This window comes from Peromyscus californicus, unplaced genomic scaffold (genome assembly GCF_007827085.1).
Source record: "Peromyscus californicus insignis strain IS unplaced genomic scaffold, ASM782708v3 Scaffold_18__1_contigs__length_77618521, whole genome shotgun sequence".
Classification (NCBI taxonomy): Eukaryota; Metazoa; Chordata; class Mammalia; order Rodentia; family Cricetidae; genus Peromyscus; species Peromyscus californicus.
Window position 1 is genome coordinate 42,205,367 of NW_026294480.1, and position 207,607 is coordinate 42,412,973.

General features: G+C 40.4%; 2 protein-coding genes across 3 annotated transcripts; one reads left to right on the forward strand and one right to left on the reverse strand.

Annotated features, from left to right (window-relative positions):
* Window positions 1–33,261: 33,261 nt before the first annotated feature.
* Ddx4 (DEAD-box helicase 4) lies at window positions 33,262–102,325 on the reverse strand. Its single transcript, XM_052743291.1, has 23 exons — window positions 102,218–102,325; window positions 99,754–99,842; window positions 89,720–89,806; window positions 84,184–84,241; window positions 82,848–82,925; window positions 78,916–78,993; window positions 75,834–75,884; window positions 71,230–71,289; window positions 63,136–63,237; window positions 62,187–62,267; window positions 61,644–61,685; window positions 59,644–59,691; window positions 59,506–59,553; window positions 59,133–59,275; window positions 58,177–58,329; window positions 55,172–55,326; window positions 50,507–50,636; window positions 48,386–48,552; window positions 38,470–38,615; window positions 36,201–36,300; window positions 34,848–35,118; window positions 34,618–34,731; window positions 33,262–33,939 (listed from the first exon to the last, which is right to left on the reverse strand). The coding sequence occupies exons 2-23, from the start codon at window positions 99,781–99,783 to the stop codon at window positions 33,853–33,855; spliced, it is 2,229 nt and encodes a 742-aa protein (XP_052599251.1). The 5' UTR covers window positions 99,784–99,842; window positions 102,218–102,325; the 3' UTR covers window positions 33,262–33,852.
* A 125-nt stretch (window positions 102,326–102,450) lies between these two features.
* Window positions 102,451–184,070, forward strand: Slc38a9 (solute carrier family 38 member 9). Of its 2 annotated transcripts, XM_052743292.1 has the most exons (15): window positions 102,456–102,604; window positions 114,505–114,648; window positions 134,517–134,649; window positions 138,221–138,342; window positions 138,473–138,536; window positions 139,254–139,347; window positions 145,140–145,310; window positions 149,150–149,209; window positions 150,385–150,576; window positions 152,673–152,780; window positions 163,498–163,604; window positions 172,661–172,774; window positions 174,198–174,346; window positions 178,738–178,827; window positions 180,572–184,070. In XM_052743292.1, the coding sequence occupies exons 2-15, from the start codon at window positions 114,539–114,541 to the stop codon at window positions 180,735–180,737; spliced, it is 1,680 nt and encodes a 559-aa protein (XP_052599252.1). In that variant the 5' UTR covers window positions 102,456–102,604; window positions 114,505–114,538; the 3' UTR covers window positions 180,738–184,070. The 2 variants fall into 2 exon arrangements, 1 of the variants encoding a protein (XP_052599252.1); XR_008219527.1 differs by lacking the exon at window positions 180,572–184,070 and having other exon boundaries at window positions 102,451–102,604; window positions 174,198–174,405.
* Window positions 184,071–207,607: the final 23,537 nt, after the last annotated feature.

Sequence of the window (207,607 nt, forward strand, 5' to 3'; positions counted from 1 at the left end):
TAAGGGAAATTACAAAATGTTCTACAATCAGAGTGACAGATTCTAACAGGGCAGCCACAAGACTACACCACAGCCTTGTGAAAGATACCTCAAAAGCCAAAAGTCTCCTTCCCAGGTTGCTCAGAATCAGTGAAGCCTTTTCTGATTACAAAGTTAGCAGAAGGAGAAGCCCAGGGCAAGGGATGTAGGGCTTCCTGTGTTAGAAATTGTGGGAGCCCACAGAGGCTTCCTAGTGAGAACTTACTCAAGGTCAGAGAATCTGAGCTTGCTTTACCCAGCAGGACTGCATAAGGAGATGATTTGGCCACGGGCGTGTTTACCAGGTGTTTGGAAAGGGTCTACACTTGGCTGTGTGTTGTGCTTTGATCTTGCAAGGGGGAGGTCTTTTGTCGCTCCCCTTGGCATATTATAAAAAGCCCTTTTGAATAAACCTTGAGGCTGTTGGGTATTGACCCAGGCCCTCCCGAAGCTATCCTGTGTCTTTGGTCTTTCTTCTTGTCGTCCAGGTCTATCCTTCTATCTGATATTTTCTTATTCCTCTCTCCTCCACCTAAGAACTCTTTGAAAGGTGGGAGCTGCATTCCCACAAGAAATACTATCCCTCATGGGTCTCTTAGAGCTGTGAGTGAGGTGAACCATTCTCAGTAAGTCTGTTTTAGGGAATTCACAAAGATTCTGCTGTGCTGCCAGAAAGAACTACCAACCATTTCCTGATCCTGGGTCATCAGCCTTCACTTTGAAATGGGGCACTAGTGGGTACCTGGTCTTCAAAGAAAGACCCCTTCCTAGAAACTGGCAGTCTCAGAGAAAATGCATTTGAACAGAGAATTTGGTGGAGCCCCAGAGTTCCCGAACAGGACAATGAATATGCCATAGTGGACTCTTAGTGCCTTTGGTGATGCCACTTCTCCATCTTACACTACCAATTACAACTCCAAGGATGTAACACTATGGCAGCTGCCATCAGGGATGAGGAGACAACCTAGGCAATCGCCGCTGGCTACAAAGCAATGACCAGGATGAAGAGGAGAGAAGTGGGAGTCTCTTGCCTCTGACAGTAGATACTGCAAATCTGAGAATGTTGTCTCTGCCTCCTCATATCCTATCATATGCTACAAAGTGAAGGAGCAAGAAGGGTGGCCATCCTACTCCCTAGCAATCCTCCACACCACTCAACACTCTCACCATTTCAGTTCTCTATCAAGGTTGGGCCATAGATGTTCAACTTTGATTCCAGTTTTTACTTTCTCTCACTCAGTTAGCTGTTCAGAATTCATTCAGCTACTTGTCGACAGCCACTCTGGGCCAGGCACAGTAGAGCAAAACTATCAACCAGATCTTACTAGTCTGTGAGAAATTCCGAGGGACCGAGTGAGGCAGGGCAGCTTGATAGCTCCATCACCCCCAGTGAGAAGTCTAAGGTACTGGACCTGATGGCCACTCCCACTTGTTTTCTCACTCTCTACAAAGCACAGGGCTGCCCCGCCCAGTAGGACTGAGTACAGTACCGAGCACAGTCCCTCAGAATTCCCCACAGGCTCTGGTGTACAGTTTTTCTTCTTTTGCTTAAACAGAAGGGCCCCCTGCTCTCATTCTCCTTTGCTGCTGTATGTGTAGGTTCATGAGCACATGTGTGAGCATGTATGTAGAGGTCAGAGCTCAACAGATGTACTCCACCTTTACAAAAAAATAAGTCTGAGTATTTTGCCTGAATGTATGCCTATCCATCACATACATGCCTGATGCCCACAGAGGTTACAAGTGGGCATCAGATGCCCTGGATCTGGAGTTACAGACAGTGGTGAGCTTCCATATGGGTGCTGGGAATTGGAACCAAACCCATGTCCTCTTGAAGAGTGGCCAATGCTAAGTCATCTCTCTAGTCTCTCACATTACCGAGGCAAGGTCTCTTGCTGATCTAGCACTCAGTAGTTCAACTAACCTGCCTGGGCAGAGTCCCGGAGATCCTCCTGTCTCTGCCTCCCCAGTTCTGGGAGGATTCCAGGCTGTGTACTGTTGTGCTTGGGTTTTACGTGGGTTCCCGGGATTGAACTCAGGTCCTTGTGCTTGTGTGGCAAGGACTTTACCACCTAAGCCATCTCTCTAGCCCCTCTCATTCTCTTAAATGCTGATTTGGATCCTGAAATAATAATAATGGCCTCAGCTTTATACAGCACTTACACAGGTGTTTTTACCTGGGTCCCTGAAGTAAATCAGGTAGATAACTTATGTTTCCTATTTATTTACATTATTTAAAATATATTTTATCTATTATATTTTACGTTAAGTTACATAAAATTACTGTTTTCATAAGTCAAACTCAGCCAAATATTAGCAATTTAAACTTCACAAATAATGGTCCCCTTACTTTTTATATTAGGGTATTGAATGCTTTCCCAGGAGGAAACTGAGATGTCAGAGGTCTGCCTTCAGCCCTAAAGTCAGTAAGCCCATTTGGAAGTGAGCTGTTCCAAGGAAGAAAGCTCTAAGTGGCCAGCAACTAGACTGGCAAGAACACACTGCAGCTAACGGTAAGAGCCCACTGGGTGTCTATTATATTACATAAACTGTACCTTCAGCTACAAATCCCTGGAGAGCTGGCACTCTCTCCACTTCATAGATAAGCAAACATCGGAGACAGTCTGTAAACATTTAAAAAAAGTGTACAGAAGGAAAATGCTTAGTTTGTGAAGGACAAAAACAAATCCAAGATCTCCAGTACAGTCTCTCAATTAAAATGGTATGATAGCTCTCAGTGATTTATTCTCCCTCATCTCTCCTGCTTCAAAACTCTACTACCCACAAAGATTTCGCTCCAACTCACCTAGGTGTAATTTTCTTTAGTCTACAGTTTAAGTCTGGTTTGTTAAGAAACATTTCCCAACCTCTCACTCCTGACCCCCTTGACTCCTCATCACAGCTTTTAAAAACATGACCTTCCTAAAGTGTCTACAATCAACAGCTGTCTCAGGAGTGACCCATATGATGGCTTCTGACCCATAATTTCAGCAAGTAAACCCATACATAGTAGGAAAAAGGGAGTTTGATCATCAGCAAAGAAGTCCTCACACTCACCTTCATGATTAAGTGGTACCCCATAATGTCTGGCTGGTTCAAAAGATCCTCACAGAAGCCGAGGCTATGCACAACCCAGGACCTGGAGGGTGATGTGCACTTTATCCTTAGGGAGATGTGCGCTTCCTCCGTTTCTCTGAGGGCTTTCCTTTGGCTTTTAAATCCAGCCCAACCCAGGGTGGCACTCACCCACTTATGCCGGGAAATGGGCTGCATTACTGTAACGGCACAATTAAATAAATAATCATCGGCTTCTGCTAGACCACTCAACTTTAAAGGAAGTGCCATCGGAGAGGCCACAAACAACTCAAGAAAATTACTCAACTTTCAAGTCTATATTCGGGAAGTCCTGGCAAATGTGGCAGTGGATATGAAACGTTTTGAGTATCCTCAACTTGAAAAAAGAAATATGCAACCATGACATGTGTAAGCCAGGAAGGAACCAGAGCAAAGAGATAGTGGTAGTTAACTCTAAAAAGAGGTTTTTAATTCTTATTTCTGCCTACACTGAACTGTGCATCTGTATATGAACTGAGTAGAAACCCAGCTCAACACTAACGCTGAATACTAACAGTATATGAATCCCTTGCTATATGTTGGGTCAGGACTGAGAACTTTAATTTTCTCACTTTTTCACAATGATCCCGTGAGATTGACAGTATGTCTACTGCACAAGTGAAGAAATTGAATTCAAAATAGTTGAGAATTGCACAAAATATGGAGTTGTGTTGGCTAATTTTATGTCAACTTGATACAAGCTATAACCATCTGAGAGGAGGGAACCTCAGCTGAGAAAATGCTTCCATAAGATCATGTTGTAAACAAGACTGTGGAGCATTTTCTTAATTAGTGATTGATGGGGGAGGGCCCAGCCTATTGTGGGTGGTACCATCCCTGGGCTGATGGTCCCAGACTCTGTAAGTAAGCAGACTGAACAAGACAGGAGGAGCAAGCCAGTAAGCAGCACCCCTCCATGGCCTCTGCACCAGCTCCTGCCTCCAGGTTTCTGCTCTGTTTGAGTTCCTGTCCTGACTTCAATGAACTGTGATTCAGGAAATGTAAAACAAATAAAACCTTTCTTCTACAAGTTGCTCCCGGTCAGGGTGTTTGACCACAGCAGTAGAAAAGTGACTGAGATTGCAGCCAAGAACCAAGGCCACCCCATGTTGTTTCCTATACACCAAGGCCTCATTAGAGGATTTGGGGGATCCCATTGAGTACCACAATTTTGCAACCTTCTGTAACTGACTGGTAAAACCATCAACACGGAGAAATAGAAACCAGAGAAGACGTTGTGGTGAAACAGGGAAGAAACACAGCCTGTGTTTGGAGATAAGGTATGTTTTCTGGACTTGTGTTTTCTGTTTTAAACCCACTCCCCATCTTCTTTAGGCAACTCTCCACTATGCAGAAGAAGTTAGCAGAAACCCTGGGGTGAGGGCACAGGCTCAGCTGTTTACACAGTAAACATAAATATATTTAGTCTTGTCAGAATGGACTACACAGGAAAGCTAATATGAGCTGAAGTACAGAGCCTTCTTTAGTCAACCGTACTTAACCCCAACGTATGTGTAACACCTGCCCAAAGAGTGTAGTGAAGGGAACTCCAGTTAAGATACAGCCAGCTGAAGGTATCCGCCTTCACTCTCTCGAGAAACTATAGACCCACAAACAAAATAAACAAGAAAAGAGACAACAGCAAATAAGAAATGTTGATTTTTTTGATAGTGGGACTTAAGGGGAAGTCAAGGTAGATGAAGGGGGAGGGCAGAGAGACAAGTAACACCAAAGATGTTTGAGAAAGCTTCAAAGAATCATATTATTTTATATTTACCTAAAATTATACGTAATACATGCATATATACACACACATACACACACGCATATATATATAGATATATATCTATATATATACATACATATGCACATACATGTATAAATGAAAGTATGCCACTTGGGCTACAATGCTTCCTACAAGAGCAACATGCTAACAAAACTCCCAGCACCAGTCATGAGAAACCTCCATTTGAACTGTTGGTCAGGGTAGTCCAAGTGACTCCCCAAACAATACAGGCTTTTGCTGCTCTTGGTTGCCTGTCAGAGGTTAAAGGCTACATTCCCATTGCTGAAGACAGTGCACACTTTGGACACAGGACTCAGATGTGGGCTGGCTCTAACCTGAAGGCCTTCTTCTTGTGGCCCAGCTTTCTTAATGCCAAAAAATGCTACGCAGACTACCAAGGGAGAGCCGGAATCAACAGTGATACCAATGAATTATAACAATGACCAGTGGCAAGATATCCCCAAAGATGCAATATCTTGGCAGTAACTTCTATCTGATGGGACTTCAGGCCCACTAAACAGGAGGGAAACCAGGCCTGGTACCAGAAACCTAGCCAGCTACCCAGGGCTACTGATGTCATGAATCTTAAAAGAGAATCTACCACCACTTTACTAGACCAGCATAACTCCTAACTGCATTTTAAAACTTGTCCTTATATCCACAGACAAGTGAAGCTCTCATTCCTCACCAAAGAAGCTTCTCTTTACAGCAAATGGAGACCATTACAGAAAACCACACAGGCTATAATGTTGAGATCAACAGATTATGTTGATATATATTATATATACTAGATGTATCTTCAACACAACCCCATACCTGACACTCACAGAATATCCCAGAAGAGGGCAGAAAGATTATAAGAGCCAGAGGACCAGGAAGTGTGCTGTGAGGTTGTGTCTCCTAGAAATGACAGGGATGCTACACACCCATGATACATCATCAACAATATGGCTGATGAAACAAGACCCAAACAAATGATAATATCGATAGACATATTAATAGGGAAGGAGGAAATCCCACAGGGTCCTGCTCCCAGACCAAGAACTATAGCCACTAGTGATGGCTGAGAGAGGGACAGTCTCTCCCAAGGATGAGCATCCTCAGTGGTTATCCAGTACAAGGTGGTCAGCCCTGAAATTACATACACTCAAGCCACACTAACGGACTCAGCATGCTGTGTTAATGCATTTATATAATATGTAACAATAATAATCAAAATGAAGCCATCAATTTGAGAGAGAGTAGGGGTATAGGAGGAGTTTTAGAGAAGGGATATGAGAGGGATTAGAGCCAGGACAGAGAAGAGGGAAAGCAATTAATGCAATTACATTAACGCAAAAATAAAATGCAATTACGTTTTAATTAAAATTAAAATTTTTTTTCAAAACAGTGGGAAGTGAAATCAATGGTAAATGAATTGTTAAATGAGAATGCTGAGGCCTAAAAGTATCTAAAGAATGTCAATAGGAAATAAGTATATTTATGCTATAGACTCACATACGGTTCAGGAATTTGAGACACCAGTTGGCACAACTCACCTTCGTTTTTCATGGCTTTTATTTCTAAATTTGCCTACTTACTAACATTTATTTGTAAACTCTCAAGCTAATACAACATTTTTGGTTATTTGTAGATGTGCATCCAAGTTACCTGATACACACATTTCCAGCTGAAATCAACTTAGCTGCCTTCTGATCCGCACTCCAAGTATACAAGTATCCTTTTTGTGGTCCACTTAGTGCCACTTTTTAAAAAATTTTTGTTTTCTGTACCAATGTTTACTGACTATACTGTTTCAGATGGCCATGTGCATAGTTTTGAGTGCTAGCTACCAATCCCAAGTCTATGGGATGTGTTTTATGGAGCAAATATATGCTAGACAAAGCCTCATTCAGGCATGAAGTGTAGTGGTTAGCCTTGAGCTGAGTTCATCAACAACACACTACAAATAATGTATTTTAAGGGAAACACACTCAAAACTAGGTTATGCATTATTCAGATGATGGAAATATCATGAGAGAACTAATATAATTCCCAGAATTGAAGAGCACTTATTCCTAGATAGAAAGGTCCCACTTTACCTAGCACAGTAACTGAAATCAAACGCACACTAAAGCACGAAATAGAGCAAAGGCCCAGAGGAACCCAGCCCTGTATTTTCCACAGGGAAATGGTTCAATATTTGCTAATTCAGTGACTTTAGAGAATAAAACTGTCAGAAATAACAATTGATTTTCGGGGAAATGATATGAAATATTGGTTGAAAATCTGCAGAGAAAATAGACTACTAGAATTTTCCCCAAACCCACAAAGCTATATTGACTTGATTTTCCCCACCACACTTGCACAAAAATAAGTGGAAAGAAAGAGATGTATTGTATAATACAAACTATATTTAATTATGAACTTTTTACTAAAGTCCTTAGGAAGATAAGGAAAAGACCATACCACTACAATAAGAATAATATACTAAGAAAAAGCCATGAATAGAAGATAAGACTCCTTAGAAATTAATCACATAGTGAAATCTAAGTTGGCACAGTGTTCCACAGTGCAGAAGAAGAAGCAAGGATACAAAGTATAAACAACATCTGACTAGAGGTGGTTCCAGAAAGAGAGAAGTGATGGGGAGAAATCATGAAAAAAAAATTTCAGTTCCCCAGAATTAAAGAACACTGCTGACTAGATTGATGGTTCCAACAAATGAAGGGAAAAAAAGGACAGATATTGAAACTGGAAGTCTGGAGAAGGATTAGTGCTAAATAACAATAAAGTGTGGGGTCTGTGAAATGGCTCAGTGCACAAAGGCACCTGGCCTACAACCCTAACAACCTGAGTTCAATCCCTGAGACCCACATGGTAGAATGTTGGTTTTTTATTGTTTTTTTTTTTTTTTTTTTTTTTGTTCTTTTTTTTTGGTTTTTCGAGACAGGGTTTCTCTGTGTAGCTTTGCGCCTTTCCTGGGACTCACTTGGTAGCCCAGGCTGGCCTCGAACTCAAAGAGATCCGCCTGCCTCTGCCTCCCGAGTGCTGGGATTAAAGGCGTGCGCCACCACCGCCCGGCAGAATGTTGTTTTTTACTCTTTGCTCTTTGGTTCTTGGGGGCCCTGCCACCCAGCTCACACAAAGAGGCTTATTCTTAATTATAAATGCCTGGCCTTAGCTTGGCTTCTTCCTTTCCAGCTTTCTTTCTTTCTTTCTTTCTTTTTTTTTGAGACAGGATTTCTCTGTGTAGTTTTAATATCTGTCCTGGATCTGGCTCTGTAGACCAGGCTGGCCTCGAACTCACAGAGATCTACCTGGCTCTGCCTCCCAAGTGCTGGGATTAAAGGGCATGTGCCACCACCCCCCAGCTTTCCAGCTTTACTTAACCTAAATTCTCCCATCTACCTTTTGCCTTTGAGCTTTTTCCTTTTCTTACTTCTGTATATCTTTCTGTCACTCTTACTCCGTGGCTGTCTGGCCCCTGATATCCTCCTCTCCTTGTCCTCTTGCTCTTTCTTCCTCCTTGCTTCCAGAATGCTCCTTCTATTTATTCTGCCTGCCAGCCCTGCCTATCCTTTCTCCTGCCTTGCTATTGGCTGTTCAGCTCTTTATTAGACCATCAGGTGTTTTAGACAGGCACAGTAACACAGCTTCACAGAGTTAAACAAATGCAACACAAAAGAATGCAACATCTTTGCATCATTAAACAAATGTTCTACAGCATAAACAAATGTAACACACTTTAATATTCCACAACAGTAGAAGGAAACAATGGATTTCCAAAAGCCATCTTCTGAGTCTCCATGTACATACTGTGATATCTGTGCACCCACACATATACATATGCATTCACAAGAATTTTAAATAAATATAATTTTAAAATAAAAAATAGTTAAGTTGTGGGGGCTATGTTTCCAAGAAAAAGGAAAACTTTATAAAAAGTATTTTTACAGTTTATTACATAGCTCAACTATGAACAGCTGCTACATAGTGATCACAATGAAAACAGTGATAGACTCAACCAAAAACTGTGAGATAACTATTGTAAGAAAGGTATTAGCAAAGTGTGTGTGTGTGTGTGTGTGTGTGTGTGTGTGTGTGTGTGTGTGTGAGACACTAACAAAGGGGTTATTTTTTTCAGTGAGGTTTTATTAAAATGTATTACTTACTAATTCTATAATTCTATATAACATACTTTGTTTATTTTTCACTCCTGGGAGTTATTATAGCAAGAAGATAATAATTATCTGAAATTCAAATCCCCAAAATTACAGTATCAGGTATAAGGATGCATGCCTTTCATTCCAGCACCTGGCAGGCTGAGGCAGGAGGATCCTAAGTTCAAAACTAGCCTGTGCTATACAGTGAGATCTTACCTGACCATGTCAAGGGCTGAGGGTGCAGCTGAGTGACAGAGCACTTGCCCAGCTTGCAGAAGGGTCTGCAGTCAACCTCCACTATAAAACTGAAGGGATAGTATTTCTGGGGGAAAGTTGGGGAAGAGATCTGGCACTGAGTTGTCTCAGTCCTAGCCCTGAGTGCTCTCTGAAGTGCACACTATATACACAGAATACTGTGATAAAGCATACAATTACATGATAATGAGAATTAATAGACGAATTAACAAGTGCTCTTCCCACTACAGAATGTGGGCAGTGTCACTCTCAATCTGACACTTAAACCATGTCCTGCCATGATGAACAAAAGGAACTGGTTTCTTGGGTAACTGAAGAATTTAAGAGGGGTCTTTATTTCTTTTGTTTCATCTTTGTTTATTGGTTTTGAAAGGGGGAAGTCAGAGACTGACAGTTAAATGACAGATTGACAGACTGATGAACAGTTCCCTGTGGAATGGTCTTTGAGTTATAGCCCCTGAGACTGCTCCACTCACAAGCCACACCCTGAAGAGTAGGGCAATGGACCTGTCATCATTTGTTAGTGGCAAACATCGATGAAAACACTGGATATGCCCTTGACCCAGGAATTCCACCTTTAGACATTTACTAAAAAAACAAATAGCCGGGCGGTGGTGGCACACGCCTTTAATCCCAGCACTCGGGAGGCAGAGCCAGGCGGATCTCTGTGAGTTCGAGGCCAGCCTGGACTACCAAGTGAGTTCCAGGAAAGGCGCAAAGCTACACAGAGAAACCCTGTCTCGAAAAAATAAAATAAAATAAAAAATAAAGATGGAGTTTTCTGGAGACACACCCTTAAGGATAATTATCATGGCAGTGTTTATAAAAACCCAACAGGTGCTGAAAAGATGGCTCAGAAGTTAAGAATACTGGCTGCTCTTCCAGAGGACCTGGGTTTGGCTCCCACCAACCACTTGAGGTGGCCCTAACTGCCTGTAATTCTAGTTCCAGGGCATCCAGTGCCCTCTGCTAGCCTCCTCCAGCACCTGCATGCACACAGTGCAGCAGACACACACTCAGGGGCGTGCATACACACACACACACACACACACACACACACACACACACACACACACAAGATAATAAACCTATTTTAAAAACATTTCTTGTTTTAAAAAATTGTAATTTGTAAACTAATTTATAATTTTAAAAGTGGTAATTAAAAAAACAAAAGAGCTCCTTGGCCTTCCCTGACTTGACCTGTAACCTGGAATAGTGACCTGAAGCAAACCTTTCACCTCGAGGCTGCTTTTTGCATGGAGATATTATCAGAGCTATGGAAATGAAACTAACACAGCAAGAAAACCATCCCCAGAGTAAAGAGACTCCTTTAAAACGTGGGGAACATCAACAACTACATACAAGGTAGGGGACTGATATCTAAGATACATAAAGAACTGCAGAATTAAACACCAAAAGACTCCAAGCCATCCAAACAATAAATGGGCTAATGAGTAGTTCTCAAAAGAAGAAATATCAAGGGCCAGTAAATACTGGGAAATGTAGATGTAATTCTAAACGGTCTTATTAATAAAATCAAACCTGATTCCAGTTATTGGAGTGAATGCTGGAAGATCAGAGAAGCAGAACAAGCCACAGCTTCCTCACCTCACCAGTTCCTCAGCCGATCCTGTTTCCTCAGACTGGAAGCCTCTGAGTCCTCATCCAGAATGAATCTCAGCTAAACTGTGCTAAAAGCCTAAAAGCTTAACCAGCCTCTAGTTCCTGGTTTTCATGCCTTATATACCTTTCTGCTTTCTGCCATCACTTCCTGAGATTAAAGGCCTGAGTCACCATGCCTGGCTGTTTCCAGTGTGGCTTTGAACTCACAGAGATCCAGATGGATCTCTGCCTCCAGAATGCTAGGATTAAAGGTGTGAGTGCCACCATTTTCTGGACTCTATGTTTGTCTAGTGGCTGTTCTGTTCTCTGACCCCAGATAAATTTATTAGGGTGCATGATATATTGGGGAACACAATATCACCATAGGGAAAGGTTTTTTTTTTTTAATGTCTGTAGGCATCAGGGAAATGTAAATTAAAACTGCCTTCAGAGTTCATCTCACTCTACTCAGAATAGCTAGCCTCAAGAAAACACATAGCAAATCTTGACCACGATACAGGAAAAGGAAAATTCTTAACTCGCTGCTAGTTGGAATATACATTTGTGCAGTCACTTTGAAATTAGTATGGTAGTTCTTCAAGAGACTGAAAACAGAACTACCATAGGACACTCCATACCCAAAGTCAGCATATCACAAAGATAATTGACATCCAGGTTTCTGGCTAAATTGTTCACAATAGCCAGAAAAAGGAACTAGACTAGATAGCCATCAACAAATACGAATGTATAATGAAAATGTGAAACATATTCACAAAGTAATTTTACATGGCCATAAAGAAAAATGAGATCATTGAAACAATTGCAAGAAAATGGATGCCACTGGAAATCATTATGATAATTAAAATATACCAGACTCAGAAAGACAAATGCTATGTAGTTTTTCTCAGACTTAGAACCTAAACTGAAATTGTGTATGTGTGTATGTGTGTGTGTGTGTGTGTGTGTGTGTGTGTGTGTGTGTGTATAGGTCACCAAACTAGAAAGGAGACCAGGAGAGAAGAGAGGAGATCTTAAGGGAGGTGGCAAACAGAGGGTGATGTAATAGGAAAACATGAAGAGGGACCAACTGGAGGAAGAAAGGGAACCACTGAGAGGAAGAGGTCCTGGAGAATGGCCGTGGTAAGGGGGAATCAATGAGAACAAGGTATAATGGCATATGTATGAAGATACTATGATAAAATCCAAACTCTGTTAGGTAACCTAAAAAAATAATTAAAAAACTAGCCAGCCAGATACTGGACATCCTTCTCTAGGGTCTAGTCTGCCAGAGCTACCCCCACATCCTGCAGGCTTGGACCAGCATCTACATCCTACATACCAACCCAGTCACCTCTGTCCACTCTACTTCATGCCACCTAAGCCATTTCTAACCTCTAGGCACAACCTGCCCATACAATTGCTCTTCTGCCCCAACCTGCTCTGTCCACATCAGACATAGAACTAACAAAAAAGTCCATAGGCCCAGAAAATACAAAAATGCAAAAATACAAACAATATGAAAAACCAAACCAATCTCTCCTCTCCATAACATACCAGTCCTGTGAAATGTTTGCCAATGAGAATTACCTGGATGAACCCCAGGATACATAATTTAAAAGACCAATCACGCCGGGCGGTGGTGGCGCACGCCTTTAATCCCAGCACTCGGGAGGCAGAGGCAGAGCCAGGCAGATCTCTGTGAGTTCGAGGCCAGTCTGGGCTACCAAGTGAGTTCCAGGAGAGGCGCAAAGCTACACAGAGAAACCCTGTCTCAAAAAACAAAAAACAACAACAACAACAAAAGACTAATCACAAACAGCAAAGAATACAAGGAATTTAAAAACACAATGAAACACCTCAATGAATAAGGAGAAAGAACTTAAGGAGAATAAACAGTCAAGTAATGCCCAAGAAAACACAAGCGGTAGGCTGATGGACATGGTGAAGAGAGTCCAGACTTTCTAATGAAATTCAGTACAGAGATGGAAGCATGGAAAAGGACTTAAGCTGAAATGAAGATGGAATTGAAAAGCCCAGTAACTCAACTAGAAAACTCCAAGGAAAGCCTGACAAGTAGAATGTATCAAGAAAAAGACAGAATAGCAGGACTCAAAGAGAGTACAAAGACCAAATAAACTACACTGTAACAAATTTTAAAACCACAAGAAAGGAACAGTCAGGAAATGTGGGACACCATGAAAAGACCAAACTTTCAAATTACAGGCATAGATGGGAGAGAAGAATTCCAAGATCTTAAACAAGATCATAGAAGAAAACTTCCCCAAACTAAGGAAAGACATACCTATAGAGAAACAAGCAGCACACAGAGCACCAAAGAGACAAGACCAGAAAAGAAAATCTTCACAGCATATAATCGTTAAAACACTAAGTATACAGAACAAAGAAAGCGTACTGAAAGCTGCAAGACACACATGAGAAAAAACTCAAGTCTCATATAAAAGAAAATCCACCCTAATAACAGCTGATCTCTCAATGAAAAACTTTGAAAGCCAGAAGAGCCTGGAGCAATGCATTCTAAGTTCTAAAAGATCATGAAGATCAGCCTAGACTAATATACCCAGCAAAACTATTTGCCATAATTGAAGGAGAAAGAAAATTTTCCATGATGTAAACAGCCTTAAATAAAAATTACAACCAACAAATCAAACCTAAAGAAAACACAGGAAGCAATGTTTTGGCCTGAAGAGAGGAGTGAGCACAGCCAAGAGACTGTGGGAAAAATACAAGTCCATATTTATTAAAACACAAGTATCACAAACAATGCCACCCAAAATCAGCAACATGGTTACTGCAATTAACACACAAACATTTCAACAATAACTTTAAATGTCTATAGCCTCAATTTTCCAATCAAAAGACACAGGCTGACTGACAGATCAAGTGGTCTATAAGAAATGCATTTTAGTGGGTTGTTGGGTCAGATGAACAACCCTTCCATGAGTGGTGTGAATGGTCATCTCCCAGGGGATGCCCTGGCAGCAGGTAGACTGCCAGATGTCCTTGCTCCACAGTACCTGTGGCAGTCAAATGACATGTCTGTGAACATGCTACCACCCAATCACAGCAGTAACTTTCTGCTGGAGCCTCCTGGGCACAACAAGGAGAACGAAGATGATGTCGAGGTTATGTCAACGGACTCTTCAAGCAGCAGTAGTGACTCTGATTGAAGAAGGCGTGTGGCAGCACACCGACCAACTCCAGTGCTGTAGAAATCTGTCCAAAGGGAAATGCAGAACACAGACCGCTGGTTTTCTATGTTATTTGCTGGGCACATGTTTGAGGATTAGTCAGAATTCCTGTTGTGTTGAGTTCATACTTAGCAGCTCTGGAAAGGAGACTGAAGGAGAATGACACACGACTCTGGGATTACTTGAAAGGGCTGAGCCAGGCATGGAGACTCATACCTGTAATCCCAGCACCTGGGAGAATGAGGGATTGCTGTATGTGCAGGGCCAGCTTGAGCTACATAGTAAGCTCTGAGCCGTCATCAGGGCTACAGAGCAGCCCTGGCCAGAACAAAGGCTGTGGAGTGTGTGGTATTTCAAACAGAAAGTGCTCACTTGAAAGTAGAGTCGGCTGCTTTTGCGGCGACAGAACTATCACTATTTTAGGTGGGGTAAATAATGTAATTTGTGTAAATAAACTTGCTTTTCTTTGTAAAAAAAAATGCATTTTAGCTCTAAAGATAGGCATTACCTTATAGTAAAAGGACAGATAAAAGTACTTCAATCAAATAGGATCAGGAAGCAAGCAGGCATCCCTATCCTAATACATGACAAAATAGACTTCAAACTAAAACTAATCAGAAAATATAAGAGGGACACTTCATTCTAAACGATGGAACAGTTAACTAAGAAGAGATTACTATCTGAACTACATATGCACCAAACTCTGGTACAACCAATTTCATTTAAAATTTACTATTGGATTTAAAGAAACAGATTAATACTAACACATTACTAGTAGGGATTTCAATACCCCACCTTCTCCAATAGACAGGCCATCAAGACAAAAAATAAACACCAGAATTCATTGACATCATACATCAAATGTACTTAACAGATATCTACAGAATATCCCACCCAAAGACCAAAGAATACTCAGCAACACAATGAAGCTTCTCTAAAAAGCTCCACATCCTGGGATACAAAACAAATCTTTACAAATTCGAAAGAATTGAAATAACTGTGTATCCTTTTTTATTGCAATGCAATAAAACAAACTGGACAGCAAATAAATCTCTAGTAAATATACAAACTCATGGAAATGAAACAACTCACTACTGAATGGATCAAAGAAAAATCAAGAGATAAAAAAATTCCTAGAATGAAATGAAAATGAAAACGCAATACAACAAAACCTCCAGGACACATCAAACACAGTCTTCCAAGAAAAATTTATAGTGCTAAGTGATTACATTTAAAAAATCAGAAAGCACAAATACATGACTTGATGATATGACTCAAAAATTTACAAAAACAAGACCAAACCAAATCCAAACCCAGTTGATGGCAAGAAATAATAAAAATCAGAGCATACATTAATGAAATAGAAAACAAACAAAAAAATCAACAAATCAAAGAGCCTGGTTCTTTGAGAAGATGAACAGGATTGACAGACTCTTAGCCCAACTAACCAAAAAGGACAGAGGAGCCAAATTAACAGAATCAGAAATGGACAACACTACACGCAACACTACAACATTAAAAAACAATAACCATTACAACAGATACTTAAGAAATTCAGAATATTTTAAGGAAATACTTTAAAAACCTGTACTCCATTAAGTTGGAAAACCTAAAATAAATGGATGAATTTCTAGATTCAAATCATCAAAACCAAAAGGAAGTCAACAACCTAAGTAGACCCAAAATAAATGAGGAGTTTGAAATAGTAATAAAAAGGCTTCTAGCTAGAAATGGTCCAGGGCTAGATAGACCAGCAGAATTCTACTTTCTGTTTCAAAGAAGACCTATAGCCAACACTTCTTAAACTATTAAAAACTAGACAAAAAAAAAGGAAAAAACAAAACAAAGGGACACTCCAAAACTCCTGTGAAGTCAGTATCACTCTACTACCCAAACCAGGTGAAGAGAGGACAATGAAGGAAACCATAGGCCAATGTCTCTAATGAGCATAGACTCAAATATGCTCAATAGGATACTTGCAAACGGAATACAGATATACATCAAAAACATTATCTACTATTACCAGCTTGGCTTTATCCTTGAAATGTAGAGATGGTTCAACAAACACAGGTCAATACATGTAATAAACCATATAAATGGACTTAAAGAAAAATACATGATCATTTCAATAGATCCAAAAAAAAAAGCCTTTGACAAAATCCAACATGATTTCATGGTAAAAATCCTAGAGAATATGGGGCTAGAAGGAATATACTGCAACATAAAAAAAGCTATATATGAGAAACTCACAGGCTACATCATTTTAATGGAGAAAAGCCTGAAGCAACCCTACTGAAATCAGGAACAAGAAAGGGGTGTCCACTATTCCCATTTCTTTTCAATGTTGTGCTCAACATACTAGCTGGAATATAAGGCAAGAGAAGGAAACAAAGGGATAAAATAAAAAAAGAGGTCGTACTATTCCCATTTGCAGATGACATGATATTATACATTAGATATCCCCCCAAAATATTTTACCAGGAAACTGCTAGAAACAATAAGAAAATTCAGCAATGTGGAAGGATAGAGGATCAACTTATACTAATCCAATACCTTTTCCATACCAACAACAAACATAGAGAAAGAGATCGTAGACACGCCGCCATTTGCAATAGCCTCCAAGAAAATAAAACCAGAAATAAACCTAACGAGGAAGTGAAGGACTACTACTTTAAACCTCTGAAGAAAGAGATCAAGACACTGGAAAATGGAAAGACACCCAATGCTAATGGATTGGCAGAATATTGTGAAAATCACCATTTTACTAAAAGCTATTTACAGATGTAATACAATTCCAATCAAAATCACCATCCTATCCCAGAAATAGAAAAAAAAATTGTCCTAAAATTCACATGGAACCACAAACAACCTCAGATAGCCAAAACAATCCTGATTTAAAAAGAAAAAAAGAACAATGCTGGAGAAATTGCCCCTCCAGATCTTAAGCTATGTTACAAAGCCATAGTAATAAAAATATGGTACTAGCACAACAGCTATGTAGACCAATGAAACAATATTGAAGACCCAAACATGATCACTCATAACTTCAGCCATTTAATATTTGACAAAGATGCTAAAAACAATTCACTGGTGAAAAGAAAGCCTCCTCAACCAATGGTGCTGGGAAAACTGGATGCTGCCATGAAGGAAAAAAATTAGACTTGTAGCTATCACTTTGCACAAAAGTAACTCCAAATGGATCAAAGACCTAAATATGAAACCTGAAACAATGATACTGCTAGAAAAAACATAGGCAGTACCCTACCTGATTTAGATGTGGGGGAGGGCTTTCTGAATAGGATTTAATTTGCCCAAGAAGTAAGGTGAACAATGAACAAGTGGGGCATCATAAAACTGAAAAGGCTTCTGCACAGCTAAAGAAACAACTGGGTGAAGAGGAAGCCTATAAATTGGGAGACTATCTTTCCCAGCTGTACCTGACAAAGGACTCATATACAGAATGTATAAAGAATGTCTCAGTGCTTGGGAGGCAGAGAAAGACAGGTCTCTGAATTCAAGGCCAGTCTGGTCTACAGTGAGAGAGTTCCAGGACAACAAGAGCTACACAGAGAAATCCTGTCTCAAAAAAACAAACAAAAAAAGAACTTTAAAAAAAAAACCCAGCCGGGCGGTGGTGGCGCACGCCTTTAATCCCAGCACTCGGGAGGCAGAGCCAGGCGGATCTCTGTGAGTTCGAGGCCAGCCTGGACTACCAAGTGAGTTCCAGGAAAGGCGCAAAGCTACACAGAGAAACCCTGTCTCGAAAAACCAAAAAAAAAAAAAAACCCAAAGAGTCAAAAACCAAATGATAGAAAGATAGACCTGGGAATGGAACCAAGAGTTCTCAAAAGAAGAAAAAAAAAAAGGCTAATAAAAAAATCCCTAGCAATTAGGAAATGTAAATCAAAACAACTTTGAGATTTCGTTTTACCTCAGTCAGAATGGCAAAGGTCCACAAAATAACAGACAACAAATGCTAGAGGGCCTGGGAGAGAGAGAGCCCTCATTCCTTGTGAGGAGGACTGCACACTGGTGTAGCCACTATAGAAGTTGATGTGGAGAACTCTCAAAAAGCTAACTTCTCATTAATGATACTCTAGAAAAGCCGACTGAAGGAATTATCCAAAAGGGGTTTTGGAATTTATTCAATGTTGAACAATTATAATACTCCTGGAATATATTTGCTCTTTCATGACACTTTGATGGTCAACATATCCTTAGGTCATTAGATCCTGATTTGTTTTCAAAACCTAACTCTTTAACCTATATACTCATGCTTCCTCTAGCTATCACCTCCAACTGTACTCTTTAAGAAGCAACTCTCCCGTTGCCAGCCTCAAGAGCTTATCAGGCTGACTGTAGAATGCAATTATGGCTGTACTACCTCAGAACAAGAAAGCTGTGGCAAGGTGCAATTCCACTCAAAAACAGTGCAAATAAGGCACTTTGTGGGGTTTCTGAAACCACCTTTTCTTAAATACAACTCAATGACAGAGACACAATCCCTTGCCAGGGAGTACAAATGGATCCCATTACCTTATCATGCCAACCATAATGTATTATCACAATTTTCTGGAAAACTCTTCAGGCTTTTTAAACCTTGGACTCATTATTTACTCTTAAAAAATGTTTCCTTAAGAACAGTGAGTGGAAAAATTATCTGCTTTTTCATAATTATGTGTATCTCACTAGCACAAAATGTTTTTTCCACTATAATGACTGAAAAGAAACTGGAGAACACTGGACACAGACACAAGTCCCTCATGTCTTTCAGTTTTTATTCCTAGTATGAGCCACAGTCAGCATAAATACATTAGAGCTTGCCTACCAATGTTTCTTGGGCTTTGTTGGACATGCCTCCCAGTTCTGCTTCTCAGATTATTGACTTGTCAATTCTGCTTCCTAACCCTCCCTCTCACAGGCACTGACTGATAAGCATGCTATGTCCAAAGGTAAAGCAAGCACAAGCAACTCCACCTAGATGAGAAGGTCTACTGCATCTATCAATCATTGAAGGGAAGGTCTACTGCATCTATCAATCATTGAAGGGAAGGTCTACTACATCTGTCAATCATTGAAGAGAAGGTCTACTGCATCTTGAAGGGAAGGCCTATTGCATCTATCAGTCACTGAAGAGAAGGTCTACTGCATATATCATTGAAGGGAAGGTCTACTGCATCTATCATTGAAGGGAAGGTCTACTGTATCTATCATTGAAGGGAAGGTCTACTGCATCTATCAATCATTGAAGGGAAGGTCTACTGCATCTATCAATCACTGAAGAGAAGGTCTACTGCCATCTATCATTGAAGAGAAAGTCTATTGCTTCTATCATTGAAGAGAAGGTCTACTGCATCTATCATTGAAGGGAAGGTCTACTGCATCTATCATTGAAGGAAAGGTCTACTGCATCTATCACTGAAGAGGTCTACTGCATCTATCAATCATCAGAGGGAAGGTCTACTGCATCTATCAATCACTGAAGAGAAGGTCTACTGCCATCTATCATTGAAGAGGTCTACTGCATCTTATCATTGAAGGAAAGGTCTACTGCAGCTATTATTGAAGGGAAGGTCTACTGTATCTATCAGGCTCTCAAATATTTGAATAGACTGTTGTATTCTGCAAACCGCATGGCAATCTTTCATATTCAAATTTATGCATTTCTATAGCTGTGTTTCTCAACTTCTGAAAACCACTTTGTTTTTCTTTCATGGTCTGATCATTTTTCACTCTTATTTTTTACTAGAAAAGAAGTAGAAGTTCTCAGAAAGGACAGCCAAGGTCTCTTAGTAATCTGTTCTAGGGCATTTTTCTTTGGCTTCCTTATTTTGATCAAAATAGAAATCAGATTCATTCCCTCTGAGAAAGTGACTCCATCTAGTTGACAGACTGACACTAAAAATCATGTCACTCGTCTATGTACCACGTGAGATGAAGATTTGCTCTAAAGCTGTATGGAATACAATTGGTCTTTTGGGTTACTGATCATACAAATGGATCTTTCCTTGCAGTCACTGTTGCAGGGCTTTTGATTATACTGTGACACTCCAAGACTGTTAATGAAGTTAACCTTGAATTGGGGTGGAGTCAATGACTAGGTGACTGGAATTAGCTGTAGAGACTTTAGAGGGCCCAGGTTACAATACAATAGAGAGGCAAAGGGAAGAGCAGGAAGGGCTGAAAAGGATTTATGGGCCTTTTCAATCTGAAAAGCACGGAGACAGAGGGTCAGATAGTTGTTCCTCCACTGCTTTCATGATCTATTGTGTTTTTACTCCAATATCTGACTCCTGAGTTTTTATTAATAATAGAACAATGGAGACAAATGCTTCAAGTCACTTCCCAACATCCCATTCTTCCTTGTTCATTTTCTATACACAGATTACATGACCTGTGTAACTGTGTCATCTAGCTCTTCCTAGGTCTTTGTTTTAAAGTCTTGAGATTACTGCCTTGAAATTCTGGTTTTAATTTTGTTTAGTTTTTTTTTTAGACAGAGTCTCAGTATGAAGACCAGATTAGCCTAGAATTCACAGAGATCCTGCCTCTGCCTCAAAAGTGCTGAAATTAAAGGCAAGCAACACCAAGCCCAGCTGCCTTGAAATTCTTAATCATCTTTTGGACAAAAGGCCCCATATTTTCTTTTTGCATGAAGTTCACATCTATAGTTCTGGTTCTTATTGAAGAGAATTAGGAACATCTTAAGTTCTTCCCCCAAATACACTTGCCATTTATACTTAAAATTCTTTTTGCAGTTTTGAGCTCTACAGTATAGGCTTCCTTCTCTGGTTACAACCTCTCTCTCCTGCTTTCTCTACTGGCACTAAGGATGGGAACTACACTAACAACAGTGAGTTGAATGTAGCTTAAGTACCAAGAGAATTTGAGCACGATCAACCCGCAATTACTTACTGTGCATGCACGCATTAAATTTGTGCAATAGCCCTACACAGCCCTTCTTGTCAAAGGCTCAGTCTCAGTAGAATGTAATATGCATTTATTATCTGATCTAGGTGGGGTACTAGGGGAGCTTTCACAGAGTACTGGCTCTAAAACAAGCACCACAGTGTCTCCCACAAAGGTCCATGTGATAAAGGCCTGACAGCATGGCACTAGGAGGAGAGAGTGGTTTTTAGGAGATGGGACTAGTGGTGAGTCTTGGGTGATTTCAGGAATATCCTTGAAGATGATTTAGGGATTCTGGCTTCCTCCTCCCTCTCTTTCTCTCACCATCTGTGAGGTGAATTGCTTTGCTTTGCCACACACTGCCACCATGTACTGTCTCACCACAAGCCTAAAAGAAAAAATGCCAACTGATAATGAATCCAAACTCCAAAAGCATGAGCAGTAATAACCCTTTTCTCTTTGTAAGTTGTCTCAGATACTTGTTGCAGTGACTGAAAGCTAAAACAAACAACAGATGGGTAGGAGGATGTGCATCTGCACACACGTGTGCGTGCGTGTGTGCGTGCGTGCGTGCGTGTGGAGACAAGGGTGGATATTGGTTATCTTCCTCCTTTGCTCTCCACCATAGTAAGAGAAGGTCTCCTGCTGAAGCTTTCCAATTCAGCTAGCCTGGCAAGCCAGCAAGCCTCAGGGATCCTCCTGCATGCACTACCTCACTGCTTGATTATAGGCTTACACCATCATGTTTACCACATCTTTTTTTTTTTTTTTAAATGTGGGTTTTAGATCAACTCAGGTCCTCATGCTAACCCAGCCAGCACTTTACCATCATCTCCCTAGCTCCCTGGAATAGCTAGTGCAGTAACAGATGACTGAAGCAGAATAACTTTTTGTGTTAACAAATCTCAAACTATGACTCTTCAAACTAGATACACGTAGATATTTTGGGTAAAGAGTTACTTTATTTTGATTTTGGGTGGGGAGGCATGGGACAGTATCTAATGTAGCCCAGACTGGCCTTGAACTTGCTATGGAGCTGAAGGTGATCTTGAACTTTCAATCTTCCAGTCTCCACCTTCCAAGTGCTGGATTTTAGATAATGCTCAGTTCTACACTGGGCTGAGTAATGGGTACAGGTGCTTCATGCACGACAGCTGAGCTCCATCCCCAGCTCTAGTTTTTCAGTTTCCTTGACAAAAAGTCTACTAGGTAGCTAAGGCTGGCCTCAGATTCATGACCTTTCACCTTAAGATTACTAAGTACTTTTGCCATGCTGGCCTTTAATCCCAGCACTTGGGAGGCAGAGCCAGGCGGATCTCTGTGAGTTCGAGGCCAGCCTGGACTACCAAGTGAGTTCCAGGAAAGGCACAAAGCTACACAGAGAAACCCTGTCTCGAAAAACCAAAAAAAAAAAAAAAAAAAAAAAGATTACTAAGTACTGGGATTCCAGGTGTAGGCCATGATGCATAGCTTAAAATTTTAAAGGTAAAATTAAATATGAACAGTGGGTCAGCTAAACTTTCTTTTCCATCTGTGACAGGGTCTCACTGTGTATGTCAGACTGGCCTGAAATTTGCTATGTAGTCCAATTTGGTTTCAAGGGTTGCTGTTGGTGGTTTGTTTATTTATTTATTAATTCTTACATGTATCAGCGTTTTTATTTGCCTGTATATATAGACATGCACCATGTATATACAGTGCCTGCAAAGGCCAGAAACCAGCATTGGAACCCATGGAACTGGAGTTCACAGACAGTTGTGAGCCTTCATGTGGGTCCTGGGAACCCAATGGAGCAGGAAGTGTTCACCACTGAGCCATCTCTCCAGCCCTTGGTCTCAGATTCTTGACCTACTACCTTGATTTCCAGATCAAAAATTATAGGTACACAACACCAAATACACTCATTTTTTCTTTTAATTTTGAGAAAATTATCCCCTCTTTCCTTTCTCCAAACCCTCCCATATATACTTCCTAGCTCCTTCAAATTCATGGCATCTTTTCATTGTTGTTATATGCATATATTCCTAACTACAACCTGCTCACAGTCTATATGTTACTCATAGGTATGTTTTCAGGAATGACCATATGGTATTAGATAACTTGTTGGTGTGCTCTTCTCCAGAGACTATTTATACCACTCTTAATATTTCTTAGTTGCCTATAGTTCTTTGTGTAGGGTTGAGGCCTCAACGGTTTCCCTGTCCACTGTGGTATGTCTATTGGTGTTGGCCTTGTTTAGCTCATGTTTAGGTAGTCATGCTGGTGGGACTTTATGGGTGTAGCTCCCTGATCTCCTGGCTCTTACAATCTTTCTGCACCCCCCCCCTCACCCCCACCCCCCCCACCCCCCCCCCCACCCCCCACCCCACCCCCCCCCCCCCCCCCCCCGCAACGTTCCCTGAGTCTTAGGTGTAGGAATGTTTTGTGTGTGTATCCATTGGGACTGTGTTCCACAACTCTGTACCAAATACACTCAAATACGTCTGCTCTGCTCTATTAAATATTTGTCCCACATATCATTATTAAATGTGAAAAGAAACTTATCACCAGCTAACATATATGAAGGAAAATTATTCCAGCTCACAAAAATGACAGAGACCAGTGTTTCAAAGGTGACCAAAAGTAAAAACTGAAATTCATTTCATCTCACTAGTTACAAAAAAGTGCTTCAATTACATAATAAATGCTTTCATTTGTTTACATTTTAAATTCATAACTATTTTAATTCTTAGCTTTACCTATAATAAAACATTTCATAAAAACATATTACTGTAAACCTCACCTGTTAAAATTTGGATGTCTCAAAGAAAAATAAAGTGGAAAATGGGCAACTGAAGTCAGTTTTTCTAGTTCTTGATGATAAACACTGCCGTGTCACTAAAGCAATCTGTTAGTAATTGGACATTTGTATTAAATACAGCCAAGAATTTGAAACCCTGCAGGGCAGATGATCCTTTGCTTGGAGAGATTCATAACATTACCTCAGTAACAAGGAGTGATAATTAAGAGCAATGCAAGCTGACAATAAATAGACAAAGATTGCAAAAGCAATTACTACTCCCACTGACAAGTTGGAGTTGGGCAGCAGACAGACTATGCAGATAAATCAAGCCTTCAGAAGGCCTGACAGCCAAAGGAAATAAAAATTTCAAAGATACGGTTAAGAGCTTGGCACAATAATCACATTTAAATTATGTTTTAAGATGTTTTTCTCTTGATACCTTGTCCACTGAGGTAATTCTGAGAGCTTAATTGGTGCTTTATTTTTTTCTACTCTTCCCATTGTAAGCAAGAACTAAGACTGACCTTATCAATTACAATACAAGCAATAAGTTGTTATTAAATGTCTGGATATTTCAGTAAGACAACTGTCAGACTCAAGACTGAAGTTATAGTAGTGTGACACTGAAGAGTTAAGGAATCGAATAGCACGGGAAGCTTCTAAAATGTCTCCCAGTGATTTGCCTTATTTGTCCTCTTAAGTAACCTTTCTTTCTACTACAGTTGAAACTATCGGCCCATACTTCACAAAGAGACCAGAGCAAAGGCGATGAGACATGTCTGGATCCAGTAATGTGTTTTTCCCACTCTTGTCCTCTGTTCACTTTGATGACATCAGTTGCCATGTTACAAGATGCACTTGGGGGAGGTACACATGGCAAGGAACTCTGGGTACTTCAGTCAATAGCTTGTAAGAAACTGATAGAAGAGTCACAACTATCTGAGGGGCCTGCAGGCAGATCCTTTCTCAGACAAGCCCTGCCTCAATTATATTGTAGCTGATATCTTGCCTTGTAAGAACCTAAAACCGGAGAAGTAGTTAAGCCTTATTCATATTTCTAACTTACCAAAAGGCTAAGATAGGAAATGTTTTATGTCACTCAGTTTAGGTGTAATTATATGTCAATAGGTAACGAAAGCAAAATTCAGCTCAAGGAAACAGAAAAACAGAACACACATATATGTAAACTTTGGCAAGTAGTTCTTGAGTATGAGTGCATAAGGACAGAATAATCCTTGATAAAGGAGATGTTATAAGGGAGAAAAACATGACTGGCAAGGTGGGATAATAGAAAGAAGCCCCATCTCCAAGAGTCCTAACTCTAAGCCCCTGGTTGAAGTCTACTGCAGATAAAACTTTCCTGGGCCAACATCCCATTACTTCGTCTCTAATAAAAAGGGTGAGAATGTGGCTCAACGACATGGTACTTACACAGCATGTGCAAACCTGAGTTCAGTTCCTAACAGCACAGAAATAATAAAAACAAAAGGACTCTGGCTTCCTCCTCTCCCATTTGGCTATGGTCTCCAAAACTGCACCAACAGTGAATTTCTGTTACTTCTCTCATTGTGCCCAAATACTGACAGAAACAAGTAACAGGCAAGAATTCATCCCACCTCACAGTTTCAGGGTATCAGTCCCATCAGTCCCTGGAAGGCATGGGAGCTGCTGGCTCCACACAGTGGTTCAGCTCTTTACATCTTGGCAGATCAGAAAACAGTTCAGGTTGAAAGAGGGCCTGAGCTGCAACCCTCAAAGTGACATACTTCCTCCAGTCATGCCTTCTTTATTCAAGGTTCCACAACACCCTAAAACATTTCCCCAAGTTAAGGACAAAGTGTTCAAAAACACAACCCAGTTGGGGGACATTTCTCAATCAGTAACAATGAACGACAGGGTAGAGAGACACCATTGGGACGTCATTAGAACTATAACCTCAGTGCTTGTTCCTGGGCAGGTGTAATAGATGGATTTGGGCAAAATGGCTTTGGGTGGGTCCTGAAGATGCTCACATTTTTTAATCCACGTGTTTTGCACTGGGCATGATATGGAAGATCTCACAGCACTCTTGACAAAGAAGCCAGTGATCTATTTCATGTGTGAATTTTAAAATAAAGTTGAAAATTTCATATATATATATATACATATATATTATCATATCATCCCCCCCATATCCTACAGATTCCCTTCAATGTGCGCTTTTTCTATCTTCATGTCTTTTTTTCTTAATAGCCCAGTAAGTCCAATTAATGCTGACCATGTACAGCATTACATGTGGGGTGTGGGGTCACCCACTATGCAACCTACCAGTCACAACATCCCCAGAGGAAGAGTGCTTCACTCTCCCTCATTCAGCATCGATCAACTGCCAATAAACTCCTTAGTAATGGGTGGGGTCTTGAGAGTGCCTCCCCATCTATGTGGAATTTTGACTGCTGGATCTTGTACAAATCTGTGCAAGAAATCACAGCTACTGTCACGTCATATCCAGAAAGAAGCATTTGCAAGCCCTGCCTCCTCTCTCCTTTCCTATGTATAAGCTAAGCAAACCAACAAACACCTCTGTTAGTCATGTCACTTGTCTTCCAAAGATCCTAAGCGAGACTTCCAGGCACGCCCAGCAAAGTGTGGAGTGATCTGAGGTCTTAATAATCCCTGGATAAGGTAAGCACAGTAGGATGAAAACAGAGACTTAGGACCTGAAAAGTTCTGAGGTTTTATAATAGGGCTTGGAATTTTTATTTTCCATTTCTATTGGCTGAGGCTCTCTATTGGGCTTCACACATGCTAGGCAAGTTCTCTTCCACTATACTATATCCCAGCACATGGAATGGGAAGTTATTTCCTGCATTTTAAAAAATGTTCGTGTGTGCTTGTGTGTTTGATGTGTGGAAGTCCTAAGACAATTTGTGGAAGTCAGTTCTGTCTTTCTACAATATGGGGTCCAATGATCAAACACAGGTCATCAACATGGCAGCAAGCCCTTACACATAGAATCACCTCACCAGCCTGTTTCCTGTACTTCTATGGTCACTTCCCAACTGTTAGAGCATATTCAGGCTGAAGAAAGCAAGGAAGGAGGAGGGGGTCCTTGTTTAAGCTACTCTTTTTTTTTAAGTCTTGTTTTCTTTTTTATTTTATTTTATTTATTTATTATGTATATAGTGTTCTGTCTGCATGTGCACCTGCACGCAAGAAGAGGGCACCAGACCTATTGTGGATGGTTATGAGCTACCACGTGGTTGTTGGGAATTGAACTCAGGACCTCTAGAAGAGCAGTCAGTGCTCTTAACCTCTGAACCATCTCTCCAGTGCCTTAAGCTATTCTTAATTACAGATTCCTTAGTAACTGAAGGAGATCAAGAAGTCACTGTCCTGGGAGTAGGAAGATAGCTGACTTGGTAAAGTACCTGGCATTGAAACATGAGGATACAAGTTTGACTCTCCAGCACCTACACAAAAGGCAGGTGTGGTGGCTGGCTTCTGCAACCCCAACACCAAGAGTGGGAGAGAGCAGACAGTCAAATCCCTGAAGCTCGTTGGCCAGCCAGTCTACTTACTCAGTGAGCTCCCAGTTCAGTAAAAGATCCAGTCTAAAAAAAACTAAGATTAGTAAGACATCCAAGTCTTCTTTAGCCTCCATACCAGCTACCAGCGTGTGCGCTCGCTCTCTCTCTCTCTCTCCTTCTCTCTCTCTCCTTCTCTCTCTCTCCTTCTCTCTCTCTCCTTCTCTCTCTCTCTCTCTCTCTCTCTCTCTCTCTCTCTCTCTCTCTCTCTCTCTCTCTCTCTCTCTCTCTCATGCATTTACTCAATCATCTTTGTCCTGATTCAATTTAGTACAGAAATTTACTGATCGTCCTAGAACACATCCTATTTAAACATTATTAGCTAAGACTTCCTTCCAGTCAAGTCTCAACTTCCTGGACATATAGATAAGGCTGAGTTCTCAACATGGAATGTGACAAGATGTCTATCTAAGTCATAACAATCTTACGTTCATGTCTATGAGCCTTATTCCTACTCTATCATTTTTTTTTCTGGCTTGACAAAAGAAAAGCATAAAGACTTTAGAAGGCATGTATAGACAGAGAACAAAATGTAATAAAAATTAAAAATAAATTAATGGCACACATTACATAATTAGTAATGACCAATGTGAGTTATTTTCTTAGTGTAGGGTTTCTTTTCCTACTGAATTCTACACACAGATGAGAGAACTGAAGTCTATAACTACTCAAAAGTGATTAGCATCACTCAACGTATTTTATTCATAGTATCCTATGATAAACTACTCACCAAAACAGAGACACATTCTAAATTCCAAGCAATAACATTAACTTTAGGGTTAATGACATAGGTAATTCTGTTTATTATTTTAAAGCCAATTATCAGAACCAAATTTTCCTTTTCAGATGACTGCTAACCCAATCAACTCAGCTGAAAGGTATGTTAAGAGGCAACTTATCAGAGCTTACAATAAACACTTACTTGTACGGCAAATTCCTAAATGGTCTTAATCAAAACAAACAAACAAACAAAACAAAAACCGGAGCCAGGTATTGGGGTAAATGCTGAAAGATCAGAGAAGCAGAACAAGCCACAGCTACCTCCTCAGCTGTTCCTGTCTCCACCACTCCTCAGACTGAAAGCCTGTGAGTCCTCACCCCTGAGGGTCTCAGCTGAACTGCTTAAAAGCTTCTAGTACCTGGTCCCCATGCCTTAAGAGTGCAAGTTCCTGTTTCCTCACACCATACTTACTGGCAAGACCTCAATAGGGAGCAGCCTGAGCAGATTAGAACTCCTGAATTATCATGAATAAATCTCAATGGTGGAACACTCTGATGAACAATTGATTAGGGGTGTAGTAAGACGCCAAGATAGTCAATTAAACAAGTTGTGTGATAGCTCAAGGACAATAGAAACATATAACACAGTTGGAGGTGTGGTCAAGAACCAACTATTTAACTTTGATAGAGCAGTTAATACATCACTAGGATAAGAAGACCTAACTCTTACACAAGTGTACCAGCATGCAGCACTGATAATCTTCATTCTTCCTCAAGTCTGCCTCTCAAAACTTTTATGTGATTACATGGATTGTCTGACTTCCTCACGTGAAATGGGTAGGAGGGGCCCCAGTTACTATCTTCCTTTTACACAAGTTAACTGAGGACCCAAGGTGATCACTGGATGTGCTGATCTCTCTCTCTCTCTCTCTCTCTCTCTCTCTCTCTCTCTCTCTCTCTCTCTCACACACACACACACACACACACACACACACGATAAAGTTAATGTCGTGTTATTCCTATTAGCTACTTATGAAGCCTCATGCTCACCTCATTGTGTAGCAACTCACTGTGTGCTACGTGCAAAAATTCTTACTGTTAAGAACTAGGTTCTATGCTATCTGTTGAGAATTTTTTAATCTCTTACATGAAAACCAAGTTGAAACAGATCAAGCCCAAGACTTTTGAGTAAATGTGTTCAGAAAGAAGAAAAAGGGTTTTATTCCTGAACACTGAAAGGGAATTTCCAAGAACCATGAGACTTCAAATATAGAAAAAACTAACTGTGGAGACAGTTCTTCATGGAATCCCCCAATTTTAAAAAAATCGTAATTTCCTGGTGCCCTGCTTGGATGATTTGATAGTCACCCTCTACATCATAGCAAAATAACCTCTTACTGCAAAGGACTAAGGAATTTACCAGAGTAGGAGGGTCTCATTTTCTCACTTCAATTACCAGCATTCACATCGGTATTCCCACATACAAAGCCTGTTGTTGCTCCTGGTCCTCCCTCCTACCAGGGTTTATTTCTTGTGGCACCATTTATCTCAACAACAGAGGTCTTCATTTGTAGCTGTCAATTCTTCCTTCTAGCAGAGCAGTGTGTCTGAGAAGTTGATAAACTACCTGACTTTTTAGATAAGGCTTTGGTCTATAATCCACTTAACTACCCAGCAACTCTCACCTGGACACGGCTGCCCCTGGTTCCGGGCTGCAGGATTCCTTCTGGCTGCTCAGCTTGCTCCCCCAGGTCCCACCTGGCCAGCCTCTCCTTCGATGGCAAGAAGGCTAGGGTCACCAAGTACAGAGTGGAAGGAGACCCGGACCAGGGCTGTTTCAGCACTGTGGGATCTCTGTGAGCCAAGACAGCAGTGGTTTCTGAGGACCAGCTGTGGCTTCAAACATTATGTTCTCAGAGTCAAGACAGCAGCAGCTTCTTGGGACCAGCAGGGGCTCTGCAATAGCTCCAGCACAGGTAGCCAGCTGCCGGCTGCCAGGCGCCAGAGCTAGACTTTCCTGGCTAGTGACTCACAGCCAGAGCCCCAGGAAACATGGAATTCATTTGCACAAAACACATACCAAGAAAATGATTCAGTGCAGGATGGGAGAAGCTAAAGGGTTTAAGAAAGAAGAATAAAGTCTCCCCAGTCACGCTGCAATTCTCAATGTATGACTTGAGAGAATATTTAACACGATCAGATAAAAAGAGCAGTAACAGTCTTCAAGGAGCGCAAAGGTATTAATATGAGACAGATTGCTTAAGTTTTAAATACAGCCCCTGGGAAATGCTTCTCTGTACACTAAATGTGGGTTTCTCTGTGTAGCTTTGTGCCTTTCCTGAATCTCGCTCTGTAGACCAGGCTGGCCTGGAACTCACAGAGATCGATGCCTGCCTCTGCCTCCCGTGTGCTGGGATTAAAGGCGTGTGCCACCATCGCCCAGCAATCCCCAATTTTCAATAAATGTAAGTAAAAATGTATCAAGGTAGGCCTGGGTGTGTGGTTTGGTGGTACAGTACTTACCTGGCATTTGCCAGGCTCTGATTAGAATCCCCAGGAGAAAAACATACACCAATAAACAAAACCAAAAAATGAAACATGCTTTCAGTCAGAGGCAACAGAGCAATAACTACAGAAACCATTCAATTCTGGAGCCGAGAAAGGAAGTCCTGTGAGCTCACCCCATACTGTCCCTCTGAACACAGGTATTTTCAGTGTTTGTCAGGAAAACCATTTCCACTGCATCAGTCCCAAGTCCCCAGGAAAGAGCAGAATGGGCAGGCCGCCAACCCTAAGAGCCCCCCTTCTCCCTTTTGTCCCCAGTCACGTCTCCATTCCTCCCAATCCCCCACGTGTGCAGCTGCTTGCTCTCCTGCATTTGAGCTGTCTTGGGACAGCCATTCAATCCCAGTTAAAATATGAAGGAGGATCCCAGGAAGAAAACTAACCCGTGTTAGACACACCATCACCTCTGCCTTCTCTTGAAGATGACTTTGATCATCAGGCAAAAAGGAGCATCAGACTCTATCTAAATACAAAAATGGGACTGAATGTTCAGTCTGAAAAAAAAACACAATTTATAAAATGACAGCAGCTTAAGATTCTGATATCAAGCTACAGAATCACAGATGCTCAATGTAAACCTGATTTCTTAAGTTAAATTCTAAGAAAGTAGTATTAATGAAACACAAAATTTGATTAAGCAATAATCAATAATGGGGAAGGAAATTAAGAAAGCCCTGGGATATTAAAAATAACTGCTTTAAAATGGCTTGAAAGACACCAACAACAAACTACCAAAACATAAGAACAAGCAAAAAACAAATGAAGATATGATGCAAAGAACTAAATAGTTATGGAGCCAACTAGCTAAGAAATAACAATAAAAATCATGCCTGGAACACCCTCTCCCCCAAAAGACATTCTTCAAAGCACAGAGTAGTTCCTAGAATTAAAAGGTCTACTCATCACTATAAAGTAGAAGAACTGTTATGGAAAAATTTGAACTTCCTAGGCAAAATTATGATTAAAAAATACATTGTAAACAAATTGCTCAAATTATGATCCATATTTAAGGCAAGTTTGTTTATGGAATAGTTTTGAAAATTTCCATTTGACTCCAACAATTATAATCTTTCTTTCCTCATATACAAATAGAAATCATAAAACTAGGAAGACAGTGAAGATTATCAAGACTGTTAATTGGCCCACCTTGTGGACACCTGCATAGGTACAATATAAATACTGGCTACTGTTTTAATTTTAGAATCAACCAACAGATTCAGGGGAGATCATAGTTATGGAACAGAATGCAAGTATCTGGAAATGTAAATATCCTATTTAGCCTGCTATGTACAAAAGAAGACAGGCAAGAGAAAGGGTGCCTTTACTATCACTCCACAAAATATGCTTTTATGGTAAGTTAGAGAGAAATGAGTTATATCCTAATATCAAAATTATCAGATGTCTAAACATTGCAGGACAAAAATATGTATGGATATATAAAGGTAGCAGCTAGAAACTGCTAAAGGCAGTTGATAATGAAATGGGGGTGAGATTTGAAGAAAAAAAAACCAGAAGAATACTGCTATTATAAACACTAATTACATAATTGTTATTTCCTAATTATAGTTAATTTTAAGGAAATTATTCAAACCTACACCTAGAGACAAAAGAGTTAACTGAACATAGGAAGATTCACAGTTGGTTTTGTGATGTTAGTGGGATTATGTATGCTTTCCTGCTTTATTTTGACTCAAAGATGCTGTTTATAGTAATTTTACAAATTAAGCAAAACCACAAACTTTGAAAGCAATCATGATAGCTAGAACGAAGATTCTGAGTAAATGAAAAAAAAAAATTGAGACAAGCATTTACTATGAATGCTCTCTGCGAATACATTAGAAGAGAAAAATTAAAACAGATGTTAAAAATATAATGCAAACATCTTCATTCATTTAGTCTTTCCCAGAAGTGAGATTATAAAGTAAATGTTTTCCAGATTTTCATTAGTTGAAGTGCCTTACTTGAGCTGTCCATGCATGGTGTTGTATTCCTATATAACCACACATAAAGAACCACACACTGATAATCAAGTGGTCACAGTTATCTATTCCCTGTCTAGTTTTCATTCTTTTCTATAGGCTCAATACATTTTTAGCCAATCTATTCCTACTTTGTGATTTTCGTCCTTAGAACTTCAAGTCAACCTTAATTCCTAACTCAAAAGATTTTTTAAATTCTGTATTTTGTAGTCTGAGCTATTTTAAATCAACATACAGGGTACTGAATATCTTCACGGCATTTTTTTAAAGTTTACATGAAATTATTTTTTAATATGGCATATGCTAGGTAAATTCAAGATACATAAATGACAGAGCTCTTTCCATTACCAACTGTAAAACATAAATAAAAATCATGATGAAACTGAAACACTGTATTTGCTGATAAGCAGGTTAGAGTCTAAGACTGGTTTTCATTACCACATCTTGGGAGTCAGGATGTTATACATTAATATTTCATTTGTTTAAAACTTCTTGCTCACTGCACTGATTTCACAAGAAACAAATTTTCCAAATATGAGAGCTAGAAATTATAATATGCCACAAGAAAAATGAAAAACGCTGTTGGAAAACTTAGGGGGAAATGTGTTTCATCTTTTATTTCCAAGGAAAATCTGTATATTATAAAAGCAAACATTTGTCATACCACCAAGTACAGGGCTCACATTGCAAACTGAACCATTTTCATTACATGACTGATGATCTAAAAAATCAAATAACTTTGAAAGGCTTCAGTCTCAACTGTTTCATGAAAATCTTGTTATTACATTGTACTAACACACTATTCTTTTAGAGGATCAAGTAGAAATTAGACCCAATAATTAACCAAACATACATCATATCCTGTTGCTTGTTTTATAAGATCATAAACACTATACTAAGACTTAGCACTTGGACATGAAACATGTCTTAACTTTCTGAAGAATATTCTAGAAATAAGCAAAACATTTGGAATGCTTTAATGTCTTCAGTTAACACCATTTGTATCAGTAACTGCAATGTTGTAACTTTCAGCATCTCACGTAACCAGTCAATGAAGTTGGTTATTTTTTAAGGGTTTGGAGTAAGAACAGAAGAACGGGAGATATAAGAATATCAGGTTTCACACTTCTGTTAAAATTTTAAAAATAAAAACTTTTCTTCTCTGCATCAAAACTATCAGACTTGAGGTATGTTTGTTTGCTTTAATCCCATGACTCGTCATCGACTGGATTGGGAGCTTGTGAAGAAGAAATCCCCGCTGTATTCAAAGTGTTCTTGCCTTGGTAATTCTTTTTTTAAAAAAGAAAAGAAAAATGAAAGAGACAAGTTACAACAGCCCTAATGTTACACTGTCTAGACTGATAGCAGAGACTCATATTCTACCCCGACTATCTCAAGAATGCAAAGACTTTCTTATAAAATGATTGTCTTTAAAAAAGGCCCATACAAACCTATAAAGTCTAAATTGTACAAAATAACTCAAGAAAATGATTTTTCAAGTCACTAAGTTTTAGAGAGCAAAAAAATTTAACATTAAACTTCCAGTAAGCGTAAATGTTTAATAAGAACACTCCTCTATAACAAGATTTACTGCAAAAAAAACAAAAACAAAAGCCTAGCATGTCTTTAAGATTTGTAGCCCCACAGCTCTAGCGTTTTGTCTTAATGATGTGGTCAAAATGAAAGAATTCTCTAGAAAGTTCAGAAGATGATCCGAACAAATACCAGCAAAAAGGAACTGGGGTGTTCAGCTATAAATCTCAAATAAATACATACATATACATATATGTGGGTGATATAGTACATTTTATTTATATATATATATATATATATATATATATATATATATATATATAACATAATTAAAATGATAGCTTTAGATTAATTACCGAATAGTATTACCTAACAGAATCAAGCACATTTTCGAAGAGTAAGTAGAAATCCATTTGTTAATGTTCTCAACTTACCTTCCTAGTGTCAACAGATGCAAACACAGTTCCTCTTGTGCTATTATTGAAGCCAGGAGGTACATATGTACTAAAGGCAATTTCTTCTAGCCATGCAGGAACATCCTGTTGAGCCTTGAGAAAATAAAAATTTCTTATGCAACATGAAATCTGAAAAATTATACAAGATGTCAACAACAAAGAACTATTCTATTTTAAATATTTAAAGTTAAAAAATTGTTTAGACTTACGTCTGATAGTACTTTAACTAGAGGTTGTGCTAACTGATTATCAGATTCAGTATCGAAAAAGGAAATGGCTCTGCCAGTGTTTCCACAGCGCCCAGTACGCCCAATTCTATGAACATATTCATCAATGGCAGAAGGAAGGTCAAAATTGATAACATGCTGAACATTTTCAATATCAAGCCCTCTGGCAGCTACTGAAGTAGCAACAAGAACTGGGCACTTTCCACAGCGAAAATCTCCAAGAGCTTGCTCTCTCTCCCTCTGTTCCCGATCACTTTAAAGAAAGAAGTCTGTATTAGAGTCACTTTTGAGGAAGTTATTAAAGTTCATCAAGCAGTGTATTTCAAAAAGTGAAAATGACAGCACATAGTATTAGCGCCCACTATGCACACACCAGTTACTCTAATAAAACATCCCAGCCACCACTTTGTCCTCACAGTCTTCAGGTGGAACAACCACCCCTATTAGTAGATGGAGTAAGACAGCTAACAGGCCCAGAATATAAATCCCAGTAAGAGAAGAGTAATTTCTAGTCTTAGCAAAAGACTATAGGTCTACTTGGTTAGAATTATTGCTCATAAAATGTTCTTAAAGTTCAATTCCAGAATTCTACATATGCAAAAATTATTTTAGATCTTCTAGTAAAGTACCAATAAAGTGGTGTTAATGTGCCTTTTTTTTTTTTTTAGCATTCCAACTTCAAAAAAGAAAAGTCAGGCATCAGAAAGATTAGATTCAGCATAAGAAACACTGAAATCTAAGAGCCAGAGACCATAAGGACTGCTCTTGACAAGTTCCCATTCATGAGGAGTTTAAGGCAGACTTTTAGGTTGCCTGTCTCTGCTACTTAGTTCCTATAAAAACAAACGATGAGCTGGGTGGTGGTGCACACCTTTAATCCCAGCACTCGGGAGGCAGAGGCAGGAGGATCTCTGTGAGTTCGAGGCTAGCCTGGGCTACAGAGTGAGTTCCAGGAAAGGCTCCAAAGCTACACAGAGAAACCCTGTCTCAAACAAGACAAAACAAAACACAAAGGATGAAAGGCCAGGGAATCAGCCAGTGCAGATACCTGTCTCCAAGCCTAATAAATTGAATTCTATCTCTGAAACTCATATAGAAGGAAAGAACCAATTCCAAAAAGTTGTCCTCTGACCTCCACATGTACAGAGTACTGGCACACACACAAGAACAAATACTAAGAGCCAGGCGGATCTCTGTGAGTTCGAGGCCAGCCTGGGCTACAAAGTGAGTTCCAGGAAAGGCGCAAAGCTACACAGAAAAACCCTGTCTCGGGAAAAAAAAAAAAAGAATAAATACTAAAATAATATAATTTTTTAAAAAGAATAATGTACTCACCCATGAATACTTGTAGTTGATATTTTTTCTTGACAAAGAAAAGTTGCAATAAAATCTGCTTTTTTCTTGGTTTCAACAAAAACCATAGTTCTTTCATCACCTACAAAACCACAAAATTATTACTATCCAAACTACAAAATTAAGCAAAAGAAAAGAAGGCACGTTAGAGCGAGAAACTTTGTCTCCTCCACAACTGTAGTACTAGTACCTGGTATGAAAAGAGTTAGTGTTTCCTCAACGAATGGATGTCAAAGAAAGAGACAACTGTTGTCCTATTAGAGGGATTTAAAAAAGATAAGTGGGCCTTCTTTTTTAATATAAATAAAATATATAAATAACTGTCTGCCATCTCTTAATAATCTCAAATTTGTCTCAATCTCTTCTGCCTCTCCATTTCCTATTCTATAAATGCTTGTTACTTCCAAAAGTAATCCAATCTTTCATTCTGCTTGGATAGGTGAAGGCATTTACACTAATGACATCTGACCCTATGATCTAAACTCTATAATCTATATGCAACGTCATCCCTTACTGCAAACCCTTTCATTCCCAGAACATGATACAAAGTTAAATGCTGGCCTTATATAGGGGCTTAACTCATTAAACAGTATTTGCTTGCAAGATTAAAGTACTGAACTGGCATAGATTATTCTACACAAGGGATAACTCTATAAAATGCTGAAAAAGAAAGATGGTAAGATACCTATAGCCTTAACAGAAGGAACAATGTTGGCTGCTAGTGATCACTCTTTCCTACCTTCCTGGGAAGATGACTCAGTTGGTAAAGTGCCAGCCATGCAAGCATGATGGACACTGAGTTCAGAGCTCCAGCATCCATGTAGAAACACTAAGCACAAAAGCGTATACCTGTAACCCCAGCATACAGGAAATGAAGATGGTGGGATGATCCCTTGGGATTTCTGGCCAGTCAGTCTAGCCAAAGAGGTACGCTCCAGGTTCAGTGAGACCCAAAAAGTCACATGGACTGTGCAAGGGCACTTTACCAAATGATCCACGTACCCAGATCGCTAAAATTTGTATTTCTATGTTAACTCTTAGCCTGTAGCTAAAAGAGCAGAACAGTAGACAGTGCTTGGGAGTATAACCTCTCTCAGGACTACAAGATAGTTCAGTGGGTCAAGGTGTTTGCCACTGATCCTGAGAGCTTGAGAGTGATCTGGAATACTGTGGAGGAAGAACACAATTCCTGCAAGAATTCCTCTGACCCTCAAACATTCTCCATGGTATGTTGTGTACACACACACATACACAAGTGTAAGTCATGGTTTAAGAAACATCCCTCTTGCCGGGCGGTGGTGGCGCACGCCTTTAATCCCAGCACTTGGGAGGCAGAGGCAGGCGGATCTTTGTGAGTTCGAGGCCAGCCTGGTCTACAGAGTGAGATCCAGGAAAGGCGCAAAGCTACACAGAGAAACCCTGTCTCGAAAAACAAAAAAAAAAAACAAAACAAAAAAAAAGAAACATCCCTCATAATTACAACTGACTTCTCATTCCTCTGTCTCAACACTGACACTCAAACCAAAACAGAATTACTACACTAGGAAAATGAAGGGGGAGGGGAGTATAGCACATAAGTAGACATCAAGAGGACCATATCAGTTACTTCCAATCTCATAATAAAGCTACTTCAAGAAACAAAACAAAATACTTTAAGAACAAAAATAATTTGGAGGAAGGCAGAGAAAAATTTTTCTCACGGGTATTATTTAGGACAGAACTTGATTATCCCTCCCTCCCTGCAACACTTTAAATCTTATGAATATGGGAAGACTGTTCAGTTCCCATTGGTTTCTCTTTGAAGACTGGGTCTTGCTATCAAGCCAGGGTGGCCACAAACTCACAAGCCACCCGCCTTAGCTTCATGAAAGCTGGGATTCCAGATCTGTTCTCTCACGCTCCGATTGAAGAATTACCTTTCAACACAGTAACAAAAACATGTGCTACCTTTAAACCTTTCTAGTTTTCTAAAAAAACAAAAACAAAATATATATACACTTCTGCTGAAATACTTTTTAGTCAAGCATTGTCAAACTAAGTCTCAATACCTTACTTTTATGAGATAAAGGAATATTTTTATATAATTTATACAAAAACTAAGTCATAGTCATCTATAAAAGATTTACAAAAAATAAGATTTATTACAAAAAATAACATTTATTAAGTTATACAAAACAATGGTGATTTTAAAAAATAAGTAATATTTTAAAATTCAAAACCATGGCAAAAGAATTATATTAAAATAAGGTACCTATGTTTCGTAGAATCTCAACAAGTTTTTCTCTTTTTGAATACTGGCCAACTTCAAGAATGGTTTGCTGAACATCTCTGCAAGCTCCTCCCACTTGTCCAACAGCAACAAACAAATAATTCGATTTTAAAAACTCCCCAGCCAACCTTAAAAGAGAAAATATTACTCCTTAGCTTAGTCTTGTCCACTTGTGCTCATGATATTTCAGTCCTGTGAGTGCAATTTCATGTTAACTAGACAGCAACACAAACGTGGTAAGATGGCTACTTATGCTACCCAAGCATTTCTTTCAAAGGTCAGGATACAATGCTAAGACTTTGAAAATATACAATTAGTTAACAAAAACATTTGTGTCAAACTATGGACACAGGAAGTTCCAGTGAATTCTCTGTCTATGCAAAGTTATATTAAACTTGTACATAACAATAAAAAATGTGAACTACAATGTTGACTATTAACAAGAAGAATTTTTTGAGTTAAAAATGGAACTATAAGGGGACCTGGGAATGTAGCTCAATTGGCAGACTGCTCCTTTAGCATGTACAAAACCCTGGGTTTGATTACCAGCACCACAAAAAAACCCAGGTTGTGGTGGTGCCTGCCTGTAATCTCAGCACTCGGGAGGTAGAGGCAGGATGATCTCTAGAAGTTCAAGATCACCCTTAGCTACACAGTGAGCTTGAAGCCAGTCTGGGCTATATGACACCCTGTCTCACAAGAGAGGGGGGGGGATTAAAATGTAAACTTAAAACACAAATTCTATTCAAATCTCAATACTTATGAAGACTTGCTATTGCTCAGATTTGCTTTCTGAAATATTACTTGTTAAGTTACTCTTCTTTAAATAAATGGTTACGAGTAAATCAGATTACAGGTCAATGTTTTTCATGTCCTAATACATATAGAAAAATGAGACCTAAGGGCAATGCAAAATTAAGTTGTGTAAGGTTGCTCCCAAAGTTGACACACAGTCATTTACTATGAGCATGCACTTGAAAGGCACTGCTTTACATCAGCCCCAAACGTAATTCTGTGGGGCCATTGTCAAGTAAGGGAGCTGAGCTTTGAAGGGTTAAGAAGGGAGAAAACAAGTCTTTGACAAATTCTCCCCTCTTGTGTAGGTAGCAGTCCAGTATTTTCTAGTTGTTTCCATGAATGTAATAAAACAGCTCAGACTCAGCATACCCAAACTCTAGTTCAGTTACTCCTTCTTCTTGCTCCTTATCTATTCTCTTGCCATAAAAACACAACTTTTTCCCTTAGTTTCTCCTAATTATTTTTCAGTTTTTTGAAATTATTACATCACTTCCCCTTTCCTCCCTCCAAGCCCTCCCATGTGCTTCCCCCACCTTGCTCCCTTTTAAATTTATGGCCTCTTTTTAATTGTTGTTATATAATGCATAGTCATTCCTAGATACAACCTAATCAGTCTATGGGATGTTACTTGTATGCATGTTTTCAGAACGTTATTTTTTTAATATACCTCCTTCAAGACTTAACACCCTCTTCTCCGAGGCAGCTGAAATTCTTAGCTTCTGTCACCCCTTCACTTGCTTAAGTATTCATGGTACATGGTATTGGGAGCACAAGATGAATACACTGGTACCAGCCTCAAATAGGACAAAGTTATATGAAATTTTTAAATTCGGTATTAGAATAGTTACCATTTACTGCACAGATATTAGACTCCAAGAGATGTGCAGTGCTTTCTACAGTTTCTTCCACAATGGAAAAGAGCAGGAAATGGATGAAATGAAGTCTATGAAGAAGAACCTTTAAAACTTTCAGGCTTGATCCACAGGAGCAGAAAGTAAAGAATCTTAGATTTGAGTAATTTTAAAATAATTGTCAATCTGGATATTTTTCAAAGACAGAAAATTAAAGGAATGTGAAGGAGGAATTACCATGATTCAAAGTCTTTTGGCTTCAAAAGACTAAGATACATTAGTCCAAATAAGAAAAGACAGAAATAAAGGGGAAAGTAGGTTCAATTTTGGACCTCAACAAGAGTCACTGCTAACTTGTTTATAAGAAAAAATATTCACAAAAATTATAAAAATATAAAACTCTGCAGGTGATAGAAGAAATCACATGTACAAGAGTAACTGGGAGTTACAGGTACAAATGGAAGCCAATGGAATGAAGACTGCCCTGGTTTAGGAATGTACAGAATGAGAAAACGGTTATTTCTAAGATGATAAATCAGAAAAGGTACCATGCAATTACCCTCTTCTCTGAGAGAATCAAAATTAGTGGAGATCCCCCTTTAGAAAGGTGAGTGGTCGTGGAAAACACTCCAGTCTAATAGTGAACAGTCAGAAACCTAGGGAAACCCAGAGCCTGGAGAGTAAAACAGAGAGAGTGTCTTCTACTGCAGACTACAAAGCAGCATGGCAAAGGACAGGGCAGAGATGAAGAAAAGAGAGTGATAAACTGGTCACCTCTGCCACAGACTCTGGCACTCTACAGAAGTGCAATCTGAACAGACAACAGACCTACAACCTGGCTCATGGAGAAGTTCTCTGCATTTCATAGCAGACATTCCTGGTTTTAGTGGAGGAAACCATTTTGAGCAGGTTTTATCTTGAGCTTGAACTCTGAGAATCGTATTATCTATCCTACAGCTTTCCTATCCAATAGCACTATTTCTACACTGATTCAGCAGGCATCTACCTTGAACCTTAGTTTGTCCCTAGGAGAAGGCTACTTAAAAACAAAACAAAATAAACAAACAAAAACACTGACAGTTCCATGCCTTACAAAAAAGGTTTGTGTTCCCCCTCAAGACTGGTAAATTAGGAAGCCAGCAACAGGACTTCTGAAGTACAATAGCCATAGGATATCATTTCCAACTTTAGAATAACAAGAGTTGGATTTATGGGAGTTCCCTCCACCTCAATCTAGCATGCATAATTTAAGCTGACTGATTCTGTCTTCATGCAGGCAGCACAAAAGGCACCTGGGACATCCATCAGGCCATTCTGGGTGTGTCAAATAACTCCGGAGTAAAGCACTGGAGGAGGAGTTATTTCTACATAGCTCATACTGACACGCAGGGCAACTGGGAGGGATTTCAACCATTCTTGCTGATCACCATAAGTCTTTGCTCTTTCCAAGGACCACACAGCCTAAGAAGACAAAAGGATGCTCTGACCACATGAGTTGCCATGTTTACTCTTGCTCACATGGTCAACCATATGGGAAGAGAAGAAAGTCTTACTTTTTACTAAGACTTTCTGTTATTGGTGTTTTACTTTTAGATACGCATTTTGCGTTCTTTCTTGTCTTCATTTTTCAATAATTCATTCCCCTTTCCCCTTTTTACATTATTTTTGTTCTTTATTTCTTATTTTTGACCTTTTAATTTTTCTCTTCCTTTTTAAAATCAATTTTTATCTTAACACTTCAGCTTATTCTACTGTGTGTTGCCATGTACTCACTCATCTATTGGTGTTGTGGTGGCTATTTGGTACTTAATTTTTATCTCTGTTTTGCTTCACTCTGTAGTTTTTTTTTGTTTTTTGTTTTGTTTTGTTTTGTTTTTTGCTTACCTCTATGTAGTGCTGAACCTTTGAGCATGTTGGATGGAACATTTTGCCACTGAATTATACCACCAAACCTAGCCAAAATAATTCTGCTTTACTCCACTTACAACCCAGTCCTTCTTGAACCTTAGCAGATACTTCAAATTAAATAAAAGGTTCCATGAAAATCCCCAGATGATGACCTGACACCAAGAAAACACAGTGAGAAGGGTTATAACAAGCCATTGCTGTATATTTACCCCATAGCAATAGTAGAGATGAGTGACACAAAAATTTGAGGACTTCATACCCGATTTCAAAAATACACTACAAAGCCACAGTAACAAAACTTCATGGTAGTAGCAAAAAATAGACACACAGATGAATGGAGAAAAGGACCCAAAAGTGAATGCATGCATTTACAACCAACTGAATCTCAACAAACGCATCAATAACACACTAAAAAGTACCAGGCTTGGTGGTACATACCTTTAATTCCAGCACTTGAGAGGCAGAAGGAAGCAACTCTCTACACCTTTAAGGCCAGCCTGGTCTACAGAATGAGCTCCAGGGAAGCCGAGTACATAGTGAGACCCTGTCTTCAAAACAAAACAAGAAAACACTGAGGGGAAAAACAGCCTCCACAAGTGGTGCTGGGAAAACGAGCCAGCCACATGGAGAACACTGAAATTAGACATGCATCTCTCACCTTGTAGAGACATCAACTCAACACAATCCAAGACCTAAAACTCAGGAACTACTACAAGAAAGGCAACGACTCTTCAAGATACTGGTCCAAGCAACAGAACAGCTTCCAAAATGTGATCCCAATATCCCAAGAACAAAACCAAAAATCGGTAAATGACTGGAATTGCATTAATAAGCTGCTGCACAGCAAGGAACAATCAATAGACCAAAGAGATAACATACAGAATGAGGGAAAACTCTGTAGCTACTCATTTGATACAAACAATACTCAGAATTTAAAAGAACTCAAAATCTTAATACCTAAAGAACAAGTAGTCCAATCAAAATATGGGCAAATGGACAGGCAGGGCTGAGACTCAAAAATAGCTTAAAAAAAAAAAAAAAAAAAAAAATGAAAATGGAAAGTACTTTAGCCATCAGAGAATTAAAAAAAGAACAACAACCAATGAACAACAAATGCTGGCAAGAATGTGGGGGGGGACCCCATCACTGTTCATTCGAATGTAAACAGCACAGCCACTGTGGAAAACAGTACACAGTTCTCAAAAAGCATCACTCCTGGGTATTTATCTGAAGGAAATGAAGACAGCATACAAGAGATGCCTGAGTACTCATGTTTAGTGTTGAGTTATTCACAGTACCCAATATCTGGAATCAGTTGAACTGTTCATCAACAGTTGGATTTTTAAAATATGACACCTAACACAATATAGTAGTACCAACCATAAAAATCAAACCATGTCATTTGCAGGAAAATGGATAGAACTGTTAAGCAAAATAAGCCAGATGGAGAAAGACAAACATCTCCTGTAGCTTTTTGTTTGTGCAAAGTTAAAATTAAAAAGAAAAAGGGTTCTGTGGGAGGCAGAAACAAGAGGATAACCAGGGCTTATTGGCTACCAGCCTGACTCCAAGTTCAATACGGAAACCTGAGGATCTGAGTTCAAATCTCCAGCATCCATGCCAAAATCTGGCCACAGCTGCATGAATCTGTAATTCCAGCTCTGGTGGCAGAGATAGACGGATCTCCAGATCTCACTGACCAGCCAGCCTGTGCTCCTTGAAACTAGCATTTCAAGTTCAGTAAGAGAAGCTGTTTTAAACCGCAAAATGGAAAGCAAGAGAGGAAGACACTGATCTCTGACCTCTATATGCATGCCCACCTGGCACCTGCACAAACATGTATGTATATACAACACACATAAGAGAAATTAAAAAAATAAATTACAAAGAAAAGGACTAGACTCTCTAGTGGGCAACAGGTAAAATTTTAAAGTGTGCAGCAAATACTCAGGGTGATAATGCTCCCTCCAAAAGCAATAGATGACCTAAGGAAACCTCCAGTATCAAGTATGAAAAACCTCCTTTTGAATTGTTGGGTCAGTGGAGTCCCAGAAACTCACAAACAGTATAGGCCATCACTGTTGCCTTTGGTTGCCTCCCAGAACTGAAGTTAAGTCCCTATGGCTGAAGATATCAACTTCAAACATGGGACTTAGGGAAAAGTTAAGCTAAGATATGATCTGGAATCCTCCTCCCTGAGGACTAGCTTTCAAAGGTGAGGTGTCATGCAAGCAGTCATAGGAGAAAAGAACAGGTAGTCCTACTATGGTGGTCTGAATAAGAATGGCCCCCATAAGCTCATAAATTTGGACACTTGGTTCCCAATTAATGGAACTGTTTGGGAAGGATTAGGAGGTATGGCCTTATTGAGATAGGTGTGACCTTGCTGGAGGAGTACATTACTTAGGGTGGGCTTTGAGGTTTCAAAAGCTCATAGGCACAGTCTCAACTCTCTCTCTCTGACTCCTGCTTACACACATCATGATATAAGCCCTTAGTTCCTGCTCCAGCACCATGCCTGCCTGCCAGCCATCACCCTCCCTACCATGGTGGTCATGGACTAACCCTTTGAAACTGTAAGCAAGCCCCCAGTTAAATGCCTTCTTAAAGAAAGTTGCCTTGGACATATGATGGGGAAATGCACAGAGACAGCTAGCCCAAGCTATTAGGAGCTCAAGTACTCTAGACTGACAGCTGGGGAACCTGTGTAGGACTGAACCAGGCCCTCTGAATGTGGTTGACAGTTGTGTGGCTTGGGAAGTCTGTGGGGCCCCTGGCAGTGGGACCAGGATTTATCCCTAGTGCATTAACTGGCTTTTTGAAGCCCTATGGTGGATGCCTTGCTCAGCCTTGAAGCAGGGGGGAGGCTTGGTCCTGTCTCAATTTGATATGCCAGACTTTGTTGACTCCCCCAGGGGAGGCCTTACCCTGAGGAGTGAATGGGGCATGGGGTAAGAGAAGAGGTGGAGGGGAGTGGGAGGAGGGGAGGAAGGACGAACTGTGATGTGTAAAATGAAAAAAACTTTTAAATAAAAAAAAAATTGCCTTAGTCATAGTGTTTCATCAGAGCAATAGAATGGCAACTAAGATAGAAGTTGGTACCAGAGAGTGGTGTACTGCCTGACCATGCTGCTTGTTGATGGAATGTGAACTTCAGGACTTTGTATTAGGAAATCAGCTGAAAGTTGTAAGGGGGGTGCTTACTGGGGCATGGAAGACAATAGTGCTGAGAGCAATGTTGGTAGTGGAGGCCCAGCTCAAGAGGTTTCAGAAAACAATAGCAACTGTCCCAGAGACCACTCCTGTGATATTTTGGCTAAGAATGTGGTTGCTTTTTGCCCTTCGCCTAAATTGAAGAATTATGGACTAATGTCACTGGCAGAGGAAATCTCAAGACAGCCTAGCATTGACTGTGTCATGTGGTTATCAGTGATTACTCTTACAGAGATCTACAAAGGTAGAGCAAGTGAGTAGGAAGAAATAAAAAATGTACAGTTTGTGAAAAAAAGAACCCCAGGGAATGGAATGTTGGAGCCCATTCCTGTACTCAAGGAGAAGAGAAATTTAAAGAAAGGCCTAATACTGAATGGAATAAAGGGAGTGGTGCCCTCAGGGCAAGAGTTCACCAGTTGTGACCCAAACCCCAATAATGAGCAGCACTGCAAGATTATCAGCAGAGGTGCAACAGTGGCACTTACACCTGAGGGCAGCCATCAGCTGTCTAACTGGACTTAAGGTCCAGTCAGAAAGACAGGATTCAGACCTGCCAAACTACAGAGAACTGTCGGTGGAGTACCCAGCCCCAACTGATAAATCTACGACATAGCTCATACACCTAAGGCTCAGGGAACACGGCAAAAAAAGAGGAAGATTCCAGATTCCAAGAGTGAAAGAACTGTCTGCTGTCGGAATCTGTACATGTGAAGGAAGCTACTCCAGGAAATCTCAACAATATGGTTGCCTAAACATGATCCCAACAATGATACCATCAGTTGACATGCCAATGTAGATGGGAACTCTGACAAGGTCCCACACATAGATGAAGAGCCACAGGCAGTTAATGACTACTAAAAGAAGAACCAGTCTTCCCCAAGGATGAGCTCCCTGTTGATTATCCAATACTAAGTGCCCTAATACATATACATATGAACAACACCAAGTGGATTCAGCAGGTTGATTTACATATTAATTCACGTGTGTGAGAGAAAGGGGAGTGGGGAGAAAGAGAGAATGTATATATAACAATAATAATGAAAGAAAAAGAAGCCCTGAATTTGAGGGAGTAGGAGTACAGGAGAAGTTAAGAGGCAGAAGGGGGAGAATGATGCAAATATAGTATGCATATATTAATTTTAATATTTTTAAAAAATAAAAAATTAATCTAGAAACAAAATGCAAACAATTTAAAATCAAGAGATTTTTCTGTTTACCATGTATATCCAAGGTTACTAATCAAACATGACTCATAAAAGACCAACAAATACTACTAAGACAGTAGTATACATGAATCATTTTGAGTGGCCAATATTTTTACTTTCCTATGTTAAAGAAAATCTGAAGAGAGACAGCAGCAGGAATATTATCTGCTCACTGGTTAGGTTAATGTCTACTTATTATCAAAACTGATAGGAATGCAGATACTCCATTTCAAATTTAAGATACAATGAATGCAACCATTAACAAATTATTGTGGGGTGGAGCAGATGGTTCAGCAGTTACAAGCACTAGCTGCTCTTTCAGCAAACCAAGGTATGACTACTAGTACCCACATGGTGGTTCACAACGACCTGTAACTCCACTCCCAAAGTCTTCTGACATCCTCAGGCACTGCATACACAGGGTAAAGACATATACACGGGCAAAATACCCTCATACACAATAAAATTTAGAAAAAGAAATGACTATCTCAAGTACCACTAACAAACTGATCTAATGCTCTATGACTTAGTTTTTCCACAATAAAAACCTTTTCAATTTTCTATGAAAAGTTTTGATCATGTAAGTAAAACAAATCAGTGGCCAATATCAAGCCTAACCAAAGACTGTGGAGTTTGATACACTAGCACAGGATCCCACATAATATTTTATGAGACCAAAGACCAACTCTGCATAAAAGAAATAGGCTTATATTCTAAGATCCACAGATTACAACATGTATTGCACTAGCCACAAGCTTCAAGCCTAAGAGAACTGTGTTTTCTGTGGAAAGAACAGCCTATGGACTGGACCACCTAGAGGCAACTTTTTATGAGGAGAGGATGCCAAACAACACGACACAGTACCTCCTTAGAACATGGGTCTTTGCATGGCACACAAGCCAGAATGGATCATCTACTATCACTCCCCCAATAATCAATCCACTTAGGAAATCTGTGCTTCCTGACCTCTCCCTTAGATGGGGAGGAATAGAGTTCTTAGTTCTCAAGGAGAACAGCTTCACCAGACAAAAGAGCAAGGAGTCTACTGAATCATAAGCTACTGGGATTGCCTAGACACTTTAGGTTCCTGGTGCCAAGTAAGGGACTAGCTGGTAGAAGAAGCTGCCATCCTATGAAGGATCTCTGAATTCATAAGACCACAGGATACACAGGATGATTCTCAAGTATCTGTCAATGATTGGTATATTGGCTTCTACCAAAGACCAATTCTCCTCCTATACATTTAGGATTAAAATAAGGCACAGTGAGAGTAACTTCATTCAGTAAACAATTATTGATTCCCAGCTACACACGGGAAGGGGGTGGTGATGATAATGCAGTCAGGAATAAAAGTTGAAAAAAATGAGAAAATGGAAAACTTTAAAGAATACACATACTATTGTACTGCATGTGCAAAGCCCTTTTTAAAAAGCAATTCAAGTATCTGAAACTAGAATATTCACATTGCTTTCATTTGTTATATAGCTATGGTATTTTGTATATGTGTACCTGCATGTGTGCTCACATGTCCAGAAATATGTATATTTATGTGTTTATGGTTGTACATATGAAAGGCAGAAGTCAACCTTGTTTTCTGAGACAGGGATCTGAATAATAGGCTCAACTGTCTGGCCAGTGAACCCTAGGGATCTGCCTGTCTCTGCCTGCTCAGCACTGGAATAAAAAGCCTGCCACCATGCTTTGTACATATGTGCTAGAGGTTAAACTCAGGTCTTGATACTTACATGACAGGCATTTTACCTACCCCTAAATTAAGTAATTAATTTTGAGACCCAGTCTCACTATGTAACTGTGGCTGGTCTCAAACTCAGAAAGTCATCTTTCTCTGTCTCCTGAGTGTTAGGACTAAAGGCATATACTACCATGTGTACCTGTAATTGTTTTTAAAAGGAAAATATTTACCTCTGAATTTCTTCTGGAAAAGTTGCACTGAATAAAAGAGTTTGGCGTTGTTCCTTTGATGGCATTCCCGGACAAGAAATCAACTTCCCCATTTCTGGTCCAAAGCCCATATCCAACATTCGATCAGCTTCATCCAAAACTAAGTACTTGACTTGTTTGAGACCAATCTTTAAGGATATTTTCAAAGACAAGAACAGAAAATGCGTACTAGTTTATATTAAGCTAAAATACATTCCACAATTTCAACTGTTAAAGTATTCTTAGGGGCTATGCTGGCTAGTTTTATATCAACTTGACACATGCTAGAATCATTTGGGAAGGGAACCTCAGTTGAAAAAAATGCCTATGAGGCATTTTCTTGATTAATGATTTATGTGGGAGGGCTCAGCTCACAGTGTATGGTGCCACCTCTGGTCTGGTGGTCCTGGGTTGCTATAAGGAAGCAGGCTGAGTAAGTCATGAGGCGCGAGCAAGCGAGCCAGTAAGCAGCACTCCTCCATGGCCTCTGCTTCAGTTTCCTGCCCCCATGTTCCTGCCATGCCTTGAGTTCCTGCCCTGATTTCTGTCAATAATAACTGTAATGTTCAACCTTTTCCTACCCAAGTTGGTTTTGATCATGGTGTTTTATCACAGCAACAGAAACCTTACCCAGTACATGGAAAATCAAGGCATAAAATAACTGTTAGGTTCATCATAGATAATAGATAATACTAATATATCTGATCTAAACTTTTTTTTTTGGTGGGGGGCGTAGTTTTGAGACAGGGTTTCTCTGTGTAGCCCTGGCTATCCTGGGACTTATTCTGTAGACCGGGCTGGCCTTGAATTCACAGAGATCTGCCTGCCTCTGCCTCTCAAGTGCGGGGATTAAAGGCATGCAACACTACTGCCCAGCCCGATCTAAACTTTTACTGATATATAAAATATTTCATAAATTAAGTTTAAAAGAACCTAAAATATCTACAGCAATACTTTACCCCAGAACTTCCTGCATTAACTGAATACTCTATTATCTCCAATGTCTAACCTATTAGGCACTAGCCATATGTAGTTTGAAACGAATAATTGTGAAATTAAATTTTTATTGTATTACTTTAAAACATTAAGTAGCAACATATAGCTAATAGTTACTTATACTGGACAACATGGATCCATACTATAATATAGGATGAAATCAAACTTTTTAATGTAAGAAAACAAAATCTAACAACATGAAATACTGAAAATATATTAAGTTGAGACAGGTCTCACTGTGAAGCTCTGGCTGTCCTGGAACTAAGTGACTGATACTATCACAGAAATGGTTAAGAATCTGACATGGATTTCTCTAGTTACTTTTAATAAGTATCTTTTTAAAGATGCCTTTATCAAAAAAGAACATGTTTTAAGTATCTCTTTTCAAGGACACAAAATAATAAATTACAGTTCATTAACATGAACTTAAAGTATTAAGAGATGTAATAATTGGGTATGAGATTCCCAAATGGATATCTAGCCATAAAAATCTCTTCTTGAAAGACCTGAAAATTAACAACTCACATTACTACCATTCACATGCTTTAACAGAAGACAAAATTATTGATACACCAAGGAACATCTTAGGAAAAAGCTATTTCACCAAAACACATAAGAAACTATATAAAAGTATCCATTGTATTTTCTTCCATATAATAAAATATTACTGGAATTAGATCCAGATTCTTTTTGTTTGTTTGTTTGGTTGGTTTTTCGAGACAAGGTTTCTCTGTGTAGCTTTGCGCCTTTCCTGAAACACACTTGGTAGAGCAGGTTGGCCTTGAACTCACAGAGATCCACCTGCCTCTGCCTCCTGAGTGCTGGGATTAAAGGTATGCACCACCACCGCCTGGCGGTGCAGATTCTAACCCTAATTCTATCATTTACTAGGGCTAACTAAGGGATTTTTAAATTATTAATCTCATTGAGTTTGTTTTCCCAAGTATAAAATGGAAAATACTATGCCCTGTTGGGATTATCTTGACAATTATGAAAATGAATTCACAGTGTCTGATAATAAGCAGAAACATAAACAGTGCTCTAGGAAATATGTCTTTCATATTCCCTTCCTTTCCCTATAATTCCCATTACCTTTCTAAGGCTTACCTTTTCTTTACCTATAACATCCATCAGCCTCCCTGGAGTAGCACATAGTATATTACAGCCTTGCACTATCTGTCGGATTGAATGCCCAAACTGGGTTCCCCCATATATGACAACAGCTCTCACACAAGTCCTAGAGATAAGAGAAATGTCATTTTCCAGTTATTTGGAAATTATACATGTTTCTAACACTTTATGAAATAAGACCCATAAAGAAAAAAACATTCAACTATCTAAAACATGTTAAATTCCATCAAGAAAGGGAAGTTTATAATATCTAAAAGCAAATAAAACAAATAGGGAAGGACTACAGAAAATGGGAAACACCACTACTGTCCTTCCTCTCCAATCACCCACTCACAGAAGAACACAAATGACCCGTGGTGAGTTCTTCCTTAGCCCCCAGACAGCACTCTCAAGCACTAAGCAAGCTGGCCAGTGGCGAGGAAGCTTCCTAGTCAGTACCTACTTGGTTCCTCTATGGCCTGAGACCAATGTGTGGTGTTTTCAGCAATTATTGTACATTTTATTGTAATGTAATCAGACCTCTACTGCAGGACATTTAGGTATTTTCCAGCCTTTACCATAGCAATGTGACAATAAACAATCAAATACAAATATTCATTGTTGGATAAAATATTATCTAAATTTACCAAATTCACTGTTTGTTTTTGAAAAATGTTTCTCTTTCTTTAATTCGATTTAAAATCAAATACCAACACAATACACTAAGGATTAGCAAGAAACAAACTCTATTCTAAGCAATTTACACCTAATTTTTGCAAAGGGGCTATGAAGTTTGACATTAAAGAGATTTTAATAATCATTTTAAATTTTATAAAAATAAAAGGCTAGTGGTTTATACACAGGAAGTTCTTTAAAAAAAGCACTAAAATTCCAGTGGATAAACTGTAGAAAACAGATGGATTAATTCATGAAAAAGCAAGCGCTCAAAAAGTACTTCTACTTGATAATATGAACATGTGAAACAGAAGATACCTATGTTAAGCACTTGCAAACTCTTCAATGTTCCATCTTTTTCCCCCAACATAATATTTTTATTAATTATTTGGGAATTTCATATAATGCACACCATCACACTTGCTTCCGATTCTTTCCAGGTCCACCCTCTCACCTCCTGCTAAAAAAATACACCAAGTCCAATTTGTGTTGCCCATCTACTCCCAGTGGCCAGCCCCTTACAGATAATTGAATCCTTCCCAAGCCCACCCCGACCAGAAGCCATCAGCTCTGGAGAGCTACACTTAGTATCTTTATCACAGTTTTTAAGGACCTTCTTCTATAGCTTTCTGTCTGGACTGTTTCCTTTGGGATGTGGTTGTCACCGAAGCCTTCAGTGTCTCTCATTCTCAGTTAGGAGTCTGCAGTCATCGACGCCACTGAATAAGAAGCTTCCTTGCCTATAGCAGCCGGCAGCATGGATCATAGACTTCCACATGGTTTCTGGTGGCAGCATGGATCATAGACTTCCATGTGGTTTCGGGTGGCAGCATGGATCATAGACATCTACGTGGTTTTTGGTGGCAGCATGGATCATAGACGTCCACATGGTTTTGGGTGGCAGCATGGATCATAGATGTCCACGTGGTTTCTGGTGGCAGCATGGATCATAGACGTCTACGTAATTTCTGGTGGCAGCATGGATCATGGACTTCCACGTGGTTTCTGGTGGCAGCATGGATCACAGATATCCACATGGTTTTGGGTGGCAGCATGGATCATAGATATCCACATGGTTTCGGGTGGCAGCATGGATCATAGACGTCCACGTGGTTTCTGGTGGCAGCATGGATCATAGACTTCCATGTGGTTTGGGGGGGCAGCATGGATTGTGGACTTCAACAAGGTCTCTGCAGCAGCAAGACCACAGATGTGGACCACGGTAGTCATTTGAGGAGACTTAACCCAGGAAATGAATCATTCTTCATCTCAGATATCTTCTTGTTGTTTAGAGTCAGTGTGGTTGAGCAGCATGTTCAGGGGCAGGACCTTCTTGAGCTCCAGGCTGCTGTATACCACCCTGCCCTCAGTGCCAGTCTCGCTTGCAGCCTGATTATATAACCAGTCCCGAGAGTGTGCTAGCTAATGACATACTTCCTATAATGCAGTAGACTAGTGTGGGATTTCTGAGACTGCTATTTTATAAAACTACTGCAGCCTCCTGTGTGCTTAATCTAGAGGAAAGCACCTGCTATTTCCTAAGGAGAGCTAAGTATCTACGGCTAGTCCAGCCAACCCACTGGACTACTGCAAACTTGGCTGATATCTCATGAGACTATATGCTAGAAACACACAATGAAGCTGCTCCCCAGTTCTTACCCATTACAGTGTGGCATGATACTTACTGTTTTAACTATCTACAGTAATTTGTTAGGCATCAATAGATAACAGAATATCAAATGTTCATAAGAGTAAAGTGAAACTGAACTTCTCATATATGACTGATAAAAATGTACATTAGTGTGAGCATTAAAATCAATTCTTGTTAAAATTAAAATCAGTAATAAAAGCCACTCCACAGACTTAAAAGAGAAAAAACAAGCTGGGTAAAGTGGCACACGTCCATAGTCCCAGTTACTCAGAAGGCTGAGGCAGGATGATCACTTCAGCAAGGAGTTCAAAGCCAGTTTGAACACAAATCTAGCTCAACAAAACATTAGTCTTTTAAGAAAATACACATATCTTACATATCTAACAGAGTGACATTAGTTATACGGGGAAAGGGGATGGGGTGGGATTGGAGAGATGGCTCAGAGGTTAAAAGCCCTGGCTGCTCTTCCAGAGGTCCTGAGTTCAATTCCAAGCAACCACATGGTGGCTCCCAACCATCTATAATGAGACCTGGTCCCCTCTTCTGGCCTGCAGGCATACATGCAGACAGAACACTGTATACATAATAAATAAATCTTTAAAAAATAATGTAAAAAATAAAAGAAAAAGAAAAAGAAAATGCCCCCCTAAGACAGGGCTGTAGGAAGGCCTGTAGTTATACAGAGGAATGTAGGTATAATCTCATGTAAATTACTACACTTAAAAGTTATTCTATACCAGTCTTTGAGAGAGTAGTAATAAAATTATCATAGGAAATAGCAATAATATCTATCACAGGTTCTTCAAGGAGCATACATATTTGGAAATCATAAAAATTCATAAAAATTATGAATTTCACTTCATAAAAATTAAAAACCATAAAAACCCCCCTCTCTCTGCACCTACCCCGTGTGTGTGTGTGTGTGTGTGTGTGTGTGTGTGTGTGTGTGTGTGTACGCCCACCTGGTATATGTTCAGAAGCCAGAGGTCAAAGTCAGGTGTTTTCTCAGTCAGAGACTCTCCCCTATTTTTTGAGACAGGATCTCTCACTGACCCTGAAGTTCACCAGTTCAGCTAGACTGGCTGCCATCAAGCTCCTAGGACTCACTGTCTCAGGCCCACCCTTTGCACTGAGATCAACAGATGCACACTGTGCACCCAGCTTTTACATGGGAACTACGAATGTGAACGCAGATCCTCATGTTCACAAACAAGCACTTTCACCAACTAAGTCATCTTTGTCCAGGCCCCATACAATCTTCACACAAGACATTCATTGTGCTTTTACTACAACAGTCCAAAGAAATCAAATTCTTTAAGATAAAATGCATATATACACAAACAAACCTGACATCATTAAAATCAAATTTGATTACACAAAAACAGTCTTCCACACTGTGAAGTCAAAACGTAGGTAATTACCAGGGACATTCAAAGTTCATTTTGTAAACTTTTTAGAGTTTTTAAAAAGTATCCATTTTTATACATGTGTATTTTCTTGAGTTATATATGTAGACTACATGTGTGCAGTGGCAGTGGAGGTCAGAAGAAAGATCCCCTAGAACTGGAATCGCAGGTAGTTGTGAGCCACCACATGGGGGCTGAGAACCAAAGGTCTTCTGCAAGAACAATAAGTGATCTTAACCTCTGAGTCATCTCTCCAGCCCCAGGCAAATTTATTTTAAACATGCACTACAAACTACCAGAAGGCCAGTGAGGTGGCTCAGCACCAACAGGCATTTGCCCTCAAGTCTGATGATCTGAATTTGATCCCTGGAATACACATGGTGAAAATGAGAGAACAGACACTTCTAAGTTGTCCTCTGACCTCCACAGTACACAGGTACAAGAAATATTTGTAAATAAATTCAGAAATAACATAGTAAAATATTTTAACTACCAAAAATCCAGGTGTGGTAACAGATACCTATAATCTGGCTACTTGGGAAACTGAGGTAGAATTTCAATTTGAGACTAAGCTTAGTAACTTAGTAAGATCCCATCTCAAAATTAAAAAAGGTATGTAGCTTAGTGGTAGAGTACTTGCCTAGCATGTGCAAGGTGCTTTATTCAATCCTTAGTATTAGAAAAGACAAGCTACTGAGTATCAATATTTGTAATATTTTCTTATTTTTACATGTTATCTAATTTTATTTCTTCTAAAAATAAAAAGGGTCTATAAACAAGTTTATAAGAAAATATACTTCACTTAATTACACTAAAAATTACAGGAGTATATAATATATTATATATATATATTATATATTACTGAGTTCTCAAATAACTGAAAAAACTCTGTAAGAACTATTTTAAGAGTAACATTCCAGATGTACTTACCCAAAAGAAAACTTTCTGGCTTCCAAATAAATTTGGTTAATCAATTCTCGAGTTGGTGCTACAATAATACACTCTGGTTCCTGCAGATCTTTAAAGCGACTGGCAGTTATTCCATCCCGCATCATATGAGCCAAAATAGGCAAGAGAAAAGCTGCCTAGAAGTTAAATTGATTAATTTACAATATATCATTTTTGTCCTTGCCAAAATCTAGTCCTATTTTATAGCCCTCAGGATTCCCTTCCATCTTACTGGTTGAGTGATGATGACAGCTTTAGCATGACTTTTATTTCAAAGAGTTAACTAGGCCTTCATAGTCATGTTACACAACATAACATGTTTGATAAAATTAATCTAGCTCAACAAAACATTAGTCTTTTAAGAAAATACACGTATCTTACATATCTAAACAAAGTGACAGTTATACAGAGGAATGTAGGTATAATCTCATGTAAATTACTACACTCAAAAGTTATTCTACACCAGTCTTTGAGAGAGTAGTAATAAAATTATCATAGGAAATAGTAATATCTATCACAGGTTCGTCAAGGAGCATACAAATTTGAAAATCATAATTTGGATTATATATTCATTTTCCTGAGATGCATACAAACAAATTCTTTTTTTTTGAAGATTTATTTATTATGTATACAATGTTCTGCCTGCATGTATGTCCTGCAGGCCAGAAGAGAGCACCAGATCTCATTACAGACGGTTGTGAGCCACCATATGGTTGCTGGGAACTGAACTCAGGATCTTTGGAAGAACAGCCAGTGCTCTTAACCTCTGAGCCATCTCTCCAGCCCCCACAAACAAATTCTTAATGAAATATTTTCAACTCTAGTTCAAGAATACCTTAAGAGGACATACCATGACCAAGTTCATTTCACCACAAGGATACAATGTTGGTTCAACATAGAAAATTCATAAATGTCTAGGAGCTCTACAATGAAAGCTTTAATATACTGAAGACTGTCAGAGACTGGTGGAACATTTCCAAAATGGCTGAATTAACTAAAGTATCCACAGAGGAAACACAGTTCTCATCAAAATTTCAATGGCATTCTTCATAGAACTAGAAAAATAATTTTCTAAAATTTATATTGAAGTAAAGCAATATTAAGCAGAAAGAACAATGCTTGTGGTAACATAATACCTGTTCTCAAACACAGAACCATTGTAACAAAATCCATAAAGTACTAATACAAAAACAGACAAGTAGTCATAATAACAAAATCCATATAGTACTGACACAGAAGCAGACATATAAACCAATGTAACAGAACAGAAAACACAGAAATGAGTTCACACAGCTACAGCTACCTAAGTTTCTACAAAGGTGTCAAAACATACATTAGAAGACAGGCTATTTGAACAAGTGATGTTGGAAAAACTAGATATCCACATACAGAATAATGAAATTAGATCCATTTATCTCATCCTGCACAAAAATGAATTAGAAAAGGATCAAAGTCCCTAATGTAAAACCTGAAACTTTGAAACTGTTTTAAGATTCTGGTAATACAGAAAACCACCCCAAGAATTTACAACTACATGAAATTACATGGCTTCTGAACAACCTACAGAATAAAGGGAAAAAATTGTCTGCCAGCTATATACCAAATGAGGGAGCATTATCTAGAAGATAAAAACTTCAAATTTTGAGTAACCCCTAAAAGCAATTAATAAATTGGTAATGAACTGAATACATCATCCCCAAAATAATAAAAAGTCTAATAAACTTAAAAAGTGTTCAATATCTTTTAGCCATCAGAGAAATGAAAATTAAAATTACTTTCAAATTTCATCTCATCTCAGTGGGAATGGCTATCAAGAGAACAAACGACCCTTATATATTAACTGGTGATAATGTGAGCTGGTGGCACCACTATGGAAATCAGTATAGATATTTCTCAAAAAAAAAAAAGAAGAAGAAGAAGAAGAAGAAGAAGAAGAAGAAGAAGAAGAAGAAGAAGAAGAAGAAGAAGAAGAAGAAGAAGAAGAAGAAGAAGAAACAAACAAAATACTACTGGATATACATCCTAAGGATTCTAACAAAAACACTCAAAACATCTATGTTTACTGCTACGCTATTCACAACAGCTAAGAAACAGGACTAGCCTAGATATCCATCAATAGATAAATGGTTAAAGAAAATGTGTTAATATAAGAAATGGGATTTCATTCAACCATAAATAAAACTAAATCAAAACACTTGCAGGAAGATGGATTCAATTAGATATAATTATGTTAAGTGAAATACTCCAGAGTCAGAAAGACAAATACTACGCTTTATCTCAAAGTTTAATACAGATTTTGTTTGTGAGTAAGACATGGAAATAGAAAGAGACCATAACCATGAGGGAAGGATGAGATCTCAATGGGAACAAGTGGGAGGTTAGGAAAGGGTAAATGAACATATGACATGAAGGCATAAGAGAGGATTGTTTGGAGGGAGGAAGGGGATCAGCAGGAGGGAGAAGAGGGACGTATGGGAGGGCAATCCACAAAAGGGACAATGGCAGAGTATGACATACATATATGTATACATGCTATAATAAAACCTATTACTTGCATGCTAACTTCAATTTTAAAAATAGCTTCTTCAAGGTAGCTATAACCACAAATCTCTGTTCAAGTGATAGTGGCCCTTATGGTCTCATGGCCCAATGGTCTTGCCTTTTTGCTTAGACAAGAAGACTTCTGCCACTCTGGCTTGCTATGAAGACTAATGTAAGCATGTGGACTGTAACTGAAACATGTAGAACTAGATGCTCCTCAACGAGTTATATAGACCCAAGAGCATGATAAAAATGAACCTACATAGGCATATACAGCATTCAAGCCTAAAAACAAAAGGAAGCAAGAAAACAGAAGCACATAAACACTAAGAAAACCCCAAATCAGAAGACCACTAATAATCTTCTAACCAACAGAAGAGATTCAAGCTGCTTAGGAAGAAAAAAAGTTTGATAGAGGGCTGGCTGTATTTGGAAAGATGACTTACAGTCTTCCCAGACCCCGTTTGAGCACAAGCCATCAGATCTCGTCCTGCTAACACAATGGGGATGCTATATTTCTGCACAGGAGTAAGCTTGGTATAGCCAGCTTTAGCAATGTTGTTATTCAGGGTTTGACAGAGATTAGCTTCTTCAAAAGTCTAAAAGAAAAGAAAGCAATGATTAAATGATAAATTGTGCACATCATATGCTCACCATTTCATAAACATACTCCATTTAAGTGAACTTTAAATGTGGATTCCACTTTACACACTAACCAATATACCCCACTATAAATACATGAGAACCTATTTTCATGACATAGTAGAAGTATATTCCATAGACTTTGCTTAGAAATATCTTTTTCTGCCCCCTTAAGCCCTGTGAGATACAAAAAACTCTGATAAGTAACAAAGGCTCATTATGAGGATAATTATTAACAGGGAATAGAACACTTCTGCTATTCTCCATACAGAATCCACTTCCCAGGGTTGGAGAGATGGCTCAGCAGTTAAGAGCACTGACTGCTCTTCGAAAGGACATGAGTTCAATTCCCAGAACTCACATACAGGCTTACAACCTGTAAAGTTCCAGGAGCTGGATGCACTCCCTCTTCTGGCCATTGCAGCCACCAGGCATGTAATGCCCAGACATATACAGGCAAACCAGCCATACACACAGAATCCACTTCCTAAGACCTACTTTTCTCACATAATTAGTATGTGAACATTTTTCCTCTCTAAAAAAAAAGTAGCCTTTTAGTAAATTGAAACAAGTTCCTAATATGGTACAAGGAGTAGATATGAATTCTAGCACTTTCTCTTTTGATAGAGCAATCCTATTAAAAATGGTAGACAATGCTTCTCAACTTTCAACAAGGATCCTAGACACTAAAAGATAACTTATATTGAGAGCAATGTAATTATACCATATGTTTATATCAATATAAAAATAATACACTGACCAAAATTGCTGGTGGTGCATCATGTCCAGAAACTTCTACAAGTATGGTATCATATTTATCAAAGTTTATGCCTGTCTGATAATGTGCAAAGATGGTGTCCTCATCCTCTGGTGGAGGAGGGGGTATATATGTCACTTTTGGACCTTGGAATAGAAATGAAAAATATAATTTACATACTAGAAGTAGAAACAAGAGAAAAGGACAAAAACCAAATAGAAAATACTGTAGAAATCACTACTAAAATTATTATTGCTCAAATGTTTTAAATTTAACCACACTCTTGAATACTTTCACCTTAGTCCACACTCTTGAATACTTTCACCTTAGTGAAATGCAACATATATTCAAATAGATAATGCAAATTTCAATGTACCGTGAATATCACTGCTTTCTCCTCCTTCAGCTTCTGACTTGCATGAATCTTAAGGGGTATAAAACAAAAAAGATGTTAATCGAAGAGTAAAATGAACAGTACTACAAAGATCAAAGCCTTTTCCAAAATAGAACTTACTCTTTCCAGAGCCTGTCACTACTTCTTCATTTAATCCTTTGTAACCACCTGGTAAAGAAATTCAGAGTGATCATCAATTAAGATACAAAGCTGTGTACATCTTTACTCTCACTGCATTCAAAGTGGGTAAATCTTAAAACAGCAAGCATCTTCAACGTTTCTTCTTACAAATGGTGTTTGAGACAGAGGCTGCAGGCACAGCTTGGTGCTACCAGTGAACATTTAATGTGCACAAGGCCTGGGTTTGTCCATCCCCAGCATGAAAAGAAAGGAGGGAGAGGAGAGGAGTAAGATGAAGAGGGAGGTGGCAAGCAAGAATCTTATACATTTTAAGGTTGTCTGGTATTCAACATGGTGATTTTATGTAGATTACAGACTGCACTACTATTTTTGCTTAAGCCATGAGATCTTTTTCCTGGTCAGCAAGGGAATAATTTTCTAAAAGGGACTGAAACTTAGGCCATCCCCCAGCATGGATGGTTTGCTGGGAGGACTCAGATCATAAAGTGAAATAAGGAACGTACTCAACCAAGAAAAAAGGAATGTGGGTTAAGTTTTCCAGAGTCTTCTCTTATTCATGTTAGAGTTTTGACAACACAAGTATTTACCAGAGCAGTTAAGACTTATATCTGGAATTTTCACTAGGGGAATGGTAACTCATGTACCTTCTGCCTAGTATATACCATAACAAAAATCCAAGAGCCTCACAGAAAAAGGCAAGTACTCAGTATAAACCACATTGTGTATATTGTACAAACAGTTCAGGCACCATGACTTGCTCTTCTCAAAGAGAAGAAAGGACCTCTTTCCCAATTCCAAATCCTCACAAGTTAGCTGAGTTAGGTTAGCAATCAACCTGACCAGGTTAAGGGATGCAGTGTCTGGGTTCCTTTCCTACTGATGTGACAAAAGACAACTGAAGGAAGAAAGGACTTATTTTGGCTCAGAATTGCTAGTAATCTATCATGGAAAGAAGCCAAGGCAGAGGGAGCTTGAGGAAGACGATCACCCTGCATTAGCAGTGAACAAGTGGAGAGCAATGAACGCTGGGGATGTTTTATTGGTCTAGGATCCCATGAGTCTTGCACCTCAATTAACCCAGTCTAGAAAATCCCTCACAGACATACCAAAGATGTGGTTCCCAGGTAATTATAGATCATGTCAAGATTAATTAATTAACATAAACTATAATAAGTTATCCCTTGTCAACCTGACATTTAAATGTATCACCTTTGAGCGACTACCTTTATCCCTTGTCCCCATAGATTCACTGTCAACTCATATTGCAAAATGCTTTCAGTCCCACTTCAAAAGTCCCCATAGGCTTTGACAACTCCTGAATATTCCCAATCCCTCTTTAGACAAGCTATAAACAAACATCTGTGGACAATCTTATTAAACTGGATTTTAATAAACTTTTTTCTATATTGAAGAATGTAAGAAGTCAGGGGTAGATTGCTACCTTGAATGCTTTCAGACTAATAATTACCAAATATCAAGTAAACTTTACTGATCTACTGATCGGCAAAGTATATTAAGTTTCATACAATACTTAAAGATATTTAAAAGGAAAAAACTTTTTGAGAGGAAAAAAGTCACTTTTATTGTACTACTGTTAGCATTCCTTTATTCTTAGATCATGAAAGGAAAAGTGTTTTAATAATTTATGCAAATATCTCAATATTTATTATCTGCATGATATCCCATTTTACGGTTATAACAAATATTGAGGAATTTTAGGTGGTTTTCAGGCTTTACTTGATATAAAGAAAACTTGGTATCCTTATGCAGGTGTTTATAAATACTCTCATTGTATATAAACCTTACAATGGGACTGCTAGATCAGAAATAACCTAGAAAATTAAGGAACCCCAATAGGCCATGTAAAATTCATACTTATTAGGTATATAGAAACAATGACAATTACTTTTATCCTAAAGAAAATAAACTTAGATTACAATAAATTTAAACTGCTAGAAGTCAGTCAAGGGAGAACTTACCTCGTCCACTTCCACTTCTGCTTTGGTAAGTGTCGCCATTACCTGGAAGACATTATATTGCGACACCTTTAGAGAAAACATACCTCCCACTTCCCCACCCATCAGACACACAAAGAACAGATAACTGTGTTCAGTATAGAGTCATAACCCAGAATTCCTAATTTCTTCGATTTTTTGATTTCATAGAATTCATTTAAACCTTATTCTTTTCCAGGCAATTTTCACTCGTGTGTGTGTTTTCCCATTTCACCTCAAATCATACACATCATCTTCCCCTATACTTCAGAAACTTACCTTTGAAACCAATACAAGCCTTATTTTCCTTTTTCCACTTAAAAGTATTTGCTCACATCTCATACTGTCAGTCAACAAAGATAATTCACAGTGTGCCAGTTTTCTAAGGGAGGCGAAACTACTCATGTATTTTTGCCTACATAACTAAGATTTGGAGGAAATTGTCAGGAAGCCTCAGTATACTTAAACATGCCTTCTTGCTCAAAGTATACATGAATATTAGGCCTCAGTAAAAGTTTCATTTCTCACCTGAATCGCTTGCTGCTGGTTTTCTAGAACCAAAAAGGCCACTACCACGCTGCGTCCCCTGATCTTGCTCATATTCACTATCTTTATTTGAAAGAAACAGAATTTGATTGTTACTTTTAATAAAGTTTTACAATCATTTAGTAAAGAAGCCCAAGTCATGGTATTATTGGCTAAAAGATGTGTAAAATAGTATAATAAGAATCACAATGTCAGAGAAAGGATTTCTCTACAAATTATATATTTCAATTACAAATAACTCCCTCAAAAATTAATGTTATTTTATAAATAAGTTAAGGTCAATGTTATACCCAAACAAAAGCCTCTCCACCCCCCCCAAAATAGCAATTTAATAGTGCCTAGAAACCACAATGCATCATTTCACTACTTGTTCACCAAAATACCATCCCTGTTCCCACCACTGCCAAATCTAATGTTATCAGATTTACAAACTCTTCAGAGGCCGTTACTTCTTTTTAAAGGGCAATTTATTCAATTCTGTACATTTGTTTAATGAGTATTACAGGTTTACCAATGTCACTAATCTGTCCTCTATTAAAAGACATGCCAACAGTGACTTCTGAAACAGTATTTCTAGAAAATGATGTCTGTAAGAATTTAGAGTAGACAGCCATACTGGTGAAAGAATGTATGAATGGGAGAGCCATAAGATGACCACTTATTTAAAAGATCAGCCATAGTTCCCATTATGTCCAAAACATAATGCTTTATAAAGACTTGGTAACACAAACTTCTGAAATATGTGTTCCAATATAATATTTAGTTACCCATGTTCTAAAAGTAATGATCCATGATATGGGTGATTAATTTGTATCTGTCACTCTACTAAAATACTCATATAATCCTTGTGGTCACTTTGTGCAATAGATTTTTGAAAATCATTTCCTTCTTAACAAATGAAAACATCTTATGCAATCAATCCACTACTAACTTGATCTTCCTAGACCAAATCCTCCACGGCAACCTCGGAAACTACCTCTTCCACCTCTTCTGAATGGCCCTGAAGCTTCTGAAACATTTCCATCTTGATAGCCTATATTAAAATACACACAAGAACAGCACAAAATAACAACAAAGAAATCTTGGAGACATAGTAATTGAATTTAACCTTTGTATAATTTAAATGGATTTAGTGAACACTTAAATAACAGAAAGTTAACTTTTCAAGAGATACAACTGACCTATAGATATTGTGCTTTACCCATATGTATATTTCTATGACAGGAAAAAAGGGCATTGTTTGAAGATCAAAAATGAGTAAAAGAAGCATGTTACTTGAATTGAATGTCAAGTTGCCACAACTGCGCCATTAGCTGGATTTTTGCAATCTATTACAGGATTAAATAAATCAGTTTCTATTTGTCCCCTATAGAAAAATAATAAACACCTTAACAAAAGCACAGGGAATTAGGTGCATATAAAGTCTCATTTTCTGTTACAAATTAAAAGTGAAATGTGATTCCACCTAACGCAAAAGCAGATCACTTCCAAACCAAAGGTCAACTATACAGAAAATAAACTAATGTTTAGTTTTTGCATTTACATCTATTTATAACACAATGATTACTAAAATCCAATGTCCTATATATTTAATTATTGATGGTAGATTACGTATATTTTAAAATCCTGCTTAGAAAATACGAGAACTAATTCAAAGCACATTTGTGCACTGGAAATAAGGCTCAGTGGTAGAACACTTGCCTAAGCATGCAACAGAAGTTGTGTTTTATCCTCAGCACCACCAAAAACAAAATTTTTAAAAATCAAAGAGAATTCAGATTTATGTATCTATTAGCCAACACAATCCTTAATCTGTCAATAATAGTTAATAGTTATGTCTACTTAATAATTCTAAATTATTTGTGTCTCTTTACATTTAAAAGAAAGTCTATCAACTTTCTTATTTTTCATAAAAAAATCTTCTGGACTTCTCTTTTCTAAGCAGAAATTATTTTCATAAAGGTCATCAAATAAGACATCAAACATGTATCTAAATTTAAAACGTAATTTAAGACTATGGACCTGCCATCCAGTTAAGACTAAGATGCTAACTGTAGCCATGAGTTTCTTCTGCCTTGTTTCTCTCCTTAAGCATTCTCTCTCTCACTGACTGAACCAACACCTTGTATTGTTTTACATTTCCCTGCGCTGATATTCTCATCAACGTACATATATTTAAGCAGCATGCTTAATTCTGTTGTAGAATCCCAGAGAAGGTGATCTACATTTTTTTTATTTGGCTTTGTTCTTGTCTACCAGGAACAGCACTCTATCACACATGCTCTATTATCTTCTTTCTACTGACTTGTCTTCCTCAAGGAACTCAGTTCACTAGCTTCCCATGAAATAAACTAGCTGTATCTCACACATTATGATCTATTTTATATTGGTGTTAGATAATAAATACATTTCCACTATAGACTATTCATAAACTGAGAAATTTAGACTTCTATTGCTGACTTCTGCTTTTGGTATACTTTCAATTTTTTATTTTTATTGTACTTCATTTAATAAGAGAAACAATAAATTCTGTAACACATTTTCTGAGTTTCATCTGGTCTTACTAAATGATTAATTTGTATGTGATTTCGATATATGCTAAGAAAGCATCTAATTTATGATTTTGGAATCTATTATTCCAAATAGAAATGTTACATGAAACTTGTTAGCTGGTATTCAAATCTACATCCTTAGTGGTTTGCTCATTCCTAATTTATGAGGGAAATGGGACTAAAACATACTATGACTTATGAATTTTCCCTTATGTTTATTCCTAATACTCTACATTAAATTATATTTTGTTTCCCATCTCTGTATCAACTAAGTTTGAATTGATACTAATTAACTTTCTCTTTTCAATTTATCAGTGAATATATTTACCAATATTATGATTACTGACACATGGATTTTTATTTCTACCATCTTATGGTTGTTTCTGTTTTTGTTATTTTTTTTGTCTTCACTGAGGTTTTTTTCAGTTTTGTTTTTTCTCCTTTAGTGTTCTAATTAATTTATGAACAGCTAGGGAAATGCTTTTTAAAGATCATTTTTTTATTGCCAAATGCAAAAAACCCTTCCTTGTAAAAAATGATTTCTTTGGAATCTGGTATTTCAGCTTTTTTTTTTTTTTAACTATTTGAGGGGTTTAACTTTTTTTTCATTGAATTGCATCAATTTTCACTTTCCCCCTCCTCACTCCAATCCTTCCTGTGTACCCTGTCCTTGCTCTTTCTCAAAATCATGGTTTCTTTTTATTTAATTATAATATATACATGTGCCTAAATATAAAAATACAACCTGCATAGTCTGTTCAGTGTTACTTGTATGTATATGAAATCAGGGCTGATCAATTAGTATTGGATTACCAATTGGAGGGTCATCCTTAGAGAAAACCATTTCTCCCTCTCTCTGTATTAATTCAGAAAATATTTAAATTATTTTCAACATAGCCTTGTTCCTCCTGAGTTCCGCCCTCTACTGGATCTCCTCTATTAGTAAAGCATACACTTTATTTTGTCCTTTCTCTGATTATCCTTCAATTTTAGTCAAAAGCAACTTTTAGTTTCCTTTCAAGCTGACAATGAACCTAAATCTTTCATTTGATAGTATTTTAGTTCTTTAGTGTTTATAACACCCTTAAGCCATTACTGCTAGTCTATACAGTATTTACTTAAGTTCACCAATATATTTACCAGTTTCATACGTTTTTGCCTTATCACTGTTTTATTACACTTTATTGCAGTGGGCTGCAAGAATATATTATAGAGATTCAGCTGTATATTAAAGCTATACCTAGAAAAGTCAAGGCATTTTTCTAGAGGAAGCCCTTTATCAAGGAATATTTGGTGTTATTCAGTTTTTAATATATCAGCTGTCTTCTATGAAATTCTTGTGTGCCCATATACTACTAGGCTATATGACAAACAGTTTAGCTTCTCAGACCTACTGCTGATCCACTAGGTAACATCCATGCAGGGTCTAGGAGACAGGCTGATTGTAGATGCATAGTTTTGTTTCTTGTGCAAATGAAGCTCAGACCTCCCTTCCTCTGACAAGGAAAATGACATTCCAGAGCAATTAACTCAGAACAAAGGAGGTTTTTGCATATCTAGGTGGAGTGAAGGATGGGGCAGGATTCCTGGCCAGAGCAGAGCCATGGCCAGAGTGTGGCCATGAGACAAAGAAGGCAGCAATTTCTGTAGATGGTAGACAGAACCATGTGGCCAGAGAGAAGAGAAGAAGGCAGAGTAAAGGGGTAAAGGGCAAGGAAGGAAAGATGGAGGACGAAGGAACAGAAGACAAAGATAAGGTCGAAAGCATAGGAGCTTAGTGGACAAAGATGAGGTCGAAAGCATAGGAGCTTAGTTAGGTCTTTGACAGGGCAGTAGGTACACAGAGGAGCTGTATGTGAGGATGGAACTGAAGCTGTATAGACAGAATTTTGTCTTAGAGAAATAAAGTAAACGGACAAAGAAATAAAGAGCGTGGTGTACATAGATTATTTTCCCTCAGCTTACCCCACGCTGGACAGTGTCTCCCCCAGGACCTTGGCAGGAATCTTCTCAGGGCAGGCCCCTGGGAAAATTCTACTACTTTAGTTTGTGTGTATGTGTGTATGGGGGTGCTGTATGCATGTCACAACACTCGCACAGGCCTGAGAACAACTTCTCAGTTGATTCTATCCTTCTACCATGGTGGGTCCCAGGAATTAACTCAGGCCATCAGTCTTGGCAGCCATGTGCCTTTACATATGCAGTCATCTCGTTAGCACTCCTCACTGATGCTCCTCCCTCCTCCATGCTTCTTGTTGCCCTCTTCTGACTCTGATTTCATAGTTATTTTTGTAGTATTATCTATAATATCTTGAAAGTGTTAAATACTGTTTTTACTTGAATAGCATAATTTCTCACTGGCACCTAAATACCTGAATACAGCAATCTGGATTCAAAGCTATTCCTCAACATTCTAAATATAGTATTCTATATTGAACCTACTTACTATTATGTATCCCCTGCCCTTTCCAGTGATTTCAACCTTTGAAACACTTTAATTTCAATATATGCATGAGATTAGGAATTTGTTTTTATTTAATTTGCTCAGAACTCTTGTGACTAACTAGAAGTCTTATCTATTCCCTTTGAATAGTCGTCTTTCCTGTTTGCCTTTTCCTTGTTTTCTCTTAGAAGATATTTAGGTATATGGTGGGCAAGCAGACATTCTACTCTGTTTCCAATCAGTTAACTACATTTTGTTTTCCATTTCCACTATAATTTCTCAGATCTACTTTTGATTCATTTTTGTTTAACTTATGTGCTATGCTTTAAAATTTCAGTCACACTATTCTTTTCTCTAAGTACAAGCTAGGTCGCCAATCTATCCCCTCTGCGCTCTGGCACCTTTAGCATCTTTATGTTATATGTCTACACAGAATAGAAGCAAGCATTTAAAGAAGCACGCCCTGCTCCTCCAGAGTTGATGCCAGTTCCAAGTCATATTAGAATATTTACCAGAGATGGAAGGAACATGGGTGTTATGCCTTCCCTCAAGATAGGCAATACTACCTTAAGGAAGGGGCACAAACTCTTTGGTCCCATAATCTTAACAATTACCTTGTTAAAATAAATGGGTTGATGGAAGAACAGAATACAAAATTAACAATCAATCAAACAGACTGACACTTTCTTGAACATGGAAACTAAGAAAGGGTTTCCTATGTGTTCCAAACTATCCTTGAGTTTATTTACTCTGTAGCCTAGTCCAGTCTGAAATTTACAGCAATCCTCTGCCTCAGCCTCTCAAGTCCTGGGATTATAGATGTGAACCACCAAACCCAGCAGGTCCATACTTTCAATAGAAAAGAATCTTAAAATATACTGAATTAGTAGTGACAGATATATGTTAACTTTTTATCAAAATATGGACAGAATATAAACCAGTATCAGTCAGTTAAGGGGAGATGAAATATAAAGTAGACTATCTTCACCATCCCATAATTCTTAAGTTTTTCCAGGCTTTGAAAGAAATGCAGAAAAATGTTCTTGCTAAATATAGGTATCCATATATAAGTGTTCATTCATAACAGAGTATTCTTTACTTTTCTGAGTCATTAAATTGTTTTTAAATTAACTACTTTAAACGTTACTTCCTAAGTAACATTATCATTTGGAAAGAACAGTACTAGGAATCACACTCAGGGCCATATGCATGCTCTACCACTGAGCTATATGTTCAGTTCCAACAGTATATTCTAGAGGTAGTGAGTCCTGAATTCAAAGATAAAAAGAGATATGGCCTATATTTCATTAGCAGCAGTTTCTGATTAACGTATGGTAATAATCTTCAGAAAAGAATATTTTCATTCTCTTCCAAAAGAAATCCTGCACTCATATTAACACGTTGTTACATGTTCTAGAATTAGCCAAAGTTGTACAACAGAGTGAACATACTGAAATCAACTGGCAAATTTTATAATATATGAAGTATTAATTCAAAGAAAAGTGGTATGCATCACAAAATACCAATAACTCAATTAGGAAGATGTTTAAAGACTCCATAATGAAAATCAGAAAGTGTGGCTAGAAAACCTAGAAGCTTGTGCAGCACTGTTTTCCACCGAGCTACTTTGTCTGCCTCTGATTCCTACTTTACACACAAAAGTAAATGAAAACTAAAAGCATAATGAGGTTCAACAACAAAACTCAGTGAACTGTTCAGATGAAAAAGGAAAGTGTAAAGCATATAGATGTGAGGGATATCTTAGTATTATAAACTCTTTGAAATGTTTCATAATGTATTTTAAAGCTAAAACTTTCCATAGCCCATTAAGCAGTAATTCTACTCCTAAATGTATACCAATGTACAAAAATACTAGAACATTCACAGCATCACTTTCATAGTAGTCCCAAACTGAAAACAACCCCAATACTTGTTATTAGTAGGGAAAAAAGACTATTCAGCGATGTTAATGATCTATAAGAGTAATATCATAAAAGGCTCTCCAGAACATTAAACAGGAGCCAAAAAAACAAAACAGCACCTGCTATATTAGTCCCTTTATATCAAGCAGAAAAAGAGAAAATTATACATTTAGAAGTCAGAATAAAATTAACCTTCAGAATGCATTGTTTCTAAGTGAAGATAAGTATAAAAAGTGGGTTTTCTGAGGTGCTAGTAATTTCTATTTCTTAACTTAGGTGTGGTGAATAAATTGAGGTGTTCAGTTTTCGTAAGTATTGAGCTACCTAGTAATATATTATGTATATCATATTACAAAATAAGCACACACACATTCACTGAGTGGCCATGTGCTAGCTCTTCCTAGTCTAAAATATGTATGTCTCCAGGGAACAGGAATCAAGAAGACCCTAGAAAATGGCTATGTCCCAGCTAATCATCCTACACTGCTTTAAGTCAGAAACATGAACAGACTGCTCCAAATGACTTCTGGTTCCTCATTTAAATACGAATTAATCTGACTTAAAGGTAAGACAAATGCTGTGGGATGTCTTTCTGTATGCTGTGAATATGTATTGCTCTGACTGGAAGATAAATAAAGCTACATTGGCCTATGGCAGGACAGGATAAGGTTAGGTGGGACATTCAAACTAAGGATGAGACAATGAGTCAAGGAGACGCCAGCCTGCCGCTGAAGGAGCAATAAGACGCCAGCAGACCAGTAATGCCACGGCCACATGGCAACATGCAGATTAATAAAAATGGGTTAAGTTATAAGAGCTCGCTAATAAGAAGCCTGACCCATAGGCCATATAATTTACAATTAATATTTAAGCCTCTGAGTGATTATTTTACAAGCGGCTGTGCGACCGTGGGTCCAGACAGGACAGGAGAAACTTATGGCTACACACAAACATTCATCATTCTCCAGAAAACAATCAGAATATTTAAAATATGAACAATCTTTTCCAAACAGATGATATCAAAAAAACTGGTTGTAAGAAACAAGGAAGGCTGGGCAGTGGTGGCGCACGCACGCCTTTAATCCCAGCACTTGGGAGGCAGAGGCAGGCGGATCTCTGTGAGTTTGAGGCCAGCCTGGTCTACAGAGTGAGTTCCAGGACAGGCACCAAAACTACAGAGAGAAACCCTGTCTCGGGGGAGGGGGGGGACCCACCAAAAAAGTATTTTACAAAAAAAAAAAGGAAAGAAAGAAATGGGGAAGAGAATCAGGGCTGGGGATGCAGCTAAGTGGTGGAGAACTTGGGAGCACAGGAGGCCCTGGGTTTGATGGCTAGCACTGTTGTTGTTGTTGTTGTTGTGGGTTTTTTCAAATGAGAATTTTTTTTAATTTTGTTTTTCTCTCCACTATCACATCTTTGCAAAATTATCATAAGGCTTAATTTAGGAAACAGTCTTTCTTCAATCTGAAACTGAGTGATAGCTTCACTGGGGAGGGAGGGGAAGTATCTCAAAGGCAAAACAAAAGATGCTCCCAAGTCATACCGTGATGGAGTTCCAAACAAAAAAGCTTTTATTACAGATATGCATAGATGAGTACTCGAGTGAGTACTCTATCATAATTTCACTGGCATTCTTTGAAGGTATTGCTGCTGTTGTTTTAACACGTCTCTCTATATATTAAAAAAGTATGAATGACAATTGTAATATACCATCTCACCTCAAATTCATTAGAGGTAGAATTAACAAAGAATGATGGACTATCAATGAGATCTGAACAAAAAATAATGTGCAATTTCTTGCCTCTTCCAAATTTCTAATGACCTTTTTCAGAAACAAATTCATTCTCAGTTCATCTAAATTGTGATTGATCAAGACACTAAACATCTCTCTTTTGTAAATGATGGTACATTCTTGAGATCCTAAGAAAAAAACCAAATATCTAATGACATTAGAGGTGGACCTTCAAATAGCTGCTCAAGGATTAGGAGCAGGGGGCATATACCAACATATTTTTCTTAAAGGCTTTCATTTCTTTTCTTTCAGCCTTTCTAAAGTTGGTTTTGTCAGTTTTGTCTTTCATACAAACTGTTCAAAGCATCCTCCTTACCGCCTCTCTTGGAAAACCCTCTGCTCCGAGTTGGATTGTCTTCACAGTCATTATTAGACCCTTGAATAGAAACATAACATGTGAATAGCATCGAAGTAACTTTAATGGCATAAAAACTAAAGAACAGAATAGAACTTAATATGAATATTTTTCAAGCTGAAATATAAACATTGCATTTCTTAAAATAATTTTACTAGAAACATAAAAACATTGCTCAGGGTAAATTCCCTACACAGAGTGTCTATGTATGTCAATATTTAATGTTAAGTGTATGATAGAGCACCGACTATTTGCTCACTGTTGTGCTAGACAAAAAAATACAAAAAGAAAAACTTCCACAAGTAATCATATGGCTCTGAAAAGCATTCATGAGCTACTAGAGACACAAGACTGTTCTATTTGAAATGCCCTCATTTCCTTTTCTGTAATTACCATTCTTAATAACGCTAGACAGTGGTGCTTTCTTAAATCCATGCAAACTTTCCCTCATTTTTCCCTAATTAAGTCACTCAATTACCCAATGGCTTTTCTGTTTTAATGACAGTGCCAGTACACTTCCAAGACTTTCTCTAAACGGTGGTGTGAGGATCAATCACAACACTGAAAGACACCCAAGTAAACCGGGTGAAAATAAATGCTTAAGCTCCATTCTCAGAGTTTTATGTTATTAATATAACACTAAGTTCTTCAAGTTACAGCAAAGGCATATTTGGGAAATACAGAGATAGTTTCAAGGTATCTTTACATGTCATTAAGGTCCAGTATTCAAGAACTTTAAACAAATGGCAATGATGTCAAGAGACCAAACAGCTGACAGGCGATCATCTAAACTCATGCACGAAAGTACTGCCTAGCTAATGTTTTTTTTTTATTTTTAAGATTTATTTATTTTATATATACATGAGTGCTCTATCTGCATTTATGCTCCGCCTGCACACCAGAAGAGGGAATCTGATCTCACTACAGATGGCTATGAGCCACCATGTGGTTGCCAGGAATTGAACTCAGGACCTCTAGAAGTGCAGCCAGTCCTCTTAACCTCTCAGCCATCTCTCCAGTCCCCTTGTTTTATATTTTTTAAACATGATCCTGATACCTAGCTGAAGGTCCCTCTTTGACTGTGTGTGTGTGTGTGTGTGTGTGTGTGTGTGTGTGTGTGTGTGTGTGTGTGTTTCAAGATGAAGTTTCTCTGTGTAACAGTCCTGGCTGTCCTGGAACTTGACTTTTAGACCAGGCTGGCCTTGAACTCAGAGATCCGCCTGCCTCTGCCTCCTGAGTGCTGGGACTAAAGGCATGCGCCACCATTGTCCAGCAAGCATATATTCCTAGAATCATCTAGCACAACTTTCTCGAAAAGAAGATTTAAGAAATATATTTGGAAAAGAAAGGGCTTTTAGAAAGAAGACTGACTTTGAGATAATGAGGCGAGAGCTAACACATCTGTATTTGAAAAATATCCTAGAGATCACTTTAGGACCTGGCAAAAAGGAAGGGGTCTTATATTATCTTGCATCAACTATTCCCCTAAAACAACCTGTATTTAGTTTGGTCACTTTAAGAAGTAAAATAGAATAATGGCATTAGGAGAACTTGGAGAAAAATCAATTCTATACTATTTTTCAACTTCTTATGAATCTAACCATTTAGAAATAAGTTTAAAATAAGAAGTGATCTTTGTGGATATAGAAGATAAAGCCAAGAATAAACAAAAATTAAATAAAATTAAATAGTTATAACCTATTAATTGCATGGTATAAAAATGATGTCATGTATAACTTATGCACCTGGCACTGTTCTAAATAAATCATTAATACATTCCTTCCTTCCTACCTTCCTTCCTATCTGTCGGAAATAGTGTCTTACTACATTTGCCAGGATGGTCTTAAACTCCTGGGCACAAGTGACAGTCCTATCTTTTTGTTATCGTTTTGCTGTGTTGTGTTGTGTTTTTTAAGGCAGGGTCTCTCTTTGTAGTCCTAACTGTCCTGGAACTCTCTCTGTGGACTAGGCTGACCCTGAACTCACAGATATCCACCTGCCTCTGCCTCCTAAGTGCTGAGATTAAAAGGAGAAACCACTATGCCTGGCCTGATATTCCTATCTTAGTATTCCCAGAGTTAGGTCTAGAGGTACAGGCAATCACACCCAGTTTCGCTTTGCTGAATTAACTTTAACCCTCACAAAATCTGTGTCCAATGGCTATACTCCTCATCTTATAAACAGAGAACTTTTTTTTTTTTTAAAAAAAAAAAAAAAAGTTAAATAACGTTTTTAAGACACTACAACTACCAGGATGGTCTGGGTTTCAAATTTCAGGCACCCAACTCCAAAATCTCCAGTCCTTATCTATACCAAGCTGGGCAAAGAATCACAAAACACCCCATGTGTTGCAAGCAAAGATGCTATGGTGATGTTCAACCCATTCCTAGATTTGCCTGTAACTGTGCGTCTGAAAGAATTTGATCTGTATGTGTCATTTTTCGTCTTTGGGATTAATTAACAATGAAATCAGAGATTGATAAAAGGAAAAGCCATTTTGGAGAAAAGCTCTCTTTAGCATAATGAGAACTTGATTTATGCTCTGCTGTTATTGGACCCACAATTGCTAGAAAGGATTCAAATGGGGAAAGTGGAAAACTTGTGGTTAGATAGAAAAAATCTTGATCATTACGATGGTAAAGTTTCACTGTCAGCTTGACTGGATGTGGAATCATGTAAAACCTCAACTGTGGGCATGTCTGTGAGGATGTTTCCAGAGTCTGAAAAGATGAAGGAAGATCCTCCCTGCATGTGGCTATCACTATCCATGTACTAGAGTCCTGAACTGAAGAAAAAGAAAGGGTGGGCTGGGCATCACCAGCATCCTTTTCTCTACCTCCTCACTGTGTGTACAACAGAAGCAGCCATTTCACACTCCCACTGCCATGCCTTCCCACCACCACCACCATGGATTACCGACTTCTTCAAACAAACTCCCTTAAGTTGCTTTTGTCACAGTAATGAGAAAACACAACTAATACATCTAGCACCTAAGTTAAAATTAGATTAAAACTAAAGTACTCAAAGTAGAAACATTTTAAGTGATTTTTTTCCCCTCATGAATACTAATTCTATGTTATATGTTTTCTTTTGAATGGGGCAGGGTTAAAAACAATGGTTACAAGAAACTGTCGTATTTCATACACTACAATCCAATCTAAATCAGGTATGGTGGCTCATATCTAAAGTTCCAGCACTGCACTCAGGAAGCTGAGCCAAGAAGACTGCCCAGTTTAAGGCCAACCTGGGCTACAGAGTAAGTCCATGTCTCAAAAGCAACAATTACCCAATCTCAATTTTTAAAGAGTTTTAGTGATTATGTCTAGTCTTGGTTTTGACTTTGGGAATCAAAGCATATAATAAAATAAGCTCCCCATCCATTCTCTTTGCTCCAGTCTAGGAGATGGAACCCAGGGTCTTGTGCCTATAAGACTACCACTAAGCTCCATTCCAAAGTCAAACCTCAAGTATCTAATGATGAAAGAAATGACATTTATTAAATATTTATCACAAATACTAGTATTGTGCTTTATTCTTTTACTAACAGCCTAAATAGCACAAAAAAATGGATGGCCTCCAGTCTACAGAGTAATAAATACAGGCTTAGAGTGACTAATTTGTTTTAATATCGCTCAACTAGTAGGTAACCAGGGCCAAGAAGTGAATAAGCTCTGGAACCCAATGTCATGAGGATTCTACAGGTCAGTGGTTTTCAAACAAAAGGCACATTAGAATCACCAGAGATGCTCTTTATATACAAGACCCCACACAAACCTTGTCAATCAGACTTGAGAAAGCATTGCTGACTTTTTGATAACATTATTCTATTTTTCCTTAGACATGGCTTTACTTTGAACAGAGACTCACATTCCAGCCATCTTCCTCTTAGACTTCCTGGAGTTTAAACAGCTCCAGCACTTACACTGGAGTGGGGTTAAATTTACTTGTTTTTTTTTTTCAAGGAGGGGGTCTCCCTATGAAGCACTGGCTGTCCTGGAACTCACTCTGTAGACCAGACTAGCTCGAACATGCAGAGACCCACCTGCCTCTGCCTTCCAAATGCTGGGATTAAAGGTATGAGCTGCTACACGTGGCTTAAAATTTATTTTCATTAAATTTACTTATTTTATGTATGTATGAGGGGGGTTGTACATGCCATAAGCACACGTAGAGGTCAAAGAGCAAATTTCAGGAATCAGTTGTCCTCCCTCCACCATGTGTCCTGGAGATTGAACTCAGATCATCAGGCTTGGTGGCAACTACATTTTCCCTAGAGTAGACTTTTAACTCTTGATTTACCTTTTCTACTACCTGTACCTGTATGTACAGATGTAACAATTTTCAATGGTTGTACTTTATTGATATAACTAAGGCAAGTGGCAAAGTACCGAATTAAAGATGCCTGACTTCTTTATCTACATCCTTGCCTAAGGTCCCTATAGCTGCTTCATGAAACTGAGCATAACATAACTTAGTGCTAGCCCTGAGTAAAATTGCCAATCTGAATCTCTCTAGCCTGTTTCTAACATTGTAGTTTTTAAAGTTGCCACAAAAACACAACTTACCTTTCCAGAAACCAGAGCTATCACCTTCTTCAAACTTGTTATTTAAAAAACCTATACAAAATATAAAAGGAAACTTCAAATTTCTGAAAGAATTTGTTTTACCTCTACAGTTTTTAAAAAAGTTTTTCAGAATTGGAGATGGCTCAGCAGTTAAGAGTGCTTACAGTTCTATCAGAGGGCAAGGGTTCAGATGAAGCACTCAGCAGGTGGCTTACAAATGCCTGTATTTCCAGCTCCAAGAGATCGGATGCCCACTTCTAGCCTCCATGGCATGTGTACAAAAACACATAGAACATGCATATACACTAAAATCTGTTTTAAAAGTATAAAATACTTTTCAGGGACAGCTAGTTATGATGACATTCAAAATGAGATAAACTTATACAACTACATATACAGATACAGTATGAGAACCAACTCAAATTATACTCATTTCTGCCTCATCAAGTTATTGGCTCTATTCTTTTAAGTTTAAAAGACATTTCAGTAAATTTTATATTTTCTCAAATACCCTATATTCCTCTATATATGCGCAGGCAAGACAACAATATGTATCATTATAACCATTACTGACTTTCTATTCAAAAATAAAAAAAAATTAAATTTGGGGCTGAGGAGACGGCTCACTGATAAAGTGCCTGCCATGTAGGCACGAGGGCTTGACTTCAATTCCCAGCACCACTCTGAAAAAGCACTGCAATGAATATTGAAAAGGAAGTGAAAAAACACAATGTTATGTGCCTCTAATTCCTGCACTGAGGAAGCAAGACCAGAGGATCTTTGGGGCTTGCTGGCCAGGCAGTCTAGCCAGATCAGTGAGCTCTGGGTTCAGTGAGGGAGCTATCTCCAAAATGCTGACTCTTAATAGCCTGTAGCCCTAGCTACTCGGAAGCTGGTTATAGAGTATCACTTGAGTTAATGAGTTAGATGCCTACCAGGACAGCATAGTGAGACACCCTAGCCTGTCCCACTCTCTCTCACACACAGAAAAGATACGTGGGGATACATACCTTAAAATTAAATGTCAATATAAATACCTACCTATCAATCATGGTCTTAACTACATTATAAAGTACTCAGTTACAATTAAGCTTCTTTAATATAAGAACTAACGAGCCGGGCGGTGGTGGCGCACGCCTTTAATCCCAGCACTCGGGAGGCAGAGCCAGGCGGATCTCTGTGAGTTCGAGGCCAGCCTGGGCTACCAAGTGAGTTCCAGGAGAGGCGCAAAGCTACACAGAGAAACCCTGTCTCGAAAAACAAAAAACAAAAACAAAAAAAAAGAACTAACGAATTATTTATACAGTTGTTCAATTTATACACATGATATATACATGTTATCTCAAGTCACTTAACATCCTCAGGTTTAACCAAATTTAAGGGGCCCCCAGCAATAAAATGCCATGGAAATTTAACATATAATTCTCATATAAAAGCAAGTACCCAAGAGCTTCACTGTATGATTGACCAAAAAATTCTTTAGCAGATACTTCCTTTCAAAAGATAGATGCAATCCCTAAAAAATAATATTTCTACAAAAAAACCCTAAGTTTTAAATTATTACTGTCACTTAAGTATTTGCAATCATCGAATTTGCTTGAGAAAATGACTATTCCACCGCTCTCAACTGCTGCTTGCTTCTCTCATCCCTGTCCTAAGGAAGAGTCAGCATTCAGTTTCTGAAGACTGGGAAGCTCTCCCACCTATACATTACTGGTCTTCCTTTGCTCAGCTACAGATGAGCACACAAGTTCTCCTACTGAGGTATAAACAAGTCTCCCCAGGGAACTGAGTAGTAAAGGAGGAAAGAATTGGGGCTCATGTATAGTGAACCAATGATACTAAAGCAAGAGGAAAAGGCAAAGTGGAGGACCAGCAAGATGGCCCAACAGGGTAAGAGTGCTTGCTGCAAAAGCCTGCTGACCTGAGTTCAATCCCTGGAGTCCATATGGTGGAAGGAGAGAACAATACCTGGAAGGGTTTTTGTCCTCCACACATACACTGCAGTACCCGTGCGCCCACACATACACCCCACACATACACCGCAGTACCCGTGCACCCACACATACACCGCAGTACCCGTGCGCCCACACATACACCCCACACATACACCGCAGTACCCGTGCACCCACACATACACCGCAGTACCCGTGTGCCCACACATACACCCCACACATACACCGCAGTATCCGTGCACCCACACATACACCGCAGTACCCGTGCGCCCACACATACACCCCACACATACACCGCAGTACCCGTGCACCCACACATACACCGCAGTACCCGTGCGCCCACACATACACCCCACACATACACCGCAGTATCCGTGCACCCACACATACACCGCAGTACCCGTGCGCCCACACGTACACCGCAGTACCCGTGCGCCCACACATACACCCCACACATACACCGCAGTACCCGTGCACCCACACATACACTGCAGTACCCGTGCGCCCACACATACACCGCAGTACCCGTGCGCCCACACATACACCCCACACATACACTGCAGTACCCGTGCACCCACACATACACCGCAGTACCCGTGCGCCCACACATACACCGCAGTACACGTGCGCCCACACATACACTGCAGTACCCGTGCGCCTACACATACACCGCAGTACACGTGCGCCCACACATACACTGCAGTACCCGTGCGCCCACACATACACCGCAGTACACGTGCGCCCACACATACACTGAAGTACATGTGCGCCTACACATACACCGCAGTACACGTGCGCCCACACATACACTGCAGTACCCGTGCGCCCACACATACACTGCAGTACCCGTGCGCCCACACATACACTGCAGTACCCGTGCACCCACACATACACATACAAACAGTAATAATAAAACAAATTTTTAAAAAGACAAGTGGAACACTGCATATACCCAAAGCAGCATAAACCGTGGCTTTTATACTATATCTAAATGAAAATACTTTGTGGTCCTCATAATTTCTAGCATGCCACATTCTTTATGTGTTTTATTTTCTAAAAAAAAAAAACATAACTGGGAACCTTGGAGTCAACTAAAATTTTGTTTGTAAAATATTGTAAGCAATTACCTCTGTTTCCAAAACCCTTTCCTCTTCCAAAGCTCCCAGCTGGAGGTGTGTTCTCTCTTTTACTAGACTCGCCAATATCTGAAAAAGTTTATAGTTAAACTTCTTAATATGCATAACTGTGTCATTAACAAATAGGGATGAAATGAATCTTTAGGGTTAGATGACTTTTACAGACAGTAAGAAAATAGAAAAGGGACTTAAAAATAAGTAATATACTTGCAAGTTATTTTTTAATTCTCAAGTTATGAGTCCAAAGTAAAAATCATAAATTTACTAGCGGTAAAATGTAAGGTCTATTCATTCTTTTACCTTTAATCAGGAATTCACTTTATGATTTTCTAGATACTGAATCCTCCTCATCTCGATAGCCCAAGGTATTACATTCAGTCCACACGATAATCTTCACTACGGAAAATTCAGCACTATGTTCTGTTTTAATTGTTCTATTATTTTTCCTAATACTTTTATCTCTTCTGAAGTTCCTGCTTTAGAAACATTTTTTACACTTTTATGTTCTGTGTGAGCATGCGGGTGAAGGTCAGAGGATGGCCTGCATCCTTCCACCGTGTGGGTTCGGAGACCCCAGCTCAGCTGTCGGGCTCAGCAGTAAGGACCTTGGGCTGAGTCGCCGCCCTGCCAGCGTCCTACTTTCACTCTCTTTTTGAGATGGATTCCGACTATGTAGCCCTGGCTGGCCTAGAACTCACCAGGTAAACCAGGCTAGCTTCAAACTCAGATCCACCTGCTTCTGCTTCTCTGTGCTGGGATTAAGGGTGTGTGACACCACACCTAGCTTTTTTGATATGTGTGTGCCCAAATCTAATATTTTGTTCCTTTCTACATGATATTCCTTTTGGCAAGGCATTTCCTGCTTTCCTGTTCTTTTTCCTATTGAAATGTTCATCCTTCAGAAGACCAATTACTCTGTGAAGTCTTTTCTAGCACTTTAACCATGTGTAGTTCTTCCATGTTCCATACAGCACACTATTCTCTTCTTTGTAACGTTCCATGTGTTTCTCTACCACTAAGAACCAGCTAGCTTGGTAGGTAGGACACACTTGCAGTTCCAGCTACATAGGAAGCTGAGGCAGGAGAATCCTTTGATCCCAGGAGTTTGGGACCAGCCTGGGCAGCACTGATAAAAGAACCTCATAAAAGAAAAATAATCTTAAAGTCAGAGATACCACGGCAAGGAGCAGTCGGTTATTGTTTACAATATTTTCATTATTTCTTACAGAATTTCATACAGTGTATTTTAAGTAACCCCCCCCCCCCCCACACACACACACACACACACACAGTTCCTCACCTTACCACCCTCTCTACCTGGAATAGAAAGGAGCAACAGAGACATCCAAATCAGCACGCACTGTTATTCTACACTACAACTGGAAAAACACATTCTCTATGATCCCTATAAACTGTCTTATTCATCTCTGTAACATTCCAGTTTTGAAATGATGAAGGAAACCTTCAAAACTCCAAAAAGCATGTGTTAATGACATAGTCCAACAGCTGAGTATTTTCATCATATCTTAAGGATTGTATGTAATTCAAGAATTTAAAGATATTCAGCCATCATTTGAAAGACATAAAAAGCTAAGCAGTACATTGCATTTCTAAGAATAAAATCAAAAACACATTAACACACATTGAACTATACAAGTTCAAACAACACTGCCAAGATTAAACCATATAAAATGCTAAGTCAGTCATAAGGAAAAAACATACTCATGAATCTATAAACTTCTGAGTTCACAAAGTACAAAGATAATTTTTAAAGCTATTGGCATTCACACAAGAGGGATTTCTGGTTTTGTTTGAGGCAGATCTTACTGCGCAGCTCTGGGCTGGTTCTGAACCCACATGCTGCTAAGCTTCCTTAGTTTTGGAAATATGTATGTACATCCCCACACCTAGCTCACAGAGTTCTGATTTTTTTTAAAAAAAAATGTGTATTTCAAACTAAAACAATGAAAATAACTTGTGATAAAATCTGTTACATTGGTCATTTTCTCACTGAAAAAGTATTATTGAGGTGAGGGACAGCAGCATGTCTTTAAGCCCAGCACTAAAAGAAAGAAAGAAAGAAAGAAAAAAAGAAAGAAAGAAAGAAAGAAAGAAAAAAAGAAAGAAAGAAAGAAAGAAAGAAAGAAAAAAAGAAAGAAAGAAAGAAAGAAAGAAAGAAAGAAAGAAAGAAAAGCCCTGAAAGTATAGTCTTCTACTCAATTATTTAGAAGCCCACATCAAAATGTATCATGTAACCTCTTTAAAATTTGAAAATATAACTACATTGTTAATTCTCTCCTAAATATAATACTAAGATATTAACTATTTCTATTGTTAGTAGTAGCTAGAAAAACCAACACTGGAACCTTTTAGCTCACCCAATTACATGGTCTATCTGGTGTGGTGGAACACCACTATAATCCTAGCACTTAGGAGGCAGAGAGAGGCAAGAGGATCCCTCAAGTTCAAGGCCAGTCTGGTTTACATAGCAAGTCCAAGGTAGACAGGCTACAAAGTAAAACTATCTTTTAAAGAAATGTCTTTTAAATGAAAAAAAATTAATTACATGATCCAAATCAGCAACATAACTTAATATGTAAACATTTAAAAACAAAATGTACCTTAACACTTACAGATGATATTAACAATTAGTAGAAAGAATATACTCAAATATAAAATTCAAATTTGTGTCTGTATATAAATAAGAAATAAGATTTTCCAGATGTCAAATGAAATACCTTAATTATGATAGCAACTGAAAATTCAATAAAGTTTTTCAAAAGACCAATTTAAGAATGAGTGTTAGGTGTTTTAAAACTACCAAACAGTCCCAGCTATGCTATGCCTTGAAAGATAAAAGGCTCATACAGGTTAAAGTTAACATGGAATTTTAATAACAGGCTATTGTATTATAATAAAACATAGTACAAAATGTTTTCAGCACTTTAAACTCTATTAATTATGGAAAAATGAAGATATTTTGCTCTATTAATATCTACAAACCCAAGTGTTTCTAGCTTTTTGTTTGTTCATTTGTTTTGAGACAGGGTTTTGAGTACAGTCCAGAGCAGCCTTAAATTCAAAATCCTCCTGCCTCAGCCTGTCAAGTGCAAGAATTACAGGATCCACCACACATGGCAAGTATTGATTGCTCTAAAAATACAATTTTAAAATCCAGTCTTGCCAGACTTAGCGATGCCTATAATTGCATCATTTGGAAGGTGGAGACTGGAGTTTAAGGCCAGTCTCAGCTACACAGCAAATTCAAGGCCAGTTTGGGCTACCAGAGACCCTGTCTCAAAATAAATAAATAAATCAACCTTGGTAAAATAACTCCTTAAACTTAATATTGATAAGCTAATAGAACTATCTCCCATACTGGTTTTTGTTAAGAAAACTTAACACTCAAGGAGGTCCTTTTATTCTACCCTCCAAAGGTTTTACAAACGTTCTTCTCACATCAGTTCCTAGAAACAGAAATCTGAACTTAAACAGCAATCTGTCCATGTAGTCAGTCAACTTAACTATGTCGTATTATCCCAAGGAAGTAAAACAGCAGTAAAGTGCACTGGCATTCTCTGAAGTGGTAGCACAGGCCTCTACTAGCAGCACTTAGGAGGCTGTGGAAGGAGGGTCACAAGTTCAATACCTGTCGGCACTCTATTACACATGGAGAGTTTATGGTCAGTGTGGGTTAAGGCCAGCACGGATTATACTAGACAGTGTTTGAAGTTAGCTGGGCATACCTGTCTTTGTTTCTCTGCCCTATCCCCACGTACCAGACATTAAATAAAAATTAATTCATTATACCAACAAAACCTTCCATCCACTGAGTTACAGCACACTTAATTTTGCATTAAACAGCCAGTCAAAGCCCCTATGTCATTAGTCAACAGTTCAGGTTATAGGAAGACCATACCTACCTCTGTTTCCCAAATTTCTTCCAGAGGAAAATCCACTCCTCATGAAATGATCTCTTCCAGAAGGTCCATCTTCCATTTCTAAAGCAAATAACATTTCAAAGCACATCAAATAAAATATATATATATATATATATATATATATAAACAAATTGAAAGCTTTTTCAATGTGCCACACACATAACAGAGGGATTTTATTTACTAAAAAGAAAAGTGACAGAGACAAGCTACCAGAGAAGCTGAGGTAGGAAGTTGACAAATTCAGACAACCTTAGCTACAACGTAAGCTCTAGGCCAGTATTAGGAATTTATGAGATACTTTCTCAAAACAAAGTTAAATTACACTCATACACATAAATAATAAGTAAATCTTTTCTAATTTTTAATGGCAAAGATCAGGGCTGGCAAGATGACTCAGAAACTAGAAAGTTCTTGCTGTACAAGACCATCTGAGTTTGATTCCCTAAAGTTTCAAACACCTAAGAGTGAAGGGAGAACCTAGTCCACAAAGTTATCTTTTGGTCTCCATACACACACATATACACACACACACACACACACACACACACACACACACACACACACACACACACACACACAAAATGCACATAATAATAAAAATAATGGTGAAGATGGTCACTGTTATGTACATTTTACCATAAAAAAAATCTTTCACTGTACAGCAGCAGTCACATTTCAGCCTGTTTCAACCAAGCAAAAGACTACTGCCATGATTTAATTTCTTACTCAAGTCCTAGTCTACCATGTTACTGTACACATTAATTCTACAGCGTATGGTAGTACACATGCAGGGAAGGTGGGCAGCTCAAATAAAAATGTATACAGAGAAAGGGGTTAGGAGCAGTAGAATAGATTGGAATCCTTTATTTTGAAACTTATTTTGAAACTTATCTCTCATTCTTTTGGGAACTTTGGTAAATTAGTTTTCTGATGCCAAACAACTCATGCTCTTGATAGTATGACAGTGTCTGGCTTAAACAGTTGTTTTTTGGACAAACATCATAATTAGAACCTATTTTAATAATTTTACTATCTATCCTGCTCCCTTATATCAGGAGGCCTGACAATGCTTTAGCAACCGGAAGCCAAATATGCAACCCCCAGGTTGGAAAAAGTTTACAGCACTCTCTAAATGAAATAATACGGTCTCTAACATTGTATCTTCTTTAGATATAAGTTTCCCTATCCAAAATATCCAAACTAGAATAAATCCTCACTAGAAAATTTAAAAAACTCTATGTCTATCAGTCTACTCCTTAAGTATTATACAAAACCTTTAACCTCAAAAAAAAAAAAGCCATCTTGCCTTAACACATACCTGATGAAACTGAAGACCTATTAAAAGTGTCTCCATTTGCTCCAGAAGAGTATTTATCCTGTAAGAAAGAAAACCACGTTTTCAACTCTGAATAATAAGAACATGTCATCTATTTCACAAACAGAAAATTACAGTCCCTTCCTTTTTCATGAGAAAGAAATTCTAAGACCCTCTGTGCCTGAAACCAGGAGAAGTATCTCCATTCATACACTGTCTCTTTCTCTCCTCACCTCACTTCTTCCCTCTCTCATACACACAAAATACATGAGATACTTTTTCTTATACATGTATGCCTATGGTAAGGTTTATGAAGCTGTAAACTGGAGCAGCCGGGAAGTTTAAGGTAGTGGGGAGGGAGTTGTGGGCTCCCAGGGTGGCTTTTACATGCATTACAAGGTACTGCTAATAGGTACCTAAAGAGCCAGGTTAGCATGGGGCTCAGATATGTGTGACAGGTATGTGCTAATGCTGAGCTAAAGTAGCTATTCCTGGCAGGCAGAAACCCATTTCACCAGTTCTGGGGAATGCTCAATGTTAAGCGTCTATCTATCTATCTGCACTACCAATCCTTCTGTTTACCCTGTCAAGAGTCCAGCCTGAGCTGAGCCCTTTGGACACTGTCAGTGGCACCGCCATTTTGAGGGTTTGGGAGTTGGGACCTAAGATGTGCAACTCTGGTCTCCATTACACTCTTACTCTTACTCTACAGAGATAATCATTAAACTTTTATGTATGGGTGTAATCCTTCTAAGGAACACACCATACACATATACAGGCGTGCACACACGCACACACACACACACACACGTTCCATATATATTCCACATGTATGTATGTTCCATCTATATATGTTTTACTGGCTGCCATCCTTACGCATCTAAGCCTTCATAGGCATAGAAGGCATTGAACATAGAAAATACAGATATCTCATTTTTCCTTCCCAAACTTGTTCACCCTCCACAGAAACCCCATTTCAGGAAACAGCAAATCATCAATTTAGTAGTTTAAGTTATAAAAACCTACTCATCATTCTTAAGTTCTTTCCTTCATGACCTAAATCCATCCCATTCAGTCCTGCAAAGCACACATGCCTAATTACTTTCAGTTCCTCTCTTCCTTTTCCCTCCTCCTCCTCTAATTTGTTTGTACCACTCTCTTCACTCACTATGCTTTAGCCATACTGGCTATCCAAGCTGCACAATGGACACCCATAGAGACCAAGTCCTAATCCTGGAATTTGTTGTTTGAGAATTTCATGCATGCCTATAATGTATGATCAAACCTAATCCTCATTCCCTCCCCTTCAACTCCTCCTCTGGACCCACACCACTTCTCCCTCCCAACTTCTTGTGATTTTTACAAAGCCCTGAGTCCACTTACTTAGTTTAGCCAGCATATGCACAAGTAGTCTCTGAGGGGCTGCACCCCTGAAAAAAGCTGACTCTCCCTCTGCTAGCTGCCACCCACTGCCAACAGCTTCTCAGCTAGGGTGTACTCTATATCCCATATACGCCGATAATCCTTGGAATTAATAAATACCTTATTTGAAAGAGGATCATAACAGATATAATTAAGGATTTTGATATAGAATATTCATCTGAGCCCTCATTTGTCATCCCAAGTGTCATTAAGAGGTAAAAGGAAAACACACACATGCACATACACACACACAGAGGTGGCAGGAGCTGGGTGAGTGACACGAACCACAGCTGAGGACTGTCTACTTGCAACAGATGCTAGAAGCTCCAAAGATTCTCTCTTAGAACCTCCAAAAGGAGGGCAGATCTCTAGACACTTTGATCTCAAACTTCTGGCTCCAAGGACAATGAGAGAACAAACTGTTGTTTCACATTACCCATTTTATGGCGATTTGTTACAGTAGATATCTGAAACTAATACACTTGCCTTCCTAATGTCCTAATATGCTGTCTGTCCCTTCTGGGACCTTTTCACATGATGTCCTGCAGAGACTCCTGGTCTTCAGTTCACATGTCAGTGCCTCCAGGAAGCAATCCCTCTCCCTTGATCTAAACCTACCCCAACATAACAGACTCACACTTCTCTGTTTTTATGGCTCTTTCTGCCAGGTAGTTAGTTGTTTCTCGAATGTGTTTATTCTGTCTCCTAAAATACAATGTCTTTGAAAGAAAGTATTTTATCATGTTCAACACTATTTATAGCACACAGGATTAAGTAAAAATATGTTGAATAAATCATAGGTCATGTTATTCATTTGCTTTTAGAACAACCAGCTAAAAACCATTTGTTGTTTCTTAAGCCACCCAAACACACCAATATAGAAACTTTAAAATATGTGACCTATAAATATTCTCTCAGTGTAGCTACAAATATCATTAAATGAATACAGTTCTGTTTACCTATATTCTTACTGTTAAGTCTGAGATGTCATCTACAAATTTATTTTATTTCATCAACTATTACTAACTGCTACTACTGCTTAATAACATTACAATTATGGACAGATTAACTCAATCTGTTTCCACTTTAATTTTCAGGAGTTTATCCTAAAATGTACCCAAAAGACAAATAGGCCTTACACAGAAATGATCGCTATTTAGAATTACTCTCAGTTAACAAAAAGCATCACAGTACAATAATCAAAGTGAATATCTAATACACTCATCCCAATATGCCAACAATGTACAAATGTGTAACAACTGATTTCCCGACTATATTGCTAAACAGCTTTTCATAATCACATCTTTTATTCTATCCTTAGGTGGAACGTTTACTTCCAAATCTAGATTTTAGAAGTTCTAAGAGCTATCAGAACACTGCCCTAGTATTTCAAAGTAAATATTATTATACCTCAAAGAATGCTCATTAAAAATCTGATCACAGATACTGTTTACAATGATATTAGCACAAGATTATTTCAAAACCACTAAATTCAAAATGGAAATGAAAATTCACTGGGAACACTCAAAATAGTGTCTTTAAAAAATTCTGGCCGGGCGGTGGTGGCAGCGCACGCCTTTAATCCCAGCACTCAGGAGGCAGAGCCAGGCAGATCTCTGTGAGTTCGAGGCCAGCCTGGGCTACCAAGTGAGTTCCAGGAGAGGCGTAAAGCTACACAGAGAAACCCTGTCTCGAAAAAACCAAGTAAAAAAAAAAAATTCTGAATAAAAGACCTTAGGATTTTCCTCCCTAAGAATATTATTTATCCTTATCATCTGCATTTTTTACTCAAACAAGGAAGGCCACCAAAGCTATGGATTGTATCGTGTTCCTTCAGGTTAACTAAGCCAAGTCACTACACTGTAAATGGAGCACCAAGTGTCGAGTTTGAAGACAAGAATAAAAACTTACTACAAACTGGCTCCACACGACGATATTAAATCATAGGATAGAATTATCAATGTAGTATTCTCGATGTCAAGAGACATGGTCATATTACTAAAAAGTGCAGATTCCAAAAAGGTATATTTGAAAGATCTAACCACCTTCCAGATTTGACGGGCCATGCCTATAATCCCGGCATTTAGAGGGTAAAGACGAAGGGAGGAGGGGAGGAGGGAAGGAAGGGAGGGGGGAGAAATTCAACCACCATTCACCTTCGGAAACCCAGTGCAACAAATATATACAACACACTCCACAGTGCAGAATGCTATTTAAAGAACATTTCATGACAATAAAAATCTTGAAGAAAAGAAAAATCAGACAGATGACTTACAAAATCCAGTACAACAGAGCCTGTATCAGTAAATTAAATTTTTATCATATGAATCTATTAAGAACCAGAAGGAACAATAAGCCATTAAATGTCCTCTGACCATTCTGGAAAAAAAAAAATCCCAAATTAAACACAGCTGTGGATACTAATGATAATAAGATAATGAAAAACTACTACTATCTTAAAAAGCCAAAGAAAATCACATATTATGATGCATTCTTTGGACAAAATTTTATATTACTGTAAAATATTATTTTTAAGAAATCATAATTGGTGTTGAAGTAAAAAAAATCAAAAATATTGTTATGCACATCATTAAAACTATGCAAATTAGTTTTGAAAAACAAATACTAAAAATTTAACAAGACAGCAAGACTTTTAGGTAATTTGCCTCTGTCTACAAAAATGTTATGTTTTCATGATTCAGAGAGAACTATAGGGCTAGAGAGATGGCTCAGCAGTTGAGAGCACAGATTGCTCTTCCAAAGGACCCAGGTTCAATTCCCAGCACCCACATGGCAGCTGTAACTTCAGTTCTAAGTGACTCAACACCCTCATACAGATATACATACAGGCAAAACACCAAAGCACATAAAATAAAAATAAATTATTTTAAATAAATAAATAAATAATAAATATGACACACTACCCCAGGCAGTGGTGACACTCATCTTTAACACAATTGCTCAGGAGGCAGAGCCAGGCAGATCTCTGTAAGTTCAAGGCCATCCTGGTCTACAGAACTAGTTCTAGGACAGCCATGACTACACAGAGAAACAAAAACAAAAACAAAAAACCACTGTGTGTGTGTACATACATATGTGTGTGTGTGTATGTGTGTGTGTATATATATATATATATAATATCCCAATATATATATATAATATATATATATTATATATATATAACACTAAAGCTGCTAGTGCTAAATAAGTTTCAATCCAAAAAATATTATACATTCAGATTATTATTTGGGGTATCTGAATTCAAAGTCCACATATCAATCAACCCCAACTAAATCAAAACAGTGAATATTTTATTTTTGTATAAAATAAGCATTTCCACAAAGACATCACTTATAATCAGAACTGATATACACACAAAATGGAACTTCTGAATGTGAGGGAGCTTCTGCAAAAAAAAAAAAAAGGGGGGGGGGTTGGTTGGTTGGTGTTTTGGTTTTTCAAGACAGGGTTTCTCTGTGTAGCCCTGGCTGTCCTGGATTCTCTCTGTAGGCCAGGCTGGACTTGAATTCAAGAGATTTGCCTGCCTCTGCCTCCCAAATGCTGGAATTAAAGGTGTGCACCACCAGAGCCTGGCCAAAAATGGTATCTTAGAAAGTACATTCCAATAATAATAATAATAAATTATTATTTGTGTGAATATATATATATATAAAACCCCAAAGCTCCTTGAGTTACAATTTTAATTCCCCAATGCCATTCAGAAAAAAAATCTAATATTTTATAGCCTAATATATTCTCATTTAGCTCCTTACTTTTCAATCCAACCATTACTTTCAACTTTTTCTATACAAGTTATCTGTCAAGACTTTCAAGCACATTTGTACAAACTTGTGTTCACCTGTAAGTCCTAAAGCACTGAGATTTGAATTACACTGGTGGTATTACAGCTTTTGCTTGTGATTATCAAAATACCATTTAGACGTTATTCAATTTGACGCTTAGCCTGCTTTTCTCATTCCCCATAAAATAGTTAATAGAGATCACATGCAGATAAATACTAAACAGGCTATAATAATTTAGAACTTCCTCAGCAGTTTGATTTTTAGCTGATAAAAATCCACAACATTTAATGACTCTACACTGTGAGTTTCATTACCTTCTCAAATACAGGAATGTAGGAAGACATATGAGGTTTGAGGATTTCCGCTTCCCAATCTTCATCTCCCATGGTAGCTACAGGTTCCTTTAAAAAATATACATATATATATACATTTTTGGCCACGGTCACATCAGAATAGTTATCTTTCAATTATGGGGCTGTGGTGTTGGCGAAAGACATAGTAAATGAAGCACAAGGCACTGATATAATATAAATTATCATTTTGTCCCTACACATCACTTGCAGCTACTAGACGAATGTCATCACTTTCCCCAAAAGCCTTTTGTTTCTCACCTACGGGTGATATTTGTAGCCAGCATTTTTATCTTTCAAAGCCGAGGTGAATCACTCAAGCAGTCCCCATGTCCCCAGCAATGCCTAGGTTTGCCCAAAATCTGTCTGTTGTTCTCCCTCAAGGGATTCCCAAAGGGCTTGCTGCATCCGGGGTGGCTGGGCAGGGAGTGTCTGCGACCGTCAAGGTTAATTCCCTTTGCGTCCCTTCAAAGACACACAGGATGTGGAGGCCCGGGAGACCGGGACGGGGAGGACATCGGAAGGTGGCGGCCCTATTCTCCTCGACCTAGGGCGTCGAGCTTCCCGGGGAGCCGTCAAACACCGTTTCCCCTGGAAAACGGCCGCCCAGGGGCTGAGCAGAGACGGCTGCCTGGGCCTCCCTCCGCTGCAGGCCCCAAGTGTGAACTCACACCCGCGCCACCCAGCACCGAGCCGCAGGTCGGGAGGGGAGGGCCCGCGAGGCCGGCCTCAAACCGCACGCAGGCCCGTGTGCCCCGGCTCTGCCTCCACTCGGGACCCCCGGAGGCCGCCGGGCCTGGCTCGGGCGTCCATGGCCGACGGCCGAGACAAGGCCAAGGCCACCGAGCCCACTCACCTCTCCCCTCCGGGCTTCCTGGGCTCCTCGCGGCCGCCGACGCGGCTTAAACGGCTGCACGTGTGTGCGGACGACGACGCCGACTGCGTCGAGTGCGCGGGGGCGGACAACAAATAGCACCAGGCAACCGGGCCCGCCAGCCAATCAGCGCCCGCGGCGCCGCGCGGCTTCCTGCCCCGTGGAGGGAGGGGGCCTGCACGTTCTGGGCCCTGGATGAAGCCGAGGCCCCGGGGCGGTGCGGCCTGTTAGGCCTGCGGGAGCGGGCTGGCCCTGGGCCTGCAACCCACTGCATCCTTCCCGTCTCCTGGGACGCCCCCCCCCCCCCCCAGGGGCTCCTCAGCTCCGTTTTCTCCCACGAAAGTTTTTCAAGATTGGATGGGAGCCGTGCCAATGCCCTCTCTCCTTGCTCTCTAGGCCTTGTCTTGACCTCCCACAGTGCCTGGCTTGGCCCTGCTGGGTCTAAATGTCTGAAGCTCTCTCTTTGTATTTGACGAATACGCTTGCCTCCACTCCTCTACTGAAATCGAGTGCAAGCAATGCTTTTCTTTTTCCTCCCCATTTAAAAAAAAAAAAAAAAAAAAAAGGCGAGGATGAGATTTCATCTTGGAGTTTTCAAGAAAGCTAGTCTATGGGAAGAAAACAGCCCCTCAAGCAGAAAAGAGGGAGAAATGGCTTGTTTGCCAAAGCCTGGGTTTATGGTCTACCCCATCACATCCATGAGGGCAGTTGCCAGTATTTAGAGCGCTCATTAGCTACATATTCTAATTCTGTCCATTCCTTGTCTCTCTAGAAGGAAAATCTTTCAATGTTTTTCCCAATCCCCCCAAAAGCATAACAATGAAATGTATGTAAAGCACAGTTCTCATTTTTTTCCATCATTTTCCTTTCTCTGAATCTTTGAAGAAATGTCTAGATATCTGTCAAGAACTTAAATCCTAATACAAGATGATAGATGTAAGAGAGAAGCACTCTAGCTTGAGCTTGCTTTAAACTTTCCTAGAACCACCTTTCTGTTTCAGCACCAAAAAAGATGTTAGCGTTTATCTAGTGAGCACTAGATAGAGCCTGCCAGACTATGTCACATTTAAGAAAGACCAAACCACTATATCCTTTAGTATAGCTTTCATTTAAAATGTGAACAAACTTCCTAAAATGAATATATTTTTAAACAAAAATTCTTTGTTATTCACGTTTGGAGTGAATAGGTTCTTATTGTTCCAGGTATTGCAAAGAAATGGCTTTTTGTGGAAAAATATATATAGATAGATAGATATATATATATATCTAAATATATATCTATCTATATATATAGAAGCCCTAGTTTTTAAAAAGTGATTCTGATGAGAACTGTAATGCAGTTTTGAGCTAAAGATAAAAATATAACTTACAATTGAGCATAAACAGATATAGAGCAAACATTATTCACTAAACATTTGCTCCTTGATGTATGCCCAGGCCCCACTCCACTCTACCCTTTGTGGGCAAAAAATGAAGCCAGTGTATTCTGTTTCCTGGTTCCCTCTGACAGCGTGGCAGTGATACACTGCAAGGCAGGGGGAAGACAAGTGTTCGCTTATTTGTGTTAAACTAGCATGTACTAGTGTCAGGGATTATACTAGGTACTATGAACAGAACGAGCTAGTTTCAAGGGACAGTCTAGTGGAGAGAAAGGTAATGAGAAGAAGTGAGTAGAATTTCAAGCTTTTAGTCTCTTTCCTCAAAAGATTCATTAGAAAGCTTAGTGGAGGAAACCCCTCGACCACACATACCTTCTCCAAATTCTCCAAATCTCATATAATAAAGTAACAGAATGGCTTCCTTGACTCTTTTATTTAACTTTCTATTTCAGTTTGAAATGTAAATATTTCCGAGTAAAGCTTGTAGGTAAGACCTCTGTGATTTAGAAAGAGGCACTGAGTTCTCCAAGTTTATATGAACGACGAGACCCCACATTTCGGTATTTTTATGTTCTCAGTATTATCTTCACATTATCTTAGTGACAATTTTTGTTGTGGATGTGTACTGCATGTGGCTTAGCAGCCTAGCAAAACTGCTAAAGCTTTCTTTTAATACACCAGCAGGCCAAAAGTGGGCCACCTCAAATAGAGAAAAGAGATGTGCATCCTTAGGCACTATAAATATTGGAGAATTTCAAGCTCTGCACATAGATGTAAGTTAAATACCAAATATTAGAACTATGTAGGGTCACAAAATGGAGGTGCAAGGGGTACAACATCTTCCAGAAACCATCTTGTTAGCAAAACATCAGATAAAGCATTCAATGGACGGGCTGTCCATACAAGCAGGGCTTTAAAAGATTAAATTTCTTGCCATGTGTGGTAGTTTGTGGTTAGAATCCCACTGCATGGGAGAGTAAGGCAGGGGATCCCCCAGGTCTGAAGGTCATCCTGGGATACAGAGTGACCCTTGTCTCAAAAAAGATGGAGTGGGGGGAGAGAAGGAGAATATGTATTTTTTTGTAAGGCAATGTTTACCAGACTGTGGTATATACCACTAACAATCATTAAGCAATTCATGGACACTTTCCATTTTGATAGTCATTTTGTGCTTAAATTTATTATTTGTTATGTATTTAAAACTATATCTAGCACACCAAGCATGTTTTTAGAGATGTAAATGCTTAGAATGAGGCTAAATTTATGTGTCCTTTTAAAATTTTTATTCATCTGAGGAAAAACTTAGATATATAATAATAGGGAAATACTGAAGCAACATGAAGATGATATTCAGGTAGCCAAAGTGTGGGAAACACTGGTACAGATGAAGACTCGGGATATGGGGGGCTGCTCTCTAGCAGGGTTTCTCCACTGTAAAGACATTTCATCAACACCTGTTCCCATTCTGTGCTTACTTAGCGACTTCCTGATTCATGATTTAACTTGTCAAGTATTTAATATGGATGAGACTTATCGGCACTATCTGTCCCCAGTAATGAGTTAATAGTGATATTGCTGCTCAGAAATTGGTCTTGTTTGAGTAGTGTTCCTGAGGGGTCCTGCCTGTAATGGTCCAGGCCCTCCTCCATGATGTTAGTAGCCCTAGTGCTGTTACAAGTGTGTAATGAAAGCTAAAGCTGAAAGAAAAAGAAAAGCCAAATTCTAGGTCAGGGTCTCTTGGACAACCTTCCTCACACCAACAGCCATTTCTGGCCCTTTACCACAAACTGGAGAGTCATCATTGAACTGTAGAATTTGGTGAACAGGTTCTAGGAAACACAGGACACCGGGGTGTCGATCTTTCCATTCCCACTGGATACTATCTGCCTTAAAGAACAAAGAAAGCCGGCTTCCTCTGTGTCCTGAGCAGCAATAGAAAGAGGATTTGTGAATGTTACCACTATCAGTAATCCTGTACTTTTTTTTTTTAAGTATTTCACCTTAAGAGCAGTAATGCATTAACAAACAGATCCTGTCTGTGAACCTGGACCTGAAATGAACCCTTTTGTCTGCCCTCTGAGATTGAAGGGTTGCCACTGCTAGGTCCAGTGGCACACTCCTGTCACCATTACTTGGGAGGTACAGGCAGGAGGAATAGGAGCTCAGTTGCATGGTTAGTTCAAGGCCAACCTGTGCAACATAACATCCGGCTTCAAAAGCCAAAATCAAATACTAATAAGTCAAAGGCCAGTGAGATGGTACCTGACAACCTGTGGACTTGTAGTTGATCCCTGGAACCCACATAAGGGAAGGAGAGAACTGATTTCCACAAGGTGTCCTCTGGCCTCCACACATGCGCCATGGCCTGAACACATACACACACACACACACACACACACACACACACACACACACATCAGCCCCCATCCTCTCACACACATACCCCACAGAATAAATAAATGCAATAACAAAGCTTTAAAATAAGATAAAGACTAAAAGATTGAACAGAGGGGACATCACCAGCATTTGGCTGAGAATTCAGCTTTAGGGAAAAATTAGGGGAAGAACAATAAATCCCTAAGGTGTGTACCACAATGTTTTCCCAAATATAAGGAGACTATAAGAACTATGCAATGAGGAACCCTGAAAAACACTATCTTTACCACATGGCCAGAGTTCACAACCCTCTTCTTGTTACCTTTTACTATATAACAAACGATTGCAAAATGTGTTGGCTTACAAAAATGCTCTCATGGCTGTGTGCATTGAGAGAGCTCAGCATACCATCTTATATGATTATGTTCAAATATTGATTGGAACTTGGATCATCTTAGAGTTTAATATCAGCGTCTCTTTTTTTGGCATTGCGAGAGTTTGAACCTAGATAATTGAGCGCACCAGGCAAGCTCTCTACCATTGAGTATATCCACAGACCCCAAAATCAATTTGTTTAAACATCCAAGGTGACTTTTTTTTTACTCCAGCAATAGTCAGAACAATTGTATGCTGGTCAAACATATTTCTCTACAAGTGACTGCTTTGAGATTTGAAGGTTGTTGGATAATCTCAGTCACTCTATAAGGTTGTTGCTCACCTCCAATGCCAGCATTTTAAATGGACAGACATGTCATGGACATCACTCCAAGAGACCAGGACAATAGTTCTTCAGACCTAGCATAAAAAGTTAAAACATCGTATTTGTTTCATTCAGTTGATTGGCATGAGAAAGTCACAGGGCTAGTCCAGATTCATGGAGATGGGCCTATATAAAGTCATGAAAACTGGACATATAGTCCACTGCAGAACTGGAACCTGACTGTAATTGCATCAATTAACTCCTTTGGGTTTTCAAGTCCCTTTCAGATCCCCAGGAACCTATTTGTCCTTTTAATGTTGTCCCGAAGTATTGCTATAATTAATGAGGCAATTCCATGTAGTTTATCTGGTAATTAAAAGAGGTTTATTTCAGGGGTAATTTCAACCAATAAGAGGTCGATCTGAGAGAGATGCGGTATAGTCCAGCATAGTTCTCTGGGGAACTCTGACTTGGTCTGCAAATCCGGCCTCCAGGGCCATGAGGAGCTAAGAGAGTGAACATGTACACATCTTGGGTCTTAAGGGGTCTCCTCTTGGCCATACCCCAAGGGCAGGTCATAGGCAGGTGTGGCAGTTACTTCCTGCCACACTAGGGGCAGTGTTTCAAGGTCAAAGCTGGAACAGCTACCCACCACACCAAAGTTATCCTAAGTGTATTTCATCCTCTTTATTTTTCCCTCTTCGGTGTATTTTCAAATAGCCTGTCTTGGGGTTCTGTTATTGGGAGTTTTTACTCTTTTTTATTCCTTTGGGGGGCCTGCCACCAAGCTCCCAAATAAATCACACACAGAAGCTTATTCTTACTTTTGAATGTTCTGCCTTAGCTTGGTTTAGTAAAAAAACAATAATAAGCCGGGCGGTGGTGGCGCACGCCTTTAATCCCAGCACTCGGGAGGCAGAGGCCGGCGGATCTCTGTGAGTTCGAGGCCAGCCTGGGCTACCAAGTAAGTTCCAGGACAGGCGCAAAGCTACACAGAGAAACCCTGTCTCGAAAAACCAAAAAAAAAAAAAAAATAATAAACTCCTTCTTCCATAGTCAGTTTTTGGTCACGGTATTTTATCACAGCAACAGAAAAGCAGTAGTACATTACCCTTATGAGCATCCACTTATACAGGTTATTATCTGGATAGTTTCTGGGATTTTACTTTTTCTGTTAGATGAGGTCATAGTTCCTTGAATATCTTGATGCTGACTGATGTATGATGTCATCTAAAGGCAAAGAATTTTATCCCAGTCTTCATAATTTGGCGTGTTTTGGTTTCGTCTGTTTTCAGAAATTAAAGCCAGCATGCTGAATTTTTTTTCAGCCTATAGTTCCAACACTAGATGGCACCAAAGTTCAGGTTGCCTGCTGCAGTGCTAGAAGGCAGTCCAAGTACAGGGTTATCGTAAACTCTCAGCTGGTGAGTTCTTCAGACTCAACTAAGGAGCTCTTACAAAGGGTAGTTCATCCACACAAACCTCTACGTGGGGCTTGCATAGGCCTACAGTGGACTTTCCCAAACCATCAGCTTGTGGTCATGAACATATCACTTCACATTCTGTGAAGCTCTAGAGAGAATCACAAAAGGAACAAGCCCTGGGTAGGTACTCCAGAACTGTGGCTATGAATGCCACAGTGCCAAGCCCACAATACACCAGGACCAAAGAGCACTGAGGTGAGACCTAGTCCTGTACTGCAGGGGGCTGCCAACTGCTGTTGGGAAATCTGGCCTGACTGGAACAGGAGTTTGCTTGGACTAGGATCGCAGTAAGTCTCCCCCTGGCACTGGAACTCTTCAGAGACCCTGTCTTCAGGCAGGATTTGAGATGGGGACTGTTAGGTTCTGCCTGCCCAGTGTTGAGTTTCATAAGCCCAGAATTAAGTCCCAAGGCAAAATCCTGTGCTTTTACCCCATCCCACCTGATGAATAGAGTCCAGGTGATGCTGCCCAAAGTTTGGATAGTGTTGATGAAATCAGTCCTTTGGCCATCCAATATGACATTAATCTGTGTCATATCTGACTTTCACAGGAACAGTTTATCTACACAGACTCAGGAGTATATCCAGGCCCATACAAGAGCTAACAGTAAGGCAAGTTGAAACAAGTCTATCATGCTAAGTATAAAACTGTGTTAGGAGCGAGGGTCTTGAGCTCCATCTGTGAATACTAGCCCAGGAGAGTTTTGCTGCTGGAGATTGGGAATGGGTGGTGGCAACAGTCCCTTTGAACCTTGGTTCTCAACCTTCCCAATGCTTCCACCCTTTAATACAGTTCTTCATGCTGTGCTGACCCCCAACCATGAAGTTATTTTCATTGCTACTTCATAACTGTAATTTTGCTGCTGTTGTGTATTGTAATGTAAGTATCTGTGTTTTCCAATGGTCTTAGGTGACACCTGTGAAAGGGTCGTTTGACCTCCAAAGGGGTTGAAACCCAAAGATTGAGAACTGCTGCCTTAGGGACTATTAAGGCTGGCACTGAGCTCCAAGGCTGAGTCTTTGCTTTCCGTGTTACCCAGTAGGTGGTCTTGCTTTCCAGTCTACTAGCTGAGGTTGTGGGAGAGGAGTCCTAACTGCAGTCTTGGCCATCTGACTATCACAGGTCCAGCAGCAACATCTTCAGGTACAGCCTGGGCCACAGGATGCACAGAGTTCCACCAGCACTGACATCATGGATAGGTTCATACTGTTTCAAATCGGAGGTCAGGACTTAATTCCTTCTCTATCTCCAAAGTAGAGGTATCACTCTCCATGAAGCTTGGAATTATGGGAGGGGTAATACAGGCCTCGGCATTTTTTTTTTCAACATGTCTTTTCCTTTTATACTAAAATCAGAACACTATGGGTGGTCTTTCACCTTACCTCTTTAGTTCTCATGAAGGTAGTGTAGTGCATGAAAATCTGGCGGAGGTGTCCACCCTTAGGACACTATGGCATGATGTTATCTACAAATGTGTTGGGCTTTACCCACAGCTATGCTGGGATGCATGATACCCTAGGGCCATAGGCTGGACACTCCAGGTAGTGCATCTCTAGGGAGGTAATTGGTATCTGATCTTACCTAGCTACCATCTTGTTCTGAACACCACCACCCCCCACACACACACACACAAAGAGGACAGCATTTAAACCCACTGGACAGCCTTTATATCACAAAACAAAGACCTCCAAGAACCATGCACTGCCTGACATATCACAGTGGGAAGTACAAAACACTACATGCAGAGGCTTGATCTCAAAATCCAACCTTAAATATAATCAAACTTTTAGATTTAACTCCCAGTCCATGACAAATAGAAGAAATAGAATTTTTTTTTCACCACAGATACAGAGTCAACAAAACACAAAATACAGGAAATGTTACTGGGGAAAAATCTCAGGACCTAAGAGACAAATCAAATATAAATGTGTAGATCCAGATTCCAACCAACTATAAAACTTATAATACAGTTCAAGAAATCGGGCCAGGCATGGTATCTCATGTCTTTATTCTAGCACTTGGGAGACAGAGACAGGCAGATCTCTATGAGTTTGAGGCCAGTCTGGTCTACATAACAAGTTCCTGGCCAGTTGGGGTTACATAGTGAGAATCTATCTAAAAAAAAAAATTTACATTTATTTTGTGAGTGTGCAGGCACTTATGTGTAGGAGCATGTGTTCATGGTTATATGCATGGAAGCTTTGAACAACCTCTGGTGTCCTTCCTTGGGAGCTGCCCACCCTGTTTTCTGAGGCAGAGGCTCTTATTGATCTGGAGGTTGACAAGCTAGCTAGCTGGGCTAGCCAGTGAGCCCCAGGGATCCACCTATGTATCTCCAGCATTAGAATTAGAAGCACAGGTCACTATGAACCTGGACTCTCTTTTAAACATGGGTTTGGGGGATTAAATTCAAGTCTCTGCACTTCTGTGGCAAGCACTCTACCAACTGAGGTATCTCCACAGCTTCAAGAAATTTATTAACTGATGAGATACTAAATGATGCTAAGCAAATATTAATGTTTTAGATAAGATGATGTGAAGGTTATGACTTTTTAAAGCAGTCTTTGTATTTTAGAAGCACAAAGATGTGGTTATAGATGAGACTTGGTTCTGTATTGATTGTTTATAAGTAATAGAAACACAGAGGTTCACCATACATCCTACTTCTGGATAGAGCAGAAACTTTCCACTGAAAGAGATGGAAAAACTAGATGCGGTGACTCATGCATACTACTAGCATTATGAGACAGAAGCAAGAGGACCACACCATATGGGGTCACAGAGCAAGTTCTGGGTCAATGTGGGATACAAAGTAAGACCTTTGTTGGTGTTCTCAAGTATGAAGGACCGTTGAAGGAAGAAAAAACACTAAAGGATGTAACAAGCTTAGCAAAAAAGCAGCAGGGTGAACCAGCTTCTGATGGTCTGACTGCCTTGAAGCTTTGCAGGAGCACTTTTATTGATTGTTACACACAAAAGGCCTTTTAGCAAGTCAATGTCCACATGCCAAAATCTCTTCTCTGATCTAGAAGTTGTCTGAAGGAACCATTATCTAAGCAAACACAGTCACTATAAGAATTCCAGGTTTGCCAGTAATGTCTTATGACCGAGGTCATGCTAATGTTCTAAAATTCCCAAGAAAGAGCAACTTCATAACTCCCAAGTAACAATCACTGCTTATTTACCACAGATGACTTCAAGGCCTGAGTGGCCATCACTCCGGAGTAAATGCCAGGTGTAATGGCTCTTCTAGTTTTTCCTCTACAGACCTTACCTAAAAGATAGATAAATAAGTAAGAATAAAAACCAAACAGTCATGCTAAAATATACTCCCCTCCCTGGCTTTTCCTGGCTGTTCTTCTCTGCCTCTATGACCAACTCATTCTCAAACTTTTCTATGGATGCCTCCTTCTCTACCTAGTCATTAAATGTTAGTGTGTGTGCCGATGTGTGTGGTTGTGTGGTGTGTAGGGCTTTTTCTTTATTAGTGATTGATGGGGGTAGGGCCAGCCCTTAGTGGGTGTGGCCAGCCCTGGGCTGATGGTCCTGGGTTCTATAAGAAAGCAGGCTGAGCAAGCCATGGGGAGCATGCCAGTAAGCAGCATCCCTCCATGGCTTCTGCATCAGCTCCTGCCTCCAGGATCCTGTCCTGTTTGAGTTCCTGTCTGACTTCCTTAGAAGATGAACAGTGATACTGAAGTAAAAGCCAAAAAAAAAAAAAATCCTTTTCTTCCCAACTTGATTTTTGGTCCTGGCGTTTCACTGCAGCAATAGAACCCTAACTGAGACAGTGTGTCTTAGAATTTGTTCTTGCTGGGCAGTGGAGGTGCACACGTTTAATCCCAGTACTCGGGAGCAGAAGCAGGCAGATCTCTGTGAGTTCGAGGCCATCCTGGTCTACAAAGAGAGTTTCAGGGCAGTCAGGGCTGTTACACAGAGAAAATCTATCAAACAAACAAACAAACAAAACAAAAGAATTTGTTCTCAATTACTGGCCTACTTTTATCCTGAGTAATTTTAAAATCCTATTCTACAGTACCTGAATGTATTAATTAAGAATTTCTCAGTGGGAAGCCTGGCACAATTCTGGTCTGTTTCTTTCTTGCTTGGACTTAGACCTTGCCCCTGTAGCTATGGCTATGTGTTCAAATACTTTGGACAGGCCCTGCTCTGGGAGCCAAGATGAGGGCCATGAAACAAGGCAAAACTTTGGGCTGAACCTCCAAGAATCCACTAGGCAGGTCAGAACACTCAGTGACAATTTCTTGAGAGTAAGATCCCTATTGGTCTCTTTGGTGCCAGTGATCTGTACCAAGAGTATAGACTGCCACCTTCAAGAACACCACCGCCTGAAATGGGGGAGATGACCAGATCGCTTTCTTTTTCTCTTCTCCTCTCCTCTCCTCTCCTCCTCCTCCTCCTCCTCCTCCTCCTCCTCCTCCTCCTCCTCCTCCTCTTCTTCTTCTTCTTCTTCTTCTTCTTCTTTCTCTCTCTCTCTCTCTCTCTCTCTCTCTCTCTCTCTCTCTCTCTCTCTCTCTCTCTCTTTTTGTGGTTTTTCAAGACAGGGTTTCTCTGTGTAGCCCTGGCCATCCTAGAACTATCTCTGTAGACCAGGCTGGCCTTGAACTCAGAGATCCACCTATATCTGCCTCTGGAGTGCTGGGATCAAAGGCGTGTGCCCCTACTGCCTGGTATGAACAGAGCTTTCTTACCAATTTCAGCAATTTTGTTGTTGTTATAAACATTTTTGACAGTTTTACAGTATTTATTTACTTTTCAACCTTGCCTAAAACTGTTTTCTAGGACTGGAATTCAGAGAAAGAAGAAAATTTTCCAACCAGGGAGACTTACAAAACAATGCATTGCTCATTTGAAAACATAGCCAAAAAGCACTGGTAAGCCTTTTGGAACAAGAACACTATCAGCGTAACATCTTGCATCTCTCTTAAAGGCAACACTCACTAAGTCACCTACCCAAAATTTTCAAGCCCTCAGTATCAGAATGGATATTTAGAGGCGTTTGAGAGCAGAGTCTGGAAGACATTGGTTTGAATTCCAGATATTTCGACACTTGAAAGTTTGGCCTTGTCATGTCATTAAACTTTTCTAAGACTGTTTCTCTGTAAAATAGGTAAAATGTGCAGTTGCAAAAGACTTAAAAAGAGATGCATGCAAAATTCTTGGAATTAGTTTCTATTTGATAAATTTAGGTCTTGGGGTCTTGATCACATTACAGCACATTGCCTTCTAATGCTAGTTTTTTGGGGTTTGTTTTGTTTTGTTTTTACAGAACCCTGGCTTGGGGCATGTCACATGGGTTTTAGGGACTCACCATGAGCTGACTTTCTTACCAAAACACTTAATGCGAGTGTGTGTTTATTTGTGTCGGTTTGTGGAAAACTGCTGGGAAGAGGGGAGTCAATATTCTCTGAAAGCTTCTTTTCGTCTAGAGTCTAATTTGTCAGAGCCTTTAAAAAACTCCAACAGGGAGAAATCAATGCAAGCTAACAACGCCCTCCCTGCCGTCCTACCCCACCCCAGCTTCCCTCAGTATCCACAGCGCTCAAGCGCGTGATCACAACATAACATGAGCCAGGAAAGCCAGAGAAAAGTCACCAGGGACGTCAGCCACATCATCTTTTTTCTCACGTGGCCTGTGATGCTATAAAACTCCGCAGGAGATCTTTTCTCTACTCTCTTCCTAGGTTCTTCGGACGGAGAAGAGGACGCAGCCGACCAGACATTCGTGCACCTGCTCAGGGACCCCGCCTCCGAAGCCAGAGGGCGGGGTTCTGAGGGAGGATGGCTGGCTGCTGCAAAGCCCTTTGGGAGTTGTAGTTCCGGATGGCCGCGCTTTGACAGAGGCGGCGGGCCCGGCGAGCCTAGGACTCCATCCCCCGCCAGCCCCCGCGGCTTAAGCCGTTGCCTCTTCCTGTTTAGGGGACAAGTCGCCCGACGGCCGCCAACTACGAGGTCTGCGAAGGGGTCTTCGCCTCCTGATCGGGTGTTCCGAGGTAGAAGGATTGGCCTGCTGAGGTACAGCACGTTCTCGCTCCTGGCAAACTCACCCTGGGACAGTCTGAGAGGGAGCCCAAGCGAGGCGGGAAGGGCTGAGCTTGCGGTCAACCGGCTGTCACCACCGAGAGGTTTGGGGGATGCGGGGAGAGCCAAGCCCTGGGTCAGGGAGACGGCCCCCGAGCGGCGCGTGTCTCTTGAGTGGGTCGAGTGCAGGGAGTCCGAGGAGGCTGAGGAAGTCTGGGGCTGCCGGAGCCTCTGGAAAAAGGCAGGGAGAGTTACAGCCGATCAGCACCCGAAGCCGAGATGAAAGGATTCTTAGGGTAACTGCAAGAACAGACGTGTCCCGTGAGAAAGCTAGAGAGAGGAATTGAGAGCTGAAGCCTCCTTGTGTCTCTGTGTGCAGCCACGGGTACTCCCACCACCCTGGTGGTAAGGGTATTACTCAACCTGTGTTTGTACGGGTGCTGGGAGCCAACCCAGGGCTTGGTAGATGCAATGGAATCACTGTACCACCAAGCCACTTCCCCAGCCAGTGAGTGAGCGCCCTGAGAGTGGAAGGTACAGTGTGTTGGCTGTCTCACAATACTGGAGCGGTGAGGCAGCTGGTCAAATGCATTCTCCTCGCTTTCCAAATCAGGAAACAGACCCACCGAGTTGGAGACACCCGCCTATCATCAATCAGTTATTAGCCAACTCGTCCAAAACCGAATTGTCGTGATCTTTTGGCAGTGCCGTATCTATGGTTGAGATCAGCAGATTTGAGTGCCCTTTTCCTTTTTGATGACTTCAGATATGACAAAGAACCGGCATGTGGAGTAATAGGCAAAAAGTTTTTGTTTGTTCATTATTTGTTTTGGGTTTTGTTGATTGTTTTCAACAAAACTTTTCAGTAGGTCAAATATCACTTGCCAATTAAAGAGAAATGTATGCGCCTTATAAACAACTGCTGCCGGATAGACATAGGGTATGCCTGTAATCCCAGGGCTCAGGGGGGTGAGGCAGATGTAGGGATGGTCTCCCGTTAGACACGTAAATAATGAGACTTTCTCATACCTGAAAACCGGAGGTGGAGAGATGACTGGTCCCTAAAGGGCTGACCTTGCAAGCGTGGAGACCCGAGTTCTACCTCCAGAACCTTTGTAAAAACCAACCCCAGGTGCTCTAATGCACGGCCAGGCCCCAACACTGGGGAGACAGAAACGGCAGGATCGCAGGCTTGCTGGCCAACTAGTTCAGGGGAGTTGGTGAGCTCCCGGTCCAGTGAGACACCCTGCCTCAAAAAGTAAGGTAGAGGGAAGACACCCGACTTCAGCTTCTGGCCTCCACATGCATGTGTGCACACACGTGAACATGTACATACGCATCCACTGCACAGATGAGAAAAATCAGCTACTTCCATATCAACGAAGATGTCACATACCTCTAAGGAAATACATTTACCTTGCATTCCCAATTTTGCCTACCAGAACTTTGAGAACAATCAGCTTTAGATTTCCTCTCAAAATCTTTAGTGTGTACGTATTGTGCACATAAAAATATCCTATTGTAGTAAACTCAGGAAGACAGTACTGCTAACATGAATTACAAATGAAACCAGCATGATGTTATTATAAAGGATCTATATTGGCAAAAAAGTGAAAAAAAATCATAAAAGTTTAAAAATTTTCTAGCGGGCCTGAATTTGTATAAATACACTTAAACTTCAGTACATGGCTAGTAGTTTTTCTTTATCCGGAACTTAAAAGAATCTAGTGATGCTGGTGTGTGTGGGAGGAGAGGTTCTTTGGTGCCATGATGCTGCTTTGGTGGTTTCTAAGCAGTACTATGTCCAGTTCTGCCAGATTTTAACATCCTTAGTTGATCAGAATAGAAACATGTTCTACTGGTGACATCAGAATTGTAGATTTATGGCTATTAGCTATTAACACACAAGTAAATTATTCATAAGGAAGGGATTTATGTAAGTGTGTTAGTAGACTCTATAGGAGATTTATAGGGAAAATAGATATGCATACAATAACAGCTTCTACCAGAATCCTTTTTAAAATGATGTGATTCCCTTGCCTTTCTACTATAGAGGTAGATGAACTCTTACCAAATTTTACCTGCTAATGACTATATTCTCCTTTTATAAAATGTTATTAGAGTCTAGCCATGCACACTCATTTCCATATTATCTATCACAGTAAAAGGCAGAGTTGAATAATTGCAGACACCCACTGGCTGGATAAACTTAATTAATTTTTTTCTGCCCCTTTACAGAAAAGAAGTCACTCTGTGGCCTAGTAAACTGAATATAAAGTGTCTGAAATTTTATAACATATGTAAATGTATTAGATAATAACTAATATCAGCCTCTGAGAAAGGACATAAATAAACTCCTCGGATGTTTATGTCCATAGTAATATTTATCTTACCACAACCTAGTCTATTCTGCAAATTGATGCTAACATGTTAGCATAGATGCTACAAGTTTGCTAATGGATATTTATAGGGAGGTCGTTAGAACATCTAGGCCCTTCTGATCATAAGCAGAGAACGCTGAAGGTAAGAAATTCCAGTCTCTGTCCGTGATGCTACCACCAGCCACAGCAAGCCCAGCTCCTGCTGCCTGGGGATGGAGTCAGCTTGAATTATAGTCACACATTAATCAGCCCATACTCTCCTTTCTAGTACCTCTGTGATGTTTATCATACCAAGTCACTTATGCAGGTCATATATTAACTTAAAGCCCCATCCCCTTTAGAGACCGGTGGGAGCGGGAATTTAGTAGGCAGGGCTTTATTCAAAGCCATTCTTACAATTTAGTTTGTTGCAACCAGATGCAGGAAGAGGGGAGAGGGCAACAGTGCCTTGGGTGTGTTCTCAGGGTGGTGGTAGGGGCTTTGTGGGAGCCAGATGGAGCCTGCCAAGACCAACTCTGCTGTTTTTTCCAGAGCCCTGTCCTTCCCCTTTTCTGGTTCGCTTGGCTATCTCATGCCCAGCTGCAAGCCTTTTCATTTCTTATCCCTAGTGTTCCCAACCTCACCATTTTAATCTTGACATTCATTTTAACTCACATTTGTTTTTACCCACAATATCACACAAATTAGGTAAGCTGTCGATTTCCTTTTTGGACCCACCTTGCTCTTTTCATGTTATTCTCAAAAAAAAAATACCTGGAATGAAGTAATTTATAAACAGCAAATTTATATCTGAGTGTTCTGAAGACTATGGAGTCTGAGGTCAGGGTGGAGTTAGTTTGGGTGTTTGGTAAGGACCTGATCTCTGCATCCAGGGTGGCTCCTTCTTGCATGGTAAAAGAGACAGAAAGGCAAAGGGGCCTTCTAGCTCCGTCCCTTCCTTCATCCCTTTATAAGGTACTAATCACTCTGGTGATTTAATCACCTCCTAAAGGTCTCTTTCTCCTGTCCCCTGAGCCATCTCTCCAGCCTTGGGAATTACTTTTGACATAAACCTCGGAGAAAAACATGGCGGTACCCCCGTACTAAAACTAGTTTTAAACAATCAGGAACTCTTAATGACTTAGCTTTGGCTTAAGAGTACTGAATTTTGCTGGGCAGTGGTGGCGCACCCCTTTAATCCCAGGACTGGGGAGGCAGAAGCAGGAGGATCTCTGTGAGTTCGAGGCCAGCCTGGTCTACAGAGCGAGTTCTAAGACAGCCAGGGCTACAAAGAGAAACCCTGTCTCAAAACCAAACAAGCATCTTGAGTTTCGATCTTTGTTTTAAAGCTTGGAGACGAAGCTACCAGATCTGGATGTGTCTGTCTATGTCACCTTGCCTTTCTAACACCCACCAATTACGTCAGTGTTAAGACTGCAGCAGGAAAAGCTGTATGAGTGCTTAGCATCTTTGTCACTGCCAGACTATTCTGCATTCTAAACTGCAGTTACCTTATTCCCTTCTCAACCTCAACTTCTCAAACAGCAAAGTACCTTATAGTTTTCCTCGTTTTTAAAAGCCAGTAAATTGCCTATGGAACAGTGTTTCAGGGGAATTTGAAGTTGGAGCTAATTGATTAGGGCAACTGGAAACCACCAAGTTCTATACTCATTTACCTAAAAATTATTAAATATTTGATAAAAGAGGCAACAAGAACTTTGGACTCCTCATTTATGAGCTTATTTTTAATTTAAATCAACTTTCGGCTTCTTTGGAATAAACCAGCAATTTTACTATGCCACAACATTTCAACATTGCTCAAAATAAACGTTCATATGTGGCTAACCTAGAACTCTAAGTTCCTGAATGGCTGGCGTGTCTTCCCTAATATCAGTCACTTCTTGGTAAGGCTGAGTGACGTTACAGAATCTTCCTAAAGTTCCCCTCTTTCCCAGTTTAGTAGTTTTCAATCCCTAGTTAAAATATCTCCAGGAATGACAAGGAGCCATCTTTCTGAACTAGTTTAATTTAAGAACCAATGCCACAGCTGGGCAGTGGTGGCCCACACCTTTAATTTCAGTGCTCAGGAGGCAGAGGCAGGTGGATCTCTGTGAGTTCGAGGCCAGCCTGGTCTACAGAGTGAGTTTCAGGACAGCTAGGACTGATTCACAGAGAAACCCTGTCTCAAAAAAAAAAAAAAAAATTCCATGTGTTGGTTTGCAAATAGGGAAGTATAGACACTTTCCTTTTCCACTTTTAAGCAGATTTGATGTTACTGTCATTTGTCATACTGTACCTGGAAGGACAGATGGTGACAGGGAAATATCCTTGAGGGAAAAAAAAAAGTTTACATCAGCAAACAGATTCGTCTAAACTAGTTTGCCTTAAAGAAAACAAATTCATTGTGTTGAATTTCTAATAATGGATGCACAGACCTGTAGTTTTAGTCTTCTTAGTCCCATCTGTGTTTTAGAGGTGAAGGCCATTTGCTATTCACAATCTAGATGATGAAGACCTGATTTTTCAGATGGTTCTTGGGTCTTTCAGAGAGCCTAAGCTTTCTACCCCATCTCTCGCCCCCATTCTACCCCATCTCCCGCCCCTTTATACCCCATTTCCTGCCCCCATTCTACCCCATCTCCTGCCCCTTTATACTCCATTTCCCATCCCTTTCTACTCCATCTCCCCCCACCCCACCCCCCATTCTACTGACAGATGCATCCTTTTCTCTGAGGTTCCTCCAAAATGGCATGCAGTTGTCCTCTCTAGAAATGAATTCTTTCCCTTTAGTACTCTTCTGTTTGTGATTGTTCAATAATGCTATGAAGATAAACCTTTTTATTTCTTTTTCTACTTTAGAATTTGTGCTCTTATTCCAAATAACAACAAATTCCATTGCACAGATTAATAGTGGTTGGCATGGTTCTAAATGCTTATACATAAAAATTTATATAGTTCTTTTTTTTTTGTTGTTTTGTTTTTGTTTTTTGCAATTGGGTTTCTCTGTGGAGCTTTGCACCTTTCCTGGAACTCACTCTGTATCACAGGCTGGCCTCGAACTCACAGAGATCCGCCTGCCTCTGCCTCCTGAGTGCTGGGATTAAAGGCGTGCACCACCACCGCCCGACTCAAATTTATATATTTCAAAGAAACACTTTAATGAGTTTTAGATTTTTCCAAATCAATTTTCCCAAAGTTCCTCTTTTTCTCCCCACTCTTCACCTTTTGACATTCTTTCTGATGAGAGACTCCTGCTTTCCTTGCAATCATCTTTTCAATTTCTAAAACACTTTCTCAACTCAAAGAGTTTTAAAATTCTGTAGGGTATAGCAGAATCCTGAAAGTAACTAGCCCAATATGTTTACAGTTTTCATAAGCTTTTCATTCCATTGCACTTTCCCAATTAATTACAAATGTTTCTTTCCTGGGTATTGTATATGAAATGTTTTTACTCATTGCCTCAAGGAGGCATTTTTAAAATTAGTCAAATTTGCGCTTTTACATTAAGGAAGCAGTGGAATGTGAGTCCTCGCTTTCTAAGTAGGTTAGTGTCCGTCGTTACATAAAGGGAATAGCATTGGGTACGAGCATGATCTGCTCTCGGTCCTCTGTGGCTTTGCTAGCTAAGTGATCTAAGACAGTTCTTTTCCGTCTTTAGTTTTTCTTTCTGTTCCTTCCATCTTTCCATAATCTCACTCTCATTTTAGCAAGGCCGACTGACATCCGAGAATCTTCCTAAGTTTCTCCTCTTTCTTAGTAGCATTCAATTCCTAGTTCAAATAATCTCTGAGAGTTAAGAAGACTCGTTTTCTCTGAATTCAGGCATGCCTCAGTTTAGAAACGAACCAGAGTGGGAGCTAGAGTTCCACACTAACCTGCAGCAAGCCTGAGGCATTCTCTTCAGAGACTGAGGTGAGATGGGATTCTTGACTGTGCTGCAGAAAACAATTTCAGGAAGAGTCAGTGCGATGCAGATTTAAATCTATAAGGAAGAAAGAGATTTAAGCATGGGTGTTAACAGAAGATGGGCTTAGGGAAAAGACAGTATGCCCATATGTGAGGTGTGAGCTTCCCTGGAAGGTGGAGCATAAGTCTCTTAGCAGTGTGTGTGTGTGTGTGTGTGTGTGTGTGTGTGTGTGTTGGCTTCTGAAGTTATATTGTTCAAGGGCTTTTATTTCTCTCTCCTCTCCTTTTTTTTTTGTTTTGTTTTTTTGGTTTTTTGTTTTGTTTTGTTGTTTTTTTTGAGACAGGGTTTCTCTGTGTAGTTTTGGAGCCTTTCCTGGAACTCACTCTGTAGACCAGGCTGGCCTCGAACTCACAGAGATCCGCCTGCCTCTGCCTCCCGAGTGCTGGAATTAAAGGTGTGTGCCACCACCACTCGGCTCACCTTCTCTTTTTGTACATAAGCTCATAGAGTGGCCCTTGAGGTACGCTGGATGGGATTGCAGACCGATAAGGTAAAACCATAGGTCACAAGAGTTGTACAAGGGAAATTGGAGCATATTGTAAATGAATTTTATATTCTTGTCTGTGAAATTCCCAGGAAAATGCAGGGTTACCCCTGGAAAGGAGTAAGACCATATTCAAGCACACTTTGGCCTTAAGCACGGTTCCTTGCTATTCTCATTTGAAATATCTCTATAGAATAATTATCTCTATGTAGGCAATCCCGATGGTAAATTTTGCTGCAATCTTTGATTTTTAGCAGGTGGGAGAGTTTAACTGGACCCCAGGACCAGGGAGCTCCTTCACTTCTCACATCTCCTTAACTTTCTGTCTGTCTTGCCTTAGAATCTAAGCTTTTAGTTTTAAAACTTATGGCAAACAAGCAAACTGACTTGTTTTATTATGTAAAGGAGGTAGTTGAGCCCAGTTTGATCATGCTGTGTGCAGCTTAGCAAATGTGAGACCAACAGGGCCACAGAGTGAAACCTTGCCTCAAAATAAATAAATAGCCGGGCGGTGGTGGCGCACGCCTTTAATCCCAGCACTCGGGAGGCAGAGCCAGGTGGATCTCTGTGAGTTCGAGGCCAGCCTGGACTACCAAGTGAGTTCCAGGAAAGGCGCAAAGCTACACAGAGAAACCCTGTCTCAAAAAACCGGAAAAAAAAAAAAAAAAAGAAAAATAAATAAATAAATAAATAGATGAAAGATCAAACTTCTATTTTTTGAATTTCAACCATTTTAGTAAAATTAATGTTGCTCCCATATTAATGGGATTCTAGTAGCAATTATCTTCAAATAATGTGTACTTTAAAACAGTGGTTCTCCAAACAATGTATACTTTACATTAAAGCAATGGTTCTCAACCTATGGTCATGACCCCTTTAGTGACCACATATCAGATATTTACATTACAATCCATAAAAGTAGCAAAATTGCTGTTATGAAGTAACAATGAAGTAATTTTATGGTTGGGGGTCACTACAACATGAGGAACTGTATTAAAGGGTCACAGCATCAGGAAGGTTGAGAACCACTGCAAAAGAATGTTCTTTCCCTTCATGTTAGAAAGTGCACAATGTGCTGTATGAATCTGTTTCAAAGAGTTAATTGAAAAAACTTGAACCTGGGATAAATCTTGTTGTTTCGTTTTTGCACATTCGTGGTTATTGAAGCACTGTTTACAACAGCCAGGTTATCACTTGGAATAAATCTATTTATTCTGATCTCTTCCTAAGCTGATTTGGGAACTAGGACCAGTGCTTGGTATAGAGCTGAGCTATAATGAAGTGAAATAATGAACTGAAAATTGGCATTGAGTTTGCATGCTCCTGGGCTAGCACTTAAGAGATTTAGGGGCTATTCTCTCAGCTTTATAAATTATGTTTTAAATTTACTGATGGTGGGAAATAGGGCTTAATTTTCTACTTTTCTCAATCCCTCTTTACACTGTAGGTTCTCAGTAAGCACTTGTTGAATGCCTATGTTCAGGGTTTACATCACTCGCTATTTGGGCTATCTTAGTCGTTGCTGCCGTTCTAATCCTTACAGAATGTGGAAGTGAAATATTTCTTTGGGGATGGATCCCCTACCTTTTTCCTTTTTGTGGTGCTGGGGATCAAACTCAGGCTCTCTCCCATACTGTGTAAGCTCTCTTCCACTGTCCTTCCCTTCCAGTCTCGGAAACGTTACCCTTCCGAGATACTGTCTAATGCATTTCTTTAGCATTTGTTTGTCTTCAGTAGTGCTGATGAGGACTTGACTGGCTTATTATATATTGGGCAGAAAAGCAGAACCAAAGAGGGAAGTGAAAGGGGAAAAAATAGAAAAAAAAATGCACCTATTTGGGGAATAGAACATGTTACTCGCATCTGTGTCGCAGTCAATGGCATGTTGATAGCAGTTGTCTAAATGCTTATTATTAATGCAGTTTTTGTTTAAAAGGGAGAAGTTCAAAAGGTGACTTTTTTTAAAAAAGAAAAGAAAAAGTATTTTTAGTTTATTGAGAGGAATAACAGTACAACTGAGCACTTCTCAATACAGAGTTCTAATGTATGCACCACTATTTTTAATCCCTGTGTAAACTGGTGAGATGGGTGTTAATGTTTTGCTTTTGCAGGTGGGAAAATAGTGGCATAGAGCTTTAAATGGATAGTGCTAAATCACATAGAATGGCAGATACTGGATTTCTGATGCAAAACCTTATTTCCTTTCAATCCTCCCATAAATATTACAATTAGAAAATCAGGATAAGTTTGGCTTGGGTGTGGTTCAGGGGTAGAGCACTCACTCACCTAGCACCCGTGATGTCCTGTACTCATCAGTAGAGAGAAAGAGGGAGTGGGGGAGAAAGGAGGGGGGAGCAGGAAAAGAATGAATTAGAAAAGTTGGTGGAAGAGTCCATTAAACAAATCAGGAATGATACACAGCACTGGCTTAGTGTCCACGGTAACATGAAATGGGAGAAGATGAAAGACAACGGAAGGGGATGTGACAAAGAGCAGGACAGCCAGCACAGCACTGTGGGGAAGAGGATCAGCTCAGATTTGGACAACCTCAGTCCTGACAGTCCATGACTGGTTCCTTGTGCTTCTCATCTTTCTGTGTACGATGACCACGCTAACAGTAACTTAGAGGGTAAAGAAGTATGACAACTGCTTTTACAGCTCACAATCGATCTCATTTTGTGTAGTTCTTTGCATTTTATAGTGAAATATTCATACAGAAATTGCGTTAAACACAGAGAGAGAGAGAGAGAGAGAGAGAGAGAGAGAGAGAGAGAGAGAGAGAGGAGAGAGAGAGAAAGAGAGAGCTATCTATAGAGCCAATATCCCTGTAACTAGAATTGGACTGAAGGTGTTGAACACCGCCATTACCAGATGTCCTGTCTTTCCTGTTACAACCCCTCATTGTCCCTCTAGTGTGTCCTCTCGGCATCAGAAGGGATGCTGTTGTGCCTAGGTAGTTTCTTGGTAGGACGTTGTCTCGTGCGTTGTTAGATATTTAGCAATCTCACTGATCTCTGCCCTTTGAATGTCAGTACACACACACATCCTCCCCCAAATCATACCAATTAATTGGAGGACGTCAAATCCTTCTTTATATTGCTCTGTTCTACAGCTCTTTATATGCTCTTCATGGTAGAATAGACTATAAGACAGGGCTAGTATCAGGGAGCTCCACTCAACTGTTGTAGTTTTTTATTTTCATTAAATATTGTTTGGGGAGCCTGACTGCAGAAAGAGATGTAGCTGAAGTTCTTTATAATCTTTTCTGAACTGGAAGTTGTCTTAGATTCTATATGCTACTCCTATTGAAATATAGACTTTGATTTTAGATAATTTTAATTCTGCAGGTGATGATTTTTTAGTGAAAATTGAGTAAGCGAAACCAAACATATTTGAGCAAATGAATTATTCTAGAGTATAACAGAATAGTAACACTTGTTTTAGATTTCTGGAATAATAATATAATAGAAATTCTGATCCAGTAGATGAAGAAGACCGTGTAGACTCTGCTCTTAACCTTCTCAAAGTCCTGTTTTCAACAGATTCTCTTAAACCATGAATACCCAAGGATGACAGTAGAGTACATTTCAAGCATTTTTTTTTTTTTTTTTTTTTTGGTTTTTCGAGACAGGGTTTCTCTGTGTAGCTTTGCGCCTTTCCTGGAACTCACTTGGTAGTCCAGGCTGGCCTCGAACTCACAGAGATCCACCTGGCTCTGCCTCCCGAGTGCTGGGATTAAAGGCATGCGCCACCACCGCCCGGCCATTTCAAGCATTTTAAATTTTGTTATATACCAGTAAAAATAAAAATAGTACATTCTCATAAAAAGAAAACAGTTGTAACTTTGTAAGAAATGGTGATGGTCTGATTCTGGATCTCTTTGAAGGAAAAGGCAATAAGATATCCTAATGGATTAGATGCTGGGAGTATGAAAAAGCAGTCACCGATGATTCCAAGAATTTTGATTGGAGCAATCAGAAGGACAAAGATTCCACTAATTGAAGTTAGGAAAACAGTATGCATATGGTTTTTTGAGGAAGAAAATCAAGTTTGGCCGGGCAGTGGTGGCACATGCCTTTAATCTCAACACGTGGGAGGCAGAGGCAGGCGGATCTCTGTGAGTTCGAGGCCAGCCTGGTCTACAGAATGAGAACTAGGACAGGCACCAAGGCTACACAGAGAAACCCTGTCTTGAAAAAAACAAAAACAAACAAACAAACAAAATCAAGTTTGGAACATGCTAAATTGGAGTTGTGATTATGTGCAGTTAAAGTGCTGAGTAGCCAGTTGGATGTACAAGTGTGGATTCAGGAGAGATGTTTGGCTACAAGTATTACTGTAGAAGCTGGCATGCGTAAATCTACTGAATTTTCTATAGTTGAAGGGTTTTATCTTCATACCACCTAGTGTGGTAGCCACTAGTCAAGGTATTAAGAAAACTTATCTTCCATTTACTTCCTGTAATGGAATTACAATTACTCCCATTTACTTCTTTGAGGGTAAACTTTTGAGTCTTGTCTTTAGGGGGACCTGAGTCTCTGTTGCCCTAAGTCTTACGGCTTTGAAGACATGAGCTCAAATTCTGATAAAGCAGCCGTTCCCTGCAGCTATTTCAATGTTTCTTTTCTTTGCTGTCAACTTACCTAACTTCACTCTGTATTTTAAGATTTCCAAAATATTGTTTTCCAATGTTGGGTCCAAATAACTAAATCTGTCATATTCTTGGAAATTAATTGTAAGCGGAAAGATAAGAAATTTCCAGGACAGGTACCAAAACTACACAGAGAAACCCTGTCTCAAAAAACCAAAAAAAAAAAAAAAAAAAAGAGAGAGAGAGATTTCAAGTTAGTAATATTTCTGATAAATATGTCAATCATAGACCTCATTTAAGTCATGATAGCTTTATACCTATAATCCCAGGCTTGCTTAAGAGCTGGGGACCAACCTGAGTAACAGTGAGCTATCTTTATAAATGGTACCTTCGGCAAATTCCCATACTTTCCTATTTCTTTTGCATGCAAATATATTGTATAGTAAAATATTTTTAAGATTAACCTTAATTACCATTTTCTGGTTTATATAGGACTAACTTCCTCAGTGCCTAGAATCTAAGAAAAATGGCAAATGTGGATAGTGACTCTAGGCATCTTATCCCCGAGGAAGAAAATGAAGTAAATCCTGGACCTATGAATATCCAGTTTGATTCATCAGATCTAAGATCTAAAAGGTAAGACTTCGATGCATTTATTTCATAATAAGAGCTTCTAACAATTAAGATTTAATAAATTACAGACAAAAAGATGAACAGGATTGATAATGAAATGCCTATTTTCTTACAGACTTATACTCTGATGTATGTGTATATGATGATATGAATACTATTTCCTCGTTTACATAGTTTTGTGTTTCGGACTAAACTCAACATGTCTGTCTTATCAAGTAAGATGCATCTATGTAATTGACTCAACTATGTATTGATCACCCACTTCATGCAAAGTAATCAGATGCTAGAAATAGAAAAGGAATAGTCTTTACTTTCATTGACTTTAAATACCCACAGATAATCTAAAATAATTTGGGATTAAATAATCGTTCAGTTTATAACTGAAAACCTCAAAAGAATTTCTTGAAAAAAATGTAACAGCATGGGGTTGGGGATTTAGCTCAGTGGTAGAGCGCTTGCCTAGCAAGCGCAAGGCCCTGGGTTCGGTCCTCAGCTCTGAAAAAAGAAAAAAACAGTGTAACAGTAAGTGAGTTCAGTGAAGTGGTTATGGGGTAGAAAGATGAAGATGCTGCAGTAAGATGCTTGCTGTGCAAACATGAGGACCTGAGACTGTGTCCTAGCAACCACAGAAGCTAGATGTGAGCCCATGCACACCTTGAAACCCAAGGATGAAGGCGTTAGAAACAGGAGGAGCACTAGGACTTGCTGCCTGCCAGCCTAATCAAAAAACATGAGTTCCAGATTAATAAGAGACAATGCCCTCCTGTGGCCTCAGTGCATAGTTGTAGACACACATACCCAAAGTGGTTACTTATAAATTGGGCAAAAATATGACCAAAAATGATGGGACACATCTATCATCTAGCACTCAAGAGGCAGAGGCAGGAGCATTGTGAGATTAAGTCTAGCCTGAGCTACCCAGTGATACCTTGTCTATTTAAAAACAAACAAAAACCAAGGAACTAGCAAGATGGGTTAGCAGGAAAGGCATTTGCCACTAAGCCTGACTGCTTGAGTTAAATCCCCAGGATTCACATGACAGAGGGAGAGAACTTACCCAGTATTAGTTGTCCTCTGACCTCCAAATATGCACAGTAGCACTTGAGTGTACACACGCACACTAAATAAATCGATAGAAAAGAAAATTTAAGGTAAAAATAATTAGCCTTCCCCCAATGAAATTAACAAGAAAAAAAAATATAAAATATGCTTAGAGTAGTTTTAACAGGAATGTACAAAAATCTATGAGAAAAACTAAAATGTTCCTGAAAGATGTAACATAGGATTTGGAGTATTTCATCAAATCTGAGATGCTATTGATTATTAATTGCATTTAAAATATACAGAGCTGGGCATAGTGGTGCACGCCTTTTATCCCAACACATATGAGATAGAGGCAGGCAGATCTCTGTGAGTTCAAGACCAACTTGGTCTACAGAGTGAGTTCCAGGACAACCAGAGCTAGGGCTACAAAGTGAGAACCATCTTGAATATATTAGATAGATAGATGGATAGATGGATGGATGGATGGGTGGATGGATACATATATACATACATACATACATACATACACAGGCAGACAGATAGATAGAAAAATAAATAAAAATATGCAAAGAGGGGCTGGGGAGAGAGCTCAGTGGTTAAGAGCGCTGGCTGTTCTTCCAGAGGACCTAGATTTGATTCCCAGAACCCACATGGTGGCTCCCAACCATCTGTAATTCCAGTCTCGGAAGCTCTGACGCCCTCCCTGTGGCCCTTTAACACCAGGCGTGAACATAGTGCACAGACATTCTTTCAGACAAAGCATCTATACACATAAAAAGATCATTTCACAAAACTTAACACACACAACCACAATGGGTCTATGTGTACTATATATGTGAAAAACTGGACTTGGAATTTTTGCTTTGTATTCATTGAAAGAACCCTTGACTATATTGGTTATTTTCTCATTTATCTCGTATATTATTATAAAATTGATAATATAAATGAAGTGCATTGGTTAAGGTATTATTGAAACCTCACACTTAGAAAACCTGATTCTAGCCGGGCGGTGGTGGCGCACGCCTTTAATCCCAGCACTTGGGAGGCAGAGCCAGGCGGATCTCTGTGAGTTCGAGGCCAGCCTGGGCTACCAAGTGAGTTCCAGGAAAGGCGCAAAGCTACACAGGGAAACCCTGTCTCGAAAAACCAAAAAAAAAAAAAAGAAAAAAGAAAACCTGATTCTTCTGGACCACTTCTTTTTTTTTTTTTTTTTTTTTTGGGTTTTTCGAGACAGGGTTTCTCTGTGTAGCTTTGCGCCTTTCCTGGAACTCACTTGGTAGTCCAGGCTGGCCTCGAACTCACAGAGATCCGCCTGGCTCTGCCTCCCGAGTGCTGGGATTAAAGGCGTGCGCCACCACCGCCCGGCCCCTGGACCACTTCTTGATTTAGAGTCATCAAACAGTTGTGTGTCCCATCCCCACCCCATCTCACTCCACCTTCCCCCCCATACAGAATTGTCCTTTTGCCATAACGTGAGTCAGTGACTTTGATGATGCAGCCTTCTTTGATGTTCTTAGGAAACAAATGAGGACGCTGGCAGGTTTTCACACTTGCACTGTAATGGTCTTACCAGAAGGTGTCATGGGAGCTCTTCTCACGTAGGACTCCCACTTCTTCCTCAAATGGTCCTTCAGGAGTTTGACTGAAATGGCCAGGGGTGACAGCTATTTGTCAGCACACCACCAGAAATCACTACCACATGACTACCTGGTCAACAGAGATTAAGACGTGTTAAAGATTATGCGGTACCCTCATTTAGAAATGTTGAAATGCATATATTAAACATACACGTGTAAAATATAACATAAAGGAAGTCATATTCTGCTCCAGGTCAAAACAATAAAAATTAGACTTTTTACATTTTAATCCAGGGGAGAGGCTCCATGGGTAAAGTGTCACAAACATGAGCACCTGAATTTGGACCCGCAGCACCCATGTCAAATTCAGGAGCTGTGGTGTATACCTGTAATCACTATACTGGGAGGCAGAGACAGATGGCGTCTAGAGATCGTTGGCTAGCTAGCTTAGACAAATTGATGAGCTCCAGGTTCAGCGAGAGACCATCTCAAAAAAAAAGGAAAAAAAGTGGAAGCTGTTGAAGTAGACAACTGATGTTGACCTCTGGCCTTTTATACTTGTGCCCACATATGCATGTACACACACGTGCACATACACAGGTGCACACACACATGTGCACACACCCACACAAATGTGCACCCACAAATTTAGTGTGATCCTGCTCCCGAATACTGGCAGCCAACTCTGAAGTTGCTGTGTATCAGCAATCTTACTGCTATCCACACTGATTCACAGTGTCAAATGATGTATGTACAGGGTTGTGTAAGTTGCTAAGACTGAAAGCAACTAAAACATCTTTTCTTCCAGGACTGAAAACTAAATTATGGCATATTCATACAATGGAATATTTTCATCTAATACAAAGGAGATGGCTTTATGATATATAAAAATGGAACAACTCTTCAACTTATTTTGTTAAAAGAAAAAAAAGAAATGCAGAGCAGTATGTATAGTATGCATACTATACATAGTATAGTAAAAATAAATCAATAAAGCCGGGCGGTGGTGGCGCATCCCTTTAATCCCAGGACTGGGGAGGCAGAAGCAGGAGGATCTCTGTGAGTTCGAGGCCAGCCTGGTCTACAGAGTCAGATCCAGGCCAGGCACCAACACTACACAGAGAAACACTATCTCAAAAAAAAAAAAAAAAAAAAAAAAAAAAAAACCAAAAAAAAAAAAACCAAAACAACAACAACAAAACTACTACATTATAGACAACATGGTATGTGTAAATGAAGTCTGGAGAAGAAATACATGGCTGAGAAACTGAACAGCTGAGGTAAGGTAGTTTGGTAAATAGTGGTAGTAGAAACCCAACACCTAGTCCATTACCGCTCTCACTCCCTATCAGCAGAATCCTAGTTAAAGAGTTTCGGCCATTTCCCGCCTAGGAGATAAGAAGGATTACTGTGAGCTGATCATGATGGTATTGTTACCATTTTTCAGTCTTTCTTGTATCTAAAGATAGCAGTGTGAAGTTTATCATGCAAGAAATTTGTCATTGTTATTAGTAGTGGCTATTAGAAGAAATTGATATTGTGAGTTTCACTTGTATATTCTAATATTAGTTAATACAAGCACTAATAAATGCTGACTGAATGCCTAGAGTTTTCTTGAAACTTCTAAGTTCTGTGATAAATAATTGACCACTATGACAATAGAACATAGGTCATGAAAGTGCATTCCATTACAATAAGTCGGCAGGAGTTCAGTTCCTTGGAAATTTAATCTAACAGGGGAGATTAAATGGAAATACCTTTTCTATAATGAAATTTGTCAGAAGAAGGAATCCGCTGTTTTCAATCCTGGCGTGACTGGTAAGCATGTATGAAGGAAGACAGCCACTTGTCAGAACTTAGCAGTCCTCTTTGCTTTTGCTTGTGGGGTTATTTCTGTTTGAGAAAGCAGAAACTATTTGATGAAGAAGAAATGTGTACTGTGAGACATTGTTTCTGCAGAGATACGGATCCTCCCTCTCTTACATGTAAAGAAAACCCAGACACTGTGTCTTCCCGGAGGAGATCCCACTTAGACAGCTATTCCCAAGCTTCAGTCCTTTGAGTCACTTTGGTGCTATCCCTGTACCATGGATGTAGTGTAACTGGATGTTTCTTAACAACCTGCTCACCTTTTCAAATCAGGGTTCATTTAACCTCATCTCATATTTGTGAAATGAGGACTTTACAGTGTTTATACTCTTCTAATTTATATTGCCATGTATCCCAGCTAGTTAGCATTCATGATTGTAGTGCCAAGAATCCTCTTACGTGTGGGAAATGGTGTGGCTGGAGGGAGATAGAAAACAGCATTAGATGTTTGAGGAATACTTCTACAATTAGCTTCTGTTATTTTTCTCTCTCCCACTAGGTGGCAATCAAATCTTATATTAGTTCAGATATAAGATTTAAGACTGAAGGACTGCATGCTTATCATTTTGGTGAACCAGAGTCTAAATCAGGTAGAGGAAGGATTTTGACATTATAGGATACAAGTCAGAAGCATCTGGATCATTTAAGGCACTCTTATTTAAAAAAAAAAAAAAAAAAAGCAAGGCCTCTTTTTCTCCCGCATGCCTCCCTCCTCCTATACCATGATTTTTTTCAGCCTGTTTGGGGGTTGAATGAACATTACATATGTAAATGGAAGGGCAGAAAAGTCTAGAAGTCTCCTGTGTTCTATTGGATACATTCTGTTGGGAATTAACAGAGACTTCTGATGGAGCTGGTATTCAGGATTGCTTCATGTTTTTTCCCACTGCTATGTCTGTGCCCTGGGAAGTTGACATTCCAGCCAGCCTATGAAGTTATGAAATGGTTGATTTAATTTTTTTTCCAGTTCTGGGAATTGAACCCAAGGCCTTGTATTTGCTAGGCAAGCACTCTTCTATGAGTTGGTCTGTTTTTTAATTTCTCCTTCTCTTTGAATCTCTGTTTTCTCTTCTCCTTTTCCCAGAGTTCGGGGCTTTCATGTCATTCTTTGTAGGCTCAGGGTTACCTAAGGCAGGCGCTCACTCAGGCTTTAACCCCCTAGGAATGCTTTGTACACATACTTTTCAATCCTATACCTTATTATTTACCAGTACTCAGCTGTTATGTTCTTGTAGGGCTCTGTTGTCTACTTGGTATTAGAATGGAAAATAATCTGATCTATTGGGGATGTAATCTATTACCTTTACATGGCTATTTTCGGTGAATTTTAACACCAAAAATTCTCAAAATATCGAATCCTAACCTGAGGGTTCAAGCTTTTGCTAGTTGGTAACATCCATCGGTAGCGCTCTGCTAAGGCTCTAGGATAGAAGTGCATGTTTCAAACACAGAGCATCCTCAAGCCCTTCAAGCATGTCAGGTGCATTGTGGTGCCTTGCTCTGTGGAGTATCTACCAGTCCATGTGTTTGGGAATCAGCCTCTTTAGTTCATCTAACACTAATGCTGTCCCTGTAGATCAGCCTAAAGTGATAGATGGGGATCTGTGGCCCCAGGAGAGACGAAGACTAAAGCAATTTCCCAAGGCAAAGTAAAAAGTTGAGTAGATGTTGGCCCATGGCAGTGATTGGAAGTGATTACCTGACATTTGGTGATTTTATAGTCGGGGATTATATAGACAAGAAAAATGAGCAGAATTTGGAAAGTGGTAGATATTGTTCTTAGCACCCTAGCATGTTCACAGCATCCCTAGATTTGATCTTAAATTCCCAAAAGAAGCAGGGGGAGAAAAAGAGAGAGTGATTTTCCTAGAAGGGTTAGTTTGCTGAGCTGTTATGAATTACATGATGAAGAGCTTGCCTTAAATAGATGGATGGGACCTTGATTATCACTGGTAACATTGTGCTGTGGTGAACTAACAACTTGTATTACTACCTTCAGCAAACCCATCTCTCCTTCCTGATTTCCTCTACTCCTTTCCCTTCTACCTCCTTTCTTTCCCTCCTTGGCCCAGTAACCTCTGTACTCTCCCACCTTCTCCTGTGATTTCTTTCCCTAAAAGAACTATCTTTTTGCCAAATGCTTAAAGAAAATCATCTTGGTCTTAGCATAAGAGGTATCTTAAATTTGTATGGGACTCTGCTACTATGTTAGATTATGATTTATTTCTAGGCTCTTTGGAATCATTCTAGTCTCTCAAATTCTTTGTTCCAATGTCTTTTTCCCCCCTTCTTTCTCTCCTAGATATCTTTTTACATTTATCCCCTTCAGTATATGCTTGCCTGAGTTGTATCTCTTTAGATCTATCAGTTCTGGGTTTGTTTATTTTTTTTCCACTTTCTGGAAAGTCTGTTGTATTTTATTGTACTTTCTGCCTCTCTCATTAACATTACTAAGAGAAGCCCCAAGATCACGGGAGCTTTTGGGGGATGGATTGATACTCTGCAGGGTCAAGTCAAAGATGTTTTGTTGAGCAGAAAAGATATGAAGAGCTGAGGTACAGCCTTTGTCTGTCTTCTCAGTATTAACTCAAGTGTATAGTCAGAAGGGATTTGCTGCAGTGGTACAACAGTACCACAAAAACAGTGAAGCCAGTAGTGATCGCAAGAGATGGCTTTTAACAAATTTCAAACCAAATGCTAATGATGCACATCAAATAGGTCCGGGGAACCTGGGGAGCTAGCTTAGTCTGTAAAGTCCCTGCCTTACAAGCATGAGAACCCAAGTTTGATTCCCAGAAACCACATACCGTGGTTAGTGCAGTGACACATGCTTGTAATCCCACCACTGGAGAGGAGGAGATCACTGAGGCATGCTGGCCAGCCAGCAATGAGTCCTAAGCCAGTGACAGACCCTGTTTCAAAGAACAAGGTTGGGCCTTCAAGATAGCTCAGCAGGTAAGGTGCTCACTGCCAAACTGGACAATGGATATGAGCCCCATCCCAGAACCTATGTGGTAGGAGAGAACTGATTCCTGGGAGTTGTTGCCAGTCATACACACACACACACACACACACACACACACACACACACACGCACACACAAGATCTTTTTTTTGTTTTGTTTTTCACTTGATTGTTGTTTACCTTGACATACTGTCAGTACGTCCATTAAGGTTCTTTTTCTTTGACTGCATATCTGCCCTCTTATTCTTTAACTCTGGGGTTTGTTTCCTAACACCAGTTTCCATTCACAACTACCAGTGCTTGTGCTGTTTACTTACCTACACTTCCCATGCAGAGCAGTTTGTGATCTTCCCTTAAATCCTGACTCACCCCTTAGAAATGGAAAAGGGCAGTGATCTTCTCTCTGTATATCTTTGAGTGCAGCTGTGCCGGGGCGTCTATATATGAGAATTATATTTTATTGTTACATACTTTCATTTCACTTCCCTTTCCTATGTTAAGATATAACACAGCTATAAATGTGAACAGACTTTAGCCACTCCCAAGAATATGGATGAATCTCCAATACATAAAAAATAATGTTGTCAAAAGAAGCTAGACAGACGCCCAGCAGGGTGGGACAAGCCTACAATCCCAGCTCTTGGAAGCTAAGAGGCAAGAGGATTGTGAGTTCCAGACCAGCCTGGGCTACAGGAAATCCTGTCCTAAGACATCAAACAAAGAAAAAACTAGACAGAAAATTATGTGTGTAGTTATTGTTCTGTTTTATGTAAAGTGCAAAAGGAAGTAAAACCAAAATTCAGATGTTCGTGCTTGTTTCTCAGACACACACCAGAATGTTAGCAGTGCTTATTTCCTTTATTCATTTAGTTAGTTTTGCGGTGTTTGGATTGACCTCAGAGCCAGTATGTGCTAGGCAAATGCTGTACTGCTGAGCAGTGTCCCCGCACATCCGCAGGTATTTCTTCAATAATGCTTATATTATCTGCAATATAATACTTTTCTCATGAGAACAAAATAAAAAATAGAGCATTCTTATAATTTAGATCCAAACAAAATGTAAAATGATAAGCTGGCTTTCTTAAAATTTTTGTCTAAATCTCCTGTGCTTCTTTAGGATGGTGTACGTTTTCTTCTTTCCTTCCTCCTCTGCCTTCTCCTCTTGCTTATTTTTTTTCTAATTAGGAAAGGTTTGGGAGGAAGATCATAAAGTCTCTAGAATAAAACACAGAAGCAAGCATTACTAGAACTCTCTTCTGAGCTGCCTCTTCTATGGTGCTTTTAGATGAAATCACAAGTATATACAAGTTTATATGATCCTTGTTGATTGAAATTTAAACCACATGGTAACATGGCTTCTGTAAGGTGTTCCCTAGTGTTTGTCTGCCTCTCTCTCTCTCTCTCTCTCTCTCTCTCTCTCTCTCTCTCTCTCTCTCTCTCTCTCTCTCTCCTTCTCTGCCTTCCTTTTTCTATCTTCCTCTCTCTTGTCATCTTTTGTGCTTTCTTTCTTCCTCATTTCTCTCTCTTTCTCCATTCCTTCCCTTGCCAGCAAACACTGAGTTCCCACTGTGTGCCTCTAGCAAAAGCTTTGAGAGCATGATGATACAATGGCTAAAATATTTTTTTAAATATGTGTGTATTTTCAAAACCTATTGTTCACTAGGAAAACACTAGTTAAACCCATTCTGAGCCAACATTGCCAAGACCCCTGTGGAATCCGAGTCCTCTGAACGCTCATGCCGGTGCCATTGCCCTGCTAAGGGTTGGGGTCTCGGGCTGGGAGCCGTGCTGGTGCTCCTCTGTGTGAGCTGGAAGAGTTTAAGCTGAACGAGGCCCAGGGACATGTGATTACCCTTAAAGGAAAGAAAGACCTGTTTAAATGCTCCCTGACATAAATCTGATAATGGCATGAGGAAGCTTCTGTTCCAGTTCTGAGTCCCCCAGGGGACCATACGTGGCTTAGGGCAAAGGCTAGGTAACTTTTTTTTCTACCAAGGTCCCGAGAGTAGTTATTTCCAGCTCTGTGAGCATATGGCCTCACCTTTGCCATTGTAGGGTGGAAGATAGCACAGACACTCCATAATTGCATGAGCCGTGTTGTGTTTAAATCCAATTTTATTTATGGAAACAGGCAGTGGACCTAATTTTTTTCTCCTGAACTCTGGGCTGCTGGTCCCTGACCTAGCAGGAGGAGCTCTAGAGACTCTGGTATAAGCAGTCCCTGGCACTTCATACTGCTGTGACCCGTGAAAATACCTCTTGCTTTGTGTCTGGAGAAGTTTAAAAAATAAAAATAAAAAGCCTACTCACCTGAATTTCATCCCACACCCTTAATTGTTTCTAGTAAAAACATTTTGAGACTGGAGATATAGTTCACTTGTATAGTACTTGTCTCAAACACAGAAAATCTTAGTTCAGTCCCCAGCAACACACACACACACACACACACACACACACACACACACACACACACACACACCATTCTAATTAACATTGTTCCTTTTATCAATCTCCAGCTTTTCCCTCAAGTTCAAACCATGGAAGCAAACCTAGATTTTTTTTAAAAGAGAGATAGATTTATTTTCATTTTATGAGTGTTTTGACTGAGTGTATGCTTGTGCAGCCACATCCGTGCCTGGTGCCCCTGGAAACCAGAGGAGGTGGTCAGCTCCTCTGGAAGTAAAGTTATATATGGTTGTGAGCAGCCATGTGGGTTCTCCTGGAAGAACCAGTGCTCTTAACTGACAAGCCACTCCTCCAGCTCCAAACCTAGACTCTTTTAACAAGGTACTCTAAAGCTTTTAACTGTTGGTCTAGAGTGATGGCTCAGCAGTTAAGAACAGTTTTTGCTCCTACAGAAGACCCAAGTTCAGTTCCCAGTGCTCACATGGTGGCTTACAACCATCCACAACTCCAGTTCTAGGAGATCCAATACCCTCCTCTGAACTCCTTAAGAACCAGGCACAAGTGTGATGCACATGCATACATACAGGCAAAACAAATAATTGCTTTTCAAAAAATATTTGACTATTATAAACCCTAGGGATAGAAACTGGGACAAAAATTGATAGGTGAAGTGCCAGGTTTAAAAAAAAATAGATAAACATTTACAGTACAAATTGTCTTTAAGACCCTGAAGGCTGGTAGAACACATGCCAAGCATGTATGAGATGCTGAGTTCTACCCCAGTACTGAAAAATTATCTCTGAAATAACACAAAAAACTAATCAGTAGGAATTATTTCTAAACCTTATCTTAGAATATAATTTAACATGTTTGGATATTAAATTGTTCACAATTTTAATAATAATAATAATAATAATAATAATAATAAGTATTGTGTGTGTGATGTGTGTGCATGAATGCACATACCTTTCTTGAGAATCATGATGATTTTGTGTGTGTGTGTGTGTGTGTGTGTGTGTGTGAGAGAGAGAGAGAGAGAGAGAGAGAGAGAGTGAGTTCTGTGCATCTATAGGTGTTTACATGTGTGCAGATAACCATTCAGGTGGAGGCCAGAGGTCTAGATCAAATGTCTTCCTCTGTCTCTCTCCACCTTAGTTTTTTGAGACAGGGTCTCTCACCGAACTTGACGCTCATCAGTTAGGTCAGACAGGGTCTCTCACCGAACCTGATGCTCATCACTTAGGTCAGACTGGCTGGCCAGTGAATTTTTAGGATCTGCCTGTACTCTTAACGCTGAAGTGACAGGCTTCTGTCACCACGCACAATGCTTCACATCGGTGCTGGGAACCAAACTCAGGTCCTCATGGTTGTGGCAGCAAGCCCTTTACCCGTTAAGCCATCTCCCCTGCCCTGGGAATCATTATGATTTCTAAAGCTTAATGTGTAGAAGAACTGTTCTTTTAAATTATCAGTCTGATTTGTGCTTCCGTCACACTACGGATTTTGTGAAGAGAATACATGTATTTTCTAACAGTTCTGGAGGCTGGAAAGCCTGAGATTAGCGCTTAAGCCTGAGATCTAGTAAGGGTCTTCTCACTGTGTCTTCACATGGCAGAAGAGTTAAAGAGCAAGTTAACTAAATGCTGGTCAGAGCCTCTGTTATAAAGGCCTTGGGACCATTAGTGAGACACGAGCCCGTGGTTTAAGTTCTTCTTACAGGCCCCACCTCTTAATATTTTTGCATTGGCAACACCTGCATTCTGAAGGACAAAATTAAGGGAGACGGGCAGGAGAGGTGGCTCAGAGCTCTTGTTCTTATAGAAGAACCAGGTTCAATTTGTAGCACCTACTGGCAGCTCACTGATGCCCTCTTCTGGCCTCCAAGTGCACTAGGCACACATATGGTGCACAGAAGTACATGCAGCCACAATACCCATACACATAAAATAAATAAATCTTTGAAAAATGAATTAAGGGTGATGATTAAAGGCTCATTTTCTTCAGTGATTTTTTTGGGGGGAGGGGGGCTTGAGACAGGGTTTCTTTATGTAACAGCCCTCGCTGTCCTGCAACTCACTCTGTAGACCAGGCTGGCCTCAAACTCACAGAGATCCACCTGCCTCTTCCTCCTGATTGTGGGTTTAAAGGCATGCACCACCGCCTGGCTTCAGTCATCTTTTTAAAGAGTGTTTGGAGGGTGTTTGTTTGTTTGTTTTTAGTTTCTGAATGATTATATTAAAATGGCAAAATAAGCTAGGTACAGTGGCATTTATCTGGACTAGGAGTTCAAGACCACACTGGGCAGCATTTTTTTAAGGCAGTTTTAGTACTATATATAGATTAAAAGCAAGATATTTATATAAAATCAATATATATATACATTCTTAAACTTCTCTTAATATCTTCCAAGTTTCTAAGGAAGGAAATTTTGGGGCAATGCTAAAATGTAGTTAAATCTCGGTTAAAATGGCAGCCACTCGCCTATCGTGTTTCTTGTTCCCCACTTCTTCCTCCCCCAGTTGTGGAATAGTTAGGGTACAAACTGGAAGCTTCATATTTTGAGAAATTTTTTGTTGATTTGTGTAAAAGGGAGAATAACAAAACAATTAGCATGATTCTGCTGGCTGAAGCCTACTTATAATTGAAACAAGCCCTCTGTTTCAGAATACTACATTGATACCCCTCATCATTATTACACTTAAGCACATTGAGACTTTTTGATTTACTTTGGTATTCACTTATACTGAAGAAGGAGAAGCTTCTTGCAGTTTCCCACATTTCACATCTCCTTTTGGGGACTGTCACTCACCATGTTCTATGTGGATTCACTTTCTCGAAATAGAAGCTGAGGTGGAGTGGTGGAATCAGTGTTGGCATCAGCCTAGATAAAAATGAAGACACTTTTTGTTGGTGTTGACCTTCAGGTGCACCTGTCATCTCAACTTGGTTGTGACATTTCTGGTGTTTATGTGACTCTCTTGCCCTTCATCATGATAATACTGAAAAGGAAAATAAAAACTGAATCCTTGAATTTCTATTTTAGATCATTTTGTAATGTGAGAGAGAATATATATTTCTGTCTTTAGCCCAGTAGAATTAAAACAATAATCTATGGCATTTTAGAGCCAAAATTTGAAACATGAATTGCATCAAAATAATTTTGGAATTCATTCTTAGTAGAATCTGTATTTAATTAGGATAATATGGGCCTGAGAATTAATTTTCAGCTCAAGTTGTTTGCCATATGTTTTTGATGAAGATGTTTACTTGCAACTAAGTTAACAGTTTAGAATCTAAAATAGGGAATTTATAATCTTCAACCAAGTGTTTATAGCATTTACATTTTCTAAACCTGCTCCATCATACCATTCTTATCAGTTAAAAAGTAACAAGAAGGGGAAATAGCATGGTAGTTAAGAGCACTAGCTGCTCTTTGAGAGGACACAGTTTCAATTCCCAGCACCTGCATGGTCTCCCACAACTGTCTGAAATTCCTGTCCCAGGGGAACCAACACCCTTTTCTGGTCTCTGTGGTCACCAGGCACTCATTTGGTACACAGATATGCTTACAGACAAACCACTTATTCACATAAAATAAATAAATACATAATTTAAGAAAAATAACACTAACAATTTTAGAAATTGGACTGCATATAAATGTGCATATGCACACACATTTATTCATTTGCAAATTATATATGTTTACTTACTTGCATTTTATTTCATGTGCCCTATAAATTAATGTACACCACAGAAACTTGTTTTTGTTTTTTTAAGATAGAGTTTCTCTTTGTAACAGCTCTGGCTGTTCTGGAACTCACTTTGTAGACCAGGTTGGCCTTGAACTCACAGAGATCCACCTGCCTATGCCTCCCGAGTGCTGGGATCAAAGGCATGCACCACTACTGCCACCACCAGGCTAAGAAACTTTTAATTATAAGAAATAAGCAATGTTAATAAAAATTAAGTTGTATATACTAACAGTACAGTAAAAGTTCAATTTAAAATAACAAGTCTTTAATATGTTTTTTAAAAATTACACTGTAACAATCATTTAGGCTGAATTCTAATTAATTTCACTGTCCTCTAGTAATTATATGGTATTGTTGAAACTTACTGGTAATTTTTTTTAACATTTAGTACTTGCAATACTGTTTGTATATTCTGGTATTCCATACAATTTTTGTTTTTGTTGTTTAGTTTTTTGAGACAGGTCTCTGTCTATAGCACAAGCTGGCCTGGAACTCATTATGTAAGCCAGGCTAGCCTCAAACTCAGAACAATCTTTCTGCCATGTCCTCCTAAGTACTGGGATTGCAGACCTGAGCTGCCATGCCTGGGATTCCCGACAATTGTTAAGGCTCTAAATACTGGTATTGTTGGTATAATACTTTGGGTTCAATCAGTATGTGGTCCCCCAGCCTCCTGTTCTTTTGTACTCTTCTGTGTTCCACTTCATTCCTAACATTGGTTTTAATCTCTAAATTCAAGCACCTACCTGTGCTCCAAACACACACACACACACACACACACACACACACACACACACACACACACACACACACACACTGATATGGAGAGAGCCCTCAGAAGATGGCATATCTTTCTGTGGAGGAAGACTTGACGGACTAAATCACCCTCTTCCAAAGTGGGTGTGATAGCTGCACTGGAGGACCTTTACACACTGCAGGAAGAGGCTTTCTGGGCCCGTTACATCACAGGTTTCAGTCGGAAGGTTCAGTGGGCAGGAGGAAACCGAGCACTGTGTGTGTCCCTGGTTCATAGGTTAGGTTTATAGCCGTGTGGTGTGCTCACAGGCTGCTGCCTAGTTTGTGCAACATTTGATTCTTTGACCCAGTTTCCTCCATCATCGCTCCCCAAGTTTTTATTGTAAAAAATTAAGCCTAGAGAAAAATTGCAAGAATTGTCTCATATTTTTCATTAGCTTATTTTCTGATTATTGAAGATGCCACCATTAGGGGAATCTAGGTTTATAGAAACCCAACTCTCTGTACTCTCTCCAATTTCTGTGTAGTAATCTAAAGTTATTTTAAACTAATTTTCTCCTTGGATCTGGGGAGATGGCTCATTCCATAAATGTGCTCAGACCCAAGCCTGAAACCCCAAGTTTGGCTCTAAAGCATCACATCAAAGCTGGGGTAGTGAAAGGTAAGCTCCAGCCTCATCATCTCAAAAAACAGCATAGAGACTGACTGAGGAAGACCCTGTGTGTCAACCTCTAGCCTCCATGCATGCACACACTTGTACACATCTACACACACAACATGCACACACACATTTTTCTCAAAGCACTGCTTTATTCTGTATTCCCTTACTACATTTTTTTCTCCAGAACTGAGGACTGAAATCAGGGCCTTGTGCTTGCTAGGTCAGCACTCTACCCCTGAGATAAATTCTCAACCCCCACTTACCACATTTTGAAGAGCTCCTATGTCATGTCAAATACAGTTATTGGCTCTAAGAATATGGTAGTGACCAAACTAACAAAAAAAAAAAAAAATCCTTCCCCCATGGAGCTTGCATTTCACCAGAGGGGTCCAAAAATAAATATTTGTCTGACATATTAGGTAGTATAGCTGTGAAGGAGAAAATGTAGAGCAGAGTGGAGAGCAAGAGTGTAGAAGAGGCATTGAAATTTTACATATGATGACCATAATAATCAGATGCCTTGTTGAGAGAGGGACAGCTTGGGAATGAGCTGGTGAAGAATAAACTGTGCAGGTATCCAGATAAAAGGCCTTCACAGACTTTGTTTTTACCTGAAATGTATAGCAAAGGTCCTGAAGAAGCTGTGGGCTTGTAGTGTTTCTGGAATGGTGAGGAGGAGCCTAATGTGGGGAAGTCCAGCAGAGGGGAGAAGGGGAGCCCAGCGGGGAAGTCTGATACATGAGCCAGGCATTCAGTCTGGACATCACACTTTCAGTGTGCACAGCATCTACATGAACGCAGTTAGGTGATGAAGCCAGCATTGGAGGGAGACTAGAGAGATGCCTGTGAACTTCAGGGAACCCTTACATTTAAAGCTTGGAGATTTGAGATTTAATCAGTCACAGAAACAGAAATGAAAGCTTCCTTCCTTTAGGATTAAGTCCTGTGTTAGCATGAGAAATCCTCCATATACTGACCCACATGGGTTTTTAAAATATACCTTTATACTTTTTCCTTTTGGTTCTCTTTCTCCTCTCTCTGTCCCTGTGTGTGTGTGTGTGTGTGTGTGTGTGTGTGTGTGTGTGTGTGTGTGTGTGTGTGTGTGGTGTGTGTGCGTGTGGTGGTGATGTGCATGTGTGTATGTACGTAGTGTGTGTGTGTGTGTGTGTGTGCGCACAGGGAATGAACCCAAGGCCTTACACATGCTGGGCATGTGAGTTTCATCCCTAGTCTTCCATTCTTTGAAACACTCTTTTCTCTTATTGCCCATATCTGACTTACTCCTTTATTTCCAACTTTAAGATTCAGCTTACCTCTAACTTCCTCAAAAGTGTACCAGATGATTTGGTTCCCTCTTCTGTGTCCCTTACCCCATTCCCCACATAGACCAAGCACCACACAGTCCTCCTCATTGCTTGCTCCTCATGGCTGTCGTTGCTTGTGAAAAGCTGGTTTCTTCTACTGGGTCTCAATAGCTTATGGTCTATCTCTGCAGCGGGTTACTGTACACTCCGTGGGCGTCTATGTTTTATTCATCGTTTTAATATCTCACACAAATGCTTAATACTTGTTGGAACTTAAATAGTATTTATTCAATAAATTTAAAAACTAATACCAATAAACTAGCCAATATAGAGAAGAAATATATATAGGCCCAGCCTTTGTGATTAAAGATGAATTGTAGAGCAGTTTTTGTGAGAGATGATGTTGTAGGACCTTCAGAGGAAGTGAGAAACACGCCCGGAGGCCAGAGCTCACCGTCATTCCCTAGGAGCAGAAGGACTTTCTAGATGCAGTGGCCTGAGTAATTTCTTTTTCTGTACTTTTTATTGAAAAGCTGTCTGCTAAACATTTTACCAAGCAGGTAGAAGCAAGTACAGTGGGTTTATTAGTTGAATAACATTTTTGGAATATTTGATTGCCTTGTCATTTTTTTTAAACAAATGACCCCCACCTGTCTGTCAGGTGTTGGAATTCCTCAGCTTCATAGGGATGTGAAAAAGTGGGCGGTTTCCAATCAAGATTTCCATACTGGGTACTAGCCTTCCCGTGAGTCATAGAGTTGTTACTTAACCTCACCGAAGCATGGCTAGGCAGCAGAAGGGTGGAGACAGATTGAAAAGCCAAAAGATTTTAAGGAATTTAAGGAGTAGAATCTAAAAAAGGTGTTAATAGGAGTGAGGTTTCTTTGTTTATAAGTATATTAAATGAATGCATGCGAATTGAGTCATATTTTTAAATATTTTACAAATTTTTCTCAGTATTAAAACACTTTTTCTTTGGCGTCACTATAACTATTATAAGGGGACGCCAACACGCCCGCTTTGTTTTCAGTGGGTACAAATGAACTACATGTCAAATGGCCAGTAACACTGATGGGCGCAGTCAAGTTCAAGTGTCCAGAGAAAAAGCTCCGGCCTTTTATCCTGAGCACTGTCCTCTGTGCAGTGTTCTTCACTTTTAAAGTGTCTTAAGATCCAACTAAAGTTCACGTTGGAAATATATTTTCACTTTCTCAAATGAAGCTTTAGACATGTGTTTCTAATAATTCACTGAAAATATGCTGAATTGTATATTTTTAAAGAGAATCTGTTTTGAAAAAATTCCAAAATATTTGTTTGAACAGGCACTCAACATCTCGATGAAAACGGTTGGAAAAGAAAAACTTTCAAAGTCATTCTGTTCTCAGAGTACCCGAGCCAACTAAACTGGTACAGTTAACGCTTCAGTCAGAGGCAGGAGCCAAGAAATCTAGCACTTCCCGGACTGCTTTTCAGCAGACCTTCAAACCAACCTAGTGGTTGATATTAATGCCATTGAATTTCAGAGTGAAAAGCTACAAGGATGTATAACTCTTTCTACCAATATTAGACCTTTTCAGTAGACTAAGTATCTGCCTTAAGTTAGCATTCTTGAATTTTCTTAGCGTTGATCCTGCAGGAATGTCCTGGAGAGTGTGAGCTTCCTAATGTAACATCTCCCAGATACCTTACCTGTGTGTGTGTGTGTGTGTGTGTGTGTGTGTGTGTGTGTGTGTGTGTGTGTGTATGAGCACATACGCATGCAAGTGCCAGAAGTCAATGCTGAATATCTTCCTCCATTGCACTCCACCTTATCTTTTGAACCGGGTTGCTCGTTGAGCCTGGAGCTCATCAGTTTGCCTAGATTGGCTAGCCAATGAGCTCCAGTGATTCACCTGTTTTCTACCTCCTCCCCAGAATTGGGGCTAAAACCATGTGCTTCTGTGCTTGTCTATGTATGCTGCAGATCTAAATTCAATTCCTCACGCCTGTGCAGCAAGCACTTTACTAACTGAACCATGGCCCTAGCCCCAGAGAGCAGTATTCTTACATTGCCTTTAGTATCACTAAGTGTCACAGTGGAAACAGAAATAGTGTATCACATCCTAACACTTCATAGAGAGTGGTGGTTATATTAGACAAATGTAGAAGTAGTGATTGTTTAGCCTCTTACCCGTTTATTTTCACTATATCCCCTTAAAATTTACTGATGGCACCTAATGCATTTGCCAGTATGTTTGATATCTGATATGTCATGATGATTTCTCTGCCCATGTATTTGCTTTTATAAGTGCTCTAGTTACTGTCCATCCAATGGACTAGTTGATCCCTCTATTTGGGTGTGGTCATGGAGAACGAATAACAAGTGGCTCAAAGGCTCTATAGATATAGGTCAGTTAGAAAGAGAAGACTAAACTCAACACCTACCATATCGCAGTTGGCTAGAAAAGTAGCCGAAATAAAAGTTTCATTCACTTGGCTTTTCAGTTGCCCCCCACAAGATTAGATCAGCAGAATCCTCCAAAGTCAGTCACCAACCTCAGTGTGTCATGAGCTTCTCTCAGAACTGTGAGTGCAAAGGAGCTCTATGAGACCAGGATTAGTCTCTTGGGGTTTGGTTTTCACTATTCTTGCCAGGGAAGAATGTGAAAGAGTCACAGCCACAGTTTGGGACACGGCGTTATTTCCCACTGCAAAGGATCTGAGACTTGGCAGAGGAATGCAGTCTTCCATGCAGTTCTGCCTTGTCTTTCCATTTGGACTGTTTATTACTGAAAACTTAGAAGGCAAGTGAGGGAGTTTCAGAAAGACACCAAGGGGCTGACTGGAGATGCTGATTGAAAGCCAGAATCTGTAGTTCGTCAGGACATAGTCGGGGGGGGGGGGGGGGGGGGGGGGGGGGGGGGGGACAAACACACACGTAATAGATATTAGAGTATGTTAGCAAGATCCAAGAAAATTCAGGGAGGCAAAATCCCTCTAGTGCCGTGATGCTCCACTTGACCCACTTTGGACAGTCACACAAAGAGAGAGGCTGATTAGGACATGACCTGAGAAGCAAGAATTTTGTTTGTCAAAGGAAGTAACTTTGGCTTATAGAGGAAGGAGTAGAAACTCTTCTGTGAAGGGACATTTTTGTCTATAATTTCTCTGATTTAGTGCCAGAAGTATTTTAAAAGACTAATCAAAGCTGTTTCTATCTAAGTTACACTATTGGAGACCAACAGCTGATACATTTTGTTTTTCTTTGCTATATTTCTCCTTAATGACTTAAGCTTTTTCTGCTTTCTCTCATCTGTTGCTAAATCCCTTAAGATTCAAGTGTGTTTAAAGTAAAAGCATTATGAGACAAAAGCTGTATTCTGTGGATAGGATAATACTTCTTTTGTGACATTTTCTTTTCCCACCAAAAGTGAGAAGTGAATGCCTTGCCTTTGTGCATCCCATTTCAAATGGAGGACAAGAAGTTATTCTCTGCAATGGCTGACTTCCAGAATTTCTGCCTGAACGTTTTTTGTCAAGTATATATTCCCTTCTCTAGGCCTTTCTATATAGAGCCTACAAACATCATCAACGTGAATGATGTCATTCAGAAGGTTAGTGACCATGCCTCTGCTATGAACAAGCGGATTCATTACTACAGCCGGCTCACCACTCCTGCAGACAAGGCACTGGTAAGAGGCAAAGTTCTGCTGCTTGTCTAAAGTTGAGTTGAAGTGAACTGTAAACACCAAAACCCAGGGCAACTCCCAGCGGTTGAACTTTTCACTGGGGTATTCCAAAGATAGCATCATGCAAAGTCAAAGTAGTCATTAATACATGTTTCAGGCTTGTTCATTCTTATCTACCCTGGCATAGCCATTTTTTAAACTCTGTTGACAATAGCTTGGATCGTTTTGTTTTGTTTTTAATTTTTGCTTATCTCTGATTCCAAGAGCTCTGAGGAAGTCAAATTTCTTTCAAAACAGCAGCTTAAATCATTGACTGAAAGCATAAGATTCTAGCTAGTCTGTTTAATTTCTAAGTTTGAAGCTACAAAGGAAAATATTTACATACATTTTCTATGGGAATAAGAAACAAATATGCTCATACATATACCTGATAGTTTTCTGTTTAGCATTTCCTTTTATAAATTAAAAATTAGCCTATTCAGACCACATGCTATTACAGTTCATTGTTTTGTCTTAGAAACATTTAAAAAAATTCTTAGGAAAGGGCCGCAAATACAATAAAGGCCAAATTTGCATTAGGGACCATAGCTTATGAATTCATGATTGTCTGAAGTCTATTATTTTAGAATTTAAAAATGTGTAAGTAATCTGTTGCTTATACGTTGATCAGATGTGAGATACTTAGAAATTTGAAAGCTTAAAAAAATATGGTGAAAGTCGATCTTAGTACCAAAAATGAAGAAAACAATTGGCTTCTGACTGTCACTAAATGTCTACCAAGGTCCAGGAGTGGGTACCACCTGACCTTGGCCATCCGATTTAACCCCCATAATGGCTATGTGAAGTAAGCATTAAGATCTCCTTGTCTTCATTTGGATAGCATCTGGTGAAATCCAGGCTGACCTCCATCTCTCTGTGTCTGAGAGTGAACTCCTGAGTTCCCTGCCTTCTCTCCTTGGTTTCCAGGCATGAACCACCATACCTGGCTCTATGATCTCAAGAGAAGACTTCTGAAATGCTATGTGCAGAATAATTTTTTACAATTTTTATTTTTTATTTCCCATCTCCCCACTCAGGACTTTACATTAGTATTGATGGTGAAGTCCATTATAGAATTATCTAAATCTTTGGGCGATTTGACATTATGGTCTGACAGACTCTCCAAATTCTATACTCTTAGAAGCAGACTTCAGAGATATCATCTAGGGCTGAATAAATATCACGTGCCTGGAAATTCAGTCAGCATTGTGCACCGAGTTGTAACCCTTTGTTAGCTGACACTGAGATGACTTTAGTACATCCAGTCACCAAAGTTAATGTGATAGATCCATTTCTAATGAACTTGTATAAATATCCACATGCATTTTCTAAAAATCCCATTTTCCCTAAAAGTATGTTTTAGCGAAGAACAATAAATCATTGTTACCAAATGTTCATAGAATAAAACCTTTTCGTTTATGACAAAAATCCCATTATTGTTATTTTAAGCTGGAGAGGAGAGAAAGTTGTCCGCCAGCATCTCCTAGATTCTTGCGAATAAACACGTGTATCTACAGATCAGCATCGTCAGCATCACTGAAGGCTTAGTAAAAAGGCATTATGTGGGGCTTAGTCAGAACCAGTGAAGCATAGTTCATATGTCAGCAAGATCCTGTGTGTGTGTCATAGGAACATTCAGATGAAAATACCACCCTAGACCACGGCCACAGTGAGATCCAGCCTCTAGTTTACCATGCCTCCTAAGAACAGCCCATCCTTCACATCTTCCCATACATAATCCAGACCAGAGACTGAGCCCAGGGCACAGAGTTAGGTGAGGTGTACATGGAGTAGGTTTTTCTTCCTTTTTGTGTACGTCAGTGTAAGAACACAACCAGAATTTTCTTCCTCTTATTGAACCATGCTCCTTATAGGTTTTGATTTTACTTGTTTTTCCTCAGTTTGCTTTGTCAGCTCTGGTGTGTTTCCTTCTTGATAGGACATAGCGTTGCACTTGTTTTCTTTTTACTCATGGCAGAAGACAAGATCATCCAGTTCTTAGAGGAATGTCGGTGAGGAGAAGGAAAAGAACAATTTTCATATGTATTTTTGTCTGTGTCTTTAGGAACTAGTTGTTTCTGAAGCCACACCATGCATAGCATTCAGGATGTTCTTTCCTGCAAAGACACCACTGATCTCACTACGTTAAAAGAGAAAAGTGTGACATTGTACTGATAACGTATGCCCTTTCCTCTACTAAGGCTGACATTCCATCTCTTCCTTGAAGTCTCCCCCAGCCGTTCTGGTTCTCATTGTCTAGCCAGTGAGACAGAACAGCACAGAGTTGAACACTTAATTTTAGCATGCCTTCTAGTCCTGTCTAATCGCTTCATGTGTCCATCTGGAATCGGAGATGGTTGGAGGCTGTTACCTGACTTGCAAATAGGAAACCTAGCACAAAGTTGCACACTGATATGTAGGTGCTAATATGAAAAGATTGTCAGCTCGTACTAGTTAGATTCCATGCCTCTAAGGACTTCCTCTTCTCTAAGAGCAACTTTCAGAAATGGACAGAGTTTCATCAGAAAACAGGATGGATTTTCTTCTCCAATATGGGAAGGTGGAGTTAGAAGAAATGTAGGAGGTAGTGTGAGAAATAAGTGTACACGGTACATCTCTTCAGTCTTCTTCGCCACATCTGTTACTTCTCTGTTGCCTCCTTCTCCTTTGCTTATTTTTTTTTTAAAGTTTTATGTGCATTGGTGTTTTGCCAGTTCCCCTAGAACTGGAATTGCAGACAGTTGTGAGCTGCCATGTGGGTGCTGGGAATTGAACCCAGGTCCTCTGGAAGAGGAGTCAGTGCTCTTAACCACTGAACCATCTCTCCAGCCCTTCTCCTTTGCTTATATACTTCAATGTCTTCGGCTTCTGCAATCCTTGTTTACCATTCATTAAATTCCTTTGGTACTTGTTTCTTTTACCCAAGGCATTTAAAAATTGGTCTATGTACTATCTCTTTACTTCCTCTCCATTGTCTCCTCAGTTCTTTAGTCTGAGATTCCTGGCTGTTTCTTCTAAAACCACCTTCACCTCAGAGTTAAGTAACACCACTTAGTTCTTGAAAAGCTCCTCGCGTAAGGACGGCCTCCTCTGTGGAGGTTTCTTTCATTTTATTCTTTGCTACCTTCTTTCTTGTGAATGTGAAAAGTACTTTGATGATGGAGATAAAATCTTGCTCCTTTATATCTACCACTATATTTGAAAAAAGAACTTTTAATTCCTCAATCAGGGATGCATAATGTGAAATGTTCATAGTACTTAGCAGTATATCTAAAAATGTGTCTTAGAGATGTGCATGCTGGAGGGTTTTATAACCCCAGCACTCACGTAGCAAAGACAGGAGGGCCACACATTTGAGACATGGAGAGCAATAGCCGAGTATCTCACTGGCCACTGCCTACGAGGAACCCGTCCATCAACCAGAGCCTCCCAACTGTTTCAGTTCGACGTCAATCTTAGAAGTGTGTCTAGTCAGTTTCTTTGATCAATAGAGAACATTTACTGGTTCTGATGTCTCTCTTTTCTTTTCCCTAAGATTGCTCCAGACCATGTAGTTCCAGCCCCAGAGGAATGCTATGTGTATAGTCCCCTGGGCTCTGCCTATAAACTCCAGAGCTACACTGAAGGCTACGGTAAAAACACCAGCTTAGTAACTATGTGAGTAGAACTACTTCTTGAAGTGTGAACTGAACTGTGTATGAATGAAAATAACTCGTTATTTAGTTCTGTCTTAATTAAAATGTTTGAGGAGCCCAACTTCATATTTTTACTGCTATTACTCTTTCAGCTTTATGATCTGGAATACCATGATGGGAACATCTATACTAAGTATTCCTTGGGGCATAAAACAGGTAATATACTTTTTTTAGTACACTTTAATCTGAAAACTTCTTGAGATTTATTAGTTTTTATTTTTAGTTGTGTATATGTGTGAGTCTGTGTGTGGGTATGTGCGTATAAGTGCCTGGGTCTGTGGAGGTCAGAGGTATTAGGTTGCCCTCCACAACTGGAGTCACGGACAGCTGTGAGCCACTCAGTGTGGGTGTTGTGAACCAGGCTCCGGCGCTCGGAAAGGCTGGTATGCATTCTTAACTTTGGAGCCATCTCTCCACCCCCTGAAAATTTTTTGGTGTCTACAATCCCCACACTTACACTAAGGTGACAGGATCATGGGTTCAAGACCAGTTTGGGCTACACAGTAAATCTGAAGCCTCCTATTTTATTCCAAATGTCTCCAAAATAAATAATTAAATAATAACTTTGAATTTTTTTTACTTTATACTTTAAGTTTGGGACTGGGAATATAGCTCAATGATAACATGCTTTCCTAGCTTACATGAGGCCCTGGGTTCAAATACTAGCACTGTAAAAAAAAAAAAGAGAGAGAGCGAGAGAGAGACCACTGTATTTTAAGTTTTATTATTTACATAAAATTCTCTTTAAAAAGCAGATGTTCTTTTCATTTTTCCATTGCCATGTTTTTATCATAATTGCTTAGGGTAACAATGTATTGCATATGATGTTATTCTTACCTAATGAGAGGAACCCAATTTTTTATTTTTCAAAAGGCTGGATTTACTACTGGAATGTGCGTCATCGTGCTGATGGGCCTTTTAACACTTTATTGCTGCTACAGAGTGGTGAAATCACGGAGTTTGATATGTAAGTGAGAATCCATTGTCGCATGAACTAACAAACCTTCCTACTGAGGCAGATCCTCCTGTGTATGTTCTACGTGTGTGTCAGCTGTCTCCTTTTCCTTTTTATTTGTGTGTGCGTGTGCATGTGACAGTGCACACGTGGAGGGTAAAGGACAGCTTGAAGGTGCCAGTTTTTTTCTTCTATGTAAATCGTCTGGGATTGAGCTCTGACTGTCAGGGTTGGCAGCGGCTCCTTAACCTCCTGAGCCTTCTCGCTGGCCCCAGCTGTCTACTTTCACATAAAGCTTTACCCTGCCGGGCGGTGGTGGCACACACCTTTAATCCCAGCACTTGGGAGGCAGAGCCAGGAGGATCTCTGTGAGTTCGAGGCCAGCCTGGGCTACCAAGTGAGTTCCAGGAAAGGCGCAAAGCTACACAGAGAAACCCTGTCTCAAAAAACCAAAAAAAAAAAAAAAAAAAAAGCTTTACCCTTCTAACTCATGGCTTTCTGCTGACCAGTCTGTTAACGAATTTCTGGCTCCCTCTGAAATTCAGAACCAGGGGTTCGTTGGAGAATACATTTATGTTACTGCTGATGTCCTTACAAAAATGATTATATTTTATTACGGGGTGTGCATGAGTGCATATGGACACAGAAGACCACTTGACAGAGGCAGCTTTCTCTCCCTCCACCGTGGGGGTCCTGAAGATTAAACTCAGGTTCTCAAGCTTGATGGCAAGTGCCTGTCGCTCTCATTGGCCCAAAAATGTTATATTTTTAAAATAAAGCCCTTGTCAAAACTATTAAGAACTCCATGGTTCTTACCAATTATTGTTTACTTATTTTGACCTACACATAGCAGACCTAAAAGCATAAAATAACCATAGAAAAATATGAAAGTATAAGCAATTCTTAAAGTTGTATAAACTCATTTCCTCTACTCATTTGTATAGATTCTAGATCAGGGGATCAGGGGGATAATCTTTTTGTTGTTTTTAAGTTTGAAGTGGGATCTTGTTGGATTGCTAGGGCTGGTTTCAATCCTGAGTAGAAATAATCTGTCATCCAACCCACACCATCTTATTCTCCCAAGCAGCTGGGACTAGTGTATACTTCTACAGAGAGACATCTTTTTGAGTCATTTTTACATATTTTAAACTGTGTATGGTAATACATCTCTATAATCTCAGAATTTGGGAGTTAGAGACTGGAGAATCAGGAATCCAAGGTTATCGTCAGTTACATAAGGAGTTCAAGGCCAGCCTAGGCTACATGAGACTCTTTCACACACACAAAAAAAAGAAAGAAAGAAAAGAAAAGAAAAAAAGGCAAAACATATATAAGTACTTTTAGGGCTTGACAGACATGTATTATTCATTCAGTCTTATTAGCATGTTCAAAGCAACATCTAGTTTGCAGCCTCTTTCTTTAGTTAAACCTAGTCTTAGTCACTTGGGGAATGTTGTTTAAAATCTTGGGAGAAGTCTTGTTTAAAAGCCATTCAAGTTTCCAGTTGAGTTTGTTCAGCTTTGGTTTCTGCAGTTTCGGTTCTGACTGAAATGGGAAGAGCTCTTTGTACACATGCAGTCAGTATGGCTCTTACATCAGGCTGCCTGTGCAGTGGGAACACAGCCTTCCCTGCGCTCGCTCTGTTACAGGTAATGCCTGTGTTTCTTAACCGCTCCCATTTAAAAGGGTGAACTTGCATCAGTTCATTTTACAAAGTCAACAAACCCTAAAGCAAAGCCTGACCGGACATAAAAAGAAAGAAAAACAGTTACAAAATACTATTTGATAGAATCAGTGATGAACAAAAATAATATCCTGTGTTTAAAATAGGGCTTACTCCAGTGAGGCAAGAAGGATGCTCTATTAAGAAACCCAACACAAAATCCATGGTTACATCAATAGACACCCCTAAAAAGGCATTTGATGGCATTCAGCCTCCTTTTCTTAGTAAAGCTCTAAGGAAAATACTACTTTTAACAAGTTAAAGACTGTTTACGCCTAAACCAGGACCAGCAGCATTCTACAGTGATAAAATCCTTAAACTTATTTCCATTTAAGTCAAGAAAACATAGGGATGCTCATAATAACTCATAGTGTTTTTTGAGATATTATCAAATACAGCAAAAGAATTTCAAACTAATATAAAAACTGGAAAAGACTAGTAATCATAACAAAAAATGATATTAGAATGCTGGCTAGTACTATTAGAATTAATGAGAACCTGAAAGTTGACTGCATATGAAGTCAAGAATCAACAGCCAGAACTACAGTGCAAAGGACATTGTTCCATTCACCACAGCAATAAACTCTAAGGGACTTATGAAATTTAGGAGGAGAACACAAGTGATGAGGGAAAAATACAAACTACCTAAACCCAAGAACTAAATCGCACAAGTAAGAAAAACATACCGTGTGGGTTGGAAGATCCGCTATTGCACACCACAGAAAATCAAATGTATAAATTCAGTCCCATTTCAAACACAGCCAGGAAAATTAGAAAAAAAAGAAGCGGTATGAAAGACTCAGACTTACCAGCTATTAAAACATACTCTAAAGTCATTCTAACAAAGCAGAAAGCTGCTCTCTTAGAAATAGGAAGAAAACAGAGTGGAAGGGCTGGAGAGATGGCTCAGTGGTTAAAATCACTTGCTGCTCTTCCAGAGGACCCAGGTTTAATTCCCTGTACCTACATGATATCTCACAACTGTCTGCAACTCTTGGGGATCAAATGTCCTCTTCTAGCCTCAGGCACCAGGTTTATACATGTTACACAGACATGCAGGCAAAACATCCATACACATGAAATAAAAAAATGTAATCTTTATAAAAACTAGACTGGAAAAGGAAATGTAAATTTCAGGTTTATGAGTTTAATATGTCCTATTTGGCGTCTGTTAAACTAAGTATCTATTGGGGGGAAAACACTGTATGACACCTTATATAAAAATATATTCCAGATGGCATTCATACTGAATGTAAAAAAATAAAGCCATAAAGATATTAGAAGAAAATTTAGGAGGTTGTGCACATAAACTAGTGATTGAGATCTTCCTGATCAATACAGAAGATATAAAAACCTTAAAAGAAATATATCAAAAAGTTATAGGGCATTACCAGAAATCATCTGGGCAGGTAGTCAAGAGGTCATTTTAAAGAGTCACATGCTCCAAGGTGGAGTCCACACCCAAAGTAATCTATAGAGAAAACAAATCCATGAATATCATGTATAAAAGTTACAGTGAAACTCTCCACCCAAACATTAATGATCTAATTGTTAATCAAAGAGATGGTTATCACCCATCATTCATGAAGAACTTTTTCTGTGCTGTGCCCATAAATAAACTTGTTGTCTATTCTTCAAAGTCCATTCATAACTGGACATTTATAGACTAGAATGTTTTTCCTTTGTGGTTGTTTCTTTTTATTCTCACACCCCAATGTCTGTATGAATGCTATTAGAATAGAACAGACAAGATTTGGGGGGCAGACTTACTTAATTAGTCCTACTTACATAATACACACAAAGAGACAGGCAGACAGTCACACTGTATCCCCCCTCCTGAAACTAGATGAGTACTTGGCACAATTATTATTTTTTGTTTGTTTGTTTGTTTGTTTGTTTTTAAGAGAGATCTCACTCTGTTGCCCAGGCTGTTTTCAACCCAATAGGTTCCAGTGGTCCTTCTACCTCCTACTCACAGACTCACTGGTCCGCCCACCTCAGACTCCAGAGTAGCAGGAGTATAAACACCTACTGCTACACCAGGCTGAAGTAATTGTTCATGAAACTGTCATTGTTTCTAAAATTCTCTTTTCAATTACATTGATTTATTGTGTGTTGGGGGGTGTATATGCTTGTATATGTGTGTGGGCGTATGAGTGCCACAGCGTGTGTGGAGATCAGAGAACAGCTTTTGGGAGTTGGTTCTTTGTTTCCATCATGTGGATCCAGGGATTGACTCAGGTCATCAGTTTAGCAGCGACACCTTCACCACTGAGCCATCTTCTCGTCCAAACTAGTGGTGTTCATGTAGATGCAAACCGCCCTGCTCAGTGCCGGCGTTCGCTGATGCTTTCGGCCATGGACTGGCTGCTGTGTTTCCCTTGATGTTTATAGAACTGCTCCTGCTTAGTCACCACACAGCAATTAACTTACAGCAGTACAAACCATGCAGTCGTGGAGAAAGTGACTATAACTTGACGACAGTTAGCCTAATCTTATGTTATACCTACCTCTATTCTTATTCCGTCCCCAAATATGGAGACAAATTGCTATTGCAATAATCCAACCATGGAAAAGCAAATAATTTTTGTGTTTTTATACAAATGTCTTTGTGTTCTTCTTATCATCTAGTATGCTTTATTACAATTACAAGTCTCCCACTTCATCACTTTTTTTAAAGGGAACTTTATGGGTTGTAGTCACCATTATTATTTTTGTTTGTTGTTTAGTTGGTTGATTGATTGTGTACTGTAACACATGTATGTCTTCTGTTGTTTACTGTTCTAAGAAATACTCTCCAAAAAATAATTTATACATATTTTGTGGATTTTATTTTTATTATTTTCTTTAAATTTTGACCACTAAAGAAAAAAAAAAGTGTGGGCTGGAGATCCACTCGGGGGTGGAGCACAGGCTTAGCATGTGTAGAGCTACATGGGCTCAAGCCCTGGTTCAAAACACAGAAGGGAAGAAAAGACGGCAATGGCTGAACTTAAGTTTCTTTCTAAGAGCCGTGCTAATTCCCAGCAGCACCAGCTGTACATTAGCGGTAGGCTGTTTTGAAGGCGGCCATTATTTTGTGTGTTCCCAGTTCTGTTTTTGTTTCTTATGCTTGCAAAGTGGTGTGGTTTTCTTTAATTGTATCATTTGTTTGTATTTTTTTCCACTTATCCCCAAGTTCCTTGGTGCTTTTATAGTTCTGCTAAGTACTTTATCTGATATTGCACTTAGTTTTTTATCTATAATTTCTTACGAATTTCTTTCTCACTCGGTGTTTGAATGGCTTTCATAAGCCTTTCTCTTTCCTATTGCACATTCTGTTTCTTACTGAGTTGATAAAAGGATAACCTTTCATATTGGATTTCTATATTATTTTCTAACTTTAATTTGTTAATCTTTTGTTGTTGTTTTGTCTTGCTATGTTTATCTTGTTCAGGTTGTTCACAAACTCACTGTGTAGCCCAGGCTGGCCTTGAGTTCACATACTCCTGCCTCAGCATACTGGAGTCTGGAATTAACAAGTATTCACTTCTATGCCTAGCTTTACTTTTAAATTCTTAACTCAGTTACCTAAAATTTAAATTGGCTTGTAGCATAAAATATGACTCAAGACAACTTTCCTTCATGTTGCTAAGTAGTGTTTAACTGTTAAGTAGTGTTTTAGATGAGCTAACAGGGTGACTTATGCCTACAATCCCAGAAATCTGAGAGACTGAGGCATGAGGATTGCTGTAAATTTGGGGTTAGCCTGAGCTGTGTAGCAAGACACCATCACAAAAAACTAAAAAGAGAGAGTATTCTGTTTTTGACTAATTGGTTTTCCTACTCTTGGTTATCACATGCTCTTTTTAGTTATAAAAAGTTATGATGCTATGTTTCTCAGATTATACTATTTCACTAATCACATTTGTTTTGATTTACAACATTTTAATTGCTAGTTTTTCCATAATGCATTCTTGTATTTATTGGTAAAGTAGCCATAATCTTTTGCTAAATATCTTGAGTTGATTGAGGGAATATAAATCATAAATGTAGACTATGTGACATCTAGTCTTATTCTTTCTCTTTCATTTTTATCTAGGTACATCAGACACAACTACCTGGGAATATCCAGATGTCTGCAAACATTATTTCGGCTCCTTTGGACAATGGTCAAGTCTCCTTTTCTCCTTGGTGTCTCTCATTGGAGCAATGATAGTTTATTGGGTGCTTATGTCTAATTTTCTTTTTAATACTGGAAAGTTTATTTTTAGTAAGTATCGATGTAGTCTTTAACAAAGTTACCCTCAAATATCATTGTAATATTTTAGTTCCAGCCTTACATTTTTAGATGTCAAGTGTTATATAACCCTGGGTAATATGCTTGATTCAACTTTTCTATGCTCAGGACCTCAAATATCCTGTGTATAACCATTAATTTTTTACATAAACAATGGGTTTCATTCTGACATTTTCGTAGTGTATTTCAATCATGTTCACTTCCTGTTAGGCTCTCATTCCCCTGCACTCCCTTTAGTCCCCTTCCTCTTCCCAACTAGCTCCCTTCTACTTCCACGTTTCATTAGGGTTGCTCACACGAACCTGGGTGAAAGTTGGTTTGCTGGAGCAGAGATGCTTTAGCAATGTCTGCACCGCTAACACCAATGTCTCTCCCTCCCCGTCACTGGTTACCTGCATATGTATTCTCATGAAGGGGTGGGCCCCAAGAGCTCTTCCTCCCTCCATGAAAGTTATCGACAAGCCCAGTCTTATGAAGATATCACAATTGTTGTGAATTCAAGAATCCAAAAACACGCCATTCCCAGAAGGCAGTGCCCTGACTTCCTCTGGGTCTTAAGGGTTTTGTTTTGTTTTGTTTTGTTTTTCTGGTTCCTCTTCCAGAATGTTCCCTGAACCATGGAGAGGGTGTTATAGTTGTCCCACTTACGACTGGGCAATCAACAGTCATTTATTCTCAGTACTTTGGCCAGTTAGGAGTCTCCACAGTTACCACTGACCACTGCAAAAAGCAGCATCTCTGGCCACAGCTTAGAGCAGTGCCAGTCTATGAGCATAGACACAGTTATGTAGAAGGCAGTTTCACAGGCCCATCATGTCCACAGCAAAACAACAGCAGTAACTCCCATGCCAGGGTGTGTGACCTCCCAACTGCGTTAACTGTTAGTAAGTGGTATTCCTTCTAAGTCTCTAATTAGTATAAAGTATTTCTACAACACTTTAGTACTGAAACAGAAAAGTTTATGAAATTCACTGGTATTTGTTGTTGAAGAATTTGATGTTTGAACAGTAAACAGATTATAGTCACTGAAACATTAGGAACTAAAAGTAGAAAACAGTAGAATAATGAAATTTAAATGATATATTATTTCTCTACCACAGAACTGTTACCTGCTCAAATCTGCTCTAGAATTCTGAAGAGGGTATTAACAACTCAATCCAAGTACTTTTTATACTGTTTTTAACTTGGATAAAGGATGTTGATTTTAAGCTTTTTTTGCATTTATTTGTATTGTGTGTGTGTGTGTGTGTGTGTGTGTGTGTGTGTGTGTACGTGTGTACGTGTGTATGTGGGTGGATACACACATGCCAGGGCTCACGTGTGGAAGTCAGAGGAGAACTTGTAGGACTGTGTTCTCTCCTCCCACCATTGCGTTTCAGGGATCAAATTCTGATTGTACACTAGCCTCGTATCTACCCTTGTGTTGTAAACATCTGAATGGCTTGTCTTCACTTTTATATGGTGTTGTATTCAGGGCTTTTTTTTAAATCTTACTTTCAAATTCGTCATTTTTAGTTGTTGTTGTTTTGGTTTTGCATTAAGGTTCATAAGTCTTTTATATACTACATTTAGAATCAATCAACTTATCAAATTCTAGAGCAATATAGTTAGATTTTGATTGACGTTGCATTGAATTTTCAGTCAACATACCATAATTAATATTATTAGGATATTGATTTAGGATTAATAAAAACTACATTAGATTTATTGGTGCAGGAGGAAACTGTACCAGGATGCGGAGTTCTCCTATCCATGATCATAGCACAGTTTAAGTCTTTATTTAATGTCTTTTAAGTTTTTCTTGGTAAAAACTTTTTGCTTGATACCTTAATTTGGTTTTGTAAATGTAGTTTCAATTTGTTATACAACACATACTTTTTATTATTAAAAAATTCAAATGTGTACAAAATAACAGAACAATGTAAGGAAACCACATGTTGGGTGATGGTGGCACACGCCTTTAATCCCAGCACTCGGGAGGCAGAGGCTGGCAGATCTCTGAGTTCAAGGCCAGCCTGGTCTACAGAGTGAGTTCCAGGACAGCTAGGGATACACAGAGAAACCCTGTAGCTAGAGTTTTCCTGCCTGGCCCACAGTCAGGACAAATCTCTCACCTGTCAGTCCCACAGCCACTCAGAAACCCAACCAAATAAACACAGAGACTTATATTGCTTACAAACTGTATGGCCATGCCAGGCTTCTTGCTAACTGTTCTTATATCTTAAATTAATCCATTTCTATAAATCTATACCTTGCCACATAGCTCGTGGCTTACCAGCATCTTCACATGCTGTTTGTCATAGTGGTGGCTGGCAGTGTCTCTGACTCAGTCTTCCACTTCCCAGCTTTATCCTCCTCCTTGTTCCGCCTATACTTCCTGCCTAGCCACTGGCCAATCAGTGTTTTATTTATTGACCAATCAGCAACACACTTGACATACAAACCATCCCACAGCAGAACCCTGTCTTGAAAAACCAAAATAAATAAATACATAATACATACATACATACTAAGGAAAAGGAATCCACATGTTTCTCTCACTTAGCCTTATCAGCTGTCAACATTGTACTGTTCTAGAATAGTCTGTAATATGTAGCTGAAGTTTTTCTGTGTCCCGTTTGGTCCAACGCCGCACAGTCCAGACAAATCTCTCTCATCCGCTGTTCTACAGCCACTTATAAAATAATCATTCAGAGGCTTAATATTGATTAAAACTGCTCAGCCATTAGCTCAGTCTACCACTGACTAGCTCTTACACTTAAACTCAGCCCATTTCTGTTAATCTATATGTCGCCACGTGTTCTGTGGCTTTACCTGTGTGCCATTACATGCTGCTCACTGGATGGTGGGCTGGCATCTCCTATATTTTTATATTTTCTAACTCCTCCACTTTTAAAAAAAATTATTACTCCTTGAGAACACCTTTTTAGACATGTTATTCTAATTGTCCCTCCAATGAAAATTTACCATCATAGATAGACCGTTTATAAAGTGTGTATCTGAACATTATGTTTTTAAAAAGTAAGTTTTTTCTTCCCCTTAGGAATGAATTCTTCTCCTTGGTAATATTATCACACCCATTGAGAAACCATGAGTCATGTTATGTCCCCCACTACTCTAATTCAAATATTATTATGTCTATAGTTTTTTTTCTTTCTTTCTTTTTTTTAAGGTATAAAGCATGACCCTGTCTCAAAATCAACAGACAGACCTACCACACTGTTTACCCATCCTCACATTCACTATGGAATGGCATGAATGCTCAGGCATTAGCAGCACATGCCTTTATCTGTGTCCTTCCATCTAACTCAGCAGTTCTTACAAGCTTGGTCGTTACTATACAGCCTTAACTCTTTAAAAGTATGTACTGTACCTTAGGAAAACGTTAAGTGATTTTCCAAATGGGCTTGGCCATGTATGCTGGTTGGTTTCCCTTTTGGCATACTTGAGAGCTTTGCATAAAATGTAGCTATACTTCTGTAAATTAATGTTAAGTATACAAAAAAATTGTATGCATTATCTTCCTCCAGACCTTTTAACTATCATTAATTCAGTCTTTCAGGTAGCTTTTTTTTAACCTTGCATTATATAAATTTTTTCCATATGGGCCTATGAAGTAAATGACACTATCATTCCTGTAGGCAAAGAAAACTGAAAGTGAAATTATGTAACTAAGAAAGCTTGGGGTCAGTGTACTCAATAATATTAGATACAGTAAATAACCGTTTTTTATAAACAAAAGACCTTAGGTGATGATGGGATTTGGCATGGTTCATTCATTGCTTAACTATATGTTTGTCTTTAACTTTTAGATTTTATTCATCACATTAATGACACAGACACTATACTGAGCACTAATAATAGCAACTCTGGTAAGTAGTTTGGAATTCAGTTTGTTTCCTTGTCCCCAATCCTGCTCCCAAAACAATTTAACAATAGAGCATGTGACCACAATTTTGGTAAGTGGTTGGGGAAAAATTGTTCTTATGTTACTGGGTTGCTATGAAATTATTGGCGGTATGTTTCAGAATAGATTCATTTGTTAAAAATAAATGAGTGTGATTTGGTGGTAGTGCACCTGCACGGCATGTGAGAAGCACTGAGGTTGAGCCTCGACACCTTAAGGGGATAAATTAAGAAGAGCATGAAAATAAGCCTGGTGAGATGGCTCTGAGGGTAACAGGCCTGACAACCCGAGCTTGACCCTGCAGACCCACAGGGTTGAAGAGGGAACTGCCCCTGCAAGTTGTCCTCTGACCTCTACACTGCAGCATGTAAATGCACAGCAAGTAAGCTACAGAAACAGATGCTGAGAGAGCAGGAAGGAAGGGGCACAGAGAAAGAGAAGACCAACACATCTCCAGACTTCCCAGTCCTCAACCTGTCAAATAGACTCTTAGGCTTCTGCAAGTGGGGTAAACTCCAGAACCTTTTGGATTGTCACACTCCAAATTCTTCAGTTTTCCACTAGTGATCATGGATTTCTGCTTTTAATTCCCTAACACATAGATATTTTTGTTATTTAAAAAAAGAGAAAAGGGGTCAGTGAAGTATCTCAGTAAGTAAAGGTATTTTACCGCCAGGCCTGATGACCTGAGTTCAGTCCGCAGACCTCCATGGTAGAAGGAGAGAAGGGCCTCTGCCAGTTGTCCTCTGACCTCTGCACATGTGCTGTGATGAACATGCACACACACAAGTAATAAATCCAATACAAATGTTAAGAGAAAAAGGCCTGTTATTAGACCTTTGTATGGTTATTGGTGCCAACAATTACTCTGCATGATACATCTCATATTACTGAGATACCATAAGCCCAAAATTTTCTGTCCAGCAATGAGGCCAAGGAGCACCTTATGGGATCCTTCTCTTGGTCCTAATTAAGATTCCTTTACCTTTCACTATTTATATTTAGAGGAAAGATTCCCACAGCCCCTATATAACCCGTTTCCAGAAGCTGGTGCTAACAGCTGAGCAGGCGCCAGCCCCTGGCACAGTGATCCTCTGGCTTGTGTGGTCTAACCTCTGACATGGCACTTTACTTTTGCAGTGATTTGCCCCAGCGCTGGGAGTGGTAGCCATCCTAACAACGGCTCCCTGATTCTCTACAATGACACAGAAGTGCAGCAGTTTGAGAAGTGGTGGAGTAAGTCCAAGACGGTGCCCTTGTACCTGATAGGGCTCCTCTTGCCACTGCTCAACTTCAAATCGCCTTCGTTTTTTTCCAAATTTAATATCCTAGGTAAGATGCTGCTTTGTGGGACTTGAGAAGTGTGAGTGGGGAGAGCGTTACCTTCCCGGCTGTTCATATCTACTTAATTTATTCATTCATATGATACTTTGATTTTGTTGCTTTTTGTTTTTCTATAAAGTTTGGCACAGAAAAATGGACATGACCATTTCAGGTTCATTTTGCCTTTTGGGGGTTTGTTTTCTTGATATGAAGGTTTCCCATTCTAACCTTGAGCAACTCATTCCTGTGAGAGTTCCGCTGGAGGAGATAGACTAAGGTCTCAGGAGGAGACATCAGGATGGCAATTACAGGAATCCTCAGTTTTAAAGTATGAGAACACTGGTACTTGCTACAGAAAGGCTTTTCCCTGTATTCCTTTTAAGAGTCTTTCATAGCAGGTGAGGCAACACATGCCACTAATCCTAGCCCTTGGAAGTTAGAGGCAGAAGAGCCAGAGTTCAAGGTCATCCTTGACTATAGAGATGGGGGGGGTAGGTATGGCACAGAATTGTCATCTAACTTTAAACATGAGAGATATCCTGTAGCTAAGTTTTTTCTCATTCATTCATTTTTTTCTTTCTTTCTCTTTCTCTCTCTCTCCCTCTCTTCCTTCCTTCCTTTCTTCCTTTCATGTGGTGTTGGGAATCAAACCCAATGCTTTAAAAACAAACAAAAAGACCACAGGGCCTTGTGCCTCCTGGGCACCATGCTCTAATCTCCTGCTGCGCTCCACTCCAGCCCTGGCTTGGCTTCTTAGGTTTACCCTGCTTTTGCACTCTTCTTCAGTTTTTGTTTCTTAACACAGGTGCCTCCTAAAGGAATAGACCTCTGTGTGTGTCTCCTGTCTTACAGAAACCTCCAAAGGAAATTTTGACCCTATTTAAGTTACAAAAAGACCTCCAGTGAAAGCTCAGATCTGGTTAAGTAAAGGAAATCTGGAGATAACAACTTAGAAAGACTTGTTAAGATTTATCTCCCCTCAAAGGCTCTCTCAGTAGGCAGTTGTAGCGCACAGTAACCAGACTCTCCGTCATATCAAGGAACTCAGAGGTACAAAACCCAAATGTAGCTGGGTTCCCAGGAGATGAAAGGAAAGGGTACAGATAGGTCTCTCTGTCTGTCTCCCTCAGAGCAGGATGCTGTAAGCCAGCATGAACACAGGGAGAAAACGGGTTGTTCCGGAAGCCCGGCCTTCTGTCTTCACCTTTGTGAATGGACTAATCTCTAAACCCGCAGTCCAGCTTCTAGAGCTCGCTGTGGTTTCCTGACTCGCTGCCAACTTTCCAGGGGAACAAGTCTTTCGAAGCGTGCGAACTTACAGAGAGTTTGCTCAGCGAGACCCTGTGGTCCTCAGGCTTCCAACCAGACTTGAAGACATTCTGCTGTCGTCCTTTTCCTTCCTCTTCCAACTGTGACTTCCTCACAGCAGGAGCATCCAAGGGCATACAGAAATAGGTCTGACTGCCTCCATAATGACCTGATCTGCTTCCTCAGGAGGAATAACCTGGAGTTGGAGATGGAGCTCACCGAGTGAGCATTTGCCTAGTTGTGTACTTACAAGGCTCTCAGTTTGATTCCCAATACTACAAGAAACATGTTTTTAGTTAAAGGATAACAGCCCTCTCATTTCTACACTAGTAAAAACTCTGTGTGGCAGAGCCTCATGTAGCTGCTAGCTCATTTGTCCACTTTCTCAAATGTTTTTCTTTCTTTATCATTTCAAATTAACTGGACAGACTTTCCAGTGTGTTGAGTGTCTCTCAACACCTAAAACAACATAAGTTGGTTTCATGGTTTTGTTTTCTTGTATACCTGACAGTTCTGTAATGGAGTCTGCTTGTTGCCTGCACTGAATTCCTGAGTTAACTGAACAGTTCCCATTCAGTGAGCACTAGAGGTTCCTTGACCCAGGTCTCCTTAGGCTTACTTTTCTGTTTCATTTTCTGATAACTCACATGGCTAATTTTTATTCTTTAGAATCTAGCTGGTTTTTTAAAAAAATAAAATTAATGAAGATAATTTCTCCAGTCCTGATTTTTAAAGCAGTCTGTAAGATACGCAAAGGTAATAAGTGGTCTCTGGGTTTGTTTGTCTGTCCCGTACAGGTACGGTATCCGTCCTCTATTTGATTTTCCTTGTTACCTTGAAGGCTATTCGCTTAGGATTCCATCTGGAATTTCACTGGTTTGTGCCAACAGAATTTTTTGTACCAGGTGAGTTTGTCAAAATAAGAAATAACTAAATAACAATAATGTGTTTTAAGTTAACTACTCTGAAATGTCAGTCTAAAACAGGTAATACAAGGTTAATGTGGTAGCTCTCACCTGCCAATTCCAGCATGTGGGAGACTGAGACAGAAGAGCTGCCTTGACTTCTAGGCCAGCCTGGGCCGTAGAGTGAGATACTGGCTCAGAAAAACAAAATAATAAATAAAACAAAACAGGACTGTAGTTGGTATTTCTGGCAACTAGGGATAACCAGGGCTCTATCATTTGTGACTTGACACTTGAAGCCCATTCAATTTATAACGCATTTGAAAAATCAAAAACTTATTCTCTAGACTTTTCTAAGGAACATATGCTTAGAACGTCAGAGACTTAGAACATTGTTACTCATGTTGATAATACTGCTCATTTAAATCTTTGTTCCTGGCTGGGCGTGGTGGTGGTACATGCTTTCAGCCCTGGTACTTGGGTAGGATTGCTGTGAGTTCCAGGCCAGACCCTGTCTCAAAAAAAAAAAAAAAAAGAAAAGAAAAATCATTGTTCCCCTTATAGGTTTTTCTGTAACTTTATTGTTTTTTCAGGTTAAGATTATTATTATTTTTTGTTGTTGTTGTTGGTTTTGTTTTTGTTTTTTGAGACAGGGTTTCTCTGGGTAGCTTTGTGCCTTTCCTAGAATTCGCTTTGTAGACCAGGCTGGCCTCTGCCTCCCGAGTGCTGGGATTAAAGGCGAGCACCACCACCGCCCGCAAGATTATTGTTATTAAATGGATTTTTGCGCCTGTCTCGTTTCTCCTCCTGATTATAATGTGGCAATTTAGTTTCACCCAAATTAAAATATAGAGGGCATTTTTTAAAAAGCACCAATAAAACAATGAATAAATGAACGAATCATACTAAATAAGAAGACAGATTAAAAAGTGGCTGTTACCATGCTGGCCTCCGAAATCTGGAAACTACTTGTTTCCTGAACACGGTGCTACAGTGTTTGAGCAGCACAAGGCCTCTTTGAGACTTTGTCTTCGAAGGAACTTCCAGCAAGAGGTGCCGGGAGAGGCCGAGCCCAGGAGCTTCGCAGATGTAGGTGCCTCTGGCACCCTGACTCCTGTGAAGCTGTGAATCCTCCTCGATTCCGGGCTGTCTCCTATAAATGCGTTGCCTCCTTCTCTGGATACAGCCAGCAGGATGCCCAAAAGTTCCTGAAGCTCCTCATGGAGCGGTTGCGCCTTGAAATCAATGGATGAGGCCGCCAGGCACCTCCAATCCTGCCCAGTGGTCCAGTTCCCTCTCCACCTCTCCAAGGAGGGGTTCTGCATGAAGAATCTGAATTAAGTGACGATGACTGAGCCAACTTAATGTGGAAGCGCTATCTGGAGCGAGAAGAAAGCAAGAGTGTGGACCTATCTATGGGACAGTTGAAAATCTGCCTCAAGTGCCAGGCCTGTGCCAGGTCAAGCTTCACGACCTCTGAGGTTTTTTGTGACCTGTCTCTGCCCATCCCCAAGAAAGGATCTGCTGGAGGCAAAGTGTCTCTGGTGAAGTTTCAGCCTTTTCACCAAGGAAGAAGATCTAGAGTCGGAAAATGCCCCAGTGTGTGACCGATGCCCGCAGAAAACACAAAGTACCAAAAAGTTGACAGTACAAAGATTCCCCCGGGGGAATAAAACTTACAAAAAGATCTTGAAAAGTAATCATGAGAAAATAACACTCGATTCTACTGTTGCTTTAGAAAGACTGCTTTCTTTCTTGTCTTTAGTCACCAAGCAGTCTAGAATTTCAAGACACTATTCAGTGTCTGGTCTTCCTGATAATCCTTGTTGGAGCGATTTATCTCCCTACTTCTTTGCTATGACCTTCCTAGATTTTCAAGCTGTCTTGAGTAGGTAGCCATTGAAAATTGTTGATTATGTTGCCATGGCTACTTTTTGCAGAACATTTGACTTTATTAGCTTTGATTTTCCAAAGAACTGGGCCTTGAAAGGGCATGTTTCTTTCCAAGAGTGTATGGTGGTGCACACCTTTAATCCCAGCCCTAGGGAGGCTGAGGCAGCTGGATCTCTATTCCAGAAGCACCAGAACATGAGTGACCCTGTCTCTAAAAAGACAAATAAAACGTACTGATGAAAATGGCAGTATTGAATCCTCCCGCTGATTGGCAAAAATAGACCAGGATATTGTTTTTGAACATTACGTCCATTGTGCTTTATTAAGTGCTAGTGAGGAAAGTTTCTACTAATGATAATAAACTAAAAATAGATACCTAGTGGGGCTCCAGAGATGACAGAGCAATTAACAGCATTAGTTGCTCTTGCAAAGGACTCAAATTTGATTCTCAGCACCTGCATGGCGTCAACAACCACCACCTGTAGCTCCAGCTTCAAGGGATCAGTGTTCTGTAGGTACTGGTACTCTCATGCACATACACACACATAGGCACAATTACACATAATTGAACATAAAATAAACATGTTTTTTAAAATGTATAACCAGGGTGAATAAATAGTTATCTGCTTAAGAATTTCTTCATTCACTGTTCCCTGTGTATGAGATGGCCTGTTCTCTCAGATGCACAGATGGCCAGTGTCGTTATGCAGGGTCTTCTCAGACTACCTACCCACCCCCAGGCTTCTTTGCTCTTTTCCTTAAAGTTCTTTTCAGTACTAACCTTATAGCAAGCACCTGTGATATGTTAGTAATTCCTGATTCTAATAAGTTGGAGTCTTGGGGGCCCCAAATTATTCTAATCCATTTGGCTCCTGTGCTTCCCAAAGTAGCAAAAGTTACAGTAAAAGGGATTTATCCAGAAATACTTCTAAATGTTTTGGGTTCCTGAATTCAGATACTAAAAATTCATTTTCTACTTATGTATCTGTCTCCTTTAACTGGAGTATTATTTATATTCTTTAAAGTTCTGTATTACTGTTATATCCCCAAATCCTACAATACTTGCTGGCACATACTGAGTGCTAATAAAAAATAAGTGTTGAGGGTCAGTGAGATAGCTCAACAGGTAAAGGTACCTGCTGCCAAGCCTGAGGACCTGAGTTCAATCCCCAGGACCCATTTCTGACCACCACACTCATACTGTGACATGCACATTTACACACACACACACACACACACACACACACACACACACACACACACCAAGTAAAGATGTAAAGAAATAATTACTGAATAAGTAAATATGTTTATTTTACTTCCTCCTAAATCCCATTAAAATAAGAGTAAAGAGACATGATGAAAGCCGAACTAGGAAACAGTAGGGACAGGCCGAGTGGGAAGCCAGAGCAAATCGCAAGAGGTAGACAGATATCCTAGGTGGAATTTTTCAAAGAAAAAAGTGCAAAAATTTTATGGTATGTTGAATAGATTGACAGGAGAGAGTTTATAACTCTTGACTAAAGTTTGAGGAGGAACTAGTATTAACTAAATAATTAAGGGAAAAAGTTATTTATTTCCTCCAGAAAAACAGGTCAATGAAAAGAGTTTTTATATAAAAGGAAATTAATCACAATGCAGTTCATGGCCTACTATGAATTCAGTCATAATCATAAAAATAAACAATTGATTTTCCCAATCCAATTTAAAAGTATGATTATTTAGCACTTCTGATGCCCATGTTTATTATAAACATGCACCAACTACCACAGCTGGTTTATTCGGTGCTGGGGACCAAATCCAGTTCTTTCTTCACACTTGGCACACACTTTTGTGACTGAGCCACATCCCCAATATTGTTTAACTTTCAACAGTTCTTGGTTGCTTGCTTTTTAGGGGGTGGTGGGGAGGACAGACAGGGTTTTGTGTAGCCTAGGCTGGCCTAATGTACTGTGTAACTGAGGATAGCCTTCAATTCTTGCTTTCCTGCATTTACTTCCCCCGTGCTAAGATCGAAGGTATGTGCCACCATGCCAGGCTAACTTAACAATTAGTAAACCTAAAACTGCAATTAAGATATCATTTCTGAGCTAGGTATAGTGACTCATACCTGTAATACTAGCACTCAAGGCTGAGCCAGAGGGATTGCCACAATTTAGAGGTCAGCCTGGGCTACATAGTGAGATTGTCTTAGTTAGGGTTTCTATTGCTATGAAGAGACACCATGACAATGGCAATTCTTATAAAGGAAAACACTTAATTGGGGCTGGCTTACAGTTCAGAGGTTTAGTCCATTATTGTCACGTCAGGTGACTTGAGCATAGTAGACCTCAAAGTCCACCCTCACAGTAACACACTTCCTCCAACAAAGCCACACCCACTGTAATAAAGCCATACATCCTAAAAGTGCCACTCCCTTTGGGGCCATTTTCTTTCAAACCACCATGGAGACCTGTCTCAAAAAACAAGCCCTCACAATTCTTTGAAACTGACTTCAAAGAGACTTTAGATACTAGTTTAGTGTGTGTGTGTGTGTGTGTGTTGTCTGGTGTGTATGCCACACAAAGGTCAAAGATGACATCAGGTGTTTTCCTCAATTAACCTCCAACTCTTTCTTGAGGCAAGATCTCAAATGAACCAGGCAGCAGGAGCCTGTGAACTGGATTTGACTCAGCGGCTGTCTAGGTAGCCCTGGGGCCCTCCTGTCTCCACTTCTCTAGTGCTGAAATGGCATGTGCACTGAAACACCGATAGTTTTGTTGTTGGGTTGGGTTTGGTTTTAAGTGTGTTGCTGGGAATCTGAACTCGAGTCTTCATGAGTACACGAAGTGCTCTACTGACTGAGCCTCCCCGACCCAAGCCCCTGGTTTGCTGTTTTCATAGCATTATTCTGTTCCGATATAATAAAAACATGAAAATTTTTTCCTGTTCATGTATTTTGAATAGTTATATTGAGAACAGACTGTAGCTAGAGTTTTTCTCTCTGGGTCCCGCCAAGCCCCGGCAGTCCCGTAGCCCACTTATAAAATAAACATACAGATGCTTATATTATTTAAACTGCTCAGCCATTAGCTCAGGCCTACCATTGTCTAACTCTTACTCTTATACTCAGCCCATTTCTGTTAATCTACATGTTGCCACGTGTTCCGTGGCAGTACTCTACATGATGCTCCCTGGACAGCAGGCTAGTGTCTCCTCCTCTTCCTGTTCTCTCAATTCTCTCTGCTAGTCCCTCCTATACTTCCTGCCTGGCTACTGGCCAATCAGTTTTTTATTTATCAATCAATCATCCACAGCAGCAGACTGCATTTTTACACACACTGATACCTAATAGTATCTCTAAATAAAATAGAACCTCTATTTACTGTTAGGTATATGCTCTACCCTTTGATTTTTGTTTGTTTAGGAGCTTTACTATTGTAGTAGAATATTCACATGCAAGAATGTGTAAGTTTAATTTCCACAAACTGTATCTATCATCTAGCCAGCATCCAGATCAAAACCCCAATTACTAGATCTTCTCATTCTCCCCACCTGTCTCCCTGTAAGAATGACACACCAAAGATTGATTTTGTGTGCTTTTTTAAAACATCATATAAATGTAATGTGTGCTGTATATATAATGTATATTCCTTGGGGGTCTGGCTTTTTTTTTTTTTTTTTTTTTGGTTTTTCGAGACAGGGTTTCTCTGTGTAGCTTTGCGCCTCTCCTGGAACTCACTTGGTAGCCCAGGCTGGCCTCGAACTCACAGAGATCCGCCTGGCTCTGCCTCCCGAGTGCTGGGATTAAAGGCGTGCGCCACCACCGCCCGGCGGGGTCTGGCTTTTTTTAGTTAGCATTATACTATGAGATTGATCCATGCTGGTACAGTGTTATAGTTCATTGTCATTATCACTGCATTATATAGCTGCCACAGTCTGTCTTATCTTTTTCTATTTATGAAGATTTGAGTAGTCTCTAATTTTTTGCTATTAGTTTCATTTTTCAGTACTCTTCATTCTCATATATCTTGGTGAACATGTGGCTGCCTTCTCTTGGGTACAAACCTATGTCAAAGAATATGCTGTGTTCTGCTTAAGAGATGTCAAACAGCTTTGCACTGTGGTTGTGCACACTCCATTCTCCTGACATTGTTTATGGATTGTAGCTCTGCAGCTCCTCACCAGCACTTGTCTTTTCTTCTCAACTGGCTTTTTTGATGCATCTGTGTTTGTTAGATTGTGGGTCTTATTTGAATTTCTCTGATACCTAATGAAACTGGCACCTCTGTTTGATTGTTTAAGCAAGGTTTCTCCATGCAACCCAGATAGCCTCGAATTCCTGGTCATCTTCTTGCCTTAGCCTCCCTAGTGCTGGGATTACAGGCATGTGTCATGCCCAGCAAGGTATCACTTTTTCATATGTCACTAAACATATGGATCTGCTCTTTGGTAAAGTACTTCTCTGAGTAGTTTTCTGTTTTTCATGTTTTAACTTATATTTCTTTGTATATTCTGGATATGAGTACTACTTTATCAGATACATGTACTGAAATTCTCTTCTCCCTATCCCCACTACCTCCTAGTGTTGGAAATCAGTCTTAGGGCTTTGCATATGCCAAGCATATGAGGTACCACAACCTCATCCCAGAACTAGCTTAAATTCTCTTTTGATAAACATTTTCAAAACAAAAAATTAAGTAGTTTGAAAATGACCAGATGTTTAGGACGCCTTAAAATTCTTTGTGAATTTACTTGTCTTCTTTAATTACAATGGAATAATCATGGCATGAATGTTATATTCTTTGAAAAGGCATATTGGGCATATTTCCCCATAATATGTGTATGTGTCTGTGTGTGTGTGTGTATGTGTGTGTGTGTGTGTGTGTGTGTGTGTGTGTGTGTGTGTGTGTGTGTTTATAACTTCATTATTTGTAATTGCCAAAAGTGGAAGCAACCCAATGTCTGTCCCTGGTGAGTATCTAAAGTATGATGAATCAATATGGTGGAATATTATTCAGCACTAGAAAGGGACAAAGTGCTATGGTTATGATCACACAACTCTGAATATACTAGAAACCATTTAAGTTTACACTTCACATGAGTAAAATATATGAATTATATTTTAACAACACTGAAAACTCTCAGGTTTTTACATTTCTGCTCAAAAATTATTTGTGTCAATCAGTTGCAAACACTTTAATTTGAAAAGGACCAAGTTCATCAGCTGTCATAGACAAAGGTTGATTGCTTTGAGATGGAAAAGGTCCATAAGAGTGAAAATAATCTCAACTCTAAAAGCAATTTTAAGTAGAATTTTGTTCATATCCATAGCTGAGAGTCCTTCAGTTCTGACAATAGTGTTCCTGCTACATGCCACACAGTTTTGCATAAAACATGACCCTCTGCCCTCCAAGAGATTCCAGTTGAGCAGTAAGACAACTGATGGAGTATCAATCATAAAATAAAGAGGTACACAAGGATCAGTGGAGTACAGAGGAATTGCATATACAAGAGGAGGCAGAGAAGTGATCTCAGAGGAATCTATTAAAGGCCAAAAAGAGATCTCTAAATGAGAATTGGAGAATTCTCAGAGGTATGCCATGCACAGTTAAGGCCTGAAGTAACATGACTCATTTAGGAAATTATGAGAATTTGAATGGCTCAATTGAAAGAATACTTGTTGAGAAAATGGTAGGAAGCACTAAAAAGCAAGAACTGGACTGAAAAGCTTCTCTTTTAAGCTAAATATAACTCTAAAGGCCAGTTATGACTCCCTCCTCCTCCCCCCACCCACGCTTGCAAGATAGGCTTTTATGTCTTCAGGAGACCAGTAGGGCGAAAGAAGAATAGCCCTATAGTCCTCTGTTTGAAAATGCAATTTGTAGTGAGATGGCCATGGTGAAATGCTACCCATGAAAGGATGAGGTCAGGAGTGCTCGTCCCTCCTTTTAGTCACTCTCAGTCATCAGTGGAACACTGTCAGAACCTTTGGGGCTCGGGTACCACTGTGTATCCAGTGCTCGCCTGGTATGCAAGAGACCTTGGATTTGATCCTCGGCATTGTATAAAACTGAATATGGTGGCACATGCCTCTAACCCGAGAGGTAGATACAGGAGGATCATGAAGTTCAAGGTCATTCTCAAGTACATAGTGGGTTTGAGGCCAGCCTGGACTACATGAGATCCCATCTCAAAACAGAAAAGAACCTTTGGATCTAGCATGAACACAGCACAGATGATAACTGAAAACTTGGTAGTAAGTGATCCAGGGCTCAAATCCCAGTTTCTCAGACCACTTTCAACACCAACTGGGTCCATTTCAGTTCTCCAGTAAGCAGGTACCGAAATAGGGTTAGAAGAGCAAGAAATGTATAAGGGACTAGGAACAAGACTAAGCCTGGTTGAGATATATAGGAAGGGAGAGAAGAAAAGGAAAATGGATTTACAGAAGTAAATTCAGGAAATCCTGGCCAGCCACTATGACCCTCAATGCAAATATTGCCTCTAGAATAATCTGGAGATACACAAATGTGCCCACACCCTAATACACTGCAAGCTCAAGGTTGGCTAGTAGGTGTTAGGGTGGGAAAATGACTAGTGTAGGATCAGGGCAGCAGACACCGGAGGGCTGAAGCCAGGAACCATCAGCTAACAACCTCCTTGCTCAGGTTCTCACGTAAAGGAAGATCTGGGTGTTGTACTTCCACGCTAATGTGTCAGAGTACTTTAATATATGGCATGTAGAACTGAAAGTACTCAGAGGCCAAATTAGTGTCTGTTCTGCTAATGTGGGTGGGATCATTTCATTTGTTTTCTTACGGCTTCTAACCAGTTATTATATAAGGAAGATATTGACAGGGCAGGGCAGCCTTTTGAGACAGGATCGCCCTTTAGCTCAGGCTAATCTGGAATTTACTAAATAGCCCAGACTGGCCCAGACTCAGCCTCCCAAGTGCTAAGATTACAGGTATGAACCACTATGATTGGTGATTTTTTTTTCCTATTTAGCTGCTTTACTTTGAATTCCAGCTAAAGAGTTTGTCAGTTACTCCTCTGTTAAAAATATCAGCAAGTAATTCCATCTGCACATGATTTTGTCATCATTTTCAAAAATAGCGCTTTTGCCGTCATGCATGTGTAATGTTGTTGTTAACTAGAAGTGATCTCAGTTTATTAAGATGTGTTTTAGAAAGATTACTAAAAGAAGATTTTTAAAAAACCAACAAAGGAAGAATTTGCCTGTATGGTGAATTGCACTCACAGATAAAAATATGGATGAAAGCTGACGAACAGGAAGTATGCTAGCAGAGTAAGCCGGGCATGGGGATGCATGCCTGTCACCTGAGTGGTGAACTCAGGAGGCTGAGGGAAGCATACAAAAAAGGAAGGAAGCGGAACAATGGACTTCCATTGGCCTAACCTCTACTTTTGTTCAGAGCTGCTGGTTGACTCTTAGTGGGTCACACTTCTTTCCTAAAACAGTGTAGCAGAGAGCCAGTAGACCCTTTCTACAGTTCTGCTGTTTACACCAAGCTGTCCATGAGATGGCTCTCCTTTGCCACATGCTTTGCCAAGACCTACCAATATTGCCAAGTCAATTGTAGTCTGATTCCACATTAGCTAATTTTTTTCACTTACTTATTACCTGCCTCCAAACATTGGTTATAGAATATTATTTTTAAATAACTATTTATTATAGAAAATTAAGTGGTTAATTTAAAATAAATCCTGTCAACTAGGGATAACCACTGTGATTCTGTCAACATCTTTTCTTCTTTTCTTGAGTACATAATCTACAGCTGTTTATGTGCATTTTAAAAAACAAAAGCAAATCACGCTTGACATGCTGCTTGACTCAAACATTTGTCCTGGTATTAAATACTGTAGCCCACTGCAAACTATATCTCAGTTTAACCACTAATATTTTTATGCAATGCAATTTAGATTTGTCACCCAAGAAGCTTAAGTAGCCATTTCCCCCTCTGTGATGCCTTTTCTAGAGGAACTTGTAGCAGGAATCTTAAAAGTTCTTATCAATAAAATCAAACCTGAGGCCAGGTATTGGGGTGAATGCTGGAAGATCAGAGAAGCAGAACAAGCCACAACTACCTCACCTCACCAGTTCCTCAGCTGATCCTGTTTCCTCAGACTGGAAGCCTCTCAGTCTTCATCCAGAATGAACCTCAGCTGAACTGTGCTGCTCAAAAGCCTAAAAGCTTAACCAGCCAAATGCTTCTAGTTTCTGGTCTTCACACCTTATATATCTTTCTGCTTTCTGCCATCACTTCTTGGGATTAAAGGCGTGTGTCACCATGCCTGGCTATTTCCAATGTGGCTTTGAACTCACAGAGATCCAGAGGGATTTCTGCCTCTGGAATGCTAGGATTGAAGGTGTGAGTGCCACCATTTTCTAGCCTCTGTATCTAGTGGCTGTTCTGTTCTTTGACCCCAGCTAAGTTTATTAGGGTGCACAATATTTTGGGGAACACAATACCACCACAGGAACTTTTCAGACAAATTCAGGTATAAAAGAGTGGAAGATTTTAGTCCTAGACAGACCCTGAATTATGTCTAGTTGTGGGATCTCAGCTAGGGATAACTGAGAGAAGGTCACAGAACGCACATCCCTTTACTCCTTTTCTTTCTCTTCTAAGTGCTTTGACCAAGTATAATGCTCACCTTGAGGGACTTTTATAAACACTTGAATATTCTTATTCCTTGAGGCAATAATAATAATAATAATAATAATAATAATAATAATAAAAGGGAGTGATTTTAATGGATGCTAATGCTCATTTTCTCCTCGTAATTTTAACATTTTTGGTTTTGTCTCTTTTTCTCCTAGAGATAAGATTTGAGTTTCCACAGCTGACTGGAGTGCTTACTCTTGCTTTCTTTATTCACAATTGTATTATTACACTCTTGAAAAACAACAAGAACCAAGAAAATAACGTGAGTAGTTAACAGAGAAACTAACCTTGATATTTCCTAAGAATAAACTTTAATCAATGTTTGAAACGATTTATATTCTGAGTAAAATTATGCAGCTTGTTTCTACATCTTAATTTATAAGCTTAAATTATAGATCAGTGGTCAAGCATATGAAACTTTTAGATAGTAATATTTTAGGCTTTTCAGGCAATATGTTCTTGTTACAGCTACCCAGTCTTGCTGTTGTGACATGAAAACAGCTACAGACAATGGATACACAAATGGGCGGTGTCTATGTTTCAATAAAGCTTTATTTCAGAAACAGACAGTGGGTCAGATTTGACCCATAGACCAGATTCTATAGAGAATCTACTAAAAAAATAAAGAGGTATAGCTAATAACATTCCAATAATAATTAAAAAGACAAGAAAAGGAGAACAAAAAATAGCTGTGAAAAAGAAACTAAATAGCAAGCTAGTTGATTTAACCCCAGTTACATTGATAATTACACTAAATATAAATGGTCCAAGAACTACAATGAAAAATTGTCAGATTTGTTAAAAAATAAAATTAATTATATGGTATCTTTAAGAAACGTTAAGAATACTATAAGAAAGTAGAATACCTGTGTTACTAGCAGCACAAATGATAATACCAGAGTCAAAGTGGAATGATTATATTGTGATCTCATGGACTAATTTGCTTGGAAGTACCATTCGACATATATGAAATCTACATTTGAGTAAATGCCCTAATGGGAATAAGTGCGTACTGTGTTTCAATTAGATTTGGCCATTTACTAAAAGTATAAAAACATTAGTTAACAGTTCATTTATTCTTAGTTACTCATAATGTAATATTACAAATAAAGTACTGTCTAGTTGATACTATTAGATCATAATGTTTTTCATTTGTGTTTTTTTTTTTACTTTCCATGTTAAGACTACTAGTTTTCATAAGCTCACTTGTGAGTGAGTCTCTAAGCAAGTCATCATGCATTGCAAAGGAAGTGCTGTTTTCTGTTTACTCTGCTTTAATATCAGGTTATACAGAAATTATGCATTGAAATACAATCATTTTCATTTGTAAGAAGAAAGAAAGAGAATATAATAATCTTGAATCTATGTTCACCCAGTGATAGAACTTTAAAACACGTGAAGTGGGCCTGCAGGATGTCGCAGCAGGTAAAGGTGCTTGCTGCCAACCCTGACAGCCTGAGTTCAATCTTTGGGATCCGCATGGTGAAAGAGAAAACTGACTTTGGAAAGTTGTCTTCTGACCTTCATACACTGTAACACACACACACACACACACACACACACACACACACACACACACACACACCGCTAAATAAAATGTATTTAAAAATTAAAATAAATGAAGTACCAACAAACTGAAAGTAGACAAATCCACAATTATAATTGGAAATGTTCTCCCCTCCTCCTCAATAACTGGTAGAACAAATAGACAAAAAACTACAAGTGTAAGAAGCATGAGAAATGCCAGGAACCTACTTGATGTAACTGGTGTTTATAAAAGTCTTCTCAGTATCAGAACGTATATTCCTTTCAAATGCACAGGAACACCTACAGGAGAGGGTCCCTGCTAGGTCACAAAACAAGTGTCAATAAATGCAAAAGATAATTATGTCAAGTGTGTTCTCTACCATAAAGGAGCAAAAGTACAAACTAACAACTGACATTGGAGATTTCCAAATAAATGAAAGTTAGCCAACATCTTCCTATTCGGCCAGTGAATCAAGGAAGAAGTCACACACACACAAACTGAAGGTTACTGAAAAATGAACATTCAGAATACCAAAATTTATTGAATTGTCCCTAAAGCTATATTTAGAGGGACATGTACAGCCATAAATACCTACATTAAGAGTAAAGTTGTGGAATCAAAAGCCTAACCTTCCTCCACTTCCCAAGTGATAGACAGGAGGATCAGGAGTTCAAGGCCATCCACCACTACATAGTAAGTTTCAGGCCAGTCTGGACTATGTAAGACCATGTTTTGTTTTGGGTTTTTTTGTGTGTTTTTTTTTTTGTTTTTGTTTTTGTTTTTTTTTGTGTGTGTATGTGTGTTTTAAAGTAGTTTACCAGTAAATTTTTTTTTTTTAAACAAGGTCTTATTATGCAGCCTTGACTGGCCTGGAACTCACAGTGATCTGCCTCCTGAATTCTAGGATTAATAAGGAGTTAAATTGTAGGCAATTCTCACATTGCATGATTCCTGCGTGCACAAATTTAATTACTGTAGTTCAAATTACAAGTCCGATATGGTTCAAATTTCAGTTAGCCCAGGATTGGAACTATGAGCCTGGCGTAGAACAGTAGTCACTGTCCTCAGTTCACAAATCACTGTGTCAATAACAAGTGTGCATCATGATTAGTGACAGATCCCGTCACTGCTTTCAAAGTCAGCCAGCATTTGGTCACTTGCATGTCATTCACAGTCTAAAGAACAGATAATTGTGTTGCCCCCTCAGCAACAAACATGATAATTTATAAAGTTGATAACTGAAAAAGGTGAAATGCAATAATCAAAAACAGCAATGATAAAATGAAATTTCATTCAGACACAAATGGAGTTGTAAAAGAAATGGCTGATTATAGAAATGTTGAGACTGCTTCCATTTGAGAGACTCCAGATACACAGCCAGAGGAGTTTAGGAAAAGCAAATTTGGAAACTGGTTTTCAAGACAAGAAGAAAGATGTCACAGAAGGAGTGACAGTGTAGAAAGCTTCACATTAAAAGAAAGAACTCTTGGAGAAACCTCACCATATTGAGAGCCCAAGGGTGAAAAGTTAGACGCCATACAAAGCTTGCTACATAACATAATCATTCACAAAAAGGAGGCAAGTGTTAGCCCAGCCTTGCACTTCACATCTGCAACCCAAAGCTAGGGAGGTAGAGGCAGGAGGGTCAGGAGTTCAAGGTCAGTCATCCTTAGCTACATAGTGAGTTTCAGGCTAGCCTGGGCTACAGGAGACCTTGTACTTAAAAACCAGGTCAGGAAGGGGAAGAAGTGTAGTTCAAACTAATACTAAGTTTAAAAAACAAAACATCTAATGTTCAATGCTCCTGATTCATTCATTCATTTATTTGTTCATTTATTGCAATGCTGGGTATTGAACCTAGGGCCCTATGCATGTGGGCAAGTGCTACACCACTAAGCTACGTTCCCAGGCCCTTTGTTGCTGATTTTTTAAATTACAATATTAAATAAGCACCTATTTTAATATTTTTTCATTTCCTTCTCCATTTGTAGCAAATACAGTTTAATGTTTTGACAAAACTTGTCAAAGCTTACACAACCATCATAATTTCTGTCTCTGTGATTGATAGTCACAGCTCCCTGCTGCACAGTAACTTGTACTGCATGTGGAGACTGCCAGTGCTTGACCTTAGCTCCCAAAAGTCTCCAGGAGAATTGATTCTCTAGAAAGTCAGGCCTGCTTATTTGGAAGGGTGCAAGCCTCTTCATGGGAAGCTGAGAACTGGATAGAGACATGGGTGCCTTGGTGCCTTGTCCCAGGGCTGAGGAGGTCTCTGTCTGTCTCATTACCACAGTCAGGAGCCTGCAGATGTAGGTCAGCGGCACAGCTCCTGCTCAGCACGTGTGAGGCGTGAGTTTAAGAGCCAGTGGCACATGCACAGAGCAAAGTAGAATGCTGGACACCATGGGTTTCTCCTTTTGCTGAGTTGGTCAGTGGGGTCTTTGTAAAACTAGTACATGTGTTAGGTGCGCTAATGAAGTCTGTCTTCAGCTTTTGTCATTTGTAGAAAATATCTTTTAAAGAAAGACTTAAAGGCCCATGTTTAAATGGATTTTTTCTTTTTATTGTCTTAATTAAAACTAGTATGAAGTGATAGTCTAACGTTTAAAGTTTTTTTATTTTTAGTTTTCTACACCTGTTTATTCTGTGTGTATGCAAATGTCCTAGGTATACACAGAGGTCAGAAGACAACTTTGGGGAATCAGTTCGCTGTTTCCATCACGTGGGTCCCGTGGATTGAGTTCAGGTGGTGAGGCTTGGCAACCACGGCCTTTACCTGCTGGCCCTGCTCTAACTTTTCTGTAAAAGCAGTTGTACTTCATTCTTTCTAAATGTTAATTACCACAAAGAAAATGAACATTTATGAAGTACCATGTACCAGCAACATCCTAGCCACTCTGAATGGATGTAAACATACTGTGTCTTGCTTATACTGAAACTGGCTTTTATACTGGCAGAAATCAAGCTAAATGGATACCATACTATTTGAGTTATTTAATGATTACACCTTTTAAGAGCTTTCACTAAATAATTTGACTAAAAAATTGTCCAGTTGATAGTGAGGCACAAAATTTGGGGGGATTAAAGTCAGAAAATAGCAGAGTTGTGAAGACATTTGAACATAGAATGCCAATCATTCCCTCCAGTGTGCCCGAAGCTGGACCACCCCTTCCCTCCCAGGCACTTGTAAAGGATCCTAAAGCCCTCAGCAGCTGATTGGCAAGGTGGCCCAGGTTTCCAAGTTTGACTTTCCTTTCTGAACTTTTGTCACTAGACACTTTGTGTGTGTGTGTGTGTGTGTGTGTGTGTGTGTGTGTGTGTGTGTGTGTGTGTGTCTAAACTGTATATCATTTCTGTTCCTTAAAGCATACTTGACCAGAAAAACATCAGGGGGTTGAAAATGAACTTACCATCAAATGCGTGGTCTGTGTGGGTGTGTGGGTTCGCCTCCTGATAGTTCTTGGTGAGTCAGACCTCATGCAGAGCCTTCTGTGTAGTTTTGTTGTTTGATTTAGTTGTTACAAGCTTTGATCTCTAAAGTGGTTCAACATATCTTCTATCTCATTTGCTATTCCTTTTTTCTTGTCTGAGTCTGTAGATCCTTGGCCACAGATCAGAAGTTTTTATGTAAAAGTTTGGAGTAGAGCTGTATGGTTATTGTCTGTCATTTTTCTTAGTGAATGCTCTATAGGATAGTGTTTTCACTGTGAACAGTACATGCAACAAATAAGCTGTGTGTGACAAACAGAAGTGTTCCTTTTGACCTTGCTGTAAATCTAGTCCTCAGTCGGAGTTGACTTTCTACCTGTCTTTAGTTCCTCCATCTTCCAGCCATCCCTAATAATGAAGCAGAGTAGGGTGCAGGATTCTTGACATAGGTGTATTACCACCTCATACTGTGCTTTTATCTCTTTGTAAACATACTCCCACCCTCTTCAAGACAGGGTCTCAGTGTAGCCAGGGTGGCCTCAAAGTCATTGTGTAGCTGAAGATAATTTTGAACTCCTGATTCTTCTTTCTCTATCTCCCGATTGCTGAGGTTACAGATAGGTACCATCATACTCAGTCACCCTAATTTTCCATAAGATAATTTTCCCTACCCTTTTCCATGAGATGGGGTTTTAGGAAGCTATATTTTAGGTCTAGTACAGAGATGATATGGGGTTTAAAGAATAGCAAGCCCCCAATATATGCATGCTATTCGTGGGCAGCATGATTCCCAGGTCATGCTGAACCTCAGCTGCTTTATAATAAAAGCGTCATTTCTGTTCATCAGCAGTTCCATATGAAAACAGACACACGTCTCCTGTCTGAGCTGTACTTAATATGTGCCGAGTACATGTAACAGAGCTGTCCTCGAAGGCGTTTGTTTTCTTGTATCTCTAGTTGTGCTTTCGTGTTATAGTCTTTGTTACTCCTTTTTGCCTCTTTTTTTTTTTTTTATTAGTAATATGGTTTAAATACCCGGAGACTGGTAAACTTTTCATCATAGTAGTTAAGTGCACACAATTTGGCACCAGAAAGACCTTGTTGGAGGTTGGAATATTGGCTTCACCCAACTACTCACCATGTAAAAGCTTTGTGACTTGCACTCAGCTGTAAAGAAATGGACTGCAGCTACAGCGTAAGGGTTTGTGAGGATCAGATGGAACGGCACGCAGGGCTTAGCACAGATGTGGGCATCTAGAAGTCGTTAACAGAGGTGTGTATTCTATCTGTATCAAGTTCCTGCCATCATTACCAGGTGTCCCCTGACAAGACCACAAGGCCCACGGGTGGGTAAAGGGCATGGAGAAGAACCACTCTGGAGACAGTCACAGGGAACAGTGTCTGCTTTATTGAATGTGAGCAACTACTTACACAGTGGAAGCCTATAGCCTGTGATTGTTTAGCATATTACCTCGGATTGGATAGTGAGTGCTCACAACACCAGGGTCTCTACGGGGAAGAAACACATAAAAAGAGACATGGAGAGTGTGGTTTGTCTACAGGCCAGCTACCAGTTACTAGCACTCCTTCAGAATTCAGTGTTCCGACTTCTGAGGCACGGTGTGCCATGCTTCTTATTTAGAAACACAGTGTGCCAGGTGGGCTGGCTGCCAGGTGATGTCTGTATTTTATCCTCCTAGTTCCTGCTATGTCCAATATTGTCCTAGGTATTGGGAGTATAAGGTCTGTGATAAAATAACTACTAAACTTGGCTATTTTTTAATGTCAAGGGACATCTTTCCACTCAAGAACTTTTTTCCAAAAAATTGATAATTTTGGGAACTGGAGCAATGAATTAGCCTTTAAGTGCGTGAACTATTCTTGTAGAGAGCCCAAGTTCAATTCCCAGCACCCACACTGGGCAGCTCACAAGTGCTTGTACCTCTAGGTCCAAAGAATCCAACACCCTCTTCTTACCTCTGTGGACACCTGGGCTCCTTCCTGTGCATATACCAACACACACACACACACACACACACACACACACACACACACACACACGCACATGCACACACACACACACACACACACACACACACACACACACACAATATAAAAATCAAAGTTAATGGTGATTAGAACATTAGCATTGCTGCACTTGGCTAATGCCCTGAGAACAGGGAAGCAGGGAGGGAACCCTGTTTTGTTGGGAGCCACTGGTACCGTAGCCTTGGAATCATCATTCACGTCCTGAAGTTTCACTTAGGTACAGGTTTTTATAGGAAGTTGGACTACAGTAAGACAGTCAGATGTAAGTTAAAGACTATCAGTGAAATCTTTCCCTTCTCCCTCTCTGACACAGTTGTTTTCCCCTCCATTTTCTCTCTGTGTGTGTGTGTGTGTGTGTGTGTGTGTATGTTATGCATATGTATGGGTGTGTGGAGCCCAAGGTTGAAGTTGGGAATCATCTTCAATTGTTCTTACCTCTTCATTGAGGCAGAATCTCTCAATCAAACCCAGAACTCACAGATTTGACGAGTCTTGCCAATCACACTGCTCTGGGGACCTCAAGTCTCCCTTCCAAGGCCAACTTGGCATTGATGTGGGCTTATGGAGATCTGAACACCAGTCCCCACGCTTCTGTGACAAGCACTCTAACCATGGAGCCATCTCCCCAGCCCCCCAGGGTTTTCTTTTCTTAAGGGGGCTATATTGGGCTGGACAAATGGTTTAGCAATTAAGAGCATGTACTGCTTTCTCAGAGGACCTGGGTTAGTTCTATTAGGTAGCCTACAACCACCTGTAACTCCAGTTCCAGGGGTATCCTTGGGTACCAGGACCCATGTGCACCCACAAACACACACACACACACACACACACACACACACACACACACACACACACGCATAAAAATAACAAATCACTTTTTAAATGAGGCTGTCTTAATTCTTGAGCCAGCTTGAGTAGGTGGAGACCGGAATGCCTTTGAAATGTTGTAATTGTAGTCAACTGCTTTTTGATATGAAAATAGGCATTTCTCTATTTGTTTTTGCTCATCCCACACAAGAGTGTGACACAACATCAGAGGAAACCAAATTCCAGCTGACCTGGGCCCTAGAGCTTCAGGAACTAAAGAGAAAAGATTCCGAAGCCCCTTGCTAGACAGTAAGCCCTCACAGAGATTTGGAAGGGCTGGGACCAATTTGCATAAGCCTCTAGCTCCAGGGGCCTACCCACTATCTCATTTCTGATACTGAAGTCCTCGTTTGTTTTCAGACTGAATGGCACTTTAGACCTGACCTTAAGATTTCTCATAAGTTCTTGTTTGCCTTTCAGCCAGATTTATGAATGTCAAGTTTATAAAACACTGCTCTTGCTTCACCCCACTTTAGGAGTCATCCAGAAAAATCCAAAATGTTCCCTAAATCCAAGTGTCTGAGCATTCTTACTATGTTATCAAACTTAAAAACTGTGTATAATTTTTTCTAATCTGTTTTCCCAGCTTTCATGTAGTCTCTATCTAAAATGAATAGGCCTCTTGCTACAATTTCGTCGTGTTGAATTGTTTGGCTCCAGCTTAAGTGGCAATGGAGACATTGTGCAGGCTGTGGAATCTGCTCTGTTTGGATCTAACAGCTGGCTGCTTTCAGCCTCTTGGAGCTTTTTATTTTGCCTGGACTGGGAGGGTGGGAACGGCACTGGAAGAAAGCAGACTGCTTTATTTAATAATCTGGGTTTGTTTGCTGATTCCGGTAATAGCCTTGGACAGCTCTTTAACCAGCTGCTTTTTCAATGTCCGTTTATTTACTGTTTAAGTTTTCAAAGCTTGTCCTTAGTGTGTACTTGTCTACTCTTTAACTAGTGTCCCTTCTTTATTAAATATGTTTCCTTATGTTCCGCTCCTGTTGCCTACACATACTTGGATGATATAAGCTAATTTACTAAGAAAGAATTTTTAAAATTTCATAGGTCAAACCAAAAGTGGCTTATACTTTCTTGTTGTCTTTATTATTATAATTAAGTATTTTTTAATTTGGCAAATGTTACCTTTTGAAATTAAATTAGAACTTCAGTCGTGTTAAACCACAGTTTATATTAGCTCCCAAAATCTTCTAACAAGTAGTTTAGTAGTCTACATACTCCAGACAAGTTAAAAAAAAAAATCAGAGTAATTAAATATATATATGTATATATATGTATGTATATATATATTATAGTCTGAAAATTAGCAAGTATGTAGACACATACAAAATAAAAATATAAATGTAGGTTTGTCTGTTGGACTCCTTGCTTAGTGTGTTGGAATAGATGTACTATGATGTCTTCACATTGAGTGAGTGTTGTATTCTGTTCCTGTGCAGGTGAGGGACCTGTGCATTGCGTATATGCTGGTGACGCTGACTTACCTCTATATTGGCTTCCTGGTCTTTGCCTCATTCCCTTCACCCCCATTATCCAAAGATTGTATTGAGCAGGTAAGGCACGGTGTGCACGTGTGTAACTTTGTGTGTGGAGCAGGGAGAATGATACAGGAGCCAGATCAGCCAGACCTGGATTTGAATGCCACCTCTACCTTCCCCATCTTTCCCAAGTTTCGATTTTGTCTTGCATCAAGTAACAGAATACATGCAGGCTCCATTTGATGGATTCTGGAATAAGGTTCTGCATACTCGGCAGCTTGTAATGCTCGAATGACCACTCTTACGTGCACACATTTCTCTTTGTATAGATCACTGTTACCAGTGTTCCCATGGATTTCTAAAACCTCCACGGAGAAGTCACTGAAGTCCCTGATTTCCCAAATCTTACTTGTGGGAATGTCCAGGGTGAACCTGTTTTAATTCATTGATCTTTAAGGACAGATAGGACTCTTGTTTAGAGACTGAATAAAAAGCAGCAAAACAAAGCAGATGATTTAGCTATTAAAATGTGAGAGCCAGAAACAGTAAGAGAGAAGTCCTTCACTAAGCAGTTGTAGTGAAACTTAGAAATAGTAACATCTTGGGTATTAAAGAATTTCTCATGAAGAACAGCATTTCACTGGTGATTTTCTAGTCAGAGGAAACCCCTCTAGGAGTCCAGGGATTGTGTTTTAAGCCAGTTCTAAGGTGTATTTCAGCAGTGTTGATAGTGTTCTCTGCAAGGAGACAGAGCTGCTGCCGTGTGATAGCTGGAAATGTTCCCCTCTTCATCTTGTTATTTGTGGAAGTTCTTTGGAAGCCAAGTGTTTGCTGAATTTTCCCTGATGTGAATAATCACATATAACGCCAACTCCCCTGGGAATAGGAATATTTGTGGTATTCATAGTTGAAAGGGCAAATGTAATTCTGAGTTATTAACTTTTTTAGGATACCAGACTGAAATGAAAAAAACAAGCCAAAGCGTCAAAGTAACTCCTTTCTACTTAGTGCTGGCCTGCAGGCATTGATGGTAGCAGGTGCACTCTCACCGTGCACACTCTTGGAAGTGCTGCAGTGTCGGTGGAGGAAGAGCAAGAGAGCTATATAGTAAAGATACAATGTCATGGAATTGAATTTGCCATTTAAATAAATCGGGAACAAATTTACGTATTGCATATGAGCTTTTTAGAGCTGTGGTTCCTGCACGGTCTGCTGTGAAGAGCAAAGTTTTCTTTATTGTTTTACCGTTGAGTCCTTTTTAGACCAGAATTTTTATAAAGCAGAATATGCCAGTGTTGGTGTTTTATCAGTTTCTAAATATGTAATTTTGGTTTCTGTACTCACCTCTTGACAAATAGTTGGCAAGTGGTTTGTAGACGGGCATCAGTTCATAAACCACTATTTGGGTATTGTCTGTGTTCACAATAAGCAGCAAATGAGGCGAATTGAATGTACTGCATTGAGTGTTGACATGACTCCATTGTCTTTCTTGGATTAGAACTTCTTAGACAACTTCCCTAGCGGGGACACCTTGTCCTTCATTGCAAGGATATTCCTGCTGTTCCAGATGATGACTGTCTACCCACTCTTAGGCTACTTGGCTCGTGTTCAGCTCTTGGGCCATATCTTCGGTGACATTTATCCTAGGTAAGGGTTCTTCTCTTGACCAGCAAGATGTGCCAAGCAACAAATGACTGTGCAAACAGGTCAGTTTAAAGTTTGACTGATCCTTTTGCTATTAAAAAAAAAAATGCCTAATGAAAATGGTTACTAAAAACAGATCACAGGGTCCTTTTCCCAGAAGAGCTTTAAATAGAGATGCCACTCCCTTGCCCGGGACAATCTGGTGTCCATCCTTTCCAGGACAGTCAATTAGCCCTGATGTCTATTATTATCTTTGTAGGATTTAACTGCTCCTAAGTGCACCTTTCTAAGAGGTGTTGGCACTTAGAACCTATGTTGCTGCGGTGCTCAAGGCAGCCAATGCTCTTAATAACTGATAATAATACATATATGTTTATTACTAGGTGTACATTCCTATAGAAATGCCAAGTTGTATAGAATTGAAGGTGAGACATAGAATGAGTTTAAATTCTTATTTCATATATAACAAATTTAAATCACTATGGGAATTTTAGCCTCTTAATGGGTCTAGAGTAATTGTGCACCCTTTTGAATAAGATCTGTTCAGGTAGTTACCCTTACCCAAGAGAAATTTCCATGTAACATCACTGTGTTTCCAGGAGTTCCTGAAGATTTCTCACAGTCCCCTGATTAACCCTTACAGTAAATATTACATAAGTACCTAGCCTTATTTCATTGGGAATAAATTAGCTTTGAAAGGGTAGGTGTTTGAGAGAGGGTATCACTATGTAGCCAGAGCTATCATGGAACTCATCCTGCCTCAGCCTCCCAAATGGTGGGATTATAGGTGTGAATGGAATACATATTTTAAAGGAAAAAGACTTATTAATACAATATAGGAAAGCATTATATTTATAATAACATACTAAACAAGACTTTAACTCTTAAGCAATATTAAACAAACAATTCCTGTTTGTAGTCTGTCCCCTCATGAAATATTTCAAATCAAGAGCTACCAGGTATTCTGGATACATTGATACAAAGTCCTCTTGTACATTAATGGGTAACAAGCTACAGTTCTAACCCTGCTAATCTATTGGAGTTCAGAAAATACAAAGTTTCTGTTTGCTACTCCATTGAGTCTACTGTATTTCTTTCACCAAAATAAAACAACGCAGTAAAGTCATTGGTGAAATATTTCTGGGCTAATGCATCATTCCTGTCTTTGGCCATTTTTTGTTTCGTTTTCTTTGTTTTTTTCCAGACAGGGTTTCTCTGTATAACAACCCTGGCTGTCCTGGAACTCACTATGTAGACCAGGCTGGCCTCCAACTCAGAGATCCACCTGCCTCAGCCTCCCGGGTGCTGGGGTTACAAACCACTGCCTAGTTTTTTTTGTTTTCCTTTTTTCCACTATTTTAATGGTGCCCATTAGAGTGGTTTTTCTTCTTGGAAAAAAGTCTGAGATTTCCCTTTTGTGTTCACATTTTTTTCTTCCCTGTGACAAGAACACACTGCCATTGCCCTACATGATGGTGCATGATTTTTTTGAACTCCAGACTTCTTTATACTCCTCAATTTTATTGAGTATTACCAGGATCTTTCATTTTCAAAGGTACATTATCAATATTTTATGTAAAAAAAATTAAAACTAAAAGTTTTAGGGTATTTATTGATTCCTTAAAAAAATCTAAGCAGAAAGGCACACCTGTAATGCCACCCACCTAGGTGGTAGGGACAGGAGAACCTCAAGGGTTTGGCCAACTTGGAAAACAAATGCATCATTCTTAAGACCCTGGCACTCCTCTCAAAAAATTATAAATAAAACCATTACTTGTTAACATGAATAATATTTTTATGAAAAATAACTGATTCCCTGGAACATTGGTTTTGTTTTTTTTGTTTTTTCAAGACAGGGTTTCTCTGTGTAGCTTTGTGCCTTTCCTGGATCTCGCTCTGTAGTCCAGGCTGGCCTCGAACTCACAAAGATCCGCCTGCCTCTGCCTCCCGAGTGCTGGGATTAAAGGTCTGCACCACCACCGCCCGGCTCCCTGGAACATTGTTGTACAGTTAAAAACTCTTTAATGTCTGCTTTCTGGTTGACAGTTGAAGTCTGTGTTTCTACATTGTCTGCTATACTATCCTTTCATTTAGGTATGTGAGGAAAATTCAGCCTCATGTAGATGTAGAGTTGGAGAAGAAGAGGGGCCTTTTATAGCTTGTCAGATAATTGAGGATGTTCCTCATCTTTGGTGCCATGACGGACTGGACACAGCGTAGCTCCTCGTCCGCACTGTACAGTTGGAAGCTGGCTGCCTGAAAACCCATTGAGTTCCCTTGCTTTGTGCTTCTCGGTCCCTGAATGAGTTTATGACATCATATTTGGTCAATATTGGTTCCCAGAGTTCTGTAGGTCTCTCCAATGTTCACACACTTCTTTATACGTCACTGAAACTCACATCCGTTAATATCACTACCAGTTTCATCCCAAAAAGTCTTTACATTTTGGAAAGCCATCAAACTCACAGTGGCAAGTGCCAAGTTCTCCAAAATCCTAGTTTTTATTTGAAAACTCAGTTGTTACTATCAGCAATGAATACTGCCTGTTTTCCTTAAATGGCAAGCTCGTCAACATTCATTTATAGGAAATGTCAGTTCATCAACAAGTGTGGATGGCTGCTGTTTTGGCTGCACTTCCAGAAATGGTAGCATTTGTTGAGCCTGTCGGATAGTTTGGTCCAGCTCTGCTGGCAGCTGCCTTTCCTCAAGACATCCGTGTACTTGAGTGTGCAGGTGTGCTTGATTGCTTCCCACGTGACCACATAGAATATTAAAAAGGTACACACTCCAAGGATGACATCCGATACACTAAGCTTTGCTCCTTTCACCCATGGGTGGTAGAAATCGAACCCAGGGCCTGGAGCACGTTAGGTAAACGCCCCACCAAGTCATACCCCCACCCCTCTCATGGACGAAGTTAATAAGTATTTTCTCCTGTTTCATTTTCTCTTGAAAGTGTTGGCAGTGAACACTCCATCATAGAACACAGCGAGGTGCCTTTGCCCTCCTGTGTTGCTTTTGTAAAGCATGCCGTGTCTTGTACAGTTAGGAGAACAGGGTTTACCTCAAAGGCTTCCTGAAACGGAATTCATGGTCACACTTGGAGAACAAGCTGCTGCTTTGGAAAATAAACCAAAGTTTTTCTCCTAGTAAAACAAAAGGTCCAGCAAGTTGAAGGTTGGAATTCTAGGTGACTAATAACATCTTGACACCTAATAGCTCTGTAACTTATCGAGATGTATGATAACTACCAACCAGCATAAATAATTTTCCTTACTTTTTCATACATTGGCAATATGCTCTGCCATACCTTCCTACCCTCCACTTTTTTCTTTGATTTTCTTGTTTAGTGAAAATCCAACTAGCTTTTTTTCCAAATTGTTTGGATAATTCTTGATTATTTACATAAATAATGGTGTTATTTTTAATAATTTTTACTATATTCTGTCAGATAAATTTGATTTCCTTGATCTACAGTCTTATTTTTTTCATAAGTACTTTAATAGGTTTTTTTCATGGTTTTGTTTTCTCAAGATATTCCAAGCAAAATTATAGATAAAATGTGTACTCTGGTGCATACTACTAGTTTGCACCTAATAAATTTTTTATAGAATTTTTATAGAATTAGATAAAAAGGCCAATTTCACTTTCTATTTACCAGCATTGAGTAGTATATTTCAGCTTTGTTGACAAAGTAAAGACAATCATTTTAAAGGTGTTAAGAATGAATTTTAGCCAGGTGGTGATAGCGCACAGCTTTAATCCCAGCACTCGGGTGTAGCTAGAGTTTTCCTGCCTGGCCCACAGTCAGGACAAATCTTTGTCACCCGCCAGTCCCACAACCGCTCAGACCCGACCAAGTAAACACAGAGACTTATATTGCTTACAAACTGTATGGCCGTGCCAGGCTTCTTGCTAACTGTTCTTACAGCTTAAATTAATCCATTTCTATAAATCTATACCTTGCCACGTGGCTCGTGGCTTACCAGCATCTTCACATGCTGTTTGTCATTGTGGCGGCTGACAGTGTCTCTGACTCAGCCTTCCACTTCCCAGCTCTATTCTCCTCCTTGTCCTGCCTATACTTCCTGCCTGGCCACTGGCCAATCAGTGATTTATTTACTGACCAATCAGCAACACACTTGACATACAGACCATCCCACAGCACTCGGGAGGTAGAGGCAGGCAGAGATCTCTGTGAGTTCCAGACCAGCCTGGGCTATAGAGTGAGATCCAGGACAGCCAGGGCTGTTACACAGAGAAACCCTGTCTCGAAAAACAAAAAACAAAAAAGAAGAAGAGAAAAAAGAATGAATTTTAATTGTCCTAAAAATTGAGTATAACTTACCTGTTTTATATCTTTTCCTTCATATAAATTCTCTTTTACCTTCTAGCATTTTCCACGTGCTGATTCTTAATTTAGTCATTGTGGGAGCTGGAGTGACCATGGCCTGTTTCTACCCAAACATAGGAGGGATCATAAGGTACACCGTACACACATGCTGTTGTCATTGTTGCTGTTGATGCTTTAACTGAACGAATGCTCTGGAAGTGTTTCATACTGGTCATGTTCAAGTATACTTTCTGCTGTTTGTTAGGTGCTTATTAAACTCCGTTTTTGCTGATCTCTGAGAAGGAGCTCTAGGAGCCTCCTGGTCCCGCAGCTACCTTTCTCTTTATTTTTCTCATTTTCCATTGTGTTCCTTTTATCTGAAATAAAAAGTTATTTTCAATATACATTACTTCTTAGGTGCACCCAGGAAGTCCTTTATCTGTCAACACCATGTCTGCCTAACTTTTAATACGTTTCTACTCAAAAAGAAAAAAGATTCAAAAAGCAAGAGTTTAGATCCAAGATGGCTCTTTTTAATGTCCTTTCTAAAAAAAAAAAAAAGAAAAAAAATGGTTGATCATACTGTCGCTAGAAATGTGTTCAGAATAATCTGAGGCCTTCCTCGATATGAACAGCAGACTGAGTGAAATGCCTTCAAAATGATCTGATGTCTTCCTTGATTTAGACATCAGATTGAGTCATTCTTGTTAAGAATTTTTCCTAAAAAGGTAGCAAGCAATAAAAGAAGAAAGTGGTGCCTGTGGGGACAGTGTTCTGTGTGCCTGTGGGGACAGTATTATTGTTTAGTCAGTGTTTCTATTGCTGTGAAGAGACACCATGACCACCGCAACTCATATAAAAGAAAAACATTTTACTGAGGTGGTTTACATTTTCAGAGGTTTAGTCCCTTATCATCATGGTAGGACATGGTTGTGTGCAGGCAGACATGTTGCTGAAGCTGAGAGTCCTACATCTTGATAAGCAGGCAATTCTCACTGGACGTGACTTGAGCATATATGAAACCTCAAAGCCCCCCTCCACAGTGACACACTTCCTCCACCAAGACCACACCTACTCCAACAAGGCCACACCCCCTAATAGTGCTACTCCCTTTGGGGACCATTTTCTTTCAAACCACCACAGTTATGTGATGTCTGTGCGAGAGAGTGTTCTGTGGTGTCTGTGAGAGGGAGTGTTATGTGGTACCTATGGAATATAATGGACTTAAAAGTCCCTGTTAAAGTATTCCTTGAGAAAATGGGAAATTGCCTCTTTCTCTGTCAAAACTTATTTAAGAATTTTTGTCTTCCTTGATAATTACACTGAATGAATTCCTTTCTTCTCATTCATACACAGGTGCTTCCAATCCCTCACAAACCCTGAATGACTTTATAAAGGTCAAAAATGGAGATGGGGGATGTAATTCATTTGGTAGAGAACTTGCCTGGCATGCACAAGGCCCTGGGTTCCATCTCCAGCACCTCATAAACCAATGTGGTGTTGTGGGTTTGAAATGCCCACACTTTGGAAGTAGAGGCAGGAGGATCAGAAGTTCAAGGTCATTCTGAGCTATGTAACAAGTTCAGAGCTAGCTTGGTCTCCGTGGGAGCCTGTCTCAAAAAAAGATCAAAGATAAAAGTCTGTCTCCAGATATGTCTGAGATTTAAGAAATGAATAAAACCTGTTTGCCATGCAGATATTATAAAGACAAGCAGGAAATAATATTTTTGTTAATTTAAAAATCTAACAAGTTTTAAACTCAAATGTCAGTGACAAATGACAAATTTTGTTGCAAAATGAGACTGAGCACAATTTAAATTATACTGTATTTACCTTAATTATAAGTCATCCAAAATACAGCACGACCATTAACCCAGAAAGTTTTCGTTCTGCAGGTACTCAGGAGCAGCGTGTGGCCTGGCTTTCGTGTTCATATACCCTTCCCTCATCTATATAATTTCCCTTCACCAAGAAGAGCGTCTGACATGGCCTAAATTAGTCTTTCACGTTTTCATCATCATTTTGGGCCTGGCAAACCTGATTGCTCAGTTCTTCATGTGAAAACTGTTTTCTCGAGATTTCTCATGGTATTCTGAACCTTGGCAACGGTTCTGCATAAAAGAACTTGAAAATGCTGTCATTGCTGTAATTCTAAGTGTTTTCCTAAGATAACTGAGAGCAAGGGAAATGATGGTCTGCTGATAACTATTTTTGTACTGGAGCAGGGAGGGAGGGATCGGATGGTCTGAGCCCTCTGCCTTTCTCAGTGACCCCCGTTCCCATGCATCCAAGTAGAAATACAGAAGGAGTCATACTGATTTTTCTGTTGATGAGTAGAAGGTAGGTGGGTGTGTTTTGCCTACAGCAAGGAATCTCAGGGGTCTTGGGTCGAGGCGGCCTGTGGCCAGACCCTGGTTCCGTTTCAATGTTCTCTCTTCCAGTTTCTTACTTGCTGGACCTTTTCTACAGTTTACTCAAACCTCTGCTGTTTCAAACAGTAAAACAAATACCTCATTTTAAAGGAAGTTTCCATGGCATCATTATTAATTGACTGAATTCCTAACTGAATACTTAATCTGAAGAACAAAAAAGTTTTAAATAGTATCCGTCCACCAGAAAATGCATGTAAAGTAAGGCCAGAGGGGCAGTTGGTACGTGTCGGTGAGCACTTAGGTGGTGGGGTAGAGGATCTGGGGTTTAGGTCATCCTCAGTTTCGTGGCCAGTTTGAAACCAGCCTGACTATATAAAGCCTGTCTCAAGACATCAAAAGAAAACATGGGTCAGATAAACTTGGGCACAGTTTGTTTCTGTCTGACTCTTAATTCTAATCCAGTTCCAGGGACCTAGATTGAGGTTACAGTTCCCAAGCCAGATCTTGCACGTAACAAAAGCAGTTGTCCTCCTAAACCTAGGGGACTTTTACTTCTCGTGCCCTCGAGCATAGCATGGACTGTCATGAAGTCCAATGGAGACAGCGTGAGCAGAGAGGGGCAGTGTATGAGGCTCTGCAGAAGAGAAAGGGACTAGCTGGGAAGGGTGGGACTGCGCCCAGTGTATCCCGAGTCATTCTGGTCCAGCTCTGACCTCCAGGAGCCGACACCATCCACCTGCTCCTATAACGGGAAGGGAAAAGTTAGCCTCCCCAAGAAAACCTTGTGTCTGACAAGAAGATTGAGAAACCCAGGTTCTAAGAGTTAGCATCCCATTTCCCGTCTGAACTAAAAGCTGAACCAGAATCCAGATGTCTGTCTTCCATGTAACACGGTCTGTGTTCCACCCACAACTACTAACACTTAGAGCTCTCTAATTTGGGGCTAGATTGTTTAAAATGCATCCTGATTCCACTTCCCAGGACAGTGTGCAGATTTGTGTCATGTCCTTCCTTTGGGGAAAAAAACAACAAACAGGTGGAATGGTTTTTATAAATCTAGTGAGGAGCTCCAGATTTAAGACCAGCTTTAATTTCTTTCAGCATAGTTTAACGTCCTGTTGGAGTTACAGGCCTGTTTATAAGAAGCTGTAGTTCCTAACACTTTAAAGTCTCGTTATGAGCACTGTCGAGCACATACACAAATAGAATAGTATGGAAAACTCCTGTACACCCATCCCTGAGTCTAGTAATTACAGACTTAGCTGAATTTGCTTCACCTGCTCCCTCCTGCCTTTTTCTTTTCTACTGACATATTTAAAAACCAATCTCAGACATTATGTCATTTCATTTCTACAAACCTTAATATCCAGCTAATAGCCCGAACTTTGAACCTAGTCACATTCATCATGGAGCTGGTCTCAAAAGCTCTGGCTAGCAGAAACTGCTGTAGAAGTCATGTTGCAGGGGTAAATGCCTTTGTGCTTGGGGGGACCCTGGAACCTCAGACTGCAGAGTCACGTCTGTAAAGAGGCATTCGCCTCAAAGCTGGGTGCTTTAAGTGATGTTCCTGACTTAATCTCTGTCTACTTGTAGTCGTTTCTTTTGTGGTTGAGAACTTCAGAAACGATTTTCATTGCTTTTTCCCCAAAGACATTCTTGAATGCTTTAGCACATCAGAGATGTGTTATGCTTTAACAGTCAAGGATGACTGGATGTGGTTTTGCCTGTTTCATAGATAAAAGGAATATGGTAAAGGATGCTACTCTTCGAACAAAAAATATGGATTTATGCTTTTGTTTTCTTAAAGAGATTTGATCGTTTAGACCTCCTAATGCCCTGTAGACAGCTCCTTCGTCTCTTCATGAGACTCCTCTGCCTGTCACTTGGCTTAGTCAGACTCTGCATGAGTGCGAGAGTCCTGGCTTATGAGAGCGATGAGAGATGAACTCACACGCAGTTAATCTGACTTTCTCTCTACTCTCGTCTCTTTGAACTCTCTAATTAAACTGCTTTCACTTTTTGCTCTGATGTGGTTAGCCTTTGGATTTAACTTCTTTAACCCCCCCGCCAAGGACACTAAAATTGTAAAGGCATTGTTTAGAGAGATCTCCCTTAGAAATAAATCCTATGGATCTATTTGGGCTATGCTAATATTAAACCAGAAAGGGAACAATGGAGATAAGTTTTACACCTGTGGGTGATCATGCCAAGTCACTGCCATTGGCACACTCCAAAAGTGTGCTTGGAATAGGACTAAATGTGCCGTTGGAAGAGACTGTCTTAAGGGAAATACTGCATCTACATTAAATGTGTTGTAGAAATGTCAGCAGCTACCGGCTGCAGCAGAGGGCCTGGTGTCCGCTTCTACTTGAAACTTACCAAGAAAACGCTTGTGTGTTTTTAATTATCGTTCCCGTAGTTGTTCTGTGTAAATAACTGAGTAGTCCGCAACGTGCATTACTTTAGAGGAGCTTAAAGATGTATCAGACAGCATGCCGTCCTAAAGGGACTTTTGAGCTAGTGAAGAAACAGCGTGTTCATTCACACTCAGGGTAGTGTTGGGCCTGTTGGAGCAGCGTGGCGTGCTGGGGTGGGACGGCAGAGGAAGAGGAACTGTCCAGAGGCAAAGGACCCTTTTCAGTTTCCTCCTACTCCCCAACATTATGTTCACTGCGCTCACCAACAACTAGAATGATATGTTACATGCATTTCGCTTTATTGGGGCAGGTTTCCTCGAAAACATATTTTGTGACACTTAATTGCTTCTTTATGCTATTATTTCCTTTTCCTTATTATCACTGAAGTATTTAACTCCTATAACTCCTGGACAGAAAGCATAATTGATTAATATGAGATGTAACTAGTCATACACTGGGTGCTATGAACAGATTCTATAAAGTTTTCAAATTTTTAATTGTTTTAAATATGAATATTCAAAATGTCAAATGTTTACATTCATTGATGTACCAGTGTTTTGCCTTGTTTCTGTTACCATGATAAAATACTATGACCAAAAGCAGGAGTCTGTTTTGGCTTACGGTACCAAAGAGGGAATCCATGCTGGCCAGGAAGGCATGTGAACAGGGCTGGCAAATCACATTTCATCTGCACACAGGGAGACAAGAGGGCAAACACTGAGTGTGGAGAGGTGTGAACTCACAGCCCACCCCCAGGGACACACCTTCTCCAGCCATGCTTCATTCGCTGAAAGTTCCAGAACGTCCCCAAACCAGCTGAGGACCAAGTGCTCAGACTCATAAGCCCATGGGGAGACTTCCCACTGAAACCCCCACAGTTGATAATAGCGGAGAATATCATGCTGTGTGTTTCCCTTACCCAGTATTGACCTGTTGCTTTTTAGAAGTTGGTGGTGCTTTGGGTTTTGTGTTTAACTTGACTTCCTACCAACTTGAATGTCCAAAAACAAATCCAAGTCTAGCTGGTGCCTAACAATAGTGTGTCCCTGGTCTGTGATCCAAAGGGAAATGAATCCCTGATGTCACACACACACGCTGACCCGGGTGGCCCACTTTCTCAGTCCCGCCGCCAACTTCACTTAAGATTGTATAAACACATATTGTAAAACAGTTCTGATGGGAACCTCAGAATCCAAACAGTATTCTCTGATATATGATTTGTCTTTTTATAGAAAAAAAAAGAAATTAAATCAAAATTATTTTAAAGAAAAGTATCTCTGGGATTTTGTTTAGTAGAATTTGGCTAGGAAATACTATGGCCTCCTAGCGCTGGCCACAGGCAGAGGCAGCTAGGTTCCACACTTCTCAAGTGACTGTGCCTATATCTCATGTCAGAAGTTTTCCTTAAAGTCCTGATCTTCTAGGAAGGCATATATCACATTAACTGAAACCTAAGGTGACCATCCCCGTAAACTGTGGCTCTTTAGGTAAGTGTTGCCCAGTTTCTGGCCTAAAGCCCTGGAAAAGTCATAATTTCCAAAACTTTTTAAGCTAATAAAGGACCCTAATTTTCTGACTTCTTTAAGTAAAATTACTTTTTGCCCCCACCAAATATCATTTTTTCTTGATTTCCCAATTCTTTGAAAAGTTAAGACTGTTTTAAAAATTAAAAATGCCACTCTGTTTATCTCAGACTATGCCTCACAGTCTAGTCCCAGAGTAGGAATGAGGAGGCTCCACTCTGACATTCCCCCTCTGACTCTCAATCCCAAACAGTCCAGTAGTGTTGAGTCATAGCAGGCCGCAGGATGCGCTTGTTTAATTAGTCAAGATTCCACTTAAACGGAAAGTCACATTAGATGCTATTATCTAGAATTTTCTTACATACTCCTCCCCAAAATAATGTGGGGACTAGAGGTGCAGCTTAGTGGTACAACATTTGCCTAGCAAGCATGAGGTCCTGGGTTTGATCCCAGCATTACAGAAAGAAAAGAAATTGGGTCAGTCAGTTTCCAGATTAATCATTCAATACTTAAGTACTTACTGAATGCCTGACCTTGTGTTAAGCACTGAGCATGCTGTGGTGAACAGGCAAGGTGTGTCTGGGCAGTTCGGCATCCTTTGTCCACCCTTCTGACCCAGCAACTGAGTCACCTTCCTTAGGTGCCAGGAAGTGGCTGGCTTCTGCCCTCTTGGTGCTCTGTCTCTGTGGAGTGCTGTGGCACGTAATTTGAGGAGCTGAGTGAAGAAGCCCAATGCGATTAGTGGGGCTTCCTGAAGTGAGTTGTGTCTTTCTGTGTAAAACACTCCCCCATCCCAGGTTAATTATAGCACTTAAATTATCTGTGCAAAACCAGAAGGTCCTGTAGAAGAACAAATGACCTGTTGAGGAGATGGAGTTCTGGGTGAATCACTTCCCATGTTGCTTTGTTATTTGTATAACAAATTTTTCCTTAAGCGATGTCTAAGGTAAATCATGACAAAGGTTTGTAGAAATATGTGTACACACTGCTACAATGGAAGGTGCCTGCCTACTATGAATCTTTAGTCCAGATAAGATAGATACCTTTTAATGTATTATTATTATCATTATTATTATTTAGACTCTTGTAGGTTCTCCTAACTTTGAATTCACTACGTAGCCAAGGATGACCTAGAACTTTGCATCCTCCCCCTACACCTCCCAAATGTCATGAGCACAGGGAAGGCTTTACAATGCCCAGCTGAGAAAGACCTTTGGTTACAAGGACAGGTCCAGGTTTTCCACCAGCTGACACCGTACACAGTTTGGAGTTGCCTCCTTAGGGAACAACACTGAATGTGAAGCCTCAGATAGGAAGGAGCTCATACAAATGAGGAACTCTAATTTGGCTGCGTTAGCTTGAAGACACAGGCTATTGGGGACAGCCAGGGAATGTAAGAATCTAATGAAGCAGTAATGGGCACCACACCTGAGTTCTCTGTGACCCGGAGAGCTAATTCTTTTTCTGAGACAGAGTTTCTCTGTGCAGCCCTGGCTGTCCTGGAACTCACTCCCTAGATCAGAAATCTGCAGCCTCTGCCTCCCAAGTGCTGGGATTAAAGGCGTGCACCACCAACACCTGGCCAAGAACTTCTACCAAACCCGAGCTTTTATTTCTGGAGGGACCAGATTAGGTGCCAATCTAGTGACAGTTAATTTGGGATTCAAGTAGACCATTTTTCTTTTTCAGGTTGGAGAGTTTGTGCCTGGGGATGAACCTTACAAGCTGTTACTTTTTTTTTTTTTTTTTTACTATTTGTGCAGAGTTGGGCTGTGTGGCCCTATCTGGCCTCACTTATAGCAATGCTCCTGCCTCTGGCTCCAGAGTGCTAGCATTCCAGGTGTGTGCCACCACACCTGCCCCCCCCCTTTTTTTCTTTTTAGTCTTTACGGACTACTAATTTGCAAACAGTGATTCCTCTTAATCTGAGGAATGAGGAATTTACAGGGCTCTTGGTTCAGGAAGCCAGCTTCCCAGGTAACATTTAAGTAAGGTACCACTTATTTATTTACACTCTGCCTCCTTCAGTAAAGAATGTTTCTATTAAAGCTAAGATCAGCTTTAAAGGGTTAACAATTTTAGAAAACAAATTGGAAATTCGTGTCATTCTTTGAAGAGAGGGAACTAAAACTTGATTCAAATAAATAATCTTAATTATTCATCAGTGCCATACACGCACAGAGCCCAGGCCAGAACGGGAGACATGTACTGACGTCTGGATTTGGAAACTAAAGACAGCGTTGTCTTCCCGGTGCCTCTAGAACCCTGCTTAGTCTGAGGCTGACTGTTCCTCTCCCCATGAAATCCTTCCCACCACAGTGGAAAAGTGGGCATGGGCTTTGAAACAGAGAACTACAAATTAACAGAGGAGAAAACAGCTCACGAACCAACAAGTGGCCACACCGTGACCCAGATAAACCTCGGACACGTGCTCAGCACAGCCAGGTAATGCAACACACCGACCATCGTGTGCGTCTCTTCAGACCACCTGTCGAGAAACACAGGTTGATATAACCAGACCGTGTAAAGCAGGCACGGGGCAAGGTTTCCCCGTACATAGCCACGGGAGACGAGGAATGTTGTCAGCGTGGGCTGTGATGTTGATTACACACTGTACTTGTAACCAAAGCCTAATGAACTAGCTGGGATGTGGACATGCAGAAGCCCATCTCTTTACACTTCAATGGAGAAAATGAGAAACGTAAATTCCCAACAGGAATACTACTGTATAGCTGTTTAAAATAACTTCACAGGTGTGTGGCACATGCCAGAAAAGATATTTGTAAAAATCGCCAAAACTAAATGTGTGAAATTAAAAACCTTTGTTTAGACATATGCATGGGAAAAGGGCTTGATGCTTAACAAATATGAACTCTGGTTACCTCTGGGTGGACCTGTTTATTGTCTTTTGTTTACCCATATTGTCTAAAATGTTGAAATGCATTATGTTACATGAAGTAAAAGTAATAAATGCTTTTTCTTTTTAAAAAAAATCATGGGCTTGTTATCACTTTAAACAATAGATACCTTTTCTGATATTAATAGCAAAATTTCTGCCAGGCGTAGTAATACATGCCTTTGATTCTAGGATCTCTGAGTTTGAGGCCAGCCTGGTCTCCATATCAAATCTCAGGCCAGCCAAGGCTCCATAGTGAGACCTTGTCCCCAAAACAAATTCTGGGCCAGTGAAATGGCTCAGCGCACACAGGTACTTGCCACTAACTAAGCCTGATAGCTTTGGTTCGATCCCTAGGACCCACGTGGTGGAAGGAAAGAACTGACTCTTGAGAGTGGTCCTCTGACCTCCACTTGCATGCTGTGGCACCTGTGTGCCCACCACCAACACACACATATTGAGTTTTTTCAAAAGAATTAAAATTCCATAATTGTGCTTTTAGTTTTTAATAGCTTTTGTTTTGAGGGGGTTGATTTGGTTTTGATTTTGAAGCAGGGGTCTCACTATATAACCAGGATGCCCATGAAATCAGTGTTTATTGATTGATAAAAAAAATAATGACAATAAATTGGGCATGGTCACTCATACCTATAATCCTACCATTTGGAAGACTGGGGCAGGAGAATTGCTATGAGATGAAGGATAGCCTAGGCTATAGAAGGAGCCCGACTCAAAACAGTTCTAAGAGGGACAGTCTAATGCTGTCACCTTGAATATATACTAAACATTTAACACACATTTCTGGCTTCTTCATCCCATAAGAAGATGTGAGTGAGGGCACAGGGGACACAGGGGGACTTTGGACTGGTTCCTTGGGAACTGCTTCCCAGAGGAAGGTCCATTTGAAATAGAGTTTAGAGAAACTGAGAAAGAGAGAGAAGATCTGAGTGCACTGTATAGAAAAATGGAGATGACTCCTTATTGCATCCAATCCTCAAACTCACCAGTTACCCTGTCTGCCCGAATTTTCCTTTCAGCTCTGTCAGTCTGCCTCAGTCTCGCAAATAGTGGGATTATAGGTATGAATGACCATGACCAATTTGTCACTGTCTTTTATCGATCAAAAAGCCAAAAACACCCCACTAACAATGGATGTCCTTGTTTGGATGCTAAATTGGCACTCTAGTCTCCTGGTAGAGTGGGCTCACTTGGACATGTTTAGGTGCTGAGAAAAAAGCATCAGAGAAGACATGTTGTCTAGTCCTGGCTTTCTCAGAGGCTAGCTGAAGAGACGGAGCATATGACGCATGACTTGATTCTGTTTTTTCTTTTGCAAACTGGAAGTGATTGCAACAATGCCTCTCTTAACTCTGAGGGCTTAGAAGGTTCTAGAACACACTGTATGCACAAGGGTCTTATTAAACCAATGCACTGCGCCAGTGCTGTTTCAGGATTAATTTTATCATTACATCTTTGGAAACACTCCATAGGAATGTGCAGACCGCTCCTTCTGAGGAGCTTTACAACTCGGAGACAAGACCATGAGATAGAGAAATCCTGTCCCCTCTGTACAGTCAGGTCAGTCATTTTCAAGTGAGTAGGCAGTATGACATCTGCAGTCAGAAGAACACAAAGCACTGATACATCTAATTACACCCCACAAACAGGACTGTGCAGTCCTAACCTTGTTGGGAAAAGCATTGCTCTTATGCAAAAAAGTATAGGAATATCCTACTGCCTCCGGCTGAGTCCAAGGAAGAAATGAGGTATTGACTCACTGCAGTAGCCAGAACGCCCTGGAGAAATGGAGATACGGACTAGATGTAGGGCTGTGGAGGTGTGTTTAAGAACTGGCTCATGGTCGTAGAGCCAACAAGACCAAAGCATGTGGAGTGGGTATCTCTGGGAGAAGAACTGACGGTGCCTCCCTAACTGCCGGGGTAGTTTGCAGACAGTGTTCTGTGGGGCTCCTCCGACTTCCTCAACTGGCTGGATGAGGTTCACCCAATTATGGGAGGTAGTCAGTCTGCTTTAAATTCTGCTGAGTAGAGCTAGGGGTAAGCTCGGTTGCCTCGAATGTCCAGGGTTCTGAGTCCGGTCCCCTGCACTGATTTAAATGCTAATCATACATCAAAGCAATATACACGCTTCCAAGAAATATCCAGATGTGTTTGACCGAGTATCTGGATAGCGTTCCCAGATGACAGAATTAATCAGCACACTCAAAACTTAACCAACCATACCAAAAGGAAGCAATTTTTCGCTTGTTAGTTATCTAGGAATTCCCTAAGGCATGTGGCTGTCCAAGCCCGATGCTGGAGGGGCACAGCATACCCTGTGTTGGCAGAGCCAGGGACAGCATGTTTGAAGTGCTGATGGCTGAAGTGCCACTTATATGATTACATAAGCCAACACTGGGGTCAGAACGGGACGCTTGTTTGGATGATCAGCCATGGCTCAGACACAGCAGGAAACGACACCCTTACAAAGCATTTGTCTGCTGGGGCAACCACCTTCCAGGCCTTGGAGTCATCCCCAGAAGGTGGCACCAGGTCAGGCTTAGGTGACAATGGGTAGATTCTCCCAAATAAATGGCACCTGGAGTCCAGTCGAAGAGAGGAAGGAGGGATTATCTGAGGGAGGACGGTCAAGATCATGGTGGGGAAACCCACAGAGACAGCTGACCTGAGCTAGTGAGAGCTCAGGGTCTCCGGATTGATGGCTAGGGAATCTGCAGGGGACAGAACTAGCCCCCCTGAATGTGGGTGGCAGTTGTGTGGCTGGGGCAGTTTGTGGGGCCCCTGGCAGTGGGACCATGATTTATCCCTGGTGTATGAACTGGCTTTTTGGAATCCATTCCCTATGGAGGGATACCTTGCTCAGCTTTGATGCAGCGGGGAGGGACTTGGGCCTGCCTCAGCTTGATGTACCAGACTTTGTTGACTTCCCATGGGAGGCCTTATCCTCTCTAAGGAGTGCGGGGTGGGGAGGTGAAGAGGAGGCGAGGGGGAATGGGAGGTGGGAAGGGAGGGGGAACTATGGTCGGTATGTAAAATGAAAAAAAAAATTTAAATAAAATTTTTAAAAAGAAAGAAAAAAGCTAGAAAATTCAACAGAGAAGTTAGAGTAAAGAAAACCCCAATTCCACTATGAGGTTAACATCCTGGCATTCAGGAAAATGCGTTCAAACACGATTCTCATGACGTGTTGATACTGTAACGATTATTTTGATATTTTGTGTATCATTATTTTGTGTGTATGGCTGTTTTGCTGCATGTGTGCCTGTGGACCATGTGTGTGTCTAGTGCCTGTGGAGGCCAGAAGAGAGCCCAGAACTGCAGTTACAGGCAGTTACAGCTGCCATGCGGATGCTAGGCGTTCAACCCTGGTCTTTTGGAAGAGCAGTCAGTGCTCTTAACTGCTGAGCTACCTGTTATTTTAAATTATTATTTCTCACGTATTTGGTATTTGAAATGGTTGGTATGTGCCACTTTATCATTTAATCAATGTTGTTGGACATTTCCCCCCAACTTTGCTGTTTTGATGAGATTTTTGTTATCAAAACCCACCACATACGTATCTCCACTCACATGAAATAAGTTCTAGAAAGAATCGATGGGTCAAAGACTGTACATATTTATTAAGGCTTTTGAAAAATAGATCTCCATTGTCTTCATGACGATTATACTGATTTAGGAACTGAAGATGTAGCTCAATTGGTAGCACGCTTGCCTCGCATGAAGCCCTCCAGGTTTTCCCTGCAGTCTAGACTAGACATGGGGCACACACCTATAAAACCAGCACTCAAGGTAAAAGCAGGAAAATCACAAATTCAAAGTCATCCTCGACTACATGGCAAATTCAAGGTCAGTCTAAGACATAAGATCTTGTCTCAGAAAGAAAGAATGAGGGGAGAGAAGAAAATGATCTCGATTTACTAATTTATACTCATAACATTAGTATGGAAATGCCTGACTGAACTGACTCCCATATTTTAAAATATTTGCTGAACTGAATGAAACGTTATCTTCCTGTTTCCATATATACACTGGTTATAAGTGAGATTGTTGTTTTTATTTTTTCACATTTTCTAATCTTTAAGGTTTCCTTTAATTGTTGTCCAAAAGCCAATTCCAAATTATCTCAGACAGCCTTGTTCCTCTGAAGCCTGATTGGAAATCTTGCTGAAGGTGTATTATGTTGTTATTCTAAGTATTTTAAGCATAATTCTCTTGCTTCCTGTGTTTCTGGTGACTTTTTGCCTATTAGTAGAGCATGAATAATGCTCCGTGATTAATCAGATTTTGCTTGTAGCAGAAACTGTGTTTATCAAGTTAGCTCAAGGGAATTCTCGGAGAGCCAGGCTAAGGTTTGGAGAGGCTTCAGCAGCTCTCAACCCTGACTGACTTGGCTCAGCACTGCACCCAGAGCAGTTAATCCCCCTTTACCACAGTCCCCAACTAAATGGACATTGCCTGTTAGTCACTCATCTCTCCTCCTCTTAATATTTTTGGTTATTATTTTATCCCTAGTATCAACATCTTGTCAAGCATAAAGGGCCACTCAGAAAATATTTACTGATCAAATGGATGAAACTTCTGATTAGAATAAAAAAAATTGTTGAAAGGACAGAGGAGATGGTTCCGTCTGTGATGAGCTTGCTTCATAAGTATGAAGACCTGTGTTTGGATGCACAGCACCAACATAAGGAGCCAGGCTTGGTGGTGAGTACCTTTAATCCCAGCACTGAGAGGTGTCAACAGGCAGATCCCAGGGGCTTATTACCCAGCTGTGAGCTCCAGGGTCAGAAAGCCATCTTATTTAAATAATAATAATAATAATAATAAACAATAGTTTTTAAAATGTTAGAAGACAGGCCGGGTGGTGGTGGCACAAGCCTTTAATCCCAGTACTCAGGAGGTAGAACTGTCCGGATCTCTGTGAGTTCAAGGCCAGCCTGGGCTACAGAGTGAGATCCAGGACAGGAACCAAAACTACACAGAGAAACCCTGTCTTGAAAAACCAAATATATATATATATTAGAAGACTGGATGATGGCATGCTGTCACACACACGCACCAATGTACACATTAAAAAAAAAGGTTTGCTGTGAAAATAAAATCGCAAACAAAATAGAAGAAATTATGAATAGATGTTTCTCTGTCACTGAGTATGGACTATCAGCTTTTAGAATCATAGAGTTAATCCAGGGGTGGGGCAAACCCTACCCATTTGACTCCATGAAAATATTAAATCCTATGGGTAAAAGAAAAAAAATAGGAACTAGAGTTGGGGGTGTAGCTTAGAGACAGAGCACTTCCTAGCATGCACTGTGTTTAATCCTCAGTGTGCACACACACACAAACACACACACAATCAGAAGTTATTGATTACAAGAGACGTATCAGACAAAATATTTGCTCTCTCTATATATAAGATATTGGTATGGAAATAAATAGGGAGTGATCTAAGATTTTCCAGTACATGCATGAGAAAAGAACATAAAACAGACAATTCACAAGTGAGCAAGTACAAATGACTAACAGCTATACAATAACAAAGAAAACCCATTTTCTAACAACCATTATTAAGAAAGAATACAATTACAGGGCTCGCTGCTGACTCGAGCATAGTGAGCCCATACACAATCCTTATTTGGCTCTAGGCCTTCAAAGTCAAGATTATACAACTCAAAGCTAAGCACAGAAACTTACTTTCCTTCTCTGCATGTTAACTGTTTCAGACTCTCCCTTAGAACAGTACACATAACAAAAGCCCTCAGTCCCACTAAAGTGGTAGGAAAGGTGTACAGGGACCCGGAAGGGCAAAAATTAAAGTTAAGGTGGTATTCTATTACAGGAAGTACCAATTAATGCATCATGCCAGGTGTGGTGGCTCCCACCAGTAACCCCAGCACTGGAAAGGCTGAAGCCTGGGAAATGCCCCAAGTATGAGGCTACATGGTGAGTCTGAGGCCAACTTGGGCTACATAGTGAGACTCTGTCTCAAAAGAAAATTACTAACTAAGGTATCCAACTACATGTACTTCATTAAGATTCAATCACCCATGCTTTTGATAAAAGAATTTCCAGTGGCCACAGATGAGGAAGTGATTTGTATTATTTAATTTGTGTTATTGATACTGCTGGATAGGCTTTGCATTCGTGTGTAGATTTTTTTGAAAATCTTTTCGTCTTTCAAAACAACTGTCTGTTTTTTCTCTCTGCGACTTTTCTTTTTCTTACTAATCACAAGCCACAATGTGAATTTCAGCCAAGAGTGCCACATCACAAAACATTAGCCTGGCTTCACTCTCTGCTTACTTTCCCTGTGTGGAAGACAGATGGTTTTTGTTGAATCGGGACCATAATTTGCATCTGGTGGGACAATGGGCCATATTCTTCTGTCCACACATTGACACCAGCAAGAACTGCCCAAAGACAGAGGAATGGTTTGGCTTGGTCAGTATGCAATTCAGCCTGGGCTAGTGGTCTTAAGAAGGTAAACAGCCAAGTGATCATCTGATCAAGAGCTAGCAGATTTGGAAGTTTCCTTGGAAACTTCCAGGGCAGTGGCTGAAGTCATTCCAGACGCTCGCGAGCGTCAGAGGCCTCTCGGGCTACAAACACAGAAGACTAGGCAGATTGGCTCCAGGCCTCTGCGTGGCCATGGGTCGTGTCCACGCGCTCCTCTGTGAGCAGCAGTTTCTTCTGACACTCACTTTTCTTCAGAGCGACCCTGAACGCTGCGTCAAACATTCCTACCTGCTTCCCACATAGGGAAGCTGGGGGCGCAGAAAGCCAAAGCCAGTTTCCTACTCCCACAACACGGAACTGGGCGTTCTCGAGCGGTTATGCTATGGAACGTTAGTCAAAACAAAATGGAACTTCCTCTTCCTTTGCTTACCTTTTCTATTTAAAAACTAAATCCTTTCTATTTCATCTGCTCCCAGGAGACTCACTGAGTTGTTAGTTTGTTTAATCTTTTTGACTCCTGTAAATTTGGGAGCTCCTCTACTTGGAGCCGGTTTGGAGCAGGACACTCTGGTCACTGAGTTAGGAGGAGCCTCAAAGTTCCCTTCACCTGCTTTGAGCTCAGTCTGTACAGCTGAGGGAATACTTGCTGGTAGATTTCAACAATGTGATATTATAGAGAGGGTTTGGGGAGTGGTCATTGTGTTGCTTAATCTGGAGAATAGTGTCTTTAAAACTTGAGTGTTTGGATATTATTTTCCTCCGTAAACTGTTTACCTTCAAGGTTTCCTTAAGTGATTTTAGGTCTCGAGATATTTTGATCATCCGAACTGGGAAAGAAGGCTGATGTTTCTTTTTGGGACAGAGTCATCATGTAGCCCAGGATGATGGCTTTAAACTCATCATGTAGCCCAGGATGATGGCTTCAAATTCATCGTACAGCCCACGATGACTGTGAATCCCTCATCTTCCCGTCACCACTTCCCAGGTGCTGGGATTACAGGCACGCATCACCACATCCAACAAATTCCATGACATGAATCTCTTCATAGAACTGAGATGAAAATTTTTAGGGGCCAGCAAGATCAGTCAAGATCAGTCAGCATGCCTGCCACCAAGGCTGGTGACATCAACTAAATCACTGGTGTCTACACGGTAGAAGGAGAAAACTGATTCACAAGTTCCCCTCTGACCTACACACACACACCACTAAATGAATAAATATTTTTTAAAGATTCTTGTCAGGTTTTTTTTTTCCAGTGATGAGAATCAAACCCAGAGCCCTGCACACTAAGCAAACCTTCTACCCCTCAGCTGCACCCCAGCCATCGTAGAGCTTTTTAAATCTTAGATAGATTTTGAATCTTAGCTAGATAAAGAAACTAAATTCAAATAAGTTGTGGCATGTCTCAGAGCTATTTCTATGTCGCTGTGTAATACAAACCTACCCTGTCCCTTTAAAAAGCTGCACAACATTTCATATGGACAGATCTTAATTACCGTAGCTGTGTTTATTTGGGGAATACTTTGATTACTAACAGTTTTTCAGCATTATTCTGTTATAAAGGACAAACCCCTTGTCCTTGTATGTAGTTTTATGTCTGGGAATATTTACAGGAGGGATATCAGCTATGATGTCAATATCTCAGTAAAGATCTTCCGCCTGAGAGCCGCCTGTAGTCCATGTTCATGCCAACACTGGATATTACCAGCCTTTTTCTTGATTCTTTTAGGTACTCAGAACCAGGGAGTGGAGCTTTAGGTCAGTGGGAGAGCATGCCCCTCAAATGCACCAAGTCTTTGCTTTAGTTCCCAGCACTGGGGTGGGGTGGCAGTTGAGACCGTTTATATCAACCTATCTGAAACATATTTGTATATAGTATATAAGATAGCAGTCAAGTGTATATGTGTGTGTTTGTGTACATGTGTCTCTATGTGAGTGTGTGTGAATACCTGTGTTTAATGTATGTATGTCTCTATGTATGTGAATGTATCTCTCTATGTGTGAGTGTATCTCTGTGTGAGTACATGTGAGTGAGTGTGTGTGTGTGAGTGTTCTGTGAGGCTATATGGTAGTTGTGTGAGTGTATGTCTATGTGTAAGTGTGTTTCTCTGTGTGAGTGTATGTGTATATAATGTGTGTGTGTGTGTGTGTGTGTGTGAGAGAGAGAGAGAGAGACAGACAGACAGACAGACAGACAGACAGAGAACTTAATATGGGAGGAGAACACAGCATTAGTACGAGATGAGCAAAGAAAGGATCAAAAGCTGCAGGTTGCATAATCCACCCTGCAAATAAAAAGCAGCCCTGCCCATGACAATTGGGGACCATCTGGTGGCACGTTACAGTTGGGTCACATAGGAGTCGAGATTTAACTATTACAGGCCTTTCTATTTCTCAGGGTCAGATACTAGCAAGGTGGAGACATCCCAAGTCTTTTCAATGTAAACTTTCCTATAGTGATTTTCATCTTCTGTATTGACCACAGATCCTAGAAAATGTCCCCTGTGACATGTGACTAAAACGCACTGGGCATGTGTGTTTTGCTGTGTTCCTCACCTATGACCTCTAAGAAGCATATAAAAAGTATCTTTACAGGGCCAGGGATGCCCTCTGCTGAGCCTGCCTATCTAAGTTGGATCCCTGGATCCCTGGCACCAAGGCAGTGGGAAGGAAAGGCCTAACTCCCACAAGAGCATGAGCACATGTGAGCACGCGCATATGTGTGCAAGATAAAATCGTAAATTTGTAATTGTGTTTCCAGCTCACACCCAGGAAGCATGCTCCTGGAAGCAACCCGGACACACAGATTTCTCACCTCTCCTGTTCCACAGTTTGTTGCTTGGTAGTTTTCCAGTGAGATCTTTTCATCTCGCTGTCATTGAGACAGGGGTCGTCACCACCTGAGCTCATGCGTGTCGGCTCCCTCCCGCGTTCCACTTCCGTTTCGGTTTTCCCTGCCACGTGACTCCTGTCTATCCCAGCTGCCTGATCGTGGGCTTTCCAGAACAATGAGCTCAAACAAACCTCTGTTCTTTAAAAACTACCCCGCCCCGGGTATTCTGTTACAGCAGCAGACACAGACTGAGACGTAACCCCTTACAGACCGGTGCCTAGCCAGCTGCGTGCATTAAGCTTTTCATCGCTGTAGACAAACACCTGACAACCTAAGGGAGCGTGGGCTTCTTTCGGTTCATGTTTCCAGGAGTCTCAATCCAGGAAGAACGTGGCAGAGGCTGCTCGAGTCACAGTAGCCACAAGACAGACAGAAAGGGGCAAGGGCGAGATCTGTCCCTCAAGGACAACCCTGAACCACGACCTACTTCCTTCGGCGGGGCCCACCTCTCCGAGGAGCTGAAACCTCACAACACAGCACCACCACCACGTGCCGACCAGCTGCCAACCCGGGAACCTGGGGGACATTTCAGATCGAAAGCTAGGAACAATTGCTTTATCCCTGGGCCTCCGAATTCTCAACGCAGTGCTCGGGCAACCACAGGCAGCCGCTCCCCGGAGGCCTACGGACGGGGTCAGGCTGCCGTTGCCGGGCCTAGGACACTGAGTCCAGGTTTCACCGGGATGGTGCGAGATCTTGCTTTGGGAACGTATATTTTCACCTTGGCTGTCAGGGATCTCACCTGTATATTTCGAGGCAAAGATTGCTAGCTGCGGTCTGGCCACCCAAGGAGAACGTAATACAAGGTGTGGTGGGGCAGACCCCAAACCCCAGCATTCCAGAGACTGGAGCAGGAAGGTGGTGAATTTGAAGGTAGCTCAACCTTCATAAGGAGACCCTGCTTTGCTTTTATCAGCATATGTTAATTATCTATAATAGTGTGTTTTGTTGCGTTTTCACTCATATATAATATATGTTGGTTGTCTTCACCCCAATTCATAGTCCTGCTGAGTCCCCTTCCTCTGTCTAGTCTCCCTTCTGTTTTCAAGTTTCATAGTGTGTGTGTGTGTGTGTGTGTGTGTGTGTGTGTGTGTGTGTGTCCTTATGAGTTTAGTTAGGGTTACTTACATGAGCATTGGTAAACAGATATTGACAGGAGCAGCTCGAGGAAGTCATTTGAAATCGAAGGCTGGGAGGCTGCATGCAGAAGGAGGTAGAGATGATGGATGTCTGGTCACCCCGCCCAGGTCTGCCAGGCACTCAGTGTGATCTCAGGCCTTCTGCGATTGCTTGTGCACAGCAGGACAAGGATGCTGCGTGATGGGTGCCCTCAGGACCAGAGCTTGACTGAAAATGGGAGAATCACAGAGCAGCGCTCCAGCAATGTAACCCCAGGGGTGCTCTGCAGGGCCCCAGTGTCCCAGCTGCCCCCGGGATAACCTGCTCATCACTGCATCCTCACTAAGAGTGTCTCTGCTTTCCCATCTCGGTCTTATCTCTCATTCCCGGTCTGGGATCTCCTTCGTGGAACCAACTAGAACCCCAATCCTGTGTCAGACTCTATTTCTGGAAGACCTGACCTAACAAACACAAGGAAGAGCATCACCCCTGTCCTTTTGAGAACTGACACTAGCTAACAAGCATAGACTCTCTGAAGAGAAACAAGACTCTTCTTGGAACACGGCGGAGGGGTCTATTTTTATATAAGCGAGGGAGCTCTAAATGTAGGGTCTGAGACAAGGTCCAAAAGAAACCTCGGACACATGGCTAAGTGTGGTGTCTATTAGCACACCAGAGTGCATGCTGGCCTCCAGGCTCCCTCAGTATCACAAGCACCTGTCAGAGAGCCAGGCATCGAGGCTCCCCTCAGCTCTTCTCACCCCACCCCCTACCCTAAGCTTCTCCAGCTCATGGGCTTCCCTTCTCCCAGCTTCTCACTCCTATACAACCCTGCCATTTTGCCCACGTGCTCGCTCTCTCTCTCTCTCTCTCTCTCTCTCTCTCTCTCTCTCTCTCTCTCTCTCTCTCTCTCGGCTCTTTCTGAAACCCTCTCTCTTGGTCCTCCTCTTCCACCTCCACCCCTCACCCCTCACCCCTCACCCCTGCCGCTCCTCTCATGGCCCAGTTCAGTCTATTACTTTCTCTCCCTGCTCCGGACTCTTCCAGAGGCCTCTGGCTGTTCTCTCCCTCATGTCTACAATAAAAACCTTCCCCTCAACCATACCTTGAGGTGGTCATATCCTCACTTTGCACAACACGTAGAGGTCAAAAGTCAGCTTTGTGGAGTTAGTTCTTTCCTCCCACCCTAGCATGGGCTCCTGCAACTGAACTCAGGTCCTTGTGCTTGCAAAGCAGACACTTTGCTACCTGAGTGATCTCCCTAGATCCTACTTCAATAACGTTATTCTGTTATTTGTTCGTTTCAAGACAGGGCTTCTCTGTGCAGCCCAAGTTGTCCTGGAACTTGTTCCGTAGACCAGGCTGGCCTCAAACTCGGAGACAACCTGCCTCTGCCTCCTGAGTGCTGGGATTAAAGGCGTGCACCACCATGCCCAGCTTTCGATCAAATTTTTTGGTTTTTTTTTTTGGTTTTTCGAGACAGGGTTTCTCTGTGTTGCTTTGCGCCTTTCCTGGAACTCGCTTTGGAGACCAGGCTGGCCTCAAACTCACAGAGATCCGCCTGGCTCTGCCTCCCGAGTGCTGGGATTAAAGGCGTGCGCCACCATCGCCCGGCTTGATCAAATTTTATTTAGCAAAACTAAAAGCTGCACCACTTCTCAGTGTCTCCCTTTTGTGACTGAAGTCATGAAATCCTGCACTCTGGGAACTGCTCATCACAAACCCACAGGGATATTCCTTTCTGTGACCCAGGCGCTCTTATCGTCTGCCCTTTGGAAGCCAGTGTGGACCAGCTTCTTCGTGCTCTGGGAGGTGATGACAGAAACATAGATTTCTTATGGCATGGTCTCCTAGGGCCAGCTGGCTAATCCCGTCCCCTGCTCTTCACCTGTCCACCAGGATTTCTCTGGAAAATTCTCAGGCTCGTGCCAGACCTAGAATTTGGCATGCCTCCCCTTGAGGGGCCTGAAGGAAAATAGCGCCCACTCAAGTCACCTGATGCCCCTGGTCTTCCCAGCACCCTTAGAAAGACCTCACTTTGCAGCAGAAGCAGCTTTCATGGTGACGACTGTCCCTGTTGGTAATGTTTTAACTCCTTTCTAGTCAGAATTTCACCCTGCTGGGAAGATTTGTTTCCAAGGAGCCATCCCTTCTAAGTGTTCCTCCAGCAGGGTGTGGTGGTACATACCTGTAATTCCAGCACTCTGAAGCCAGAGGCAGTACAAGGCCAGCCTGGTCTATGTAGTGATTTCCAGGACAACCAAGGCCATGTCTCAAAAATCGAAAATAAATAGAGAGCCAACGGGGTTGGGAGCACTGTCTTGCCTCTGCTTACACGTGCAGATTCCAGCCTGGGAGATGAAAGCGCTGAGCTCCAGATTCTTAGAGAATTGTCCCTCTTGAAATGACCCTCACCTGTGTTTTCTTGTGGCTAGACTAGGAGCAGGGTGCCTGGAAAGGGCAATGGGTGGGAGTGAGGGACCCAGCTCCCTCGGTCACTTTAGGGAGATGTTGTATGTATCTGTTTGCTAGAGTTACTATTACAAAGCACTACAGACTGAGTGGCTTCCACAGTGGAAACTGTTGTTTCCTGATTCTGGTGGCTAGAAGTTGGGGTAGGCTTGGGTAGTTCTGAGGGCTGCACGTGGCTGGGCTTCCTGTTCTTATAGTTTCTCCCTGTGCACATTGAGTTTAAGCCTCCGTTTCCTATCGGGACCCCAGTTGATATTGGGTTAGGGCCCCCCCCCCATGACCTTATTTTTAACTTAATTGCCTTGAAGACCCTATCTCTAAATAACAGTCAGTTCTGAGGGCTTATAGGGCCTCAGTATGTAAACACTGGGAGACACAATTTGATCTAAACACCAGCCAACCTGCTTCTAATGCTTCCCATTAGAAGAAAAAGCTGGCCTCGGTGCTCCTTAAGGGCTCTTTCAGCCCCAGTGTTCCAAGATTTACTCAGCCCTTTACAGCTGCCAAACCTGGCCCCACCATCCACTCTAAATACAAGAATTTTCCCTCCTGGGTCCTGCCAGGCAGCCCCGGAGCAGGGGGGAAATGAGTGAGGAAATGCTACAAGGGTGGAGTTTCCCTCTAACTTTTTGTCGTTTGGACTAGTTCTGTAATGGGACCAACACTCATGGCAGAGTGAAATGGGGGTCCTGACACCCCGAAGCCATGACATGCGTTCTTTTCATGAGTATGATGCGTCATGCGCTCCAGCTGTAGATGACAAAATCCATCCAGGAGAGCTGGGCTGTTTTGTTCTCTCTGCCAATTCATTAGCAGCAGAATGCTTCCCCGGCTGTCACCCAGCCAGCCTAGGAACGAACTGGAGTTCAGCCTGTGCAGCCAGCAGGGATTGGGAAGGCTTGGAGACAAGAGAAAGGGGGACCTGGAGGGGGACGAGGACAGGGAGGAGAGGGCGTGGGGGAGGAAGAGGGAATGAAGGAGAAAGGAAGAGGTGAGGGAAGGAAAGGAGGGAGGAGGCAGGGAGGAGGAAATGTCACTGGCCTGGAGAGGTAACCTAGTTTCTCCAAGGGGCGACAGGAAGGGCAAAAGGAATAAGGAGGGGCCCCAGGTCTGGTGATCACACAAATTATGGTGTGGCCAGCATCATCTTTAGGGAGAATTTAGAAAAATTGGGGTTTGCTTACCTATAAATAAAAAACCATGGGTTTTAGAAGCCTAACCTAAGGACGTGAAACCTATATAAGGAAGCTGTGCTGGGCTGTAGTTAACCCAAGGTCCGGGACAGCCCACTTCCTTTCTTTGTGCCTTTTTTTAATTCGTCTCTAAATGTGGAGATGGTAATACCATTGCACTTTGCTCAACTTAAAAATACTTTTCTTCTGAATCACCTGACTCACCCCCCCTTCACCCCCAACCACGGTACTTCTAGCCAGTACGGAATCTTCCACAGCCACCCGATCAGTCCAGTAGATCTTGCTGGAAGCTTCCAACACTCCAGATGTTGAACACAGTCAGGGCACAGCTCCACTGCTAACCCAACTGTCCTTGTCTTAAGAATGTGCCAAACCTTTATGTTGAAGCCTTTTTTTTATTAGGAGTGTCTTGGCTTCCTTTCCACATGGTCTGGAGAAATTCCCGCGCTGGATTTTCTTCCCAGCTTTTATGATGTTAGAGAATAAGTCGTGTGTGCTGCTTTCTGGCTCTGAGTGTGTCCACGTCTCTCCTTCCCTTCCCACCTTGTGTGGCAGTGGAGGGAAAAGCCAGCCTTGTGGCCCTGTTCCTGCTACTAAATTCGTGATTGGGCAAAGGGTCTCTGCAGGCAGAAAACTGGTTAACTTATCACGAAAAACATTTGTGGTGTTTGCGGGTTGAGCCTAATTATAAAACATGCAACAGCTTCCTGTGGCTCAACCCCATATCTCAGCTGGGTTATCTTTGATTTAGCATATAACTGCTACATCTTACTGTCTCTCATCATCTCTCTTCACAGAGGCTGACTTCTCAATTGGTTCCTCTCAACTAACTACAGGGGACCTTAGGGTACTGAACTGGCATTTGGGGAATCATATTCATCTTTTTTTTTAATTTTTAAAAATAACTAACAAACCAGATTTCACGTATCCCAGGCTAGCCTCAAATTCGCTATGTAGCTGAGAATGACCTTGAACTTTTGATCCTTCTGCCTCTACTTCTCAGGGGCTAAGATTATAAACTGTTCTTGGTTTATGCCACGCTGGGACTCACATGCCAACCTCGGCCTCAGGCTAGGCCAGCAGCACTCTGTCCCCTGAACCGTGCATCCCAAGCCCCATTCACTCATTCTAAAGCCAGGATTATCTGTCTCCCCTGGACCAAGCACACAGCTTAGTCATAAGGACAGCAGGCCAGGAAAGACTTCCTGCCTGGGAGGAACTCCTGCTCTCCTGTCTCCTGGTCCATGACGGCTTCTGGACTGAGATTTGACTTTAATTTTTGAACTTGTGATACCCATACTTCCTTTTCAAGGAAGACCTTGACATCCTTGTTAGCCCAGACCATGGATATCTGCCAGATCTCTAACCCAGACTTCCAGGCTCCTCTTGCTCTCATCCTTCCTGTTTTTGCCTGGAGCTCTGTGCCTGGGGTGTCTACTGGAGCTTACATGTCCATGGGTGAAGGCTAGGTCTGGGAGGCACTGGGCTGTGAAGCCGCTAGAACATTGCTTCTGTAGAGCCCCTGTCCCATCCATTATCTTCAGAGTCCACCTCAGCCTGACTAGACTGGCCATGGTCTTAGAGGCCAGTGTAGCTGAGAGCTTCCCTGTCACATGGGAGAGTAGGAGATGAGGGAGAAGGTCCTACTCTTTCCCTGAGCAGCCAGTCCAGATGACTGAGTTGTCCGAGTGACAACTGGTGGCTGCAGCCCGGCTGGGTCTCCTGGGAACTGATTTGCAACCACCTTTGGGGCTTTGCCTTCTATCAGGGTGTGGGGACAGAGTGGCAGTTTACTGTGTCGTGATGAGCAGAGGAACAAACTTGAGCACTGGGCTCAGCTGAAGAAGCCATCATACCCATAGAGCGTTCCTATCCCAGTGCTTAACCCGCCTCTAACGTGGAGGGACAATCAGACATCTCCTCATGCGTGCTCTGTAACTGGCCTCGGGCTCCTCATAAACATCCATGTTGAGCGAGCTGGAGGTGCCACTGTCACACCAACTTTAAGGAGCTGAGGCAGGAGGATTGAGAGTCCCCAGTCAGCTTGAACTACAGAATGAGATTCTGCCAGCCCCTCTCCCCTCGCCCCCCAAAAAGCCAATGTCAAAAAAGGAGCCTCCCAAAACCAGAAAGTTGTTCTAGATGGAAGATAATAACAATAACAAAAACAATAAAATGGTAATACATGATCCCTGACAGGATCCTGGGTTGAAAAAAATGCAGCTGTAAAGGACTTTGTGTGTGTGTGTGTGTGTGTGTGTGTGTAAAAATACTTTAAAAAAAATAACAGCCAGGCCGGGCGGTGGTGGCGCACGCCTTTAATCCCAGCACTCGGGAGGCAGAGGCAGGCGGATCTCTGTGAGTTCGAGGCCAGCCTGGGCTACAGAGCGAGATCCAGGAAAGGCGCAAAGCTACACAGAGAAACCCTGTCTCGAAAAACCAAAAAAAAAAAAAAAAAAAAAAAAAACAGCCAGGCAGTGGTGGCGCATGCCTTTAATCCCAGCACTCGGGAGGCAGAGCCAGTTGGATCTCTGTGAGTTCAAGGCCAGCCTGGTGTACAAAGCGAGATCCAGGACAGGCACCAAAACACTACAGAGAAACCCTGTCTCGAAAACAACAACAACAAAATAATAATAATAATAATAATAATAATAATAATAATAATAATAACAACAACAAATCTAAATCAAATGTATACGGCCTGTCAGTGGACTGCTTTCTCACGCTGGCTGTCTGAAAATCTCAGAATAGTAAGTTTAGAACACTCCCATGAGCCAGCGGTGGGTGAGTGGACAGTGAGGAGCAAAAGGTTGTGCATAGTCTCACAGCTGAGGGACAGGGTAACAGAAAAAACTCCAGGCAGCAAAGCAGCCACAGTAGGAGGACCCTGCAGCTCGGAGCCCACCTGGACGCTCTGTCTGCGACACCATTTGGTGACCAGGTGTAGCAGCACACGGAAATTCCAGGCCAACTGACAAGCAAGGACCTCCAGTTGTACCGTATGGGGCCTTGAGAGGCTCAAGGATTGGGAAATGCTGAAGGATCAACAGGCCAGATGGGGTTGAAGCCAGTAGGAAGTGATCATCTACCCGCTCTCCAGGACGGTGGTGGGGCTGGTGGGGAGGTGGGGGCCTCACTGGGCTCTGTGGGCCTTCACTGATTAAATACTGCTTTGTCGGGCTGTGACAAGTCAAGATCACAGATGTTGGGCTAACAAGGTGTGGCTCAGCAGGTAAGTGCGTATCGTGTGTGTGTGTGTGTGTGTGTGTGTGTGTGTGTGTGTGTGTGTGTACTGAAGAATAAATAAATGCAAAAAAACCCTTAAGATCACATGTCACTACCTCCCCTCGTTTTTCATCTTCTACCCTCTATTTGCGATCACTGCTGCCCGTGTCTGCTCCTTGCCTGATTTTATTTCGTTGTGATGTGTGGAAAATATTAGACGCTCTCTCTCTCTCTCTCTCTCTCTCTCTCTCTCTCTCTCTCTCTCTCTCTCTCTCTCTCTCTCTCTCTCCAATGCCTTAAAAAACGCCTGAGCACAAAGATGAAAAATGAAATCTGTCAAGGCCAGTGTTGGACTCAATCGTGTGACACGTAGTTTCCAAAGACCATGGAGCTGAGTCCTAACATGACCGCGCTGTCATCCTCTGGTACTTCCAGAGCTGTCTGCCCGGCTCTTCTACCTGATGCCCATTCCGCCTCTCCTGTGCCGAACAGAGCTTCCCAGATTCCGGAGAGGCCCCAGTTCAGCTGATGCCCTCTAGCTCTGGAGCTTTTCCCCCATACCTAGGGGTGTACAGTGAGGTCAGCCAGGGCCTGGGGTGGTAGATCCAGCAAAACTGAGTTCTGCTCACTTTCTACCACGTGGCTCAGTTAACAAAGCAGCCGTGACAAGTTGCCAAGGCCTGCGAAGAGCCTCTGGAGCGGATGAGTTCCTGGTGCGAGAGAGGGGGGCAGCGGCGGAGTTGGCCTCGCTGTGATTAATGTGCGGGATTCAGCCAGGAGACGGCTCCTCCCGGGAAACCATAATATTTGCAGAGTGGATTCAAACAGACTCCATGCTTGCTTCTTTCTGTCTCCCCTCTCCGCAAATCGCTATGTTCTGGACTGGTGTGTGTGTGTGTGTGTGTGTGTGTGTGTGTGTGTGTGTGTGTGTGTGTGTGTGTGTGTGTGTGTGTGCGCGCGCGTGCACATATGGAAGTCAAAGTTTGATATCATGTGTCTTGCTCTGTCATGCTCCACCTCATATTTTTAGACAGTCTCTCACTGAGACTGGAGCTCACCCGTTCCATGAGACTGGCCACTGAGCGCAGGGATCCTCCTGTCTCTGGCTCCACGGCGCTAGGTTTTCAGGTCCATGCCGCCAGGCCCAGGTTTGCACACGGGTTCTGGGGATCCAAACTCAAGGCCTCAGGGCTGTGTGTGGCAAACACTTTGCCAACTGAACCATCTCCCTACTTCCTTGATCTCTTTCGTCTTTAGTCCTTTTCTAAGATGTAGATTTAAATGGAGGAAGCCAGGCCAGGCGGTACTGTAATCCCAGTACTTGGGAGGTAGAGACAGGGGGGTCAGGTGTTCAAGGCCATCCTTCCATACATAATTGGTGACCCCATCTGAAAAATAGAGAAGCTTTAAAAAAGATACCCAATATTGATCTCTGGCCTTCACACACCCTCACACATGCACATGCACCTGCATGCACGCGTGCGCACACACACACACACACACACACACACACACACACACAGATCAAAAACTTTGATCTTTTGTTTGATTTTTTTGAGAGGACCACAGACTTATGTGCCTTCCTAGTACCCCTAGACCAGAACATTTTAAAAGTATTTTTGAGGCCCTAACAGAATCTATATGCTAATTTGAAGATATATTTCCCAGAGACTCATGTATTGAAAGTTTGGCTCCCAGTGTGGCCATGTTGAAGTAATAGAGCCTTTAAAAGGGTGGACCTCTAGGAAGATCGAAGGTCATTGGGTTTCATCCTCAGTAATATTTTCTAACTGAAGTGGGGTTAGTTCCCCAAAGACAGAATTGTTAGAGAAAGAGTGTGTCTGGCCCTGCGAGGTTTCACTTCTGTCCACGGTCCGGATGTTTTCATATCATCCTCCATGTAGCTCTCACTAGAACTGAGCCAATGCCAACACCAGAACTTCTCATCTTTATAAGGTATCCAACCTCAGGTATTTTGTTACAGCAACAACAACAACAAAAAGCTATGATTATGAAAACGCTGCCTCAGTCTCTCCTCCCTTAGAAAGAAGAAGATTCACTTTTGGGTTACATGTGTGCCTGCAAGGCCACACCCAAGCTGTTCTGAATACTTCACCATGTGCTAGGAGTTTTTCAGACAAGATCCATTATTTCTTCTTTAAAAATCTGAAAAATGTCCTTTGATGAGAAATGTCTAACTCATTAAACCCTCAAAAAAGGAGTGTTGACCTGAACATATTACATTTCACCGTATTAGAGAAATAAAGGTGTGGTCTCATGTTTGTGGTGCTAAAAAGGCAGGATTCACGGAGCCTTCCCTTTCCGCCCTCACGAGGTGTGAGCA

Coding starts and splice junctions, on each gene's coding strand:
- Ddx4 (XM_052743291.1), bottom strand. CDS start 99,783: ATGGCCACTCAGGCCTTGAAGTCATCTGTG. Junction 48,553..50,506: donor ATGTTATAGGTAAAGAAAAG/GTAAGCCTTAGA, acceptor ATATCCTTAAAG/ATTGGTCTCAAACAAGTCAA. Junction 38,616..48,385: donor TTTCCAGAAGAAATTCAGAG/GTAAATATTTTC, acceptor TTCTCTTTTAAG/GTTGGCTGGGGAGTTTTTAA.
- Slc38a9 (XM_052743292.1), top strand. CDS start 114,539: ATGGCAAATGTGGATAGTGACTCTAGGCATCTTATCCCCGAGGAAGAA. Junction 138,537..139,253: donor TTCCTTGGGGCATAAAACAG/GTAATATACTTT, acceptor ATTTTTCAAAAG/GCTGGATTTACTACTGGAAT. Junction 150,577..152,672: donor TTCCAAATTTAATATCCTAG/GTAAGATGCTGC, acceptor TGTCCCGTACAG/GTACGGTATCCGTCCTCTAT.